The sequence below is a fragment of the Furipterus horrens genome, unplaced genomic scaffold, assembly GCF_987537825.1.
Source record: "Furipterus horrens unplaced genomic scaffold, mFurHor1.1.pri manual_scaffold_2, whole genome shotgun sequence".
NCBI lineage: Eukaryota > Metazoa > Chordata > Mammalia > Chiroptera > Furipteridae > Furipterus > Furipterus horrens.
Window position 1 is genome coordinate 183,642,173 of NW_028327172.1, and position 228,266 is coordinate 183,870,438.

At 39.2% G+C, this 228,266-nt stretch overlaps 6 protein-coding genes across 8 annotated transcripts; 2 read left to right on the top strand and 4 right to left on the bottom strand.

Moving 5' to 3' along the window:
- Positions 1-21,748: 21,748 nt before the first annotated feature.
- On the bottom strand, positions 21,749-77,192 carry SPMAP2L (sperm microtubule associated protein 2 like). The gene is made up of 9 exons (XM_090267388.1): positions 76,502-77,192; positions 62,190-62,220; positions 53,755-53,820; positions 46,459-46,587; positions 43,227-43,364; positions 34,598-34,712; positions 26,011-26,142; positions 23,082-23,257; positions 21,749-21,863 (listed from the first exon to the last, which is right to left on the bottom strand). The coding sequence occupies exons 1-9, from the start codon at positions 77,190-77,192 to the stop codon at positions 21,749-21,751; spliced, it is 1,593 nt and encodes a 530-aa protein (XP_090123514.1).
- A 3,386-nt stretch (positions 77,193-80,578) lies between these two features.
- Positions 80,579-92,550, bottom strand: ARL9 (ARF like GTPase 9). Its single transcript, XM_090268159.1, has 4 exons — positions 92,239-92,550; positions 88,776-88,938; positions 87,155-87,330; positions 80,579-80,865 (listed from the first exon to the last, which is right to left on the bottom strand). The coding sequence occupies exons 1-4, from the start codon at positions 92,470-92,472 to the stop codon at positions 80,686-80,688; spliced, it is 753 nt and encodes a 250-aa protein (XP_090124285.1). The 5' UTR covers positions 92,473-92,550; the 3' UTR covers positions 80,579-80,685.
- A 1,847-nt stretch (positions 92,551-94,397) lies between these two features.
- Positions 94,398-121,389, bottom strand: SRP72 (signal recognition particle 72). Its single transcript, XM_090266832.1, has 19 exons — positions 121,248-121,389; positions 119,256-119,376; positions 117,536-117,659; positions 116,166-116,309; positions 115,975-116,086; positions 114,074-114,105; positions 112,993-113,117; positions 112,848-112,905; positions 108,287-108,418; positions 107,345-107,473; positions 106,276-106,348; positions 104,420-104,484; positions 104,215-104,310; positions 102,109-102,212; positions 101,898-101,975; positions 100,995-101,132; positions 98,858-98,895; positions 96,461-96,620; positions 94,398-95,823 (listed from the first exon to the last, which is right to left on the bottom strand). Exons 1-19 carry the CDS (start codon positions 121,354-121,356, stop codon positions 95,646-95,648), a joined length of 2,016 nt encoding a protein of 671 aa, XP_090122958.1. The 5' UTR covers positions 121,357-121,389; the 3' UTR covers positions 94,398-95,645.
- Positions 121,390-135,546: 14,157 nt separating this feature from the next.
- Positions 135,547-158,283, bottom strand: PAICS (phosphoribosylaminoimidazole carboxylase and phosphoribosylaminoimidazolesuccinocarboxamide synthase). The gene is made up of 9 exons (XM_090266833.1): positions 158,253-158,283; positions 156,304-156,501; positions 148,270-148,448; positions 147,372-147,551; positions 147,153-147,266; positions 146,385-146,468; positions 145,099-145,279; positions 144,051-144,209; positions 135,547-137,851 (listed from the first exon to the last, which is right to left on the bottom strand). The coding sequence occupies exons 1-9, from the start codon at positions 158,266-158,268 to the stop codon at positions 137,685-137,687; spliced, it is 1,278 nt and encodes a 425-aa protein (XP_090122959.1). The 5' UTR covers positions 158,269-158,283; the 3' UTR covers positions 135,547-137,684.
- A 793-nt stretch (positions 158,284-159,076) lies between these two features.
- On the top strand, positions 159,077-191,948 carry PPAT (phosphoribosyl pyrophosphate amidotransferase). Its single transcript, XM_090266834.1, has 11 exons — positions 159,077-159,275; positions 181,533-181,599; positions 182,109-182,315; positions 184,584-184,696; positions 184,795-184,940; positions 185,905-185,977; positions 186,532-186,683; positions 187,077-187,204; positions 188,573-188,794; positions 190,197-190,317; positions 191,565-191,948. Exons 1-11 carry the CDS (start codon positions 159,148-159,150, stop codon positions 191,759-191,761), a joined length of 1,554 nt encoding a protein of 517 aa, XP_090122960.1. The 5' UTR covers positions 159,077-159,147; the 3' UTR covers positions 191,762-191,948.
- A 6,085-nt stretch (positions 191,949-198,033) lies between these two features.
- On the top strand, positions 198,034-222,793 carry AASDH (aminoadipate-semialdehyde dehydrogenase). Of its 3 annotated transcripts, XM_090266836.1 has the most exons (16): positions 198,034-198,519; positions 199,119-199,172; positions 200,642-200,937; positions 202,022-202,142; positions 205,134-205,450; positions 208,010-208,202; positions 211,350-211,591; positions 211,955-212,061; positions 212,532-212,704; positions 213,147-213,339; positions 214,142-214,257; positions 215,293-216,088; positions 218,438-218,601; positions 219,779-219,901; positions 220,387-220,518; positions 222,335-222,793. In XM_090266836.1, the coding sequence occupies exons 3-16, from the start codon at positions 200,708-200,710 to the stop codon at positions 222,722-222,724; spliced, it is 3,297 nt and encodes a 1,098-aa protein (XP_090122962.1). In that variant the 5' UTR covers positions 198,034-198,519; positions 199,119-199,172; positions 200,642-200,707; the 3' UTR covers positions 222,725-222,793. The 3 variants fall into 3 exon arrangements, with proteins under 3 accessions (XP_090122962.1, XP_090122961.1, XP_090122963.1); XM_090266835.1 differs by lacking the exon at positions 199,119-199,172; XM_090266837.1 differs by lacking the exons at positions 198,034-198,519; positions 199,119-199,172 and adding an exon at positions 200,482-200,546.
- Positions 222,794-228,266: the final 5,473 nt, after the last annotated feature.

Below are 228,266 nucleotides of genomic sequence, written 5' to 3' on the forward strand. Positions count from 1 at the left end.
CCATCTGCCTCAGTCTGGTCAGTGAAATATGGGTAAAGTGATGTATACCATACAAAGTCACCATGCAATCTCCTAGCTTCCTCTTCATAATCTGCTGGCTGAATAGAAGGCTCTGTGGACAGAAAAAAATATGGAAGGAGCCTGGGACCCAGAATGACTACTTGGAGCAGAATACCTGTTCCCCTTCCAACCTGAATTGAACTGAGATGAAATGCAGGAAGAGTACACTTTTTATTGTGCTAAGCCACAGAGCGTTAAGTGTTACAGCAGTTACCTCACCCTAACACCTTCCCCCATCAGAATGAAAATCTCTGGAAATTAGAAGCCTCTTCTATCTTACTCACCATTGTACCCCTTGCCCTAGCATAGGGTCATATAATAGGCACTTAATATATTTTTTAATGAAATAAATGTAATTCTCTCAACTTGTACTTACTATGTCCCAAAATACCTTCAACTTTGTAATGCTATGTTGGTAATTTTTTATATCTTCTCATAGCTCAACATTGAAACAAACAACAAATGCCTTTAAAAAGTGGCTGGGTTACCTGCAGTGATTGTCCTGCTTGGCAACAAGAAAGGGAGGAAAAACTGCCTCTCACATTTGAACTTAAAGTACTGAGAAGAACCCCAGGGGACAAAGTGAATGGTGGAAACTTTCTACCAATTTTTATGTGTTTAAAAGGACACTCCAGCTCAGCATTTAAAGGTCAAAAAGGACAGTGTCAACAAGGGGCTATGATGTGAGGTCAAATGAGATGGAAATACTCTTGCTGTTATTCCAGTACACATTCTGTGCAAGCATTGCCAAACCTCTTACCCGTGTTTTGTGTTTTCGTGATGGTTTTTGAAACACCTATAACATCACCTGGGCTATCTCTTTAGAAATGCAAATTCTGTATTTTTAACCAGTTCTCTCCTGCTCAGTAAAGTATGAGAAACACTGCTACCTACCCTGCTTTTTCTTTTCTCTCTTTTTTTTTATTACTGTTTTTCAATAAGTTAACTGGAAACAACTTTAGCATCTCCCATTTCTAATGTGCGTGCTAGGAAATGATCGAAATTAGCTGCAGGGTTTCCTTCCTGCTGGTACTAGCTGGGGTGGGATAGTAACAGGTGCCCTTTCTGGCCTCTGATTTTATTGGTTTTTAATTTTTTTCCATCACTAAGCTACAAAGCTTTGCTGGTTCCCTATCTTACTGATCCTTGCAAATTTCATGATGCCAAAAGCTTGGCCTAGGTTAAGGGAGTTGCTGACTTCCTTTTTATCTCAAAATGACCACCTGAATTCCCATTGTCGATGTAAGGGTAAAATGATACAACCACTTCGGAATAACTCTTTGGCTGTACCTACTAAAGTCAAACATATACCTGACTTGTGACCCAGCAAGTTCACTCATAGATATATCCCCATGAAAAAGGAATGTGTACATCCACAAAAAAGGCATGTGCACCAATGTTTATAGCAGCTTTATTTATAATAGCCTCAAACTCGAAACAACCCAAATGTCCATTAATAGGAGAATGGATAAGCCTTATGGCACTGTTATATCATGAACTACTACAGAGCAATAATTAAAGAACAAACCATTGATACATTAAACAATATAGATAGATCTCAAACATATTATGTCAAACACAAAGGAATCTCTGCTGTATGATTCTATTCATGTGAAGTTCAAGAACAGGCAAAACTAATGTATAGTAATATTAGGAAGAGCGAAGCTACTTCTATGTGAGGGGTGGGGGTATGAGCTAGAAGGGGCACAAGAGAATTTTCTGGGAAAATGGAAATATTCTAAGTATTAATTTGGTGGTTTCACAGGTACATACATGTAAAGTTCATTGAGCTATATATTTAAGGCTTGTGCATTCTACTTTAATTCTAGAAAGATGGCTGGTTTCCACTGCTCTCTAGGGGCAGGTCCACCTGCCTCTGCTTGCAACTTCCCTACCCTTTCTTGCTGGGCTTCCTCCACTCCGCAGGCCTCTGCAATGTTTTGTGTTCCCACTTACCAGAAGTTTCTTGAGGTTGTCAGTCTCTGCTTAGTCTCCTTTCTCGAGTTTCATCTCATTGTTATTGCTGCAAGTGAGGCCAGAGCTGACCCTGCATGCTTCCTTCCATCACCTCCCACCAGGGTAGGTGCCTCATTAGAACCTCTCCGGCCGGGCCCTTCTATAGCTGAAAGTAGCTGTTACTAATCCTTTCTTACGGCTCTTTTAAATCTTCTAATTTCTATTTCTTCATCCATTTCTATCTTTTCCACAAATTGTCTCCATCTTCTGGACATGAATGAAAAAAAGTTAATATTTGGCTGGTGGATTTAATTAGGACCCCCGTGGTTTGGGACACAGCCCAGTTAGGTTTGCCAAACCGAGTGAATGTGGTGCCAAGGCAACTTGGTTATCTGCTTGCAGTGGAGGGTTTACAACATTAGAGGCTGCGACTCCAACTCGGAAGGCCAGTCTTAAAGACTGTAAAACAAGCCCAGGTGTGCAGTTTGATGACATCTATGAGAGAGAGAGAAAGGGAGGGAGAGAGAGAGAGAGAGAAAGACAGAGACAGAGACAGAGGGAGAGCAGGCCCCGTGTAAACATCCTCACATTTCTAGCTCCTTGTATCTTAATTTTTTACTCAGAACTTTACAGACTATAAAATTCAGGTTTTTCAGGGCAAACATGCCAACCCATTTGGACAGAATCCAACTATTGTTCCAAAGTGAGACAAATGATCTTCTACCCACAGTTGAATCACAGAAATCTCATCCAAAATGAGGGGGAAAACTGGAAAGCATAAAATATGCCCTCTTTAAAGTACTGAACATTCTGAATCACCCACAGAAAGGAAAACAGTGGTGAATTAGAAGACATTAAGGAGCCGTCTTGACTTGGAAGAGGACTCTGTGCTTGAGGGCATGCAGGTTTCTTGTTTGACTGCTGTGAATAAAGAGAAAATAGGCCAGGAGAATGGTTGCTTCTTGAGTGAATCTAACTTGCTAAGGAGTTAAGAGGCTCCAGGCCAGTGGTCCACCTTGGCTGCGCATTGGAGTCATGTGTGGAGCTTTCAAATCCACTGAAGCCTGGATCCCACCCCAGAGATTCTGATTTCACTGGTCTGGGGTATGCCCTGGGTAGCAGGATTTTTCTTAAGTTTTCACATGATTTTAACATACACCCAAGGTTTAAAACCATTGATTGAAGTTCTAGAACCGAAGCAGAGTATTTAGCAAATACTCTTCCATCTCCACCCACTCCTTTCCCCTTATTATTTTTATTTTTAGAAAATACAGTGTGTATGGAGTGGTACTTATTATGGTTTTCATTTGCATGTTCCTAATGATTAATGATGTTGAGCATCTTTTCATTTGTATACCTTCTTTGGAGAAGTGTCTATTTAAATCCCTTGCCAATTTTTAAGTTGGGTTATTTGTCTTTTTATTATTGAGTTGTAAGAGCTCTTTATGTATTTTGGATAGCAGACCTTATCACATATGTGGTTTGCAATTCTTTTCTCCTGTTCTATGAGTTGTCTTTTCACTTTCTTGATAGTTTCCCTTGATACAGTAACATCTTAATTTGATGAAGTCCAATTTACCTATTTTTCTTTGATTGTATATTTGGTGTCCCACCTAGGTCATGTTAATTTTGATAACAAATACAATGGTCACTTTTGTCTAGTTAGCTGTGGTAGGCAGTACCTAAGATCCCTACCACCTGACATTCATGCTTCTGTGGAATTCCCTTTCCTTGATTGTGAGCTAGACCCTAAAGACAAAAGGGATGGGATGTCAATTCCAAGGTTAGATTGCCAAAAGACTACTGTCTTACTCATTTTGAGGGAGGCTGCTTCCATGTTGTGAGCTGCCCTATGGGGATCCCCACATGCCAGAGAACTGAGGGAAACCTCTGGCCACCAGCCAGCAAGGAGCTAAAGCACCTGCCTGAGCTGTACCCAGATTCCAGACTCACAGAAACTGAGATAAACACTTATTACTTTAAGCCACTAAGTTTTAGGGCAGTTTGTTACAAAGCAATAGATAACTCACAGAATAACTTTTTGCAAAGGCAAAATGAGGAAATGTAATAAGCTAAACTAAAGCCTTGGCAGCAAAACACTCTTGCTTCTAAAGGTAAAATGACTAGAATTCAGCAGGTTAACCAAGTGGTATTTACTGAGCTATCACAGCACAAGTTGTTTTATTTACTAAAGGAATTTCTAATCAAATACATATCTATTTAATATAACCTCTATAATAATATATTTAATACATAGTACATAAATAAGTATACTTCCATTATGTACATTATATATAAATATGCTACCATACAATATATTATATGTAAGTTATATGTATACTATATTTACATACATTATATATAAATACACTATATTTACATATATTATATGTAATAGAAATAATATTATAAACTCCATACTTAATTTTAGATTAATAACAACTGTGTCTCTGAAGCACTCATTCAGAGCATCCGAACCAGTTTTTCTCTTCCCTTCTTCCCCTTACCAACAGCTGCTTGCACTACCTTAAACTGGTGTGAGGTTACAGCATACAAGTAATTATAATACTAGTGTAAGTAAAACAAGGTTAGGAAAATGAGTTATCCATATAACATGCAATATAGATGGAGTTCTCAGGACAGTCTTGATATCAAAACTTCTTTCTCTTGGTCCTAATGTGTCCTGTTTGGGGTTCAGGAAACAGGGTTGCCACATATATACCACAAGGTCAGACAGTAACCATCTGGAATCTTTTGCAGGCTTAGATCATTTAATACCATTTCAATTAGGTTATTCCATTTGTACCAGCAACTGGGATTTGTGCGGATTAATAGGTGCAAACCTTACTGGTAGTTTAGTATTCTGCAATTAATAAAAGTCATAAACCATCTGCAAAGCCAAGAAAGTTCCAAAAAAAATAGCAGTAACCTAAGAAGTCCTGTTGAATTAAGCTGAGTGTAAATAAGGACAATAATCAAGGCACTGCCTGACACTGCCTGGAGAAAAAGCCACAGTGGGGTCAAGTCTAACACAAATCCCAGATGCAAGATTGTTTTGCTTTGAGGAGCCGAGCAGCTGGCCAGAGAGAAGAGAGAACCTTTGGTATTCCTGCTCTGGCCAACGTCATCATTCCTTTCATCCTTTCTCTTAAAGAATCTGCTATGTTGTCCGGTCCTGGTACAAAATACTTATTCCATAAAAGCACATGAGTGTCTGGTCTGACAATAAGAAGGGGCCGTTCCCGTCACATTTTACTCCTTTGCACAACGCACTCCTTAATGCTTGGTGGGGAGAGGCGTAGAGAGCAATTAAAAAAAGAAAAGAAAAGGCATAATTAGAATCTTCTGTGTCAATTAATATAATTAATTTACCATTTTTAAAGCCTGAGTTATTTGGGCATGTTAAAAAGCTCAATAATGTGGACCCAGATTCCACAAATGTGGACTGAACACAACTTCATTTCAATATGATAAATATTGACTGGGTGACTCCAAAGTGGCAGACAGAGGGCTGGGCACTGGGGTGCAGGGATGAATGAGGCCTGAACTCCCACTCACTAGATGACTCAGCATCCAGCCTGGGCGTTTCAGCAGAACTCCTAAGGGCCATGCACTGCCGCCTTATATAGTACAGTTGCTTCCCACGTCTGCATGCATCTTCAGGACTGAACTCAGGTTAACTTAGGTTAAGGTAGATGGGGTTTGAAGAAGGGTATTTGCCTTCCTTGTTTTCAAAAGGTGCGAAGACAGAAGAGTATAAGCTCACACTGTTGTAAGACGTCCAAGTTGGCCCTCCTTTTCACCCCATTTGGGGCTCAGAGCACACCATAGAGCCACTTAAGTGGGAATTTAAAAATGGAAGATGATCCAACTACCCTGTTCTCCAGTCCCGGCAGGCAAGAGAAGGCTGGGCGCCGAAATAGCTTGCCTTGGTTCAGCTGTGAGGTATGGACCTTTCTTTAGAGAGGAAGTGCTAGAGAAATAAAAAGGTTTAGAATAAAAGAATCAGTTGCCTTCACAAGGTTTAGGGCTGCGGGTGGTGCGGTGAGAGGGTGGTTGAAGCAGGAGAGAAAGACTGGGCAGTTGATACAGAGCTTGTTCTCCCTTCTTCATCGGCATGGCGCCCCCTAGTGGTAAGCTGGCGGCCTGGAGCCCGGGGACTCCAGCCCACACAGCAGAAACCCTGGGGAGCTAAGGAACATTGAGTGAATAATCACTAAAGCTCTGAGACAACTCTCAAGAAAGGAAGTGGACTGGCTCACACCATCCCCTTCCCACAAAAGCAGGGCCTACCTATCCTGGACAAAATTGTAAACGTTTGGATTGGTTTCTGAGACCCTTCGTATTCCATTTCTGATTTCAGTCTCCCATGGGCCTTTCCCTTTCCCAATCTCCACCTTCTCCAATCAAAACGTACCTGTCCTGTGTCTCAGCCCTTCAGGGTTTGCACTCTGCTGAGTAACTACAAAGGTAATCTAAGAGCATCACCCAACAGCACGTTTACATTCTGAGATTAGGCCTTCGATGCCTCAGTTTAAAGGAGTATTAGGTGTCAGAATTTTGGATAAGCACTGTGGCATTTGATGGTAGGAGACTCATTGTGTTAATATTTACAACCCTTCCACTCCCCCCACCATAATAATATGATGATTCATATTATTCACCGCCCTCTCTAACGATTTAGACCAGAGCCTTTTCCTTTGACAAGAACTTAAAATTCCATCCATTCTGGTGAACTGTGTTCAAAGATATCCAATGTCCCTTAGGTGACCAAAAATGGGAAAAGAAGTCTTATTATTTAGCAGCAGGGATGTGAACATAGTGACCCCACCGGATAGCTCCAAAGCTGGCCAAGGATTAAGGGAGTACAACCAGAAATTGTTAGGGGACACACTTCTTCTTCCACAGGTATCGGGACGCTTAGAATAAATATGCCAGGGGAGATCAGACCTACATACAAATAAAACATATGGCCAAATAATATTTTGAAATGTGAATTTCTGCCTTTTTGTCTCTGTAGGGCCCTTTTCTCTCTTTTTCCATCCTATCAGGCTCTGGCTTCATTGTCTTAAGGGAGGGATGTAGCAAAGGAGAAAACAGATATAATTTAAAGTAATTTTGCTCCTTGTTCCAAAAGCTTACGCGCTCATAGGGAAACCGAGGGATGAGTCATCATGAAGGACATTAAAGAGAATTTGTGTTGTTCCCAGACTGGAAAGTTTTCCGTCTGTGGGAATAAAAGGAGGAATGAGAGGTCGTGGATTCCAGGAGCAGAAAAGAGCGCTCTGCAACACTCACAATTAAGGACAGAAAATCTCAGAGAGAAAATGGCCCTGTCTAAGGAGATAAGAACAAAGGCCACCCTGACAGAGACTCCCACATTCCAGTCAAGGCAGAAAAGCAGCAGAAAGCTAGAGGACCCGCAGGGAACCTGCGGAGATAGATGATCTGTTTTAGCAGTAACCTGTATGGACCAATCCCAGAGTGCCCCCACCCTCAAGTGCCCGACTCAAGGTCTTAGCATTTGGGAGGCTCCATACCAAAAGGTATGAGGTTGTTTTTCCACTGGATCAAGGTTATAAAGCAAGCTAAGTTATGGAGAATAAAGGCATGTCTTTCATAGACTGAGTGTATGCCCATGATTCAAGGCAGAGAAGGTAGTGAGTGGCAGGAGGGAGAAGAATGTACGTGGCCCTAGGGCTGGAGGGGGTTGGGCTGTGGTTGTGGAGAGTGAGTTGGAATTCTGCTGGATTACCAATTTCCCCACAGGCGGAGTCAAAGACCTGGTACTCTATCCAAGCAAAAGCTGTGTTATGGATACTGTTCAATGGGTGATTGCTGATCAGCGAGATACTAGCAATAAAGCATTTTGTTAAACACCTTCATATATGTTTGTTGGTGGGATGAATTCTGCAGTGACAATCACTAAGATACAGTGTTTACTTACTAAATAAACTGAAGGAAATTTGGAACTTTTCCTATAAAGGGCAAAATGTATTCCTCCAAGTAGATTGATTTAATGTTCACGATAGTCAACCAAATAAGAAAGCTTATTTTGGCAATGGTGTGAGACATTTTATTGCTCTCATTATGTTCTTAATCCTTATGCCCTTGCAAAATAAACAATGCACCTGAATGCAAAATAAACTAGGAACCGAAAGCATGTTTTAGCCTGATTCATGTTGGATGATTCAAGGTTTCCCCAAGAATATATCATGCAGCATTCTCTTCTTCCACCAATTTACATTTTCTTTAATTAATAGACTGCATTCCTTTTTTAAAGCAGTTTTAGGTTTTCATAAAAATTAACTGGAAAGTAGAGAGAGTTCCCATATACCTTCTTACTCCCCACCCTAACCCAATTTCTCCTGTTACTAATATCTTGCATTAATATGGCACATTTGTTTTAATTGATACTGCTACATATTACCAACTAAAGTACATAGATTACATTTGGGTTCCTCCTTTGTGTTGTGAAGCCCGTGGGCTTTGACAATGTATAATGACATGTATCCATCATTACAATATCATGCCGAACAGTTTCACTGTCCTAAAAATCCCCTGCACTCCACTAATTCATCCCTCCCTCCTCTCTCCTCCCAAACCTGGCAACCACTCAAATTTTCTTTTACGCTTCACACAAACAACTCTGGGAAAAAATGAGGGCTCCAATTAATATAAGCACCATTTATGTCACTTTAAATTAAGTCCCTGTCGTTATCAGTAGACAAGCTTATATTTTTTCCATAGCTGTAATAACTGTGCATACTATTTTGAATTCTAGTTGTTTCAATCAACATTATTTCATAGATCTATTTCCATGTACAAGCAGAGTCCATATACTTAGCATCTCTAATCTTATCCTAATTTTTAAGGATAGGTTACCTTATAGTAACCATAATATTTAAGGGTGAATTGCCCTGCAGTTTTGAGGTGTTTGTTCATGGTCTAGCTCTTTTATGTAAGTAATCGCAATTAAGTTGTGATTTGATTCTTTATTTGTGAACAAAATCGTGTTCAGCTTTCATCTACTGTTATACAGAGGGCCGTAGTTTACTTAAGGAACAAGTTTTTGGAGATCTGTTGTAATTCAAGACTCATTTTCCCATAGGAACAAATAAAGACTATGAGGGATGCATTCCTGGAGTACAAAAACTATAACTATTGAATGGAATACAGTTTTACTTTGAAGTTGCTATTGATTTTTGAAGCATTACTTCAAATTTTTCCCTTATGGCTGTCTCCTAAATTAGTAGCACAGTCTTAATTTGGTTGATTAGCCCTTATTTATACCATTTTTATCATCCCTAACTTTTATTCTGAACTTTTTGATTTATGGTTGCATTTTTCAAGCTTTAGTTCTAACAATATCACCACTTGAATAATATTTTATAGGCTTCATAAAATATCATATTTCAAATTATAGTAATACCAAATGCTAAGTCACTCATTAAATCAGATATCTTTAAACAACGATTCTGCTCCTGACACTGAGAATGAAGAGAACTGCAGTTTGCCAGAAAAAGGGGCTCTGCCAGGTGCCAGGGAGCAATAGACAGCAATTTACAAGTCACTTCCTTATACAGCAAGACTTACTATTTCTACATCATACTACTTCTGTGGGACCCAGAGTTGATAAGATTGTTTTAAGCTGAAGACGTTTGGGATTCAACAGATACAGAAAGAAGCCTCCTCAGAGCTTGCCTTAGCTGACTGAGAGCAGCAACTTCTGGGAAAGAAGGCTGCCAGAAATCCCCTCTCTGGGGAAGTTTTATGGGCCTGAACAAGACAGATACACCGCTGCACCTGTGTAAACAAACATTACCACAAATTCTCTTATCTCCCATTTGTCCTAAAATCCCATTTGTCTTTCCTAAAGAAAGCATTAGGTCTCTAAGCCTCTAACATTAACCATTTAAAGAGGCAGCTACTTCTTCTGCTGGCTTCCATATGCATACGAATAAACCTTCTCTTGTCAATTTGGCCTTTGCCAGTATTCAGGTGCTAACAAGGTAGAGAGGAAAAGTTTTCCCTTTCTCCCTCTTTGAATTCACAGAAAGTCAAGTTTGCTTACAATGCACTTCCACAGCTGAATGCAGCCCTCCCCCCACCCCATTTGAATTTCATGTACTTTAAAAATATTGTGTTTGGGGTCTGTCCCCCTCCCCCCCTTTAAGCTACAACTCATTTATCTTATCAATTTTGTTTCTTTTGGAACGTAAGCTTGGCATTTTTCTTTTTTTCAACCTGAAAAACTTCCAAGGAGCTGGACAACAGCAACTAATTTAAAGAGATTTTATCCTGGCTGTGCAGGAATCTGATTCTTAGGCTGTGACTTTCGTTTCCTTGATAACTTCCTTAGCTGTGGTCAACAGTTCTTTTGCGGGATTTAAAACCTCGCTGCAGAAGGAAGGTTCAGTGAGAGGCTTTGAAAGAGCAACGTTCAGCCAACTTCTTGGGTTCGTCTATGTAAATGTGGATACTGCAGCATCCCAGTGGCCAGGTTTAGCTGTTATTCCGCCACAGTGCCTAGTGCTGCTCCCGATGTCCGATGTCTGTCTAGTCACGATGTCCGTCTAGTCGCCCTTGCAGCCACTCCATCCATTGTATCAAACTATGTAGGCTAGCTTTCTGTTGCTATCATTGTTGTTTTATTGTGGAGTTGTAGGAGTACCTCACATCTTTTGGATGCTAACCCTTATGGGATATATGTTCCCGCATTCTGTAGATTGCCTTTCACTCTGCTGGTTGTTTGCTGTGCAGAAGCTTTTCAGTTCCACTTGTTATTTTTGTTTTTGTTGCCTGCACTTTTGGTGTCATAGAGCCAAATGTAGAAACAACGTAAATGTTTCTCAACAGATGAATGGATAAAGAAAATGAGGCATATGCCTACAATGGAATACTATTTGGCCTTTAAAAAGGAACTCATGCCACTATATGACTACATGAATAAACCTTGAGGACTTTACGCTAAGTGAAATAAGCCAGTCACAAAAAGACAAATACTGCAAATACTTTCACTTAAATTAGTCAAATTCATAGAAACGAGAGGAATAGTGTGGCCAGGGGCTGAGGGGAGGAGAAATGGGGAGTTACTAATGACAGGCGTACACTGTCAGTCAAGGAAAAGGAGTATCTATAGCCAACAATAATGTATTGTGCACATAAAATGTTTAAGAGATTAGATCTCATGTTAATTGTTCTCAACAAAATAAAATACATGTTTAAAAAACTGCAGATTAAAACAGGGAAGTGAACAAAGGGGCATATAGATACTTTGTCATTAATATCTCAGGTGGCTGATGAAGGCTGCTAAAGAAATACCATGAAATATGAAGATGTCTCACCTCTTGGAATATTTGGCAGAGGGTCTGAAGTCCTCACAGCAGTCTACAGAGCCTAGGCTCCTGGCTATTTCTCTGACCTAGACTTCTCCTGTCTCTGGCTACATCTCTCCCTTTGCTTACTTTGCTCCAGAGGGAAGGGCAAAGAGAACTCAGGGACCTCATTAATATCAAAGGAATATATAAAAGAAGCCATAATAGGCCATACTTCCTGTAAATGACTGTTAATTAGTCAATGAAATCTAGAGGCTAGCTACTCAGCAGGCAGAATGTTAGGGTCTGAATTGTGTCCTCTGCCAAACCAAAATCATATGTTGACATTCCAACCCCTAGTACCTCAGAATGTGACTGTTTGGAGAAGCGTCTTTAAAGCGATAATTAAGTTAATAACGAGTTCATTAGGACAGGCTTTAATCCTGTATGACTGGTGTTCTTTTAAGAAGAGGAAATTTGGACACAGACATGTACGATGTGAAGATACAGGGAGAAGGCTGACATCTGTAAGCCAAAGAGTGAGGCTTCAGAAGACGCCAACCCTGCCAACACCTTGATCTTGGACTTCTAACCTCCGGACTTGTGAGAAAACCAATTTCTGTTGTTTAACCACTACTCTATGGAACTTTGTTACGGCACTCCTAGCAACTAATACATAGCATCGACATCACCCAGGAACATCTTAGACATGTTCATTCTAAAGCCCCAACCCAGACTTGCTGAATCAGAGACTCTGAGGGTATAAAAGCCCAGAATCCGTGTTTTAACAAGTCCTTTGAGTGATTCTAGCACAGCTAATGTTTGAGTAGCACTGATCTGGAGCAGTGTTTCTCAAGATACCCATTAGCATAACCTGGACAACTGTTGAAAAGGGGCTGTGCCAGGCCTCCCCTTAACATTTTGATTCAGTGGCTGAGGGTTGGATGGTCAGGGGTTGCTAGGGCAGACTCAACTTAGGTATTTTTTTAAAGCTTCTTTATTGACTCTAAGGTATAGCCAAGGTTGAAATCCCCAGGTCTAGTGCCTGTTGGCTTAATGTTAAAACCTGCAGAAAAAAATGACTGATTACAGGTACTTCGGGGTAAAATGAGGCAGTTTCCTAACTCCTTCACCTAAGGAATTTCATCAGTAGTGTATAATTAGAACAAATTGGATTCCTTTTCTAGAGATAATGAAGCGCCCTTCAACCTGCAAATCCCCAGCTCCCGTTTGTGCCTGTGTGTGACGGTAATATTGTGTCCACTTCATAGGCCACAGGGTGCTGACATTAAACATTATTTCTGGGTGCATCTGTGAGGGTGTTTACAGAACAGATTAGCCATATAGATTGGTGAACACACAGATGGCCATCCCCCATGTGATGGGCATGATCTTGTCCTCTGAGGGCTGCATAGAACAAAAAGCAGAGGAAGAATTTACCTTTTCTTTCCTTGCTTCACTGTCCGAGCTGGTACATCCCATTTCATCTTCTCTGGCCCTCGAGCTGGGGTTTAGGCCATTGGTTCCTCTGGTCTCAGGCCTTCAGCTCTGCCTGAATTATACCACCAGCTTTCCTGGGCCTCCATTTCACAGACCATGGCATGTCTCAGCCTCTGTAATCATGTGAGCCAATCTCTCATAATAAATCTTATTTAAGAAGATAGATATAATAGATCGATAGATAGATAACACTGGGGAACACAATTTTCATTGAGTTAGATCTGACACTTGTTTTTGACTAACTTTTGGCATCTGAATCCAAAAATGACTCCAGTTTTTCTCTGTCACATTATCTTTTTTTTAAATAATTTATTTGTTTGTTGGTTTGTTTATTTATTTATTTTTAGAGAGAGGGGAAAGGAGAAAGAAAGGGAGAGAAACATCACTGTGTGGTTGCTTCTCACTCGTGCCCCCAACTGGGGACATGACGTGCAACCTAATCATGTGCCCTGACTGGGAATCAAACCAGTGACACTTGGTTCGCAGGCCAACGCTCAATCCACTGAGCCACAGCAGCCAGGGTCCTCACATCATCTTTTTAAGATACAGGGTATTCTCCCTTTGTCCCAAAACCCATACAAAATGTACATGCAAAGGAAAATAAAGAAAAAAATTACCAGAATATACTATTTATTTAAAGTTATTTTATTCATATAAAGGTTATATATTGTTACCGTAAGCCAAATTGTGTACAAGTAGTAAAGTTCTGCTACCAAACATACATATTAAGATATTTTATCTTTTCAAATGACAGGTTAGGAAATGACAAAATGAGATACTTGAACCAGTCTCCTTCAGTTGGCAATGCTTTAACAAATTGCTTCACGAGACCAAGTTTTATGTGCAGAGGTGGGAATACAATGTTCTTTCTGTCAACAAGTGGATCATGTAGAATGTTTGGATCACCAAGTTTGAGGTCAGATCTTGGAGGCCAATTTGACTCCACCCAATGCTTCTCATGAACTCTGCTGTCTCACATACACAGAAAACAGGGATACTTGGTGTATCCGCATTGCTGACCAAGAAGGAAGCAGACCATTTGAAGGTCAACACAGATGATCCAATTATGCTTGTGATATTGCAACAGATGAATGACTCTCTTTATGTGTTCATATTCTTCATGAAAACAAACTGAATGGCCAATTGGGACTGCACCAAATAAATTGCCATTGTGGAGGAGGACACACTTCAAGCTCCGCTTTGAGCTATCGATAAAGTCGCCATTCAATTGTGTTATAGATTGGAATTCCCAATTCCTCCATTAAACCATGTATGTTATGGCAATACACAAAGCCACCGTCACTTCGAAAGTACCGCAGAAATGCACTTTCTCTTGATAGAAAGTAGGATACCATCGCTCCTTTTTCAAGCAAGTTTTTCTCGTGCAGTCTTGATGCTAGGAGTTCTGAAGCCTTTTTGGATAGTCCCAAAAATCTCATGCCAAATCACTCAACTCATGCTGATCAAATCCCTTATGAACTGAGTCATCTTCAATTTCAAAATCTTCATCATTGCTCTCACTTAGTTCTTCACCGTACTCCTGTTTTTTGAAAGAGGGTAGTTCAATGAAAACTGGCACTGGGATATCAGCTGAATGAGGCACTGGGTGCATAGCTGATGGTAGACTAGGATACTCTATTTTACATTTACTTTTCTTGTTATATCCTGACATTTTCACTCTACAAAAGTAACAGTCACTTGAATGATCTCTGGGCTCTCACCAAACCATAGGCATACCAAATGGCAATTTATCATGTGTTCCCTTCATCCACATCCGTAAACTCTCAACACACTGCTTGCACACCTTGTGAGTGGCCCAAGACTTATCTTGATCACCAAGTTTTACTTTAAAATATGCAAAATAGGCTTGCCTGACAAATGCACTGATGTTTGTCCTTTGACTGGGAATGGTGAAACTGCCACACATATAACAAAATGAATCAGGGTTGTTTAGGCACCTATGGTAAAAAATAGCAGAGGCAGACATGATCTGAAGGGAAGGAAATAAGTATGTATGTAAATAAAAAAATAAATTCTGCTAAATCCTTGTATACAGACAAGAACTCGGACTACACTTCAGAATACGATTCACTATATAGAGCGGCACAACCTCTCACCACACTGTCTCATGTGGAACTGAATAGCCTAGACAAGTGTGAACCTGTTGCTGGTCTCCAAGGTCATCCCCCACCCCTCCCCACATGAGGTAGGTTTCCTCTCAGCCAACAGGAGAGCACTAGTGCTTCCCTTGATCCAGGCTGGATCCAGCCTAGAGTGGTTGCATTAGGATAAGCTGTACAGAAAAAACTTGATGTGATACAAGAAAAGTAACTGCAGTTTTGAAGTCATGCCTATTTAAGTCTAAAACGGCCAAAAAATCGAACTCAACAGGAATTATGTTAAAAATTGTTCCCCTATGTAATCTGCTACTGCTTCTATTTCTCTGGAGAACCCGAACTGATATCTGGGCAAGCCCAAATACCAAGGGGGTAAGAACATCTTAATAGATTAGTGCAACCTGACCCACCAGATTGAGGGAGATTCAGGATTTCTGTACCTAGATGTGAGCTTGTGTCTTGCATGGAACTGGGCATTTGTGAGGTCCCTCCAGAATAGTTTAAGGATATGTGGTTGCAATTCTTCCTAAGGGGTTAGTAAAGCTTATGTTAAGTTTCCAGGCTTCCTGTATAGGGTTTTACAAACTCCTTCATGCTGATTAGCTTTAATGAGGTACCATTTCTGCCTGTGTTTACATTTTAAATAGAGATAAAGCCTCAGGTTATGAGAAAAGAATGCTGGAGGTGGAATTCTATGCATTAGCAAACTGGCAGGAGAGATGGAGCCAGACTGGAAAATACTACTACTAATGGTAATAATGATTGAGTATTTAGCACGTACCAGGCCTGTACTTAGAGCACTTAATCCATTATATCATTTAACCTTCACAGCAATGCTGGAGGTTAACTGGGAAAACTTGAACCTATTTCCTCTACCATCAGCCATATGGCTTTAGAAAACTCTTGCTCAGGAAGATAAGGTTACAAATAACTTCTGTTACTGTCCTGAATGTACTCCACTGGTTTTGTCAATTCTCAAAAGTCCCTTTGGAAATCCTTGCCTGGCTGTGTCTATAAATACCTTGCCTAATCCTAATCAAGCCCCAAACTCACAAATCCCCTGCCACTGCTCCTCTTACTAGATGCTGCTAAAACTGACAAGATTAAAGCTGCCTTATCTCAGTAAGCTACAAACTCAGCTTTGCTTTGTCCACAAGCTATCTGGGGAGAAACGTTTAATGATACAATTCTTACCTCCATTTTACAAGTGAGGAAATTGAGGCCAAGAAAGTTAATTAATTTATCCAAAAACACACTGATTCCAGAAAGTACACATGTCTACAGTGCCTCCCTGTACATTTGAAATCATACAGTACAGCCATTTATTCACTCTCCACCAATGGTCAACCATGTGATAATAATCCCAGAGAAGCCAGGACTTGGAATGGCTCCCTGCCCTAGGCTGTGCTGTAACGTTGCTGAAGCCAGGACTGCGGTGTTTTCAAACTCTCTAAGCCCCAGGGCACCCCTGCACCCTTCGATCATTGCACTGAAGGAGGTGCGGTACCTGGTATCCTTTGATGTCTGCCTACCTGAGCCACGGCCACCCTCTCCCTTTCCACGGAGCAGCTCACAGCCACTGTGTCCCTGGTTTCCCAGGGTGACTTCATTCCTCACTTCACACAGATCAGCTGCTTCTTTCCGCTCCCCTGGTCCCCACAGCCACTTTTCTCAGGCCCCGGCATTATGCCGGCCCTATTTTACAATTCAATCCAGGATGCCCAACATCCTGGAAGTTCTGGCAGACCACACCCTGGCAACAGAGGGCAGGCAGACGCATGCTACTGTGGGTGGGGAAGTTTTGCCATCTGGCAGTCCTTCCGGATGGAAAAGAAACATCAATACAAAGTATGAAAGAATGTATCTTCAGGCTCCCTCTCTTACTGTCCATGTCTCTGCTGCCAAGGGTGGCCATGGGCCAGGACCTCTTCAGATAAGTCTTTAGGAAGCAAAATCCTCCGAAAGAATCAACATCATCCTCTGCTTCAATTCATGCGAGTTCTTACTGGCCAATCATGGGTCCCTTAAGTCGAGGTCTGCTGTGGGTTGGTGCATACAGGGTGATAAAGGGGTTTTAAAAACACCTAATTGAGGGAGAAGTATCTGCCTGCTCATTTAGCAGGTCGAGACCAGGGACTTGCCCATAAGCCTATGGAAATCAGCCAGCTGAACCATTACCCTTGTTCCCCTCCCTCCCCCCCACCCACTCACCGGCTTCAGTCATTTGTTCCACCAGCTTAATACTGTTTCACCTAACTATGGCTGAATAACAAACCAATCCAAAACCTCTCTCAAGGAGGTTTGGTTTCTTCCTGTGCTGTCCCAGAGCAGCATTCCAAAAAGGCAGAAGCAGAAGCCACAAGGCTTCTTGAGGCCTGGTCTTGGAGGTCAGACAATGTCTCTTCTGCCTCATTCCCTTGGTCTAAGCAAGTCACAGGCCAGCGAAGACTCACAGAGTGGGAAGCAGACTCCACCTCTTGACAGGAGGATTGTGCTTTAGTGGGACTGTAACTGGACTCACCAGAGGAAGTAAACTCCATTATCCAGAAAGACGTTGGAAGCTTCTTGACATCCACTAACAAAGAGTAAAAGACAAAACCCACTTACTGTGTACTGGATATTGTGTTAAGTACTTGACAAGAACCAATGAGGTAGATACTAGAGATGAACATTTGTTTCCCAGGCTCCTGTTTCAGGTGGTGAGGCAGAATTCTCTAAAGAAGAACTTCCTGCCTTCCTCCTCTACTCCTCCTTCTTATGGGAGCAGGAGTAAACCATTAAAAATTTATGTTACCATTTTCGTCCCTTCAACCAAATTCATGTTAATAAACAAATCTTTAACACCTTCTCTGTTCCCATTTTCTTCCTATATTGCGTGTTAAGCACTTACAACCCATAGATCAATGAGGACACCCTGACCTTTGACAATTCAATTAGAATTGACTTGAAACCCCTCCTTTGCCATAGTGCGGTGAACCCTGAGTCCCTCCCAGTCCCCTGGATTTGGGGTGCAAGCAGCACTTAATCTTATATTATGTCATTCCTAGTGGATTGTAACTCTACAATCCTCCTTCCACCAAATTAAAAATGATCTCAACATCTTATATGTGTTATTTTTTCTCCACACTGTCTTCAGACATGGAACATGGACATGTTGCATTGATTTCCTCCCTCAGACAGCCCTGACAGCAAACATTTGGGAATGAAGCAGACCTGACTGAAGCTGTAGAGAGTGGGGGACTTTTGCATTGTTCAGGCCACTCCAGCCTCTGCTGAGACCTGCAATTGTCCATCCTTGCTCCACTCCCACTTTGAGCTTTACTATGTAAAACTTCAAACATATCTAACAGAAGAGAGAATATTATAATGAATCCTATGTTTCGATCCCTTAGTTTCAACAATCACTAACTCACAATGAGCCCTTTTATCTGTACCACACCCATGCCCCTGCCAGGATTATTTATTGCAAAGCAAACTCCACATATCTCTTCATCTGCAAATGTTCTGCATGCATTCCTAAAAGAAAGTCTTTTAAAAGCATAACCATCATGAGAATACCCTCTTAAATATATAATTAACAGCACTTCCTCAATATCAGTAAATATTAAGCCAGTTTTCACATTCTCCTGGTCCTTCCTCTTCCACACCCCTTCTTGGACTTCATCTTATAGCGGCAATACAGACCCATATAACAAGTGCCCCATCAGGCATGGTAGATATAGTGCCTACAGCCCACAATATTTTTAGAAGCTTACAAAAATGTTTTAGTCCTAAATGAGAAGGAAAAATGAACTTTTAGTTTAAAATGTTTTAATATATAACATGAATATGTCTGTCTTTATACCAGTGCAGTCACAGAATATAAGTTTTAATATTATTTTTTAAAAACAAAAGGCACAGAAAGGCAAAAGTGCCAAGGCTCCGTGAGAGTCCCAGTGCAGTCCATACCTGGCATCTCCTTGTAGATGTCTTAAAAGCATCTCTAATCGAAGTGTTCAGAACTGAGCACAAAAGTCTCCACTGTCCTCTTCTGTTCCCCTCATCAGTGAAGGGCTCCCTACTGTGTAATAAGGATTGCCCAGATGAGAACACACCAGGTTATTGATTCAGTTTGCCACAGCAAGGGAGTCAGCCACCATCACTGGCATTGGGCAGAGGCTCAAAGGCAGACAGAGGAGTGGGAAAGCTTTGTAGCGGAGTTGAGGAGGTGAGGATTTGGGATGCTCTGAGTAGAGGCTGTTGATGGGGAAGTTTGGGATGGGCTAAATAGCAGGGAATCTTTGGTGAATGGCTTAAGGAGCCTATTTGGCTTTTTGTTGAAACAGGTAAGAAGTAAGCACCAGTAAGGACCATTTACAAAATCCTGATTATTCTCAGATGACTGGTACAGAGGATGTGAATCAGAGTTCTGTTGTCATAGGTGGCTTGCCCACCATCCATTTATATATTCAGACACTCACTATCAATCTTGTTTTATAAGCTAGAAATCCAGGAGTTACCAGGAATGCTTCCCTCTTCCTCACTCCATATCCAATCCATCACCAAATCCTATAAAAATTTACCTCCCACCTATCTCGCAAGCTTACTACTTCTTTCCATCTTCACCATAGTACCACAAAATTATCTTCATCTTTCATCTGATCTACTAACTGGCCTCCTAACTTGGTCTATCTACCTCCACTGCCTCCTCCCCAATTTATTTCTCAAAGTAATTTTTTCAAAAGGTAACCCTGATTACATTATCCGTATGTTTAAATTACATTAAACAATGCCCATTGATTTTAAGATAGAGTAAAATCTTTAACATGGCCTCCAGGGCCTCTCCTAGTCTGGCTCCTTTCCTTCTGCTTCCTCTGGCACCACACAGCCCTTTTGTCTTTCAGTTTGAGTCACCCCAGCAGTCTTCCAGTCCCTGACACACCCGCTCGCTCACCTGCCAGGGGATTTACTGGAAGGCTGTGGGCAGCTCCTGAGTCAAAAGCATATGTGAAGGGCCAAGGTAGCTCCAGAGATACATTAGGAGCAAATGAAGTAGCATCAGGGCCCCACTACTGGGTAGTATCAGCTCCAACTACCCCCTGCCCCTTGCACCATTTTGCTTAAGACCCAAAGCCCTGGAGGATAGTTCAAAGGGCTTGGCTGGCTTGGATCATGAGCCCCACCCTTGGCCAGGATACCTTAAACAAAAGTCTCAATAAAGCTTTAAACAGTGAAGAAGAAGTCTTTTCCAAAAGAAAATTGGGAGTTTTCACCAGAAAGAGGAAGAATGAATGCATGGTGAACCCCCAAATCAACCATTGTTCACTAAACACATGTTCCCACTGCCTATACTGACTTGCTGTCTCTTAGGTTAGTTAACCCTATTCAGTTTTTGGATTTCAGCCCAATTGTGCCTTCATTAAAGATGCCTTCTCTCACCTTTCTAAGGGAGTCAAAGTTCTCAATTCTGTTATTTCCTAGTACTATAATCTCTCCTTTATAGCACTTGCCACTGTTGTAATTTTACATTTATTTGTTCTTGTTTGAATTATATACATCTCTCCCAATTGGCTAAGGAGTCCATGAGAGCAGAACCATATTTGTTTGATATTCTATAGTATGGCCAGAGTCTAGCACAGTACCTGGCGAAGCAAAGATATGCAAAAGCATTTATTTAATATATGAATCAAGCCATAAAGGGATTTGTTTTCCCAGGGAAATAAAGTATGCCACTCTTCCCTGAACTGTAGAAGGCAAAAGCAGCTAAATTTTTAAACAATCTTTTCCTATTTAGACTTTATTAGATAATATTCTTACTTAATCTATACAACAATGCAGTAGGAACCCACTTCACACATAGAGAAACCAAGGCACAAGGAGTTAGGGAATTTGTTCAAAATCACATATCTGGTAAATGACCTGTAGGTGATACAAACCCAGGTCTATCTGATACCAAAACTCAAGTTCAAGACGACTGTGTGGTACCGTCTCACCACACTGCTGGTTGTCTCTTACACACAGAGGCCTGAGAGACAGAGCTCATTCACCTGCAAAACTGGTTTTCTAATAAGTTCATTTTCCTGTAAATCCAGATATGTCATAAAAGTTTGTTTAATTTGTAAAATACTGATCCACAGAGAGAGTAAATAAACTAAATTAAAAACTCTGAGGAGACACAACTTGACAAAGAATTATAACACACATTTACCAAAGGCCTTGCTTTTTCTGTCGTTCATGGTAAGTGACACTGAGCATGAGTGGAGGAATGGAAGTTGGTAGAGGTGTGATCATTTAAGGTAGCCTGTTCCCTAAGTTTCCCCTACAGATTATAAGAAGCTTTTAGAGTTATCCAAAAAGGTTTCACTCTTTCAGTGTTATTTCTCAGGAATGAGGCGATGTTGGAAAAGTAACACAAAGCCTGTTTTCAATTCTTAGAACTTGTGAGAGAAGGGACCGAGGCCATATCAGCTACTGGAGAACATGGATCTCACTGGAGTAAGAAAAGCAAAACCAGCCAATGTAAGGAAGAGCTTCTTCAGGTCAGTCACAGCCAAGACGCCTGTGAGGTGATAGTAAGGGTAAGACAGGCTATCATTTTCTCTTTTATTGCATGCCGGAACCCTCAAACCTACTAAACACATGACTATAGGTCACAGGAGTAATTGTTAATTGATGGTCACAGTGGTGTCCCCTGGAGGCCTCATATGTTTTTGAGGTCATGGTGGGGATATAAGCTGACAGTACCAGAGTAGGGAACGAAGTCATCTAATATGCCTTCTAGATACATAACAAGAGTTTGAGTGATGTAGCTTTCTGTGTTTAACGTTTAAGAGGTTCTGCCAGCTCCTGGATCCTCTGTGAACATTGTGATTTCAAAGCAGCTGACTTGACTTGAAAGACCTGTGGATCGTAGTATACAATACGTACAGGAGTCCTGAAACAGGGAAAAGATAATTCAACCTGAAATAAGATGAACAGAAAATGGAACTAACATTTCTCAAGCATCCACTACGTGTTAGGCACAATGGTATCCCATTTTGATTTTCATAAGCATCCCATGAAACAGGAATTATGATTTCTACCACACAGATAAGGAAATGAAGGCTCTGGGAAGTTATAAGAATGATCTGTGGTCAAATCAAATTGGTGTATCTGGCAGATTCCAAAGCCTTTGCTCTTTCCACAGAAAGTAAATTCTGGAAACATCTCAATAATTTGGCAATGTTAAAACAAACCAGATAGTCCTCTGGTGGAATTAAAGAAATCAAATTTTTGAAGTTTCCACCTTTAGCACCTTACCACCAAACAATAACTTTAGAGAAGAGACCCTGAGCACTTGATCTCACTCTTCTTTTCCCTGTGTCCATGGACAGGCAATAAGCTTCATTTCATTTGATGCTGAACTTTTGTAAGGAAAAACACCTTACAAAAATTTTAAAATATTATATTATATAAGAACTAACATATTTCCTGTTCCCTGGGCTCAAGGGTGCTACAACTTTTTCTGTGTCTCCAGGTTTTCCTGATGATGATTAAAAAGGAGATCAGGTATTCTCCCTTGAAGGCGACAAAATGAATTGAGGTTTAGGCAAGTTAAGAGGTCTTTTAAAAAATAAACAAGAATTAGAGACATTTTCTTCTTTGTTGAAATAGGTTCATATATGTACATGGTACAGAAACATTGAAAAAGGCAAAAGCCTATTTAGTGAAAAATAATTCTTACTCCCATCTGAGGTCCCAGGCCTCCAAACGGAACCATTGTTACTACCTTCTTATATGTCCCTCTTGGGTACTGTAGGCATATGCAAGCAAATATGTGGCAGGTATGTATTTTTTTCTTGCACAAACTATAACATATTATGTGCTCTGTTTTGTAACTTGTGTTACTTTGACAGTATATATTAGGGAAATAATCCAATATCCATAATTACAGAATTACCTCCTAGATCTGTTAGTGGATCTATTAGATCCACTAACCCTTTCATTATAGCCTTATATTTATTTGTCACAATATACATAACAAAAAAGTGAGATGTTTTTAAATTTTTCTGATATTTCTACAGTTCTTTTCACTGGCCTCATTAGTTCAGCTTTCCTCTGTCCCTAGTACCGCCACCCTTTCCTGTCCCATCTTAGCCTTAAATTGACATACCTTGTATTTGGATTAGCTAGTTCTTGAATTCTGGGAGATACTTTGGAATGAATAGCAGCATAAGAGACTGGCCAGCAGGGATCACGAGGAGGTAAATAATTTTGATGAAGAGGCTTGGCCTTAGCTAGAGCTAGTAATCGAGGGCTAGGTTTGGCTAGCAAGGCAGCCTGGGATATCTACAGTGGAAAGAGAAAGACAAAAATATATCCCAAATTTTACCACATATCCCCCTCTTTACAGCTATATCCCTAATCAAGTCACCATCACTTCTTCCCTGGATTCCTACAATAGATTCCTATCTGGTTTCCCTGCTTCCATTCTTGCCCATGTACAATCCAACATTCACATAGCAGTTACTGAGAGAGAGAAGGAGTGTTTTAATGAGTGCATTCCATGAGCCAGACAGTGTTCTAAGTCATTTACCTATGTCATTGCTGCTTAATCATCATAACAACGGCATGAGGTAAGTAGTTTCTGAAGCCCAAGTCAAATCACACCACTCCTAGGGTTTTAAAAACCTCTAGTGGATTCCCATTTTGCTGAGAAAAACATCTTGGCTCCTAACTGTGGCCTAGATAGAAGGCCCAGCACGACCAGGCTGCTACACCACTCCCCGCCTTGATCACTATGAGTACCCCCACCGCCATGATCACACAGACCCCTCCAGCCCAGGTCTTTCCATCTCAGGACCTTTGCACTTGCTTGAATTCCTCTTTCTTCAATCTTGTCATGATTACCTCTTCATCATTTAAGTCTCTTGCTTCAAACATGTCCTCAAGGACTTCTTCCCTAACTGAATAAATCAGCCTTTCTTCTTTTTTTTAAAAATAATTTATTTATTTGTTTGTTTGTTTATTTATTTTATTTTTAGAGAAAAGGGAAAGGAGAAAGAGAGGGAGAGAAACATCACTGTGTGGTTGCCTCTCACTCACGCCCCCAACTGGGAACCTGACGTGCAACCTAGTAATGTGCCCTGACTGGGAATCGAAATCAGCCTTTCTAATTACCCTCTTCCACTGTACTAATCTTCCTCCTAGCACTTTCCAACTCCTGACTTAGCTCATTTATCTTATTGTTGACGTTTATTGTGTGCTTCTTCCCATTAGCACAGTGATTTTCAACCTGTTTCATCTCATGACACACTTAAACTAATTACTAAAATTCAGCAGCACACCAAAAAATATAGGTTTTGCCGATCTGACAAAAAAATAGGTATAATTTTGATTCAGTCACACCTGATGGCTATTGTTGTGTTGCCTGTTGTCAATTTTACTTGACAATCTAAGGAAACAGAGGTCAGTGCCCCTGACTAAATAGCCAGGTAATGCAGCACACCGACTGAAAATTGCTGCATTAGAATATAAGCTGCTTGAGAGAACTATAGCAGGTCCTCAGATAATGTTTCATTATAACATTGATGAAATGCCTAGGAACTTACCTCTTGTTTATGTCAATTAGCCTATCGCAAAATTGGTTTGGTTATATGTTATTTGCTTACGGTCACAGAACTTATCAAGAATGTTAAGTGAGAACTTGCTGTACTTGTTTGCCAAAAGCTAGAACAGGTTCTAGCACATAATTAGTGATGAATAAATACATATTGACTGACTGATTGATCAATTCCTTCTGGTCTTACTTCGAAAAACCACATTTGCCAGGTTGCCTTTCTATTGTATTGCTTTACTGGTAAAATAGGAAGGATGATGTATAAGCCACTATTCTCTCACTTAAGTGCTCATTGAAAAGAATTAGGACGAACAACAAACATCACTCAGTATCCCTGAAAGTGTTCCATTTTGCAGTGGTACAGATTTGTTTAGGTTCTAAGTGTATGATTATTTGCAGTGGTATTACTTTTTAGAAATATTTTTAACCCCTTCCCTCCCCAACAATTCTAGTAATTAAAGAAAGATGCCTATAATTCTCATTTTAATACCAAACGACTGAGAATAAAGTATTTGCCGAAGGGTCAGAAGGCAAGTCACTTCAGCAAACGTAAGATACTCTCCCCATAGTTTTTAATTCCCAGACTAATTTTCTCTCAAAATAGAATTCCATATCAAATCCCCTGATTCCAAGAAAGAATGCAAAATTGGTCCCACCTACTTTGACAGCATAATCATTAGATATTTATTGAAAACTCAGCTGGGATTGGGCACCAAGTTGTCACTACAATGAATGGAGGGGAGTGCCAGGAAGAAGAGCAAGGAAAGCCATTGAATGTGTAAGGCTCTGTGCCAAGCACCTGCCTTATCTACTATTACAGGTTGTTAACAGTTGTCCAAGTGGGAACTGTTATCTTTACAGTTCCCTTGCTCCCCTTGCTCCCTCCAACTTCAAGGTCATCCCAACTTTATGACTCTGGCATGTACTCTTCCCTTTACGAAAATATTTTCTTCTCAGATCTTCAAGTAGCTAACCCCATCTCATCATTCAAGTTTCAGCTCAAATATCCCTTCCTCAGAGTTTTCCCTGACTACCAAATGCAAAGTAGCTTATCCCCATAATTACTCATTTCCTATTTTATTTTTTTCATAGCACTTATCACTACTTAATATTATCTTATCTGTTTACCAATTTATCTTTCTGTTTCTCTCATCTTGTTCTCTGGGAACAGTGTCTGGCGCACAGTAGGCATTCAAATACTTGTTGAATGAGCAAGGATCAGGAAGGTTGTCACAACATCATGGAGCTAGGGTGGCAAGGCTATAATTTGAAACCAGCTTTTACTGACTCCAAAGTTCATGCTCTTCACTCTCTAATTCCCAGTCCCTCTTTGTATCTTGCAAGTAGGTCTTCCTTCCTGCCACACACTTCTCTTTCAAGACTCCCCTTTTTAATGACTTTGGCCAATGCTCTGTAGAGAAGAATAGCACCCTAGGAAGAACCGGAAAGTGAGCTGAAGGATGCCAAGGCAGTAAGGGCTTACAGGACGAATGGGCACTTCACTTCTTTCTCTTGGATAGCACAGATCCTCTGTCTTGATCCTTGGATGGGCAAGGTCTGCAGTTCTTGGAGTTGCGATAGCATTCAAGGCAGAAATTGAAATCTTAGTTTCAACCTAAAGGAGAAAAATAAAACAGTACCTGTAAATGTTGAATAATAAACACTATCTCAATCAAGGTTACAGAGTAGGTCTAACCTCTGGACCACACTGCTCAGCAAATCCAGTAGAAAGAATGAGAATCTTGCAGTAACTCAAAATCATAGCTGAAAGGATCGATTCCTATCTTTCTCAAACTAGGTTGTATGGATTCCAACTCAACTTTTAAGGAACTTACTGTCAAACTATAGATGGGGGAGGAAATAGCTGATTTATGGAGTGATAAACTCAGCCAAGAGGGAAGGTCTAGCCCTACCACATGGAAACCCTATAAGGGGCAGGACTGTGCTTTGTTCTTAATTCTTTTTGCCCTTTGGAAATTGGGACTAACACTATCACAAATCCCCATGCTTCCAGTAAATTTTAGCAGCTCTCTTCTAAGTCGAATGGATACGAGAAAGAAACCAAAGCCAAGAGGAAGAAAGGCAGAACCACATCTCCATAGAGAATATTGTTCTGGTCCTCCACTTCACTTCTCACTATCTTAATAGGGGAAATATGTTCAAACTCAAAGTCTTCTATTTAAATTACTGGCATTTGAACTCAAAATTTACCACAAGACTTTGAGGGGAAATATAATCATTAACTGGAAATAAAATATGGTTTTAACTGTGGGTGAAAAAATAATACAAAGGTATGTTTCTAATCCTTTCTTGTGTCATTTAAAATGATGATGATGATGATGATGATGATGATGATGATGATGATACTAACACTGATCATGTTTTACATGTACTAATTCACTTGCTCCTCACCAAGGGTATCATTTTTCTTTTATTTCACTGCTGGAGAAAGCACGGTACTTGAAGTTCAGCAGTTTGTTTACATTTATATAGTTAGTAAGCGGTAGAACTGGGATTCAAACTGAAGGTCCTATCTGTTGGTATAACACCATGAAGTACTAAATGAGAATCTTAAGTATTTACTATGAGAAGCTTTGTCTCCTATCAGGCTCTGGGAAAATCAGAGAACTATTTGATAACCATTACCTTCAGTTAAGGCTCACAATTGAAAAGGAAATAAAACAATCATTCATTAATGTAATGCATTAGACAAATATCTCTTAATTATATTGTGTAAGACACAACAAAAAATAATAAAACAATCCCTTTCTATAAAGTAATTTTCAACTTAGAAGAAACCATAGTCCTATAGGAAAATTATTAAGATTATTCAATATCCATAAAAGAGAATAAATAAAACTTTGAAAGATATTGGAGAAAGAGTGGGAAAATTCAAGAAGGATTCCCTTTTCAGAAATAAAGAAACATGAGGTTGGACCTTGAAGGAAGGATCAGATTTTGACAAGTGGAGGGAGGAGGAAAGATAGAAAGGATAAAGAAAGGATGATGAAGTGGAAGGTATGAGGGGGATAAATTATAATGGAAAAAAATACAATAAAAAATAAAATAAAATAATAAAAGAAAGGATGGTGAAGAAAAGAGAAAGAAAGAAAGAAAGAAAGAAAGAAAGAAAACAAACAAACAAACAAGCAAAGAAACAAAGAGATGGAAGGGAAAGTCAGACCATAGACACAGAGGAAGCATGGAACAGATTATCTCTGGTTATGCAGGGAGATAAGGCTTATAAATGCTTTTGTAGCCAGATTAGGTGTGGGGGAGGGGGCATTCTTCATAGCCAGCAAAGAACCTCAAATCTTTGTATTAGAGAGTATGCATGATCAGAGCCGGAGATCAACCTATCAGGAACGTGTCAGAAGGACTGAAGCAGGGACATAGCAAGCTGGAAGGATAACAGGAAGTTAGGGCCAAAAGAGGACAAACAAGGGTATATATACCCTACTCCATCTTAAAATATTTTTGTTACAATATTTTAAGCAAAATGATACTTGCACAAGAATATATCTATTAACCAAGTAGAGAATTCAGAACTATTGATCTAGTACAGTGACTCAATTGGGGGGGGGGGCTAGATTCCCTTTAAGTTACTCTTAAAAGTAACTGATGGTTCCCAAAGACAGAGACACTTAAGAAAAGTTATCATTTAATCTTGAAAAAGTAATCCCATTACATGTTACTATAATTTTTTTATGACATACAAATATATCCCCCCCTCAAAAAAAAAGAAAATTGGTATGTTTTCATTTTTTAAAATCTCTGTAATATCTGGCTTGAAATGACACTGTTGTTTTGGTTGAAATATATGAAGAAAATTCAGCCTCACGCAGTAGTTGGAAATGTGTACGTACTTTAACAACCTTTTAACTGTGGATATTCTTCTTTGACACTACAGAAAAACTTAACAAATGGTAGTTTCTCAAATATTAGTTGCAATCTGAAGCTATGTACAATCTGAAACTAGGTCAAGAAACTTCTCATATTTCATTACCTTAAAATCCATTGGTCTGCCCTGGCTGGTGTGGCTCAATGGATTGAGTGCTGGTCTGAGAACCAAAAGGTTGCTGGTTCAATTCCCAGTCAGCACACATGCATGGGTTGCAGGCCAGGTCCCCAGATGGGGGCGCATGAGAGGCAACCACACATTGATGTTTCTCTCCCTCTTTTTCTCCCTCCCTTCCCTTCTCTCTAAAAATAAATAAAGAATAAAATCTAAAAACAAAATCCATTGGTCTGTCTTGCACATTGAATGAACCTTTAACTCATGCATAATTCTGAACTCGTATGTTACTTAAAAGGGTCTGGAGAGCCTTTATACAGACCTGGGTTACATTTTTAAAAACTGTTACCCTAGTATAAACAATATTATGGTATATAATAAATCTGGCAGTGAATAAATAAAGGCTGGCAAGAGGGGGGATTCTTACCATTTTATATAAATATACTTCAAATAGATTGAGGAACTTATTTTTGTTTTTATTTATTCACTTATTTTTGTTAGACAATCATATACTTTACAAAGTGTTCTCCCTGGTATTTCCAGTAGCCAATTGGCACCACACATAATTATTGCAATATTACTTATTATATTTCCTCTCCTGTACTTTACAACTCAATGACTCTTTTGTGACTATCAATCTGTACTTCTAAACCCCTTCACCTCTTTCACCCGGCCCCCCAACCCTCCTCCCCTCTGGCAACCATCAGTCCATTCTCTGTATCTATGAGTCTGTTTCTGTTGAGATATTTTAATTATAAAATTAATATTTTGTAAAATAAATGATCTCTAATGTTGAACAGAGTGCAGTGAAAAAGGCAGCCCAAGTAATGTAAGTAGATATGTAAATCAAAATCACTTTTGTTGGAACACATTTTGAGATTTCATATGAATCTCCTCAAAAATGTTCATACACTTGATGCAGTAATTTTACTTCTAGAATCTTTATTCTCAGAAAATAATCAGAGATTGAGAATGATGGGGGAGGGACATGTTGGTAGAATGACCTCATAAGTTAGTACAGCAAGTCGGACAAAGCCATGGGAGATATCCAGAGCACACGTGGGTAATGCTCAAAGGTATTTGCTAGATACAAAAATGAGCCTTAAAAGTTAAAATCTACTGAGACAAAGATTTAAAAAATCGAAACAGGCTGATTAGTCTGAACAGGAGCTTCTGCTATATGTAAGTAGATACTAAGTAAATGAGCTATGAAACCAACCCCTTTTCTAAGTTTTGTAGTCCTGACAAAGTTACTATAAAAAGAGACTTGGTATGACATTCATAGGGGTAGAAGGATTTCCTACAGTTCATCCATTAAAAGTTTGGAGCAAGTAACCCAGATGCCTGTGATAGTAACTTGGCTTCCTTTGTAGGCATGTGTTATTTTTAAACTCTGGGAAGATTTTAAATTAACTGTAAAAAGCCAAGAGAATCAAAATCATAGAATTAACAGTTGTGTTAAGAATAAGTATGTGCAAGCATTGATGGAATTTCAACATGGACCATAAAGTAGGTATAGTATTATATCAGTGTTAAATATCCTGATTTGGATGTCAGTATTGTAGTTTTTAGGAAACACACACTGAAGTATTTAGGGAAAAGGGCATATAATGTCTGTAACTTATTCTCAAAAATGACTCAGATAAAAAAAAGAAAGAAAACAAAGACAGACATACACACACACACACACACACACACACCCATGAAGGAGAGAATGATAAAGCCAATGAAACAGCGGATTTTTGCAACTTTTAGGTGCACTTGAAACTATTATTAAAACAAAAGTATGTGTATGCTATTAAAATAAAAAGCATGTACATGTTTAAGATAAATTCATCTATTAGAGTGATAACCTTACTACTACAATTTAAAATGTATAACTGAGTAACTGATTTAGAACTATGACATTAACTTGAAATCTTAAGTGTATGTCATTCCTACTACATTAAAAAAACTTCAATTTCACCATATTTATAAGTTTAATGTATTAGATTTAAAATAATTATTTAATATTTGAGAAGCTTTTGTTTATTAAAGTAGATGGTTGAAGTTAAATACTTATAAAGGAAACAAAATTTAATGTATTTGTAAATATAAAGTGTTTAAAGCTATTTAATAAAGTTTGAAACCAAATAAAACATTCAGGACTCTTAAAAGTCATTGTTAAAAACTGCTAGAATTATAAACAGAATAATAAGCCTTCCAAGCTAAACTTAAATGTAAAGCCTAAAAAAGAAATAGATTTTTTTAAACTTGGTATTTTAAAAATTGACTATTAATTATTTAAATGAAAAGCATACTTCTGAACAGTCTTTTCTGCATACAAAAACCACGCTCAAGGATGCCAAAAGACTCACATCATTGGGTGTGGCAGTTTTTTTCTCAAGACTGTAAATTCCTTGCCTCTTCTCTCATTGAAAGGTGGGGTTTGTGTTCCCGCCCCCTTAAGTCTGGCCAGATGTGTAACTGCATCAATCAACAGAGTATGAATGCAGTGACATTATGTGGTTTCCGCGGCCAAATCATAAAAAACTGTGCAACTTCCACCTGGTTCTTTTGGAATGCTCACTGTTGTGAACTCCAGTTTAAGATATTCCTTCTCAGAATACAGCTGCTCTGCTGAGGGAGGTCTAAACCACATGGGAAGGTGCTCCTGCAAATAGTCCCACGTGAGGCTAGCCCTCAAGTCATCCCAGCCCAGGTACCACAAATAGGTATAGTAGTTATAGACTGAATGATTCTGTCCTCCCTCCAACCTAAAATTCAGCTGAAGCCCTGCCTGCCAATGTGATGATACTAGGAAGTAGGGCCTTTGGGAGGTAACTAGGTATAGATAAGACCATGAAGGTGGAACACTCACAATGGTTTAGTGTCCTTTTAAGAGGAACAAGAGAGATCAGAACTCCCTGCCCTACTCACAAAGCAGAGGTCATGTGAGCACACAGCAAGATGGGGTCTGTGTCTACAACTGGGAAGAGGGCCCTCATCAGGGAGAGAGTCCACTGGCACCTTGATCCTGGATTTGTCAGCTTCCAGACTGTTGTTTAAGCCACCCAGTCTCTGGTATTTTGCCATAGCAGTCTGAGATGGCTAAGACAGGTGTGAAGGAGCCTACAGGTGATTCCAGCCCCCTATCGTTTCAGGCACTTGAGCTATTAGAAACATCCCAGCAGAGACCCCAGACATCACTGAGCAGGTACAAGCCTGTCTGCACTATCAGACTTTCTGACTTATAAAATCCTTGAGCATAATAAAATGGTGGTTGTTTAACGTCACAAAGTTTGTGGATGGTTTGGTACAAAGAAACGGAAAACCAAATCAGAATTTTAAGGATAGGGTCTCTGTATTGTTTTAAAATGATCTGGAATTTGTTTTCTGAGTTGATTAGATTTAAAGGTATTAATAGTCCTCTTGCCAATTGTTTAAAAAGGCACTGATAGGGAGACTTTCGGCCAAGATGGAGGCTTAGACGGACGCGCTAGGTCTCCCTCTACAACTAGAGAGGAATACAACTACTTCAAAACAAAGGATAACTAGAAATTCCAGAAAATAAAACTACACGGAAGCCCAACACATGAAGTTATAAACCAGCGGCGCCCTTTGGGCAGGTAAGAGCGAAAGGGGGCGGCGCTGTTTGCGGTCGCACCAGGGACAGTGGCGGGGAGAACAATCCCGGCTGCAGTCGAACCCCCGGCAGCTCGCGACCCCAACGCTGGGGAAAGCAGTCACCACATCGCCTTGAACAGTAAGGCCCAGGGGGGCGGGAGGACGGATCCCGGTCTCCTAGCGGAATAACTGTGTGAATCCATCTTGGACCCCCGCCCCCAAAGAAAGCGCCACAGGGCTGCGAAATAGGTCGCGGACAGGCACCGGTCGCTGGATTGTGACGACTACACAGGCACTGCCCCCTACAGCCGGCCCAAGAAAACAAAACGCATCTGTCAAAATGTGGCAGACAACTATAGAAATCCCGGTGGCACAGCTCACCAGGCAACAGATGGAGAACCTGACAGATGAACAGATAAGAAACCTGTCAGAGGCTCAGTTCTGGGCCATTGTTATCAGGTGGCTTACAGAATTCACAAAAGATCTGGAAAAAGATGAGAAAGAAGCGAAAAACACTCATAACGAAAGGAACAAAACCACATACGAGACAGATGGTGAGGAAAAAAAATCCAGAGTTCATTTCAATAAACTGGAATATGGAGAAGGAACAAGCAGTCAACCAATGCAGCGAGAGGAAATGGGAAGCAACGATGAGAGGATCAGAAACCTCTGGGACAGCTATAAAAGGCCCAACATAAGAATCATTGGTTTGCCAGAGAGCGAGGAAGATGAACTAGAACTTGAAAAATTGAGTGAAAATATAATAAAGGAGAACTTCCCAGACTTGGGGAAGGAAATAGACTTACAGGTCCAGGAAGCACAGAGAGTTCCAAAAAAACTGGACCCAGGGAGAACCACTCCAAGACACATTATAATCAAAATGTCAAAAATTAAAGATAAAGAGAGAATCTTAAAAGCAGCAAGAGAGAAGAAAAGAATTATGTACAAAGGGGTCCCAATTAGACTATCAGCTGACTTCTCAAGGGAGACCCTGCAGGCAAGAAGGGACTGGCAAGAAATATTCAAAGTAATGAAAATCCAAAACCTATAACCACGATTACTCTATCCAGCGAAACTGTCATTCAGAATAGAAGGACAGAGAAAGTGTTTCCAGGACAAAATAAAACTGAAAGAGTTCATTAGATCCAAACCACTGTTATATGAGATGTTAAAGGGACTGGTTTAGAAAAAGGAGGATCAAGACAATGAAATCTAAAATGAAAACTGCATCACAAGAAACAACAGAAGCTAGGGAATTGAAACAAAGGCAAAACTAAACAGGCAACGAGAGTGGAAAAAGAACTATAGGTACAGGGAACATATTGGGGGGAGGTCAACAGGGAGGGGGAATGGGGAGAGGGAGGGAGATGATATAGGAATTAAGGATCATGGTAGGAGGGAATGGAATAGACAGAGAGAGGTTGAGAAGAACTGTATGCACAACTAATGGACATGATCTAAAAGGGGGGGACAACTGGAGGGAGGGGGGCCACCGGGTGGAGGGGAGCAGAGGGAAGGGAAACTGGCACAAATGTAATATTATAATCAATAAAACACATTAAAAAATAAAAAAATAAAATAAATAAAAAGGCACTGATAGTACATGGCATGTGGTGGCAAAACAGAAAGCAAGACTTTGGGTGATGAAGTGGCAAAGAATATTTTAGTAAAATTTTTTAAAGTATAGTGGGGCTAGTTGATTGCTTCTAAGTGCACTGGAGAACCTGAGGAAAGAAACGATCACCTGAAGCCTTTAAGTTCCCACCTTAAGGTGTGGGTAAGTGGCCAGAAAGTTTTTGTGGCTTACTTAAAAGAATCCCTCATCTTCTCTTGTCACATGGCAGAAAATTGAATTCTGCACTTGGGTGAATTACAGTGCAAATTGAATTCCTAAACTTGTATGGTTTCCTATATTAAAATTAGAGCAATGATCAAGAAGAAATGCAACCTTGAAAAATTGGAGTAGGGACATGTGTGCAGATTCTAATAAGTCTGGAAACTTAAAACCCCTGAATACCGCTGAACCTTCCTTACCGATAGAATCAGCCCTTTCTCCCCTGCCTGAGGTTAGACACCCCTAAAGTAAATACTTTCCAGGGAACTACTGACCTACTCCTACTATCTCTCATTGCTTCTTGATCTATAACCAGACCCATGTTCCAGTGGCCATAACAGCCTTTCACCGACTTCTCCATCAGCTCCCAAAATTGCTTAAGGTCTAATTCTGTTTATATTACTCATGGTGGTTCTGCTTCTCTGATAAAATCCTGACTGATACATGAGACACAGGGGAGGTAGTCAGAAAAGTTAATTTAATGAGAGAAGATTATAAACAGGAAGAAGAGGGAAATACACACCTACAAATAAAAGGGGAGCATGTTACAGTTACAAACATGTTACATGTTACAAAGTCAATCAGAATCCGTCTCTTTCACATGGAGCCACTTACGCCTTTTGGAGGAACATAGTTTGGATGTGTGCCTTTGGCCACTGAAAGTTGTAATATCCGGGGAGAAGGACCAGAGAATTGAAGAGCATCTCTTGTTAAGCAATCACTGAAGGACCTATATGCAAATGGAATATAAAGTATTAGAATTATTAGAGGACCAATAGCATTTTTCATTGCTATTATCAACCGTCACACAATTATATATATTGTTTCTATCTTTGGAACATTTTTTCTCATAATCTTTAGTGCTCTTTCCACCAGGCTGGTGTTTCTCAAATTTTTTTACTTTGATCCACAGTAAGAGATACATTTTACATTGTGATATGGCATATGTAAATCTGTGTGTGTATGAAACAAAATTATCATGAAACAATGCTTGTCCTAAGCAGTGTATTCTGATTTTTTAAATTTCATTTGATTTCATTAAAAGAAAAGCTGAAATTGATTTCATAATCCACTGATAGATTCAGATTTTCTGTTTTACAAACATTATTATTACAACTGTAATAGAAAAACAATAAATAAATCCAGATAATAAAAAATTTAAAAAAATTTAAAAACCTTAACTGTAATACTCATATGTGGATTCCTTAAGATTTCCTGTATAAAAAAAATCATGCCATCTATGCCCTGGCCGGTGTGGCTCAGTTAGTTGGAACGTTGTCCCATACACCAAAAGGCTGCGGTCTGATCTCCGGTCAGGGAACATACTTAACTAAGATGCAGGTTCCATCCCTGGTTGGGGCTTGTATGGGAGGGAATCAATCGGTATTTCTCTCACATATTGATTTCTCTCTCAAATCATTAAACATAATTTTAATTTTAAAAAATCATGTCATCTATAAATAGTAATAGTTTTACTTCTTACTTTCCAACCTGAATGTGGTTTCTTTCTTTCTTCTTGCCTAATTTCCCTGACTAGAATCTCCGGTATGATGTTGAATAGAAGTGGTGAGAGCTGACATCCTTGTTTGTTCCTGATTGTGCGAGGAAAGCATTTAGTCTTTCACCATTAGTTATGTTATCTGTAGGTTTTTTGTACATGGTTACAGAAGTTCACTTCTATACCTAATTTGTTGAGCATTTTTATCATGAAAGTGTGTTAAATCTTGTCAAATGATTTTTCTGAGTCTATTGAGATGATTATGTGGGTTGGGCTGGTTTTTTGTCTCCTAATTTTTATTGTATATTACATAGATTTTAGTATGTTGTACCAAAAAATTACACTCCTGGAATAAATCCAAATTGGTCATGGTGTATAATTATAAATATATAATTACTTTTTCATGTTGTTAGATTTAGTTTGCTAACATTTTGGTGGGGGTTGTTGTAGGTTTATTTGGATTCGGTTTGGTAGTATTCTGATATGAACTGTTACATATATTCATAAGAAATACTGTCTGTATTCCCGTCTCTTATAATGGCCTTTTCTGATTTTGGCATCAGGGTAATACAGACATCATGGAATGGAATGTGTTGGCAAGTGTCTTATTTTTTTGGAAGAGTCTGAAGGGTTGCTGTTAGCTCATCTTTAAACATATCACAGAATTCATCAATGAAAATATCTGGTCCTGAGTTGTTCATGAGAAGTTTTTTAAAAATTATTAATTCAATTTCTTTACTTGTTATAGGTCTGTTAAGATATTTTTAAATTATTGAGTTAATTTCAGTAGTTTGTCTTTCTAGGAGTTTGTCCATTTCATTTATTTTATGTAATTTGTTGGCCATACAATTGCTCATAATAACCCCTTAAAATCCTTTTTTATTTCTACAAGTAGTAATGACCCTTCTTTTGTAAATGACCATTAAAAAGGTCCCTGTTTCTTTCATGATTTTAGTAATTTGAGTCTTCTCTCTTGTTGTTTTGGTCTAGCCAAAGGTTTGTTTTGTTGATCTTTTCAAAGAATGAACTTTCGGTTTTGTTGACTTTCTTTGTTTTTCTAATTTCTATTCCATTTACTTCCACTCTAATCTTTATTCTTTTCTTTGTTGTTTGTTTTAAATTAATTTGCTTTTTGTTTGTAATTTCCTAAGATGAAAGATTAGGTTATAATTTGAGATCTCTTTTCTTTTTTAATGTAGGCATTTACAGCTAAAATTTCTCACTAAGCACTACTTAGGTACATATCACAAGTTTTGATATTTTGTGTTTTCACTTTTACTATATATAGTAAATACAAAATGATTTCTTCTTTGACCCACTGTTTGCTTAGGAATGTATTTCGTTTCACATATTTCTTTAATTTTCCAAATTCCCTTTTGCTATTGGTTTCTAATTTGATTCTACTGTGGTTAGAGAACTAATTATGTACCATTCAATAATTTTAAATTTATTAAGACTTGTTTTATGCCTTAATATGTGACCTGTCATAGAGAATGTTTTATTTGAGAAGAATGTGTATTCTGTTATTGTTGATGGAGTGTCTTATGAATGTCTATTAGGTATAGATGATTTATAGTGTTGAGCAAGCTTTCCATTTCCTAGTTGATCTACTGCTTGTTGTTCTTCCCATTACTGAAAGTGTGGTATTGAAGAATCCAACTATTATTGTCTAATTGTCTATTTCTCTTCAATTCTTTCAGGTTTTGCTTCAACTATTTTGGAGCTCTGTTGTTAGTTGTTGCATATATATTTAGAATTGTTACATTTCCCTAATGGACTGATCATTTTACTAATATAAAATGTCCTTCTTTGCCTCCAGTAACAATGTTTGTCTTAGAGATATATTTTCTGATATGAGTACTGCCACTCTAGCTCTTTTTTGGTTGGTTTTCATAGTATATCTCTTTCTACCTTTTTACCGTCAGCCTATTTGTTTCTTTGAACCTAAAGTATGTGTCTTGTAGGCAACATACTCTTGAGTGGTTTTTATCCATTCTGTCAATCCCTGCCTTTTGATTGGAGTATTCAATTGATTTATATTTAATGTAATTACTAATAACATAGGGTTCATGCCCACCATTTTATTTGTTTTTATGAGTTACTTCTTTTTGCTCCTTTTTTGTTCCTGTAAAATATTAGATATTTTTAGTATACCATTTTAATTCCCTTATTTTACTGTATTTTAAAAAACTATATTCTTACTCGTTGCCTTGTACATCTTAACTTATAACACTCTAGTTCTAATTAATAACACTCCATGTCCTCCCTCTCCTTTGTGCTGTTTTTTAAAAATACATTGCATGCCTATAAACACAGATTTGTAATTATTGCTTGATGCAGTTGTCTTTTATCTCAGGTAGAAGAATAAGTTACAAACAGAAAAATACATTTATGCTGTCTTTTATATGTACCTATATAGTTAACTCTTAAAGTCCTTTATTTCTTCATATGGATTCAAATTATTCTAGTGCTCTTTCATTTTAGCTTGAAGGACTCTCTATATTGTAAAGCAAGTCTGTTGGCAATTGATTTTTGTCAGTTTTTGTTTATCTGGGAATGTCTTAATTTCTCCTTCATTTTTGAAGGATGGTTTCGTTAGTGTATTCTTGGCTAACAGTTGTTTTTCCCCCCAGTTCTTTAAATATGTTATCCCACTGGTTTCTGGCATCTATGGTTTCTGGTGATAAATCACCTGTTAATATTGCAGATCATTTGCATGTGATCAGTTACTTCTCTCTTGCTGCTTTCAAGATTCTGTCTTTGGGTGTGGACAGTTGATTATGATGTGGATCTCTGCGTTTATCATACTTGAAGTTTGTTGATGTGTAGATTCATTTTTCATGTAATTTGGGAAGCTTTGGGCTATTATTTCTTCAGGTACGCCTTCTGCCCCATTATCTCTCTTCTCTCTTAATGAGATTCCTATCATGGGTATGTTAATACTCTTGATGGCATCCCACAAGTTTATGAGATTTTGTTCATTCTATTTCATTCTTTTTTCATTCTGTTCCTCAGACTTGGTAATTTCAATTAATCTATTAGAATTGGTTGATTGTGTCTTCTGACTGCTCAAATTTGATGTTGAGTCCTTTTAGTGAATCAGCTAAAATATATACCACAAAGTTCAAACTCAATGTAGTGCACTTATTGATGAGCCTTGTGTTTGCCCTAAGCACTTGTTTTCCCTCCCCCACACAAGTCTATCAAGCTGGTTGTCTGTTTCCAGTGCAGAGAAAATCAGAAAGGAGGCTGGCTAGAGACTATTCCTCCAATTAACAGAGAAATTACAGGAAAACTATAAGAAGCAAATATCTCCTAATGTAAAACCACAGAGGTCAGACCACTTCACTTAAAGAAAAACTGTGTTTCATACTCAACAGCTCCCAAGAGGTTGTCTGTATTAAAGTATTAGGTAGTAGTTGGTGTTCATAATGAAGCTCTCAAGCCAGTGAACCAAGGATGCATGTTTGTTCTGTAGCTGAAGGATCTGTTTAGGAGAGCAGGGAGACACAATCTTTTAAAAATGCAAAAAGTGTTAACATTCAAGGAGCTTTCACTAGTATGAAACATCAAACTCAGGTGTCTCAAAAAGCTGTGACAGATAAAGTATCCCTCTGGTTTAGAAATGTAGATCTATAACCACAAATTTATATGTATATTTTAACTGAATTAGCAGATCTTATCAAATGAACTGATAATAAGCAAATAAAGAAATTCTGTGGAAGGTATTGGGCCTTTTTTGGTGTATTCTATGATGGAGGAAGACTTAAGATGTCCAACTCAACCTCTCTCTGAATTCAGGAATCTTTACTAAAATCGATGTAAAGTGATCATTCCAGCCTACATTTGAACACTTTCAGAAACTGGAGTGGAGATGACAATTGCCTTTTCCCAATAAACCTTTCCACTAATGGATAGCTGATCAGGAAGATTTTCCTAAACTTAGCTGACATCTGCTGTTTGGTAAATTCCTGTTCAATTTCTAGTTCTAGGATCAACATAAAGTAATATTACTTCCACTTCCTCTTCCTCTTTCATATGTTGACCCTTTAATCATCTGAATACAACCAGCTCTGCTTCCTTTGCCTTTTCTCTAAGCTAAATATGTCATTGCCCTTAACTATTTTTCATATAACATAGTTTGCAGAAACCTCAACATCTCAATTTATCTCCTTCTGAATAGTCTCAAATTTATTATCAGTTTATTTTTTATATTTTAATCAGAGTTTACATTCAATATTATTTTGTATTAGTTTCAGGTGTCAGCATATTGGTTAGACAATCTTATACTTTACAAGGTGGTCCCCCTAATATTTCAAGTACCCACCTGATACCATACATAGTTATTATAATATTATTGCCTATACTCCCTGTGCTTTGGTTTACATCCCCATGACTATTTTGTGACTACCAATTAGTACTTCTTAATCCCCTTACCTTTTTCACCCAGGCACCCAAACCTAAGGTATAACATCCATAATTGGACACATGCACCTAATATGTTCTGACTAAAGTAGTGTACAGCAGTACTACCATTTTCCTGTAATTGTGCACTGTACATGTTCCAAGAATGTAACCTAGCATATTCCAACAAACACATCACAATCTTAGCTTCCTTATGGAAGATATCACTAAACTGTCTTTTAAAGACAAGGAGAAATTCAGCATTCAAAGCAAAAGGAAGATCATGTGCAAAGTCACAGAGGCATAGGAGAACATCAAGTTCTATAAACTGCAAAAACCTGTAATGTTTCATTTGCATATTTCCTTTTAATTGGCCAACAGTGATTAGGTTTTTTTTTTAAAGTATATTTTATTGATTATGGTGTTACAGAGGTCCCAATATTTCCCCCTTTGCTCCCCTCTCCCCAGTACCCCCTTCCCACCAGCAATCCCACCTCCCTTAATTCATGCCCATGGGTTGTGCATATAAGTTCTTCTGCTTTACCCTTTCCTATATTATTCTTAACTTCCCCCTATCTATTTTGTGCCAACCAGTTATGCTTCTTAATCCCTGCACCATTTCCCCATTTCTCTCCTTCCCCCTCCCAGCTAATAACCCTCCAAATGATCTCCATACCTATGATTCTGTTCCTATTCTGGTTTGCTTAGTTGGATTTTGTTTTTATTGTTTAGATTCAGTTGTTGATAGTTGTAAGTTTGTTGTCACTTTAATGTTCATAATTTTGATCTTCTTTTTCTTAAGTGAGTCGCTTTGACATTTCATATAATAGCTTGGTGATGATGAACTCTTTTAGCTTTACCTTGTCTGGGAAGCACTTTATCTGCCCTTCTATGCTAAATGATAGCTTTGTTGGATGGTGTAATCTTGTTTGTAAGTCCTTGCTTTTCATCACCTTGAATACTTCTTGCCAGCCCCTTCTTGCCTACAATGTTTCTTTTGAGAAATCAGCTGATAGCCTTATAGGCACCCATTTGTAGGTAACTCTGCTTTTCTCTTGCTGCCTTTAAGATTCTCTCTTTATCTTGAACCTTTGGCATTTTAATTATGATATGTCTTGGTGTTGTCCTCTTTGGGTGTAGCTTCTTTGGGCCTCTCTGTGCTTCCTGGACTTGTACATCTATTTCCTTCGCCAAATTCAGGGAGTTTTCCTTTATTGTTTTCTCACATAAGTTTTCAACTTCTTGCTCTTCTCCTTCTGGCACCCCTATGGTTTGGATGTTGACACATTTAAAGTTGTCCCAGAGGTTCCTAAGCCTCTCCTCTCCTCATTTTTTTCAATTCTTGTTTCCTCATTCTGTACTGGTTGACTCTTTTTTTCTTCCTTATGTTCCAAATCATTGATTTGAACCCTACTTTCCCTCCCTCTGTTACAGAAACAGAGGAGTCCAAATATCCCTGGAGTTTGAGGCTGGGGGATGGGGAGAAGGAAGCAGCTTTCAGAATGCCTCCACATGCCTGAGGCTGATGGCTGGTGTCTTTCATTATGTAAAATTGCTTGGATGCTTCCAAGGCCTCAGGTGGATGGGAGGAGTCTTGAACCAGGTGATGGTATGGAAAGCACACAGAGCCTACGTGGGGTTCTGTGAATGGTCAGAACTGTTGGCAACACCCAGTGCGTCAGAGGACGCAGTCAGGGATATATAGGCAACTGCGAAAACTTTGAGGTGGCATGCTCTGGGGCTGTCTCCCTAGCTGGTGGGTGTTCGTAGAGGTGCTCTGGAGAAGGAGAGGAGATCCATGTGGTTTACAGAAAGAAGACAGTTTGCGAGGAGGCTGAGAATCCAGGTGATCCTTGCATTGAGAGCTGGAGGGCACCACAGCACAGAAAGGACCTCCTCAATCAGATTGAGTGATTGGCAGCTGCTGGCAAAGCTGAACTGTGCCTAGGAAGTAGGGAAACAGTGTTTCTGACCTCCCTAAAACTGGCTAGGTTCGGTAGAGGGGAGACAAGGATATGTGTAACTGTTAAATAAACAATTTTCTTTTCACTCAACTATAATATTCAGAGGTGTAATTCTGGCGGCGGGCAATCGGACCCCTAACTAAAGAGCCCGTGGGTTTGTTTTCAGTTGGAGCATTCCAGGGGTTCTGTAACACCTCCACTATTGGTTTTCTGTGGATTTTCCTTTGTTTTATTTAGCATAGCCTTCACTTCTTCCCTTATCTGTTTGCCATACTTAAGCATACCTGTCAAGCTTGTGAATATCTTTATCACCAGTGTTGTGAACTCTGTTAGGTTGGCTATCTCTTCATCGCTTAGTTCTCTCACTGGAACCTTGATCCGTTCCCTCTTTTGGGCCATACTTCTCTGTCTCTTCATCTTGACAGGTTTTTGTGTTGGTTTGCCTCTGTGTCTTAGGTAGAGTTGTCACTCCTGTTATGTTGTAAGGGGCAGAGCCTTAGGTATTTTTCAGTACAGGGCGACCCATTTCACCACATTGTGGTGCTGTATATGGGGGAGGGGTCTGAGAGGGAACAATGCCACTTGCCCAGCACTTGCCGCTTTTCCAAGCACTTCTCCCACTTCATATGGGGCTGGCACCTCTCTAGCTGTTGCCCTGGCTGTTGTTCCCAGAGTGAGTGGGCCTGCAGATGTTCTAGGATTGTGGGGGCCCTTTAAACAAGCGAACTCTGCTGAGAGACAAGCAGTTTCATCCTTTGCCCCAACCCCCACTGGTTTGCACAGTCAAAAGCAATGAGGCTTTATTTTCCCCGGCGCTGGGACCATGATCTGCAGTCTGGTCTGGTGCTGGGAGAGCTCCCCAGGTGTCCCTCCCTACTTTTTAAAACATGTGACTGTGCCTTTTTACCGGCCTGCCGCTGCTGCTGCTACTGCTGCTGCCACCACAGCATGTCCTCTCCACCCCAGCTCCGCCCCTCCTACCTGTCTGGATGAGTATTTCTTCTTTATATCTTTGTTTGTTGGACTTCCATGCAGCTTGATTTTTTGGAACTTCTGATTGTTTCTAGTTTTGAAGTAAATGCATTCCTACTTAGTTGTGGAGGGAGACACAGTGTGTCTGTCTAGGGCTCCATCTTGGCTGGAAGTCCCGTGATTAAGTTTAATGTGAATTTTAGCTTCACCATATTTGAGTCAGATGTAATTACTAATGAAGATCTTCTGATTACCTACAGTTGCTGAAAATAGTTTTTACTCTAGTTATTTGAAACATAAGTGGACTTTTAGTTTATGCAATTCCATACATTAAAATAAGAACAACAATATTGTGACATTTAACCGAATTAGATTAGAATTTATGGAGGGTCTAAAGGTATTCTACCTATTTGTTAGATGCATTATCTTGAAAATGTTGGGCTGTGCTAGCCTCTGGATCCTTTTGGAAGGCTTTTTTAACAGCACAGGAGAAGGGATATCCCAGATTACAGATTGTCTGCCACAGCTGTAGTAATATTGAGTCCTGAAAATTGTAGAGAGGAAAGAAGCGAGTGAAACAAGCATGAATTCAAATTATCATTTGAATTCAAACATTGACACCTTTAGGTATAGGCCAGTCGGCATGACAGCTTATCTCTTTACTGCTGAGCCATTTTCTACATGGGAAGAAATTAGAAATGGTGACAGCCATCAAGTTTTCAGCTGCCTTCTAATACCCCATTCCAAAACAGACATTTCACCGTAATAAATAAATTGCATCTTTTAAATACACCAAAAAATATACTGACATGGTTACCACCATTAAGTTTTCAGCTGATTTCTAATCTTATTTCAAAACAGATCATTTTAGGTATAAACAAATTATCTTCTAAACAGACCAAAAAATATATTGATGAGAAGAGAAAATTTGCTGCTTTAAAACCAAATGATTTCTTTAACATCTATATAGATACTTTAAATATTTTTACTATATTTTTAGTTAATAGAACAAATTATACTAATGTTTTTCTTTGCAAAAAAAGAACTCTGATTTTAGGAATAAATTCTACTTGATTGTAGTATATAGATTATTTCATCATTATCAGATTTTGTTAACTAAGATGTTATTTAGGATAAATAACAATATTGTTTTTATCACTCCTGCCACTCAATCTTTTCTTAATCAAGATACAGTACATCATCAGTGGAAAAGGAAATGATATTGACTACTTTAGACTTGGTGTTAACTCAGATTGCAGGCCCACTTCTATTTCTATTATTTTCCTAAGGACTTCTGCTCCTTTAACATTTTCATGGCTGTGGATCTGCATCCATCTTCCCAGGTCTCTGTCTTCTGGTTGGTAATGTAAGCCTGGGTGTGTGTTTAAACCTGTATCTCCCTCCTTTGCTTGTGACCATCCTGCCTTGAGGCCTGTCCACATACCACACATCTGCTCCCAGTGGGCTTGAGCCTTCCCAGCCCACAATCCACTGCCTGGCTGGACTGACGCATCCACCTTGCCCACATACACAGCCAAACTCAGACAGGCAGGGAACCTCCTACACTTGGCTGGGATTAGGTAATTTTGTTCAGTTGGGCACTTCAGAGAGACCAGACCCTGGTAAGGAGTGTGGGAGGAGTGGGAGGAAGAAGTTATTAGGCAGCCAACAAGCAGCACAAGAGTAGATACTCTCAGTTTGCACCTTAAGAAACTAGGAAAAAAAGAACAACCCCCACCATGCCCCCAGTAATCAGAATAAAGGAAACAATAAAGATCAGAGCAGAAATCAAAGAAATAGTAAACAGCAAAATAATAGAGAAAAATCAATGAGACCAAAAATTGATAAACTTCTAGCCAGAATGATTAGCAAAAAGAAAGAAGGTACAACATCCAATATCAGGAATGAGAGGAAGGAATCATCATTAGAGAGTGGACGATATTAAAAGGACAATAAGAGAATATATGAAGAACTTTATGCCAACACATTTTAAAACTTAGATGAAATGGATAAATTCTTTGAAAAACATACACTGCCAATACTCATTCATAAAGAAATAATCTGAACAGCCCCTTGTCAAGAGTTCAGTTAAACTACTTCATGGTGCTATTGCCTTGAATCCATTCTGTTTGCCAAGCAGCCTACAGTGACAGACAACGTCACTAGCCCCTCATGCAAGCACTTGCCCTAGATAGCAGCCTACCAAGTCACAAAGTGAACGTAAGTTCCTGAGACAGCTTTACCCAATGGCCCTTGGTCTAACAGTCTCCCCTGACTCCCAATGCCTTATCCTTATGCTCCTCTCAGGGAAGATTTCTGTGGAGCTTATGGAAGTTCCACTCTTTTGGTTTGAATTGACCAATCTGGCTTTAGTCCAGAAATCCCAAAGCACTCTACCCATGGACCCTAATAAAAGCATCTGCCTTTCTCTGCCTGAACTCTGCCTTGACCTTCCTGTGTGGCTCCTTGAGGCATGCCAGGTACTTCCTCTAGGACCTGTGAGCAATAAATTTCTTTATTTCAATTTCCTTTATGAGCTGGTATTGAACTGCAGCTCACCATCTGGTACCCTGTGCTCCACTTAGTAAATGTTCATTTGACAAATTTTTAACAGCCTTATATCTGTTAAATAAATTGAATGTATAGTTAAAAATCTTCCCACCAAAAAATTCCAGGCCCAGATGACTTCATTGGTGTATTCTATCAAATATTTAAAGAAGAAATAAATATCAATTCTATACATTTTCCAATTCTATGATAACAGCATTACCATAAAAAATGGCGTTATAAAAAACAAAGACAGACATTACCACAAAGACATTACAAGGAAACTCCAGACCAATATCCCTCATGGACATAGATGCAAAAATTTTTAAGCTTTACTGGAACACAGACATGCTCTGTTTGCATCTCTATGGCGGCTTCCCCACTATAATGGCAGAATCGGGCAGTGGCAACAAAGACTTTGGCCTGCTTTATGTTTTGTCCCTACCAGAAGAAGTGCTGACTTTTGACTTAAGTTGTATATTGAAAAAGATAGAAATGGGCACCTCGATTATTCTGAAAACCAAACTTTAGATAAATAATAGTGTCTCCACCTTTCTTTTTAACTTTAATCTCCCTCACTGCCTGTACCCATGCCCCCTCTTCAACCACAGTAGTTCCTTGAAGAGTCAACCAGAAAATGCCTAGTCATTTAACATACTCATGTTAAAAGAATATTGGCAATGGGCATCAAAAGCCTTAACAACACTCTTACCTTTATATATCATAATTTACTTATGTTAATCAAGCTCATGGGGGTTTACAAAATTCATCAACTTTCATGCACAAATAAGTTTATCCACAGCAATGTTACATATGGTGCATATCCTTGTATAATACTCTTACTTTATTAAAATATAGAAATCTTGATAAGTTAAAACATAAGATATAACACACGTCTACAATAGCTAAATGTTAGATCTTACTCTGGAAAAGTTGTACTGTAGCATCATATTGGAAACATATAGAATCCCTGATCCTCAATAAATTTTGACTACAAGACTATTTATGGCTTTTAGATAAAAAGGGCTAGGTTCTGTGTTCATTTTCCTAGAGATTCCTGATAAAATAACCTGATCACATACAATACTAACCTATTAGGTATGTATCTGTAGGAGACTTCCTTGGGACGGGCAAGGATCTCAAGTCTTTTGGTCAGCTGGGTCTTCAAAGCACTACGGCAAACAGGGCGAATAGGATCTTGATTTCCCCAAAACAGTATTCTGTTTTAAAAGTAAAATAAATTTAAAAAAAAAAGAAAAAAAATGTAACAAAAAAAAGCAAAATAGAAAAAAAAGGAAAGAAATTCACTGTTAATGAATATCTTAGACTGTTCTCTACTAGTTTTACTTCAGTTAAAGAACTATTTCTTTTACAAAATGTTACAATTTCCAGGCCTCAGAAGCAGATAAACTACTTATGTAAGTTGAAATAAAAATAAAATTAGATTGTTTTATCTACTGTCTTAAAATGCAGTGATCAAAATGAACCTATTAGAGGTAGACAGTTCTGCTTCTGCCATCAGATAATTAACATGGCAGTTTATAGTCAGTTCAACATAAAATGGTCATGCCACCTCTCTACACTGCTCTCACTTTGGGTGATAAACTGTACCAGGTGGTCATAAATGAGATAGTAACAGAGTAATATTAATAGCTATCATTTGTGGAATACTTACCGTGGGCCAGGCACTGGGCTAAGTGCTTTACAGACATCACATCATTTAGTCTCAACAGCCCTGTGAAATAGGTATGAATACTGCACAGGGGGTGAAGAGAGAAGGAGAAATCAATCCTGGATTAACCTGACAAGGCTTTATGGAAGTAAGTAGAAGGCACAGACTGCCAGAAATGATGTATATTTCACATTGGGGTCGTCGTCGTCGGCAGCCGTCCGTCTCGAGAGACGATGGCGTAGCTTCTTGAGAGTCTATCTGCACCGCCGAGAATGGCTGTGCAGTCCGACTCGGGAGTGACAATCCCTGCCACACTTGTTACAGGTGAAGGCAGATGGCCGTTGTTGCTGCTGTTGACGCTGCTTCCGCCTCGATCTTTTCTGGACCGCCTCCTCATTGCGCGCAGCCTCTGCACGTGACGTACCTTGCCTGACCGCGAGCCTCCAGGCTAGGCGGTCGTCTGCTTGAACTTCCCAGGTGTTGAGATTGATGGAGCATTGTGTCATGTCCTTTTTGCAGATGTCTTTGAACCGCAGTTTTGGGCGCCCTGTCATCCTCTTGCCTTCTGCTAGCTCGCCGTAGAGGAGGTCTTTGGGGATACGGCCTGCATCCATTCTTTTGACATGGCCGAGCCACCTGAGGCGTCTCTCGCTAAGAACTGCATGCAAACTGCTCATATTGGCTCGCTTCAGCACCTCGGTGTTGGGGACCTTATCCTGCCAGGTGACATGCGGGACGCGTCGCAGGCACCTCATGTGGAAGCTGTTGAGTTTCCTTTCGTGCCTTGCGTAGGTGGTCCACGTCTCGCTGCCATAGAGGAGAGTGCTGAGTACGCAGGCTTGGTAGATGCGCAGTCTGGTTTTCTCAGTGAGGCTGGAATTGTTCCACGCTCGCCGGTTCAGTCTGGCCATAACTGTGGCTGCCCTGGCGATTCTCCGGTTGACCTCCAAGTCGACTGACAGAGAGCTCGAGATAGTGGACCCGAGGTAAGTGAAGTCGTTGACAACCTCCAGGGTGTACCCGTCGATGGTGATGCATGGGGGAGTCCCCGTGCCTTGAGCCATAACATTCGTCTTCGTCAGGCTGATGGCTAGTCCGAACTCCTTGCATGCGTGGGAAAGGCAAGTGACTAGCTGCTGAAGTCCCTCTTCGGAGTGTGATGTCAAAGCTGCGTCGTCGGCGAAGAGCATCTCACGGATGAGCACCTCTTTGACTTTGGTCTTGGCTCGTAGACGGGCCAGGTTGTAGAGCTTGCCATCGGATCTGGTGTGAATGAAGACACCCTCGCTGCAGTCCTTAAAGGCGTATTGGAGGAGCATGGAGAAGAAGATTCCGAACAGCGTAGGCGCGAGAACACAGCCCTGCTTTACTCCGCTGCTGACTGGGAAGGCCTCAGAGGTTGCGCCGTTGTAGGACACCGTGCTGTGCATGTTGTCGTGAAAGGACATGACCACAGCAAGCAGATGTGGTGGACAGCCAATCTTCTGTAGCAAGCTGAAGAGACCGCTTCGACTGACCAGATCAAACGCCTTCGTAAGGTCGATAAAGGCGAGGTAGAGTGGTTTATGCTGCTCGTGACACTTCTCCTGCAGCTGGCGTAGGGAGAAGATCATGTCCACTGTTGATCGGCCAGCTCTGAAGCCACACTGGGACTCTGGGTAGACGCGGGAAGCAAGGGTCTGCAGGCGGGCAAGAGCGACCCGGGCGAATACTTTGCCAACGACGCTGAGGAGAGAGATGCCCCGGTAGTTGTTGCAGTCGCTGCGGTCTCCTTTGTTCTTGTACATGGTGATAATGTTGGCATCTCTCATATCCTGGGGGATGTAACCCTCCTTCCAGCAGCGACAGAGTAGATGGTGGAGCGGCTGTAGCAGGACTGGTTTCCCGCTCTTTAGGATTTCTGGAGGGATTCCGTCGCTTCCTGGTGCTTTCCCGTAAGCGAGGCGGTCGATGGCTTTGCTGAGCTCTGCCGCAGTAGGTGGGGTGTCTAGCTCCTCCATGACTGGTAGGTCTGGGATGGCGTTAAGAGCAGTGTCTGTTACGGTGTTCTTCGTCGCGTACAGCTCGAGGTAGTGCTCGGTCCACCGCCACATTTGCTGTTCCTGGTCAGTGATGACCTCACCTGTCTTGGACTTAAGGGGGGCGATCTTGGAGGGGATTGGGCCTGTTGCCTTCTTGATACCCTCATACATTCCTCGTGCGTTGCCTATATCGGCGGCTTCCTGAATGCTTCGGCACAGGTTTAGCCAATAGGTGTTGGCACAGTGGCGGGCGGTCTTCTGGACTTTGTTCCTGGCAGTCCGTAGAGCTTGAAGTGTACTGGGAGTGGGCGTGACCTTGTAAGCCAGTAGGGCCTTCCTCTTAGCCTCGATCACGGGTTCCATTTCTTCCCAGTGAGCCTCGTACCAGTCAGCGTTCTTCCGCTCTTTCTTCCCGTAAGCAATAATGGCGGAGTTGTATATGGCGTCGCGGAGACGTGGCCAATTGGATTCGATAATGTCATCTGCCGCCACTCCCTTGCCGAGTACATCTTCCATCTTGTTGATAAATTGCTGGGTCTTAACTGGGTTGCTGGCACAACTGGTGTTGATGCGTGGGCGACCCTTCATCTTGGAGTGGTGCAACCTCTTCGGCATTATGCGCACCTTGCTTACCACGAGGGCGTGGTCCGTGTCGCAGTCTGCACTGTGGTAGCTGCGGGTGAGGAGGGTGCTGCCAATATCCGTTCTTCTGGTGATGACGAGGTCAAGCTGGTGCCAATGGCGGGAGCGGGGGTGCCTCCATGACACCTGGTGGATCTCTTTGCACTTGAAGAATGTGTTTGTCACGCACAGGCCGTGGTGACACGAAAGCTCAAGCAGTCGCTGACCATTCTCATTGATCTTTCCTCTCCCAAAGTTTCCAAGGCAGGTGGGCCAGGCCATGTGGTCGGCTCCTACTCTTGCGTTGAAGTCTCCAAGGAGATAGAGAGCGTTACTTCTGGGGATCTTGGATAACGCTTCGTCCAGTGCATGGTAGAACTGTTCTTTCTCTTCGATGGTGGCGCAGAGGGTTGGGGCGTACGCGCTAAGAATGCTGACTGGGCCGAAAGTTGTTGACAATCGGAGGGTAAGTAATCTCTCTGTGCCTCCTGTGGGTGGCTCTATGGAGTTGACAAGCGTGTTCTTCACAGCGAACCCAACACCGTGCTGTCTTGGTTGGTCCGGAGACTTCCCTTGCCAGTAGAAGGTGTAGTTGGTTTCTCTGATAGTTCCGTTGTCGGCCAACCGGGTCTCCTGTAGAGCCGCAATGTCGATGTTTAGTCGTGCCAGTTCCCTATCGATGACAGCGGTTTTCCTGGCACCCTTGATCCACGGAAGGTCTGCAGTAAGTCCGGGGCACATGGTCCTGATGTTCCAGCTAGCGAGGCGAAGAGCCGGAGGCTTCTTTCTTGTTGTTTGCTTGGAATTAACTGGTGCGGGTGTTTTGTGGCCCACTTTTCGAGAGGCGCCTCTCTGATCCCCACGCACCCATTGGGGTAACCATGAGAAATGGGGAAAACCAAGGATTGAGCAAAGCATGTTTCGGCAGAAGCATAAAGTCATGTTGGGGGTAATTAAGTAACATTGCTAGAATGGATGAGGAAGGCCTTGAAGGCCTGGCTGAGGAGTTATAAAAAGGTAGCTCAGTAACCTGACTTTGCACATAACTGAATTTGACAATTAATCGAGCTTATCCCTCTAAGAGGCCTGTTATTTTTTTTTTCTAATTTTGTCTGTATTTTTGTGTATATTCTTCTGTCTCTGCTTCATAAGCATCAGCCTGAGTCACTATTAGAAATGTTTATTAATAAATTAATACATAACCCCTCACACTACATTCTGCTGATTCCTTTTAAGTATAACTCAAATCTGTTGATTTCTCACCATCCCTGTCACTGTCTCCCTTGTTCAGATCTCATTATCCACATTTCTTTCTCCACAGCACTGCCAGAGTGATCTTTCTCTACTCCAATCTGATCAAGTCATCTCCTTGTTTAAAACACTTCAAAGGTTTCCATTCACTTTAGAATAAAGTTCCAGCTCCTCATTGTGGCTTACAAGGCCCTCCACAATTTTGACAAGGAGCATGTCCTCTCCAGCCTATATATTCTTCCAGGAGAGGAATTATGTCTTAATATTTTGGAAATTTCCCCTTGCACAGTTTAGTGCTGTGCACAACAGGTGCTCAATCAGGACTTGATAAATGAACAAATGGTGAAAACTGGGCACTCACCTAATGGTGATGTGAAACAGAGATTAGAGAGGAGAGAATGACTTCAGGGAGAATAAGAGGCTAAAGCAAAAGCTTGTGTCCTCACGTGGTGGAAGTGATCAGGAAGCTCTTTAGAACCCCTTTTATAAGGGCACTAATCCCATTCATCAGGGCTCCACCCTCATGACCTAATCACTTCCCGAAGACCCCACCTCCAAATACTATGACATTGGGGATTAGATTTCAAAATATGAATTTTGAGGGAACATAAACATTTAGTAGATAGCATCTGATAAAGAACTGGTACTCAAAAAATACAAAGAACTCCTAAAATTCAACAATGGAAAACAACCCAATTTAAAAATGGGCAAAAGATCTGAACAGATATTTTATCAAAGAAGATATAAAGATGGCAAATAAACATGAAACTTGCTAACATCTCATTAGGGAATTGCAAATAAAAACAATGAGATATTATTACACACTTATCAAGAGACTAACAACTCCAAATGCTGGTGAAGATAGGGAGTGACAGGAGCTCTCAATAACTGCTGGTGGAAATGGCACAGACACATTGGGAGAGAGTTTAGCAATGTCTTACAAAGCTAAATATGTTCTTACCATATGATCTAGCAATTGCACTACTAGGTATTTACCCAAAGGAGCTGAAAACTTGTATCTACACAAAACCTGCACACAAATGTTTCGTCGTCGTCGGCAGCCGTCCGTCTCGAGAGACGATGGTGTAGCTTCTTAAGAGTCTATCTGCACCACCGAGAATGGCTGTGCAGTCCGACTCGGGAGTGACACGGTATCTGTCTCCTCCCGTGTTGAATCGACATCTTGTGATGACACTGGAGTGTCCTCTCCAGTGAAGCTTAAGCTACAGAGCCTGGGCAGGGTGATATGGAGGGTCTGCTGTTGCCCATGCAGCAGACCCCCCCTCTCTTCGCAGCTGAAGAATCCAAGGGAAAGACGGAGTCAATACAGCTTGGCTTCAGGTGCGCCGCAGGAGTTGCCGGTGTTGACTACAACGTCAAACCGCCTTAGGGACTCCGGCTCCGGATTTTCTGTCGGGGTTTACTCTCTTAGCCTTTCCCCTGAAGAGGTATGCCGCAAGGCAGCGGAGGTTTTTTGGAGTCAGAGTTTTCCTTCTCTGATGTGCCCTGACTGGAAGATCGAACCAGCGACACTTAGCTCGCAGGCCAACGCTCAATCCACTGAGCCAAACCAGCCAGGGTTACACAAATGTTTATAGCAGCTTTATTCATAATTGCCAAAAATTGAAATCAACCAAGATGCCCTTCATTATATGAATGGATCAATTGTGGTACACCTAGACAATGGGATATTATTCAGCGCTAAAAAGAAATGAGTTATCAAGCCATGAAAAGACATGGAGGCACCATAAATGCCTACTGCTAAGTGAATGAAGCCAGTCAGAAAAGGTTACACACTGTTTGATTACAACTATACAACATTCTGAGAAAGGTAAAATTATACATACGGTAAACAAGATCAGTGGTTGCCAGGGGTTTGGAGAGGGGAGAGAGAAGGAAAGAAATAAATAGGTGGAACACAGGTAATTCTTAGGGCAGTGAAACTGTTCTGTATAACATCGTAATGGTGGATATATGAAAATATGTATTTGTCAAAACCCATAAAACTGTACAACTTAAAAAGTGAACCCAAATGTAAACTATAGACTTTAGTTAATAATAATGTGTCGATATTTGTTCACCAGTTTTAATAAATACACTGCACTAATGAAAGCTGTTAATAATAGTGGAAACTAGAGGAGTGGGTGGTAATATAGAAACTCTCTCTGTAATTTTGATCAATTTTCCTATAAACCTAAAACTATTTTTAAAATAAAGCCTATCAATTTTTTTAAGAAAGCAATAGCAGATCAGAAAAAAATAGAAAAATTCAGGCTTTACTCAGAGCTAAAAAAGAAAACGAGGAGTTCTGTGGTGAAGGGTGGAAGGACAGTGGGTCCAGCCTGCTAGAGATTCAGAGAACAGATGTGCTCTAGACAGAGGCTTAGAGACAGCAGGACCAGGTGCTAGAAGCAGCAACCTGGAGGATGGACACAAGAGTTACAAAGAAGTGTGGAGGAACACCCTGGGACAGGGATTCTCAAAACTGTCTGCCTACTAGAAGTACCTGGGGAACTTTTAACAGTCCTGAAGCCTAGGCTACACCCCAGACCAAGTAAGTCAGGATTTCTGGGGATGGGACCCAAACATCAATTCATTTTAAAGGTCTCCAGGTGATTCTACTGTGCAAATCTGAAAACCACTAACCTAGGGGTTTGCCTTCCATGTGTTGACTCAACTGATGTGATAATATTGATTAAGTGAATCCAGTTGAGCAGTGAGGTGGATACACCTAGGATACAAGGTTAGTGGGCAGGTAAGAATAATACTTATTTAATGTCAGGAATACATTATTACAAACAAAATATATAATATTTTCTTACCTATCTGGGGCTCCCCATTGTTTTTTAGGCTTAGAAAGATCGTGGGCTCTTTTCCTAGAAGAAACACTAACAAATACCAGCTGATTAATTAAAGAGAACATTTATAAATATGGTTACATTAGATGACTTCTACTAAAACAAATCCCATCTGAGGGAGAAAAAAAGAAAACAATATATTATTTGATGTGCTTTGAAGAATTCTAAAGAGCTCAAAGTATTTGAAAATATTGTAAATCCAAAAATTTCACTTCTAGAGTCATTAATAATATAGGACATAATGAAACAAAGACAATAAATATGTAATAAAACCAAGAGCATATTGGTTTTAGTTACCAGAAGACCCCAGGTAAAATGTACACTTGTTAATGGGGAAACCCCTCAATTCACATATTAAGGTAATTTGTAAATGGCTTAGTGGCATTGGATTCTGAAGAGATTGTAGAAATAAATTTCAGATTGAATGTCTAACTTTGGGAAAACTATGAAGTAGGCAAAATACACTTCTGGTACCACTCACCACCACCACCCTTCTGCCCTACTCAGCTCCCTTGGACCTTCCCCGATCGTTCTGACTCTACCTGTAGAAAAGATAGTTTGTGTTCCTGTACATTTCCCAGCCTTCTTTGCAGCTGCTCAGAGCCATGTGCCTAGTTATATCTAATTCCAGCAGAAGTATTTACTGGGTATTATTTCCAGGGCAATGCCCTTAAGAACCATTTCTCTCTTTCCCTGTTGCATTGACCCTGAAAACCACAAAGCTATAAAATAAAGGAAAACCAGCCAATTCACACTGGATTGTGACATGAGGGAGAAGTAGACCCTTATTAAGTAACTAAAAGTTTTGTAGCTTGTTTGTTACTGCAACATTGCGTATCCTATGCAGACTAATACACCATCTGCATTAATGTAGTTCATATAATTATTTATGTACTTGCTTGTAGTTTAAAGGGCCCAATATATAACAACCTTTTTTTGCCTACCACAATTAGGAACTATCTGCGAAACAGGCACAGGAGTCAGTCAAATAGAATAAAAATGCTCTCTCTCTCTCTTTTTTCTTTATGTATTATTTTATTGTTAATAGAGTACCATTCTTATATTATTTGCTATTTATCATTGGGATAGATTGCTATTATCATCCATAATAAAACCATAAGTAAAACATGACTAAGGCTGTGGATGAAGCATAGGTTGAATTATGCACCAGCCTGACTAAAGGCACTTTATTTTCACAAGAATTCCAGCCAGCATGGGGTGGGTGAGGGGTAATCTGTGATCTGAAAGAGGAATGTTCTCCTGTACCTGAAACAGCCCTGCAGTGGGTGGTGGGTGCTCCTTGCTTGGTTCTGTATGGGGGAGGGGTCCTTCACCCCCATCTCTGAAGCTGAGGGCCTGGGCCCAGGCTTCCAACCTGACCATCCCCAAGCCAGAAATCCAGGGCTGGCTGGGCCAGGTGGCCTCATACCTGGGGCAGGCTTCCTGGGTTCCTGGCATTCCACTGGGGTATTCTGCCTCCTCCCTACAAGTATTGACATTTTGACAAGACAACAAGTATTTGTATCTTTTGCACCTGACAACTGTTGAAAATGATGTTTGTCTCCCTTAATTAAGTTTTATTTTAAAAAAATAATTTAACAGATCACAATGAGAAACTTTGTCATCTGAAGCGATTACTGTTACTTCCTAACACTGAAAAAAAAAAAAAAGTTTCCCCTCATGAACCACTTGGCAACTTCTACAGCTTACAAGCTTGGGGCCTTCCAGCCAGTGCTGTAGGGAAAGTGGAGGCTGGGTGTGGGGGAAACAAGGAAACCCATAGATGGCGACGTGACCTCTGTACTAGATCCAGGTTTATATGGCAAAATGAGAATATCCCCATGGAGCCCCCCTCTTCCACTTTACTATTGAGGAAATGGAGACCCAGAGACACTGGGAGCTCGAGCTGGGTCTGGAGTCACAGTGCCCCTGGCCATGTTCCCAGATACTAGACCAGTAGGGGAGCTTGCTTTCCACTGCAGCCCTGCAGATGCTCTGAAAGCAGCTCCTGTGCATGGTGTGGCCTGTCCCCAGCACCTACATTCCTAAGACCCCTAAGGGATGGACTTCTCTTGAGTCCTATCCGTGGGCTCCAGTGTCAAATCTGGCACTGGCGCATGGGCTGAGGACCTGCCTGTGGGTTGTGGATTCTGAGATCCACCCCACACACCCAGGTGTGCATCCTCCTCATGTGTTGTGTGAGGTTGATATTCTCGCTGAAGGTTTTCCCCACACTTGCACACTTCCACACTCAAAGGGCTTCTGTCCCGTGTGGATCTTCCGGTGGAGGGTGAGCGAGAAGTTCCTGAAAAGGCCTCGCCTCACTGGGCGCATCTGCAGGGCTTCTCCCAGGTGTGATTGCGGTGCTGCTTGAGATTGGCGCCCTGGCTGTAGGCCCTGCTGCACTAGTCTCACATGTAGGGCTTCTTGCGGGTGTGGCCGGCCTGGTACGTGTCCAGGGACTGGCACGCGAGGAAGTTCATCTGGCAGATGGAGCGCTTGCAGGGCTTCCGGTGTGCGCATGCCGGTGCTCCTCGAACCGGGGGTTATGGCTGGAGGCCTTGCGACAGTCCCTGCACACATACGGCATACTTACTGCTTCTCCCCTGTGTGCATCCTCTGGGGCACGATGAGGCACTGCTCCCGGCTGAAGGCCTTGCTGCAGTCCCCGCAATCGTGGCTGCTCCCCCGTGTGCACGTGTTGATGATTGTTGAGGCACCCCTGCCAGATGAACTGCTCCGCCCACGCGGCGCATGAGAAGGGCGGCTCCCTGGTGTGGATTGCTTGGTGCTTCTTCAGGGGGGAGTTATAGCCGAAAGCCTTGAGGCACTCCCCGCACTGCTAAGGCTTCTCTGCGCGGGGTTTGGAGGGAGGACCAGGACTGAAGTATCTGAGTTCTTTGCACGTGTGGCAAACAGGTGATTCCCCACTCCTCTGCGTCCTTCTGATCTCCGTGGGACCTGCATGGGGCTTTGGTGGATGAATGCTTTAAATTCACGACATTCAGGGGCTAACGCTTGGGACATGTCAAACCTCCCCAGACAGATCCCTGGGCTCCCCCGACCCCGACCCACCCCGTCAACACGTGTCCCCGCCCTTCACAGGTGGAACCCCGAGCAACATTCCATTCGGGTCCTTCCGCCACCACCGCAGCCGATGGTCTGTCTTTTCAAACGTCCTTCTGTGGGTCCGATTCTATGATGTCAGGTCTAGGCTCCAAGTTCAGCGAGACCAGGTTTCTGTAGCTCTTCTCCATCACAGCTTTGTACAGGTCCTTCTGCGTCGACTTCAGCTGCCGCCACTCCTCCTGGCTGAAGTCCACAATCACATCCCTGAACGTAACCGACTCCAGGGCCTTCTCGGTCAGCGGCAGGGCAGCCAGCCTTCCACTATACCCACAGTGACCAGATGGGGCAGGCGCTCCCCTGACGGGGAAAATGACCCGCGCCCCCTAGCCCCCCTCACCTCCTGGCCTCCGCACTGCGCCCGCGCGCTGCTTGGCCACCTCCATTCCAGCCCTTCAGCCGCGGGTTCAGCCCGGGCTTTAGGGCCGAGTGCGGCCAATGACTTGAACCGGAGGAGCAGCCGCGCAGCTCCATATCCTAGAGGGTCCCGTGGCCCCATGACCAAGAGGACGGGGTTCGCGCGGGATTAGGAGAAAGGGCGCGCTGGGGACTGCTTAGAGAAAGACGGGAGCAGAAATGGGGTCCCGACAGGAGGGGCGTAGACGGAGGGAGTTGGGGCTGGGGGGGAGGGGAGAAGGGAAGAGGGGGGTAGAGGGAATGTAGGGAGGGGGGACGGGGAGAACAAGAGCGAGCTGGAGAAGGGGGGTGGAGGAGGGAAAATTCCAGAAAAAAACAAAAATGCTTTCTTTTATTCATTAAACTATATCGAAGAGAGTAGTGGGGATTCCTGACATTCCTGAATTGAACGTGTATCCTGGAGCTGCAGCCTCTCCCTGGGGGTGGGGAGGTGGTTAAGTTTATCATGTGACAGAAAGCAGATCGCAAATATTCACTTTGGGGCCGTAGGCGGGTCCCAAGGAGAGACGACCCAGAAGGGGCCAGTTGTCTTTCCCAACTCCATCAAACAGATGTCAGTCCCACTCCGTGGGGAGTCTAATTAAGGGATAAGGCAAGAAGCCAAGAGAATTACTCAAGGGAAGTGCTTCTAGGTACAAAAAGCAGGGCGTGGTGGTGGAGGGGGGGGGGGGTGACCAGGAAAAACTGTTCTTCCTAGCACTTGCCTGAGCTCTTTCATGGGGTCTAAACTCTGTGCTGGCATAAGCCCCGATCCTGGTGTCAGGTAGGGTTCAGGCCTGACACAGCACGTGCAAACTCTTGTGAAGACATGGCCTTTTAATTAAGTGGTTATTGGCGCACCATGAAGCTCCTTTCAGAGAGTGGGAGGAGGCTAAGAGGGATTTATATAATAGGGACCCCCAAGATTGCAATTTACAAAGCTGGGCCACCCACCCTGAAGGTCAAGCTAAAAATTTTCAGTCAGATTATCTGTTTCCATATTACTCTCTATACTTCACTTGCATTGTCCCTTAACCTTTAGTAATGACTTACTTGCCCCGTAACACATTGTCCTATCCGTGCTAGGAAAGTAATGTGAGGAAGGATCCTATGCACACAAGCAGACCACACAGTATTAACAATGGAACATTTCCCCTAGGCCACTGTGGTGGTAGCAGCAATCAGTCAGTCTTGGGGATAAGGAGCACTTGATCCAACAATTATTTTCACCCAGGAGATTATTATTCCAGTACTAACACTGGGGTTCTGGGGTTCATTCTTTTAAAATGAAGTGCCATTTCCTTATCCCTAAGAAAGTTACTTAATTCTTTGAGCTTTAGTTCTTTCATTCAATAAATATTTACTGAGAACTTACTATGTACTAACTAGTGCTCTAGGACTGAGAGTGTCTTGGTAAATAAAACAGTCAAAAGTCCTTACCCTCATGTCAGGACAGAAAGACAATGAATGAAATAAAATAAATACTGTACATAAAGTAAATGAAATAAAATGAACAAAGTATATTAGATGGGAATAAGAGCTATTAAAAAAGCAAGTAAATGGGTTGTAAAGAGTATGTGGTGGGGAGAAGGTTACAATTTTAAATAGGGTGTCAGAGAAGGTATTATTGATCAGGTTATATTTGAACAATGACTAGATACACAAAATTTCCAGGGAAAAATCACTTCAGTCCAACAGCAATAGCAAGCACAAAGGCCCTGGGACAGAAGCATAGCTATAAGTTTGAAAAATAACAGGAGGCCAGTGTGGTTAACTTCATCAACAAATGAAAAATAACCATATCCATCTCAAAGGGTTGTGGGTCTAGCACATTATAACCACGGACTGGGTACTTGGTAGGCAATGTTTGTTCTTTTTTCCTTTTTCTCATCTGAAGCACCTAGTATGATAGCTTGTATAAAATGGTTTTAAATGTCTTATATGGGAAAATCCTGGAACTATCAATAAACCAGATAAAGTGATACGTTAATTAAGATTGTTTGTTTTAGTGCTTGACAAGGTTGCTAGCTAAATACAGGTTTGAAGGTAATAAGAATGATATTCCAACTCCATACCCTTTCCCCCCACATGCTCTGGATTCTTCCAACTCCCCCCTTTCCAATCGCAACTAACATATCTGCATTTTGTCCCTCAGGACTCTGCTGCATAATCCAAGAGTTCCCAGCCTGAAATTCCCAAATCCTTGTGGAATCTATGAAGATAATAATGGAGTTTGCAAGATTTAGAACATTTCAAAAAGTCAAATGGAATTCTAGAACACCCACAGTCAGTCTTGCAGAGACTACCCAAAATACCACATTTGTTTCTGAAGTATATCATCTCCATATGTTGCTTCATGCTGACAGGAGATTCTGATTAATACTTATATGTGTCCTTAATTTAAAAAGAAAATTAACCAATGTAGTTTGTAAAGAACAACAATAAAATAATCTTTCAAAACATGAGATTGTAGTAGTATGGGTAGAAATAACCAAAAGATTATTTGGTGGTAAAACATTTGGAGATCTGCTATATAACTGATATAATGCAATCCCCAAGTCATGCTTGTTAATATCTAGAAACAATGAAGATATTGTCCATTACCAGAAAAAAAATACTACATCCTAATTCAATAGAAGAATGGTTTCACCATGCATGTATCACATGAGCCTTGCTGAGATAGCCCGAGCCAACTTTTCAGGGAGCTGACTAGGTGCAGGAGGAAGAAACTTGTAGTTGTAGACAAAACATCTTATTATATATTAATCTTTTCAAGAAAGTTAGACTCTGGCTTCTGTCATCACCTCCAAGCCAAGATTTCCCTTGTCATCTTTTTTCACCAGCTAAATAATTTTTAAAAACGTTTTTTAAATTTAGTTTTAGAGAGAGGGGAAGTGGGGAAGAAAGAGAGGAAGAGAAACATCAATGGTTGGTTGCCTCTCGTGCACCCCCAACTAGGAACTTGGCCCACAACCCACGCATGTGTGCTGACTGGGAATCGAACCAGAAACCCTTTGGTTCACAAGCCAGCGCTCAATCCACTGGCTTTATATAAGATCATTGAAAGTTTCCTAGTTCATTCCTATAGATATTTAAATTGGGTTATTTCACTAGGAAATAATCTCACGAACATTTGCTAGTTCTGTGTGGGGATCTAACACCTCTCCTTTCATTCAGTTGTTGTGCACTATGTCACCATAGCTACATCTCTTCATCTTAACACAGGCTTCCCTTGTCTCCAGTGCTACATTACTTCACAGTGTCTAGTCATGATTCTGTGCAGAAATAAAAGAATGTAGTTGAAGGATTTCAACCCTCGAAGGCAGATTTTTAAAAAATGAGGATTATATTGCTGTCCCGTGTTTTCATTGATAATTAGTCTCCTAAAGTTTGCCAATAGCTAAGAAAGTTTTTTAAATCTTTACCTTGGGTGCAGAGCAATAAATATACATTTATATCACAACAATTATGGAAAAGATCTCACATCTGAACTGATGGGGTAATTCAAATAATTATTTCTTTCGAAATGCTGTTTTACATTTAACTATTTTGTTTATGGTCAGAAAATATTTTCATAACAACCAGACACAGCACACTCCTTTAACAAAAAATTTTCAGAGAATGGGGACAGAGATAGATGGTGGAGATAGCATAGTTTCCTCAGAGAATCAAACCAAATTCACCAACCAAACAAAAGAAGAATCAGTATAATAATCATAATCAAAATAATAACAAGAAAACCATTTTAAAACACTTCCTAAACAGTTTTTTAAAAAGTACAAACACTAGGTAAACTATGTCCCTGTCTATTTAGCCACAGAAGAGTTTACTCACTGGGCACATATTTATTTTAGTGATGTGGTATTTTAAGTGGACACTCGATAACAATCAGTAAATGTTAGTTCTACCAGCTCTTCTACTCAGCCACCATGCAACCTGGGAGAAGTGACGTAATTTCTCTGAATTACATTTTCTCTCAGTAAAATTTAGTTGATTATACCTGCACTATTGACTTCTCAGGATTCTTGTGAGAAAAAATAATTTGTAACTGCAAAGGATTACATAGAAATAAGGTAGCAGTATTTACTGCCTGAAAGAGGTGAGACAATAACTAGAAAGCATAATACATGAAAAATGTAAAACAAGTCTAAATAATAACAATAAATGTAAATGTTAAATAATAATAAATATGAATGGTTTAACCCATTTATGAAAAGAGTCCATAAAAATTAATCAGGTATTATTTATTTCTCATCTATATGAACCATCAATACGAACCTTTGGTATTTATCTTTAATGATTCTATTCTGATATCTCTTCTAACCATATCTTAGCCAAATCAAGAGTAAACATCTATTTTTCAGAAGGCATCTATTTTGTATATTGCATGTGCATGCATGTGTACACACACATATTTTTTTTTGTAGAGGGCATTTTCTTGGAATTTCACTAATTATTGAACTTGAATTAGAGGCAGTTGGGAGTGGAATACATTGACCTAGAGCTTCACAAAATCTATGATATGGGCTTGTCAGTGCAGAATCCCAAGTCCCTTAAAGGTTCAGACCTAGTATGTATGTAACACCTAGTATTTGGCAAATGAGTAAAACATTGAATGAATAGAAGAGAAGTTCTCATACATCTCAATCTTCTTCTTCCTTCTCATTTCTTAATCACTTTCTTTCTCTACTTTCTTTTTCCCAAAGGAACTGTCATTAGAAAAGGGCTTTATGACAAAGGGAAAGCACAGGAACCTTCTCAAAAACCCCAACCCATGCTTTCACATCAAATGCCCCCAATTGAGTTTGCTCCACTCAGCTAGGCCAACCCACTAGTTAAAGTCTGGAAGAATGGTAGTACTGTAACCATAGTCTTACCATTTCCTTACAAACTCACAGGGAGCAGGATCTGCAAAAATGAAAAGCAAAAGCAAAAATTAGATTCAGTAAGAATCAAAGATATATAAAGATAGTATCACAAATCAATAGAGAAAGGAGCTAGGGAAAATAACTAGAGGAATGGCCAAATTAAATGTGACATATTACCAAAATAAAACCACAGCAGTTAATAAACCACAGTTGAGGAGTTCAATATTTTTAAAATTAAATTAGAGAAAAAAATAATAGAATATCTACCTAATCGCTGGGTTTTAATCTGAGTTAAAGGTGACAAAAAACATAGAGGAACCCTGGCTGGTGTGGTTCAGTGAACTGAGCGCTGGCCTGTGAACCAAAAGGTCATCAGTCTGATTCCCAATCAGGACACGTGCCTGGGTTGCTGGCCAGCAACCAATTGATGTTTCTCTCACACAGTGATGTTTCTCTCCCTCTCTTTCTCCCTCCCCTTCCCTCTCTCTGAAAATAAATAAAATCTTTTTTAAAAAGACATAAAGGAAAAATATAGATTATAATATTTAAAACTTAAAACTTCTGTATGTCAAAAATTAAAACAGAGGGAATAAGAACTTGGAGAAATATTTGGCAGCAAATATGATAAAGGCTAATGGTCAATATCTGAAGAATGTAAACGTACAGACGAATAAGTATAGAAGTTAGCAGTTAAGTGGACAAAGGATAGACTAGAATTAACAAGTGAAGACATATAAAGGGCTAACATAAAGTTCAAACTTGTTCGTAATCAAAACAATGCAAATAAAAATGAGATAATTTTTAAAACTATCAAGTTAGCAAATAATTTTTGCAAAAGATAATGATGCTAAAAGGATAAGGAGAGGTGAGTACTCTTGTGTACTGCGGATGGAAACTTAAGTTAGTACACTTCATAAAAAATCAAAAACTTGGCAGAATGAGTCAGCAAGGCTTACATTCCTTAATACAATTCTACTTCTAGACATGTACCCTAAAGAAATAATGCCAAGTGTGGACAAAAATGTATGTACAAAAATCTTCATTGTGATATCTTTAACAGTGGAAAACTGGATACACCTGAAATGTCCCAAACAGAGTAAATAGTTAAGCAAATTAAAAATCATGTTTGGAAGGACCTTCTTTAAGGTAGGAAAATGTATGAAATCATACAGGTCAAGTTATACAAATGTTTATTCTAATGGACCTCATAATGACAGATTGTTCCCAATAGTTTCCACTAGGGAGTTTTTAATTACTGTACATCTGAGAGTTCTGAAATAATATTTTCTATCCTCTGGAGTGTTTTGGGTAAAGAAAGGTGGGTGCACTCTGACATCAAACAGACATGGCTCAAACCCCAGTTTTGTTAGTTACTCAGCTAGCTGTACAATCTTGGGCAAATTACTTAACTTCTCTGAGACTCAGTTTCCCCTTCTCAGATAGGAGGATCATAGATAGGTCTGTGTAAAGGTCAGTCGCATATATGAAAATCACCTTGCATAAGGTAGATGCAGATGGATGAATGATAGTTAGAATTTTTAGTTACAATGTCAGCGCATTAACAGAGAACATAAGAAGCACTCCAAGTACTGATTGGGCTTCTGTGTGCAACATGGTGTCAAGTGTTGAGAGAATAAAAATGAGTAAGATGGGTCTCTCCTCTCAAGGAATTTACAGCCTAATAGGAGATAGACTATGAACTTTTTTTTAAGTACCTGTAATTTTTGAATTTGGATATTTTCTATTACTGCACTTTTTAAGGCTAAACTTAATCAGACCTAAGGAAAAGGGGAGAGTCATCTACAAAAATGCCCCGGGTGTCCAGCCTTGCTGATATCCTTGAAAGATGCACACTTGTTCTGAATTTTTCATGTATTATTCCCATATGTGGATTCTAGTTTAACCTACACACGTCAGAGTCAGTATAACACTGAATCCATCCTTAAAAATTATCTACAAATACTGATGATGTGAATGATAATGCTCCTTCCTATTGCCCTTTCATGCTATAATTTCTCCCACAGGTTGAACTTTCCCTGTGTATTTCAGACACACATTTTTATGTTATCTCAGCTCTCAAGTGGCCATCGTTAGCTAATGTTCCAAGAAAAGCAGTGTTACAATGATTTCCACACTTGTCTGCACATTAGAATCACCTGGAGGGCCTTCTCAAAATTGTAGGTGCCAGGCCAAACCCCAGGCCAATTTAATCTAACCTCTGGGGGTGTGACAGAGACACTAGTATTTTTCAAGAAGACAAGTTTGAGGACTACTACAGTACTGTTTAACGGCTCGGATGCTAGCTCCGGAATCAGACTGCCTAGAACCAAATCCTGGCTCTAACCTCTGATCTCGGCAAGTTTACCTAAGCTCTCTGTACCTCCCTTTTCTCATGCTCTTACCTCAAAATGTTGTTGTGTGAAAGTTAAACAAAATAATACATGTAAAGCACTCTGCCTAGTGCCCACAACATAGTTCATACACAATAAATGGTAGCTTTTATTAATCTTAAAAACTCAACAATTAAGGTTTTGTTTAAATTCCTGTGAATTAAAAAAAAAAAAAACCATGTGTTTAAGTAACTGTTATGTTTAAGTAATTGTCAAGGACGCATTTGCTTCTAAGGGTCCTGACTATGAAAATTAGTATCAGCGAGATGACAGCTTCATTGCGTATGCGTACTCACATGTAGCTTTGTTGGGTTCTTTAGGTATTTATACCCTCCCCTCATTTCTAAAAAGATTTGAGGTTGCTTACATAAACACATATACTACAATAGAGTATAATCTATTTTAAGATGAAAAATTCAAGGACAGAGGAAGAAAAACAGTGGAAGGACAAAGGAAAGGAAAATAAAAGGAAACCAAGAAGGAGTGCAAAAAGCCCAGGAGAGTGCTAACTGCACATTCTACCCTTGGAAGCAAAACACACCAACCTTTTCTGATAATGAAATCTGAGAGAAATTTCTCTTGTGAAGTCTTGCTGGTGTTATCCAGGCATAAAATAATCAGACTTGATAATGGAAAATGAAACAATCCTATTTCCTTAATTTTTCCTTCCTCAAACTTTACTCTTGATGTGTTTCATGAAACCAAGTTAAATTAAGAAAAATAAGAAAGTCTTCAGTAAAGTGCCACAAATGACTGAATATAAGGCAAAATTCTTCCAAACATTATTCCTCAGAAAAGACAAGGTTACCTTACATGCAGGTTCTTACAAGAAACCCATCTTATGAAGCACTTTTCCAATTCCCTGATTTTCCCATCAAAGAACTGGTTAAGGGAAACATGTTTGCCTGAAACAACTTCAATAAATGTTAAAATGGAAAAGTTACAGAGTTCTCCCTACAAAATTTAGTGTTTAAAAAGAGGGGACAGGTGAAGAAAACTTTAACAGATTTAGCAATTGTTCTTAGGGACATGATCTTATAATCCTAAATGCTGGATGTGGCTCTTAACAAGTTTTGAACATCATTTTTAAATGCAAAGTAGAAATAAAAATAGAGCATCGTGAAGACTGAAGTACACCCACAGGGTGAATTTTTTAAGTGCTTATTATCACATTACATAAATAAGTTCTGGTGGCTTGTAACATAATTTCCAGTGACAACATCAAACATAGATTCAAAGGGGGCCCTATCTTACCAATGATAAAACAATGGAATCTAGGAAATGATTGAGACTGGTTACTAGAACCATTTGGTGAAAGATGTATGGAGAACTTGATAGAGAGATCAAGTCAACCTCACCTGAACCCACGCATCAATCTTAGGAACACCATGAAGGGGAGAGCCAGACACCGTGTGCCCAAATGGTGAGGCAAGAGGCACAGCACCACCTCCGAAACATTCTTGCTCAAAACAACTTACTCTGAATCTAAGCAAGTCTACTAATCTACATAGTTTGCAAGAAGTAGAGGAACTACAAGAACAATTAAAGATATCACAAAGAACAAGTCAGATTCAGAATATGGGATATCTTATGCAATGTTTCTAACATATAAATGGCATTTTAAAAAGAAAACAAGGTAAGGGTTAGTGATAAAGAATGACAGAGAAGAGACATAACTCTGAAATGCCATATGTGGCCCTTGTTTGAGGCCTAATTCAAACAACTAAATTGTTTAAAAAAATTTTTTTTGAGACAATTAGAGAAGCTTAAACATTTAGTGGGTCAACAGGAAGAAACTCTCTTAAAATTTTTTGAACACAGTGATTAATAGTATCTCCCTCTCTAAGGGATAATCAGAACATTATGGTTCTATTATGCCCTTTTTTTAAATTTTAAAATTAAATGTATTGAGGTGACATTGGTTAATAAGATTGTATAGGTTTCATTTGTACATATCTATGATACATGACCTTCATTGTGTGCCCACCACCCAAAGTCAAATCACCTTCTATCACCATATATTTGGCCCCCTTTACCCTTTACTACCCCACTAACCCCCTTCCCTCTGGTAACCACCATACTGTTGTCTGTATCTATGAGTTTGTTTTATATCCTACATATGAGTAAAATCATATGGCTGTTAGCTTTTTCTGACTGACTGATTTTGTATAGCATGATATTCTCAAATTCATCCACGATGTTGCAAATGGCTGTATTTCATCTTTTCTTATGGCTGAGTAGTATTCCACTGTATATATGTACCACATCTTTATCCAATCATCTGTTGTCTAGGCCACTGTGAATAATGATGCAATGAACTCAGAAGAGGGGTTGCTGGGTCAAATGGTAACACTATATTAATTTTTTAAGAAACCTTCATATTGTTTTCCATAGTGGCTGCACCAGTTTACATTCCCATTAGCAGTGAATGAGGGTTCCTTTTTCTCCATGACCTGACACTTGTTATTACTTGCCTTGATAATAGCCATTCTACCAGAGGTGAGGTGGTATCTCACTGTAGTTTTGACTTGCATGTCTCTAATAGCTAGTGAAGTTGAGCATCTTTTCATATATCTGTTGGCCATTTGTATGTCTTCTTGGGAAAGGTGTCTGTTCAGGTCCTCTGTCTGTTTTTTAATTGGATTAAATTCTTCAGGGTTAAATTGGATGAGTTCTTTATATATTTCGGATATTAACCCCTTGTCAGAGTTTGCTTGCAAATATTATCTCCCATTCAGTTGGTTGTTGTTTTTATGTTGTTTTTTGTTGTTGTTGTTGTTGTTGTTTTCTTTTGTTTTATTGGTGGTTTCTTTTGCTGTACAGAAGCTTTTTAGTTTGATATCACCCCATTCATTTATTTTTGCCTTTACTTCCCTTGCCTTTGGGGTCAAATTAATAAAATCTTCTCTAAGACCAAGGTCCATAAGTTTAGTACCTATGTTTTCTTCTAGGCAATTTCTTGTTTCTTATATTTAGTTCTGTGATCCATTCTGAAATAATTTTTGTACATGAGGATAAACTGTAGTCTAGTTTCATTCTTTTGCAAGTGGCTTTCCAATTTTCCCAGCACCATTTATTGAAGAGACTTTCTTTTCTTCACTGTATGTTTTTGGCTCCTTTGTCAAAAATTATTTGCCCATATATGGTTTTACTTCTGGACCCTCAATTCTGTTCCATTGGTCTGTGCCTTTTTCTGCCAATGCCATACTATTTTGATTATTGTATCTTTATAGTATAATTTGAAGTCAAATAGTGTGATACTTTCAGCTTTGTTCTTTTTCTCCAGAGTTGCTTTAGCTATTCGAGATCTTTTGTGATTCCAAACAAATCTGATTTTTTGTTTTGTTTTATTTCTTCAAAAAAAGACATTGGGATTTTGATGGGGCTTGCATTAAATCTGTATAATACTTTGGGTAATATGAACATTTTAACTATATTGATTTTTCCAATCCATGAACAAGAAATACCTTTGCATTTCATTGTGTCTTTTTCAATCTCTTTCAATAATGTTTTGTAGTTTTCAGTATATAAGTCCTTCATATTCTTCGTTAAGCTTATTCCTGGGTATTTTATTCTTTTTGTTGCAATTGCAAAAGGATATTTTTCATTTTCTTTTTCTGAAATGTCATTGTTAGTATATAGTAATGCAGTGGATTTTTGTATACTGATTTTGTATCCTGCAACTTTACTTATTTTGCTTATTGTTTCTAATAGGTTTTTTTGGTGGAGTCTTTTTTTATTTTAATTTATTTATTTTTTTAATGTGTTTTATTGATTATAATATTACATTTGTGCCAATTTCCCTTCCCTCTGCTCCCCTCCACCCGGTGGCCCCCCTCCCTCCAGTTGTCCCCCCCTTTTAGATCATGTCCATTAGTTGTGCATACAGTTCTTCTCAACCTCTCTCTGTCTATTCCATTCCCTCCTACCATGATCCTTAATTCCTATATCATCTCCCTCCCTCTCCCCATTCCCCCTCCCTGTTGAGCTCCCCCCAATATGTTCTCCGTACCTATAGTTCTTTTTCCACTCTCATTGCCTGTTTAGTTTGCCTTTGTTTCAATTCCCTAGCTTCTGTTGTTTCTTGTGATGCAGTTTTCATTTTAGATTTCATTGTCTTGATCCTCCTTTTTCTAAACCAGTCCCTTTAACATCTCATATAACAGTGGTTTGGATCTAATGAACTCTTTCAGTTTTATTTTGTCCTGGAAACACTTTCTCTGTCCTTCTATTCTGAATGACAGTTTCGCTGGATAGAGTATTCGTGGTTGTAGGTTTTGGATTTTCATTACTTTGAATATTTCTTGCCAGTCCCTTCTTGCCTGCAGGGTCTCCCTTGAGAAGTCAGCTGATAGTCTAATTGGGACCCCTTTGTACATAATTCTTTTCTTCTCTCTTGCTGCTTTTAAGATTCTCTCTTTATCTTTAATTTTTGACATTTTGATTATAATGTGTCTTGGAGTGGTTCTCCCTGGGTCCAGTTTTTTTGGAACTCTCTGTGCTTCCTGGACCTGTAAGTCTATTTCCTTCCCCAAGTCTGGGAAGTTCTCCTTTATTATATTTTCACTCAATTTTTCAAGTTCTAGTTCATCTTCCTCGCTCTCTGGCAAACCAATGATTCTTATGTTGGGCCTTTTATAGCTGTCGCAGAGGTTTCTGATCCTCTCATCGTTGCTTCCCATTTCCTCTCCCTGCATTGGTTGACTTCTTGTTCCTTCTCCATATTCCAGTTTGTTGAAATGAACTCTGGATTTTTTTTCCTCACCATCTGTCTCGTATGTGGTTTTGTTCCTTTCGTTATGAGTGTTTTTCGCTTCTTTCTCATCTTTTTCCAGATCTTTTGTGAATTCTGTAAGCCACCTGATAACAATGGCCCAGAACTGATCATCTGACAGGTTTCTTATCTGTTCATCTGTCAGGTTCTCCATCTGTTGCCTGGTGAGCTGTGCCACCGGGATTTCTATAGTTGTCTGCCTCATTTTGACAGATGCGTTTTGTTTTCTTGGGCCGGCTGTAGGGGGCAGTGCCTGTGTAGTCGTCACAATCCAGCGACCGGTGCCTGTCCGCGATCTATTTCGCAGCCCTGTGGCGCTTTCTTTGGGGGCGGGGGTCCAAGATGGATTCACACAGTTATTCCGCTAGGAGACCGGGATCCGTCCTCCCGCCCCCCTGGGCCTCACTGTTCAAGGCGATGTGGTGGCTGCTTTCCCCAGCGTTGGGGTCGCGAGCTGCCGGGGGTTCGACTGTAGCCGGGGTTGTTCTCCCCGCCGCTGTCCCAGGTGCGACCGCAAACAGCGCCGCCCCCTTTTGCTTTTACCTGCCCAAAGGGCGCCGCTGGTTTATAACTTCATATGTTGGGCTTCCGTGTAGTTTTATTTTCTGGAATTTCTAGTTATCCTTTGTTTTGAAGTAGTTGTATTCCTCTCTAGTTGTAGAGGGAGACCTAGCGCGTCCGTCTAAGCCTCCATCTTGGCCGGGAGTCCTCTTTTTTGGTGGAGTCTTTAGAGTTTTCTATATAAAAAAGCATATCGTCTGCAAAAAGTGGCACTTTTACTTCTTCCTTCCCAGTCTGGATGTCTTTTATTTCTTTCTCTTGCCTGGTTGCTCTGGCTAGGATTTCCAGTACTATGTTGAGTAAGAGTGGTGAGAATGAATGTCCTTGACTTGTTCCTGATCTTAGAGAAAAGCTTTTAATTTTTCACTATTGAGTTAGATATTAGCTGAGGGTTTGTCATAAATGGCCTTTATTATGTTGAGATACTTTCCTTCTATACCCACTTTACTGAGTGTTTTAATCAGATGTTGTATCTTATCAAATGCCTTTTCTGCATCTATTGATAAGATCATATGATTTTTTTATTCTTTGTTTTGTTAATATTGCGTTGATCAGTTTGCATATGTTGAACCATCCTCGTGCCCTTGGAACGCACCCCACTTGATCATGATGTATTGTGTTTTTAATATATTGTTGTGTTCAATTTGCTAATATTTTGTTAACGATTTTTGCATCTGTATTCATCAGAGATACTGGTCTGTAGTTGTGTGTGTGTTGTGTGTGTGTGTGTGTGTGTGTGTGTGTGTGTTCTATCACGCCCTTTAAATGTTTGTGTTTTATTCTATAGCACATAAACCACATTGCTCATGTTGCCTTCTGGAGCTAGCTAATGGGATAGTCAGGCCTGTGCTTCAAACCATCTGGCAGAGAAGGCTGCCATCTGCTGGGAGAAAGCGCGATTCAAATGCTATCTGTTCCTGATGGTGTGGAGGCACTCCTACCCTGGGAGACCGGTTGCATAGAAGTATTCTGTAACATGGTATGAGTGAATACCAAAGTATAATTATTCTCCACCTTGCCCTCTGCCCACGTTTAAGCTGCTCAGCCTCTAGTCCTTGTACCGAATGGGGTACCAGTCGTCGTCGTCGGCAGCCGTCCGTCTCGAGAGACGATGGCATAGCTTCTGGAGAGTCTATCTGCACCGCCGAGAATGGCTGTGCAGTCCGACTCGGGAGTGACAATCCCTGCCGCACTTGTTACAGGTGAAGGCAGATGGCTATTGTTGCTGCTGTTGACGCTGCTTCCGCCTCGATCTTTTCTGGACCGCCTCCTCGTTGCGCGTAGCCTCTGCGTGTGACGTACCTTGCCTGACCGCGAGCCTCCAGGCTAGGCGGTCGTCTGCTTGAACTTCCCATATGTTGAGATTGATGGAGCATTGTGTCATGTCCTTTTTGCAGATGTCTTTGAACCGCAGTTTTGGCGCCCTGTCATCCTCTGGCCTTCTGCTAGCTCGCCGTAGAGGAGGTCTTTGGGAATACGGCCTGCATCCATTCTTTTGACATGGCCGAGCCACCTGAGGCATCTCTCACTAAGTACTGCATGCAAACTGCTCATGTTGGCTCGCTTCAGCACCTCGGTGTTGGGGACCTTATCCTGCCGGGGTACCAGTAATCTATAAGATAAAGGCAGGGAGCACCTCTCAGAACAGATCTGAAGGGCACAGAGGAGTGAGGAAGAAAGGCAAGCTTGAGCTTGAGAGAAATGGTGGGGAGTTGCAGTTATGGTGACAGGAACTTGAAAAGAAAATGCCTCAAGAACATTTTAGCAGGTTTTGCTGTTAGCTGGTATGTTTTTGGAGATACTTCAGTAAGACCTATAGTTCCTTTCAAGGCTTTTTGAAGTAGAATTCATGTTTGTTTTAGGTGTACTAATGTTTTGAGGACTGGTCTTAAAGCAGTATTGGGTGTGACTATGTAAACATACATTGGGATGCTCTTTGATATGATATATTAAGCTCTATGATCTGACACTACTATTCATTCTTCCTTGCCCCTCTGCTAGGTAGGCACAGCTCCCTAGCACTGTGGTCCCCAAAGCCCAGGGTCAGGTGGGCAAGACCTGGGAGAACGTGGGGAAGGAGGTTGCCTGAGGGTGAAAAGGCAGAGGCAGGAGGAAGGCAAGCCCTTCCATCTGACTAAACAACAATAAAAACTTGTACTTCTACACAAACTAAAGCTCAAAGATATCACAACCTCAGGAAAACTATTAAGGTCCTCTCACACCCTAAGTCTGCATTTTTGTGACTTCTTTCTTCTAATTTCAAATCTATATTTCATGTTCATTCATCTGTAAAGATGGCACTGGGTAGCTATAAGGAACTAGGTTTATAACTCACACCATACACCAGGATAAATTCCAAAAGGATCAAAGATTCAAATATCTTTTAAAAGTTTATAAAACAAAATACATGGGTGAATTCTTCTGTAATCTGGAAGTAGAAAAAAGCCTTTCTAATGATAATTCAATACAGAAGTCATGAAAGAAATGATTGATAAATTTTACTATAAAAGACAGAGACTACCAGCAAAGTGGAAAAAAAAAAATGTTATACATATCCCAGACAAAGGGCTAATCTCCTTGTATAAAAAAAGAAAGCCTAGCAAGTCAAAAGGAAAATAGGCATAAAAAATATATACCAAAAATGATGCTTAATAACACTCATAAAATAATTACAAATGAAATTGATATACTACTTGTTTTTCATGTATTAGATTTTCAAAAAGCCAGAAATTTGAACCCACACTTCAATGGTGAGGCTACAGAGAAATAGAGACTTCCATTGTCAGTGAGTGTACAAAGTGAATCAACTCCCATGTAAATAGTTGTTTGGTTTTCTGTTCTCATTATCTCTTTTTCCAGTACAGACAAGAATTGACAAGAATGATAGAGAGAGAGGCAAGGAAGTTCAGGATATTTAAAAGGGAATGATTCCATTGGTGTACCATGGATGATAAGGTGAGTGAGGAGGGATAGAAGGACATACAGTAGTGATATATAATGAAAGGTTAATAGTATCAGTGAGTTAGAACTCCCTTTGAGGCTGAAGAATTGATAGAGGAGTACAAGGAAGAGGAGTGAGTGAGGTGGAAAGATAGGACATGGCTAAAGATTAGAGTGCTTAAAACAGAGATTTTAGAAATGGTGCAACAACTGACATTATTAAAGACTAAGGGCAGTGGGTGTTCAAGATGGAGTGAAGGACAAGATCGTTCAAAGTGAGTAGGTCAAGGAACTGAGAGGCCAGATGGTTCATCCATGTTGACTGAAATCTTCATACATGATGACAGGGTTGGGGATGGAGAGAAAGGCAGTAAACCAGAGCAATTTCAATGGAGTAGAGGGGACAGAAGCCTAACTAGGTGGGTTGAGGAGAGAATGATAGATGAGAAAATCTAGTCACTGATGACAGACAACTCTTTTGACAACTGCTGAGTGAAGGGAACAGAAAAATAGTGGGAGCAGGAGGGGGTTGAAGAAGACATGGGGGTCAAGGGTTATTTCAAGATGGAAGATTCTAGAGTATATATGCCTACTCATGGGACTGATTGATTAGAAAGGGAGAAATTGATGCCATAGGAGAGAGAAAAAATAACTGTGGCAACTTCTTTAGGAGACAAGAGTGGAATCCAAAGCACACACTCCAATGGTGAGGCTAGGATCTTGCTTTTCATAGAAAGAGGCACCATTCTTCCCTGCAATATGAGAAAAGACAGAAGCCACGGGTGCAGATTCGGGTAAGGCAATAGATCAGTGGTAAGAAAATAAGGGAGTTTGTGACTGATTGCTTTATTTTTCTTTTTTTTTTTTTTCAGATTTAATGTGTTTTATTGATTAAAATATTACATTTGTGCCAATTTCCCTTCCCTCTGCTCCCCTCCACCCGGTGGCCCCCCTCCCTCCAGTTGTCCCCCCCTTTTAGATTATGTCCATTAGTTGTGCATACAGTTCCTCCCAACCTCTCTCCGTCTATTCCATTCCCTCCTACCTTGATCCCCAATTCCTATATCATCTCCCTCCCTTTCCCCATTCCCCCTCCCTGTTGACCTCCCCCCAATATGCTTCCCGTACCCACAGTTCCTTCTCCACTCTCGTTGCCTGTTTAGTTTGCCTTTGTTTCATCTCCCTAGCTTCTGTTTTTTTAAACCAGTCCCTTTAACATCTCATATAACAGTGGTTTGGATCTAATGAACTCTTTCAGTTTTATTTTGTCCTGGAAACACTTTCTCTGTCCTTCTATTCTGAATGACAATTTCGCTGGATAGAGTATTCGTGGTTGTAGGTTTTGGATTTTCATTACTTTGAATATTTCTTGGCAGTCCCTTCTTGCCTGCAGGGTCTCCCTTGAGAAGTCAGCTGATAGTCTAATTGGGACCCCTTTGTACATAATTCTTTTCTTCTCTCCTGCTGCTTTTAAGATTCTCTCTTTATCTTTAATTTTTGACATTTTGATTATAATGTGTCTTGGAGTGGTTCTCCCTGGGTCCAGTCTCTTGGGAACTCTCCTTGCTTCCTGGACCTGCAAGTCTATTCCCTTCCCCAAGTCTGGGAAGTTCTCCTTTATTATATTTTCACTCAATTTTTCAAGTTCTAGTTCATCTTCCTCATTCTCTGGCAAACCAATGATTCTTATGTTGGGCCTTTTATAGCTGTCCCAGAGGTTTCTGATCCTCTCATTGTTGCTTCCCATTTCCTCTCGCTGCATTGGTTGACTGCTTGTTCCTTCTCCATATTCCAGTTTGTTGAAATGAACTCTGGATTTTTTCTCACCTTCTATCTCGTATGCGGTTTTGTTCCTTTCGTTATGAAATTTTTTCGCTTCTTTCTTATCTTTTTCCTGCTCTTTTGTGAATTCTGTAAGCCACCTGATAACAATGGCCCAGAACTGAGCCTCTGACAGGTTTCTTATCTGTTCATCTGTCAGGTTCTCTATCTGCTGTCTGGTGAGTTGTGTTACCGGGATTTCTATAGTTGTCTGCCTCATTTTGACATATGCGTTTTGTTTTCTTGGGCCGGCTGTCGGGGGCAGTGCCTGTGTACTCGTAATGACCCAGCGACCGGCGGGCGCCGTTTGGTGTCACAAATCAGCGACTGGCGTCTGCCTGTCCGCGACCTATTTCGCAGCCCTGTGGTGCTTTCTTTGGGGGCGGGGGTCCAAGATGGATTCACACAGTTATTCAGCTAGGAGACCGGGATCCGTCCTCCCGCCCCCCTGGGCCTCACTGTTCAAGGCGATGCGGCGGCCGCTCTCCCCAGCGCCGGAGTCGCGCACCGCCAGGGGCTTGCTTAGCCGGGACTCCTCGCCGGGGTCGCGCACCGCCAGGGGCTTGCGCAGCCGGGATTCCTCGCCTCCCGCCGCTCCGGGTGTGACCGCAAACAGCACTGCCCTCTTTAACTCTTACCTGCCCAAATGGCACCGCTGGTTTATAACTTCATATGTTGGACTTCCGTGTAGTTTTATTTTCTGGAATTTCTAGTTATCCTTTGTTTTGAAGTAGTTGTATTCCTCTCTAGTTGTAGAGGGAGACCTAGCGTGTCCGTCTAAGCCTCCATCTTGGCCGGAAGTCCGCTTTATTTTTCTTGATAAAATGTGTGGCAAAATCTTCAGCTGTTTGGGGGTCAAAGGTGTGAGGTTGGAGAAGTGAGAACAACCAGGTGAATAAAGTGGGCTTGCTAGGCAGTGCCAGGTGACCAACTGAGATTAGTGGTCATGAATCTGAAATAGAAGCATTCAGTATGATTGTGGAATTTTGCACAGCAGCTGATTGTGTAAGCAGAAGATGGGTAGTTAGGTTTAACCAGGGTTGGGTTTTGCCAGGAGAAGTATGATGGTTAGCCAAAAACCAATGGGGTGGCAGATTACTTGAGCGACTAAATTGATAGACCATAAAATTAGGGCTGATAGAGAGGAGTCAAGGAAAATATGAGATTTAAAAATTGGTCAATCAAGGGACTGGACGTCCAATATGGACAAAGAATTGTTGAAGGTGGGGTTATCAATGAAAGGTCAGAGGTGAACTGGTGTTGTCAGAGTAAAGGATGTTCATCCCTAAGTCCCATTAGCCCTGTTACCCCCATGAACTTGATGAGTTCTGATCATATAGTAAGCACTTAGAAAATGTCCCCTTTTAATACTTGCTCAGTGAGTGTTTCGTTACTACAACTTTATAATAGCTAGCATTTCTTGAGTGTCACCATGAGCCAAACAAACATGGACAAAAATATTCTCCTTTCACTGATCCTCCCTTTAGGTGGGGAGAAAGATGGTGAAATGCAACATCTTAAGTGCTAATAACAGAGGTAATATTCAAAGTGACAACCCAGACGAATGTAAAACTAACTGTAGAGAAGACTTAAGAAGGGCTTCAAAAAGAAGTGACAGTGGATAATCAAGGACTGCTAGGACGTCATCAGGTGGGGGGAGGAGAGAGTGAAGAGATTCTCTCATTACTAGAGTCTCAATTTCCCATCAGACTCCCTTCAGGTCCAAAATAGGTAAATGACACAAGAGCTAAAACAAAGCGCAAACCTTCACACTAGGGCCCCAGGTTTCAGGTGGAGCGCGTTGCTTAGTGCTTTGGAGGGGCCCCAACACCTACCAGTCAGAGAAGACCAGGGAATCCGTGGTGTGAATCTGATCATCAGAGATGGAGAGGTCATCAAGGCGGAGCTGGGAAGCAGTTCACCTTCGTGGGGTTTGTGGGGCTCGCGGGAAGCTTGGGGCCCCCGGGCCTTACGGGGCTTGCGGAGCCCACGGGGTGCATGCAGCTCCTGGGGCTCGCGGGGTACATGGTGCTCCTGGGGCTCGTGGGGTGCATGACGCTTCTGGGGCTCGCGGGGTGCATAGAGCTCGTAGGGATCGTAAGATTCGTAGGACTCGTGGGATTCGTAGGGTTCTTGTGGCTCCTGGGGCGCATGGGGTTTGTAGGATTCGTAGGGTTCATAGGATTCGTAAGGGTCATCGGATTCATAGGGTTCGTGGGGCCCCTGGAGATCATGTGGAGCGCGGGGCTCATAGTGTTCGTAGGGCTCATAGTGTTCGTGGGGTTCACAGAGCTGCTTATAGGGTTCGTGGGGCTTGGAGATCTCGTTGCACTCGTCTCGCGAGCCTTGCTCAGCTGTTTCCTCGGATACCTCGGGCTCCTCCGGCTCCTCTGTGTCACCAGGTTCCTGCAGGTCGAGGATCCTGCGTATCAAGGGCGTCTGAAGGGCTTCCAAGCGAGCGGATATTTCTGTTGGATCAGGCCTATGGGACAGCTCAGACGAACTAGAAAACTCTTGGCTCGCCATGCGGGTCCAGGGAGCTTCGCTGCGCGGGGCACAGACACTAACTGGGTCGCAGTTGGCCTTTGGCGTGATGGGAGGAGGATGAGGAGCCTCCGGTGCCGGACCCCAGCCCACCCCGACCGGACACAGAGGCTGCTAGATACACCGCGTTCCCACCCACTACCTGACTGTTCTCCGGTTGCCAAGGCAACGCGACGCGCTCTGAAGGCCTAAAGGAGCCAGAGACAGGTGTCTGCGGAGATGTGGGGCACGATGCTGACCAGCTGTTCCATGTGTCATGGGCGAGTACGTTTGTTTGCTCTCTAGGCTGAGGAGGCCTTGGTGCAGAACATCCCAGCTTCCAGACTGCGCCACGCAGACAACATAGCCAGGTCTCTTTTAGGTTCCCTAACACAGGTTCTCCATAGGCTTTCGCCCCCTAATCATGCTCAGGAAGGGATGCTGAGATTGATAATCCAGGCCACCATCATCTCTCTGGATTCTGCAATGCCTTCCCAGCTGGTGTTCTGACTTGGCTGACCCCAGTCATGACACTCCAGACTGTTTAGAAGAAATCCCAAGCTTTGCCCCATAAGCTGCTCCATCGTGACCTCGTCCTTGCTGCTCTCTCCAGTCTACTGTGGGGTTGCTCTGCCCTTGCTGGCTACATTCCAGCCTTCTTGTTCCTCTCTAACATGTCAAGCAATTCCCATTTCAACTTCTTCCTATACACCTGGAGCCCATTCCTCCCCCTGTTCACATATTAGCTCTTTTCTATCCTTTGAGGCTCAGCTTCAATATCCACCCACTCAGTGAGGTCTTTCCAGAGCCCACAGTAATTTTTAAAAGGTTCCCACCATTATTTTCTATCTCAAATCCTTGTTCCTATACAATTTTAAATTATTTTTCTGCTTTTTAAAATTTGTGTTTGCCTTCCCAGCTAGGATGTAAACACCTTAACATTCTCTGCCCCGGTGGCTGGTATATGCTCAGTGCTGAGCACAGTAAATGAGTGTGGATAGCTGTCATTTCTGAGTTTTTATTTGTTTGTTTGTTATTTGCCTAGCATCCTTTCCCTTTTCTCCTAAAATTCAAACCACTTCTTTCTGTGGGGGAACTTCCATATGGTTTTGGACAAAGTGACCACAGGGATTGGTTAAGGGATGAAGAGGTGACCCTGGCAGAGCCAATCAGTGCCCCTCTGTGAGATCTGCTGGATGATTGCCTTAAAATGAGAGGGTCCATGTTATTCTGGTATCATGAGCTATACATGAATGCTATAGGCTTGGTGACGACAGCAGTCCCTTGCCAAGGGACTCTGAGAATGAACCCAAGTAGAGGTTAGCAGGGCCAAGAGGTGAGAGAAAGCTTTGTTAACTTTGAACCCCTGAATCCACCCATGCCAAGGTTCCCCAGTATGATGAGCCCCCCTAAATCCCCTTTCTTTGGCACATGAAAATCTAACTTGAATTTCCATAATTTTTAACTGAAAGTTGTGACACATTTTCTGGCACATAGTTGGTGCTCAATAAATGTTGACAAAATGAATAAAGAGACAGATCTACTCTTAGTACACTCACTCAATTTACAGTTTCTGAGCCCGGAAGGCTGGCAACAGATGCCAGATTATGCTTAATTCTCCAAGGTAATGAATGCTACCCTCATGAGGTCCATTGGGAAGACCTCTTCTCTGACAGCCTTTTTTTTGACAACATTCTGACCTGTCTTGGCTGAGTGTCATTTGCATTAGAACCCCTGGGACATGACCCACCCTTTATAGCCTGAAAGAATCTCAAGCCTTTGCTCTCATTATCCCCAGCATCAAGCAGTGACCACCACGTTGGCATTCAATAGCTATTCACTGAAGGGAAAACACCAGCCACAACATTTACTGTCAAAATGCAGAACCTAAAATCAAAACATGAGAAAAACAAGGCGCAGCAAAGAGGACAGAGACATCACTTCCTACCTGAAAGCCTTTGGCATCATCTTTGAAACCAGCATCCAGGAACTTATGTACTCCAACCACCCTAGAAAAGGTACCTCACAGTGTCAGAGTTCAGGGATGGAAGTAGTATGCATTTGATCTAGTTCTTTTCCAGAGTGAAGACTAAGACACAAGATGGTTAAGGGATTTGTTCAGGGGCCAGTTCATGGCCATCCATGTGGTAAAGGCTGAAAATCCAGGGTTTCTAACAGTCCTGAATCATTGTGTGATCCAATCTCCATAGGCCAGACAAAGGAAGGTCTGACATTAGACACTGGAATGGCTGTTGTAACATCATACTGTTAAACATTATCCTGCAGCTCTGACTGTGAGAAAGCTAGTGACCTTACAGGCACACACTCTAACATCTCATCTCTCAGAGGGAAGGCCTTGTTAAAAAGAACAGAGTGCTGTGGCATATGTAAAAATGGTTCCTTTTCTCCAACCCTGGAAACACCAAGGGGTTTTTCTCTGTTACTTACGGTAGGAGTCTGATCAAGCTCCCGGAGGGAAATCTCACAAGATTGTGGGGACCCCAGTATGACTGGATCATCCTGGAGTTTTTAACTCTCAGAGTTGTCCACACTGAGCCTCCAGCAGTTTGGGAATTACAGCTCTGGTTGTCCTACCCTGGCACTGGTTCCTGAGGGTGGTTTCCCATTGTGAGTTTCTGCTGCGCTAAATTGTTCTTCTCTGTGTTCTGTTGTTTGTTTCTCCAATCTCGAGGGCAGCGGCTTGCCCTGTGCTTTCATCTCTCTTATGGATCCTAGAAGAGTTGTTGATTTTTCAGTCTGTTTCAGCTTTTTACTTTGGTTAGAACAGTGGAGGCTTCCAAGCTTCTTACTTCCTGGATTGGAAACTAGGAATTCTTTTTTATTTTTTCAATCAAGACAATAGACTGAAAGTTTATACTGTATCTGTAGGTAAAGTGTTACTTCTCTTACAAAATACTCCTAGTAAGGAAAGCTTATATATAAAAGAAAAATGTGAAAAAATTTAAAAACAAATCCTCACAATGTTCCTCATCGACTATAATAGGCTCCTAAAAGAAGCCTTTCCTAAGTGTTTCTGAATGCTATTAATTTGTATTTTTATGTGGGTTTAATAGTGCTTATTTTTCTCATTGTACTATCCCAATATGTCTTTTCCTACAGTGTCAAACACGCATACTTAAAGGAAAGACACCTGGATTTTTACTTGAGAAGAGAAAAACTTATAAAATGTTTTAACATAAATATCATGTTATTGAAAAGCTACAAATGGGATAAATGCTTACTAATGTTCACTTTTATTCTGTTGCTTAAAACTCCAAATTTCCCCAAATACATTGTTACCAATACTTTTAAAGTTCAAAATCTAAATAAAGAGATGCTCTTAATCAATTAACATTCTCTTTGTATATATACCATGCATTGAAAAAATAGAAAATGTCTTATTTTTTATTTGAAAGTGTAAACCTTTGGCTTCAACTGCCACTCAACTCTCCCCGGTGATATTTAGATTGTGAGTTGAATGGTGGGCCTGGCCTGGTCACTGCACATCCGCAGCCAGGTGTGCAATCAAGTCTTTGGCATCTTGCATGGTAGAAGGTATTTCTGAGCCATTCTCAGTCACCTGGGTCCCAAACAAGAACATCTTCCTGTGATTTCCCACTTCAGACAATGCCAAAGCTTCATGGATATCTGTAATGTGATAGGCTGCTTTAAGATCCTTCACCAAGAATGAAAAAAGAAAAAAATTGGTTATTTTGCATTTATTGCTCTCAATGACCCCCACATTCATTTTAATACAGAGGATATTGTGACCCCATTATTATGACCGAAGTGGTTGTTTGAATATAAAGATTTTCATCAGAATTAAACAAGTATTTGAGTTATAAAAAATTTTTTTTTCAGAATGAAGTTAAACCAATATAATACCTTAATCAATTTTCTAAATAGTGCTGTTTCTAACCTTTTCTATTATCCTTTTTATTTCCCCCAAGCTTATATTTAATAGGATCAGAGAAGAAATGAGATGTCCGGTCAAGATGGAGGCATAGGTAAACACAGCTGCCTCCTCGCACAACCACAGCAAAAATGACAACTAGACTACAAAAAAAAAAAAAAAAAAAAAAAAAAAATATATATATATATATATATATATATATATATATATATATATATATCACCCAGAATCACCAGAAAATCAAGCTGTATGGAAGTCCAACAATCAAGGAATTAAACGCTCACATTATCTAGACAGGCAGGAGGGGCGGAGACGCACAGAGATGTGGAACAGGTGATCCCACACCCATGTGTGGCAGATAAAAATCGGTAGGGAGACCTCAGGAGTAAGGAATCCCAGCCCCACACCAGGTGCCCTAGCCCAGGGTTCCAGTGCCAGAGTGATGTCTCCATAACTTCTGACTGAAAAAACCAGTGGGGGTTGGGACAGTGGAAGAAACTGCGGGATTCTCAGGAGTCTCGTCTTAAAGGACCTGCAATAGACTTAGGACTTAGGAAGACTCACTCCCTCTGGGCTCCAGCACCAGGACAGCAGCTGAAAGGACACCAGTGTCCTATAGGGAGAAATTAAAGTGTCTGGCATCAGGGCAAGTGGTGGGGGACAGCTTCTTCCTGGACAAAACTCCAGAGGCCAGGCAGTAGCATTGTTTCCTTTCTGAGCACCTGCCCCACCACAGAGTCACAGAGTGATGACATCATATCAAAGACTCCATCAATCTGGTTCACATGGGTTGTTCGCCCTGGCAATTACCTAAGGCTCCACCCCAACCAAGTTAATGGTCAAAGCAGCTGAAACAAACACAGGGAGGCTGCCAAAATGAGGAGACAAAGAAATATGGCCCAAATGAAAGAACAGATCAAAACTCTAGAAAGAAAACTAAACAAAATGGAGATAAGCAATCTATCAGATGCAGAGTTCAAAATGCTGGTTATTAGGATGAACAAGGAAATCACTGAGTACTTCAACAGCATAAAAAAGACCCAGGCAGAAAAGCAGGTTACACTAAGTGAAATAAAGAAAAATTCAAAGGGAGCCGAGCCAACAGTGGAGTGGATGAAGCTGAGAATCAAATCAATGATTTGGAACATAAGAAAGAAAAACATTCAATCAAAACAGCAAGAAGAAAAAACAATTAAAACAACAACAAGGATAGGCTAAGGAGCCTCTGGGACAACTTCAAACATACCAACATTTGAATCTTAGGGGTGCCAGAAGGAGAAGAGGAAGAGCAAGAAGTTGAAAACCTATTTGAAAAAATAATAAAAGAAAACTTCCCTAATTTGGTGAAGGAAATAGACATACAAGTCCAGGAAGCACAGAGAATCCCATACAAGATGGATCCAGAGAGGACCACACCGAGACACATCATAATTAAAATGCCAAAGGTTCAAGATAGAGAATCTTAAAAACAGCAAGAGAAAAGCAGATAGTTACCTGCAAAGGAGTTTCCATAAGACTGTCAGCTTATTTCTCAAAAGAAACTTTATAAGCTAGAAAGTGATGAAAAGCAAGGACCTACAACCTAGATTACTCTATCCAGCAAAACTAGCATTTACAATAGAAGGGCAGATAAAGTGCTTCCCAGACAAGGGAAAGCTGAAGGAGTTCATCATCACCAAGGCATTATTATATGAAATGTTAAAGGGACTTATTTAAGAAAAAGATCAAAACAATGAACATCAAAATGGCAATAAATTCACAACTATAAACAATTGACTCTAAAAAGCAAACTAAGCAAACAAGCAGAACAGAAATAGAATCATAGATATGGAGATCATTTGGAGGGTTATCAGTTGGGGGGGGAGGGAAGGGGGAGAATGTGGGAAAACGTGCAGGAATTCAGAAGTACAAATTGGTGGTTATAGAATAGACAGGGGGATGTTAAGAACAGTATAGGAAATGGAGTAGCCAAAGAACTTATTATATGCATGACCCATGGACATGAACTAAGGGGGGGATTACCAGAGGGAATGGGGGTAGAGGGAGACAAAGGGAGAAAAATTGGGACAACTGTACTAGCATAAGGAATAAAATATATTTTGAAAAAAGAAAGGAAAAAAGAAAATTGGGTAACATACTTCAACCTATAGAAAATCTGTGCTCTAGCAGAGAAGTGGCAAGAACATTAACCAGATTGACCCTGCCATGGAGACTGCATGGCTTCAAGTTCCCTTTTAAATTAATTTCAAATTGAAGGTAGTGACGTGAAGTAAGGATTGAAAGCTCTTTGCAATCATTTGTAATTATCTATGGCATTTAAACATGTTCATTAACTTATTCTCTTAACCCTGACAACAGTTGTCTTTGATCATGTTCTGTACTTCGACAAAAATCTATCTTCTGCATGTCAGAGCTGTGTTACTGGTGGAGGATAAATATTTTTATTTTTATTTTTTTGTGGAGGTATTATTTGGCATGGAGCTATATTTATCTGGAGGTAGTATAGAGGATCATGTCATTAGAGAGTTAAAGGATATATAAGATAAAATCCAGAAACTTTTTGGTTAGTGCCTAGGTTGAGTCTGGTGTCATAATATTTAATGTACTAATTTGTAGAAGATTTTTTTTCTAAGTGATATTTCAGGAGAATTCTAGTGGTTGAGAGGCACTGAATTCCTTGTGCCAGGGTATTTCCATATGTAGTGGTGAGCATGGGAGGAGAAGCATGATTCGGGATTTGGGCTTCTTCTCTCATGTCCTTTTAATAAAAACAAGCTACCTTGGTAGAGAAAAATATATATTTAATAGGATCAATTATTTTAAATTTATCTTTAATTGAAATTTCATTCATTATTGGTTTTTGTCCATATCGTGTTTTACTGGTTATAGCATTTGCCACTGAGTTTTCTTTCGAGACCTTTATTTCTCAACCAAAAAAATTTGGATCAAATTTTGGGAGGATGACAGAGAAAGGAGCAGGGAGGGAGTGGATTTAGAAAATAAAGTGACAGGAGAAGGAAGCGAAGAGGACAGACAGGTGGAGGGAACAGGACAAGCACAAGATGGTGATATAGGGAGGCTTAAAGGAGGGAAACCCACAAAGAGAAGCAGCAAGAGAAGAGATTAAAATGAGACAGAAAGCCTGTGCTGCTGCGGCATGGCAAGGTCACAACTTCTTGAGGTCAAAACGGCAAGGTCAAAATGTTACTTTGCCTCTCACACATCAATAATTATTTATGCAAATAACCTCTGGTATCCCCTTCTCTAAACATGCACACAGATTTCAGCTAGTTTATAAGCCCTTTGCAAAAGTTGTAAGCATTTTCACTTTTAAACTGCATTTGTAATTGGCTTTTTGTTGTTTCGTAGTGTTCTCCTAACCTTTAGGGGATCATTTTTTAATTTCTGGAAATAATCCAATATTGTTATTTTTTTCTTGTGCCAATATGAGCCTATCAGATTCCATCACTAGGGGCCTGTGAGGCTTTTCCTGATATGTTGTACTTGGTATCTGGCTGGAGTTGATTACCTCTCTGGATGTCAGTCATCCCAATATATTGCCTGTCTGACTCCTGAACTCATTTAGCCTTAGAGCCTGCAGTGACTTTTGTAACAGTGTTAATGGGTCTAGTGACATGTGGATGATGTATCAAGTTAATAAATTCACTAATGGAATTGGAGAGGAAATAAATAGGAGAAGGAGGGTGTTGGATGGGAGGAGGGGCTCCTTGTAATGACAAAAGCCTATCAGGGATAATTCTGCTATGAACATGGGTATACAAATATCTGTTCACTTCCTGCTTTCAATTTTTTTCAGTTGCTGAATCATATGGAAATTGTATTTTTAATTTTTTTTTCAGATTTAATGTGTTTTATTGATTAAAATATTACATTTGTGCCAATTTCCCTTCCCTCTGCTCCCCTCCACCCGGTAGCCCCCCTCCCTCCAGTTGTCCCCCCCTTTTAGATTATGTCCATTAGTTGTGCATACAGTTCCTCCCAACCTCTCTCCGTCTATTCCATTCCCTCCTACCTTGATCCCGAATTCCTATATCATCTCCCTCCCTTTCCCCATTCCCCCTCCCTGTTGACCTCCCCCCAATATGCTTCCCGTACCCACAGTTCCTTCTCCACTCTCGTTGCCTATTTAGTTTGCCTTTGTTTCATCTCCCTAGCTTCTGTTTTTTTAAACCAGTCCCTTTAACATCTCATATAACAGTGGTTTGGATCTAATGAACTCTTTCAGTTTTATTTTGTCCTGGAAACACTTTCTCTGTCCTTCTATTCTGAATGACAATTTCGCTGGGTAGAGTATTCGTGGTTGTAGGTTCTGGATTTTCATTACTTTGAATATTTCTTGCCAGTCTCTTCTTGCCTGTAGGGTTTCCCTTGAGAAGTCAGCTGATAGTCTAATTGGGACCCCTTTGTACATAATTCTTTTCTTCTCTCTTGCTGCTTTTAAGATTCTCTCTTTATCTTTAATTTTTGACATTTTGATTATAATGTGTCTTGGAGTGGTTCTCCCTGGGTCCAGTCTCTTGGGAACTCTCCTTGCTTCCTGGACCTGCAAGTCTATTCCCTTCCCCAAGTCTGGGAAGTTCTCCTTTATTATATTTTCACTCAATTTTTCAAGTTCTAGTTCATCTTCCTCATTCTCTGGCAAACCAATGATTCTTATGTTGGGCCTTTTATAGCTGTCCCAGAGGTTTCTGATCCTTTCATTGTTGCTTCCCATTTCCTCTCTCTGCATTGGTTGACTGCTTGTTCCTTCTCCATATTCCAGTTTGTTGAAATGAACTCTGGATTTTATTTCCTTTCCTTCTGTCTCGTATGCGGTTTTGTTCCTTTCGTTATGAAAGTTTTTCGCTTCTTTCATATCTTTTTCCTGCTCTTTTGTGAATTCTGTAAGCCATCTGTTAACAATGGCCCAGAACTGAGCCTCTGACAGGTTTCTTATCTGTTCATCTGTCAGGTTCTCTATCTGCTGTCTGCTGAGTTGTGTTACCGGGATTTCTATAGTTGTCTGCCTCATTTTGACAGATGCGTTTTGTTTTCTTGGGCTGGCTGTCGGGGGCAGTGCCTGTGTACGCGTCACAAATCAGCGACCGGCCGGCGCCTGCCTGTCCGCGACCTATTTCGCAGCCCTGTGGTGCTTTCTTTGGGGGCGGGGGTCCAAGATGGGTTCGCACAGTTATTCAGCTAGGAGACTGGGATCCGTCCTCCCGCCCCCCTGGGCCTCACTGTTCAAGGCGATGCTGCGGCCGCTCTCCCCAGCGCCGGAGTCGCGCACCGGCAGAGGCTTGGCGGCAGCTGGGATTCCTCGCCGGGGTCGCGCACCGCCAGGGGCTTGACGGATCCGGGATTCCTCGCCGCCCTGCCGTTGTCCAGGTGCGACCGCAAACAGCACTGCCCTCTTTAACTCTTACCTGCCCAAATGGCACCGCTGGTTTATAACTTCATATGTTGGACTTCCGTGTAGTTTTATTTTCTGGAATTTCTAGTTATCCTTTGTTTTGAAGTAGTTGTATTCCTCTCTAGTTGTAGAGGGAGACCTAGCGTGTCCGTCTAAGCCTCCATCTTGGCCGGAAGTCCTGTATTTTTAATTTTTTAAGGAACTGCAATACTGTTTTCCATACTAGCTAGACCATTTTACATTCCCACCAATAATACACAGCATTCCATTTCTTCATGGATGTTTACTATTTTTAATGTATGCGTATGAATTAAATTCAGGTCTAATTGATCTAAAACAATTTCTTTATACAGGTAGACACAAATATTTTGTTGAAATCAATAATCAGTAAATGCTTATTGAATTAAATTTAACACACATTTGTTAGATTCCTACTGTGCCCAAGGTATTATAAGGGACAGAAAGATAAATACTGGTCTCTGCTTTCAAGGTTTTTAAAATCCAGTAGATCTAGTAAGTATAAATCGAACTGATTATACAGCATATTGTTTAATATCTACTTGTTAAAAGAAGACATTCCTATTCTTTGTATTAATGATAAAACTATTGAGTACAAATTCTATTTGTACAGATTTTCACCTGTTTGTTTGCAAATACAACCAGAGGGATGATTGGGTTTGCTTCAGTTAGTTGATGAAGGTGTTTCTTGGCTTCAGGTAATCTGTTGTGATCTGCTGAATCTACCACAAAGATCAGCAGTGTTCCCCTGGACACGTATGCTTCCCAATAGGAACGGAAAGGTTCACTGCCACCAACTACAAAGAGGAGAAGGAAAAGAAGACACACCAAAAAATCACAGATGCATCCACCAAGAGGGGCAGGAAAGGCACATTTAGATAATTTCTGAACACCAGAGAAGTGTCCTTATACCCCTGTGTTAGAGTGTATCAGTTGAGAACAACCAGAGAGATGTGCATTTTAACATTTGGATATAGCTCCAATTGTCTAAATAGACAATTTTATATTGTCCAATAAATTGAACTTGCTGGTTTTGTTCAAATTTTGTGCCTTTGCAGATTTTTTCTCCTTTGTCCTATTAATAATTGACAAAGATATGTTGAAATCCCTCACTCCAATCGTAGATCTGTCCATTTCTCCCCTAGTTGGGTCCTTCCTTCCTTCCTCCCTTCCTTTTCATTTTTTTATATTGTGAAGCTATTTTTTTAAGCTATGTATTTGGTCAAAATAATTATTCCTTCCATAGCTTCTGGGCAAACTGAAACCTCTATTCCTAATAATTCTTTTTCTTAAAGATTTGCTTGCATGTTTACCAATTTCTCTGCTCACCATTTTCTCTTCATAACAGGAGAAAAGCAAAGTTAGAAAGGTGATTGCAGTAATCTTAAGTAGGAGGTGACAGAGGTTCCAACTCAGATAAGGGTAGTGGGAAAAGATGTAACTGATGAACTTAAGATTTGTTTTAGAGGTAGAAAAATTCATAGTGTTTTACTGGAGGTGGGGATACAGAAGGAGAAAACAAGGGTGACTCCTGGTTTTCTGCCTTGAGCAACTTGCTGGGTGCTGACCAGTGGGTTATAAGGAAAGCAAATGATACAGAGATATATCAAGCATTTTGTTTGACCATGTTAGGTTCAAGAGGCCAATGAGACAGCCAGGTGGAGATCTCAGGTGACATTTGGATATGTTTGGGCTGGATAATTTGTGGCTCATTAGCATATAGGTGGTACTTAATACCAAGAGGATGGATGAAGTCATTCAAGGAAAGAGTGTAAAGAGAAGATAAAAGGATCTGATGAAACTTTGGGGAACAGCAATATTTAGAACAGCGGTGACTCTAGAATAACTATAGAGTAGGGACTTTGGACTGCCATCGTTTACAAGAAGAGGTTTGGGCTTGTCTGGAGGCGCAGTTGCAGAGAAGGAAAGCACACTGAATTTACTTAGACTGCATGTTTATTTGGGGTAATAAGGGAGGAGGGAGGCTGTTACAGGAGGGCATATAAAGCCTTCCTCTCAACTCCCCTTATTACCACCATTGTAAAAAGGAGAAAATTTAAAAGAACATAAAGTGACTTTCCCCACAGTTCACCCTAGTATTAAACTACACATGCTTTCTAAATATCTAGGAAAGTCTGACCTAGTGATACTTTTCACAAGGACCCAATGCTGGTAATATTATGTCTGGCTTAAGGTATAACAAAAGGAAGCTATCCTGTAACTTGAGAGAAAGAGGGCTTACTCTCCAGGAACTCCATCTGGCTGTCTCCAGTGCTGATGCACACTTCGTTGAAACCTTGGGTAGGTGCCTCGCTGTGCTGGACTCTGTTTAAAGCTAGAGAGTGGAGAACACTGGTCTTTCCTGCTCCATCGAGGCCCAACACTAGGATATGACTATTTTTCTCCTGTGAAACAAAAGATAAATCAATAAACCTATGCTATCAGGGCCTTGTGTTCCTGGTCCATGGCAGGGTGCCTGCCTGTGGTAAGACCCAATAATATTTGTGGAATTGTAAACCAGAAGAAAACTCCACAAACATTTACTACATCTGGAACAAACTGTACCAAAAAGCTGTATTTTATCAGTTATGTGATGTTAATCACACATTCCCTCTCATCCCTCAACTCCTGGTCAATCATCAAATAAATACTATATATTTATATCAGGATTTGGGGAGGTGTCAGCGATCACAGGGCCAATTTTCAGATTTCAATTTAAATTCAGTTTGTTGTTTGGGATCTTGGTACCTCCATGGTGCCTCCAGTACTGATTCTGCCATTCATCATATAAGAATCTATGGTCTCATTAATTTGCCTTATCTTCTCAAATGGATCATTAGATTAAAGGCTCTTAGGGCAAGGTTCCCCTTTTATACTTTTAAATATAAGTATCACAATTAAATAAAAAGGCTAAGATTATAGAAATTGTTAAACCAGTTCCAATCACAAATAAGCATTTAATTGTTGACATTATTATAGATGTCCCCTATTTTCCCCCTCTTAGCCCACCTCTACCCAGACCCTGCCACCCCTCTTCCCCAGGCCTTCACTGCACTATAGTCTGTGTCTGTGGGTTAGGCAAATATGTTCTTTGGCTAATCTCTTCACCTTTTACCAGCCCCTCCCCTCTGAGACCTGTCAGTCTGTTCCATGTATCTATGCCTCTGGTTTTTTTTGTTGTTGTTGTTCATTAGTTTATTTTGTTTATTAGATTCCACATATAAGTGAGATCATATGGTATTTGTCTTTTTCTGACTGGCTTATTTCACTTTGCATAATCATCTCCAGAAAAATGAGCATTTATTTTAAAACCTGGTATTAAAACCTTTTAAACTAGATGTAAACTTTAGAGAGAAGCATTGCACCAACTTATTAGCCTTAAAAATTTTTATGACAAATGAGAAACAAAAAGAGCAGGCTGGTATGAAGAAAGAAATAGAAAGTTCAGGGTTCTCAGAAAGGTGGCCTTTAGGATATAAACTTCAATGTAAATAGTAATAAATGAGCAACAATACAGCCAGACTGCTCACAGAAAATTGTTTCCCAAATAGCCTACTAAAGGGGTTTCTCATGCACAAAACACACTAGTTTTAAAAATAACAATAATCTTATACATTTTTGCTTGAACACTAAAAGTTGACTGGATCTCTGGTTAAAAAGAAAAGGGGGAGGGATCCAAAACAGCACTAGAATGTCTATCCCACCTCTTAAAAAAAAAATCTATGTACAAGTAAAATGTTTTAGGGTCTGGTCTAATAGAGAGAGCATGCTTTATGAAGACTGTCTAGAGAATAACAGCATTTGAAAAAGTATACGTTTGTTTTTGGAGTGATTTCTTGATGGCTTTTAAAGCAAATGGTATTTCCATAAATGTTTCCTACCTCTATCCCAACCTCCTTCCCCATTCCTTCCCATCTGCACCTAAATGTTATAATGTCATTTTGGGAGTGTGATGGTAAGAAAGAGTGACTTGATGTACAAAGGAGGCTTTAAAGCAATCCTTTAAAGCAATAGTGGTACCAAGTTATGGCTGCAAGGTGTGGATTGTGTCCCTCTCATTACCTCCACCAATGGCCCTACTCAGGCTATCCCAATATTTCATCAATTTCAAAATAAACTTTTTTTTTCACATTTTAATGTCTCTAAAATGAGAATTTTACAATCCATGGTATGTCTTACTTTGGTTGGAAACTTTTTTTTCCCCTCTTAGTGGTATCTAAAATAATGGCCTCTTAGATGCTGTGAAATACTGTGAGTAAAAACAGTTCCCACCTTGGCCAGTGTGGCTCAGTTGGTTGGGCACGTCCTGCAAAGCAAAGGGTTGTGGGTTTGGTTCTTGGTTGGGGGATATGTCTGGGTTGCAGGTTCAGTCCCTGGTTGGGGCTCCTAGGAGGGGAAACTGCTCGATGTTTTTGTCACATCAATATTTCTTTCCCTCTTTCTCCCTCCCTTCCCCTCTCTCTAAAAATAAATAAAATCTTAGGCAAACAAAACCAGTTCCCTATTCCCTTTCTGACCACATCATTCGCCCTAAGTTCACCCTATCTAGAAATTTGACAGGCACTGATGCTTTATATTCTGCTTACTTTTTAGTCTAAAATACATGCTTCCTCGTGTTTATAATCTCTTAAGGAAATCTGGTATTATTGTAAAGCAAGAGTTCAGACACAAAATGTGATTCTAAACACAACTGTTTCTTGTCAAAAATTATTCCTTTAACCATGTGTGGTTCTACGTAGTCTGCGTTTTTCGAGAGACTGAATCTCCATGAATAATTCACGTTGTTCAGAACCAGAAAGCAGCTCTGAGCCCAGGAACTCTAGGGGCAGAGCCCACTAAGCTGATCCAAACAATACGTGATTTTTCTTTCTTCCCCAACCAAGTCCCAATTTTTAAATTGTGGTAAAATACACACAAAAAATGTATCATCTTAACCATTTCTAAGCGTACAGTTCAGTCGTATGAAATACATTCATTCATAATGTTGCGCAACCATCGCCACCATCCATCTCCAGGTCTCTCTTCACCTTGTAAAACAAACTCCGTCCTCATGAAATACTCCCTTGTCCCTTTCCCCAGGCACTGGAAACCAGCACTCTACTCTCCGTCTCTGGTTTTGCTTACTCTAGGTACCTCATATAAATAGACTCATAGATATTTGTCTTTTTGCGACTACAATGCCTGGTTTCTGAAGCCTCTCAGTTAAACCTTTGTGACTCTCCCTTCTGGACGCTGGTGGTCTGAAAACAATGGCAGCTACAGAAAAACTCCAAAATATATCTGGTACAAATTCAGGAACCCCGCACCTTCCACCAAAGAACTTATAATCAACAGAAAAGCCTCGGATAGAGAGCCTGTGCGCCGCGAGGGCTCAGGGCGGGTTTCTGTGTTGTGGGCGGTCCGTGACCTAGCTCTGAGGGCTGGACAGAGATGCAGCCGGAGGCGGCCAGGAACCAGCGTCTCTTCCTCCACACGAGACCTGATGGGGGCTAGGGGTGAGGGTGGGCAGGGGGCCAGAGAGAAGGGGCCGACAATCAGTCAGTCGTTGGAAGCTTGACACATTTCCTTCCATCCAGGTAAAAAGCCCCCGGACGGGACCCAATTCCTTTGGTATAGGTCGGGCCTGGGACGTAACAGTGCTGGCGCTCACGCCGGAACGCCGGACAATGGCCTCGGGGAGGGGGTCCGAGGCCCCAGTCTCTTACCGGCGGTTCCACAAGGGGGTTTGCCAAGACGCTGTTGTTGTGCTCTTTCTCTTCTTTTCCCTTCAATTGTTCCTTCTCTGTCTCCCGCTCTTTCCTTTTTCCCTCCTCCTTCCCTTTCTCATTCCCCTTCTCCACCTCCTTCCTTTTCTCTTTTTCCTCCTTTCCTTTTCCCCGAATTTTCTCTTTCTCTGGTTCCTTTCCCTTCTCTTTCTTCTTCACTTTCCCCCTCTCCATCTTCAGTTCCCGTTCCCGTCCCCCTTGTGCGCCCAGCGTGCAGGAGTATCCGCCGGTAGGTGTGGCCCCTGCAGGGGGCGGGGCGGGGCGGGGCGCGCAGGCAGAGACGTAGGTCCCCGTAGGTCCCCGTGGCGTAACCTCACTCGCAGTCGCTGTGGCTGCAGCCAGTCCTAGGGCGTGTAGGCTGCCACCGGGCATCCTGTGCTAGTTCTCACGGGCTGCGGGATGCACATTCACCAAACCCGAGAGCGGAAGGCGGACTGACGAGGGTAAGGGGGGGGGGCAGCCCAGCCAAAGGGACCCTGAAAACCCAGCACGGCTGCTCCTCAATGCAGGAAAGGACGTCCCCAGCTGCCACTTCTTAAGGAAGGCGTACTACGGCGCGATCTCCTTGGGCTAGGCGGGGTATCTCAGAAAGGACTTCCCCACGGGATGGGATGTAAGCGTCTCACCTCCCCGGAATCACTCCGCAGCCCACCCAGCTCACGGGTCTCCCACCGGGTGAACCCTGAGGGGTCGGAGTACTGAGCGTCCCCAGAGGATTCCCTGCCTCCCCCGTTAGTAATCACAAGCCCGGAAAGCGAAGTCGGGTACCTCCCTGCCCTCCAGCCCGCCTCAACTTGTACTGCTTAGGAGAAAATAGAGGAAAATGAATGGTCCCCTTATTTTAAATTCTTCTATTTCGCTTTAAAATTTTCTCAATTAAATTAGTAGTCTGCCAGGATCATGGATACTAGTAATGCAGGGTATTAAAAAACAACTCAAGAAAAATTATTTGTTGCCTCCAATGATCTAATATGCAACATATCAGGGAACCCACAGGGCTTTTCAAAGGTTATGTGATGTTGCTTAAACTGAGACGTATATGAATGGTTCTTTTATTTTGTTAAATTGGACCCTAGTATATTTCACAAACTAACAAAATTATCTCACTGCAATAAATTGACTTTTCTTCATCAGATGTTTCAGATAGGCTTGTAAGGAACACTAAATAAATGGCAGTATCCAGATGGCTGGAGTTATGCAACAGTTTTTAAGGTTAGCAGTTTCCAAGAAGTCTTAAAAATGTTGTGCTGAATAACTTTAATAAAATGTTTACTCCTCAATTTATTTATATACATGTATCAACATGATGAATTTTAAAACTGGGCTCTCTCAATCCATTAGATTAGCTTTGAGGCTTGGTGGGGAGGGCTGAAGATAATTTTAGATACTTAGTTTAAAAAATTCTCAGATATATTAACCAGGAAGTCCCCCATTAAATGTCAACACCCAAAACACCTTAATCCACACTCACTGCTAGAATATTTTATTTTAAAATATGCCATACTGAATGGATGTATCCATATTGTCTTATAAATGTAAACACACACATGTATACAAAGTGTGTATGTCACTGGTAAAAGACCTGCTCAAAAGAAAAAATAATTGCTAGAAAGTGAATGTAGATGTTTACACTTCTTTTGACAATAACTTTATGTGAACTAAGGTTTCAGTTGCTTAGTGAAGACTGGTAATAACAGTGACTGGCAATTAAAATGACTAGAGAACTGTAAATTTCACTTTGTGCCTTGTGTCAAAATTTTCAATGATGATTTTCACCATAATTCTGTACCTTAGTGAAACCTAAAAACAATTACCTTTCACCACAGAAATTGAATGGAATCCTGAATAACAAATTTACTAACAATTATTCTTGAAATGGGGTATATATTCAGAAAAAAAGAATATGTCACTTTTACCAAAAGACTACTCTCAGAGCTCAAAAAAGTTATGCCATAATAAATCATTCATATATAAGGTCTCTTGTTCAGATGCTACTGCAGATTCTGATTATGTCAAACAGAAAGGCAGCACCACATTCCTTACTCTTGTAAAAAAGAAAAGTCTTTTAAAAACTCTTTGAAGAAGTTTCCATAGATATGTTCAGAGTCAACACAGCAGCACTTTATTAACAAGGATGGAGTAATATGATCACAAGGAAATAACTCAGGTCTAAATTCAATGCTATCTTGGGCAACATAAAATGAATACTAACCAGGGCGGGCATGCCAGTGTGTCTGTCTTATAGCTGTTCATTGGGAAAGGGGCTTATAAGCGAGGAAAGACCAGAGCAACACTGACACCACAAACTGACTGTAATACTCCATTATTTAGGGAAGGGCAATGAATAGTCATACCCCTAACTAGAAAGAGGAGCCATCTGAGTATTTATTAACTGGGCTATCCAGTACCACTAAGTTTTAATACTGCCTGCTACTGAACTCTGGTATTGATTTCCTCTCTACATAGGAAGTCAATGCTCATGCTCTTGATAGGGCCCATTAAATCTGATTGAGACAGTCCACACCCACCTGACCTCAGAACACTGGGTCAACTTCTTACAACATTGATATGCTTTCTTTGAGTTCTTTGTAGTGCTAAATCAGCATAATGTTATAATCTGAAAATGATATGGAGGCATAAAGGAGTCCTAATTTATATATATGTATATATATATGTGTGTATGTATATATGTATATACATATACAAACATACTTTTCATTACTATATATATATATGTGTGTGTGTGTATATATATATAGTATCCTATATTCCAGTATCACATGGCAGAAAATGTATGGTAAAATTAATGAAGACATTTAGTTTTCATATAATGAAAAACAGCAGTGTATTAACAAGGTCCCTTTTTATCACATAATGTTTCTAAGCAGATATTTGGAATGCTCAGTAGATTCCACTTTCAGTCTCCCAAGACCACCTAAGATGTAATTTAAAGTGGGACTAGACAGAACAAGTTTCTTCAGACTCCAGTTAAATAAAACAGAAGTTAATTTCTGTTTATATTCTAGGAAACCTCAGATAACACGCCTTGTTTGTAAAACTGAGACCACCACCACCACCAGATCAGCACAAAAGAAACAGATACTATGGTGGGTAAATGCCTGATTATGTGGAGTCCTCACCACCTGTGCAAAGCTAGGTGGTACGAGTAGGCCAAATCTGACTAGGCAGAGTTTGAGGAAGATATGTCCCTTTTTGACGCACAAGAAAATAATTTTATGAAAATGTGGGGATGAGAGAGGGAGCAGCTCAGTGCTCTCTGTTACCTTTATTATGTTCCTAGTGTCACTAAGACTAGTTTAAACTAGCCTGCAACAAGAATGTTCTAATCACCAGCCACCTTTTCCACCTTTCTTCTTTTTCTGCTGTTGTTTCTTTTTTGTTGCCGGAGCCCCTGCAGGTTTCTGGTGCCTCGGGGGTATGATGTTACTCGTAGACGCAGATGTGGTTGCTGCGCTGCCAGGCCTTGGGGAGGTGGGCGGACTGCTCACGGTTTTACTGGCATCCCTGAAATCATCAGATCAGGAAAGTGTTGGTCATTCATATATTCAACAAAGAAAAAGGCTATAAAAATGTACATACATGGACACTTCCCACCCCTAACAATCTCCCACACACATCCTATTTATTTTAAAGTGGGTACCCCAACCCCTATCCATATTAGTTTTGAATAAAATTTTTACTGCTTTATAATTAAAAGATAAGTAATATACAGTACATGTCAATTCTTAGAAAGCTTAGGAAATAAAGAAAAAAAATTTTAGAGACTTACAACCTACCATGTACAAATGACTTAATTAGTAACATTTTTAATACTTCTTTCTAGTAACAGTATTTATTTATATCTGTTTATCTAGATACTTAGTTCGTTGAATAACTCAGCATATTTAGTTTCCTTTTGAAGGTGCTGGAATCCTATTATTTATGATATAATCCTACAATCCAAGTACTCACAATACAATCAAACCAGAAATACCACATTTTCCTTCCTGTATAATAGCATATTGCACAACATCAAAGATATCTGATTGTACTTCTCATAGTTAAAAATACATTTAAGAAATTATCACTAATGACCCTGACTCAATCTCAGAAAGACCTAACCTGTGCTCTGAGTGACCTCAACTGGGAAGCAATGACTTACAGTTCAGATGAAGTTCCTGCAGTTGCTCCCTGGGTCCCCTTTCCAATCTGATCCTTCTTTTTACCCTTCTTTCTTCCCCGGTAGTAAGACCGTTCACGCATTGGTAGCCATCTTTCTGGATCTGGGGTCACTTTTGGATCATAATTCTTAGGCAGTTTTCCTGTATAACAAATAATTGATGAAGAAATGAGAAATCTGTCCATAATGTTTTCAAGGTAGTAGTTTAAACAATATGTCCCAGCCTAGGGATAAATAACATTAAAACTAAAATAAATTTATCTTAGAAAGTTTTATTTGTATACTCTAGCAGGGGAAAAGGCCTTATTTCTAAGCATGATACAATATTCAGAAGCCATAAAGGAAAAGATTTCACCGATGTATCTATATAAAAAATTAAATTTCATTTGATAAAAGATACATTTTTAAGAGAAATAATAAAATTTAAAAAGTGCACATTATGTAACAGGGTGGATTCATATTCTTAATATAGAACAAGTTCTTGATAATCAAGAGGTAAATCACACCAAGAAAAATGGGCATAGCTATAATTAGGGTAAGCCAGGAGAAACAGAAGTCATTAATTATGTGAAAAGATGCTCAACTTCACTAAATGAAAAGGGTAAAAACATCTATCCAACTAACAAATATTAAAAGCAGTAATAATACCTAAGGTTAGTGAGATAATGAGAAATATTCAAAAATCACTAGCAGAAGTGTTTACTGGTATAGTCTTTGTCAAGAGCAATTTAATTGGCAGTACCAGTCAAAATTTACACTTCTAGAAATTTATCCTGCAGAAACCCATAAGCCTTAAAGTTATGTATGTAAGAATATTCTCTGTGATAGTCTTTAAAATAGCAAACTAACTTAAATATCCATCAATAAATGAATGATTAAGTAAATTACAGTATATCCCTACTACAGTAAGCAATACAATGAGTTAAAAAGAGACATACATCTATATTTAATAACTTGGAAAAATGTCTGCACAATACAGTCTGAAGTAAATTAAAATAAATTATCCCGATATGTTCATATCAGCTTTGTAAAAAACTTTTAATTACAAAAAAAGTTAAGTAATTATCTCTGGGAGCATGAATTTGGAGTAGGGAATTTTTACTCTTTATGCCATTCTATAATAATATAAGTCTATTACTTTTGTTTATCATTGTTTCATTTTGTTTTTAGAATAAGCATATATCACTTTTAAGTTTTAAAATATGCTCATTTGGAAACCACAAAATATAGAAAAACATGAAATTGCAGGTTACTGCTGCCTAGTTATCACTTGTTCTCTTAAAGTATAACAAATACATAAAACAACATAAAACAAATACTTGAGTTTTTACCAATTTCCGAGTACTGTGATAAAAGTGAAGAACTCATAAAATTTCTAATAAAACACAATGGATTAAATGCAAACATTAGCTTCTGCACTGCCCCCAAACTCCACTAAAGTGACAATAAACACATTAGAAGGAATAATAGGAGAAAAGATATTAGTACAATTTTAGAAGCTGGAAAACAGATGGAAGAGCAGTAATAAACTTAAAAGATTTGGGAAAGCTGAATCCTAAGATGGCTGTGGGCAAAACCTAGACGCAACCTAATCAGGACCACAGATTTCCCAAAGACTCAGGAACAGATAACCTCTGATTAGGTGAAGCCAAGCATGGTAATTCCACCCACTCCTGCCATAGATTAAGACAACCTAAGACAATCAATGCACAGTGTTCCCCTGGTTAATGGTTTAGGGCTGGACATTGACCTATGCTGGCCCAATCAGATTAATGGGAAAGATTTGCCAAATGCAGAGGGGTCCTCTTTGTTTCACTGGATATAAATGACAAATATGTGGTCCTGTTTCCAACAAACATCCTTACACTAATGAGATTCAATTTTATGTACAGCAGAACAAAGAGATACAACTACTGGCTCAACCAACTTTGATGCTAACTCCACTGCCAGTCAATTTTCTTAAGCCAGTCTGACGGAGTTCTGTGGTACTTGAAGCCAAAAGCACCCTAATGTACCAGGGCTTACTGTGAGCCAGGCATTGTTCTAAGAGCTTTGGTTGTAGTATCTTATTTAATCCTATGAGGTACATACCACCATATTCCATTTTAAAGATAAAAACTCATGCAGGTATGTTAAGTAACCTGTTCACAGTCACTGTGAGAGAGCAATGTTACTAGAGCAACAATTTGAATTTATGCAAACTCCAGAGCTGTACTCTTTAATGTAATAAAATTAAATGTTAGCTATAGTCAAGACAAAACTCAAGTGTTCAGAGACACAAAAGGAGAGGGAAGTATATTTGTTTGAAGATTTTCATATAGGGCTAAACTCAATTTTATTTTACAGAAAGAATCTAAAGATTTAAAAAAAAAGCCTTACCCTTCTTTTTTTTCTTCTTCTTTTTCAAATCTCCCTGTCTACAAAGAGAAGAAAAACCACAACCATCAATGTGATAAAATGTAGAGTACTAAACATGTGCAAAAGAGCAAGCTGAGTACTTTATCATAAAGGTGTTCAAGATTTGCTGAGCACAGTCTCACCAAAGCTAAGAGTCTAGCTGTTATATTTAGTTAAGTTAAATTTAATCAAGTTTAATACACTTGGCCTTGGGAGGGAGGAGGGCAGAGTGCAGTGGGAAGACCTTTTACTCTGCAATTTTTTATTTTTCAGGTTTTGAACCTTGTGAATTTATTAAATTTTTAAACAAAATCGTTAAGTACACTGACCCACACCCCAAAGGACACTACAAAGAGCCTAAGAAGTCAAGAAAACACTTCAAAATAATAACTACTCTGACTGCTACAGTAAAAAGAGGAAGACATAAAAAAATTCTGTATAAGCTTATGTGATATGCTTATATGGGAACTATGAAACAGTGAAATAAAAAGATGAGATAGCAACAATTTCTGCCAAAAATTCATTGTATGAAATTATTCAATTGTGAAAGTTCTTTCAGGGTAGCCTGAAGAATAAGAAATGAAACATACAGTGTCTTACTTTAGAGGTTCATCTTTCACCCAGACTATGCATTGGCGCCCTACAAATCATACTCCACAGCCATATCTGCAATTTCCTGAAAATTCTCTGCTATTTCTTCTTTGCTTTTGCTCACACTTTGCTACCTCATCCTCTTCATCAGCTTTAAGAGTCAACCAAATCACCTCCTCCATGAAATGTTTCCTAGTGCACCCAGGAAGAACTGTCTCCTCTAGGGTACACCTGAATGCCCTGTGCAATCATAGCAGGTGCAATTTTTATTGCAATTACTGTTAGGTATATTTCCTTCTGCTAAACTTAAGTTCTCTTGTGGTCAAGGACCATGATTTATATTTTGTCAACAACATAGTGTATCTTGAAAAGAAACTAAACCTTTTAATCCAAGTTAGCATAAAATGAAAGACATTAATAATGCATAATGAAAATATTGTGCTGAAATTTAAAAGCTCAAAAGTCAATGTACATCTCAGTAATTATACAGGATTAGAAATGAACTATATGGTCTTACTAATTATTATCCAACCCTATTTGGAAGAGGGGAAAAAAAACTGAAAATATTTAAATAGGCATTATTTGAAAATCCCCTTAAGATCTGGCTTTGATTTATTTCATTCTGGGGTTCTTTATAAGGTTTGAAATAAGATTCATATAAAATGGCATGATGTCATATCTCTGACACTCCAATTCCTTATTTAAGTTTTTAAAATTCTATTATGAATACTTTATTTTACCAAACACAGAGTTCATAATGAAGTCAATTATATAATTGGTTTCAAAGTTAGAAAAAAATTTAGATTTCAAAAGGTATCAATTAAGGAGAAAATAGTGAAAAACTAAGAAAGCCATAATACTGAGGAAGTGTTATACATCTTCCATTTTCTATTCATCCTGAGTCAAAAATAGAATCTTAAACATTTACCATAGGCATCTGCTTTTTCTGAGATGGCAATGTAGGACGACAAGGAAAGAGCTGGAATTTGACTTCATATAAGTTAATGAAGCTGGCTAACCTTTCCTCCAAATCGGCAAATAAAGCTTATTAGAACTTTGGTTTAGAATCACTAAATGATATAATAAATGTGTATCGATAACTTGCAGATTAATAAAGTAGGGCACATCCAGCCTATGTATGAAGATCATATATCTACCTTGAGAACATTGAAAATCTCCAAGACTTATTAAATGAAAGATGGCAAGTTTGAAAAGAGTAAGTATAACAGAACCTAATTTCTATAAAAAACAAAAATAATCCAATCTAAGGAAAATATTTCTACATCACCTCTGTATAAATGCAAAGAAAAAGATCTGGAAGGATACACACTAAATTAATACTAGTAGTTAATTCTGGGCAAGGGAGGAGGGAGGAAATGAGGACTAAGAGTTGGACAAAGCAAAAAATAAGGGAAAAGAAACAAAGGGAATGTAAACCTTATTTACATGGAATTTTTATAAGAATCTATTTTTATTTCTTACATAATTTAATATCAGCATCAGTGAATGTTACAACAAAAAACATTACCCTTGCTCCTTTGGTTGACTATCTCCAGCAACTTTTCCACCCTTCTTCCGAATATATGTAGCACCAGGAGAATTTTCAAGAGCTTCAACATCTACTTTTAGAGACATGCTATCTGATGAGGGCAAGTGTTTACTAAGACTGGGGTAGGCAGAACAGGAGTTCAGGAACACAATACATATTATGTCTAACAATATATCTGTGTCAACAGAGACGCACGCTGTCTTTTTTTTTTTATGCCTTTTGTCAAAAGCAAAAACAAGTTCTTAAATCTCCTATAGAGCAACAAATCAGCAGGTCATAAGGTCAATTATATAACATATATTGCGAAAGGAAAACGAGAAAGGAGCCATGATCTAATCATCTATTCCTTAACTCAGTGGCATACTTCTAGGTGGTGGCTTAATAGAAACTCCATCCAAAACAGCTATCAAGCGTATAAAACAGACTTGCTCACCACAGAGCTTTTGACTTGTGGCTACCGAGCATTTCAGTTTGGGGAACACACCCATATTGGAGTAGCACACATGATCCAAACTCAGCGTGTCAGGGTACGGATTCCTCTTATTGTTCAAAATGAGCATATGACCCCAGACAGTCAATCAGAACATTTCAGAATTGTTTACTACTAACCAAATAAAATATGCTTCTTTTTTTGCTGTTGGACTTGAACCTGGGGATATAGAAGCTGTATGTTACTGACTTCACTTTTGCTTGTGAATCAGGCTATACCCCAATGTGGATTTATCACTGTATTCTTCAGTCACATTAATAAATAAATTCTCATTTTTGCTTTTTCTAGTTAGAAGGGGGTTTTTGTTTGTTGAAATTTACAACAAAAAATGTCCTAGTCAAACAGGTACTGGAAGAGATCTTGTATGCTACTTGGAATAACCAAAAGGATACGCTTTTGCTTTCTCAGGATCTACAAGTGAGTAAGCAGAAATAAGCTGCGCCAGGGTGTGAATGTCTTTTGGATTCTGTCTAAAAGAAGAAATAAGAAAGTTACTCAACAATTTATAAAACTGAAGAAAATAATATAAACAAGCAAAATAATTCCCTCATATCAAATAACAATAAAATTTGGATTTCTACATCTCCACCTCTCAGAGCTTACTTCCACAGCTGTTCTAGGTCACTAATTGCCTCCTTCTTCCGCCCATATTTGAGTTTGAAGTTTGCAGCTTCTCTTATCAAGGACAAATGAGCAGGAGATTTGGGCTACAGTTTAAATAAAAAAGAAAAAAAAGTTTTAAGCTAAACATCTAGCAAGTCAATGAAGTTATATTCATTACACTTTTAAAATGGATCTATTCATTAAATTCCTCATCTTAAGTTTTACAGAATGCATGAAAAATTATAAACAAATTTGCACACACAAATGGGAGGTGGGTAGACAAATTAATACAATTGATGACTGATATATGAATTTGGAACATAATCCATCTCCATTTAGATCATCCACAATTAGAAATAATCCCATAATCAAATATATGTCACTGTAGTTTTCAAACATTAACTTAATAGTTTCCGGAACACTGATATCTTTCCACTGCTAACAGTGCTAACAGAAGCCCTGACTGGTATGGCTCAGTTGGTTGGGCATTGTCCTGCAAACCAAAAGGTTGCCAGTTGATTCCTGGTCATGGAACATGCCCAGGTTGCAGGTTTGATACCCAGTTGGGATGTACACAAGAGGCAACTGATCAATGTCTCTCTCTCACATTGATGTTTTATCTCTCTTTCTCCTGCCCTTCCTCTTTCTCTAAAAATAAATAAATAAATGGATAGATATTCTAAAAAAAAAAAAAAACAAAGAAAAAATAAACAGTGCTAACAGTATAAATACGACATAAGTCGAGTATTGCCTATGCAGAGACCCATATTGGAAAAAATAAAGATGTTCCTATTAGAGACATGATATACAAGTATTCCATGTATAGTGCACCATTGAACAACATGGGAGTTAGGGGCACTGACCCCCTGCATAGTCGAAAACCTGAGTAAAACTTTTACCTCCCTAAAAACTAAACTACTAATAGCTTACAACTGACCAGAAGCCTTACTGATAACATAAACAGTCTATTAACACATATTTTGTATGTTATATATATTAAATACTGTACAGTAGTCCCTCTCTATATCATGGTTCACTTATTGCGGCCTCACTGTATTGAGGGATTTTAAAAAATATTATATTTAATTATTTATCGCGGATTTTGCCATACTGTATACGTATGTTGTTAAAGTTACGTAGGTTTAAGAGTGTAGAATATGTTTAAGAACATAAGTAGTGTTTATAAAAGTGTGGATAAAGTTAATAAGGGAGTAGGAAAGGTTAATAAGGGACTGGGAATGGTTTATAAGTGTGTGGGAAGGGTTTATAAAGCCTTAAAATATATATAAATGCTAAAATAAATGTAAGGTTCCTACTTTGTGGATTTTCATCTATCGCAGGGGGTGTCTAGAATGTAATACCCGCAATAAGTGAGGGAATACTGTATTCTTACAATAAAGTAAGCTGGAGAAAAGAAAATTATTAAGACGATCATAAAGAAAATACATTTATAGTACTCACTGAAAAAAAATATGCATATAAATGAACCTGTGCAGTTCAAACCCATGTTGCTCAAGGGTCAACTGTACTACTATTCTACCAATTACTACCATCTAAGGGCTTTCTGGTTACTGAAGATGAGTTCTCTTCTGTGCACTCATGTACCACTATTCTTATTTCTTGAGATTACACACTCAAACACACACGCACACAAAGGACAGAGGTTCAGAAAACACAACTGAACAATTTTTTTTCATTTTGCAGCCTCTTCTTACTTCTAAAAACAATTTGGATCTGGTATACCAGCAGTCCCCAACCTTTTTGGCACCAGGGACCTGTTTTGGGGGGAGCGGCAGCAGAGCTCAGGTGAGCCTCCCTGGCTTGCTTACTGTGGATGGATGTGAGGTGTGTGGGGGTGACAGAAGGGGACACTCAGGTGAGCTGAGCTCGTGGCCCAGTTCCTAACAGGCCACAGAACAGTACCAGTCCATGACCCGGGAGTTGTGGGCCCCTGTGGTATACTTAATAGAATATGACAGTAATAGCATTCCATCTGTTAAATAGTGAGTTGCAATGTTTCAATTCTCCTAAATTCTGAGTTCAACAGTGCAGCTTTTTATTTTTATATAAAGCATGCTCTTATAACATTTTACTCCATTTATTTACCTGATGGTTTTGATACCACTGGATAGCTTGTGTGAAGACCTCAATAGCGCTATCAATATCTTCCTCATGGCTGTACATGGTCACTAATGCAGATACCTACCCAGCCAAAGGTATAAATTAGTAAATACAAATAAACATCAAATATAACAATGGACTATTAATTCCATTACTTCTGCAGTCTTATAAGATTTTAGTTATAACTCACCATGCCTGGTTTATGCTTTAACTCCTCTATGCTTCTCAGGATTAGACATGCTTTGGAAATATTACCTTAAGGAATTAAAGACAAAAATCAGGCATCACAATTAAGAAAGCACATTATAGGGAGAAAAAAAAAAAGAGACAAGAAATTTAAGAACCATATTTTGTAACATCTCTAAATACTCAAGTTTTGGGATCTTGGGAACAATGCATTCTTATTTAGCCCTGGCAAGTGTGGTTCAGTTGGTTGGAGTGTCTTCTGTAAACTGAAAGGTCATGGGTTTGATTCCCAGTCAGGGTACATGGCTGGGTTGTGGGTTTAGCCCCCAGATGGGACCCGTATGGGAGGCAACTGACTGATGTTTCTCTCACATCGACGTTTCTCTCTCTCTCCCCCTTCCTCTCTCTCTCGAATCAATAAATATATCCTGGGGTGAGGATTAAAAAGAAAAAAAAAGAATGTACTCTATTCATTTTACAGATAAGCAAAAACTGAGTCTTAAAGAAACTCTATATCTTGTTTATGCCCACAAAGATAATGGCAGATAACCAAAAAAGTCATCTCCCAACTCCCAGTCTGTGAGTTCTATTTCTCCTTTTCAGACTGCACCTGAAAGGTGGGAGTCCTTCCCTAAAGGCCTTGAAATATGTTACTGCAAGTGAGTATAGCAGAAACTTTCCTATGGTGTTAGAATTCTAACTTTCTACTCACTGCGAATCTAAACAACTAAACCTTTCAAAGTCTTCAAAACAAAAACAAAAACCATGACAGGCTCTCTCTCAGTAACTTTAGTATGATAAAATAATCCTTGAAAAGGAAAAAAAAGAAAACCCTAAAACCTGATGAGGAAAGAAGATGAAGAGAGCGGAGCAGAAGGAGAGGTGGGAAAAGGAAATAGAAACAAACAGGGTCACAAGGAGACCAGCAGTGTTTCTCACCTTGTTTTCATTACTGCCCCACTAAGGAGCCTTTCTTTATACACACTTTTTTCCTTTTCTCCAGCTCCCACTCCCGTCTACCCATAAAATTTTCATTTTAGCCATCATAATATATACAATTTTGACCCACCCCAAACCAATTATCATCCCCTCTGAGAATGATACTCTACACCAGAGCTGTCTGATAGAACTTTCTCTGATGATGGAAACATCCTGTATCTTATTCTGTCCAACTAGCCGCATGTGGCTACAGAGCTCCTGAAATGTGGCAGCACAACTCAGAAACTGAATTTTAAATTTCATTTAATTTTAACTTAAAATAGCTACATGAAAATAGTGGCTACCAAATACTGTCAACACAGCTCTAGATAATCACTCAAGGTTAGTTCAAAATGATGGACAAAAAACACTAGCAGTTTTCTGTAATATCCAAAAATAGCAGTTCTCATTAAATTTCATTGCCCCCCCAAAGATTTCTCCCCCATAGATATGAGTTGTAAAACATAAATTAAGAACTAAGGGCTAAGTTAAGAAATTCTGAAAAATAGGGTACAGAGTAACCCTTATTTCATGCAAATACTACCATGTGACAGATACAAGCATTTCTATACATGACATACCCAGGAAATTTGAGTTAAGGATGCTCTTTTAGAACAGAGGAATCTTTTGCTTCTATAGACTTTCAAGACACAGAGTGAGCCTCATTCTAACAATTCAGCAATAACCCAGGAAAGGGCCAACTCACTCTCTACTAAGTCTGCTGGAGTTCACGCCATGTAGCTTCATGTTTGAAACAACAATGATTAGGCTTCACCATTATGCAAAAGTTTAAAACTCACATAGTCAACTACTTCAGAATCATTCCAACTACACGTTTCCATTAAAATGATATATTAATCATGATGAAATCATCATTAATACCTTGGGAAATTTTCAGCTGTGCCATGGTCAGCTTAATTTCAGCTGCATTTTCTGGATGCTGATCTGAAAATTCCTAAAATTTTTTTGAGGGGAAAAACAACACATTTTATTTATACAACTAACTGCACACATTCCAATTGCTTAGCTACATAAAAATTTAAATCCAGTTTTCAAATACTAAATTTCTGGTTTTAGTTCAGAAAAATTTTGTCTGTGACATCCACTGTGCTTTAATATTATGCTCTGAGCTCTGGTTGGTGTGGCTCAGTGGATTGAGTGCTGGTCTGTGAACCAAAAGGTAGGTGGTTTGATTCCCAGTCAGGGCTCATGCCTGGGTTGCAGGCCAGGTCTCCAGTTGGGGGCGTGAGAGGCAACCAACTGATGTATCTCCCGCACATTGCTGTTTCTCTTTCTACCCCCCTTCTCCTCTAAAAGTTAATAAATAAAAACTTAATAAAATAAAATAAAATAATGCCCTAAAAATAAGTGCAATAATGCCAAGTTTCCAGAAAGTCACTAACAGAGAAATAATAATTAAGATTACTTTTTTTTTCTAAAAAACATTCAAATAAATGATACTTCCTTACAGAGGGTCCCTGTTAGGCAATTCTGCTGCTCAGAATGGTCCTAATTTTACCCTGTCCAACTTTCCAACATACTCTACCCTCAGGAAATTCAAAAATAATCTAATAGCTGATTTAGGCAGATAAAAATCAAGTCAGTATCTCTGTAATTATTTTAGGTTGGACTGGGACTTACTGGAGAATTCATTATTGAAAAAGGGGCTAAGCATATTCTGGTATTATAAGCCTAAAACAAACCCTTGACTGGTTAAATAGATCTCAAAATGAAAAGCACTCTTTAGGGTTTAGTGCAAAAATGAACTAATGCAAATTTATATAAAACAAAGCTATAGCTCAAGAATTAACTAAAGTGACACTCTACAATTTGTCTATGGCATATTACCTATTAGCTTGCCCATGACATTTATAAGCTTTTATACATAATGAAAATGAAACAAGGCTGCAACTATCTGACACTTCATTAAATATTCAAGGCATTCCTTTACCTGAAGTAGCTCTATCGCTTTTGTGTGCTGCTTCTCACGACAGAGCTGGGCAGCTTGGATTAATACAGGCAGAAGATGCTCAGGACTTTGGGACTGTAAACCAGCAGATATTTTTCGGCATTGTTCTGCCTAAATAGACAATATTCACACACACACACAAAAATAAGCTGATTAATGAAATTAAAAATTAAGTGAAAGACCAAAAAGGAAAAAAAGGATGGAGAGGGGGAAGGAAATCAGCTGAAACAAAATAGTAAGTAAAAAATTGCCGAGGGTGAGAGAATTGGTTTACAGTTATCTACTCTTAATTTTTCCTTAAAACAAAGATTTCCATTTACTGAATTTAAACTATTAGTTCTAAAAGCATTTAGGAAAGGATGAGTTATAAACATCCATTTGGATACTTAAAATCCAGAATTTTGGCTTAAAAATAAATGCATCAAGTATCAGCCTTTGCCTCAAAACAACAAAATGTACAGGTATATCTTGCTAAACTATTTTAGAATAACTCGAGTCTGTTCTAAATAATAAAAATGTTACTGCCTCTCACCCTCCCACTAAAAACTTCTGCTCTAGAAAAGTATGAAATTGTAATTGACTTAGAATTAATGCATAATAGGGTTAGAACTGACTTCCTTAATATTTATAACAATATATTATGCATATTTTACTTTAATTCAGAGAAATTAGAAATAAGGTAATGAGAAGATTATATCATTTACAGATGTGAACAGTGTTTTCTTCCTCTTAAAAGCTACCAACAGCACACCTTTACAAAGAATGGGCAAATTACTTGTTTAATCAATAAAATCTATTATATATGACATGGTGAAAAACACATGGGTTTAAGACAAAATATAAATAGACTGTACTGATACCATTATGCCTCAGGTGCCATACTCTAGAAGGTTTAGCCAGAAAAACCACAGATCTATCACCTACCTGGTTCGTGTACATAGCAAGTAAAGCTTTGTTAAATTCTATGGCTTGCAGCTGCTTCTTGGAAAGCTTAAACTCTACTCCTTCTGCATTGGTTAATTTCACCTTCTTCTTAGAGTCAAAGACATTTTGGTCCTACAAAGAAAAGTTCATCCATCATTAACAGCAATCTCAACTTCAACTCTTTTAACACTTATTCCTCTTTCATTTAGTTATTTTTTATAAAACAAGAGAGTTTGGAAGATAATACATCTGCCTGGTTGGGGTGCCTATGCTCCGAAGATAAACATAAATTTGTCTTGGGCTCTTAGTTTTCTTTTATCTTTCCACTATTAAATGCTTGTTTTGAACTTTTTGAAGAAATGTACAGAGGGATAGCACAAGTCATACAGTAAAAATTAGGATTAAAAAGGTTAAAATTTGCGACTTCTGGCCAAGATGGAGGCATAGGTAGACACACTTTGTCTCCTTCCACAACCATAAGAAGGATTACATCTATCTCAAAACAGAAAACAACCAGAATTACCAGAATATTGAACTGCACAGAACTCCAACAAACGAAGATATAAAGAAGCAATACTCGTCCAGACAGGTGTGGCAGCTCTACATAAGGTACAGAGGCAAACACAGGAGGCTGTCAAGTTGAGTAGACAGAGAATTACGGCCCAAAGGAGGGAGCAGATCAAGGTTGCAGTGGGAGAACTGAGTGATGAGAAGATAGCCAACCTAACAGATGCAGTGTTCAAAACAGTGGTGATAACGATGCTCACAGACTTGACAAGATTAAGTACAATAGGGACGAAATGAAGGCTATGCTAAGTGAAATGGAGGAAACTCCACATGGAACCAATAGTGAAGGGAAGGAAACCAGGGTTAAAACCAATAATTTGAAACATAAGGAAGAAATAAACAGTCAACCAGCACAGGATGAAGAAACAAGAACTGAAAATAACAAGAAGCTTAGGAACCTCTGAGACAACTTTAAACATACCAACATTCGAATCACAGGGGTGCCAGGAGGAGAAGAGGAAGAGCAAGAAACTGAAAACTTAGTTGAAGAAATAATGAAGAAAAACTCCCCTAATTTGGCAAAGGAAATAAGACATACAAGCCCAGGAAGCACAGAGCCCCAAACAAGCTAGACCCAAAGAGGACCACGCCAAGTCACATCATAATTAAAATGCCAAATAAAAGCAGCAAAAGAAAAGCAGAGAGTTACCTACAAAGAAGTTCCCATAAGACCATCAGCTGATTTCTCAAAAGAAACTTTGCAGGCAAGAAGGGACTGGCAAGAAGTATTCAATGTGATGAAAAGCAAGGATGTACAACCAAGATTACTCTATCCAGCAAAGCTACCATGTAGGATGGAAGGGCAGATAAAGTGCTTCCCAGACAAGGTAAAGCTAAAGGAGTTCATCATCACCAAGGCATTATTATATGAAATGTTAAAGGGACACATTTAAGAAAAAGAAGATCAAAACTATGAACAGTAAATGACAACAAACTTATAACTATCCACAAATGAATCTAAAAACAAAAACCAAAAAAAAGCAAACAACTATGACAGGAATAGAACCACAGACATTGAGACCATATGGAGGGCTGTCAGTGGGCTAGAGGATGGGAGAGAATGGGGGAAAAGGTGCAAGGACCAATAAAGGTACAAAATAAACAGGGACATTAAGAATAGTATAGGAAATGGAGAAGCCAAAGAACTTATATGCATGACCTATGGACATGAACTAAGGGGCAGGGATTGCTGGAGGGAAGGGAGGTACCAGGCAGAAGGGGGCAGAGGGGAAAAAACTGGGACAACTGTAACAGAATAATCAATAAAATATACTTTAAAAAAGATTTAAATTTGCAAGTTCTACAAATTATGCCATTTATAATTTAGATGACAAATGAGGAAAGTAACTCATTCCTCTCTGAAATATTTCTCATTATGTAAGTAAATCATTACAATTCAGAAATTTATTCACACCTTTCTTGAACACATTTTTAGCAAAAAATACTAATGTACCACAGCTATTGTTTTTCCTTTTCTTTTTATTATGAATATTATTGTTATTTATCCTCATCCAAGGACACTTTTTTATTGTTTTTAGAAAGAGAGGGAGAGAGAGAAGCATCACTTGGTTGCTCCCGTACATGCCCCAACCAGGGATCACATGTGCCCAGACCAGGGGATGGGACTCACAACCTAGGTATGTGCCCTGACGAGGACTCAAACCCACAACTTTTTGGTTATGGGACAATGCACTAACCAACTGAGCCACACCAGCGAGGGCGGCTTTTCCTTTTCTTTAAGGCCCTTCTCACCTAGGCAGAGGTACAAAGAAGTTCAATATCTGAAATCTGTGTGGGGCAAACACAGTATTATCTGCCTAAAGAAAGTCCTGTTAAAAATTATAGAAAGTCACATATCTTTCACAGAAGGAAGGAATAAGGCATACTGCATCCTAAGGACAAGCTGAACATCGGAGTGTCTAGTATGTGCACAGTATTGTAGCTCTGCAAATAATTGGTACTACTGTGCTTTTTAAAGCAGGTCTTCTACCAGTTTAATGACTAAAAGAAGGCAAAGAAGAAATTTAAAATAAATTCTACTTTTTTCTGAGTGTGAAGCTCCAAACCAATGTGAAATTATTTTAATGTACAGTAAGAAACTGACTTTCATATAAATCAATCCTCAAAGAACCACATTTCTAGTTGGCACGTACTCCTATATCACTACTTTAATATTTCACCATGCATGCCACTGCCAGACTTCTCCTAAACTTTGCTATCATGTAACTTATTATTCAAAAATCTATAAATTTCAAGGTCTCCCATACTTTGGTATCATTCAATCTAACCTATTATTTTAAAAACTAGCCAGCATGTATATATCCTCTTATCTTCTGTTCTCTCATTGCATACCCCCTACAGGCCATAAATATTTCTTCATAATTCATTTGCTTAGGCTGTTGCTTAACCCTTTGAGTGCCATGCATAATTTGAAACTTGGATCAACATGAGAAAAAATTATATCAATTTATAACCTGAGGTACAAAAAAAAGAGAACAAAACTTAAAAAACGAATTATTCCATTGTTATTTACATTTATAGCCATCGAAAAGAGTCACTGGGTGCAAGGCTGGCACTTTTGGGAAAATTTGTTAGCGTCACAGTGACACTGACACTCAAAGGGTGAACCTTCAAACTGTATACCTTTCAAGGGTAAGCTTAAATTTGTCAACCCAGAGATCTTTTCTTTCACCAAATACTGTAGTTATAAAGTATAAGGCAATAAATTTAAACATGCACTTTTTTTTTCAACACAAGAATGAGATTTTAAAACTATAATGATGAAAACCATGTTTCATCAGCAATAGGTAATAAATACCTGTTGACTGAAGGAAGTTCAATGTATAATTAATTGCACTAAGATTGAGATATTTAATATTTTGCACACTCTCCTCCTCACAATTATAAAGCAGACAAAAAGAATTTGTCCTCACTGGCATTTCAAATTATTCACAAACAGATAAGTATATATTGTTACTAAGATTCAAAAGCCTGCATCAATTTTTGGAAACCTAAACCATGCCAATGGCCTGCAACATCCTGTAACTATTACCTCGCTTAACCCTTAATGCCATTATCCCACTTCCGAGGACTCTCTGAATTTGTGCTATAGGAGGAGAGGCACCACGAAGGAAAAGGAGGAAGACTTGGAGTCACAGACTGGAATCTAAATCCAAGTTCTACCTCTTACTAGTTGTGACCTTATCCAAATTTCTTAACTCCTTTTAGCCTCAGATTATACTCCTATAAATTGGAAATAAGTACTGCAACCTAAAAAGGTAACTAAGGATGAAATAAGATGGCACTTGGGAAAAAAAATCACATGGCCTAACAAAAAAAAACCCACAAATGTTACTTTTATTTTCTATTGACCAGAATTTCAAGTTGAACATGAGAACGAGAACCTGCTCGTATCTCCCCTCCCCCAAAATAAAAACCACTGGAAAGAAAAAAATATCTACAAAAAACTTTGAGATGCACTAGATGAAAACATCATATAAAACATGCACACGCAAAGTTTAAAAATCCAAAAATTTTAGTTTTCTAAGAAGAGATTCTTCATATTATTATAAACTAAGAAATCGGTAAGATTTTATTTATTTATTTTTAAAATTCTATTTATTTATCTGGGTTTTTTTGGGGGGGAGGGAGAGGGAGAGAAACATCACTGTGTGGCTGCCTCTCATGCGCCCCCAGTTTGGGACCTGGCGTGCACCCTGGTCATGTGCCCTGACTGAGAATTGAACCAGCGACACTTGGTTTGCAGGCCAACGCTCAATTCACCGAGCCACAGCAGCCAGGGAGAAATCAGTAAGATTTTAATGTCTAGGGTCTGTAACTACAAAAAGTTTTATTACTTGTGATCCACTATAATTTTGGACTCTGTTATGGAAAAAAAAAAAACAAAATAAAACCACTTATCCTAGAACAAAGCTGGGTAATACACTTTCAGTATAAAATATAGGTGTACAAGAAAGCCATGGGTAGTTCATACCTTGTTAATGGTTATGATGTTATTTGCAATCACTGCTAGCAATCCCACATCTGTAGGCCTGTGAACAATAAGTATGTCAAAAAGGATGAAACCTTTAAAAAGAAACATTCTCCCCTATAAAAGATACTTTGTTTTAATAACTCACTTTAGCTTTATTATCTGATTGTAAAGTTGCAAAGCCTCCTCTGTACGACCCTGAAGCTGCAGAATATAGGCCATTTGCCCATGAATGATGGCCAGTTCTGCCTGGGGGTCTTCCTCAGTCCCATCCTAAGCAGAAGAAGAAACATTTGTCTCCCTGTAAATTCTCCAAATTGCTCCACATATGTACCAAGTAATCCAAACATTCAAAAGGTACAGAATCCTAAGACAGACATATTTTCAAGAATTTTCCCTTAGACTCATTTTGTTAAAATTCAGGAATTGCTACCAAAAGAGGCAAGTTTACAAAATGCTCATTATCACCACACAAAGAACTTCAAAAGCTGAAACTAATTTTCTAATTAAAGCATCTCTCTTAACTGACACTCCGGATTAATTCATATTCTCCATTCCTCTGGAGAGGTTGACTGATGCCCATGTAAAAGGAATGCTCAAGGCTACGGGGCTGTTCTCCTTTACCACACCCAGCACTCCTGCTCCCACCTGGTGAATGTATGCTGACCAGGGGTCAGATGTACTTGTTTACAACACACCGTTATGCCAGTTGTGTTTGATAGGAAATGATAAAACTTAATTATCACAGTAAGAGAAGAACTATGAGTGTGAAGAGATTTGTTTCAATGAAAACTATGTTGAATGCTCAAATATTTGACAAAGGAGAGTTACTAAAGAAAATTAACTGTCTAAATAGGTGAGCCAAAAAACGGTAAGAGGTTGGTGAAAAAGTTAATACATGTATCTAAAAGGACTGTAATGAAACTACTTTACAACTGTCTTTCAGAGAGCGTTGCACTTAGAAAAAATAAAACTGGAAATGAAATAAAAAATGCTGGATTATATAATATATATATACATATATATGTGTGTGTGCGTATGTGTGTGTGTGTGTGTTCTCACCCTAAGCAATGCTTTCAAATAAGTGATTAAGAGGTATTCTACTGAGATTCCTATTCAATGAATCACCATCTATTCCAAAAATTCAATAAAAACTATAATAAAGAACCCTACAAATTTATACTACTCAGAAGTGTAAAATTTGGATTTAACAACAGTAGAATACTTACAGAATCTTCTGATAATGAACGGCGGCAAAGATCTATAGGAAAAAATAGTTTTAAAATTAACATTACTGGGTAACTCACATTACTTTCACCATTCCAAAGAGCAAGATTTCAAGATTATTTTAATAACAAGTAAATTTGAAATTTATCATTAGCCTTAACTATAATAAATAATATCAGTCCCTGGTTATTTTAACTCTTTAACATTTATAATCTCTATGTTAAAAAAAATCTTTAAAGGGCATTTAAAAACATAAATGTTGACTGCAAAAAGTCACTTTTAGAAAAGTGTAAAATAAAGATAATAATCCCACCATCCAAAGATAATAACTATTAATTAGCATTTCAGTTAGCATTTTTGTTAATTTAAATGTACAGCTGCATTTAAAATGAAAGTGGCTTATTCTACATACTATTTTGAAATCTCCCTTCCTCCATTTAATCTACTATGAACATATTTATGATACAATAAACATAAGTCTACACTTTTATTATTTTTAACATTGTAAATTTAAATGACTGCATGGTAATATATTTGGATGTTATAGTAAAACTTAGCCAATTGCATAATAGAACAGAAACTCAAGATGTTTCTAATTTAATTTTTTTTAAAGATTTTCTTTACTTTTAAGAGACAGGGGAAGAGAGGAAGAAAGGAAGAGAAATGTTGATGTGTGAGAGATACACTGACTGGTTGCCTCTCCCACACTCCCAACAGGAGACCTGGCCCGCAAACCAGGTATGTGCCCTGACTGGGAATCAAACCTGCAACCTTCTGGTTTGCAGGCCGGCACTCAATCCACTGAGCCACACCAGCTAGGGCTAACTATTTTTCTTATTTAAAGGCTTCAATACATGTAAATATTGCATTGAGTTGGTCAAAAAGTCCGTATGTTTTTTGCTGTAAAATAAAAGACATTTTTTCATTTTGACCAATAACTTTATTGATTTGGATATTTTGAGTATGTCAGCTATCTCCTGCATGGTATAACATTGTTCCCAATTACTGTCTCGAATTGATCGCTATTAGCTTCAGGGGTTCTATTCGACCATGGAGCATTGCCATCAAGAAATCTCTTGCACTCTGCAAACCACTTTTGACATGTTTGATCAGTCATAGCACCTTCTCCATACACTGCACAAATCTTTTATTGTGTTCCAACTGTGTTTTTACCTTTCTTGAAATAATCAAGCACAATATGCCAAAAATGATGCTTACTTTCTTCCATCTGCAATATTAAAATGATTACTCAAAAATTCACTAATCTTTATAAGTTTTTAAAAAAATGCACACTGATATGACAGCTGTCACAATATAGTATAACAAAATTGTTTTGAATAAAGTTAAATACAACTAAGTGCTACTAGAGCCATCTTATGGAAGAGAACCAAATGAAGTTTTTGGCCAAACCAATATATGGAAACATACTAAATGGAGTAAAAATGTGTTTGAATAGTGTTATCAATGTATAAATATACTGTGTGTGCATACATGGACAAATATAAGTATACCATATTATTACTCTGAGTACCTGTTTAATAACAGTAGCTAATATTTACTGAACACTTATATGCCATGTACTAATGCAAATGTTTAACATTAATGAACTCAATTTACATTTAACCTGCACCATAACTTGTCTGAAAACCTACTCCTCTACATTTATACTTTAAGGTCCTCTGTAGTTGGATATAAACTAGTAGTATGACTCACGAATTGGACTTAGAAACAGAGGACAAATACTGTCAAAATCTCAAAAGAAAGGCTAGATTAACTTTGAGAGATCCCCACCAAATTAACCATTTCCTGTTAAAAACTTCACAAAGTCAAATGCAGTTTTTGGAAATACTTTGCAAATTTATATGTACATCACAATCACATATAATTTAAATAAATTTACAACCTTCAGCTTTTTGTAGGATTTTCATTGCCTGACTCAGCTGGCCTTGTCCTATCAGTGCACATGCAGCATTGTAGCATAGTTCGTATGTGCCTTCTTGGAGGCCCAAGTTTTCCTGGCAAGGAACAAAATATTAATCAAACACTAAACAGGACTATCATTTCATGGCTATGTGGTTACTCAAGGATACTTACCGGAACCACTTTTTCCCAATTGCTTTGAGCTGCAACAACTGCTGAAAGGTTTGTTTTTCTCTCCTCATCATAATCATCTTGGGAGTTTCGGACAAGATCTCTATACACAGTTAAGCATTCATCATAGCGTTCTAGCCGATATAACTGAAGAGACAAATAGCAAGTAAAAAAGTCAGGGGAGAGAAGAAATATAGTATTATGTCTCTAACACTATACAAATCCTTTTTGGAACCACTAAGAAGGACAACATACAGTACAACATGGGCAACCAACCATTCTTCCTTTATAATTTTTCATTTCGTTTTACATACTACCTTTCAAAAAGTTACTTGCAATGAATCTCTACTATATTACAGATTTGTAGGCATTATTCAGTTAAAAAAGCCATTGTATTTACCTCTTCATGAGGTTAGGTAAATGACTAAGTGGGGTGTGAAAGAAAACCTTTCTGTAATAGAAAACACCGTTACCTAAATCTGACTTATAATGAAAAAATTATCCCACAACATACAGCAACTACTAAACTCCAGTAAACAGGAACAAAATTAGATGCTAACAAGAGTTAATACTTCCTGGACTTTGCTGTATTTGATCTTCATTTTCTCTTTCTCAGAAATCAGCGATTGTATAGGACAGTATGAAGTATACACAACATGATCCAAAAGGGGATTTAAAACCATCACTGAAGGTCAGTTAGTCCACCGCGTATGACAGAGACTGGCGCCCTTCATCAATCTCAAAATGCTAGAATTTACCATGAACTTACCCAGCTTACCTTAAAAGTTTATAGACCTACAATTCATGAACTTGCCCAAATCTTTCTTCAACCCATTTATACTGTTAAATTCATATTACCTATTGGGAACAATACAGTCGATACAATATTATGTATCCTACACTGACATTTTAAAAATCTTTAAGAGGGTTTTGCCAGTTCTAACATAATAGTTCTGTCCTTTCATCATTAATAGCTCTACTTTACATTAGGCTTCATTATATGTCTCAAAACACTCTTAGAATAAGATTATTTTCAAGGATTTCATGAACTAGCTGAATTCATCTGAATTATCACCATGATTTTATTCAACTTAATACATTTTCAAAACTGTTTATATAAGCTCCTTTCCAACTAAAAAGTCTGTATTTCATAGGATATTTCTTAGTTGTAAATTACCCTGGGGAAGTCATTTATTCACAGAGCATTATATATGCAGCTTTTGCAAGGTCAAGAGGGAATATGTCTCAACCTCAAAAACTGGTTTGGTGGCAGATTTTGTGGAGCATCAGGTTCCTCATCCGTGCTCTTTACTACAGGTAGAGTCATGATCACTCAGGATGATTGTCAACAGGTATTTAAAAGCAGTAATTACCACTTGTCCATAAAGTTCCTTTAGTTTGTCTGTCTGCTGGTTGGCACTTTCTATTGTCTTCAAGGCATTCTCAATTCTGTTCAGCCTATACTCGCAATATGCTTTTTCAAAAGAAAGAGAGTTACTGAAAAAGGAAAAAAACAATATCTGATTATTAGCTCACATGGCAGAGCACTCACTATATGCCAGATACTGCCCTAAGCACTTGATATATAGTATTTAATCCCCATTAATAACAGATGAGGAAGCTGACAAAGGTTAGTGACTTCAGCTAATTAGCGGCAGAAAATATATCCATGTCCTTAGCCTCTCTTGCTTTCATGGATATTCTTATTAGGAGTATTGGCCTTTTGAAGCAAATACTTAAGAATGAAATCATGAATCAGCTAAATGACTGTATTAGGTACAAAGACAATGTGAACACCATTTTAAAATAAATTATTACAAAAATTTCTTAAATCTACTTATGAAATAATAAGCCATATAATACTGCTTTTAACTCATTCAAGAAGCAAATGATTAGCTAAAAAGAAAGGAACTGGAAATCTTGAACATAGTATTTGTATCCAAATTGGTACACATACAACTACATATACGCCACTTGACATAGACCTACAACTTCATCTATATTAATGTGACACCCAAAACTTATTTTGAAATTTCAACCATAACCCATGAGAAAAAATATTGTCAAAGCAAATGGCAATATCCTTTCTTTACTTGCCTGACAAAAATTATTTCAAAATTTTCCTAACTCACAAAATGGTCAAAATTCAAAATACTGAATTTCAGCATAAACATATTTATTAGAAGAAAGCAGTGTTCTCTTTCCTTTTTATTTTTAATAATATTTAAAAAATAAGTTTTCAATCTATAATACATGTTTATGGCTCAAATAAAAAAAAAGAAAAGTACACACTAAGAGGTTTTATTTCCACTGCTTTTCAAATCTACCCTGTTCCTCTTCACCAGCTACAAGTGACTATTTTAACACAGTTCCATTTGGCTAGTGTTTGTTTTGCACATATAGAAAAATATACACATAAATTCTTATACCTTCCTTTTCTTATACAAAAGGAAGTATGCCATATACTGCTGTGTACTTTATAAACCAGAATCTTTTAATTAAAGAACTTAAGTATGCTGCAAACTTCATTTTAATAAACATTTCTTTTGGGGCTTGGGCATAACTAAAAAGAAAAATACCAAAATTAGAGTGACTATTTAGAATATGAGTTCAAATTTCATGAAAAGATAAACGAAATAAATGAAAAATATTAACAACAACAAAAGTACTACCAGTCTCAAGACTGCTGAAGAACTCTCACAGTGAAAGATCTTGGCCTAAAATCAAACTCACCTAAATAATTCTCCAAGGAGGTAGGCACAGAGGTGAGGCTAAAACAGACCTCTACTCATACTGCTTTACTATACCTTCTGCTAAATTGTTCTCCCTATGTCCCTCTGAGAATCCTGTTACATTTATGCTCCACATCCCTCCAAAATTTACCTCCTTCTTAGTGGTTCAAAGGGAAGGTGGGGTAAAGAAAAGGCTCCCTAAAGCAGAAAAGAACAAAGTTACTATTACTCCATCCAGTTTCAAAAACACTACTGGGAAGCAACAGAAAAAAAGAAGAAACAGGTCAAAATTCACTGAATAGTGGTGGAAAAGGTACAAGTGTTTCTAATAACTACACAAACAACTAATTGAATCACTTACTTGGCTAACACTTTGGTGTGAGTATTAATGGCATTCAAGGCTTCCTTGAAGCTTCCATTCTGGATAAGGCATACCACTTTACAGTGCAGGGCAGTAACATCATCCTTGTTGATCTGCAGTACTACGGAACAATTTTAGGAAATATTTTTTAAATCCACTTCCTTTCCACACTTTTTTACTAAATTTTCCCACCCCCTGCCTAAGGAGTTATATTTCCAATTGTATTGCAGTAGGAATGATTCGTCAAAACACTAAAAAATAAAAAGGCGGATCTTCATTTTTAACCCAAGGAGTGGTAATAAAGAGAGTTATAATTTGGTAAGTTAGTGTTTCAATGAGGTAGATTCCCAAGATGCATGTTCCCAAAAAGAAAGAAGCTTTTTTCCTCCAGCTTTTTCTTCTTGAGAGGCATGTCACATCCTGCATGTTTCATTACTTCACAGGGAAAGAGAAAAGTTCTGGGAGAATTTGGAAACAAATTTAGTTTTGAGTACAAAATTGTCATTAGATGACTTGAGGTCTTAGGCAAGTCATCTAATGGCAAATCTTAATTTTCTGATCTGCAAGACGAGTATGAAAAATTACTTATTTCACAAGGTTATCAAGAAGGTGAAGTGAGAATATTTTGCCAATATCTATAAGCTGCAAAGTATACAGATGCAATTTATCCTGCAGGCAATAGTTCTAAAGACCATTCAAAATTTCCCCTTTTCACGTAAAATGACCAAAGAAAGTACAAAGATGTACTCAGGTAGCCAAGTTTCAATGCTCAACAGCTGTTCAGTATCAAACTGACTAGAATCACTCCCCTTACTTCTGGGCAACTATAGGAAGCCAATTCTAAGAATCAAAGGAGTTTCTGACAATGAAGAAAATGTATACTGTACTTGAGAACTGAAAGATTTGATTAAACAGTTCCTGCAATTTACTACTTTGCCACTGAGTAGTAATAGCAGCAGGCCTAGCCAAAAGCTAAAGTTAATTCAAAACAAGTTTGGGAACCAAATAATTCTAATTAGTATCTATTTTTCTCCATGCCTGAAATCATTGAAAACGCACTGTGAGTACTAACACTTATTTTCACATTAACGCAACTACAGAATGTTGAAAATTATTTTTACAATCTTGTAGGTTACTGACATACCTTGTATGTTATTACTGCCTTAAATAGCCAAATCCTGCATTAATAATTGTATTTCCAAACTTACCAAATATAGGCGGCATCTTCAGTAGAGAATAATTTAGGACGAAAGAGAGCATTAAAAAGTATTGCCATATTACAGTTACGTAGTAAAGGATAAAGGAATACAATGAGTAAACCTCATACCGAAGTAGTTTATTGGAAATTACAAGTTACGGGACAAAAAAAAAAACAGGCCAAGCTTTTCCTTCGAACGTTATTTCAGATGTTAGTGCTTCACACATCCTGGGAATGCAGGCCTGACATACAGATCCAGCCCTTCCCTCTCTCCTGAGTCTGTACAGTTTCCACCTTGTCAGCATCAGCTTCTAAATTACGTGTCACAGGCAGGTTCCTCACCCCGCTGAGGCCCAAGAGAACAAACTCCCTCAGCCATACTGTCTCCTTCATTCCGCTAAATGGAAGGAGCAAAGGAGACAATGTGGAATATTTGCGAAATAAGGAGTGAAAGCATAGGAGTCAAATAAAAGAACAGTTTGGATGAGGCGCAGGCAGCAGCTGTCTCTTTAAATCCCTCCCTCGCTTCCCGCAGGGGGTAAAGAGGAAAGTATACGTGGCTCTACAACCCTAGACCCACAGCTAGCTTGGGGCTGCAAAGCGCCGCAAGGCGCTGCGACCCACGCCCACCACGCTCGCCAGGCGTTCGCATCTTGGACGCAAAACAGTTCAGATATTCCTTCCCCAAGTCAGCTCAGCGGTGGTCGCGCGCGCGCGCGCCCCGGCGCGTGCCGGAAAGAGACCGCATCCTTCCGCCGGCCTAGGCCGGCCCCAGCACCCTCCCTGAGACTTACTCTTGTTGACGGTCTTGAGAGCGCGCGTGAAGTCACCGTTCTGGCCATAACGGTTCACTTCGCTCCAGAGCGCAGGCACCGAAACCCCCCCACTGCCGCCGCTCGCCATCTTTGAGGAAACGTGGGAGGGAAGGGATGACCTCTGCTCCGGAAGAAGGTCCCGGAAGTGGCTTCGCGAAGAAGGAAGTTGTTGGTTGCTAAGCGTTCGAAGTCGGAGGTGCTTGTATTCTGGAATCAGCGTCAGAGACAGTATCTTACAGTGTGGTTGCTAGAAATTCATGGGTAGAGTCGCTACACCTTACCTGAAGCGGGTCTGGAGGAATGAGGCCTCGGATCCCGCGAGGGGGTTGAGAATGGTTTATCAAACAGTTTCGGCTCAGAGCTTCGTGTGTTTCCGGTGTGGCCGCTGCCGGCGAAGCAGTGTCCTGGTACCTTACGCCAGGTGGGCGACCATCTATAGAAGATAAATAAGAGGTCAATTGGGTGGTAAAATACCAACTAGAAACTGTAGGGAGTCGTTTGAAGAAGGTGGCAGGGATAGAGACGATTTCTTGCTGCTTGAGAATATTTCGTGAGGAATTGACATTTGTAGGGATTCAGATTGCAGGCCAGGTCCCCTACTGGGGACGTGAGAGGCGCAATCTATGGATGTTTCTCCTTTTCTCCTTTTCTCCTCCCTTCTCTAAAAATAAGATTTTTAAAAAAAGGACATATTGAGCTCCTACTCTTTAGACTCCTATCTTGTCAGGATCTTACCAACTCCTGCCACTTTCCCTCTCTTTCCCAGCAACCTAGCTCACTCCTTTTCATCCTTCACTATTTCTGCATCCTTCATTATTTCACTAGGCTTAAAGTTACTACTCTGACCTTCCTAGAGCTCTCTGTTTCTGAGCTGTGATCATTGCTTAAGGCCTGTCTCTAGATGGACTATAATTTCTTTGAGACCAGGAGGCTGTATTTACCTTGTTTAGGGCAGTATACCTAGAATCTAGCACAGTGACTGGTTTATAGTAGGAAGCTGTTGTCACAGAAAACCCCGCCATTATCTCTAAGGAACTTGCAGAACAATTTAACATAGCCCATACAACCGTGCTACGCCAACTGAAAAGGATCAGAAAAGTTTCAGCAGTTGGAAAATGGGTCCCACATGGCCTGTCTCCAGAGAACCTGCAACAGCATGTTGTTTGTTGTGAATCGTTGCTTTCATGACACATTCAAGCACCATTTTTAGGTAGTCTTGTTACAGGTGCTGAGAAGTGGATCCTTTACCATAATGTTACATGCCTCTGATGGTGGATCAGTCAAGGAGGAAGAAGAGTTCAACAACCAAGAGGAGGATTTCATCTAAAGAAGATCATGTTGAGTGTATGGTGGGTTGTGGAAGGAATTGTCCATTATGAACTATTAGACAACAATCAAACAATTACTGCTAATCTTTACTGTGAACAACTTTGTCATTTGAAAGCAACTTTGAACCAAAAGTGACCCTCCTAGTCAACAGAAAGGGTGTCATCTTCCATCATGATAATGCTTGTCCTCACACAGCTTGACTCATCAAAAATTTCTTGAAAGAGCTTGGTTGGGAAATATTGCTTCACCCTCCATATTCTCCTGACCTTGCTCCTTCTGATTATTACTTGTTTCAGGGACTACAGAACCATTTTGATGATCTTAGGTTGATACCAGGAGAAGAGGTTAAAAATGAGTTGGATTCATATTTTGCTTCAAAACCTAAAGAATTTTACAAGTGTGGCATTTATAAGCTAGTTGACAGATGGAATGAGGTTCTAGAAAGCAAAGGGGGTTATGGTAACAAATAAATATTTTCATAATCCTGGGCTTTTTTATTTTTAAAATAGACCTAGAAATTGGACATTATTTTTGCACCAAATTTATAACTTATTTTCTACTTGGGAGAGGCAATAAACCAATATATGCTATATTTGGTGGTTATAAATTCTATGAAGGAACTTAAGGAACGGTAAGAGGGATTGAGAATAGAGTGTAAAGAGTTAAAGACTCCTCCTTTCACTCACAATATACACTTGTTCTTTAGATCCCCTCTTTCCTTGTGTATTCAGAATACCCTATCCTTGACTCCACATTATGATGATAGTGTTCTGAAATTGTCTGCCCGGGAAGATTCCCAAGACTTTCTGATGTCAGAAATTGGGTCTTGTTCATTGTCACATTCCCGGGATCAAAAACTTAATTTTGCATTAAATGGATTTAGCAATTTATGATTTCTGAGAAGCTTCCATGTACAGTTATCAGTAGGCAGAAGAAATGGTACTTCTAGTCCTCTTTACAAATGAGACCTGAAGTTTAAGAATGATGTGCCCAAGGAAATCTTTTTATTCCCATTCCACTGCTACTTTCATGGTCCCACAAAGCTAGATTAACAACTCTACTGCAAGTATTTGAGGCTGTGGGCAGTTCCATGGAAACACCATTAAAAGTAAACATTTCCATTGGCTTTTGAAGCAGTGCTGGTCTGAAGATGGTGGGGAGAGGCTGGACGTTCCACTGCACTCCATGCTTAAAGCAAACTGCTGACTGCCCTTTCCCCCTATTTTTAAAAGTAAATAAGCTGAAGGGAGTATCAAATTCAAGGCAATTTTCATGGTGAATCAATTCCACTCATTCCATCCTCTACAGTTTGACAAATGGATATTACATAATGGCTTCATGTGTCAGGGCATAACTTTACATATATTGACATTTAAGTCTCGTAACCACACGAAGTAGGTATTAGTTCCATTTTGTCATGAGAAAATTGAGGCACAAAAGAAAAAAAAAACCTTCCTGAAGGTCACATCGTTCCTTACCTGAATTACAACAGTCTCTTAACCAATCTCCTAGTTTTTCCTCCTGTCTACACAATAGCTAGAGAGAACTTTAAAACATGTCAAATACATCATATCATGCCATGGCTCCAACATTCCAGTGTTTTTTCCTTTCACTCTTTAGTGTGGCCTATAGACATAAGTAATCTAGCCTTTGCTTATATCAGCACTGTTTCTCCTTCCACTCTTACCCTTGCCCAAAAAGGCGAAGCTGTTTTACTTCCTATTCCTTGTCTGGAAGGCTATTTCCTTGCATCTTTATGTGGCTTGCTTGCTCTTTTATATCAACTCTTCTCTCAAAAACATACCCATCATTATCCTCTCACTTTGGCTGTTCTTCATATACATTTATATCATGCTTCCATGAATATCCAATTTATCTTTTACGATTTGTTATCTCTGATACAATGTTAAGTTTTAGTACCTGCACTAGGCTGGGCCTGGAGACCCTCAGGGCACTCCTCACAGACGTTGGGAGGTGTGGCACACCCTGCACAGATGCAGTGAGAGTGGGGGTGGGGCACCAAGGACAGGCAGGAAGCTGGGAAGGCATTGTGGAGGAGGTGACACCTGAGACCAGGTATGAGCAGGCCAAGGAGAGTAATGTGAGCTCCCCAGAGGGGTGGCAAACCCAAGGGGGCCAGGTACATGGCAGGTGCAGTCCTGCTGGCACTGCTCCCCGTTCACAGCACCGATCTGTGGCACCGGCCTCTGTAGGCTGTGGACCCAGCCCAAAGCCCCACCAGACGCCTCGGTCCTCACTTCTGTCTATGGCTTGGGGTCCCAGGTGTTGGCCTTCTCCAGGACTTCTTCAAAGGGGATTTCCATGTCTCCCTTCACAGGCCCCCGAACATGGAAAGAACAGTAAGATGTCACAAAGCTGGTCCTTGCGCTGGTCAGAGGTCTGGAGAAGGCAGCAGGTATGGGCTTCAGGCATGGGCTTCAGGCCTGGAGCAGCTTCCCACATGAAGAACCAGGTCAGGATTGTGAGGAGATGCAGAGAGAATCACCCATGGATCACCCCCCACCATGGAGCAAGGACAGCAGATTCCCGTGGGGTGGGGGGCAGTTCTCAGCTGCAGCTCAGTCTTTGGTGGGCATGTGGGAAGGACGAGGGGCACAGACTGGAGTCCCAGCATTACCCCACAGCTCACTGCCTTGGAGCAGTTGAGCACAGGCCTGCCTGAACTGCAACTCTAGAAAGCTCCTGACCTAAATAAAGAACCTGCATCTCCATGCCCAACCCCTCAACAAACAAACAAACCAAGTTTGTGTTTTCTAAGGTTGTAGTCTATACACATGTGATTTTTGGAAGCCATCAGTGCACATGCATCAGTGCACATGCATTTTGAGATATATATGTATATTTATAATAGTGAATTACACACCATTTCCCACGTTGCCCTGTGGTGAAATTGACTGTTTCAATGGCTCAGAACTCCCACTGAGGGGACATAGTCCGGGTGCTGGGCCTCTCACTCCACTGGGCTGTTAGGATGTTCCCAGAAATCATTACTTTTATAACGTGGTGCCACAGGCCATTCTGCGTGCACAGTTTTTCTTTGGGGCGTTATTCTCCTAGCATAGCTCCTTCAGTGGAATTACTAGGATCAAGGGTCCAAATGTCACATGGCTTGTGCTATACTTTAACTTCCTAAAAAGTTAGCCCAATTCACAAAAGCATCTTGATCACTACACCAATCTCACTAGAACCTCACCAGCAGTGGGTAGCATAACAATAAAGTTTATGAAAAAATCATTTTGTACCCACCCCTTTCTTTGACCTGCGCAGCCACTGTTTGGAACTAAGCCTGACTCTGCACCCACCTCCGTCCATTGCCACACCTGCCTCAGTGGGTAGCAAAACACCTTGCAATGACATGAGGATGTGGCTGCAGCATTGCCGACTATGGAGTGGGTGCTTACTAGACATGAGTAAACTTTCCCTCTCTAGATGTTTCTGGAAACAGAAGGAAGAATTAAAGAAACAAGAGCAATACCCATTAATACCACCCAATGTCCAGTCTGCCCTGTCCATTCATCCAGGCTCCTGCCAGGTTCAGGGCCGGCTCTGCGGCAATGATGCCTCTGGCCCTGCGTACAGGGCACCCAAGTCTATGGGACGTAGGACTCCAGGAGGAAGCAGCAGGGACAATGGCCTAAGGTGACACAGCCTTCAGGGCTCAAAGGTGGAGGTCACCTCCAGTTTGGAGAAGGCAGGCCCTGGACAACACAGGCTGTGCCCTCACCCAAAGGCTCCAACCACTGTCCTTGTCTGTGGCCCCGCAGCTGCCTAAGTGCACACTGGCCTGGTTCTGACAGCCGGAGGCCTGGGGAACTCATCAGTCCTGCAGCTGCCAATCCATCTGCTGCGACCCACTGAGGGTGGTGGTAGGGATGCCTCATGCACCACGGGCCCCACACAGTGCTCACCTCCAGGACAAAGTTACTTGCACACCGCAGTCTCTCCTGCGCAGGGCCCTGGAGGGCAGGCCTGAGCCTCCACTCGTGCCACCAGGGCCTGGCTGGAGGCAACTCAGTCCAGCCAATATGCCTGGGCTCAAATCCCAGCCATCTCTGCTTTGCTTATGCACAGGGGCCTGCTCTGCCTGTGACACAGGGCTCCCTGGTAAAAGGGACCCGGGCACAGGGCACATGCCTGTGCTCCATTTGTGGTCACGGATGTCACTGGCAGCTAGTCACAGTGGGCGAGCATGAACTCAGTCTATGTTCATTTCTCGACCTCACCCTCACCAGCTGGGGGCCCGGGGTCCTTACTTAACCTCTTCCCCTGGGTTTTTCTATCCAAAAATGTTGGAGAAGTGAGTTGACATGGATAATGACTAAAGCGGTGCCTGGCCCGGAGCGTGTCATTAATATTTGCTCTTGTCATAACCTGTAGGTACTTAGCTGATGCTCCTCACACCAGTGCTAGATGGACAGGTGAGTTAATTAATGAGAACTGACCTGAAAAGCCACTCCCAGCAGATGTTCTCTGACCTGTGCAGGGGCTTCAGGGCGACATCAGTGACCAGTGACAACGCAGAGTAGCTGGGAAGGTGACAGCGGAGCCCAGACATGGGGGTCTGGGAGCCTGAGCTGCCGACCTGCCCTGGCCTTGTTCTCCCTCCCCTCCTTCCTCTCAGAGGCAGAACCAAACGGAAACCACATCTGTTTCCTGACTCTTCTTATCTGAAACTTACAGTCGTGACTCTGTCCTCCCAGAGCTGCTGTGCATCAGCCAGACTAAAACCAAGCCCAGCCCTGTGCTCTGGATGTGGCTGGGCAGAGATTCCAGGCTCAGGCCCTGGCCTGCCCAGAGGCTGGGAGATAAAAACAGAGAATGCAGAGACCTTTGCAGGAAATTGAAGATCAGAAGCCTGTTTCAGCCCAGCCTGGGGATGGAGCACAGTGGTCAGAGGGGGCGGAGCCCTGGGCGGGGCCCGGGCCCAGGCACATGCCAGTGTGGCAGCTGGCCCTGAGGGGAGTGGCCACATGGGGCCCCAGACCAAGCAGAGCTGCCTGACCTTGTTGCCTGAGGAGTGGCCATGGTGGAGAGGGGACAACATGGGCTTCCCTGAGCGCGGTATGGGACCAGTGCTGGAGGAGGCAAAGCCTTTTTCCCATTTCACCTTCACAGTAGCTGGTGCGGAACTACCCACCAGCCAGAGGGTGGAACTGGAGCTATTTGATTACAAATAAAATAAGAAAACGTGACATCTGCTGCCAACCAAGTCTGTGAAGTTAGGATCAAAGCCCGCTGCACAGGTGAGGGCTGAAAGGGTGTCGATGGAGGGGCTGGGCCCCCACAGAAGGAACCTCAGGGGGTGCCCAGACCACATGCGAGGACTTGGTTCTCACCCTGTGTCCATGGAACAGCCCTGGCCTCCAATGAGGACAGTCCAGCTTCCCAGGCCCCACCCCCTTACCCTTTCTCGGCTCCTGGCACGAAGGGCCTGGGGCACTGCTGGGGCCTCTGCATCTCCCACATCTGGTCCAAGTTAGGGTCCAGAAGCTTGGGGCACCCCACTCTTCTCCTGTCTGACTGAGGAAGTGCCATGGAGCCGTAAGCGGGCCTGGGGCAGTGGGAGTGGCGGAGGTTGTGGGCTGGAGCGGCTTGGAGGAGAGGCCCTGGAGTCCATCCTGCCAGCGGGAAAAGCTGTGGGTCAGACACACTAACCAAGTGGTGGTGTCAGGAACCCATCTTACCCGTGTTTCCTACTCGTGCTGGTGGCTCACATTGAAACCACTGTCTGGCCTGGAAGGTGAACTTCATTTGTGAAGCAAGACAGAGCAGGTGGGACGGTGACAAGGTCCTGGGAGAACCAAGGTGCATGATGGAGAATGGAGAAGGCACCAGGGGCTCCTCGCTCTGCTTGGTGGCACCAGGAATGCAGCCCTCCCCATGGTCCCGCTTTGCCCACGCTGCACCCTGGCTCCTTTCCTGATGCACTGAACTGCCTCCAACAGAAAACTGCGTGTTGTGCCCATTTTAGGATACCTTTTCTTCACTGACCACACTGTCTCAGACATTTCCCCCAGGGCCACAGAGATCAAGGCCAGCTCTGCCCACCCCGCTGACCATCCACCCACCTGCTATGTTGCCCAGCAAGGGCAGTGGGACGTGGCTGTGCATTTCAATTCAGAAAGCAGCCTGCACAGGGCCCACAAAACCTAGCCCTGTTTTACAAGAGGTAACCTGGCCCAGGTAATAGACCTATGCGAGACTGTTCTATGTGGATGACGGGATACCTGTGTGTGTGTCAAAGCACAAAACACATGTGCACTCAGTTCCAGCCCTACAATATTTACACAAGGAAATGGGTCCCATGATTTTTTTTTTTTTTTTTTTTTTTTTTAGCAACATGAATGAAGAATCTTTGTTTATATATCACTGTAAAATCCAGGTCATCTGGACAGTATTACATGTACATACCTATTCTAACATGAACGACCACAGGATTGGATTACTTTTTTCCCCCTTTTTAAAGAGGTTCAAGAATGTGGTACAGTGTATAGAAATCTTGTTGAAGCCAAAGACCAGCTCTGACGGTCTAACACACTTCCTAGGACATTTGGCACAATCCACGTCCCTGTGTGATTCAGATACTGAGAGGAAACTTGCGTTGGCCCCTAGAGGTTACTGCCAGATCGGATGGGATCATAGATTTACCACTTTCCTTCTACCAAGTACAGATCTTACGCTGGATTAAAAAGGAGGTCTTAATACAGCTCCTAGTTCCTTACACCTGTTTTAAATTATGGATACCAAAACAAATAGAAAAAGAAAAAAGGAAGAAAACAATCTTTTCAGAAGAAAAACCTATCTTTGGATCCCTGGGAAATAAAGTCCAAAGCAAACTGTGAATGATAAAGTGTGTATTGAGAAAAGGTGTGGAGGGCAGAGGGACAAAACTGGAAGTGACCGAAGGACCAGTAAAATAGTCCCAGATGTCGCGCCCCTACCCTGTGCAGAGTTTCTGCTCCTGTGGGCTGCTGTGTGGGCATTCGCATTGTCACTGTGAAGGGGTTGGGTTGCTTTGTGTTTAGTTTCACCCTTTGTCTCTGAGGCCTGAGCTCTCGGGGGTGTGGAGCCTGTGCCAGTGGGGAGACGACCTGCTCCTTTTGGACTCTATGACTCACAGGTGCATTGTTTTCTTTGGCATCTCACAAATCATCCAACTGTGAATGCCAGCTTTTCCCAATAAAATAACAGATGTTACATCCAAAATGAAGCTCAGCAGGGTGCTTGTTTAAGGAGGCCCAGCCCAGGGCCTCCTGTCTGGGGGCAATACCTCGGAGGGGGCGCATATGGGCGCTGGGAAGCCTGGTCTACCCCAGGCTTTGCTGCCTCCAGCTCCTAGTGCAGCTTTTAATCTTTCTGAGCTCTGATGTCAGTACCAAGGACCTTGTCGTTCTGGGGTGGGGTAAGCTGACATGGGATAGGGCCTTTGAGCCCAGTGCCTGGTACACAAGCCCCCAACATACAGTGGTTTATTCGCAGCCGGTGAGCACAATCCTAACCCTGACTCCCAAATAGTCTCACACTCTCCCACAGTCTTTTTTGACCCTCATATCCAACATGAGAACATGCTACAGATGAGGCCACTGAGGTTCAGAGAGGTTAAGGAATTTCCTGGAGACCACATAGCTGGCGTGTGTAGGTTCCTGGATAACTCCTAATCTAGGGCTCCCCTGAAGAACACCATCCCCCGTGCCTCTGTGTCCAGGAAAAGGGAGCCCAAGAGGACAGAGACCACAGAGTGTGGGGATTAGTCCTGGAAGCCAGAGAGGCCCCACCCTGCCTGCTGTGATGACTGAGATGAATGAGGACGTGTGGGGGAGCATGGCGCACCCCTCCTCGGAGCCTCAGCCTGGCGCCTCCACAATCAAGGCTTAACATTATCCCTTTTGAGGTGGGGTTCAACTTATAGACCCTGAGGTGGGGAGAAGAGCTGGGGGTACCCAAGAGGACCAGTCTGCCTCAAGCGTCCTGTAAAGCGAACTGCCTCTGGTGGCCATGCTCTGAGGGAGCAGCACCAATAGGAGAAGGGCTGGGGAGGTGGGACTGAGGGCCCTGCCTGCTGCTGCTGGCTGGGAGGATGGAGGAAGGGACACAGGCCAGGGCCTGTGGCTACTCTGGGAGCTAGAAAAGGCCTCCAGAAGGGACCGGCCTTGCCACACTGTGACTTTAGCCCGGGGAGACCCAGGTAAGATGTCTGACCACAGACTATAAGCGAGTAAGTGTGAGTGGTGTTAAGCTACTGTTTGTGGTGAGTTGTTGTGGTGGGCCTCACAGTTGAGGACCCTCAGACATGTCCAACCACTTGCCTGTGTCACGCATGTGAGTGGGCAGCAGAGGTGGGATTGAATACCACATTGCCCTTTGTGAGGGTAGAAGGAGGGACCCTGCTAGGGAGCTCCCGCTGTACTTGGGGTTTGCAGCCTGGTGGTGACACAGCAGGGGAGGCAGGGCTCAGAGAAGGCTATGACCTGTGGCCTCCCTCCTGAGCAGTTTCCCCAGGCCCTGAGCCCCCTTTTTCTCCTAAGACACTAAGGCGACAGGGATGGCCACATTTCTGGGCACGCCAGTGTGGGCCATGTGCCATCTGGCCCCACTCCTGGGTACAGTGGACCCTCCACCTGCCAACCCAGGCCAGGACCCAGATGAGGCCAGCACTGGGCGCTGCCCACACCCCCTTCCAGTCGTTGACAGGGAAACGCAGAGGTTTCCTGAACAGCCTGTGGCCCAACATGCAGACTGTGCTGGAACAGGAGACATGATCTTGGGGCAGAGGATGAGGTAGAGACCCCCGACCCCCCAGCCATGGGTGGCCCCGGCCCTGCAGCCTGGCCTTTGCTCAGAGAGACCTCCATGGGCCAGCAGCCGCAGGGACTGGAACATCTCCAAGGACACACAGAGGCAAGGATGTCCATCTGAGATGTAGGATATCCTTCCTTTCCATTAGGACACGAGATCGGAGGAGGTGGCATGTGGACAATGGGCAGCAAACCAGACGCCAGGCTAGTCCCTACCCATGGCTCCGCCTCTGAAAGTTTCTCAAACCAGAGCCCCCCTGGGCCCTGGGGCAGATGTTTGGGAGCCCAGGAATTCTTTACAAAGACATTCCGTTGTGCATTTGGAATCTAAGGAAAATCTCAAAAGAATACTATTGGCATATTCTAGACCATCCTGGCAAAGCCATTCTGGCTGGTCCGTCAGTGCCCTATCTTGCTGTGGGGCCCAGAGAGGCCAGATTATGTCATGGCCCACTGGAGGCCAGCAGTGTGGGGGCACAGCCCTGACTGAGGGTGGGGGATGAGGCCCCTGCAGCCTCTGAGATCTGTGGGTCCCCACGGTCTCTGGCAGCTACTGAGCCCTCAGCTTCTCTGACCCAGCCCCGTGATTCAGGCCTCATGGTGGCCCAGCAAGTGGGGACCCCAGCCAGAGGCAAACTGTCAAGGCTGTGTGGCAAGAAGATCAGCCCTTCAGAGAGAAGTGGCTATGCGGGGTTGGAACAGAAAATGAGGAGGCGGAGTCAAAGTCCCAGGCCAACCAGAGAGCCGGCACCTAAGACTGTGACCCAGTCACAAAGCAGCTGGCCCCAGACACATACAGCACCCTCCGACCTAAGTACTTAATTTACATGCAATCAATGCCTCTGTAGGGTGCTGCCCACCCACCACCCTCTCAGAGGCACTGGACATCATGTCCTTCACCGGGGCCTTAAGGACTAGGTAGAGGCAGATCCCAGAACAGGATCCCATTGCTCAGGGTCCTCACCTTGCCTCATACTGGACAGGCTGATGGTTAAGGTTAGGCTTTGGAGCCAGGCTGCCTGGGGCCTTATTGATACTCTGTGACCTGGGCACATACTCTGTGGGGGCTTCAGGTTCCCCACTGGTAAGATGGTAATAACAGGTCACGACCTGACATCACTCTGTCCCTGAAACTGTCCCCGGGAAACTCAAACAGAATAGGAGTGGAGCTGCTCTCAAGGGGTTGGCTAGTGGGGGGGATTCAGGAGAACCCCACACACACACCTCCTGTCCCCCTGCAGGCAGGCCAGCAGGCACACAGCATCCAAGCTGCTCCCACTACCAATGGCCACAATTCCTGGTCACCAAGTAAGAATGGGTGAAAACTCAAACTGGTGGAGCTAAGATCACCAGGGCCGTCATAGGCCTGGGAAGGGGCTCCCCTGGCCCCGCCAGAAGCAACAGGCAGGGTCAACTTGCTACCAGAGGTCACAGGGCTGGAGTGCAGGGACAGGGGACAGGAAACACATCCTACTGCGAATGTGTCTGCAGTCAGGACCCTCTCCCTCCATGAGGCAGTTCACAGAGTGGCAACTGCATCTCTGAACCAAAAATTGACACGCATGTTTGACAAAAAATAAAAATACTTTTTTCATTTATGAATTTCTTTGAGATGTCCTAAAGAGGTTTGAGAAATTGTGTGTTCATGAATCAGTTTTATTACAAAAATGAAATTTTATTAAATCAGAACCGTGTGCCATCCCCTCCCTGTTGCACTGGCTGTGCCAGGTTCTTGGGGTCAGGGCCTGCAGAGCCCACCTTTCAGGTGCTGAGAGGGGCTGTGAGACAAACAGGTGAATAAGGAAGCACTGTATTTGGAAGGTACCAAGAGCCATGAAGAAAACAGACTTAGGTGATGTGACTAGAGAGTGGTAAGGATGATACTGGTTTTCTACTGTGGCCCTAACAAATGACCTTATATGGAGCTGCCCACACCACAGAGTGTGCGCCTGATCACAGGTCCTGTGGGTCAGAAAGCTGAGGTGGGTTCATCAGAATGCGCTCTGCAAGGAAGGCTCCGGGGGCCCCATCCTCAGCACACAGGGTGCTGGGAGAATCTGCTCCTTACGGGACAGTTCCCTCCCAAGTCCCTGCCAAAGCCACTCCTGTGAAACCGTTGGCCCATGGTCCCTTCATCCAGCCTCCACTGGTTACCTTGGCCATCCTGGCTGACCCAGGATGGTTGCCATGATACCTCTCATCACCTGTCTTAGTTTAGTCATCTGTTGCTCTGTGATACCCCACAGTGCCAGGTTGTGTGACCTCTGCAGGTACTCCCCAGCAGGGTCAGGGAAAGACTCCCTAAGAGCTGGTCCTAGTCAAACAGACTTGGCTGTTGAGACAGAGTTGGCCCATGAACTGGAGCCACCTCCAAAGGACAGCAAGTTCCCCCAGAGCGGAGACCGCTGGGCTCGCTGGTGGGGGGGGGGGGCAGGGCAGGGTGAGTGGGCAAAAGATCCTTGGGCCAAGGATGTCATGATCTGATGTATATTTTTTAAAGATCATGCTGTGATTTGACATTTGAAATCATTCGAGATGCATTTTGAGAGTACAGGTAGGATTTGGACAGATGAGAGGGTGAGACATGTGCTTCAGGTACAGAGACCTGGGTACCTGGCCCAGAGGCAGATATGAAGACCAGGGACCGGAGCACCTGCCAGGAAGAGACCTGAGTGATGGGACAGGGCAGGGGAACAGAAGACCCTACATGAAAGAATGGACAGCGCAGGGAGATAGGGGACCCTCCATAAAGGATTCTGGGCAGGGGGAACAGAAGACCCAGATGGAGAAGAGCAGAGGGTACAGGGGACAAGGGGAGGGGCAGAAACGTGGTGACAGGGAATCCTGGGAGGGGCAGGGGGAGCAGTGAGGACAGGGGGTCAGGAGGAAGAAGAGACCCTGGGGAGCAGGGAAGGGGAAACAGGGACCCTCCATAGAAGGGGCAGGGCAAGGGTATATGGGACCTTCCATGATGTTAACCGGGCAGAGCGGGTAGGTCATCCTGCACAGAGAACATGGTAGAAGGAAGTAGGGGACCCATCATGGAGGGAAAAGGGCAGAGCGGGTAGGGGACCCTCCATGAAGGGGACAGGGCAGAGGGGTTTGGGGAACGTCCATAGCTGGAACGGGGCAGAGTGGGTAGGGCACCCCTCACAGAGCAGGCAGGGCTGAGGGGGTAGGGGAACCTTGGGGGCCTCCTCTCTCTGTTCAGTGCTCTTCTCCTAGGGCATATAATAAAACCTTGCAAGACATGTATTTTATGAATGGATGCATGAAGCTTCACCCAGAGCTTACACATGGTTTTATGATACAAAGTCTCGGTATCGTAGTATCGGGCACAATTTTTGTTACTTCTTGTTTAGCTTTAAGTCCATAAATAGTATTAACACCCAAAGACAGCAACCAGTTAGCTTTGGATACATTACTTTTCAAAACAGTGAAAATACTTTCAAACAAGTATTTACTCTAGCACTGATGAACTACTGAGGATGTACGCACTCTACTAAAGAGAAATGATAATGACCATTGATAATGGTCGGTCCTAGCCACCAGTCTCAATCAGTGATTTTCAACCATCGTGTCACAAGAATTTTTTTTTTTAATCCTCACCCGAGGACAATTTTCTCATTGCTTTTTAGAAAGGGAGAGAGGAAAGAGAAACACTGATGTGAGAGATAAACATTGACTGGTTGTGTCCTGTACATGGCCTGGATGGGGGATGGAACTTGCAACCTTCTGGTTACGGGACGATGCTCCAACCAACTGAGCCATACTGGCCAGGGCACACAGGAATTTTTAAAACATGCAGTACCTGATGAATAAGTCTGGGACACTGACTTCTTTTTCCTTGGATTGCCAAATATAAAAGTGACAACAGCTAACACAATAGCCATCTGGTGTGAATGAATCAAAATCATACCTATTTTTTTGTCAGATCAGCAAAAAAATGTATTTTTGGTGTGCTGCAGAATTTTAGTAATTAGTTTGTGTGCCATAAGCTGAAACAGGTTGAAAATCACTGGGCTAAATAAATGAAATGTTCACGTACTGCACAGAAACAGGCGCAGTTTTTGCCAGGTAGGGACAGAAAAGCTGGTGTAGCAACCGTGACCACTGAGACCACAAAGCCAAAGTTTAACGATGTTAAACCCAAGTCTCTTTAATTGTTTTGGGAACACAGAAAATTAAGGGTACATGATTTTTATAATTTCCCCACCTCAGACAGCGAGGCATAACGTATCAGATCATTCGGCAGTTTGAGAAAGATAAAGTTATATTTCCTTTAAGAGCTTACCATCCAAAAGAAAGAACTATTTGTAGCCATTATAGCTAGAGGTCATTAGGGAATGTTTTGTGGAGACAGTGAAAATGTAGCTCTAGTAACTAATGAATGGATTTTAATGCAGAAATAAGGACATTCTAAGAACTAAAGGTACAACAATGTGATAGCCAAAAATTATAAAGAAAGTAAGTTCCCTTGATGGGTTACATGAGCAATTCTTGACCTACACACCACGGACAGGCTACAAGGGAACCCAAGAAGCAAAGGGATCTGTTGGTGACTTCTGTGTGTACACTGCTATAGAGAGAGTAATCCCATTTCAAAGGAATCAATGCTGCAAAAGAGATTTTAAGAGTTTATGTTTTAAGTCCATGGACAACTAACTTCAATGAAGTTGAGAATGAAGACCTTCTAGATCAGGCTAATAATATAGAATTTGACCTGTATTGTACTTGAAGCTTTTGTACAGAGACTTAGTAGCCAATAACTTCAAGACCTGGTGATGAATTAGATGTGAAAGATCAAGAAAAACACTGAGGATGAAATCAAGTTTCTGATTTGGAACAGTGAGTGTAGCCAGTTATAGGCTTGGTGGAAGATGAATTAACTTTGGAGCACTTGGAGACAAATGGGCAGTTGAAAATCCAAGTTTACAGACATAGCTGGGAATCAGTAATGCTAATTTTAGCTGAAGGAGTTAAGATAATCTTACCAAACCATTATTCGTAAAAGTATCAGTAGGTAAGTGGAAAGAGAAATATAAGAGAAATAATCAAAAAAGGTTAGAACATCTCGGTGTCTAGCCCAAAAAAGGAGTGGTTAGGTCAAGCCCCCCAACCCCCCACCCCCAGAGATCAGGTAAAAGTAGTGTTAAGAGATGCCAGCTTGTTAACGTTACAGAGGTGAAAAAGCGTAGACAGTGTAGGCCATTGGTGAGGGTCTTACCAAGATTTCATTTGTAGTGCAGTCTTAACATTTTGGGGGGGATAAAACTGCCCCCCTTTCATAAAAGTGAGCATATGCATAAAGTTTAAGGGGTTTCATGGACACTTGGATGGAAGTTTAGTGATCTATAAAATCCTCAGGGCTGCATAATATAATAGTGGTTTCCAGTCTATAAGGGCCTATAGATTGATGATGAACTATAATACCTCTTAGTAACAATTACTTCAGAAATGAATCTTACTGTTGTAAGAAAGAAACTAACTGTGGTTATTACCTGGGAGATTCCAATTTCTGAAAATGATGGTATGTTGGGATTGTTAGTGAGGCTAAAGTATGTATTAGTCAGAATTAAAAGCATTTTAAGATCCACAAAGACACACAGCATAGACAAGTAAGTCACTGAATCTTTCACCTGGAAGGCAGAGGTAGCTCCATCTTTTCCCACTGCAAATCGCCCCGACAGCCAACACAAGTTCTTGGAAGAGTCACCTTTCTAAGACTTCCACAGTGTCCCTTCATCTTATGGTGTCTCTTCCCTAACCTTACCACCAATCTCAACTTTTCTTTAACAAAATTAAAATCAAAACAAAACATCTCTATCAATAGCTAGAGATACACACCATTTTCTAAGATACTAAAAATAAAAAAAACTATGTCCTTAGAGTTTTATAAAGATCAAACTGAGAAAGAGAACTATATTGCTCTATCACCCTTTCTAAGAGAAAACAATTTTAACTTTCTAGAACTTATGAGTTGAGCCAGTCTAGTAATAACTTCGGAGCTCTATAATAGGACATGATTAGCATTTAAGAAGTATATTTTTGTTACCTACCTAGCAATGATGATATAGTGGGTAAGAGGTTAATTTTAAAATGTCCTTAAGTATGTACCTATTCTACTAACCCATGAATCTAGTGAAGAAGTTATTCACTAATGAATTTTGTTTTCAATGATTGATTTTAAATCTTTTCATCTTAATTTTTTTTCTGCAGCTAAATTAGAAATTTATAGCTTTTCTCCTAAAAAATACAATGATGTTCTTTCTTATAAATTGCCCTCTTGGATTTTCTTATCAGCTTGCTTCAAGGAAATCCACGTGTTCAATATACTTGCTCGCAGTTTGGCCCATACCAAATGGTTGTGTAATCCAAATATCTGAGCTGCAAACTGAGCTGATCCTTCTGGAGAAAGTATGGTTGAACAGCCAAGACCTATTGGTTCAGAAAGGAAAAGAGAAAACTGAGCTGTCAATTCATACTGAAAATACTACTTAAGCAAACTCTTTTATACTCAGAGAAGTCCTGTTAGCCAGACAATAAAAAGCTACTGTATTAGTCTTATCTCAAGTAGTACGTGCAGAAGGAGTTACTATCCTTACTGCTGGAGTGGTGAAGTGATTATAAGAGGAAAGTAATATTTATCTGCCACAAACAGGTATTTTATATACACCATCTATCACTCTTATTTCTGAATCCACTGGCAAAGAAATTTACCTTTTTCAAAATTCTTTTTACATACACAATCCCTTTAAACCCCTGGTGAAGGACAATAAAAATAAAACAATGGAAAAGGTTAAGTGAGTAGAAGCACCTGTTTTTAGACAAACTTGAGATATACTGATTGTTTTGATAATTTTCTAGCTACTACTTTTGGTCTATACACTTGTAACTATTCTAACATTTTTAAGCAGTAAAAAAGTCAAATTCAAAGAATGATCTTAATAAATTTCATGTTATAAATAAATCGAATAGTAATAAGATCTAAAAGACCACAAAATAAAAGAGTAACTTCCTTGGGAGCCACATATTTTCCCCGGTAGTTTCGTCAGGTGGTACTATTATGTCTGTCATTAAAGTCAAGGACCAGTTAGCCTACAGATCCAAAAGCTCCACTTTCACAATATTCTTGGAATTCATTAGGTTCTTTGACTCTCACTACTATCCCCAGTAAGAAGATTAAAGTACAAATCACAAAGTTAACTTATTAATTTATAGTAATCAATCATTTTTTGCAGCTCTACCATTTATGTGGTATCGGTCACTTTACCTAATGTTAATTTTAATGTCATTATCCCACAGATAATGACACTAAAGATGGGAATGATAACGTCGACATAAGAAACATCCAAACCTATCAAGAATTTTTTTGAGTTTATTTGAGCCAAACTGACAATTGCTGGGAAGCAGAATCTCAACGGATTGAGAAAATGACCCAGAAAATGGCAGTTTTACCTTTTACTTTATATATTTTATATGAGAATCAAAGAGGAAGACCTAAGGGGGTTCCATAAAATCACTGGTGATAGATTAGGAAGGCGGAAGGAAGCAAAGTGGGGAAATCTCTGAGACTGGATAAAAAGTAAAAGGAATAGACACATATGTCTTTTACATTGGTGGGCATAGGATAGTTAATTAACATCTACAGCACAAAGAGACGGTGTGCAGGATAACAAGATACAGGATAACAAGATACGGAGCGTTTCTGTGGTCTCCTGGTGGGAGGCTGTGGCCTGAGGCATCTACACAAAGGGCATTACCCTGACATTCCAAAGGTACCTTTTCGTAGGCACAAAAAGACAAGAGACAGGTCCAGTTTAGGTAAAGACTGACCTTTGTCAAGAAAGACATTGGCCTAGGACATGACTATCTACCATGACTCACTTTTAGTTAGGAAGTTTTAATTTTAGAGAATTCTATGTGGCTACTTTAGTTCACTGAGTCTATAAGGCCTGCCATGCAGGCCTCCCCTGGGCTTATCAGGTTTAGTAAATGGCCCCTTTTGTCCCTAGTAACTAGTAGCTATCGTATGTGAGAATTCAGTGAGTTAATACAGATACAGTGCTTGAAGCAGTGCTGGCACACAGTAAGCATCAATAAATGTCAACCCTTATTAGACGTATACTAAGCAGTGTTCCACTCCAGTAACTGAAATACCTGTGCCGACCGCCCAGGACTCCTTTTCTGTTATCAGGAAATCTTAATTAGCAAAATATTAGATTATCTAGTGAGCATGCCATAAGAGAGAGAGAAATGGAGTTTTCAGGATTTCACGCAGGCCACTGCAATACTGTTTCTCAAAAATCCCCAATTCTAGCAATCAGAATTACAAATCTTGGACTCCCTGCTTCTCCCTCGACAGTACTAGATGAGACTGCCTAATTTTTGCTTCCCACATTCCCATGGACAGCTTTTTCTAAGCTCCATGGATGACATCCACACTATTCCTCTGGTATAGATTTGGTTACAATAGGTTTTTAACTTGAGAAGTTAATATAATCAGATGCCTCTCTGAAATTGTTTAAAAATCAGTAATGGGAATAAAGAAAATAGACATAATCACAGCTGGAAGGCAAAGGGAGTGGCCACTACTTAGCATAACAAGAAAATTTAATCCTAAACTGGAAGCAGGGAAAGATGAGAGGCAGCCTGACTGACATCACAAAACCCACCCAAAGGCTGAGGAATTAGTGGTACCAGACAAGGTTTGAGGGGAGGAGTTGGGGTGAAAATGGGGCTAAAATGAAGGCTGAAAGTCAAGAAGCAGTTTGGCTCTCTGAACTCCGTCCCTACTCTAGGTCCCTAAGCAACCGCCCCTTCTGGGTTGCGGCAGTTTTCAATTTTTCTGAAGGCAAAACAGACTTGCCCAGACTTCTGTGGACAGGAGAACACCAGATGCAGTGAAGGCAAGGAATGCCATAGTGAAAGGGGGGGATTAAGGTTACAGACACACATTAAGATCCTCAGCTTCCCAAACGCTGGCAGCCAGGTTTATACCTCCAGGCAGGAGACTGAGACTAGAAAGGTACTCTGGGTAATTTTGGTCAACGCATGAGAAAAGCCTGAAAGACATTGATGGAAGGGGTTGTTCAAAGAACAACTCTACCAGATCACCCCATAATGGAGCCCACTTTTGACAAGCCCCACCCACTTGCACAAGGCTTCTGACTGGTTGGTTACAGTGCCCAACTCTAAAACAAAGCCGAGGAAAGCAACCGAGGTGAAAGAAACAACAATAATCTCAGAGACATGAAAGATGTTATTAACAAGACTAAACAAGAAAAGGATGTCTCGGGGATGGAGGAAGGCCACAGAACAAAAAAGAGCTCTTGGAAGTTAAAAATACCATTTCCAAAATGAAAAACTAAATAGAAAGGTTGGAATATAAAGTTGAGAAAATATTCCAGAAAGTACAGCAACACAAGAAAGAAAATGGAATAGATATCAAGGAGGTCTAAATCTGAACAATAAATTTAAAAACGACAGAGAAAATGGAAGGGGAAGGAAACTGAGTAATTCAAGAAAACTTCCCAGGCTTTCTCGTGGTGCCTTGGAGGTGGTCGGCTGCTTTGGGATGAAGCCAAACATCTCTTTCCCAGCCACTGGCTGCCAGAAAAGCATTGAAGTAGATGATAAACACAAACTTTGTACCTCTTATGAGAAGCGTTACGGCCACAGAAGTTGCCGCTGGCGCTCTGGGTGAAGAATGTAAGGATTATGTGGTTCGGTTTCCCCATGAGGCAGGGTGTCCTGACCCATGGCTGTGTCTGCCTGCTACCGAGTAAGGGGCATTCCTCTTATGGACCAAGGAAGACTTTTGGAGAAAGAAAGCAAAAATCTCTTCAGGGTTGCAGTGTGGATGCCAATCTCAATGTTCTCAACGGTCATTGTAAAAAAGTGGGAGAAAGATATTCCTTGTCTCTCTGATACTACCCTGCCTTGTTGCCTGGGGCCCCAAAGAGCTAGCAGAATCCACAAACTTTTCAGCCTCTCTAAAGATGATGTTCACCAATATGTTGTGAGAAAGCCTCTAAACAAAGAAGGTGAGAGACTTCCGGCCAAGATGGAGGCTTAGACGGACGCGCTAGGTCTCCCTCTACAACTAGAGAGGAATACAACTACTTCAAAACAAAGGATAACTAGAAATTCCAGAAAATAAAACTACACGGAAGCCCAACATATGAAGTTATAAACCAGCGGCGCCCTTTGGGCAGGTAAGAGTGAAAGGGGGCGGCGCTGTTTGCGGTCGCACCTGGGACAGCGGCAGGGAGGACAATCCCGGCTGCAGTCGAACCCCCGGCAGCTCGCGACCCCAATGCTGGGGAAAGCAGCCACCACATCGCTTGGAACAGTGAGGCCCAGGGGGGCGGGAGGACGGATCCCGGTCTCCTAGCGGAATAACTGTGTGAATCCATCTTGGACCCCCGCCCCCAAAGAAAGCGCCACAGGGCTGCGAAATAGGTCGCGGACAGGCACCGGTCGCTGGATTGTGATGACAAAGCACCACGGCACAGCAAGAAAGGCTGCCGAACGGCGCCGGTCGCTGGGTCATTACGAGTACACAGGCACTGCCCCCTACAGCCGGCCCAAGAAAACAAAACGCATCTGTCAAAATGAGGCAGACAACTATAGAAATCCCGGTGGCACAGCTCACCAGGCAACAAATGGAGAACCTGACAGATGAACAGATAAGAAACCTGTCAGATGCTCAGTTCTGGGCCATTGTTATCAGGTGGCTTACAGAATTCACAAAAGATCTGGAAAAAGATGAGAAAGAAGCGAAAAACACTCATAACGAAAGGAACAAAACCACATATGAGACAGATGGTGAGGAAAAAAAATCCAGAGTTCATTTCAATAAACTGGAATATGGAGAAGGAACAAGCAGTCAACCAATGCAGAGAGAGGAAATGGGAAGCAACAATGAGAGGATCAGAAACCTCTGGGACAGCTATAAAAGGCCCAACATAAGAATCATTGGTTTGCCAGAGAGCGAGGAAGATGAACTAGAACTTGAAAAATTGAGTGAAAATATAATAAAGGAGAACTTCCCAGACTTGGGGAAGGAAATAGACTTACAGGTCCAGGAAGCACAGAGAGTTCCAAAAAAACTGGAGCCAGGGAGAACCACTCCAAGACACATTATAATCAAAATGTCAAAAATTAAAGATAAAGAGAGAATCTTAAAAGCAGCAAGAGAGAAGAAAAGAATTATGTACAAAGGGGTCCCAATTAGACTATCAGCTGACTTCTCAAGGGAGACCCTGCAGGCAAGAAGGGACTGGCAAGAAATATTCAAAGTAATGAAAATCCAAAACCTACAACCACGAATACTCTATCCAGCGAAATTGTCATTCAGAATAGAAGGACAGAGAAAGTGTTTCCAGGACAAAATAAAACTGAAAGAGTTCATTAGATCCAAACCACTGTTATATGAGATGTTAAAGGGACTGGTTTAGAAAAAGGAGGATCAAGACAATGAAATCTAAAATGAAAACTGCATCACAAGAAACAACAGAAGCTAGGGAATTGAAACAAAGGCAAACTAAACAGGCAATGAGAGTGGAAAAAGAACTATAGGTACGGGGAACATATTGGGGGGAGGTCCACAGGGAGGGAGAACAGGGAGAGGGAGGGAGATGATATAGGAATTAAGGATCATGGTAGGAAGGAATGGAATAGACAGAGGTTGAGAAGAACTGTATGCACAACTAATGGACATGATCTAAAAGGGGGGGACAACTGGAGGGAGGGGGGCCACCGGGTGGAGGGGAGCAGAGGGAAGGGAAATTGCCACAAATATAATATTATAATCAATAAAACACATTAAAAAAAAAAAAAAAAAAAAGAAGGTGAGAAACCCAGGACCAAAGCACCCAATTTTCAGCCTCTTGTTACTCCATGTGTCCTGCAACACAATCAGCATATCACGCTGAAGAAACATCAACGTACTAAGAAAAATAAGGGAGAGGATACAGAATATGCTAAACTTTTGGCTAAGTGAATAAAGGAAGCCAAAGAAAAATGCCAGGAACACACTGCCAAGAGATGGAGGCTGTCCTCTCTGAGAGCTTCTATCTCTAAGTCTGAGTCCAGGCAAATATGAGGTTTTCTAGAAGTAACAAGTAAGAACAAACATCCAATAAAGAAAAAAAAGAAAACGTTCCAGGACTAAAGAATCAGAGTTCCAAATTAAAAGCTCTCACTAAAAGCCCAGAATGAAAAGAGACTCACCAAGACACATCTCTGTGAAAGTTAAGGATGGACAGACGAAAGATCATACAAATGTCCCAAAAGAAAATTCATAAACAATTGAGAAGACTGAAAAAACTTGAACGCTAACTGGAAATTAGATGATTTTAAGAAATTACCATTAATTTTTCTCAGGTGTCATATATAGTATCATAATTATGATTTAAAAACTAGAGTCCTTGCCACTTGAGAGGCATATTTAAATATTTAAGTATAAAATATCTAAGACCTGCTTTAAAATAATCCAGAAGAGGGCTGCTGATGCAACAAGATGTTAATTTCTGAAGCTGGGTAATAGGTACGTGAGGTTTTATTATTCTACTATTGTGTGTGTTTAAAACTTTTAAATAAAGAATTAAAAAAAAAATTCAATGTATCTTACCACTGGGTAGTCGAAGAGAAGACCACACATCCTGAGCTCCCCAGTCTGGAGTGAGGGGAGGACAGCTGATAACTGGATATGCAGTGTTACCAGACATCACTGGTCCTAAACCATTGCTTCTGCCTGCCACTGCCACAAATACTGTAGGAATGCCATCCCCTAAGGAAATCACAAGTTCACAATTATGCTAAATATTTAAAAGATAGGTTAAAAAAAAAAAAAGGGCCTATGCTTAACTCCTTCAGTTCTTTATCAGTCTCCAGAAAAAGCATAAATGAGATACTATCATATACATAATAAAAAAATAAGGTTCACTCTGCCACTTATTGAATGTCAAGTAATGAAGAAGCAAGAATAGGTTTGGCCATCCTCAAGATCTATAGTATAGAGGAAGGGGTACCAGGGTGCCAGTGAGGGCATGGCTCAAAGGCCCCACCTGTTATTGCCACTAAGGCTCACCGGAACGCGAAATGATAACACCCGGACCACCGTCCTTCAGCTAGAGATTTAGGGGCAAATTCAATATAGTACCCAAATATTTAAAACCATTCAATATATCTTCTAACATAGCTCTTAAAACATTTCATTCTTTGATAAATTTATAAATCATTCCTTTGCATTTTTCTGGAGAGTTCTGGCTTTTATTACCTTATCAAAGGGTTCTGAGACCCTCCCCATCCTCCCTAAAATTAATAATTTTGCTCCTGTAGCTTCAACCTCAGGCCTCCATAACTGATATGGACCCTATTTTCTGTTGGAGCAGGTAAGAAATAGTATCTCAAGGACTTCATATTAGGTAAAGACTAATGCTAGTTTTTATCTTCCTTCTGTGCTCCAATTTTCAAGTCATTCTCTCTGATGCATTCTTTTATGAGCTCCTAGAACACCTTAAACTCTTTGGAGTTGAGAATCATAAAAGCCTAGAATATCACATTTTTTCCCCCCTTGGAAATGTGGTAAAGTTCTTTTCAGCATTATTAGTCTAAACGTAAATTCTTTGGCGAAATAAGAAGAATGTACTGAAATGCTCAAGATATCTGAGGTTTACCTTCATACTCAGCTTTAATCCTCAGAGTTTCATCTGGTCCTTTATGGGCAGAGGTTACCCGAAGTTCACATGGAATGCCGAAATTTCCACAAGCCTTCTTGATTTTTTCACAGTGACTGAGATCAGAAGTTGAGCCCATCAATACTACTACCCTGCAGTGACTTTCTGGTTTCTGAAGCAACTGGAAAAGAAAAACATGGATATGAAAAAGAAGGTAAGGAGAAAAAGGGGTATGAGTCAGTTTAATTTCTTTTTTAATTCTCACCTGAGGACATTTTTTCATTGCTTTCAGAGAAAGAGGGAGAAAAACATCGATGCAAGAGAGAAGCATCAATTTGTTGCCTTCCATATGCACTCGGACCGGGGATAGAACCCACAACCTATGTATGTCCCCTAACCAGGAACGGAGCATGCAACCTTTTGGTTATGGGACAAGGCTTCAACCAACTGAGCCATACCAGCCAGGGCCAGAGCTACAGTTTATAGTAAAATAACATCTGGACAGAATATTTTCTTTCTTAAAAGACCAAATTGAAGATAAACAGAACAAAATGATAAGAGAAGTTATTTTTCAAAATAACCTCTTTATATAAAGGAGTGTTTCATAATTAAGACCTAATGAGTATGATTTTTAAGCAGATAAATTATGATTATTATAATAAGGAATAAATATTCAAGGGATTAATATTCAGGTAGCTATATTTTATTCTAAGGTTTTTAGTACATTCTGTTTAATGAAGGTTTTAAGGCATAATCAGCCAAAATACAGACTTCATTTATAAATCTTTGTAAGTGACTTCCATGGAATTCAAATGTGTATTCCCATGGAGATGATGTTCTTTCTAAAAGGTAGTAATGACCTTTGGATAACCACAAACCCTATTCAATTTCTATGGAATTATAGCAATCAAAATACCATAAATAAAGTGACGTTTTAATGTCACACAGAGCTCCAAATCTGGACTCTGCTGATGGAACCCATACCAATGGAACTCTGAGTAGCCATGGAGAGGTGGGTGGGAATGTAAGCCTTCTCCTGCAGGGGCTAGGTAGAAATAAAGAGTTCCAGTTTTTCTTAATAGGATTTGGGAGGAGTGTGCTGACAGGCTTAACAGCGGGGAATCCAGTATGGCAGTGAGGATAGCTCAGCTGGTACATATCTTAAGGGTGCTCCTTCTTTAAAATTACTGGAGAAAAGAAAAGCACTGCACTCTGCTTTTCTTTTTGAAGCAAGGAGTTCTTGGAGAAAAACATAATACTATGTGGATTTACTACAAAAGGTTTACCTCTACTCTTTCAGCAACCCACTCAAAATTTTTCTTGACCATCTGGAGCCCTTCAGGAGTTACTTCCTTGAGGTCACGATATGACTAGAAAATAAGACAGAAAATTAAGAATGTAAGTATTCTATTAGTAATATCCTTGCTATCTGAAATTTGTTTTCTGAGTTGTGGGTACAGATTATGAAGAGTTTACATAGAAAAGGATATATCTGAAAATATATCTGAGTCTATGAATTCATTTCCTGAATTAGACTAGAGAAAGTTTAGATAGTGAAATAGTCTTGTATTTTCATTTAAGGTTAAGTGCGTTCTATGCTAGCAACTACAATTAACAACCATGACAATTCTCATATACATCAAGGGGCAGGGGGGAGTCTTGCCCTAATTTTTTTTGTCACAGGGAAGAACAGAAATAGAACCCAGTAAGATCCAGAAGACTTGGGACAGAGTTCCAGATCTGCCACTTATTGTAACTGTAAAGCCATCTATCCTTTCAGAACCTTATTCTTCAATTAGTCAAACAAGAATAACATTTGCTATGTCAGTCTATTAAAATAATAAATGAGAAATCTGCATTGTAAATGTAAAGTATTATTCTTATTCTTTTTTAAGGATATGGAAAATATAAGAAATATTTATCTTTAAAAAATAAATAGCAACCAGGTTCATATTGGAAGAAATAATAATTGCCATCTTTTTGTCCCATTTTCCCTTTCTCGTCTACCCCAGCCTGATCTTGCAAAGAATAAAAAACCCATAAGTATCACCTACCTGTTTGTCTTTCTGTTGGCTTCGATCTCCTGATGGCCAGAGTCTCCAGGAATCATTATCAATAACATCAGCAAGAACAATTTCTTTGGTGGTGACATCAACACCAAATTCAATCTAGAAACAGCAGATCACCAAACAAAAGTTTTTCAAAACTATACTACTACTACTGACATTTCTCGGTTGTAATGTTTTACTTTCAAATCTCCATTTTATTTGTACCTTCATATCAACCAGTGTACAGTCCTGGGGCAACCAGGATTTCTCCAGTATTTCAAAAATAGCCTGTGTAGCATGGCTCATGATATCCACCTCAGTTTGGCCTATTACAAGTCCAGCAAAGCAAAATTTTGCAGCAATGAGCTGTTCCTCAGACCACTGTGGATCATTATTGGCATCATCCTGAAAATGAAGTGTAGAATTAAAATTATTTAAATATAAGATTTTTGAACTTTTCTGTAAATATGAAGTCCTTTTCTTCTTGAGCATGAATTCATCAGAAACATTCATTTCCTCTGAAGATTTAATTATTACTTAAAATACCCTTTAATTCACAGCTATCATTTTTTATTTGTCTACATTCAATAAGTCTTTTAAAATCCAAAATATATGGGTAAGTAACTTATCTAGGTCATAAAGTATTGAGAGAATTTGCTCTCAATAAACTAGTTTAAACAGTTTGGAAAATAAGTTTCCATAAAGAAAACAATACAAATTCATAACCATGGATTCCTACAATCCCTTATTGCATGTTTTCACTTATAATAAAAGTTGATAATAGTTTTTTTGTATTAGAATTTAAGAAAAGATCCCTCATATTAGCCTTTATTTCAAACTTTTCAACAGTAAATTAAAAATCTTTTTGTTACTTTTCTTCCCAGTAACTGCTAATTTTAGTTTGTTTATTTTGTTAGTCAACTAGGTCAAAAGTTAGATAAATAGATTTTCACAAGTGTTTTCTTTTAAAAAGCTGAATTGTCATTACTAATGGAAGTATACATTATTAACATATTTCTGGAATGATAATTGCAATATACAAAACTTTAATCTTTAAATTTTTTACTTGGTAATTATGTTTGGTGCTATGTTATAGTAAGACAAAGATGGATAAAATAAATACCTTAAAAAACATCTCCACTTTAGGAGGGTAAAACTTGTACCCTTCTTTGACACCAGGATTTCTTTTGAGAAAAGAACCAGTTGCTATTCTTCTACAAACCCATTCAATTGGAATCATTTCACACTTAGGTGCAATGAAAGCTGTCTCCCCACATTTTCTGGTGAAAGCAGTTTTGATACCTATATATTAATGATAAAAGTTAAAAAAAAAACATTAAAATAATATTTTAAAAAGTAGATCTGAAGGATAATAAAACTCAAGCCTTTACAAAAAAAAAAAAGACAAAAACCCTATGCAGCTAAATGCATTACTCTTAAGTGGCACTATCAAAAATAAGTGTAACATGGCTTTCTGCCACTTACCAAAATACTCAGGACTATTTCACTTTAATGTCACATGGCAAAATATACACTGGATCAGAAGATCTGAATCCCAATGTCTTTACCATTTATTAATTTATTCATTAAAAAAAAACTTGAGTACCTTCTCTGCCACTGGATCCTCAACTTTGCACAAAGCACGTAAGTTATCCGAGTAGCACTAAATTATCTCTAAATCAGATTTGGTTGCATAATTCTCATAAGCTGTGGTTCATTATTATGCAGGCCTTGTAAAATACCGATCTACTACTAAATCACAATCAGATATAGCCTTAAATTTTGAATAGCCCTTTCTCTCTTAATATTGGAAGCAAGTAATCCTTGAAAAACCATCCAACATGTAGCAGCTGGAACATAATGGCCAATTTGGCTAAGAGCAAATAAAATAATTTGTCCTTCCTCTTCCTTCTCTCTTATTCAAACTGTTATTGAAAAACAAAGACAAACAGGTACCTGACTTATGATGTTTAGAACAGGAGCTATTTTATGTGGTGGCCCTAGAAAATAACAACCTCTTTAAAAATAGTCACAATGTTTAATCTAGAAGCATATGAACCAGCATTCCACTTCTAGGTATTCTAGGTACTAACATTAAGCTTGAAGATGAGCAACATTATGTTAAACTCATCCAGATGTTTTAATTCCCATTAATGCTACAGTATTACTTTATCCTATGATGTAGTAACACTTCTAGGAGACAGAGTACTAAAAAGAATTGAAAGCAGGGACTCAAACAGGTACTTGTGCAACAATGTTCACAAGATCATAATTTTTAATAGCCAAAAGGGAGAACAGCTCAAGTGTCCATGAACAGGTGAATAGGTAGATAAGTGTAGTTAGTATATACATACAATGGATTATTATTCAGTCATAAGAAAAAATGAAATTTTGATACATACTACAATATGCATTAAAGTTGATAACACTATGCTAAATGAAATAAAGAACAAATATTGTATAATTCATTCTACTTATGAGGGGAATAAAAAATTATTTAATGGATGAGGGTTTCTGTCTGGCACAACACAAGTTATGAAAATGGATAGTGGTGATGGTTACACAACACTGTGAATTTACTGTCAACTGTACACTTAAACAGAGTTAAAATCATCAGTTTTATGCATGTATATTTTACCGCAAATTCATTTTAAAACATATCATGACCTAAGTTATGTCAGGAACTGTCAATTCATTCTCTTTTTGTTTAATCCTCATAACACCCAATAAGGCAGATAGGATGAGCATCCAACAAAACAAATAAGGACACCGAGGCAGCACATAGTAGGCATAGCAGAGTTTCTAACCCATGCTGACCTCTGCAGGCTGCCCGTCTAACCATTACACTACACTGCCTGTCTTAGTGGTATTAAATTACAATAAAGTAATACCCGAGCACTAACGTGAATTAAAGCATCACCTGGAAACTTGCATTGGTTTAACATAATAATGTTCATCTTGAAGCTGCAATGTTAATAACTTCATTCATAATCTGATCCTCCAGAATCATTTTTTTCTGAACAGGAAAGGATTGGAGACCTTTGATCTTATGTATGTATCCACACATGAAAGGAACCTCCATTTATGGAAATTCTGCACTGTGCTAAATGTTTTACTTGTTATCTCATTTAACTAAACATAAAAATTTTGAGGTAGGTATTATTATTTACATTTTACAGTCAAAGACACAGGGCTCAAAGAAATTAAGTAATTTGACAAGCGAGGCCGAGCTCCCAGTGAGTAATGGCACTTGTACTTGAAATGCATGGTGCAGTTCCAAAACCTGTACTGCTTTCTCTGCATTTCCTGTGGGTTTGACCAGTAAAATTAAATTGAAACAGGGTAAATACATGTAGTATGCTGCATGAATAGGAACTCTGAGAATAAATGTACATAAGAAGGTAATTTTAACTTTTAAATAATAACTAACTGGCTCTTGGGCAGGAGATCCACATCGATCTTTAACTTGAGGTGATTAACTACCAGCCTGGATTCAAGAGCTCTTCTTTTTAAGACCTGTTAATCATTAGTCATATTTGCTCAGTTGTCTAAACAAGCCTGACAGACTAGTATGCAAATCTATTGTTCAAGTATCAATAACAGTTACTTTTACCTGGAGGATCTCTCCCCTCACCCCACCCCCTATACATCTAAAGGAACCAAATGCACAGAATCACTTATGGTAATAACCCAGTACAGAAAAAAAAAATTGCTCCTAAAAACAAAGTGATTCAGTTTAAATGTTACGACTCCTAATACACATGCTAACGATTAAAGCAAATTTCATGACTACATATGATGAGAAAAAGAACTCTCTCCACTTGTCTCAGTTGTCTATAAATTTAAAATCATCAAGATTACTAAGAATATGTAAATGTTACTTCACACTCTGAACTAAAATGGCCATGTATGCTAGCTAATCAGCTCACACAACCCTGAGGCCATCCCTGTTTAAGGTTGCCCAGCTCCCAAGCTGTGGTTTTGGCAGCTGCAGAATTGTTATTCACTCCTAAATGTAATTACGGTGGGTTTCTACGGGGGGAGCTGAAACTTAAAGGTTAAATTTTGATTTTAATTATTGAGCCCAAATTCACGAATCTTATAAGTCAGTACAGCATGTAATATTATTTCCATGGAAAAACAGTATTACCAATACCTATTATTTGTTTAGTATTTTATTGTTTGTTCTTGAGTGACAATGAGAAAACTGGAACCCTGATTTACAGATGCTCATTCTGGTGCTCTTCCCATTCTAATTTCTAGAAATACAGGATTCCCTCACTTATCACGGGTATTACATTCTAGACCCCCCCGTGAAGTAGGAACCTTACATTTATTCTACACTCTTAAACCTATGTAAATTTAACATACATATACAGTACCACAAAATCTCAAGATATAGCAAAAAATCTGTGATAAATAATGAAATATAATACTTTTAAAAATCCCGCAATACCGTGAAGCCGCGATACGTGAACTGCGATATAGAGAAGGACTACTGTACCTTAATTTGGAACATAAAACCTGGATGTAAAGAAAGCAATTTTAAATAGACTACTGGTGGTCAACTAAACATAGTATTTATTCAACTATTAGCAAGTAAAAATTACGCAGGATTCAAAGAACTCCTAATCTGTCTCCTAAAACTGATTTAAGAATTTAAAAAAACCTAGGTCCTTCCTTAATTTCACAACATATATGAAGCCTAGAAAACTTTACCTCTCAACATATCCTGTGAGCCAAATAAGTTTAAGCTATGTTAAATGTGCCAAATATAGCACATTAAAGAGAACTGTTAAGAGTACTTCATTTAGAGTGACAAACTTACCTAGTCACCTCAGACGCAGTACTTTCAAAGTCAAAACTAGGAGATACCCTAAACAACTTGGATTACCCTAGCCCCAGAAAGTAGACTGAATAGTGCTTTATTGAAAAAGGAAATAAAACCTTGGGCCTGTACTTACCTTCCATTACTTTAAAGTATATGATAAAATCCTGCAGCTCTGTACAATTAATATGGCTACATAGAAACTCATTTATTAACAACTTATAGGGTTAAGTAACATATTAAAATTTTAATGTGTATGGGGAGGAAGAAATATTTGGGAGGTTAAAAATGGTTCACTTATCTGAACTGTACAAGGAACCTAAAATTAATAATTGGGAAACCACCAATCAAGGAGGCTTTGAAGTAAGAATGTTAGATTGCACCACTTAGGAACTGTGGAAAGTTCCTAATATACTTACATTGAATGCATAGAGGGATTTATGATGTGGATAACAATTTAGGTTGGTAATTAAAAAAAATTTTTTTTTTCATTTAAAAGCGTGAAATGGAAATGATAACAAACTCACAACTATCAACAACTGAATCTAAAAAATAAAAACAAAATCCAACTAAGCAAACCAGAATAGGAACAGAATCATAGGTAGGGGGATCACTTGGAGGATTATCAGCTAGGAGGGGGAAGGGGGAGAAATGGGGAAATGGTGCAGGGATTAAGAAACCTAACTGGTTGGTACAAAATAGACAGGGGGAAGTTAAGAATAAATAGGAAAGGGTGAAGCCAAAGAACTTATATTCACAACCAATGGACATGAACAAAGGGGGGGTGGGACTGCTGGAGGGAAGGGGAGTAATGGCCAGAGGGGAGCAAAGGGGAAAAAAATGGGACTACTGTAACAACATAATCAATAAAATATACTTAAAAAAATAAAAAAATAAAAACAAAAATAAATAAAAGCATGAAATGGTACTTGGAAGAGGGAGAACTACCAAGAATATATTCTGTACTGACAGAGTAGATATAACTTGAATTATGTTATTTGTGGAAGGCAAGTAAGTCTAGCTTCACTGGAAACAAAAATATTAAATTCCCCTTTAGAATGCTTTCTGGAAGCTCTAAGAAATGGGCTAGGACCTCCAGTCAAGATGAAGGCATAGGTAAATATGGCTTGCCTTCCCACACAACCACATGAAAATTACAACTAAACTATAGACCAACCATCACTCAGAACCAATAGAAATCAAGTTAAATGGAAGTCTGACAACTACAGAATTAAAGAAACCACAGGCTGGTGGTCAGTGGTCACAGCCAGTCCTTGCAGCTGCCTGGCCTGGGTAAATCCCTCCCATTGGCCTGCCAACAGCAAACAAGGCTCAATTACAAAAGGAGGGTATATTCTTTCAGCCAAGATGGAGGTGTAGGTAGCCACACTTCGTCTCCTTGCACAACCACAAGAAGGATCATAACTAACCTCAAAACAAAAAACAACCAGAACTGCAAGAAAATAAAAGTGTAGGAAGTCCAAAAACCAAAAATTTAAAGAAGAAATAATCATCCAGATAGGCAGGAGGAGCAGAACTGAAGAGGAGAGGACAGGGTGTAGTGGTGGCGAAGGAGCAGCAGGGGCAGAATGGGCAGTTCCACATTTACATGTGGTGGATAAAAGCTGGGAGGGACACCTGGGGAGCGATGCCAGCCCCACGCCAGACCATGCAAAGGAGGGTTCCAGCACTGGGAAAATAAAGTCTCATAGCTTCTGGCCGTGCAAACAAGTGGGGGTTGGGACAGCAGAAGAAACTGCCGATCTCTAAGGAAAGTCCGTTTAGAGGACCCCCACGGTCCTAGAATGCATGAAAACCCACCCACTCTGGGAAACACCATCAGGGCACAGCTAGAGGGGTGCCAGTGGCATATAGGAAAGTGAGTGAAGTTACTGGGCACAGGGCGAGTGCTGAGCAAGCAGCATTGTTCCCTCTCTGACCCCTCACCTAATACAGCACTACGAAGTGGTGAATCAGGTTGCCCCGCACTGACAAATACCTAAGGCTCCGCCCCTCACAAAGTAACAAGTTTGCCAATACAAGGGGTCAAAGCAGCTCCACCTAATACACAGAAGCAAACACAGACAAGGCTGCTAAATTGAGGAGACAAAGAAATATGGCCCAAATGAAAGGCAGATCAAAACTCCAGAAAAAGAACTAAATGAAATGGAGACAGCTAACCTATCAGATGCAGAGTTCAAAACACTGGTGATAATGATGCTCAAAGAACTCACTGATTACAGCAAGCGCATAAGGGAAGAAATAAAGGCTACACAAAGTGATAAAGAAAAATTTACAGGGAACCAACAGTGAAGGGAAGGAAGCCAGGGTTCAAATAAATGATGTAAAACATAAGGAAGAAATAAAAGTCAACCAGCACAGAAAGAAGAAACAAGAATTCAAAAAAAACAAGAGACTAAGACTATAAAACATCTCCAAAAGTGTCAATATCTGAATCATACGAATGCCAGAAGGTGAAGAGGAAGAGTTAGAAATTGAAAACTTAGTTGAAAAAATAATGAAAGAAGACTTCCATAATTTGGCAAAGGAAACAGACATATAAGTCCAGGAAACAGTCCCAAACAAGTTGGACTCAAAGAGGACCACATCAAAACACATCATAATTAAAATGGCAAAGGTTGAAGATAAAGAGAGTATCTTAAAAGCAGCAAGAGAAAAGCAGAGAGTTACCTACAAAGGAGTTCCCATAAGACTATAAGCTGATTTCTCAAAAGAAACTTTGTATGCAAGAAGAGATTGGCAAGAAATATCCAAAGTCATATAAAGCAGGTACCCACACCCCAGCTTGCTCTGCTCAGCAAAGCTATCATTTAGAATGGAGGGACAGATAAAGTGCTTCCCAGACAAGTAAAAACTAAAGGAGGTCATCATCACCAAGGCATTATAATATAAAATGTTAAAGGGACTTATTTAAGAAATAGATAATCAAAACTATGAACAATAAAATGGCAAAAAATACATATCTATCAACAATTGAATCTAAAAAGCAAAACTAAGCAAACAAGAACAGAGACAAAATCATACACACAAAGAGCATTTTGATGGTTGCCAGATAAGAGGGGAGTGTGGGGAAATGGGTGAAGAGGTGAGGGGATTAAGAAGTACAAACAGGTAGTTACAGAATAGCCACAGGGATGTAAAATACAGCATAGGAAATGGAGAAGCCAAAGAACTTATACACATGACCTATGGACATGAATAATGGTGTGGGGATTGCCTGAGAGAGTTAGGGGTGCTGGGTGGAGGGGGTAAAGGGGGAAAATTTGGGACAACTGCAATAGCATAATCAATAAAAAATATAACTTAAAAATTTTTTAAAAAGAAATGAAAGGACAATTGGGAATATTGGAAATAAAAGGAGACAAAGTTATTAAATAATAAAATTAGAACTGAGATGATAAAAGACATTTATTTTATAGATAAGGAACTACAGACCTCAAAGGTTGAAAACTCAAATCTTTTACCAGCTGAGATTTCATACACTACAGACCAATCAGTGATTGACTGAATCCCTGCAGTAAAACCTATTATCCTAATTCCTTCTTTCACTTCAAATGCCCTCCATGGAATGTTCTAATCTTGGTTTATCTTTCTAACACATTTACCTGTTGGAAATAGTGTGTTCATTCAGTTTTGGAGTAGAAGGTAACCCTGAAGATGGTTGATCTAGTTCAAACCCCTCACTTGGGCAAAGGCAGAATGAGGTGTGGTTAGTCTTCAAACACTTTTCAGAGCTTTCAAGTGGAAGAAAAATTTGAAATTCTGCATTAGCTCCAAGGGGTGGTATAAATAACAATTGTACAGAATTACAGGGACTAAATTTCAGTTCATTAATTAGTGCTGTCTACTAGCAGAATTTGCTTCCTTCATCGGGACGTTCCTTAAGCTCCTTTAAAGGTAAGTCTCTCTTAGGAAGACCAGGAGAGAGAAGTTGCAGAGACAATATATATGCCAGGCAAAAACTGTAGCAAATTTTTAGGATTCCTTTAAACTAACTAAATGACAGTACTTACTAATTCCAAACCAAGTAAAGTGTTTTAATCAAATTTAAGAGTTCCTGGTTTGATTTAGATAAGTTTACTAGTGAGGCATCGCCAAACAAAACGTCATTAATCCAAATAATGTCATCTCCCTGTGAAAGCAATCAGTGTGTTGAAGGGAAGAGGTGTGGGGGGAGACATTTGCTTCATGTAGTAACTACAATAATATATAAAATGTTAATACAATGTGTCATTTCCTCTTGAAAAGGGCCAAGAGGTATATGTGAGAGAGAACACGAAGGGGGAGGCTACTGGGAAAGCCACTTACCTGCTTCCTGTAACAACTGAAAAATACAGCTAGTAATTTTATTTGAGATTGCAGCTTTTCCTTCCAGGTGATTCTTTCTGGCTGCATTTCCTGCTGTAATCTGGTCCTTGGACTGCAGGAGGACTTTTCCAGGACTATCTAATAATTCATAGACTTCTTTTGTTTTACCCTCATAGAGTTTTTTACCAATGTTCAGTACTGTGGAAATAAAATGGACACATCAGACTGCAGGAAGAAATTTCTGAATATTGAAGACTAAATACTTAGCATGATGAATCAGTGAACATATAGAGTGGTTAAGGAATAACTGTATAGAAGCTTATACTCTACCACGTATTTCCACATGCATCATCACATCTGATTCACGCAATTTTGTGAAGAGTCATTACATAAATAATTACAGAGATAAAGAAACTAAATATCAAAAAGAGGGAAGTCACACAAGTGGGAAATGGCAGAGCCAAATAGAAATCCTAAATCTGAGATCAAATTCTGTGGTCTTTCCACTATCAACCTCTCACGAAGAATAAAATAGTATTAACTAAGATCCATAAAATTAAATACACTAGTTCTTCACATACATACTTACAATAACTAAACTAGCTTGCAGGGGGGTGGGGGGAAAATGTTTTCTTTTTCCCCGATTCCTGCTTTCGGGGGCAGGCGAGATAGGAAAGTTCAGCCAGATGGTTCTTGATTTCAAGTTAATGTGCAAGAGGAGGCCCCTCCACCCCCAGTTAGCCAGCCCATTTGAAAGCACCTTTCCCTTATTTCTCAATCCTGCGGCCCAATCCAGCACCTTTGAACCCTTTCTCTAACAGTTGCAGTCAACTATGAGGATAAAGTAAGGACAAGAGAATCCAATTTTGAAGCAGGTTGTAAACCCTAAAGAAACGTAGATGCTCATCATTAGAAAAAAAAAGATTTAGATAAAGATCCTAGCTGACAGAAGTTTAAATACTTAAAATTTCCAAGGGGAGAAATAGTCCCTCATTTTTCCAGGACATGGACACATTTTCAGTATGGGCCAGGTGTGGGGATATACCAGTGAAAGGAGACTAAGTTCCTGCTATCAAGCGACCTGAATCCAAGGGAAGCTGAAATTTTAAAACAAGACATCATAATGTACAATGGGAGAAATATACAGACTATGGGATGACAGGTGCATAGCAGGGCCACCTAACCCAGTCTAGACACCAGAGAAGAAAGTGGAAAACAAAGTAAGGATTAGCTTGCGATCTGAGGAATGATCAAAATTTAATCAGAAGAGGGAAAGGACCGATAACAACTAATGAAACTGAAGCAGCATAAATGGTGCAATCTTTCCTTAGGATCTAATCATTTAACAAAATGATTATGTAAATATGGTAAATGCAAGGTGAACCAAGTAAACTTTTTCTGTGCCCAGTGGTTTCGGAGTAGTCCAAGGCCATCATGGCATCAAACGACTAAGAGCACACACCCAAAATCTGGACAGAAAATAGCAAATTTTTCACAAGGTTCAATTATTAACCTTCTGGCAAGCCCTGGGTTTGAAGAGTCAACACGAGATGTTCCTGTGTTTGTTTTTCAGTACCTATTGATTACAAAATTGATTTCCAGGCTCCTCTTCAGCCTCTGGCCATTTCTCATTCTAATTATCCTTTTCCTCCACTTTGTTCCTTTTCTCCATCCCAGTCACAGTCCCGGGCGTTTCAGAAAGTTCGGAGAGGCCTGGGTGCACTTTATTTACAATGCACCGCACGGCGGCGCCTGGGCCACGTGCACGCCGGCCCATAGGCCTAGAGGGTGGGGTCAGGGCGGTCCAGCACTGCCCTAGGAAGACTGTGGTCCGGCCCACGGGGCGCGCACGTGTCCGGGCCGAGCCCAGGAGCTCAAGGACGGAGAGGCAAGCAGGTCGTGGTGGGCTGGGAGTCTCCAGCGGACTCCTGGGAATGCCCGTTACTCACCCTCTGTTGTCTCCATTGTCCTGGGTGGGCTCGAAGCAGGGGCCGCGCTTGCACTCTGAAAAAGAGGAGTGGTCTGAGAGGCTCTCGGGGCGGAGGAAGGAGAGGCGGCCCACGGACACTCCCCCGGCGGGGCGAGGTAACCCAGAGCGCGCACTAGTGCTCTGGTGGAGAACCACAGCGGAATCACGGGGTCTCTGCCCACCCAGATGAATTTCAAGTCCCGGAGTGAGTGCTTCTCCAGAGGATTCCTGCCGCGCAGGCACAGCTACCCAGACAATCTCCTCCTGCCGTCGCCCCGCCCTCGTCCCGCTCCGCCCCGCCCCCGCGCGGTGCGAAGAGAGGCGAAAAGTGGCGCGCACTGGCAGCCCCCTCCCCATTCCGCAGAATCTAGCGGACGGTCCTCCATTCTCTGCCAGGAGAGTGGTTCAGAGGTTGGAGTGTACCAAGTAGTGACGGGTGGGGGAAAGCATGTAGGGAAGGGCACACAAAGTTTACATCCTCTGGGAGAGAAATGACATTAACCCAGTTAACCTCATCACTCCAGTCTTGGGTGCTGGAAAATAACGGCAATTTCCAAGTGCGGAAAAATTAGCTCCCCACAGGGCTCCAGCGGAGAACTAGCTCCACCCCGCAGTGTCCGTGACTCCGCCCCTTAGCCGCGAAGCCCCTCTCTCTGCTCTCACTCATTGGTGGGTCCGAAGGAGGCGGGACGGGGTGGTGGGGGGCAAGCTAATCACGCTTACCACTTACTTGCGGAAAGCACGCGCCGCCGCAGTAGCGAGGGTTGAGCGGCTCCGAAGGAAGCTTTCGAGGCTTACCGACGGTGCGGACAGCTAGTTGGTGCTTAGAGCCCCTGCAGCGGCGCTAGCTCCCTCCACGTGCTTCTTCTGGCTTCATGGAGCTGGAAGAGTTGGGGATCCGAGAGGAATGTGGAGTGTTCGGGTGCATCAGCTCCGGAGAGTGGCCCACGCAGCTAGATGTGCCGCATGTGATCGCCCTGGGACTCGTGGGGCTGCAGCACCGGTGAGCGACCCGGTGAGGGGTGCGGGCGGCTTGGCGCGTGCTTTCCCATCACCCCAGGCTGCTTTGTGCGGCCAGAGTTGGCGGTCTCGCTTGCGCCTGATGACTCGGGGGCAGGACCTCTACCCTGAACCAGTACCAGCCTGTGGCACCCACTAGGTTGCCAAGGCTTGCGCGGGGGCTACCTTACCTCCCTAGACTTTAGCCTGTCCCCCTACCCATTAATGCTCTTTAGGGTCTTTTTCCTCTCTCCGGTGTGTGCACTCTGACTCAGGCCGGTTTTAATTTCTCAGAGCCTAGAGCTGCACTTATGATAGGCTTGTATGGGGTGGCTGCTAGTCCAGGACCTACGACACCTTGAGGTGTTCGTGCGGAGCCTCCAACAACACAGCAAGCTTTTGTTTGCAAAGGCAGAGCTATTGATTGAGCCGGTTGTGGATTTGAAGGGAGTCATAGCTATGGGAACTCCGGGATCTTAGAGTTCAAACCCGGGGAAATGGGGCTTGTTCGTGTTCAAAAGAAACTAACGGTTCCTTTTAGATGTCATATGAAGTAACTGAAAATAATCCAATTACAGTGAATAGTGCATCTGCCAAAGATTTACTGTTTTACGTTTTAGGTAATGAAAAGGTTAGTGTAAGAAGATGCCAAAAAGTGACTGCCTTCTTTGTGTCAAGATAAGCACTGATTTTGAAAAATTGGTAGATCCTTTTGAATTAAGTAATTTTGCTTCCATGATCTATTTATTATATACTTTCTGACCTAACTGGAAATAGATATAAACAGTTCTGATGGGTTAAGAAATATAAACCTAGGTTCGACTTTATTACTGAAATTATTCCAAAGTTTCGTTAAGGCAATACCACAACAACAACTTCTAGAACAATTAAGGATCTTGGCAATAACATTTATCAGCAATATAGGTGCAACACGTATAAAGGCATTTCAAATGATGAGTTTTCCTCCAACAAGCTTAGATTAGAAGTAGCATTTTCCCTCTTTTCAGAGTCCCACATACCTGAGTTTGAGTTCCACATCTTGCATTCCATGTTTACTAAGAGTCATTTAGAGTCCAGGATTAATCAAAAAGGATATTTTTAACTTGAGTGACTATAATCTTGGCTAACTAGTTTGACTGTAATAAAGATCTTGTTTTAAAATACATTTATGGAGAGGACGATATATAATCTAAAATCTACATGGTAATCCACAGCAACATTAGTTTATAACATTCTTAGGAGTAGTTATTTTGTCTATTCTGTCATGCAAGAGGTGTGTAGAATCTAGGGATCTATCGCGTCGCCTGGTGGTCTGTGGAAAACATATGAACTGACCTTGAATTTTTTGTCTTAATATTTACTTTTTAACTAAAATAACTCAATATTCATTCCCATCATCTCTTCATTAAATACGAGGGGTGACCCCTCAAAAATTGGAATTATCTTTTGGAGGGTGGGCCCCTTGTAGAACAGGCTTCCCTCACTAGGTGAGTGTTCTAGGAACCCATCTCTATCAGTGTACCAGCTGGTATTGTTGTGAGAGGCTGCAATCAGCTTCAGAGAATTTTTTTGAAGACTCAGCATATTTGCCTATTTCATGATGGGTGATTTATGAGTGCACCTGCCCACACTGCTCTGAATGTTCAGCAGTTTTTGACCAAAAACGGCATGACCCTCATGCTCCCCCTTCTCTGTTCACCCGATCATTTCACCCCTAGCGAATTTTTTTTCCCCCCAATGAAAAAAGTCCTCAAAGGGAAATGTTTTGCAGGTATGGAAGAGGTGAAACAAAAAACAGCAGAAGCACTAAAAGGCATCAAAATGAACAAGTTCAAAAACTGTTTTGGGCAGTGGGAAAAACATCTTGATAGGTGTATTATATCAAATGGAGAGTACTTTAAAGGTGACTGAAGTTTAAACATGTAAGAATGAATAGAAATATTTTAATACATAAATTCCAGGTTTTTTCAGGTCCCCTCTGAAGAGAAGGGGGCTGATTTTTATGAATGATTACTAGTAGTATGCACGTTTCTACCGGTGCTTTTATAGGAAAGAATTATGAGATGAGCTAATACAAGGTAAGGACAATAAATATGTGGTTGTATGATTATATAAGATTTTCCTTGTGTAGGCATAGAATAATTAAGAGTGGCTTGAGAGGGCTAGTTCTCATCCATAGACAAGTCAAAATTTTAAATTAGCAAAGCCCTCACCCTTTACAGGAACTGACTCTGGAAGAACAATGAAACTCCCTTGAGTCTGGAAGATAAAATTGTCTGTTACTCTATACTGGTTGATAGGGGTTTAAAGAGTAAGAACTAATGCTTTTATATGGCACTGAGTCAAGGAAAGTCAAAACCACAAGCCTAGATAGATTGTCATAGTGGTTAGTTATATACACTGTACACTGATAAATGATGGTCTGTTTCCTAATTTCTCACCCCCCTCTACTCAATAGTTAATTTTAAAACAACAGCAACAAGATTTGATTTTTTCCCCCCTTTTTGATGAAGGAATGTCGCCCTTATACATTATCTTCCTAAAACATGGAATCTAGAAGGTGATATTTCTATCACTTTTGCATTGTATATGGTTCTGTTTTTGTCTTAGGCATATTTGACCTAAAATATTTAGTCTCAGAGATAACAATACATGAAAGTTATAATATATGTTTCATATAAAAACAGATGTCTTATCAATTGCTAGACAGTCATGTTCTGGATACTTAAGTCCAGATAGGTTCATCCAGAAATACTTCTTTTTAGTAGTTGTTCTGGCTATTGGCAGATTTATTCCATAGCTCTATTTTTTGTTAGGGCAATGTTAGTTTAACATTGAAAATTAAATTGTCCTCTTTAGCTGTTTATTATGTGTGTGCCTGTTTGTGCCAGATTTCATATATTCACCAAATGCTTTTTTTTTGGTCTTAAAAACATCAGTAGTTAGCAGAGTTATGGACAAACCACATACCCCCTTACGGAGCAAAAGCCTTAATCTTTAAACCACAGTCACATTTAATGGAGACTAGAATGATCTGCACATATTTGAAATTCCATAAAAGGAATTACTAAAACTTCATAGACTTATCAATCAACTGGTTGGTCTTTCTTTAGTTAGTTAGGAGATGAAAATGCCTTTAAGTGAATTACTGCTTCCCTGGATTAGGAACTGAACCCTATAATTGATAAATATTTTCATACCTCTTCTAAACATTTATGAGATTTACCTGATGAAGTTGGGTCATGGAGGGGGTCTCCTGTCTACAGAAATAGTGTGTAGAATCTTAGTTCTGTTATGCTTTGAGGAAATTGACTTGCAGTGATCTCAGGAGCAGTTTTCTTAAGAGATACAGACACTGGCTCTGCAAACAGAGTAATAACCTTAGCACTAGAAAGGCACTCGTGAGAACTGAGATACACTCAGATAAACCAATACAGAATTAGTTCCTGGTTATTTTTATTTGGTTTGTTGGAGAACACAGTCAGTTGTTAGAGAACTTGCTTTGAGTTGCCAAGTTAAGGTTGGGGATAACTTTTATTTTGATTCTCATCTTTTAGTAATAATGACCAAATATATCACATTTCTAGTGTTTTATATCCCCTTGATTGGGAAAGTAACTTATTTTAAAACTGTTCTTATTAATTGTTCCACTCTTCGATTTTGAAAGACTTAATTCAATTCCTTTTGTAATTTAACGATTCTTGGTTTTAAGATCATGTGTTTTCAATTCTTCTAGTTTTGCGTAACTATTATTTAGAACTTTGCATTTTACATTAGCCCAAAGCAGAATTTATTTATCCCCAAGAGTCTCGAAGTACTATGGCTTTGTCGGTCTGGTGAACATTGAGAACAGCTCCTTAACAAAAGTCTTAAAATCTAGCCCCAAGTTTCCTAGTAACATCAGTTTAATCTTGGCCAAATCTCCTAACTTCTGAGTCTGTTTTCTCATCTGTTGGGCTAGGCTTATATGTTTAAAGTTTCAATACACAAATTCAGTGGGTTGAGAATTATACTTTTGAGTGGTTAAGCCTTATCAATTTCCCTTTTCAATTGTGTATCCACTAGAGGACATTAAGAGAAGGGAAAGGTATGGCAACTTATCTGACTTGCAATTTTTGACTGAGATAGAGTGAAGTACACTGGGGTTTTGAAGGTGTTGTCTTTTTCTGGTGTCCTCATATTATATTTTAAAATAGAAGGAGAAGATATTAATAAAAACTAAAACTAATTGCAGGGAAATGTTAAACCAAAGGGATGAACAAAAAAAAGTTTCAAGTTTGTATCTGGAAAAGAAAAATAAGAGTAATTGGTGAGACTTTATAGTGGGCATTTTTTAAAAGTGCATACTGGTACCCCAAACCCCAAATGTCAGCTAGAAGCATGAAATAAGCAACTCAGCCTCTAATTCTTTAGTTAAAGGAACCGTATATAATATTGTGTCAAACCAGCTGGCATAAGGATCCTAGTGGAGTGTGTGTTCAACATAAGTGTGCTTTTGTGTGTAGAGGTGTATATGCTTGTGATGAAAAGCTGTTTTGAGTTGCATGAAATGTTTGATTTTGTGAATTTTAAAATAAATGTCTATTTGGTGACCTCTTCGGGTAGTTTAAAAGATATATAATTTTCTAGTGTTTAATGAAATCTATTGTCAAAGTACTAATCAACCTTGGTTTACAACATCTTGAATACTTGAGGACTGAAATTTAAGAAAAAATATAAAAAAATAAGAAGTATGTTGGATTGGAAAAGAGTGGAAAATAAACTTTTCAGCTCACCTGAGATATAAGGGTTGTTTGGCGTTGGGGGGAGGGGTGGATTCCTACTGTTCTCTTACTACTTTATTCAAAAAATATTTATTGAATTCCTCCCATACACATATGTAAGGCACTGTAGTCAGCACTAGGAACACTACCACACGGGGCAGGTGGGTGTGGTGCCTGCCGTTCACAGAGAGGCAATGTACTGGTTCAAGAACACAGACTTCTCTATACCTTCATTTCCTTCTAGTGAATTGGGGATAATGATAGCACCTACCTCATAGAGTTGTGGTAGGGATTAAGTGCATTAATATTTGTGAAATGCTTAGAACAGTACCTGTATATATGCATACCCATGATCCTGCATCCCACTTCTGGGTGAGTACTCAACAAACATACATATGTTTATTGGGAAACATGCAGAAGAATTTTTATAGCAGCATTATCCACAGTAGCCCCACTCTGGAGGCAATGGGAATATCCAACAGTGGAATGGATAAAGAAGATGGTGGGATGTATATTCCTATAATGTAATAATCTACAACAATAAAAAAGAACAAACTCCTGCTACTGGTAAAATCACAGATGAATCCCACAAGCAATGTTAATTAATCAAGGGTGGTAGAAGTCAGAATAGTGCTAACCTTTATGGAGGCTAGGAGTGTGATTACTGACTGAGAGCCCTCCAGGGTGCCAGTGCAATGTTTTATATTTTGATTTGAGTGGTGGTTGCATGGGTGCGTTCATTTAGTAAAAATTGAGCTCTTCCACTATTGTGTGTACTCAAAACAAGTCAATGAATTAGAAATCTATAAAATGCTGAAGTTGGATTATCCTAGAGATCCAGAGAGATGTAGTCATTTGCTCTGTGTGGAGTTCCTAGGGTCAGAAAGAGACTAGAACTCAGGTTTTCTGATTCTCAGGCTGGTGCTTTTGCTTCTGCTCTGCATTTTTCGTCTATATGCTACACTACATTTATTTGCCTCTCCTGATACCTTGAATGGGTCAGTTTGGAATTACAGCTCACATAATTAGGTTGGCTTCTGAGTTTGGCTTATTTGTCGTCGTCGTCGGCAGCCGTCCGTCTCGAGAGACGATGGTGTAGCTTCTTAAGAGTCTATCTACACCGCCGAGAATGGCTGTGCAGTCCGACTCGGGAGTGACACGGTATCTGTCTCCTCCCGTGTTGAATCGACATCTTGTGATGACGCTGGAGTGTCCTCTCCAGTGAAGCTGAAGCTACAGAGCCTGGGCAGGGTGATATGGAGGGTCTGCTGTTGCCCATGCAGCAGACCCCCCCTCTCTTTCGCAGAGAAGGAAAACTCTGATTCCAAAAAACCTCCGCTGCCTTGCGGCATACCTCTTCAGGGGAAAGGCTAAGGGAGTAAACCCCGACAGAAAATCTGGAGCCGGAGTCCCTAAGGCGGTTTGACATTGTAGTCAACACCGGCAACTCCTGCGGCGCACCTGAAGCCAAGCGGTATTGACTCCGTCTTTCCCTTGGCTTATTTGTAGAATTACTAAAATGTCACATCCATTACTAACTACCTTTGGAGAAAACTAAAATTCAGAATGTTTTAGTTGGTGGTTTTTTTCCTTTACATCCAAACCTTCTGATAGCAATCACTGTAAACTGTAATTTAAAGGGTCATGATAAATGTATATATAGTTGTGCAGAAATTTCTAACTATAGCAAAATTTCCATTTACTCTCTTACTGTCACTCTTAAGCTATGAAGGAAATAATTTTTCATAACTTTTTGCTCTCACACAGCTCATAAAAAATCTATTTAGTCTAATTTGCCAATGACAGGAATAAACATCTCTGTTATCAGGAAAACACCACAGAAGTTTTTTTCAATGTGGAAAATTGGGTGTTTCTTAGGCTCTTACCAACTTTGTATGCTTTTCTCTTGCTGTTAAAAGGTCTTGGCTTTTTGGCATGTCCTTCAAATAATTCTTAAAACAAAAGAACAAAGGACAGCAAGAACGATGACATCATTTTAAAAAGTTTTCAACCATTCAAGTACACTAAAGTAAGCATTTAAACAATAGAACAGAAATAATGGGTTTAAGAATTAGTAATATTTTGGTACAAGGTTTGGAAAGAAACTGACTCTTAACTTAGGTATGTATTTTATAAGAATTTTTGGATCATTTGAACATACAATAATGTTAGGATTTTATTTTTAGAGTTTCTTGTTAAGTTAAAGTGCAAAGAGGAAAGTTTATAGAATTTTTATTTTAAAAGGTCAATTCCAAGGTTACCATATTCCCTTTGGCAGTTCTGAGATTAGGTTGTCATAGGATGCAGTCAATTTCTTCATAAAATCTCATTTTTCTTTAAGCGTTGCCATAAAAGTCTGTATTCATATTTTAAATATTTGTGTTTGGTATAACGTTATTTTCAACCTCTGTATATTACAAACTGCTGCATTAGTCTTCTGGCATTTTCCTTAACGTTTTTTTTTTTTTTTTTTTTTTTGTGGTCCCTGCAAGGATCTGCTTAATTTTTTCATCAGTCCACATGTATGTCAGTGCTCTGACTCATTGTCACACCAGTGTTTTCCAACCTATGTGTTGCTTACTATTATAATTTGTAAGTGTCCTTTTGCATCTTCTAAAGGAATACGATTACCTATAAATTAACATGGTTTACAGTTATTCAACCTTATAGATAATTCCCATATTTCAGTATCATTCATTTAAAATTACCTGGATTGACATAAAGCACCCTGAATTACAGTAATTTCAATATGAGAGTCAAGATTCATTTTACACATTCTCATTCATATAAAATATTTATAAAATTATGAGGCATACTAATCCCCAATATTAGTGAGGATACTTTAGCTGCTTTTCACCAATAGGGAGTTTTCACTATATATTTATGAATATGGAGAGTCTCAGTGTTTACTAATTTCTTTTACTAAGAAGTAAGAATAAACATTTTCTTTTCTCCCCTGCCATGTTCTCTACCAGCTCAGGTATAATGAGGCAATATACGTAATAGAGAGCTTCTCCATAAGTACTTAAACTGGTATGTTTTACACTTTAAATACCAAACTAACATTTAAAATTGAACAATTGAGATCCAATACCTGACCCAGTGATGCTTTGTGGTGCTTTAGGACCACCCACCTCTTCTGAAGCAGTACTTCTGTTATCTTCCTCTGTTAGAAGAAAAAGAATAACAATTTAAATTTGTTTACAAAACTCTAATATTTTGGAATTGAAGATTGTGCTGAAAAACTAAACTTTAAAATAGCCGTATAGAATTAATCACCTTCAAAATCTTAGAATTATTGGGAGTTTGATAGCACCCTTAGACCAATTTGGTAACATCTTTCATTGTTACATTTTAATGCTTCACAAAGCGCTCTACATCTGTTTTCTCACTTGATCTTAATTGCAAGTAAGAATGATCCTTACTCCAATACATGAAAAGGAGAGTAAGAATAAGTGGTTTTAGCAACTTTCACATTCAGACATTACAGCAGGCAGGTGATAAACATTTTAAGAAACTGATGGTGCTTAGCCCTGAAAATATAACATGGGTTTATTCTAGTGTACCAGTGTACGTATAGGATGTCTATGAGTCAGCTGTTTGTAATTTGGGGAAAGCTCCTCCTCAGATGCATATTTCTGTGTTGTGTAACAATGCTGTGGTTGTATTCTTTCATGCCAGCTACACTTTCTTATACTCTAGGACACCTTTTTTTTTAAACAGTCTATGTACAGGTGTCTATGCAGTTGCTTGTAATGGTTACTGTAAAACTAGACAGTGGTTTGTATTAACACACCAGTGAGGCAAAAGGTGATTAGGGCCTCATTTGCACATACAGCAATAGGTTTGTGGAGATTTACATCAGGACAGGATCAGATCTTATTCGGGACATGTTTGCACAGTGAGACTGGAGTGAAGTTTAGCTTCGCTAGCAATATCAAGACCTTAAATGACAGGTTGTACTATGGAGCCACATAGGGCTACCTAATAAGCTACATTTTTTTTAATTGTAATTTTGATTACGATAACTGTAGATTCACATGCAGTTGTAAGAAATAACAGAAATCCCTTCTACACTTTGGCCAGCTTTCTCTAATGGTAACATGCTGTACAACTGAAATATATACAGTTACATCAAGGGGTTTGACATTGATGTAATCCATTTTTCTGATTCAGATTTCCCCAGTTTCACCTGTCATTTGTGAGTGTGAGTGTGCATAGACAGGCATGAATGTGTGTGGTCTATAGTAATTTTGACACCTGTGTAGATTTGGGCTTCCACCATCAAGGTCAAGATAGTCAACTGTTCCAGTACCATAAGGATACCTCTGGTTCCCCTTTTATAACTACACCTACCACCTCCGTCCATGCCCAAACCCTTTCCACCCTTGCTCCAGTGGCTACCTTTTGAGGAGCACAAGTCCAACGTAAACTTTGAGCTCAAATCTACTTCAGCAGAATATGACTTTATAGCATTTTACGTAAGTGACTGGAACCATCAGTTCTAGGCTCAGGTGCATGTCCTACCGCTGGGAAATAGAAACATCTATTGGAGATTAGTTAGATATTATGTAGAAATTTTGAGTAGAAAATAAGATATCATATGTGGTGGGGTAGGGGAATCCCTAAATTTAGCATCTTTTAAGGAAAGAGAATTTCATTTCTGTTATGTTTCTGCTCCGACTGTGTGAACCATAATTTAACTCTCACACTAGCACACTAGCTATTCAGTTAGTGTCAGACTCAGGAGCTTTACAGGCTGTTTTGCACAGGTTTGCCCTTACTTCAGTCAGATCCAGCCACACTGGCTACAAGTTCAGGGGGGTGCCGTGAGCCCCTGAGGTTCTGTAATTTGCAAGAACTCAAAGAACTCAGGAAAGTGCTATACTTAGGATTTCAGTTTGATCCTCATAAACAGCCCAATGAAGAGATACGTAGGGCAGTCTGGGGGGTTGTGGATGCAGAGCTTCCCTGCTCTCTCTCCACGGAATCAGCGTTTCATTCTCTCAGCACATCAGTGTGTTCACCAACCAAGAAGCTCCTCTGCGCCAGCGTTTTTATTGACATGATTGATAATGACATGCTAAATTAAATCATTGGCCACATGGATGAATTCAATCTCCAAATTCACTCCCCTGCTGGAGGTCAGGCTGGCCCAAAATTCCAGCCCTCTAATCACAACGTTGATCTTTCTGATGACCAGCCCTAGCCTGAAGCTACCTAGAAATCCACCTTGGGTCACCTTATTATAATAAAATGACATTTCTGTCTGTAAAATTCCAAAGGTTTTTGAAGCTTTGCCAGGAACTGGGGACAAAACAGTCAAAATTTCTTAAAAGTTTATTAAAGTAAAAACGGTAAGAATTTAAAAATTAAAAAGAATTTAAAAATCACACCTTTATATTTAAAATGCTGACTGTACTGTATTTGAATTTATCAGCTCACTTATGTCTGAGCTTTTCTTTTTTTAAAGATTTTATTTATTTATTTTTAGAGAGAGGGGAAGGGAGGGAGAAAGAGAGGGAGAGAAACATCAATGTGTGGTTGCCTCTCCTGCGCCCCCAGCTGGGGACCTGGCCTGCAACCCAGGCATGTGCCCTGGCTGGGAATCAAACCGGGGATCCTTTGGTTTGCAGGCTGGCACTCAATCCACTGAGCCACACCAGCCAGGGCTGAGCTTTCTGTTTTTACATTTATAAATGGATTTTTCTGAAATTTTAACATATCGTTTTATCTGAATCTTATATTGGCTTAATAATATTATAGGTTCTTAATGTTTCCTATGACTAAAGTGAATTAGTTTATATAATTTATTGCTAAGATTGTCCAAATTTTATGCAAAATATACAAATGTATTTAAATATTCCATTTTAAAGAAAATTATTTCCAATTTTGGGTCTCTTAAATAAATAAATCAATTAGAGAAAAAATGCTTGGCATACCTTCTGATATTGACAGTAGATACTTTAATGCCCCCTGCTGGCCATCACATTGCTAAATTTTGTTAAGTTATAGGGAGAGTGAAAATTTCGTTTTGGAGATACCTTTTACTACAGCCAAAGGAAAATAGTTAATTTTATAGTTTATTTTTTATTGTACTTTTTCCATTACCATTTAGCCCCCTTATGCCCTCTTGCATTTCCACCCATCCCCCTCCCCTCCGCAATCACCACACTATTCTCTGTGTTCATGAGTCCTTTTTCTTTTTTGCTCAATCCCTCCACTCAAAGCGCCCTCCAGTTTTAAGATTATGTATTCTTAAAAGAACAATGTAGTCTTTCACTTGTGCTTTTTAGATTGAAGATAAGAAAGACCTCTAATAGGATGTATTTTACTTCTATAGAACTATGCTTAATTATGTTCAGCTTCACCCCTCTGAGCCAAAATTGGTCTACCTGTGACCTATACTAGAAGGAATGACTTGCAAGAATACCACGATATTGAGGCATTTCACCTCATATAAAAAGCAACTGATATTGGAGATGATTAAGTCAATTTTGTTTCTCCTACCAGAAGAGATAGTTAACTTGTCAAACACAAATTTCTCTTTAGGCAAATGACTCTTTCTCCTCTGATAACTTTTTAATTCCTTTATCCTCTCCTGTTTATGCCTCAGTCTAGGAAGAAAAATACATTTATTTTAGATCCAAAGTAGTTATTCAGTTTTCATGAGCCATTTCGTTTTATGTGTACTAGGCATAGTCTAAGAATTTTATGATTTTTCCCAGTGATTAACATCTTTCATATGGCATTAGTCATGCATTCTTAAGTGATAATATATTAGAATAGATAATTTTTCTCCCCCAATTGTAATCAAATTGGAGTTTATATATTACTCTTTTTAGCCCTCTGCTCATCTTACTCTCCAAACATGAGGATCTGGCTGTGGTTTTCAACCCTGGCTGTGCTTGATGATTTTCTATAAAAATACAGGTGCCTGAACCAACTCCGCTACCTACACTACTGGACCAAAATCTCCAAGAGTTCTAAATTAGGAACTAATTAGTCATCCAGAATCCAGGGTGTCCATAGCCCTAGCTGAACTTTTTTTTCTGGAGCAAGGGTTGGGAGGCAGTGGATTGAAAAAGAAGCTCATAGCATACATTTAAGACAGGAAAGAAATTACTTTGAGAGATCAGTTTTATGACCAAATACCAATGTTAGTAAGGAGCAATAGCAACTCAATTACGTTTTATTAATAAAAGATATAAAATCAAAATGAGCTAAACTCTACCTATTTTTACCGGAAAATATCCATCATTTTAATGTATTTTTGTTTTTAAAGAACATTTGATGTGGATTTTTTTCCTGAAGATAAATATTCCTATCTTTATACCTCAGCACAACAACTTTCTAAATAATGGAGTGGCAGTGTGTACATGTATAGGTATATATTGAACGTGTGCCTAATGTCCTTCCTTGCCTGTTTTAATTTTTTTCATATGTATTGGATCCTTATGGGTTTTTACCTTTGTTTTTATTTTCACATGAAAATTTAAAATAACATAATTTCTGGCTTGATTGTAAATATATCCTGTGTCATTTTCTGAATATACTCCATGTTAACAAGAATATCATATAGGGGTGACACAATTCAGTCCATAGCAACTTCTTACAATAACATCTTACGTATTTTGTCACACATACAAAAAAAAAAAAAAAAACCCCAAAGAATATTGTTTTACCTGTGTTAGAACTTGGTTTTATATCTATTTCTCTTAGTTCTCCTGACATATTATTGAGCAAGTCATTTTCAGCTGTGTCTCTAGCAATGACTGTCTAAACATAATGAGATATATAATGGGTTTTTTAATTCACTTTCAGAAATGTGTTTTAAACTATTATTTTTCCATTTTAGAATGAACCTGATACTAAAGACTGTGGTTGTTTTTGCCTTCCTATAGTTCAGATTCCCTACCTGTACACATCTTTTAGTCTTAGGTCACTATAGATTTCTGGTGGTAGAGTCACTAATGAGGCCTTCTGATATATAACTGACCAAGTCATCTTCAGCTGCATCTCCAGCAGTTACTGTATGAATATAATCTATTGGGCTTCTTTATGTCCAGTCATTTTAATTTTAACCGGGCAGATGTGTAAGTTCTCCAGCAGACCAGTATCTTTCTTCTCCACCAGTGAAACATCTTAAGACTTCTCACCACCATTTCCCAATCCCAATTCTCTACCACCATTCCCCTCTCTTTCTCCTAGACACACACTCATACTCTGAGAATTAAGACTGCATCATTTAGGCAGGTATTGAGATCTGGAAACAGTCATCCAGTGTATTTCATGCTGTTGAGTCTTTATGTGCACTGTATCTCAATCTTTATGGTTAAATTCATTATAAAGAACTTTGTGATGTGTTGCAGAACTTACACTTCAAAAACATGCTCATGGGTTTTATACTTTTCTAAGTTCTTCGGTGTCTTTTTCTGTTTACTTGCAGTTTTACCACAATAAGTATGAAGACTTGTTTTAACTTCTGCCAACTAGAGTTGCATTTTTGCTTTATCAAAATTGCTCTATCTTTAAACTACACTGTGGAAAGAAATCCAATTTTACTTCCTCCATTTGTATAACTTTATACTATTTTCTGTGTTCTAGAGATCACATTAAATCTGTTTCATAATAAATTCAGCGTTAGTTTACTGAGTAGCATTTAATGAAACCTACTTAACTTAGACTTGTTATCATGCTATTGGACACTTAAAAAAAATTTTTTTTAATCCTTACCCCAAGGATAAATTTATTGATTTTTAGAAAGAGGGAGAGGGTGGGAGGGAGGAAAGGAGAGAGAGAGAGGAAGAGAGAGAGACAGAGAGACAGAGAGAGAGAGAGAGAGAGACAGAGAGAGACAGAGAGAGAGGAAGACACAGACACATTGACTGGTTGCCTCCCACAGTGCCCTGACCAGGGGTCTACCTGCAGCCTAGGTACATGCCCTGACTGGGGATGAACCCACAACCTTTTGGTGTGTGGGATGACGCTCCAGCCAACTGACCCACCTTGCCAGGGCCATACTACTGAACATATGGTGCAGCATGATATTAAGATTACTTTTCTTTGCCTTCCTACCTTTCTGGTTATCTTTTTTTTTTTTTTTTTTTTATTGTCACCTTTAGTGGCTTGTTTTCCATCATGAGATTCCCTCTCTTACAATTTTTCTGTTTTATTGTCTCCCAGAATAGCATCCAGTTCAGTAAAAAATTTCATACTCTTAGTCATGCTTAGTTCTTGAGCCATTCTCACAATCTTGTATTCATGTTTAAGTTTTTGTACTTTGTTCTGCACTGCTTCCAGTCTCTCTCTATCCCAGAGTTCTGAAGCTTGGCAGCAATTGGTTCAAATATCCTTTTATTTCTCACCATTCCCTCTAGTTGTTGTATGCTTTTATCAGGCCAGATGCCTATTAGAGTTCTAACTTCTTGTACAGTCCAGTGTTTTCCCCCTTCATTCGCTACCTTGGAATAAAACGGGATTCCATGATTAATGGAGAGTCACCTGTATCATGTAGGGAAACAGAGAGATATACTTGGGTTGCTTACATCACATAACATTAGAAAAGAAAGTAATTTTCTTCATAGGGGATTGAATAACAGATCATAGCTTAGCTTTTTCCTCAAACTGATGGGGAAATGAATGACAGAACCTGAATATGTTCCTTATCATGACAGTCACATTTTGAACATCTTTCTTCGCTATCATTCTTTTTTATCTCACTCCTTTAGTACGTGGGGTATATGTTAATATATAGTGAAAATTGAATATACAATTTTGTAATATTTACTTGGAGGAAGCAATACAATTAAATAAGAAAATGGCTTATCAAAGACAATTTTTTTTTTGTAATAGAACAGGTGGGAGCAATTTATCTCCTTTCCTCCTTTTTCTTTAATGATTTCCAGTGCCTGCACATTAGAATCTCCTGGGGAGTTTTTAAAAACCTCTACTCTGGTGCCAGTCCTCACCCACCCACTCCTCACCCCCAGACTGTGATTCTAGTTTGCAATCAGGGCTGGGAACCAATGCTTTTCATAAGTGAAGGGCTGGGGTGAACCACATTATAACAACTGGTGCTTTTTACTCCTTGTGAAAATAAAAGATACCCCATTGGTGAAACCAAACGCCATTCTAAGTGAAGTATTATGTTCTTTTAATGCAAAGAAATGTGCCAGAAATGCCTTTTTCCTGGCTGAATATCTCCAGTTAAGTTATAAAGCCTTTAATATAGCGTGGTGCCTTCATGTTAGATTTCTAGCACAGTTTTGAAACTCACTTTATGGTAATGACGTTACTTGACATTATATTGATAATTTTAACAACCATACTATCTCGCCATACTATCTTGTGTTTTTCTTAGGTTTCGTGTTCATGCTTAACAAAAAGGTAGTTCAGAACCCAGCATATAAGTGTAAATCATTAAAAAACACATTACAGCATTTTTCTGAGGTAGGGAATTGTTCTTATTTATGGTTTATTTAATATCTTTGTTTTGAAATGCTTTTCAGTGTTTTTTCTTATTTTGTTTAAACTTCACTAGGAATGTAGAAGCAAAAAGGGGATTTATGTTGGCTTTAATTGGGTGAATAAAATCATCCTTGACCTCATTATGGATTTGTTATTTACTTTCAAAGGTAAAATTGTATTTGTGTCTTAGACTCCCCAGCATGCTAAATGATATGCTCATTAAATATTTAGCAGCTACTGCATGTAATTTTGATCAACCGATTTCTTATATTTAAAGAATAAAGGTTAGAAATTTGAAGCCTAATATTTCTAGGTAATTTACATTTTTTAAAAGAAATCATTTGTTTTAAAAATTATTATTTTTTTAGTCTAGATGGGTAAAAAAAGAGGGAAACAAATTAATTCTATACTTAGTTCCAGTGGTCTGACATGAGAAACCAAAAGAAAAGGATTTCCTGAGGTGTCATCCTTATCTTCTAACGTAACTGACATTTGTCTGGAAAGAGAACAGAGTTCCTTTTAGAAATAAGTACTAAAGATAAAGAAAATAAAAATTGGGCTAACATAACTGATAATTCTATTAGCTTGAGCTGAATTTGATCATATTCATGAAGCATTATAGATCTGTGATAGATGTGTTTTGTTGTTATGCCTAAATGGACAAAGGAATATGCCATTTAAAAGAACCATGCCAACCTTGTAATATGGAGACATCTGTCCTTGACTTCCTTGTTTATGGTTTGGGGTTTTTTTTTTTTATACAGGTTTTCATAAAATGAGGAATTGGCTACTTTTTCAAGTAATTAAATGAGAAAGGCAATATTGAGGGGAAAAGTAAACATACTCCAAAGGAAGCCAGCATACAGAATTTGGAATTTGATTGGCACAGAAGTTGAAGATGATCATAATTAGAATGAGGTTGCATACTGATTAGGAGATAGTTAAGTATATTTTGATTGCTCTTTGTAATTTCTGAATTGAAGATTTATTCATCTTGTCCTGGCCTGGTGGCTAAGTTGGTTGGAGCATTGTCTTATACACCAAAAAAAGGTTCCAGGTTTGATTCCCAATCAAGAGACTTACCTAGGTTGTGGGTTTGAGCCTGGGTTAGGTCTTGGACCTGGAGGCAACCAATCCATCTATGTTTCTCTCTTTCTCTCTCTTTCTCTCTCTCTCTCTCTCTCTCACTCTCTCCTCCACCCCCACCCCCTTCCTCCCTTCCTTTCTCTCTAAAATCAATAAAAATATCCTTGGGTGAGAATTAAAAAAAAAAGATTTCTTTATCTTATTTCATATTATTCTCATATATATTTTACCAATTTTGCTTGCTGTGTAATGTTAGGTGTGGTTTTAATGGCATGAACATTCATTTAAAATTATGATTCACCATTATATTTAGAGACAGTCCATTAAAGATAAGAAGAGGAATGCTCTCTATCATTTTAAAGATCATATCAGAGATTTTTATATTAAAATAGAAAAATGAAAAACAAGGGAAGGTACCACTGTTTTAAAATGTCACAATTATATATATTTAAAACTTTCTAAGTAAAAGTTGTCAAAAACTTTAAATCAGGTTTTATAATTATTTGAGTCTCGTTTGGAGTTGGAATGTTTTGGATTTAATTGAGAATATGGAAAATAAAAATCTGCAATTACATAAGAATTCTCTTTAGAGAGAATTGTGGAAGTTACAAATATACCCAATTTATTTAATACCTGAGCTTGATGAGGAGATCAGTAAGGAAAAGTAGAGTTTGCTATTACCTGGTTTAGGGCCTAGTTTTATATCAGTAGAAAAGGGCCTCATGCAGGTCAGGGTGGAAAAGAACAGCTCTGTTCCAGTTTCTCTTTATCCCAACTTCTTCAAGGGGGTTTTGTTTTTCCCTAAATTGATCATTTTTAGCATGAATTCCACAATTGTATGCAGAGGTCCCAAGCCCTGGAGATGTTAAACTAAAACTCTTAAATCATTACTCGCAGTGCATTTGTATAAGATGAGAGGATGGAGCTAGAGTGGAAACTTGGTCACTGGAGGAAAGTGGCAGCAGTAGCCAAAGGTGTTCTGAGGTTGAGGATTATTATAATTTCCAGAGCATGGGAAGCCTCTAAGAGTTTGTGTTTGGGTCCTTTGCCAAGGCTCATCCAGGCTACCTGCTGCCTAGCAGAGGGGACCAGATTTTCTGCCCTTACCACTTGCATGATGGTGATCCCAACAGCACATTCTCTTCCCTTCTTTAGTTTACCATACACCAATAAAAATTTTGCTGGTGACGCCATAAAAAACCAGAAGACTTTAAAATGAATCAGATCAGGAAAAAGGAGGGCTTTCTGTGCCTTAGAAAAAGACCTATTTAATTACATTAAAAAACTTTTGAGTTCTGTAAGTCACGTAAAAATCAGCCAAAATTGTAAAGCAAAGGAAGTCATGTATATTTTTTTTATCCCAATTGACATGAAAGTCCTTTGTTTTTTCTTTTGCTTTTTAGTGACTGACCAAAGGTCAAAGATATCTCAAGTATTTCTATTGAAGTGAACAGAAATACAGTGATACTAAGGTGGAAACAGTTTGTAGGAGGATCAATTTTGATGCAAGAACAGAGTGTTTTTTTACATTGGGGGTTTGAGATACTTTAGACATGCGTGGCTAATTTGTAATTATGAGCCCTCTGCTCATGAGTGAAACCGGGGAGTTTGGAGCCATGAGGGTGTCTGAAAGGGCTACTACACGAGGCTCTCGTTAAGAAACGGAGATATTAGTACCCACATCTTCAGTAGGCCAACCTCTTGTGAAAATCAAGGCCTTTTAGAAGCTGAGTGATTTAGTTATCATTAGGCAATATTGAAAGTATGTAAATGATGAAAAGTGCAAGGTGATGAACCGAATAAAATAATGTAATTGCTGTTTAACATGGTATTGACTGCAAAGCTTTCTCAGAATTTGTTATAGCATCAGAAATGTAAAGGGAGTATACAGAGTGGAATTTTTAACCAAATGATTTATTAATAAGCTTTAAACAAGATGTTCAGATAACCCAGGTTAACCCAACTACAACTGCAATGTGTCATTTTAACCACCTTTTCTCATTTGGTACCTTTATTATACCAGTTATTCTCTCTTGAGTATTACATTTCTTCATGGTTCTCTCCTTTCTGTGGTTAGACTGAATGCAATGGTGTATACACACAGTAGGTATTAGAGATACAGAATTGAATTGAACATTTCTGCTCTTAAAAATAGCATCTGTAAGACTGGCTATGGGGGAGATGTCCTTACTGCTCTTGATTTCCCCAGTTTTTCTAGTTATGCATTTAGCTTCTGCAGACAGTGAACAATTTCTATGTAAATAGTGTTGGACTTAACACGGCAGCTCAAGAACCTTGTTTTAATATCTATATCATTTAAATCATAAATCATTTAATCTTTCATATCTATTTTTATTTTACCTATTGTTAAAATGGAGCTGTTCTTCCAACCAAGTAATGAAGTTGTTTAGTGCTTTTTTTAAAAAAATAATTTTTTATAATTTTCACCCGAGGATATTTTGATTGTAGAGAGGAAGGGGTGGGGGAGACAGACCAACAGACAGACAGGCAGACAGACAGAGACAGAGAGACAGAGAGACATCAATGTGAGAAACATTGATTTGTTGTCTTTCATACACGTCCTGGCCAGGGATCAAGCCTGCAACCTTTTGGTATACCAGATGATGTTCCAAACAACTGACCCGCCCAGCCAGGGGTTTAGTGCTTTTATTTATAAATTTAGGAAAATGGGAATGTTAATATAAATAAAGCAGAAAGTTCTGTCTTGTTTGGAGCTGTGGGAAAACAGTGGTTGGAGCAATATATTGGGTTTTTTTTTGACACTCCGATTAGATTTAAAGCTAAAATATTTTCAGAGCCCAATCTGTTTTCCAAAAACATATTAGACATACATAAGGAGCAGTTGACACCAGCAGTTCAGTGTTATTTTAATGTGTTTTTTTCCTCTACAGATTTTAAAAGTGGTGGTATTTAACCTCTTTTTAAAATTAACTTTTATCTTGTGCAAAATAGCATGACAGATTAGTTGTTTTAATCAACTTTGATATTTGAGTCTGTATTTATCATATGGATTCAGAAGTTCTGTATTTTACAGCTGTTTGAGTAAAAACAAAAGACGGGTACTTTTCCTTTTTACCTTCAGTGGTGTCTGGGGTTGTGCTTAGGCTCAGCGTTGCCAGGCACCTGTCATTTGCCTCTTCCTCTTTTAATTGAATGGCAGGCTCCTACTTCAGGATTGCACCCAAATCATAGAAGAATTTCATAGTTTTAGAGCTGTCTCCAGAGTTGTGAGCACATTTAACTGTTCTGTATTCATATTTAGGATTTTTGTACTTTGCCGGGCACTGTTTCCAATCTCTGAGTACTCCTAGTGCTTGCAGCCTTTTAGCAATGTAAATAAATATTCCTTTATTTCTCAATGTTCCATAAAGTTGCTTTCATGTATTTTTTCTGCCCAGACACTTAGCAAAGCTTTAACCTATTCTTCAGTCCAGTGCTTTCCTGCTCCACTCTCCATGTTGAAAGTGACCTAGAAATCATTCACTATTTCTAGCCAAGGTTTTGTTTCCTAGGAAACCGGACAACTAATTTTCAATAAGCTCTAAAAGAGCTGGAAGGATCTAGTTTAACTGGTTCAAGCTGCCTGAGGCGAGTAACTTGAGAAATTGCCAAGTAAGCAGGCTTTGTGATTAAAGAAAACTGGACCTAAATGATTCCTGACTTTATTCATTTCAGCTTTTAAGGGAAAAAATTACTCTTGAAATAAAAGGGAAAGAAAAACATTTTTTATTTTTTGAAAACTAGTCTATAAAAGATTTATTTTCTTACATAATTTAGTCTGGTTTACTAAATGATTGTTGATTTTTAAAAATTGCTCTGGAAATTGTTTGGCAGAGGTTCTTCTTTGTGCCCTAAGGTTTATGGCTAACATCAATATTTTTTCCCCTGATATGAATCTTTCAGTCTTCTAGCATCATTAACTTAAAGACCACATCATTTCACTAAATAAAGAAATCCTAAGCCACAAATTATTCAGTCTGTTAAGGAGTATAATAATATCTGTTTTCAGCATAGTATTTAATGCATTGATAATTTAGTAAAATCATTTCAATTTTAATTTTTTAGATGTTTTTCACTTTGCAAGTACCTTTGATGTTGTGGTTTTTCTTGTTATTAAGATGGCTAAACAATTACAATATGTAATTTTGAAAAAGATTCTTTTTCTCAAATAAATCAACTTGTTATTAATGTATATGTATATATATGCTAGAGATTTACTTTGTATTTCTACCCTGATATATATTCTTCGGAACAAAATTTTATTAATAGACATCTAGTACTTAGAGCTCTTATTGAGGACCATTAAAAATAGTTGAGCAATTAGAACTTTTATTTTATCATTTGAGAATGTACTCCACAGTGATGTGGATCCTCTAAGCCTCAGCTTAAGGTTTTTAAAAGCAGCTTTTATTTTTTTTTCCTGATAAAAAAGGTGTTATTTGTTGAAGAAAATTTGGAAAGTCAGGAAAGCAAAATCAAAATTAATTTATTTTTGCTTATAAGTCCAGTACCACAAGTAAGCATTTTACCTGCTGTCAGGCACAGTTGCTGGAAGGAGAGTCTGGAGACTGGGTGTAAGATATAAGCAGTTTATTGAACAAACAGGGACTGGATGAGAGGGAATCTACTCCTGGACCACCTCTGGGGCCTGCAAGAGTAGGGGGTGATGGGGATTCCTGGACCCCCTCGAGGGCCTGTAGGAGTCCCGCCTGGCCTCTGACAGCCTGGCGCCGGACACTCTGGGAAAGTTCCTGATTAGAGAGCTATAACCACCATGTTTGTTATTCTGGTCATGGGGTCAGCAATTGTTCATTGCTTCAAGTGGGAACTGTAACTGTCATGTTTGTTATTCTGGTCATGGGATCAGCAATTTTTCATTCCGGCTGCCTCTAGAGTCTGACATTTAGATTCTGACACCTGCTATTTTATTTGGAGATGTTCATTTATAGCTATATACTCATCTACATATTCATCCTTGTTTAGAGGTCACTCAGTACAGAGGTAGAAGCACAAATTCTGGAGTTCAGATTGTCTGTTCTAATCCTGGCTGTGCCACCTCTCTGTGACCTTGGACAAGTTAATTAACTTCCATTTCTTTAGTGTCCTCATCTGTAAAATGGGAATGGTAGTCATAGTAACTACTTCATAGTGTAAGGGACAAAGAAACTAATGACTCTCAAACCAGTAAAAAAATAATTAACAGCAAAGGATAAATGTAATTGAATGTAAATTAATTAGGGGGTTGGTCTCTGAGTCAACAGTATATTAGCATACAAGCCAGGAAAGAACATTTCGCAGCTCATCACAAATGTCTCTAAGATCAAAGGGGGGAAGATATTCAACCCAAATGCAGGGACTCTGGGACTCTTCAAAGGAGAGCTAGGGACAGCTTTATCAGCAAACCCAAACACAAGGCAAGGGGGAACTGGAAACAGACCCCTTACTAAATTACCCTTACCTGTAGTTAATCACGTTAGATTGTAACTCCTGAGTATCCAGTAATGGAGAAAAGGGGGAAATGGGGGTAAGGGGGCTACTTGCTTTAGTATAAAACCAGTTTGCTTTTTCTCCTTCGGCATGCATGCCCCTGGCTGTGCCCAGCTCTTCAGACCTGTGAGTAAACAACGGCTTGGCTACTGCTGAAGTGCTGTGTGCCAGTGTTTTCTCACAATAGGATTGTTTCAAAAGCCTGATCAGTTAAACCATTCATGTAACTGTTTAAGACACTTCCTGGCATATTAGAAGTCAGACAATATCTATTGCTATTGCCAATCATTGTCATGTGTAGAAGTGGCACTAGTACTAGTAGCATTTAATGTGTTGTCAGACTGAATTCATCAATTCTTTTGAGAAAAGGATGTTTTATAAAGTTGATTAACTCAATGGGGTAAATTTAAGTCGATACCTTTTTATATTCACAGGGGTCAGGAGAGTGCTGGTATTGTCACCAGTGATGGGAATTCAGTGCCAACATACAGAACACACAAGGTATATTTGAACATAAAAAAAGTTGATTATAAAGGTAACGATAGCCAGATGTTAACTAATATATGGGGGTGGGAGAAGGAAATTTGAATAAATAATTTGCATATATTTAAATACTTTAATAACATGCTTTGAATTTTTTAAATCCAAGTAATTTAGTTTACTATATTTGACAAATTTTATGTTTAATACACCAGTCCTTCAATGTGTTCATGAAAAGCATTGCATGAAACAAGCATTTCAACGTCGTGAATGTATTACATGCCACTGAATGGTTTTCTTTACAATGGTTGGTTTATTATGTGAATTCCACCTCAATTTTTAAAAAAATGCTCTACAGTTCTTACAATTAGGTTGGTCCTTTTTTAAGATTAGCATTCTGAAGCACAGAGAAACCAGGTGAACGGCATTGTCTAATTTGCGAATGCCTGAACAGAGGCTTATGAAAGCCTTTACTCACTAGCCACTAGTCTGTTTTTTTCTAAGATGAGCTTTTACTTTGACTTTGCAAGGGAATGGGTCTTATAAATCATGTCTTTACTGAAGACAATTTGAAGAAATTATATACTGCAAATCTTGGAATTGGACACACAAGGTATGCCACTACAGGAAACTGTGGATTAGAAAACTGTCAGCCCTTTGTTGTTGAAACACTTCATGGGAAAATAGCTGTGGCACATAATGGCGAACTGGTCAATGCTGCTCGATTAAGGAAAAAGGTAAGTTTTTTAAAAATGTTTTTTGATAATTGAGATGAATTAATGAAAAATTATTGAGGATCATGGTAAAGAATATTTTCTAATTGTTGCCACCTGTTACCTAATTGCAAAAAACAACTATCAGAATTACCTGGAGTACTTGTTATAATTGCAAATTTCAAGATATCACCCCAGAGTCTAGGGTGGGGGTGCTGAGACTTTATTTAGTATGCTCCTAAGGTGATCATGATGCACTGCTTTAGAGATTTGGGAAAATTGATTTATGGTTGCTGTTAGCAGCACAGAGAAGTCAGGGTTTATGGACTCTTACTATATCACCTTAGTATTGTCCCTATATTAAAAGCATAAGAAGAAAATGGAAAGTAAACTTGCAGATAATAAATACAAGAAAAAGTGATAATGGAAACAATTATAGCACACAGCCTGAGAAAGGGGCACAGAGAGTTATTTTCTGTTTTGTTTATATCATGGTTTTTGGAGCTTTCTGTTTTAATTTTGCCTATCTTTTTGTTCATCATTCCCCCCCTCCCCTTTTTTGAAACTTCCTAGTATTTTTATGTTCCTGGTAGCTTCTTATTCATCCATTCTTCTTCTTCTTCTTCTTCTTCTTCTTTTTTTCTTTTTTAAGGTTATTTATTTATTTTTAGAAAAAGGGAAAGGGAAGGAGAAAGAGTGGGAGAGAAACATCTACATGTGAGAGAAACAATTGGTTGCCTCTTACACACCCCCAACTGGGGACATGGGCTACAAGCCAGGCATGTGCCCTGACTAGGAATCCAACCAGGGACCTCTAGGTTTGCAGCCTAGCACTCAATCCACTGAGCCACACTAACCCAGGGCTATTCACTCATTCTTGCCATTCATTAATTAATGCCAAGTTTCTTCAGTTCATTAGATTCCAATAACCTTGATTTGGTAACCTCAAATAAAAACCTTAGTCGGGTCCTGGCTAGTGTGGCTCAGTGGATTGAGTGCTAGCCTGCAAACCAAAAGGTCGCTGGTTGTATTCCCAGTTAGGCACATGCCTGGGTGGCAGGTCAGGTCCCTATTTGAGGTGTGTGCGAGAGGCAGCCAATCAATCAATGTATCTCCCACACATTGCTGTTTCTCTCCCTCTCTTTCTCCCTTCCTTCCCCCACTCTAATAAATAAATAAAATTTTTAAAAAAGCAAAACCTCAGGCGGTATTTAATAATAGGTGACACACGCATACGCGCGCGCACGCACACACACACACACACACATTCTCTGCCCTCCCCCCTCCATTATCTCCTTGGCATTCTAGAAACAGGCATTGCATATGGGATAAATAGTTACAGAAATTGATGGTGAATTGGTGGGTGGAAAATATCTACAACCCACGTTTCTGTACAATTCGTCCTTCTCGTTTCGATTCTAGCTGAAGTTATTTCCCAGAGCTCTGTCCTTCCTGCCTTATTCTTAGGCTCTAGCATTCTAAATAACAATAATAGGTATCTTTTCCTGTCCTCAAACTTAAAACTTTTTTAAAAATTCAGATAATCAGAAAAGTATATGTATGAAATCAAATTAATTTTAAAAAACTCACCACTTGGAGGTAATCATTTAAAAGTTCAATTCAATACCTCGGTCATCATTGCTAGGCATAGCCTCTTAACCCAGACGCTGGGCTTCATCTCTCCACATTCAGCTGCCCACTGAACGTGCGCTGTAGTGTCTGTTTAAACTCAGCTTCTGCATGACAGTGGTGGTGCCCTTGTCCTGGTCAGCCTTTCTCAGAACCTCCTAAACATCATAGAGTGTACCCAACCAATTTTTATTACATCTTCCACACATAACTGTTCAATACAGTTGATTCCTTTCTTCTACTCTAGCAGCGAGCCATTAAACTGGGCCTGAGAGCCCCTGCTACAGTGTGCCACTCTTACGGGAATGTGTCCTGTTTGTCAGGAATGTCAGGGGCTGAGAAAGTTAGAACCACATTCCCAGACCTGGATGCCTTCTCAGCCCTCCTCTCCCTCATTGCAGCTCTACATTCCTTCATGCTTAGCTTTCAAAAGCTTTTCTGTACACTTCATAAAGCACTTTTTTTTCTGCTTGAGAATCATCAAAGACTAACTTCCAGCAGCTGTTTTCTGTTATTACATACACATACCATTAATAGAATGCAGGATTTTCATAACTGATCATTCACACAGTGCTTTATCTCTTCCTGTTGTGGTGGGCTATTGGGTGAGGGGCACAGTGGAGCTTCCTTTCTGATGATTACACTTCTCTGTCTTCTAAATAGCTTCTGCGCCATGGTATCGGGCTGTCAACAAGTTCTGATAGCGAGATGATCACCCAGTTACTGGCATATACCCCTCCTCAAGAACAAGATGACACCCCAGACTGGGTAGCAAGGTAATTGTAAATTTAAGCTTGCAGCTCTGATAATGAAAGCTTTGCCTAGCATGTGTTTACAAATGAAACTATTCATTCAATTATTTAATTAATTGTAGGATTAAAAACTTAATGAAGGAAGCGCCCACAGCATACTCCCTACTTATAATGCACAGAGATGTTATTTATGCAGTACGAGATCCTTATGGAAATCGTCCTCTATGCATTGGCCGTCTTATTCCTGTATCCGATATAAATAATAAAGGTAATGAACATCAGAAGGAATATAATTTCATAATGCTTTCCAACTCATGGTTCTATTGTCACACCCTGAAGTCATTATGTGTATAGGAAGCTTATGAGTGAGAAGGGGCTAAGTGGAAAAAACAGTGATACTTATTTTTTTTAAAGATTTTATTTATTTACTTTTAGAGAAATGGGAAGGGAGGGGAGAAGAAAGGGAAAGAAACATCTATGTGTGAGAGATACATCGACCCATTGTCTCTCGCACATCCCCAACAAGGGACCTGGCCTGCCACCCAGGCATGTGTCCTGACTGAGAGTTGAACCAGCGGCCCTTTGGTTTGCAGGTTGGCTCTCAATCCACTGAGCCACACCAGCTAGGGCAAAACAATACTTTAAAAATATATATTTTTAAAATTTATTTATTTTTAGAGAGAGAGGGAGGGAAACATGATGTGTGGGACAGACAGCGATCGGTTGCCTCTCTTACGCCCGCAACTGGGGACCTAGCCTGCAGCCCAGGCCTATGCCCTGACTGGGAATCGAACCAGCAACCTTTTGGTCTGCAGGCTTGCACTCAATCCACGGAGCCACACCAGTCAGGGTGATACTTATAGTACATTTCCCTGAGTATTTCAGAGGATGAGACACTTTTAATATATTTAACAGACATTCCTATTTTTTCCTATCTAAATAGCCTATTCATATCCTTTGCCCAGCTTTTTCATTTGTGTAGTATAATTTTAGTGATTGTCTAGAGTTATCAGATGTCTTGTTTGAGTCATGAAATATTTGAAGGAATCTTGAGATCATTAATTTTTACCTTTGGCTCAAGTAAAATGAGGATTCATATACTCTGAAAGTCATGGAAATGGATATTCTTTGGGTTTTAAAAAATTATCTATTTGGTGCTTAGTTGTATTGAAATAGGTAGCCTCTTTTAAAATTTCTTGAATCTGTTAATTGAATTGTCTTGTGATTTACAGAGAAAAAGTCTTTAGAAACGGAAGGATGGGTGGTGTCTTCAGAATCTTGTAGCTTTTTATCTATTGGTGCGAGGTAAGTTTTCTTAATTAGTATGTTAGGTTTTTCCACATCAGTAACATTTAAAAAATTTTTTACATAAAAGTTTTCTTTTTGATATTTCTTAGAAGACATATTTATAAACGCAGGGGTTTTTGTACATGGTGCTCAGCAATTGCACTGACTTTAATGTTCCAATAATATCTTCTAATTTTGAAACTGGCATCTTGCTTTCAAAATGCCTTTAGACTTATTTTGGAAAGGAAGAATTTTCCTCAACAAGGAATAGTTAAATTCAAGCCAACATAAAATGTGCTATAGCCTTTATTCTTTCAAAAATCAATAAAATTGAGGGCCTTTTTCCCACCCCCCCTTGTACAAAGAAGTTTATTTCTAAATTAGTATTTAGGGGTAAAAGATTTACAGAAATTACTGCTAGAGGAATATTATTTATTTTTTAAAGTCATCTCTAGACTTCATGTTAAATTGAACCATTTTTCCTTTATAAGGAAAAGGACTCTGTGTGTGTTATTATCAGCCTTAAGGACTGGTTTACTTAAAGTCTCCTTTTTTTAACATTGTTTCCTAAGATATTACCGTGAAGTCTTGCCTGGAGAAATTGTGGAAATATCTAGACAAAGTGTCCAAAGTCTTGATATTATACCAAGGTCTGAAGGAAACCCAATGGCTTTTTGTATCTTTGAATATGTTTATTTTGCAAGACCGGATAGTATGTTTGAAGGTAAGTAAAATATCTTTATTAATATTAATCTGTTATTATCTCATTACACAAGGGCATACTTGGCTCTTTGAAGGCACATAGTTGTACGTTGTGGGTATGGCATTGAGCCTCCAAGTCATAAGATCACAATTTTTTCCTTTCATCTGACTGTTGGGTGTTGTTTTCCTTTTAGGAATGAGGATTATGACTTCCATATAGGTATTAAGGTCACTTTTCCAAAATAGTGAATTCCCGAGTTTGCGTGTTTCCACTTTAGTGTTTTTGTATGTCTTTCTTTTCTTTTTGTACTCAATCTGTAGAGTTCTAACAGGGTAGTTTCTTAGAATAGTGATATTATGCTTTGTTATATTATACTATGTAAAAATAATCAATTTCCTTTTTCAAATATTCCAGACCAAATGGTTTACACAGTAAGATACCGGTGTGGTCAGCAGCTGGCAATCGAAGCCCCTGTGGATGCAGATTTGGTTAGCACTGTTCCAGAATCTGCTACGCCCGCTGCTCTTGGTTATGCTGGGAAGGTATTTTCTCTTAATTAACACTCAATGAACTGTTCTTCTAGCAGTGGAATTGGAAATCCTTGTGTTTAAAGAGGTACTCATTAGTCAGTTGTAAGTAAAAAGAAACTGTTGGTTCCTTTACAAGAGTTACTTATTTTCCAGCCGTTTCATTTCATGGTACTATTTTAGTGGAGTCCACAAGAAGGTTTACTTGAAGACTAGGTGAATGATCTTCATTTTAAAAAGATAACTTCATGAATATATGTAGACATTAGTGGTAATACTTATAAAACCTACTTCCTGAAGTACCCTCACAAGCCTTTGGTATATTTGTCTCTCTTTTTTTTAAAAAAGATTTTATTTCTTTATTTTTAGAGAGAAGAGAAGGGAGGGAGAAAGAGAGGGAGAGAAACATGGATCGGTTGCATCTCGTATGCCCCCAACTGGGGACCTGGCCTGCAACCCAGGCATGTACCCTAACTGGGAATCGAACCAGCAACCTTTTTTTTTTTTCTCCAGAGTTTATTTATTTTATTTTTAGAGAGAGGGGAAGGGAGGAAGAGAAACATCAATGTGTGGTTGCCTCTCATGTACCCCTAACTGGGGATGTGGCCTGCAACCAAGGCATGTGCCCTGACTGGGAATTGAACCTGTGGCCCTTTGGTTCCCATGCTGTTGCTCATTCCACGGAGCCACACCAGCCAGGGCCAGCAACCTTTTGAGTCCCAGGCTGACACTCAATCCAGTTAGTGACACCAGCAAGGGCGGTATATTTGTTTCTTATTGAGCATTTTGTATAATGTTCTTAGTGCTATGCTTAATTTCATTTTTCATAATTAGGTATATTATGAAACTATTGTAGTCCTGGATTTAATATTTAACATTCACTATGTTGAAAGATTCGGTTTATTAATTTTTAAAAGAAATGTGTGCAAATTTTAGAGAAGTATTGCCTTGAAAGGTGGATAAATCACCTCCTATACTACAAAAAAGCATTTCCTTAGTCTACCCGTTTTAATTTCTTTCATTCTGATAATTTTCAAATATGTTAGTTTTTATGACAGCAATTTATTCTTTGACATGCCTTCACATGCTTAGCATTCTCTTCCAAAATAGAGAAATAATAATATTTAAGAGAGAAACATTACAAATCCTAGCAAAATGAATTGGTTTGCCCCCTCAAGTATGTTACTTGCAGGGATTTTTCTTTTTGCCTTTTCCCCCTACAGTTTAAATAATGAAAAAAAATTGTAATCTCATAATGGTGTACAGAACAACAACATTTTAACTTCTTACATACATATTGAAAAATGACCTAGATAAAATAGAAACCTAAAGTTCTCTGTATATCGCTGCTCATTATTATCCTTTCACTCATCCTCTTATCAGTGTGGGCTTCCATATGTGGAGGTGCTGTGTAAGAACCGGTACGTGGGAAGAACCTTCATTCAGCCGAACATGAGGTTAAGACAACTTGGTGTTGCAAAAAAATTTGGAGTATTGTCGGACAACTTTAAAGACAAAAGAATTGTTCTTATAGATGATTCAATTGTGAGAGGCAATACCATCTCACCCATAATCAAATTGCTCAAAGAATCTGGTGCAAAAGAGGTAAATGGTGTTAAAACTGATCATTAACAATATGGTACTGTCATAAAAATTGCAGTTCAGGACAGTGCATGAGAATGCATAGTTCAATATAATGAATTGACATTTTTCAAATTAAGTGTATTTACAAATAACTGCAGCAGTGTGGAAAACATGTAACAACCACTCTTACACTACATACTAAATTAATCCTTAATAAACTAAAAAGCTCAATATAAAAACTTAAAGATTTTTAAAATTAATTTAAAAACTAACAAAAGCCACAAAACAGAGTACTTTAAAAATTTTTTAGAGTATTGATTCCTATCTTTTTTGAATCTCAAAGCTTATTCTAATTCTAAATATTTTAGTAATTCAAATTATAGAGGTGAGATATCATTTATAATTAATAGCTGGACAGATTTAAAAATAAAATCTAGTATAGGAGAAAGTGGTATGGAAAGCAGTATGACAGTATATTTAGAAAGCTTCAAAGATAATTATGATTTTTCATCCTTTTTTATGACTGCTTATAATCTGGAATTCATGAAAATTAATGTAATAAAAACAAAGAGGTGTAAAGCAAATTCAACATCTATTACAGTAGGAAGAAAAAATGGACAAAAACAGATGAACTAGAAATGGCTTATATATCTACCAGAAGGAAATAGTTTAGTAAATTGATATATCAGTATAATGAAATATATGCAACCATTAAAAACTGTAATGAAGACTGCATAACTTGGGAAAATCTTTGCTGTTATAAAATGGTAAAAATATAATGTGGACATTGATTACAACCAACTACGACACACTAGGTTATATTTTATCAGGTGTATACCTGATAAAAGGCAGACAATAATAATAGACAAAAATAGCTCTTTGTAATAGGAAGGTTTTTGTTATATCTTGATAGATGGTTATTATTCTTTATAAAAAGGTAAAATAAGAGGTGGGCAAAGGGGCCGTTTAAATGTTGTAAGAGAAAATGGAGATGATCCTAGGAAAATAAAGTTTTTACATGATGAATAATAGTAGAACAGAAGAAAGAATTGTCATTGTTAACAGGTGACAGAGGAAATAACGAGCAGCTCTGTAAAAGGAATCCTCCTTTCAAGAGGCTGACATTTGGAAATTCTTGTCCAGGACACTTTGGAATCTAGAGCAGGGCTGTTCAAGTAGGATTCTTTGGTGATGAATGAATTCTAAAAGTAATTTTGACTGAACGTTGGAATTCCGAATGTATACCACACATGATTTTTCAGGGTTCTTTGAGTCTGTTAGTCAACAAAGTTTTGTAGTTTGCTTTATTTCCCATTGTGTTGTTATTAAATATTATGTGAAACAATTTTTTGTTGCATTTGTCAATGACAGAGTTTTGTATAATTATTTTTACAATCAATGTGTGAAATGTTGTCTTTCCAAGGTACATATTCGAGTAGCTTCACCACCAATTAGATATCCATGCTTCATGGGAATAAACATACCAACAAAAGAAGAGCTTATTGCCAACAAACCAGAATTTGAGCAGCTTGCTGAATATCTAGGTAGGTGTTAAAGTTTCTGTAACCTTTGTTTATTCACTTATTAACAGAGAAAATCCAAAGCTTACCAACCTTAACACTTTTAATAAAAGTGTTAAATATTTGTTAAAAGTAGATGTTGTATATGTTGAGCAGTTACTGAACATTCTGAATAATGAGGGTGCCTGGTACATGTAGACACCATAGTTACGTGCTGTGTTAGAGAGCTTGTTCAAGGTGAGAGAACAGGGATGAAAGGCCTTTCAGGCAGAGGAAACTGCATGCCTATCAGTTAAAGCCTCCCAAAAGTCAGATCCCAAGAAAAAAACTATTTCACCACACATTCTAGGGGAATAATTTGGATGTGGATACAAATAAAGTGAAGAGCTTCTGTAGGCTTATCTTTAATAATGGTGTCAGAAGACTTGGAGATCCAGGTTATCCTGGATAAGACATTTGCCTTTTAAATTCAGGTGAGGTGTCAGCTATTTAAATAGCACGTAGGTGTTCAGCCAGTGTTTCTTTTGACTGGTCATGACTATGCCATGCCAGTTAAAGATTTTGAACATCACCCAATTGATACCATTTTGAGCACTCACCCTTCTAGGAGCATATCTATATTATAACAAAAACTCTACAGTAAGACAGTGTTTCCCTCATCTTAGAAATGAAAAAATAGACTTAGGAAAAGAACCCAGATTTTCTGGACTTCAAAATCTATTTTCTTAATCATGAAAATTACTCCTAAAGACTTGTGAATCCATTCTAGACTTGAAGCATTCACTGCTATTTCAGATTATGTTATCTCTTAAGTTTCAATTTAAAATTAAAGAAAAAAAAATCAAAGTCTCAGGTTTTGGTACCTCCCCCCAACACACACACTTTTTTTTTTTTAAAGACAGGCTGAAGGAGAAATTTTTATCCTGGCTTAAGTTTTTCTTTATGTTTGTAACTACTCTCTGTAGAGGCAGTTCTTTCTTTCCCCGCCTTTTTATTTTATTATTTTTTAAAATAAGACCTACAGTCTTATTTTTTCTTTATAATTTTTGGAGAGAGAGGGAGGGAGAGAGAGAAAGAGATATCGATTTGTTGTTCCACTTACTTATGCATTTATTGATTGATTCTTGTATGTGGTCTGACCAGAGATCAAACCTGCAACCTTGGTGTATTGGGACAATGCTCTAACCAGTTGAGCTACCCAGCCAGGGCCAGTTCTTCCTTTCCAAAAGAAGTCTCATGTCCTTTTTCTTTTTCCCTCTTTTCCCCTATAGGAGCAAACAGTGTTGTATATTTGTCAGTAGAAGGACTGGTTTCATCTGTACAAGAAGGGATAACATTTAAAAAACAAAAAGTGAAAAAGCAAGATATTATGATTCAAGAAAATGGGAATGGTCTAAAATGCTTTGAAAAGAATGGTCATTGTACAGCTTGTCTCACTGGAAAATACCCTGTGGAATTGGATTGGTAGCTGGTAGGGGTAGATATGATGTTTCAGGTTTCAAAGTTGGTCAAGAAGTTATAGTGGTTATACCTTATCCATTTAGTATTATTCATTTGGTATAATGTAAATGCCACATGGTTATGTTCACCTTTATAAATTTGGAGATTTTTTTTTCCTGAAAAGGGTACCAAAGTGCTATGTTCTCTTTAATAAACCTAGATAAATATTTTGGTGTTATCTAGGAACTTGGAAGATCCTTTCAGTTTTATATTAGTAGTTTAGTACTTTGAGGCTATCCATTATGAGATTGTCAGCAGTAATATAAAGGATGGGTAAGTTTTCGATTTTAGAGGGGATTACCACATACTGTACCTTACCACAAATTCTTACAGAATTTTGTGGAATGTTTCTTAGGCATTATTGAAATTCAGTTATGGAATATTTTCATAATTGAACCTTGCTAGTTTTATATAATACAACAATATTGGTATTCTTTTTTTTATACAAGCGACAGCTAGCCATTTTCACCTGGTCAGAGAAAGCAGGTGGTAAGTGGTATTTGCCAGGTCCATGCAAGCAGTTAGACTGAGATGGTGTGATACAAATAGGACATGTTAAATATAACATTTCATACAGATTTTGAATCTATTATACCCCAAATGTGTCAAATCTCTACAGTTCTGATTGTAATTATGACCTTGGCTTTCTTGTTTAACTTCAGACATATCTTTTTTTTATGGCTTTTTGTGCCTCACTTTTCCCCACCTATGCAATGGGGTACTTAACATTTCTAAAATAATGAATAGCGATGTGAATGTGTCATACTCTTGGTGGTTAGAGTCATCATCTCACACATATATTTTAAGATAGTGCATGGTTATTACCTTTTGAAATGTTGGCTATTAGTCTGCCATTGAGATTTCATTATGATGAAGGAGATATACAGTGTAGCAGTGCTTTGCCCACCTGCCTTTGAGATTCCCTAAGAATGACCGTAAAAATGTCTGGAAAAAGTTTTCCTGCATTTGACTAGGAAGTGTGATCCATACTACTTAGTGTCCTGATCGTATAAAGCCCAGCAAGTAACTCAGTTACATTTGAAGTAAAAAACCGAATTTTTAGATTCTAATAAATCTTTAAATTTTACTTGATCACTTGCAAGTACAAGGTCTGTTCGGAAAAAGTCCAACCATTGTTAATATAATGAGAACAGTTTGTGCAACATCAATGTAACCTAGTAGCCAAGGAGAGTGGACTGGAATGTGCATGCGGGAACAATGAGGACTTCACTGTACTAGTCAATGGGGGCGGTAGATGCCGTTGAGTGAGTGTGTGTACTGTGTAGCCATCTCATTCAAAATGAGCAAGTAGAGCAATGAATCTGCATCAAATTTTGCATTGAGCATGAATATTGCTCCACAGAAATTATTTGGGTGATTCAGAAGGCTTTGGGGATGATGCGATGAGTGCATCGCAAATAAAAGTCTGGCACAAATGCTTCAAAGATGGTTGAGAATTGTTGAAAATGATCCACGTTCTGGAATGCCTGCAACAAGCAGAACACCTGAGAGTGTTGAACATGCACAGGCTGCAATCAACAAGGTGCTACTTTCAAGGGGACTGAAATGTCATTGTGCTCTGTACAATGTCTCTTGTGTCTTCTTTCTTCAATAAATACCTCTTTTTCATATTATATGGCTGGATACCTCCTGGACAGACTTTGTACATCTACATGTATATACACATACTACAGTTAAATGATCAAGTAAAAATACTATAGGAACCAATTTTACTTAAGGATCAAGGAGACAGCTACTTTTTTGGAATTAGCATACCCATCTAATTCCAAACATCAACTTACCACTTTTTTCTACTTAGTTTTTATTGGACTAATGGGTTTGATATTTTTGAAGTTCTTTTTTTCTTATATCTGAAATTTAAAATTTGGAGACAACTTGCCCCCAATTACTGTTTTTGTAAGATTTTTAATACATAAAAATGTTTCTGTGTTGTTACCATAATTTGATGTATATAGTTTCCAAATCCATTTGGAAATTTAATATTTACTAATAATTGAAATCTTTTGTCTTCATTTGGTACATAGTCTCACATGTTATATTGTGGTAGGCCAATATGAAATCCTGACAGCCCTTTAAGCCCAAGTGCATTCAGGCAGCAGTGGGTCAGGTAACCTTGTGACAGTGACACAAGCAAACTGACATTTAAATAAAGCCCTGGGACCACGTGAGTATATAGCCTCTTGTCTTAGGTGTATTTCTTATAGTGGTGTGAAGGAGGCAAGACTCCTGTGTCAGTTTTGAACAGCCTTACTTATATTTGATTTTTAAGAACGAGAGACTCAGGGAAAATACTAACCAAAATCACTTATTTGACTTTTGTGTTTTCCATGGTTTTAATTTTGCTTTTCAGGTTTTTATTTTGTTTTATTGAAATGCTTTTATAATGGAATATGGTATTGTCACAGTTTGGTAATTCTTCAGATTTCTCCCTCATGACCTTTTATTTCACAAGTTTCTGAAGTCTGAATTACATTTTTTTTTACCAATTTAATCTAAAACGATTAACTGCTTTAAATTTTTACAAGTAGAGTATTGTAAACTTCAGAGAAGATGAAAAATATGTTTTCACAGGATCTGTATTGTTGTAAACTAAACTAAGCCTACGTTTTTGTGACTTCATTGTGATGTATTGGTGACAGATATATGTAATTAAGTATGTTTAAATGTGTGTACCTTTTATTAAAAAGTGATGTTTAGTGAATTATGGTGAGCAATACAGTGACAGTCATGTCACATCCAGTCTCCATACTTGGCACTAGCTAGCCAGATCCTATTTCTCTGATCCAGGCCCTTCAAAAAATAGGCCATCCCTTAGGAATCAGGGGAAACTACTGGCTGAGTAGGGGGGACAAATAAAGTTATCGGAAATGCAATGCTAAGTAAGCACTATGATAGTGGCGAGTTCTGTGGAAACACTAGAGGGAATGGGGAGTGTGTCACAGAAGAGGCTTACATTTCCAAAGTGTGTGTGTGTGTGTGTGTGTGTGTGTGTGTGTGTGTGTGTGTATGTGTTGGCATCTTTTTAAAATCAAGTTAAAGTAGGTAAATGAATAAACGGGCATATCCAGACAATGGAATATTAACTACCACTACAAAGAAATGAGCTATCAAGCCATGAAAAGACGTGGAGGGACCTTAAATGCCTATTATTGAGTGAAAGAAGCCAAGCTGAGAAGGCTACATACTGTATGATTCCAACTGTATGATATTCTGGAAAAGGCAAAACTATGGAAACAACAAAAAGGTGAGTGATTGGCAAGAACTATGGGGAGAGGGATGAATAGATGGAGCACAAAATATTTTGGACAGTGGAACTACGGTTGACCCTTGAGCAACTTTGGGTTTAAACTGCACAGGTCCACTCATACTCAGTTATTTTTTTCAATAATACAGAAGTATTTATGATTTTCTTAACTTTTTCTCTAGCTGACTTTATTATTAGAATACAGTAGATATACAAAATATATGTTAATCAACTTATTGGTAAGGCTCTGATCAACAGTAGGCTATTAGTAAAGTTAAGTTTTGGTGGAGTCCAAAGTTACTGCAGAACTGTGAGGGGGTGGCGCCCTGAAACCCAGTGTTATTCAAGGTTCAGTTGTCATACATTTATCCCAACCCAAAGAATCTTCAACAGCAAGAGTGAACCCTAATTAAACTATAGACTTTGGGTGATACTAGTGCAGCCACTTCTAATTATTTTTCTTTTTTAAGCTGTATGCTTTAAATAATTAACTCCTACTATTTCTTTCTGTACCAATTTTAGACATCTGTTTCTCTTGCCCTGGAATTTAGCAAAATCTGCTTTAACAGGTAGGCTTAAACCGTTCAATCATTTTAATATTATTGCCTCTTAAAATCTTGCCCTAGAGCATCACTTGAATCTCTAGTGCCTTTTTCCCTTGGATTTCAAATATAGGCATACCTCAGAGATGTTGAAGGTTCAGTTCCAGACCACCACAATAAAGCGAGAATAACAACAGAGTGAATCATTAATTTTTTGCTGCTGGAGAGTCTTCAATTTGCAAACAAAACAAAACAAAACAATACAAAAAACCCAGAACACCTGTGAGATGCAATAGAGCAAAGCATGATAAAACGAGGTATGCCTGTAGAGCCTAGTAAACTCTAAGGAAAATTGTCTTCATGTTTCTTGAAGAGGTCAAAATGAAAATCCAGGACTCTCAGAAAAAAGCTGCATGCTCCTGAGAAAGACATTTTAAACTGCAGTATGCCATGTAAATGTATGTTTTTTGTGTGCAGGAATTCACCTTAGTAGCTAAGAAGTTATTGGATGCTTTTAACCTTTTGGAAAGTTCGCACAGGATTTACCATAATACTGAACTCACTGCAGCGTGACAAAATGGAAAATGACTGCACAAAGGAGACCCACACATACTCTTGTACTCTTCCCCGGCCATTCAATTTGCTTCGTCAAAAATTGTTTCGCTTCACTATTGACAGACTGATGGATATGCTAGATGTGATGGTTAATTTTATGTGTCAGCTTGGCTAGTTTATGGTGCCTAGTTGTTCAAACAGCAGTCTAAATGTTGTGAAGATACTTTTTGGATGAGATTAACATTTAAACCAGTAGACTTTGAGTAAAGCAGATTAATCTTCATAATGTGAGTGGGCCTCATCCAATCAGTTGAAGGCCTTAAGAACAAAGCTAGAGGTTTCCAGAAGAACTCTCAAAATGCAACATGGAAGCTCTGCCAGAGTTGCCAACCTGCTGGCTTGCCCTACAAAATTAAGACTTGCCAACCGCCAAGTTGTGTGAGCCAATTTCTTAAAATCAGTACACACACACCTATATATTCTATTGTTTCTTTTTCTCTATAAGTCCTTAATAGGCTTATTTTCTTGCAAACAGCATGACCTTCTTCATGCCTCCATTCTTCCCATTAGCCACCCACTAATTTTCTCTCTGCCTTTAAGTGGGCAGCAAATGAGGACTCCAGATCTTCACAGTTTGATTAGTTCATGATTGGTCCAAAGGCACCATATTCATCAGAATGGAGCCAATCTAGTTGGTCAGAGCTGTGCAATTTTGATTGAATGGGGAAAGCCTCAGTCCTATTGGTTGAAATAGGACTTCAGAAACTGGAGACCTGGTTCAGATGGCAGAAACATGGTGCAGGCAGGCATTTCAGCGTGGAATCAGGCAGTCCAGCACAGAGGCTCTTCCAGGAAGCATAGTTTGGGTGAGAGGCTCCTGTGCAGAAATGGCTGCTAAGCTCTGACTTTTAATTTACTACTACTACTCCTACCATTATTATTATTACTGTTATTTTAATTTGAGCCCAGTTAGTCACCAGGAGCCCTTAGTCCTCAGGTTCACAGTACCCATTTCCAAATATAGAAACAAAGATAAGTTACACCAGAGAGACCTTTCCCACCCCCAACCTTTGCCCTCCCTCCTCCAAAAGACAAGATAGTTTAAGTGACTTGGCTTGCTGCTAGTTTCTTACCAGCAACACCCAACGACACCAGAACATCCTATGCGTTTTTCATGTATCGTCCCTGCTGGGCTGCCTTCTCAGTTCTCTCCCCGCCACCCTAGCTGAATCAGAAAACCCTCATAACGTTCTGTCTGCTACCTCACAGTAGCTTCAAAATATCGCTATTATCGCCCTTGACATTTGTAGTAATTAACATGTCTCAAACTATAGTAACTCTCTTGGAAACAGATTATTATAGGTGTGTATAGGTTATCTGCGTCTCCCTCAAATCTTTATTTGCCTTATAGCTCCTGCTGAAAGCTGAAATGTTCTCAGTTATCGTTTAAATCCGTCTCTTCTAATTAAAATGTCAGCCTCATTACGACAGGGATTTCATTTGCAGGTTTGATCGCTGAAGCCTAGGGCAAGTTCTGAGAAAAAGTCAAACGCGTGACATTTACGCCCTCACGCATTTCACAGCGATTTCATCTTTCGTCACATCTAGGAATATCGCGAATCAGAATTTAAGTATCTTGCCCAGAGTTTCTTGACAAGTATGAACGGGTATGGCTTCAAGCCAGTAAGTTCCAAAGTCCTCGTAAACCTGTCCAAAACCCAGCACGACCACAACGGGTGTCTGGGCTGCGAGCTCTGCGCCGAAACGCCATCGCCTCCTCTACCAGGCTGGCTCCGTGGCTTCGGGAGGGGGCGGGGCGACACCGCCTGCCCCGGGTCGCTCGCGATGACGTCAACGCAGCGACTCGAAAGATTTCCCAGAGAGCAGGAGCTTCCTAAACCCCGGCTGGAGGCGCGGGGGCCTGTCTTTAAGGCCTTCTGGGTGACTGCGTTTTCGCTGTGTGTGACTAGGAGTCTTGGGTGGGCTGCCAGGAGGTTTGGAGAGGCTCAGACCTCCCGCCCACCCCGCAAGGCCTTTCAGAGAGGGTGGTGGCAGGAGGTGGAGTTCGGCAGGAGCTTGTGTGAAGGAGGCAAGGTACCACCAGGCCTGGGGCTGGCTGCACACAGGGTGGCCCAGCTTAGCGACCGCTTGGCCTCTGATTTGAATCGGTGGTGTCTGGCGGGCTAGTGGCATGCGAAGACTAAACCGACCTGTGTGATCTCCCCCGAGTCACCGAGCTTTGGATCTCCTGCCCCTTCTTTGGAAATAATCCTACCCCGCCTACCTGCTAGCTGGTTTCGAAGAGCAAATGAAAAACTGTTTTGGAAGCTCTAAAGTGCATTGTTATTAAACGTAACGGATAATGTAAGTTAAGGAGCTGGTGGATACAGGAAAAGAGTGTCTAGATAACTGTCTTTCAAATAGCCAGTACCTTGGGAGAATCCCCAAAGCAAGAGAAATTGTTGACATTCCTGTGATGACTAAATAGCAGCTTCTGCAGTTGTAAAATAATATCTTAAACTTAATGATCTCATTACTTATAAAAGCTGTTTACCAGATTTTGCTTTTTTTTTTTTTCCTTGAAAGATCCAAGAAATGTTTGGGCATCCAATAAGTATAGTATTCTTTGTTGGAGAGAATGTATTTGATTTAGTTAATGAAAATGACCTTAAACAAGAATAGATTTTTGCCTTAATACTCTGTGGCAACCACTGGGAAACTCAAAAGTAGAAAAACATTTTAAGTGTATAGATTTGTGTGGTGAGTGTTGTAATTTGTCATAAAAATGGCATTAAAAAAAAATCCTCACCTGAGGATATGTTTATTGATTTTAGAGAAGGAGGAGGGGAGAGAGGGGAGAGGTGGAGATAGGTGAGAGACAGGAGAGACTTTTCCTCCCAAATGGGCATCCAATCGAATGGGCACCCAACCGAGGACTGAACCCGCAAACTTTTGGTGTACAGGAGGATGCTGCAACAACTGAGCCCCCTGGCCAGGGCTAAAATGGCATTTAAAAAGTAATAATTCATTTTATAATCATGCCCTTCCTTTGATATTAAGTGATTTTGGGGGTATAATATATTGAGTAGATTATCTTTAATTGAGACATTAAAAATGCATTTTTTTGCACATAGACTACAAATGTTTGTAAAAATGCTCTAGTATAATACATTATATAGTGTAGGCAGTATGTTATTTATATTCGGCAGAGAGTAGCAGACGGTATCCTTCTGCACTGTTTCTTGCAAAGAGGTCATTCCCCATAATTTTAGTGCATGCTATGGGAAGTCTTCCTCTTACTTTACAATGATCATTTGTATGTATGAGGGAAGCTTAAAATTTTTATCTTGTGCATCACAAAATAACTAGTATTTGTAGAAATGCTTACTAAATAGAATGCTATAAGTACTAAAGTTACCTTCTATTTAGATATCATAACTTTATATTTAGAAATCATAACATTTCCTAACCTTATGGGTCTCAGCAGTTACAGGTTCATCTTGCTTTCTGTAGGAATGTTTTATTAATGTCCTTTAATTGATAATAAATGACATGTATGTAAATTATTTCAAATCAGTAGGGAAATCAATTCAAATAAGTATGAAAAAATTTTTAAACGAATAATTAAAATCTTACTTGCCTTGAAATCTCGAATGTAGGGTTCAAAAAATCACCTGTACCGTCAAGTAAATACTACTATTTTTGAGGTTTTTAAAAATTAGTAATCCCTAAAATTTTTTTGATGAAATAGTTTCAAATCTTTTTATTTAATCTGCATTGAGAAGCCAGAGAATATTGTACTGATATGGTGTTTTATTGAGTTGTAGTACTACATTTAGAGTCTAAATTTAAGTAAAGTTATTGGCAATTTAAATATCAAATAGAGTGTAAGTAGCTTACGTCTTAACAATTATTAAATGACTTGATGTGACCTTTGTAAAATATTATACTAAATAGTAATTAGCACAGTTTATATACAGTAGACTAAAAATGGATAGATTGTGGGTAGAATTTCTTTTTTCTATCATAGGTTGATTTTGTTTTCTCCTAAGTTCATTTCCTAAACACAGACTTTATTTCCATTAGTCTTTTCAAAGTCACTGTATAGGTTTTAACCACTTGATCTGTATCAATTTGTAATAATACTGAAGAAAAAAAAAAGCATATGGTGCCTTAAATTTGGTTTTATTGTTGTTTATATTTATTTATTTATTTATTTATTTTTTACACTGGTCAATTGAGAGAGACTTGTACATTTCTACCTGTTTTCATCCTCATCTGTGTATACCACTCCCATCCCAAATTTTCTTACAGCTTTGACCCTGCATTAGGATGATTGTATCATTAATTTTCAACATGATTTTTTGCAGCAAAGTTACCATAGACAATTCGTAAGTTCAGAGATTCATTAGTTGTATGCCTTTGATATAGTTTTTTTGTGAGGAGTGACTGTATAGAAAGTTCTTTCTCCTTCTCCCTCTACCAGGCTCCCTGAAACCCCTGTCGCCATAACACTTCTCCTACCAGTGATGCTTAGATAATCTTCAGTGAAATGACTCTTCAGGAATTGGTGCATAAGGCTGCCTCCATTTATTCCAATAAAATAGCTGTATGTTTTGATGAATGTAACAACCAACCTCCAGTTTATTATACCTACAAGATTCTGGTTAATGCTGCTGCAGAATTATCAGATTTTCTGCTATTACACTGTGACTTTCAAGGAATTCGAGAAATTGGTCTCTACTGCCATCCTGGGATAAACTTACCCTCTTGGATTTTAGGGTAATATGTTTTAGAACTAAAATTTTGATATTTTTAACCTACTTTATAATTCTTTAATACATAGAATATATTGCAGGTTATTGTCCTCTTTACTGTTGGATTTTTCTGTATTGCTTAGTATATTCTAGAGTGGCTAAAGGAGGTCATATTTCCCCTAGGATTATTTTAAATTAATTAATCTGAGCGTATTTAGGAGAGACTATAAGTATTCACTAATAGTAGAACATTTAAATATCTCCAAAGCATAAGGGCATCATTTGTCTGCCAAAGGAAAAGTCATAAATTCTGTTACAAGTATTTCACAAATACTATGTCTATATTTTTTTCCTTTAAGAGTGAAGTCTTAAGTATCAGGTATTCCTAAGTGAATGATAAGTAATTAAGAGTTTTGGATAATGCTCCCTAAAAATTGAGATATGAATTAAGGAAGATACTAATTCAAACAGATATTTGCAAAATGTTCAATTATTTAAGTTCTAGAATATTATTGTCATATAGTGATTTCTATATTAGGGTTCTGCAGTAAGTAAAAGCCGTAAAGAATTAGAGAACTTGATTTTCATCCCCAAGTATGTATCTTAGTAGGTTAATTATATAAATGTAAGACAAAAATAGTTAAAACATTTTTCATTAAAGTGCACTTCCCTTTTAAGGTATACTGGTTTGCGTGAAATATGTCTTTTTAGTATGCAGATTAATAGACTCTCTCTGCACACTAATAAATTGCATGTGGATATTCAGGTTATTTTATGTTAGTCTACATCGATGAGTAAGTAAGAGTCTGCTACCTGTTTGGTATTTTAGTAGTAGTCACTTAACCTAGTTTATTTCACTGTAATACATTACCTTTTTTAAAAAATCATAGATTTCTCTGTGTTAAGTAATGAGAATTTAACATAGTAAACATTCAGGATATTCAGTTTTAAGAGTTAGATAAAACTAACTATTTATAAACAGAAATGTGTCAATAAACACATTAGGAATTTCTGATAAAGTCAATAGTAAAGTACTTAGAGAAATAGAAATGCTTGAAGATTAATTTTCAACATATATTGTATGCTAACTGTATACTTCGTTTCTTTAGAATCCTCCAAGTCCCTGCTGCCTATGCTCCCGTTGACCCAGATTCACCACCAGCATTATCAACTCATTTTCTGGAAAAATGTAATCTAAAGTATATCCTTGTTGAAAAACAGCTAATTAATGTAAGTGTATATATTTAAGTGTTCTGTATGTGTTACATTTATCTTTCAATTGAAGGGTCTCCCCATAACCCCCTCTTGATTTCTAAATTTACTAACTCTGCAGGGCTTCTCAGTCTCAGCATTATCGACATTCAAAGTTGAGTAATGGTTTTTTTCTGAGAAGTGCCCTGTCTATTATAGAATGTTCAGCAACATCTCTGGTCTCCAGCCACCACATGCCAGTAGCACCCCCAATTCTGACAACCAAAATTGGCCCTAGACATTACCTAATGTCTGCTGGAAGTGCCCTCCACCCCCAACAGCCTGTTGAGAAACACTTCTCTATGGCATGAACATATCTTCTAGCTTTATAATGATGTATTGTGCATTGTTTTGAATTTCTTTTCTCTTTCCAAAGTTGTTTGTGTTATACTAGGAAAATTTTATAATGCTTGAAACTTTCATTTTTATATATTTATGGCAATTTATAGTGGTCAGAACCATTAAAGTATTATAAGCAAACTTAGTTTTTGAAAAAGAGATTGATACTTAAATCAAATCATTCTGAAAAATCAAATTTATTATATTTTAAAGTTTTTTGACTGCCAACCGAGGATCTAGCCAAGAAACACTGCTTTAGGGACAGGCATTGGTATTACATATTCAGCAAGATGCAGCCTATATTGCATTATTATTTCTTTATTTCATGTTTATAAAATACTGTTTTGCCAAAGAGAAAGGAAAAACATTATAGTAGGTATATTCAATTACTTTGTTTTTGCCCATTTCTTATCCAAACTTACATATTTTGGGGGTAACCTAAATGCATTTCACCTATGTTTGTCTATGTGTTGTGCATCTCTATCTGTATATATAACAATAAGAAATATCAAGAGCTTGAGGTAGATGAGGACATCCTAGAAAATCATGGGTATTTGAGTAAAGCCTCCAGACAACTAAAGTATTCGTTTGGTTAATAAATATTTTTTGAATAAACATATATTAGTGTTTGGCTAAAATTTTCTCTTTTGCTCAAACTGATTATTCTTAGTTGATGTAAACAAAACTAAAATGGGGGAGTGACATTCATTTTTCTTAACTTTGGTGAAAGTTTTATAGAAGAGGTGGTTGGGTGTGAGAATTAAATAACCGCTTAGAGGAATGAGTTGAGCACATAGCAAAACCCCATTGAAAGTTCCTTACTTCCTGTTCCATGACTTTGATGATGGTATAAGTGTTCTTCCTTCACTTAGCACAGGAGCAATGGGGGCATATTTACTAAGTGTATACTTTGTGCCCAGCATTGGTTCTCAGCTGGGGATGTTGTGTGTTTTTATTGTAGTGACAGCAGTGGTGTGCTACTGGTACCCAATGGATAGAGGTCATTTAAAAATCCTACAAGGATCCAGATAGCTCCCCTCAAAAATTTATCTGGTCCCCTGAAAGATTTATCTGTCCAAAATATTTGAGTTGAGATCAAGAAACCCTGTTTTAGAGTCAGTTCATTTGGGAAGGCATTAGTATGTGAAAGAAGCCTAAGACATGATTCTTGCCCTCCAACTGTTTATAATTTAGTTGGAGAGAAAAGGTTAATACTGCCAAACCTGTAAGGTCTACATAGTGTGATATTGTCCTAAGTGAAGTAAATGTAACCTAGTAGAAATAGAGAAATTTTAATGGCAGGTGATTTTTTTTGAATGTTTAGATGTTCTTTTTTTTTTTCAAGATTTTACTTATTTTTAGAGAGAGGGGAAGGGAGGGAGAAAGAGAGGGAGAAAAACATCAATGTGTGGTTGCCTCTCACATGCCTTCAACTGGGGACCTGGCCTGCAACCCAGGCATGTGCCCTGACTGGGAATCGAACTGGCTACCCTTTGGTTCACAAGTCAACATTCAATCCACTGAGCCACACCAGCCAGGCCTGATCTAAGTCTTTAGAATATGTAGTCCCTTAATTGTTTGAATATTACTGGCCACTTCACACCCAATTCATAATATATACACACCAAATAAACAGAAAGCACCATAGGCTTCTGGGTTTTGATCTTTTTCTTATTTGCAATGAGTGAAAACTTAAGTTATATTTCATTAAGTTGTTTTTTTATCAAAATAAAAAGCTATATTCAAAGAAACCTCACTTTGGACATGTACAAACTGAATTTAGCATCTTTTCATGGGAATTTACTTCTTTATTGATCTGTCTTTACCAAATACCTGACCTAGAAACTCAAAATCTTCTTGGGCTCACTCTATATCCAGAAAGTTACCAAGCCCTATTGATTCTTTGCTCATAGACCACTCTGGTTACAACACATTAATTCAGGCCCATATAGCATATCTGAATTATTGCAAACAGTTCATTAAATGGCTCTCACTTATCAGAGTCTTGACAGAGTAAAGTCTAGTCTGTGCGGTTGCCACCTTTAATTGGGTCCCATTCCTTATTGGTTAAGGTGTAAACTCCTTAGTGTCTAGTATGCAAAGTTATTAAGGATTAGCATCTCCTGTTAACAGCAGTACTCACCTTCTTCCCCTTCTCCAATTCTGCAGCTTGTTAGAATGCTTAATCTCCACAACACCAGTTTTCTTGGGTCTTATACTCTGTATTGGCTCTTTGCCTGAAGTACCCCTCTTCTTTATTTGGAGAATAGCTGCTTATAAACACAAATATTACATATGAAGAAGCAATCTCTGACCTAGGCAGTTAAGTTCAGCCTCCTCTGTTCCTATGAACATTTTTGGCATATTTCATTGTCACACTTCCCACATTGTAATGCAGTTGTGTGTTTTTATATGTCTTTATTTTGAAAGTTAGGACTGCAGTTTATTCTTGCCTCCAAGAATAAGTTTATTCCAATTTATTTTTAATCCCTGGGTGTATAGTAAGTTCTCTAAATAAATAAATTAATTAATTAAAAAGCCATAATGAATAAGTAAATGAACACTTCTTATTACTTCTATGTAAAAAGAAATGTCTCAACATATTGGAAAATTTTGTTCTTCATTGAACAGAAATTCAAATCTTCCTATGAAACTTTATTGAACTCTGATACATTTACAGTAGAACATAATGACCTAGTACTCTTCAGACTTCACTGGAAAAATGTTGAGGTGAGCTGGACACTAAATGATCGAAAGAAGTATGAAAAAGAAAAGATAGCAAACAGCATGAATTCTGAGACCAGCAGTGAAGGAAAGTCAGACGATCACGTGGATGTGAGGCTAAAGCATTGTTTAGCCTACGTTCTCCATACATCAGGTACCACGGGGACACCTAAGATCGTCAGAGTCCCTCATGCATGTATAGTGCCAAACATCCAGCATTTTCGGTAAGTTCTATCATTAGAATCCTTTTTCACCACTTGTAACCCCGCATTGTTCAACCATACAAATTTTATGTGATGACCCTTCATAATGAAGACTCAAAGAGATGGCAAAGCCTGTGCTTGCTTTATATCAGCTTGAACAAAGTCATTTGTAAAAAAGTAACTATGTTGTAGGCTAAGGGAAGATAAGAATTATTTTAACAAGGTCTGTTTGTATAGAATTCTCTTGAGTCTCAACTTCTAATCCTTAAGAATGTTACTTTCCTTCTGGTATAGGGAGGATGTCTTTCGCATGGGACTTTCAGCTCCTATTTTATGGGAAAAAAAGAAAGATCAGATTGTTTTTCAAGTGCCTTTAACTGAAAATAGTCAATATGCCAGAGCAGTATATTATGGTGTAGCATGTTCTCAACTCCATCATAAAAAGGTTAAAATTAGAAGGCTCATATACCTAATTTGGTAGGGAAAAGGGAGGGGAAGAAAAGGCTCCTGTGGGAAGAACAAATAAGCTTCTTTAGAAAAGACAGAGAGATAAGAAACTGTGATAATGTTTGTTTGTGGAGGTGAGAATCACTTTCCTGCTTCAGGGCCATAAAACCCCTGCAGAGGGGATTATGGTAGGTTTACTCTCTATCCTGGCTGGTTTGGCTCAGTGGATTGAGCGTGGGCCTGCGAGCTAAGTGTCGCTGGTTCAATCTTCCAGTCAGGGCACATCAGAGAAGGAAAACTCTGACTCCAAAAAAACCTCCGCTGCCTTGCGGCATACCTCTTCAGGGGAAAGGCTAAGGGAGTAAACCCCGACAGAAAATCCGGAGCCGGAGTCCCTAAGGCGGTTTGACGTTGTAGTCAATACCGGCAACTCCTGCGGCGCACCTGAAGCCAAGCTGTATTGACTCCGTCTTTCCCTTGGATCCTTCAGCTGCGAAGAGAGGGGGGGTCTGCTGCATGGGCAGCAGCAGACCCTCCTTATCACCCTGCCCAGGCTCTGTAGCTTCAGCTTCACTGGAGAGGACACTCCAGCGTCATCACAAGATGTCGATTCAATACGGGAGGAGACAGATACCGTGTCACTCCCGAGTCGGACTGCACAGCCATTCTCGGTGGTGCAGATAGACTCTTAAGAAGCTACACCATCGTCTCTCGAGACGGACGGCTGCCAACGACGACTCTCTATCCTCTTGGCTGGAAGTAAAAGTCACTCTGAAGAGGGAATTTAAGGCAACCTCATTTCCCAGAAGTTGCTGCTGTTAGTCACATAAGGGATCCTCAAAGAAGGCTTTTTTTCTGCATCTGTTGAACTCAAAATGTCTTCAGCTTAAAAGAATCATACCAGCTCTTGGGTTCTGAACGGGTCCCCACTTTGAAGTTAAGGTGATCTCTACTTTTAGATAGATTGGGTTTTATGTGTTCAAATCAAAGTAGTGCCATAAGCTGAACAATGACCATTCATGCTCTGTATTATCCTAACTATGTATTCTTTCCTGCTCTTTAACTAAAAGGGAAAATGCTGGATATTGGGAAAATGGATTCAGAGGTCTCTATTAAGCATCACTGAATAAGTAGGATAGACTAAGTCCAGATTCCTACCAGAAAAGAAGAACCAGAAGGATATATCAGAGATTTACTACAAGGAATTAATTGGTTTACAGTTGTGGGGGCTGGCCAAGTAACACTGAAGTCCGTAGGGTAGACAATCAGAAAAGGATGGTCTTGAGCAGGCTGGAACCAAATGGACTTGCAAGTTAGGAAAGAAGGTCCACAGGGTAGGGAGAGTAATTGCAGACTCTGCTATTATTTTGGAGTCTCTTCAGAAAAGACCTAAACATTCGCTTAAAGGCCATCCAACTGACCAAATCCAGTCAACCAAGTATGAGCTCTCTTTTGATTAAAGTCAGCTGGTTAGGGACTTTAATCATTATAAAAATCCCTTCACAGCAGCACCTAGAAAAGTGTTTGATTGAATAACTGGGCAAAGGTGTATGTGCTACCAAATGCAACTGCCTCCCTTCTGTCTTCTAGCTTTTAAGAGAGAATATCCTTGTCTTCTCCCCTATGGAAAACACACTGGAAAGGGAATTCTAGGGACTAGTTCAGTCCAGCCAAGGTGACATATCAGAAAGCTATCACAGATGTCATGCTAAAAAGTGTATATTGCTTTAATTAGCTTTTTTAAAAAAAGACTTTATTTATTTATTTATTTATTTATTTGAGACAGAGGGTAAGGGAGAGAAACATCAATGTGTGGTTGTTTCTCATGCGCCCCCAACCGGGGACCTGGCCCACAACACAGGCATGTGCCCTGACCGGGAATCAAACAGGCCACCCTTGGGTTTGCAGGCTGGTGCTCAATCCACTGAGCCACACCAGCAGGACGCTTTAATTAGCTTTTAATCCTTACATTTATAAAAAGAGTTCTAGAATTAATAGCACTTTTTTGGTTAATCTTAAGAGAAAAGAATAAAAATCTGGCCTGAATCCAAAAACTTGTCATAAATTCTTTGTTAGGATATGTGCTTACCAAATGTTAGACATTTCTCATAACTGCATTCTGTTTTACCTTAGGGTACTTTTTGAAATCACACAAGAAGATGTTTTGTTTCTGGCTTCACCTCTGACCTTTGATCCTTCAGTTGTGGAAATATTTGTTGCTCTATCAAGTGGTGCCTTTTTGCTTATTATACCAACCTCTGTCAAAGTGCTCCCATCAAAATTAGCTGCTGTTCTCTTTTCCCATCACAAAGTGACTATTTTGCAGGTACATGTTAGGAGCAAATGAAATGTTTGGTTCTTATTGCTGCACTTCTTTACAGTGTATTAATGATAATCAAGTTAGATTATCAAAGGCTGCCTCCTGATGGTCTCACTTTTTTTTGTTTGAGAATGTAAAAAAAAAAAATCAGTTAATTCTGCCTAGAAAATTATTTTATTGTGCATTTTGTATATACTATAATAACTAGAGGAACTTGACTTTCACTCAGATCTGTTGAGATATGCTGCCTTTCCTGTCTTAAGAGTTTAAGTTTATTGTATTTCACACTAAAAACTTGAGTCAGTTAAATTACAATTGAATTAAAATTTAGATTTTCTAATTTTTACATTAGTATATTAACCTACAGAAATACATTTTAAGTTTAGCATTTAAAAAAATTTAAAATTATGTTACTGGTACACAGCCTTAAGATGTTAATTGTAAGTAGTTAGATACTAGAGAGAAATAATAAAATTATATGCATATCATGATAAACTAAAAACACCAGGTTTACATATAGTATAATGAGACTCAAGAGGATGTTAAATTTCTGCCCCAAAGACAAAATTTTTATACTGACTTTGTTTTTTTGGCAATGTGATTTTCATCCTCAAAAATAAATGAATAAATAATATATATATGTACATTCACAGAATGACTCACCAACAGATGATAATTCATATCCATTGATACCTAGCAGCCCATATTGCTATACTCAATTCATATATATATATAAACATGTCTGTTGGTGAGTCATTTTGTGAATCTGGGTAAAAGGAACGTATTTTTCAGGAAATGTTTGCGAAGTGCCTTAATAGATTTGAGTAATAGTTACCAAAGGAACCAGGAGACTTTCCTTCTATGCTAAGTCAATGAACGATACCTTTTTAATTCCAACATCCTTGGTTAATGTTTCAGCACAATCTCAAATATATTTACTTTAGCAGTGGTTTTTAACTTTTTTAGTGTCATTGTTCCTTCTGAGAAACTGACACACACTAAGTGTGTGACACACACTCACTTACTCCCAGAACAGAGTAAATTTTGCATGTAGTTTCATGGTGATTTTATTTAACTCACAATACTTATTTTGGAATATTATCAGCAGATCACATTTGACCTTGAGTAAGGAAGTACAGAAGCCAATAGGTTATTCTTTCCTTTGTATGAAACACATGTTTTGTCTTATAGTGAATTTTAACTTTGTTGTCAGGGTTCATCTTTTCCTTCCAAAGTCAAATGTTTTATCAAATGATATGTAAGTCATCAAGCATCTGTTTGTGTGTGTGTGTGTGTATTTAAAAAGAGGTCCCTGTACAGATTTTATTTACAAATAACCTTACCCAAATATAATTTGATATTAAGCAAGGATCATAGAAGCTTAAACAGAATACGTGCTACTAAAGTTCTGAAAATTGGAAAAAAATGGAACATGCTGAGTTATTGTGGAGGAGAAAGGCCCCAAAATGGAACGGACTAAGCTTTTGAGGAAATTAGGACCTATTCTGTTTGTTTCAGGAATGAGGAGTTTCTATTCTTGGGAAGAAAGGCCCAATTTTTGGCTTCTTACAAACCTAAAATATATTTGGGCATTTTTTGCCTACTCTGGGTAACAAAAGTATTATTTGTCTTTTAATTAGAGGGGCAACTATGAGAACTAACAAACAAGTCTGGCAAGGTTGGAAGATACAGGCTCAACATACAAAATCAACTATTTCTCCTAATAGAAAGAAAAACCCCAAAATGAAAATAATAAAATAATTACATTCACAATAGTATAAGAATAATAAAATATGAATAAATTTAATGAGCAAGACTTGAACGGTGGAAACTATAAAATATTGATAGAAATTGAAGAGCTAAATAAATGAAGAGACATTTTATGTTATAGATAAAAAGTCTCAATAATATCAAGATTACAGTTCTCTCCAAATTGACCTATAAATTAAATATTGTCCCTAACAAAATCCTAGTAGACTTTTTTTTGGTAGAAATTGACAAGTAGATCCTAAATTTTATATGGAAATGCAAAAGCCATTTGTAGGCCATACAATGGAGTACTACTGAGCAATAAAAAGTCCTATGATCTGAGTATTTGTATCTATCCCCCACTCCTAAATTCATGTTAAAATCCTAATTCCCAGTGTGATGGTATGAGGAGGGGGCCTTTGGGAGAGCTTCGGTCATGAGGATGCAGCCTTTATGAATGGGATCAGTGCTCTTGCAAAAGAGATCCCACAGAGCTGTGCCTCTTCTACCATGTGAGGACCCAGCAAGAAGTAGGCAGTATACAGCCTGGAAGAGGGCTCTCACCAGAACCCAAGCATGCTGACACCCTGATCTTGGAATTCCAGGCTCCCAGAACTGTGAGAAATAAATTCATGTTGTTTATAATCTACCCAATCTGGTATTTCGTTAATAGCAGCCTGAACAGACTAAGTAAAACAAAAAGGAATGAACTGTTGATACACACAACATAGAATAATCACAAAGTAGTTATGTTGAGTGGAAGAAGCCAGATCAAAAGAGAATACATGTTGTTTGATTACATTTTTATCAAAATCTAGAAAATTCCAGCTGATCAGAAGTGACAGAAGATAGATAGCACTTGTCTGGAGAAGGCGTTCAGTTGGAGGGAAGAATTACAATGGTATATAGGTAATTTTAGGGGTAATTAATATGTTTATTTGGATTATGATGGTTTCAAAGGTATATCTGTATCTTAAAATTTATATTGTATACCTTAAATATGTGCAGTTTATTGTGTGTCAGTTATATCTGTTTTTAAAAATCTTTATTCATATTGTTCCCCTTAGGCATATTTTTACCCCTTTTACATACTTTTTACGTAGAGATAACGGAGAAAGGAATGTAAATTGATTTTATAGATTTTATCATTTTTATCTTGAAAACTTTTTGTCTCAACTATATAATGAAACGATTTTTCTTAAGTTTTTTGATAAAGCAAAATTGAAATCCACTTTCAGAAGATAATGCTGCCTCAGGAGTTTTCCAAATATGATTTGCCATTTAATAAATATAGCCTTAATTTCCTTGTGAGCTCCCAGTGTTAAGCTTTGAACCAATCATTGCAGTGTTTGTCTTTTTAAAGAAATGAAGGGGGAAAATAAATTATTTTTAATGTGTCCACAGGCAACCCCGACATTGCTTAGAAGATTTGGGTCTCAGCTTATCAAGTCAACTGTTTTATCAGCCAGTACTTCTCTTCGAGTATTAGCCCTTGGTGGTGAAGCATTTCCATCACTGACTGTTCTCAGGAGCTGGAGAGAAGAGGGCAATAGAACACAAATATTTAATGTTTATGGTATCACGGAGGTATCGAGTTGGGCCACTTTTTACAGGATTCCAGAGAATATTCTTAACTCTACTTTGAAGTAAGAGTTTTAATAACTAAATAGAGAGAAATTATTTTTCCAGTATCTTAACACTAATAGTGTTTTCGATAGGCACTGGGGTAATAATTTTAGAACACTATTTAATCTATAATTTTAAGTTGGGAATCAGAACCTTTCTTATTATAAATGGCGCTACAGATCCTGCCGGAACTTTTTGTGACTAAACAGCAACAAATAACATGATAACCTTTCCATCTAACCTGTTCCTCTTCGTAGTGTGAATTATAGCATAACAAAAACTTTTCATTTCTTCATTTGATATAATGTGATTTAAATACATTGGAAAATATTCTATTCAAGTGAAAAATGTTAACTCTGGTTTGGGTTGTTGTGTTTTCATAGATGTGAATTGCCTGTCCAACTGGGATTTCCACTGCTTGGAACAGTAGTTGAAGTCAGAGATACTAATGGTTTCAGAATTCAAGAAGGCAATGGCCAAGTATATTTAGGTTGTTGTATATTTATTGATTGGGTTTGTGTTTTTTTTTTTCAAGAAAAAATTGTTAATTTTATCCTTTTCCTGGTTTTTCTTATATCTAGTATTCTTTTCAGTGATGATAATTTTTAATCTCATCTTCTTAGTGATGAAACATTTAATAAATTACCATAATTATTAGCAATAACAATGTCTAATACTCTAAGGAAGTTGGACATTTATAGCCAAAATTCTATTTAATCAGTGTTCAAAGAATTTTTAAAATCACATTTATGTTTTTAGAAACATTTTTTATTCTTTTCTTATTTTACTTGAGGTTATTACATCTAATTTTATAATATTTAAAAGTGAGCCCCCCTTATAAATGTTAAAAATCTGAAACTGAGTAACTGCACTTTTGACGATATTACTGATTTGAAGGTTTTTAATATGTTTTCCATGGATTTTCATTTTTTATTACATTGGTGTTTATATCTTGTGAAGGTGGCAGAAACAGAGTATGTTTTCTTGATGGTGAAATGACAGTGCCACTTGGCACAATGCGAGCCACAGGAGATTTTGTGACTGTGAAGGATGGAGCGTTATTTTTCTTGGGACGAAAGGACAGTCAGATCAAACGTCATGGCAAACGTCTTAACATTGAACTTGTGCAACAGGTAGAACTATTAAAATTAAATACTAAATATCTGTTGATATATGTATGTGTTAGAGGCAGCAACCACCAGTTTTCTGTGCTAGGATTTTCTATCAGTATCATTTAAGCCTAAGATTTTGGTATTATTGATGAATTACAAAGTAAGGTATGGAAATTCAGTGTGCCCTTTATTCCCAGCATGAAGAGATAGTTTTTTTAAAAAATAAGTGACAAAATGGGTTTCGATAACTAAGAATTAATTTGTTTATTTTACTATAAAAGCTATTCTTTTTGAAAAATGTTAAGAGCCCTATGTGTTGGTAATAGTAATAGAAAAAATTTAAAAAATCTCTAGTGTATTTTACAATTTAATTTGTGTTGATTTCAGACATACTAAGTTTGAGCATTTAGGAAGTTTGTTTTTAAATGTCCTCACTGGCAAATTGGGATAATCTCTCTCATAGGTTACCGAAGGACTGCAGCAAGTGGAGTCCTGTGCAGTTATATGGTATAATCAGGAAAAATTAATTCTGTTCATTGTGTCCAAAAATGAGTTAGTAAAGGATCACATCTTTAAAGAACTGGAGAAACATCTTCCAAGTCATGCAATACCGGATGAGCTTGTGCTGATTGATTCTCTTCCATACACATCTCATGGTAAAATGATTTAAAGCAGATATGTTTTAGTGCCAAATGATACTAATTGTATTCACAAATAGTTTAAAGGCCATGTAAATCCTTATAAGTAATATGGAATATATTGTGGTAGACAGTCTGTTAAATGTTTTGTATAATTAACTCATTTTATCTCCAGAAAATCTTGAGATATTATTATTCCCATTTGCAGATGTGGAAAGTAAAGCTTAACAGACTAAGTAATTTTTCTAAAGTTACATTGCTGGTTAGTGGTAGAGTTTCAATTCTGTCTGGGATTGTTTTGACTTCAAAATATTTGCTCTTAGGCCCTGACCACGTAGCTCAGTTAGTTAGAGTTTCGTCCTGATATGCCCAGGTTGTAAGTTCAGCCTCAGTTAGGGCACATAACATGAAGCAATCAATGAATGCATACATCAGTGGAACAACAAATCAGTGTTTCTCTCTCTCTTTCTCTCACTTCCTCTCTATAAAAATCAATTAAAAAATTACCATATTATATTGCCTTCCCAATTTCATCTTTAATATTTGCTTCAAAATGCAATAATTGCTTAGTTACTAGTACCATTTCTTTAACTCCTTAAATAGAAACATTAGCTAATCCATTTTTCTTTTCTTTATCAGGATATTTATTACCCTTTACATTCTTAGTAGCATGGGATGGCTTTGTTTAGAATTGATGGTCTGTGACAAACTATTCAATAGGTTTCCTAACATTTACACTGAAAAATGTGTGTATTCCTATGACTAACAAAGGTAGAAAAGGTTTGAGCAGAAATTTAAGTTATTTCTTCTTTATATTAAGGCAAGATTGATGTTTCTGAGTTAAACAAGATTTATTTAAACTACACAAACTTGAAGTCTGAGCATAAACTCAATGGAAGAGAGGAACTTTGGGAAAAATTACAGCATTTGTGGAAGGTATAACTTTTAAGATTGTCATTGTAAAGAGATCATTTTAATATCTTTAGAGAATGATAGCATCCTAATAAGTCTGATAAAATTTTCTAAGAACATTATTGCTGCCTATCTAGTAAGAAGTATAGCTGTGTTCATTCAATTTGTATTAAGGTAAGGGTTATGTTTTCTACTGTAAGATTAAATTAAACTCCATATAAAGAAATTTACTGTAAGTGAGGTAGTCAAAAAAGGCACAAGTGGACAAAAGCTATCTTGACATAACTTTTCCCTAAGAGGGCCAATGGAGTGTAGTAACATTCTTATTAGTGTTAAGAAAATAGCCAAATCTTGCTATGCCATAATCTGTGATTTAAGGGCTTACATCATTATTCCAGAAGAACTTTCAGCCACAATGTGTGTTTCTGCTTTAGGGAATTTATATATTATACAATATATGTCAAATAATTTTTAACATTTATTTTGAAATATATATATATATTTTTTTATTACAATCATAGTCAATATAATTTTTCTTAGATAAAATGTGGCATTTTCTAAGGGGTTCTGAAAAGAGGGTATAATTGTATATAGTCTTATCTGAAAATAAAGGATATCTCGATAAGAGCCTTCATCCACTTCATTTTAAATTTTAGAAAATAATTTTGGTTTGAATGAAGCAAAGAAAGGTAAATATTATTCCCATATTACAGAAATATCAGATATTAGTAACTTGTGGGCTTTATAATTAGTAAATCAAATGTTTTTATAATTCCATTCCCTAGTTTATGGTTAGGAAAACTACTCTAAAGGCAAGTGTAATGTGAAGTTATATAGAGTGAGTTTCTGACAAAATTGGGAGCATAGAGAGGCTTTCCTTTACTATAAAAAAAATAATTTTAAAATTTATTTTAATTATTAACGCATTTATTTTTTTGTGTCTTATGTTAATATCATTACTGTAGGTACTATTATCTCCATGTATAGTACCTTTAAATGTTGAATTCTTTTGGTTTTAGGCCTTTATTTCACCATATTTCTCCCTTCTCTCATCTATAGTCTATTCTGAGTCTCTCAGAAGATTCTTTGAAGGTTCCTGATGAGTCACTCTTCTTAAATAGTGGTGGAGATTCCTTAAAGTCCATACGGCTCCTCAACGAAATTGAAAAATTTGTTGGCACTTCAGTACCTGGGCTCCTGGAAATTATTCTTAGCAGTTCAATTTTAGAGATTTACAGTCACATTCTTCAAACAGTGTTTCCAGATGAAGATCTGACATTTAGCAAGAAGTGTGCCACAAAACGAAAATTCAGCGACATTAATCAAGAGGAAACCAGTGGAAAATCTTTACATCAGAAGTCAGTCATGCCTTTAAATTTAGACAATGAGATAAATGCTTTTATTGCACTGAACAGAGGGAGCCAGATTTTGTGTCTGAATAGTACTAGGTTTTTATCTAAGTTAGGACATTGCCCTTCAGCCTATTCTTCTGATTTGATTTCACAGCCTAATATTCAAAAAGTGAAAAGCTTAAGTCCTCCAGCTCTTCTTGGGAAGTCAAAAGATTTAACCTGTGTTGAAAAAGCTCATGGAGATGGAACACCTGTGATAGGGGCTGAGCGATTGGAGTTACGTGAGAGGTGGAGGTCAGACACAGGCAAATGTGTAGATGCTTCTCCTCTGCTTGTAATACCAGGTGTTGATAAGTCATCTGCAACTGTATACATTGGCTCCCATTCTCATCGAATGATGGCATTTGACCTTTACTCTGGGAAGGTGAAATGGGAACAGATTTTGGGAGATCGAATTGAATCCTCAGCATGTGTATCTAAGTGTGGAAATTTTATTGTAATAGGTAAGTTTCTGAATTTGAGGTTTATAGAGTTATATTTAATTACCATGCAGTAATGCTAGTTAGGACTAAATTAAATTTTAAAAAAAGAAAAAGAAAAACTTATGTATGGTGGATTTGGCTGTCAAAGAATAATAATTAACCGTGTGCTGATTCTCACAGTGTGGGCTATGGGGTCAGAGTCCCTGGGTTTGAACTTGGCTCTAAAGCTGTTACCAGCTCTGTGACCTTTGACAAGTTGCTGAATCTCTTAGGACTTCAGTTTTGTCTTGAGCTTATCAGCATAACAAATAAAAGATGTTGCTGCATCACAAATTATCCCAAAGCTTAATGGTTTAGAGTAACACATTTATTAAATCTCAGTTTCTGTGGGTCAGGAATTTAGAGTAGCTTAGCTGGAAGTTACAGCTCAGGATCGTTTATGACTGCAGCCATCTGAGAGCCTGACTTAGGCTAGAACACGTGCTGCTAGCAGGGCACTTTAGTTCTTTCTTGGATCTCGGCAGGAAGCTTCATTTTCTTGCCGCGTGGACCTTTCCACAGGCTGCTCGAATACCTTCACAACACAGCAGCAAACTTTCCTCAGAATAAGTGATCCAGGAACGAGAAAGGAGGAATGAAGTACTTTTATGATTTAGTTTCCAAGGTTGCATACCATCATTTTTGCTTTATTCTCTTCATTAGAAGTACATCATTAACCTGACCCACACTGGCTTAATGAGATGCACTGTTGTGCCCAGTCTGGTGCTGGGTCTAGGGTCATGTGGGGAAGCCAGTTCTGGGGGCACAGCTCCACGGGTGTGCGTGTGCAGCAGTGCCAGTGCTGGGAGAGGGCACGGCGGTGCTGGCACCAGGGGCGCAGTGGCATGGCCTCTGGGAAGCTCCAGCAGCCATAGTTCACATTGATGAGGCTTTTGGGGTTTCTTTTTTTTTTCTTCTCTTAGTCATTCAGGTACTTATGGAGTGATATTATATTGTGGTTTTAATTTGCATTTCCCTAGTGAATAATAAGGTGCTTCTTTTAAAGAGCTTATTTGCCATCTAATATCTTATTAAATGTCTGTTTAGATTTTCTACCCATTTTTTAATTGCTATATTTGTTTTCTTAGTGGGTTTTTAGAATTCTTTATGTGTTTTAGATACATATTTATCAGATTTTTTTTTCATTCTCTTAATGTAGTGTGTTTTGAAGAGAAATTCTAACTTTAATGAGGTCCAGTTTATCATTTTTTTCTTTTATGGATCATGCTTTTGATGTCATATCTAAGAAGTCGTTGCCTAACCCAAAGTCACAAGATTTTCTTCTGGAATTGAACTAAAATGAAAGAAATTTTCATTACCCCGTTGAGTCCGGGAGTGTTTCACTATGTAGAACATTTCTCTTCATCACTAAACAGACCACTCTCTTGCTACCAGCAGTACCTGCCAAGAAGAAAAAAAACAAAACAAAAAAACCCAGCACAGCACATGTTCTGGAAATTGGGCTTCAAGTGAGCAGCAGTGGTTAAAACCATAGGAAGAACCATCTAGAGAGTGTTGGGTCAATGCCCAAATTCAGCTTCTCCAGGGAACTTTTGACCACCCCTGCTTCCACCTGGGTTCTTTTGGCTACGCCAAGTCAGGGACTCCTGCCCTGTCTTCTCATTCATACCAGCAGTTTGGGAAAAGCAGTCTGCTGTAGCTGTTAGGAGCGCAGGCTCTGAAGCTTGATTTCTTAGATTCAGAATCTTCTCTGCCACTTGTTAGCTGAGTAGTTCTGCCCTAGTAACTTAATTTGTGCTTCAGTTTTGTCATCTATAAAATGTAGATATAGCACTTGCTTCACTGTGAGGATTAAATGAGTTAATAGTTATAAAATTCTTAGAATAGCACCCTTCACAAGGTAAAACCTCAATAAACGCTGGCTGTTAATGTTAACAGTTTTTGAACACCTTCTTTGCACTGGGCATTTATCTTAATTTTCATAATAAACCTCAAAGTAGATGTATCCACATTGAGCAGAAAAATAATCTGAGGTTTAGCAGCACCGGGTAATTTGCTCAAGGGCAGCCACGACAAGCTTGGGGTCCAGGTCTGTCGGAGCCTCTCTCCACTGCAGCTGCTTCCTCGTTTCCTTAGTGGGGAAGCACTTCATAGTGTTTTTAAAAAATAAGGTGTACCTGCTAAATAGGTATTTTACACAAGTGATTACTGTTCGGTTTCTGCTTTACATTGCTGCAATTTAAATCTGAGCTGGACATAGAGCCTAAGTACACGTGAAGAGCTTCAAAGGTAAATTGTCATGATTAGGCTAAAAAACTATTTTCTAGTGACATATCTAAATCTCATCATTTATATTTTGTTTCCCAACAGGCTGTTATAATGGGTTAGTTTATGTTCTAAAAAGTAATAATGGAGAAAAATACTGGACGTTTACTACTGAGGATGCTGTCAAAAGCTCTGCAACCATGGATCCAACCACAGGATTCTTTTACTTCGGCTCTCATGACCAGCATGCGTATGCTTTGGATATTTATGTAAGAATTTACCTCATCAGTCTCGTACACAGCTAGAGTATGAAACTGGTGTGCTTGACTAGGGAAGCAGGTGTTAAGTTTAGCATTGTGGCCTGGGAAGAATGAGTTAATAACAGTCATATCTTAAACATTTTTAACTTCCTTACCAAATCTTCACAAATAAATTTGCTACTCAGCGTTTTGAAATTTAAAGAACTTAGAATTATTATCTTGAAAATAGAAGTGTCACAGAAAAATATCAGTAAGGCCTGATTACATAAAAATTTTAAAAAATTAGAATTGCAAAATTTAAAAGAAGTTGGGGGAAAAATTGAGACAAATGTGACAGTTAAAACTAATAAGTATGAAAGAAAAAGCAAATACAAGTTAAAAAGAAAAATATGAAGACCCAGATGATTTGACTTTGGGTGGTAGGTACACAATGCAATATACAGATCATGAAAAAAATAAAGAAAGAAAAGGAAAAATAAGGGAATTTAAAGAAGAAATGGTAGTAAATGTATTTAAAAGTTTCAATCCTTTAATAATCAAAGGAATGCAAATTTAAAACTATGAGAGAAACAAATGATATTAAAGATTAGAATGATAACAAGTACTGATGAGGGGAGTGGAAGGTTGCAACTAGTGAAATCACTGAAGAAAACAATTTGGCCATAGGTAAAAATTTCATATCCTTTGATTCAGTAAAATTCTTCTAGCAATCAATCCTGGTAAAATCATCAGAAACATGGACAAATATGTGCACCTTGATGTCTGTTTTCAGGTTATTTATAATTCCAAAAATTAGTTCCAAATAATTTCCATTGATAAGGTAGAGAAATAAATTATTTTTTGTTCATATGAAATATTATGCATTAGAGTAGTATTTAAAGGTTTTACCAAATAAGTGAGCTAAATTAGACACTTAAGTGTACATTCAGAATGATCTCAGCTATATTAAACTCAATATGTATGTGTACACCTATACCAAAAAGATCAAAGGGAAAATGCAAGAATGTTAATAGTTGGTGGCCTTGGTCTTCTTTATACAAACTTGGTTCTCCACAGTGAGTGTGTATTACTTTTATATTAAAAATAAAAACTTATATTAGTTAAATGGACATAGCATATAATAGACAGGATATATAAATTTGTTAACCACCAGCAGAAACCAATTAATTTACTTTCTTATTTGCAGGAAAAGAAGTGTGTTTGGAAGTTGAACTGTGGCGGAACTGTATTTTCTTCACCTTGTTTGAACTTGATTCCACATCACTTGTATTTTGCTACACTGGGAGGACTTTTACTGGCTGTAAATCCTGTAGGCATAAAATAATGTGTATTGATTTTATTACCTATTTTTCTTTAATGTTGTTTTATTTTTATTTTCAATTCTTAAAATTAGAGGTAGTTTCAGTAAGATATAGTCCAGATTATCATTGAACTCATTAAGAATGGCGTGAAGTGTAGAAAGATGAGTAAAGTCAGCTAAGTTCTGTACATGTCTTTTACCTATTTTTTAAATTAACAGAATTTTCTCATTCATATTAGAATGGTCTAAGGGTAGATATTATGTGTTAGTTATTTCTTGCCTGGTTGGACTGCAGGTTTTTATCTTAGCTCACATAAATAGCATTGGTTAATTTATAGTTGTGTATATGTATACTAGCTTCATTTATAATGCATATCATTAGAGCATTTTCTGATTTTTATAGCTTTGCCTCCAGGAGACTTATTAGTTTGTTTTCTACAGGGTAATTGAGTGGAGTGATTGAAATGCTATGAATTACTTTTTTGCCCACACAGGCCACTGGGAATCGAGTTTGGGAACATCCCTGTGGGAAACCACTCTTCTCTTCTCCACGGTGTTCCCTGCAGTATGTTTGTATTGGCTGTGTAGATGGGAATTTACTTTGTTTTACCCACTTTGGAGAACAGGTAACATTTCTTAGTTCTATTTTATATATCCTTCTCAAAGGAATAGCAGTTGATGACAATTGAAGTAAAATTTTTAATCTCATTATGCAGCTTGGGTTGAAAACTAGTTCTATTTTGTTAGGCTATGGGTTTCTTAAATTGTAAATGGCGCAATAGTAGATTTAAAAGATTCTGTCCAAACATTGTTATACTTATGCTATTCTCCCTCCCCCAACTTTTAAAAATTTACAGTTTTAAGCCAATTTTATTATAATTTCTGTTGAGGCTATGAGAATTTGAAGAAGGTCCTGCTTTTTCTATGAAAACCAAAATCTGTTGTGTGACCCAAATTCCATTGTATGGGGATTCCATCTTCAACTTTGTGATAAGCAGGATAGGCTCCTTCTGGTTATATTAGATCTTTTGTTGGGAGCAGTATCTACACTTACTTTAAGTAACTGCCAAGGACTATCATTGATGGCACAAGTGCAGCTGGGGTTTTGTTTGGGCAATTACTTGTGGACTTGAGAATGCACTAGCTCCAACATAAGTGAGCCCACTGATGGCGAGATTAGATTCTGTGTGCTCCTCATTCTACATTCACCCCTCATTGCGTAGCAGTTTCTTTTGCTCTGTGTGACAATCATTTTTTGATGAAATCTTTTATTTTGTTCACATAATGTTTTTATTTACAAAGTTCTCACTAAGAAGTAAGAGGCAAATGCTATTACTCCTGTTTATTTGGATGAACCCTAGACAGATTAAAGTGACTGTCCAAGTCAAGGACAGAACTGAGATTATAAGTCATATTTCATGAATGTGCCCATTCTTTGTTTTTTATTATGCTGCTGTTACTGTGCATTTGTAAACACTACTAGGCTTGTGCCTTTCCTCCTTGTGTCTTTTCTTCAAAATATTGGCCAACAGGTTTGTCTCTAGTAGTAGCTTTGAAATAAGCAGATAGTATACAGTAGTCCATCTCTATATCGCGGTTCACTTATTGCGGCCTCACTGTATTGTGTGATTTTTAAAAATATTATATTTAATTATTTATTGTGGATTTTTTGCTATATTGTGGGATTTTGTGGTACTATATACAATATGTTGTTAAAGTTATGTAGGTTTAAGAGTGTAGGATATGTTTAAGAACATAAGTAGTGTTCATAAAGTGTGGAAAAGGTTAATAAGGGAGTGGGAAAGGTTAATAAGGGACTGGGAATGGTTTATAAGTGTGTGGGAAGGGTTTATAAAGCCTTAAAATATATATAAATACTAAAATAAATGTAAGGTTCATACCTCACGGATTTTTACCTATCGCAGGGGGTGTCTAGGACATAATACCCGTGATAAGTGAGGGAATACTGTATGTCCACAGGTCAGACACACATCTCATGGCTTCTTCTTTAAAGCTTTAATTTAAATTATTGAGCATGAACTCTTCCTTTCAGTCCACTTCCTTCTCCCTATATTAGGAGACAACAGTGAGATACAGTTTTTGATAAAAGACATTGAAAACTCAGTGCAGTTTTATTTTTGAACTCAGTGTCTCTAAACATACTAGTAATAACTCTTGAATGGGGTTCAAATTAATTTTATTTAATATTAAGCATAGCAATGACTCATTTAATAAGTACACTTGGTATATTTTGTGCTGGATTTTAAGAACAGAGGTCTAAGCTGAGGGTGCTGCTTTTCAGAAATATCCATTTTTTTCTATGTGTAGTTATCCTTCAATAGCCTACATCTCTTACATTTTTATTAAGAACTTCATAAAGCTTTAATATACAGTATGGTTGAAATGAGATGAATGAATTATTTTTGTCTTTTCACCCTTCAGGTTTGGCAGTTCTCTAGCGGTGAACCAATCTTTTCATCCCCATGTACCTCTACATCAGAGCAAGAAATATTTTTTGGTTCCCACGATTGCTTTATCTACTGTTGTAGTATGAAAGGTCACCTCCAGTGGAAATTTGAAACTACCTCAAGGGTGTATTCAACACCATTTGTTTTCCATACCCACAGTCGTAGCAATGAAATATTGCTGGCGGCGGCATCGACTGATGGGAAACTGTGGATATTGGAATCTAAGAGTGGACAATTGCAAAGTGTATATGAACTTCCTGGAGAAGTGTTCTCTTCTCCTGTGGTCTGGGAATCCATGCTTATTATTGGATGTAGAAATAATTATGTTTATTGCCTGGATTTATTGGCTAGCAATCAAAACTAATCAAGTATAGTCTTTATTAGAATATATCTGAGATGTTTGAAAATATTTATCATTATAAAGCATATGTATAGTCTTATTTTATAATAAACATTATATTTTAAGAAACTTGTCGATTACACTTTATTGTAGAACAACCATATTTTATTTCCTGTAGGAACAACAAATACTTTTAAAAGGAGTTGTAAAACAGAACACATCAATATATTTAGTAGCACTTTTAAAAAATTAGTCTAGAGCTATTTTATTTTTTTTATAGAAGACCTCTGGGAAAAAAGATCAGAACATACTTGGTGCCTTAAAACTTAGTCTCTGAGGTAATACCCTGTTCACTCATGTACTGAGATTCATAACAAAAGATTTTTAAAGGTAGGATCTATTCATCTAAAATTACATTCCTTATTGAGTAATTTTAATTTTTTTAATTGAATTTTTTTGGATAACATTGGTTAATAACATTAAACTTCAGGTGTACAACTTTATGACATCTGTATACTCTATTGTATGCCCACCACCTGAAGTCTAGTCTCTTTGTGTCACTATCATATATTTGACCCCCTTTACTCTCTTCACCCCCCCCCCACTCCCTTCCACTCTGGTAACCACCATTCTGTTGTCTGTCCAAGTTTGTGTGTTGGTTTGGTTTGTTCACTTGTTGCTTTTGGTTGATTTCCTACATGAGTGAAGTCATATGGTTCTTATCTTTTTCTTATCTGACTTATTTCACTCAGCATAATACTCTCAAGTTCCATCCATGATGGGCCAAATGGCAATATTTCATCTTTTATGGCTGAGTAGTGTTCCATTGTGTGTATGCACCACATTTTTTTCAATTAAAAGAGAAAGTTTATTAGAAAGTTAGAGATAGTAAGTGTGAACCCGGGAAGAAACTGGCTAAGGAAGCACTTTGAAGAGGCCCACGAAGGGCCCATGGAGCTTCGGAAAGTATACTCCAAAGGAAGACTTGAGTGGGCGTGCTCTGGGGGAAGAGAGACAGAGCACCGCGTGCACCACATTTTTATCCATTCATCCTTCAAAAGACACTTTGGTTGTTTCCACATCTTGGCTATTGTGAATCATACTGCAATGAACATAGGGGTACGTATATCTTTACGAATGTTTGCAGACTTTTTAGGCAGATACCCAGAAGAGGGATTGCTGGGTCATGTGGAGGTATTTCCTTTCTACACCAATTTTGAGTGTTTTAGTCATAAATGGATGTTGTATCTTGTCAAATGCTTTTTCTGCTTCTACTGGTATGATCATATGATTTGTAACTTATTTTGGTCATGTGGTGTATCACATTGATTGATTTGCATATGTTGAACTATCCTTGTGTCCCTTGAATGAACCCCACTTGAATATGATGTATTATCCTTTTAATGTATTGTTGTATTTGACTTGTCAGTATTTTGTTTAGGATTTTTGCATCTGTGTTCTTCATTGATTTTTTTTTTTTAATTCTCTGTTTATTTCCTTCCTTATACATACTCTGAATTTTGTTTGTTCTTTTTCTAGTTCCTTTAGGTATAAAGTTAGATTGTTTATTTGGGATTTTTCCTTTCTTGAGGTAGGCCTATATAGTTATGAACTTCCCTCTTAGAACCACTTTTTTTAAAAGTATATTTTATTGATTATGCTATTATAGTTGTCCCAGTTTTTTATCCTTTTCCCCCCCTCTGCCCTGTACCTCCCTTCCATCCAGCAATCCTGCCTCCCTTTAGTTCATGTCCATGGGTCATGCATAGAGGTTCTTTGGCTTTTCCATTTACTTTACTATTCTTAATGTCCCCCTGACTATTTTGTACCTACTAGTTATGCTTCTTGATCTCTGCACCTTTTCCCCCATTCTCCCCCTCCCCCTTCCCCCCTCCCCCCTCCCCAATGATAACCCTCCATATGATCTCCGTATCTATGGTTCTGTTCCTGTTCTAGTTATTTGCTTAGTTTTTGGTTTTTTAGATTCATTTGTTGATAATTGTATTTGTCATTTTACTGTTCATAGTTTTGATCTTCTTTTTCTTAGATGTGTCTCTTTAACATTTCATATAATAATGGCTTGGTGATGATGAACTCCTTTAGGTTTACCTTGTCTTAGAAGCACTTTCTTTATCTGCCCTTCCATTCTAAATGATAGCTTTGCTGGGTAGAGTGATCTTGTTGTATGTCTGTGCTTTTCATCACTTTTAGTACTTCTTGCCAGTCCCTTCTTTTTTTAAATTTTGTTTGTTTGTTTGTTTGTTTTTGGAGAGAGGGGGAAAGGAGAAAGAGAGGGAGAGAAACATTAATGTGTGGCTGCCTCTCATGTGCCTGCCACTTGGGGCCTGGTGTGCAACCTGGTCATGTGCCCTGACTGGGAATTGAACCAGCGACACTTGGTTCGCAGGCTGATGCTCAATCCACTGAGCCACAGCATCCAGAGCTGCCAGTCCCTTCTTGCCTGCAAAGTTTCTTTTGAGAAATCAGCTGATAGTCTTAAAGGCACCCCTTTGTACGTAGCTCTTCTTTTCTCTTGCTGCTTTTAAGATTCTCTTTATCTTTAACCTTCAGCATTTCAGTTTTGATGTGTCTTGGAGTGGGCCTCTTTGCATCCATTGTGTTTGGAACTCTGTGCTTTCTAGACCTGGATGTCTGTTCCCTTCCATAGATTAGGAAAACTTTAAGCCATTATTTTCAAATATACTTTTTGCTCCTTTCTCTCATCCTTCTGGAATTCCTATAATGCACATATAAGACAACTTGACATTTGTCCCAGAGGTCCCTTATACTCTTCTGTTTCTTTTATCCTTATCCAAGGACATGCTTTATTTTAGAGAGAAGGGAAGCGAGAGAGAGAGAGAGAGAGAGAGAGAGAGAGAGAGAGAGAGAGAGAAGGAGGGAGGGAAACATTGGTATAAGATATATCAATCGGTGGCCTCTTGTATGTGCCCCAGCTGGGGACCGAACCTGCAACCTAGGTGTGTGCCCTGACTGGAAACTGAACCCGTGACCTTTCAGTTTACAGGACATTCCAACTGATCCACACTGGCCAAGGCTACTCTCTTCATTTAGAAAAAGTCTTTTTCATTTTGTTGTTCTGATTGGGTGATTTCCACTATTCTGTATTCCAGGTTGGTAATCCATTTGTATGTATTAACTAATCTGATATTGATTCCCTCTCATGTATTCTTCACTTTGGGTAATGTATTCTTCATCTTTGATTGGTTCTTTACTATACTTTTTAATTCTTTATTGAAGTTCTCTCTTAATTTCTCTATTCTTTCAAGTTTGTTGAGCATCCTTATGACCATTTGTTTGAATTCTTTATCAGGCAAATTACTCATCTTCGTTTCACTGAGGTTTTTTCTTGTTTCATTTGGGGAATATTTTTCTGTTTCCTCATTTTGTTTGACAGTTAGATGGAATAGTACTCTTTCCCAGTCCTGAGAAAGTGTCCTCTGTGTAGACTGTTGCTGGACAGTTTGGCAGGCCTGCTGTAGTTGGGATGAGCGCCTGTGGTGCCTGGTGTGCCACCTGACTGGAAGGAGAGGGTTCCAGCGGGGGGAGCCTGGTGTGTGCTCGCTTTCTTGCCCTTCTGATCTTGCCCATAGCACACCCTGTTGCTTACCTGTTGCCCAAGCCTGGTCTGGGTGGGGCTGCCGAGTTGGCATGTTGCAGTGTGCTACAAATTCCACACTCACTCTGGCTGAGGCAGCCCTGTGTGCACACACCACAGCACTTTGCAAGTTTCACACTTTCTCCGGGCAGGGCAGCCCTGCGTGCTCGCATGGCATTCCCACCCCGGTTCTGACCCTCTCCAGGAAGGCAGCCCTTTGTGTGGGTACTGCAGTGTTTTGCTAGTTCATCACTCTCCAGGCAGGGAGTGCCACGTATCTGCAGTGCAGTGGGTGCATGCATCGGCACTCTGCTGTACACACTATCTGTCTCCAGGTAAAAGTGCCCCTGTGTGCTGGCTGTGGCACCCTCCTGATCCTGCTGGATGGAGCTCCAGGACGGGTGGCTGGGGACATGCTCAAGTGGCCCTGCAGGTCAGCCAGAGAACCTGGGTGGAACTCCCGTCTGCTCTCCAAGCGCAGGGGAAACGTAGACAGTGGCGTTCACCAGTTCCTCCTGTCCTAGATAGCTCCCTCAGCTCCCGGACCGCTTGTGGTCCCCCCACTTTTCTATGCAGTCTCCCTTGTGCAGCTGTTCAGGTGGCCCTCAGTTGTCTCTCAGGAGAAGCTGCTTTATTAAGATATACATTTGATGTATCCTTAGGAGGGGGCGGGTTCTTAATCCTCCACCACCACCTTGGACTCCAAAACAGCATTTGAGGGTTTTTTTGTACCCAAGGCAAGTACCTCACTCACATCACTCACTTCGACCTAGTCCAGCCATGTGGGTCAGTAGGTGTGCCCTGCTGCTGTTCCGTGACCCACACTTCGAGTAAGGAGGCTGTCAGAGCACATTGTCTGAGACACAGACCATTTGATTCCAACTTAGGATTGAGATAAACATTTTTATTTGACCCTATTCATATTTTTCTCCAAAAAACACCTGGTATAAAATATAATAAGGTACCATATAAAATACCTTGAAATTTTTCTTTCTCAACAAAAGCTATGGAAATAATGAGCTTGCTTGAAATTAGTAAAAATGTCAACTTCTTGAAAAGGAAGTTCTGCCAGTGCTGAAGATCTTGTGGATATTTTTTTATTGAAAGATCATTTTCTTTCAATAATGGAATTTTACATTAAAACTTTGTACAACCAAAATCTCAGAATAATATTAAAATCACACTAAGGTATTTTCATGGTTAAGCCTCTACTTAATTTTATTGTTGGTAAAAATATTGCAAGACACTTGTAACTCTTAATATTTCTGCTTTAAAATAAGCAATTAAACTAAATGTCACAAGAAGAGACAATGAATACATACTACAATTTGCTGATAACTGGCTAAAATGATAATTTAATAGTGATAAATGTGTAAGAAACAATTGCACTTGAAAAATTTAAAAAGTAAACAAAAAATTCTAGTTTTATATATATGTCTATGGACACAGGTTAGTCATCTATAACCTTGCCAGGAGAAGTGTTTAATTAAAAAAAAAAAAAAAAAGCTGTATATTTAACATAGCAATAGGTTTCTTGTCATGGATTTTGTATGTTTTTACAGAATTTTCCCCAAAGTTGGTTCATGAGAAAAAGACTGCAACACAACTAAAGCAAAATAACACTTCATTGGTATTTAGTGCAAATTTGGAGTAATTTTTACATGAAACATTAAACATGGAGCCTTTAGAAGTTGTTGGAAGTAAGCGCTGTGACCGTGCTTCCCTCAGTATACTCTTCTTTTAAAGATTTTGAAGGAAACTTTTAACTGAGGTATTTCTCCTACTTTGTATGGGTTTTATGGTAGGTGAGCCAGTACAGTGGATTCATCTATCATCCTTTGTTAATCAATCTGATTTCTTCAGCTTGTTCTCTGCCATTACTGTGATATTATCCAAAGCTGATAGGATGAATGAAAAAGTCAGTTCAGAAGAATTACTGTAGCACAGGAT

Coding starts and splice junctions, on each gene's coding strand:
- PAICS (XM_090266833.1), bottom strand. Junction 148,449..156,303: donor TCAGTTGTTACAGGAAGCAG/GTAAGTGGCTTT, acceptor ATTAATATATAG/GTATCAAAACTGCTTTCACC. Junction 146,469..147,152: donor GCCAACAGAAAGACAAACAG/GTAGGTGATACT, acceptor CTTATTTTCTAG/TCATATCGTGACCTCAAGGA.
- PPAT (XM_090266834.1), top strand. CDS start 159,148: ATGGAGCTGGAAGAGTTGGGGATCCGAGAGGAATGTGGAGTGTTCGGG. Junction 184,697..184,794: donor ACCCCAGACTGGGTAGCAAG/GTAATTGTAAAT, acceptor AATTAATTGTAG/GATTAAAAACTTAATGAAGG. Junction 186,684..187,076: donor ACCGGATAGTATGTTTGAAG/GTAAGTAAAATA, acceptor CAAATATTCCAG/ACCAAATGGTTTACACAGTA.
- AASDH (XM_090266836.1), top strand. CDS start 200,708: ATGACTCTTCAGGAATTGGTGCATAAGGCTGCCTCCATTTATTCCAAT. Junction 208,203..211,349: donor ACAAAGTGACTATTTTGCAG/GTACATGTTAGG, acceptor ATGTGTCCACAG/GCAACCCCGACATTGCTTAG. Junction 218,602..219,778: donor CGTATGCTTTGGATATTTAT/GTAAGAATTTAC, acceptor TCTTATTTGCAG/GAAAAGAAGTGTGTTTGGAA.
- SPMAP2L (XM_090267388.1), bottom strand. CDS start 77,192: ATGGCGAGCCAAGAGTTTTCTAGTTCGTCTGAGCTGTCCCATAGGCCT. Junction 53,821..62,189: donor TGTGAGTTTGTAAGGAAATG/GTAAGACTATGG, acceptor GGTATTTGTTAG/TGTTTCTTCTAGGAAAAGAG. Junction 23,258..26,010: donor GTGAAGTGCCCATTCGTCCT/GTAAGCCCTTAC, acceptor TTTCCACTGTAG/ATATCCCAGGCTGCCTTGCT.
- SRP72 (XM_090266832.1), bottom strand. CDS start 121,356: ATGGCGAGCGGCGGCAGTGGGGGGGTTTCGGTGCCTGCGCTCTGGAGC. Junction 101,976..102,108: donor GACCTAGAACAGCTGTGGAA/GTAAGCTCTGAG, acceptor TTCTTCTTTTAG/ACAGAATCCAAAAGACATTC. Junction 95,824..96,460: donor GCAGGAACTTCATCTGAACT/GTAAGTCATTGC, acceptor TGATGATTTCAG/GGATGCCAGTAAAACCGTGA.
- ARL9 (XM_090268159.1), bottom strand. CDS start 92,472: ATGGAGAGGGGGAAAGTGAAGAAGAAAGAGAAGGGAAAGGAACCAGAG. Junction 87,331..88,775: donor CCAGATGGAGTTCCTGGAGA/GTAAGCCCTCTT, acceptor TCCTCTTTGTAG/TTGGTGGCAGTGAACCTTTC. Junction 80,866..87,154: donor TTGTATTTGCAAACAAACAG/GTGAAAATCTGT, acceptor TTCTTGGTGAAG/GATCTTAAAGCAGCCTATCA.